Genomic DNA, 225,834 nt, shown 5'->3' on the forward strand with positions numbered 1-225,834 from the left:
ACTCTCAGGAGAGCACTTCCCTGCATCTCCCCTGGAGCCCCTGGCAGCTTTGCAGCAGAGGCTGTCAAAGACAGACATGGAGAACCATTTGAAGACAGCCAGCACCCGTATGCACAAGAAGCTGCCAGGCCTGGACTGGATGCGCCAGGTGGGGGATGGGGCAGGAGGGATAGGCTGGGGATGGGGTCCCACGGAGCTGCCTGGGGATTGGGCCTAATGGCACTGTGAGGGATGCTGTGCCAAGGCAGCTGCCTCCATCCCACTCCTCTTCCTTCCTGGAGGTGGGACAAAGGCAGTCTGAGGCAGCATCTCAGGAGAGCAAGGCCCAGACTCCACCCATCCATGGGGACAGGCCGCCACTGCTTCCACGGAGCTCTCAGGATGGTGAGAACCACCCAAGCACCCTGACAAGCAAGAAGAGCCCTCCTCAGTGGCTGCAGTGGAACGGCCGGGCCCGTCCCAAGCGCAGGGCTCCGAGGAGAAATGCCACCCTGCCATGGCAGCAGGAGACACTGGAAGAGAACTCTCATAGCAGGAGGAACAGCTTCCAACCCTAACACGGATGCAGGTCATGATGTGTCGATGACAGCCTGGCCATCCTGCTGCCAGACTACTCTTGCCCATGGCTTTGTGAGACCAGCCTATGATTCCCCTTCAGACATGCTATGATTAGATCTGTTTCATATTTTTATTTCAAATACTCCACAAATAAAATTCATTGCACGTATCTATACAATAAGTATTAGGTTTTCCTTTGGAATAGGAACCTAAACTGTCAATTTACCCAGTTTATCTGAGTTGTGTGCATACAAAAAAATTGGTTCAAGCCCAAAAAGCTGAGATAAAGTAGTTTTAAATTTCACGGGGTATTTTTATTACCTCTAAAGCAGGTGACAACTTCTTCAGGTATCAGAACTATGTCTTATAGTTCTTATATCTGCTTAAGGTATAAGAACTAAGAGATAAAATGCTTTTGTATAATTTCTTCTGTCTGCCGTGGAATATGTGCACAGGGAATGGAATCTAGGCTCAGCTGCCAAGGCTTTGTGACGAGGGGCTGCGTCGTGCCCAGAGACCACTGTGACACTGTGGGACCCTGCCTTGGCCATGGGGCTTTGGAGGAGCACTGAGCCCTGGGGTGCCCACTCTCAGGAGAGCACTTCCCTGCATCTCCCCTGGAGCCCCTGGCAGCTTTGCAGCAGAGGCTGTCAAAGACAGACATGGAGAACCATTTGAAGAAAGCCAGCACCCGTATGCACAAGAAGCTGCCAGGCCTGGACTGGATGCGCCAGGTGGGGGACGGGGCAGGAGGGACAGGCTGGGGATGGGGTCCCATGAAGCTGCCTGGGGGCTGGGGCTGGGTTTGCTGGCACTGTGAGGGATGCTGTGCCAAGGCAGCTGCCTCCATCCCACTCTTCCTCCTCCTGATCTTGCTTCCCAAGGGTGTGTCACATGCAGCCAGAGGCAGCACCTCTGGAGAGCCAGGCCCAGGCCTCCTTCCTCCATGGGACAGGCTCAGACCAGTCCTCTGCCTACAGAGCTCGCAGGATGGAGGGAGCCCCCCAGCCATCATGTCAAGCAAGTGGAAGCCTCTGCAAGGGCTGGAGAAAACTGGCCAGGCCCATCACAGATGCAGGGCTCTGCAGAGGAATGACATCCTGCCATGGCAGCAGGACAGCCTGGAGGGAAAAGCTCCTAAAGCAGGAAGGCAAGGAGCAGCTTGTCTCCCTGACGTGATCTTGGTGGCTCCATGGCAGACCTGGGCAGGTGACTGCCAAGGACAGGACGGGACAGGATGGGGTGGCACCAGATGGGACAGAGGGATGAGCCTGCCTCTGACCAGGGCCAGCTGCAGCACTGCACCACTGCAGCCCCATCATCTCCCACAGCCCTGTCCCAGCAGCTGCTGCTGCCAGGTCTTCAGCAGGCATTTCCTGGAGGGAGCCAGGTGACCTTTACAAATAACAGAATCACTGAATCACATAGAATCACAAATATTAGGATTGTAAGGGATCTCAGTAGATCATCCAGTCCAACACCCTGCCAAGGGAGCGTCACCTTGAGCAGGTTACACACATAAAAGTTCAGGTGGCTTTGGAATGTGTCCAGAGGGGGAAACTCCACAACCTCCCTGGGCAGCCTATTCCAGGGCTCTGCCACCTCACTGTAAAGAAGTTATTCCTCAAGCTGAGGAAGAACTCCTTAAGAAATGCCCCTCTCTCCTTCCTCACCTACCAGGGGAATGCATTTCTCAAACGTGGGCAGCCATTGCCAAAAGGCTTGGAGGGATTGGAGGCCATTTCGAGCGTGCAGAAGGTGCTACATTGGCTTGAAGTCCATGTTCCCAGTAATCCAGAGCCTCTGGCTGAGGAGGACGAGGACTGTGAAAACAAGATTGACAAGGAGCAGTCCCATGAGATATTGGAAGAGGACATCCCATGTCCGGTGCCCTCAGAGAAGTGGGAAGACAGCAGCCAAAGCCAGGAGTCCCAAGCCATGTTAGAAGAGTACAGTGACCAAGAGCTGTTTCAAGGGGAAGAGGATGAGAGCAGAGCAGCAACAGGAGAGGCTTTCAGCAAACTGCAGAGCACATCTCCTGCCCTGACTGGTCCCATGGACACCAAGGATGAGCCAGCCGTGTCCCCAAGTCCAGCATCACACCAGCGAGGGAAGGCTGACAGCATCACACCCACAAGCACTGGGCAGGCACCATCTACTCCTTCCTGGAAAGTGCCCTCAGTGCCAGAAGTGCAGGCAGGAGCTTGTCTGATGTCCACACAGCCCCCTGGAGACAGATCTACTTCCCTCACAGCCATTCATGCCCCAGAGCAACTGCAGCGACAGTCCCTGTTCAGGAGGGCACTCAGGGCTGTGTGCAGGGCATTCCTTGGCACCCAGCGACCACGGGAGCAGGAGCAGCAGTGCCCTGCTCCCAGCACCAGGCAGGTGCCTGGAGATGGATGCTCTGAGCCTCAGCAGCGTCCTCTGACAGAGTGACACAGGGAAGCACAGCAGGGATGAATGCAGGGACAGTGCCTCAGGCATCTGGCTATCCTGAGGCCATTCTGCTGCCAGACTGTTCTTGGTCATGTCTTCATAATACCAGCCCATGATTCCCCTTCCAACGTTATCAATAGATCTAGCTCATTTTTATCACACACATTTTGCAAATAGACTGTGTTTTATATGTATTTGTATATAATAGGTTACAATTTTTCTTCAATAAAATTTAGCCCTATTAACTGACTCGTGTGCGTACAAAAAACTGCATTAACACAAAAAACTGAGAAAAAGTTTTACATTTCAGAGGGAATTTTTATTACCTCTAAGCAGCTGATAGCTCCTGCAGGCATCAGAATTATCTGTCTTCTAGTTCTTGTATTTGCTTAAGAAAGACCTACAGCAGGAGGGCAAGGAACAGCTCTTGCCTCCCTGACATGGTCTTGGTGGCTCCATGGCAGACCCAGGTAGGTGAGTGCCAGGGATGGGATGGGATGGGATGAGATGGGATGGGATGGGATGGGATGGGATGGGATGGGATGGGATGGGATGGGATGGGGGTGGGCCTCCCTCTGCCCAGGGCCAGCCACTGTGCCACACCATTGGAGCCCCATGACTGTAAGCGTGTCTGCACTATGTTGAGACATCCTAAATAGACAACACCAGTACCTGGCCTAGCATGAGCTGAAAATTATGAAGTCAGAAGAGTATTTGGAGTATCATAAGGAAGGCTCTGGCCTTATACTTTTGGTGTCAACTGCTTAATGTCAGTGTTAGACACAGGACACTAAGCTGAGGCTTGATTGGATTGAGTACATCCCATATTTGAACGGACCCTCCTTCTAACAGTTCATCTCCCTCCTTAAGCTCGGTTTATAAGACTTTAGAGTGTTAGGCTAAATAATAAGTGTGTGTTACCTGCAAACAGCCACACTTCGTGGACCCGGTTTTGTGGCAATTATTCACACTGAACTTGTTTTTTCCCCTCTTTTGAACAGAGTGGTCCAAAGAAACAGACTTTACTTTTTTTCAGCAAGCATTTCAAGCATAATTTTTCAAGCATTTCAAGATATCTGCGTGAGGCAGCAGATCTAAAACCTCTCCCGGCCGGGCCTCGGTGCCACTAGGGGTCCCCGCGGTCCGCGCATCCCGCCGCATTCCTCCTCATCCCGCCGCTGCCGAAGGACGCGCCTGGCGGCCGGGCTGCGGGATCGGGAGAAACGGGAGACCTCATCACTCTCTACAGCTACCTGAGAAAAGGATGCATTGAGGTGGGGGTGAGTCTCTTCTCCCAAGTGGTAAGCAATAGCTAGGATGAGCTACACCAGCGGAACTTGGGTATTAGGAAACTTTCTTCACCGAAAGAATAGCAAGGGACAGCCAGCCGTGGTAGAGGTCACAGGAATAAAGAACAGCTTCTACCGGGCAAAGCTGTGTCTCAGCAGACCTCCAGTTGCACCAAGGATACACTGTTTTGAGGCTAGAAATCTGGATGACCTGATGTGTTTGGGGATTCCAGGATAATCTTGGTAACAAACATTTTTAAAAATGTTTATAAGAATTGGGTGTTTCAGAATGAGGAGCTGGCAGAGTCAGCTGCAGACAATTTCCTGTACATCCTAGAACCCCTTAAATTTCTGGACATAATACAGTGCCTTTTGATACTGTGATTTATGGTGAGGTACCTCCTGCTACTGAAGAGAGAGAACAAATGGCTCTCTTGAGAGCCAAGCAAGGACCATCATTCCTTCCACAACCAGCAGTGGGGCAGGGATGCAGCCATCACCCCTCATCTACTACAGCATACAACTGTGGCCAGCTCAGGTTCCAGGCTCCTTGTCTCTAGAAAACCCCTCTGTACTGGGTCAGGAATGAGACCCTGTCTTCCACAGTGGCTGTTTGTAGCAGAATCCCATGATGCAGAGGTTGTCTGAGAAGGAAACTCCATGTTTAGTTATCCTAAAGGGCAAGGCATAGACCTCCAAAGCTGCAGGTCCCAACTCCCGGTGCTCTCTATGTCTTGGGAAGCAATCATGTCTTTCTGGTCTATTCTGGAAAAAGCTGCCATTGGCAGACACTGCATGCCAAGCACCTTAGTGGGGGAGGATGTGGCAGGCCATTATCTGGTTTTGGTGCATTCAGGACAAGCATGGATATGCAGGCTAGTCCTCAGGCTAAAAGAGACTCATGTTTTGAGTTGTCCCAGAAGCAGAAGTTGGTGAACCTGGAGAGCATTAATTTGAAAGCTTGTGGGCATATGTGTTGTCAAAAACCTTCAGGACCTGTTAGCAGGAATCCTGCAGAACATATATCTGGATCTGGGTACTTAAATACCCCCTAACCTTTCTGTTAGTCTAAGCAAAAGTGACTTCAAATGTATTTTGAGATTATGGCTTCCCAAACATGCAGCAAAGACTGAATGAAACTCTAGATTTCACATTAACTGGAACAGGCTTAATCAAAATATATTGTGTTGATCTGAAAGATATTTTTTTTTTAATCTTGATGGATTTTCTTCTAAAGGCTTTTATACCCAGGCATTTGAGCAAAGTGGCCAAATTGTTCCTGTCCCATGCAATCAGTACTGATTCAAGGCCAAGCATTGTTAGCAAATAGAAAGGAACAATTTAGGTTTTCAACTTAGGCTCAAAGCTATCTGACACCTTGTTACTAAAGAGTTTTTCCCACACTTGAATGGCCCTCCTCTCTTCAGCAAAAATGAATTTCCAAGCCAGTCCCAAGCTAGCTTATTTCAGCCTCAAATAAAAACTAGGGAAGCTACTTGGCAAAGTGAATAGAGGTATTTTTTCTTCAGTTTGCAGCATCCTTGGCTCTTCTAATGCCAGATGTACTTTCAAAAGCAACATGTAAATTTGACCTTAGCCTGGTCTGTTGCAAAGTGGCAAATTATAGTCATTACACAACTAAAGTAATTTCACATTGCAAAAATACGTGTTTACAAGCACTTCCTATTCAAAGGGAAAAAGCAGGCACAAATAGAAAAGAAGTTGTAAAATATTTGTGGGCAACATGGACAGTGGGATTGAGTGCAGCCTCGGGAATTTTGCCAATGACACCAAGCTGTGTGGTGTGGTGGACAGGCTGGAGGGATGAATGCCATCCAAAGGGACCTTAACAGATTTGAGAGCTGAACATAATGTGAACATTATGAAGTTCAACAAGGCCAAGTGCAAGATCCTGCACTTGGATCAGGGCAATCCCAAGCACAGGTAGAGCCTGGGCAGTGAAGGGATTGGGAGCAGCCCTGAGAAGAACTGGGGTTGTTGGTGGATGAGAAGCTTGATGTGACCCAGCAAAGAGCACTTGCAGCCCAGAAAGCCAAATGTATTCTGGGCTGCATGAAAAGTGACACAAGGTAAAGGGAGGCGATTCTGTCCCTCTACTCTGTTCTCCTAAGACCCCACCTTGAGTACCGTGTCCCCAGTATGAGAAGGACATGGGACTGTTGGAGAGAGTCTGGAGATCACTGGAGGGCTGGAGCACCTCTCCTATGAAAACAAGCTAACAGAGTTTGGGTGGTTCGGCCTGGAGAAGAGAAGCCTCTGAAGAGGCCTCCCAGCAGCCTTCCAATATCAAAAAGGGTTACAAGAGAGATGAAGAGGGAATTTTTATAAGGGCATAGAGTGATAGAAAAAGGAAGAATGGTTTTAAACTTCCCATGTCTGGAAGCAGTCAGGGCCAGGCTGGATGGGACTTTGAGTCCCTTGCTAGGGTAGCACTGAAAAGAGTGCTAGTCTGTAGGCATAAGTGTATTTGACCTCATTTTTAAACCAAGGACAAAGTCCTCTGAAGCTTTGGTTAGAAGACAATGTAGTATTTGCCTTCTATCTTCTCTTAAACAATTTGTGAGCATTGAGGTTATCATGTTTATTCATCTGGTATGCAGCAAGTATAATGCCACCCTTTTTGAACAGAAGCTGTAAGAAAAAACAGCTTGTAGATTTCTGCAGCTTTGAAGCTTTCTTTCTGTGAAAACCCTTGTACAGCAAAACAAAAGAATGACCTGCCTGCTGCAGGTGGCATCATCCCTAGCCACAAGATCATAAAGTGTAACTCTCTAGGAGAAAGCCATAAATCATTTTTTATTTATTTACAGTGTAGAAATACACCACAGAAGGTCAGAAGAAAGCGTTTTTCAGAATCAGACAAGGTCTCTTTGTGTACTTCATGGTTGGTTTTTAATTTGTGCAGAGATTTGGCGTGTCTTCAGCACAAGGATGATTTATTCAAGCCACTGATAACACCAACTACAAACAAATTCTGGTTCATGGTTGGTTGGTTTGGCTTTGTGGCCAGAGCATCTGTATACTCACTAGATGTGAAAAAGGTCCCAATTATCTGATAATTCAAATGTTCCCCAGGTAAAAGCTTCTAAAACTTGTAAAACAGATTTAAGGCAATTTTGTCCAGTCTCTTTCATTCCTGTCCCTTGCCTGTTTGAAGGGCTCATTTAAAAACAGTCAAAAAGAGAATGCTGCCCAAGACACCAAGAAAAACACCAGGTTTTTCTTAACTGCCTCACCTGGAAGTTATCTGTCTTTAGCTGTGCTGTAAGACAGAAACAGTTTCCCATTTATACACTTCCATGCTTGAAAACTTCCACAGATGAGCATTTATGCTCAGTGATTTATTTTTTTCACGCTACTGCCAGACAAAGGTATTTGGAAGGTGAGAACTTTGAAAACCTCCCTGGAAGAATCCTAAGAGGTAAGAAGCTAAGCAGTGTAACTGAGCAATAATTTTTACAAGATGTAGCTCTGCAGTGCTAGAATTCAAGGCAGGCAAACCACCACGAGGGTGCAGTGGTAAGGCAGCCTTTGCTGGCAGTGGCAGAAGTCTTTAATTTGCTGCTCCTGTTCTAAGAGGTCAGATGATGATCTTTACATCGTCTCACTGAAGGAAATAATTTAAACATCATTAACTTGAGTTAACACTGAAACTCTTGGGAACATGATGATGTTCAGTGCAAGGGGAGGTTTAACTTGCTCTTTATCAGGGATGTGATATTACTGTTTGAATTAAGACAATTCTTAATTAAACTTGACCTAAGTGAGAACACAGTTGGGTGAATAATATTCCATTTTCTCAGACTGTAGTTTAGTGTACTTCTAGAGTGGAGAAGGACTAAACTATTGTTTTACTAAGGATTAATATGGCAACTTTTAAATTACTATTAAATATAAATTTTATATATATTATATATCCTATATAATATATATCATATATATAATATATTATTTTATACTTAAAATATTTATATTTAAAATATTTATATTGTGCAATTTCTCCATTGTTTAAGCCTGGTTCTCACATTCTTCTTTCAGTAATTGTTTTTTAGAAAATGCATTCTAAATCAACCTTCTCACCATTCAGCTTTGTTCTCTATCTATTCACCATCAGTAAACAGGTTATTTTATGTTTGCCTTCTTTAGATATGCTGTACAGATGGATGTTTGTTTGGGCAGGTTAATTGTGTTTATTTTAAAAAACACACACAAAACCCTAAAGTAGAAATCTCTACAGCTAGACTTTTGAGGAGTGCATTCACATAGGAAGACACTAACAGCTGAATGCAGCATTTTGAAAAACAGTCCTTGTATCCTGGACTAAAAAACTAGAATATATTTCAGTAGTTCAAATGAAATCTTAGATGTCTGTAAATGAAACCAAATGTCTCCTTGAGACAAAAGGACCAAACTAGATGCTTTCCCTGCTCCCAATGTCTTTAGAGAACACAAAACCAGACTAGTTTTTTTGAACACTGTCTGATTTGACAAGTACAGTAAGAGAGGAGGAAGTTTGTGTGCCCACCCCCAGAAGAAGCTGCTTGCAGCTTCATAGAAGATACTGATTTCCTCCCCTCCTGTACTGTCTGTAACCTACAGCCCTCCTGCAGGATCCACCTGCTTTGCTATGAAACACAGATTGTGCCAGGCATCTCCTCTGCAAGGTATTTTAAAAAAATACCTCTTGAAGAAGAGGCAGAGGCTTGAGAATGGGGCTTTTTTTGGGTGATTAGGTGCTGGGGGTGACATTCTCATGTTCCAATCACTCTGAAGGCAAGCCTGCAGACCCTGGCATTTAGGATGGCCTTGAAGAGTGCTCCTACCTGGTGATTCCACAGAGCCACGAACACTTGATCCAGCACCCACCTGGCCAAGAGAATGCAGTATAATGCCTAAATTAGCTGTATTCACAGACCAAACTCCCCAAACCTGAGGGAACAATGACACTGCCCAAACCAGCTATTTAAAACATGAAGTGAGTTTCTACCTTATGACTCCATACAGGTGCAACGACTTGAAAATCAAGTAATCTACTGAGGTGCTACATCTTTTTCACAAGAGCATGCAAATGTCTCCTGCAGTTTTGGGACAGACCATATTTCTGAATTGGCCACATGCTTCTCACCTGCTCATTGAGCCAAAAAAAAAAAAAAGAAAAAGCTTTTCTGTATTTTGGGAAGAGAATGATAGAGGAAGAAGGTAAAGGTTTTCCTGTATGGACTGAGATGACCTGAAATGAAAGCAGTTATGCAAAACAGACATCTCTGAGATCTGTCTCCATGATCAAGAAGAAGCATGCAGCATTTCCCAACTGAAGCTGGCCAGCCTGGTTGGACATGTTCAAGCACACAAATTATATTCTTCAGGCCATCTCCATTAGAAAACACTGCCATCCCCCAAAAGCTCTGTCCCCTTCCTGGCACCTGTCTCTCACCCCCTGCAATCCAATTTCAAAAAAATCCCTTCTGCAGCCTGCTGGGCACAATTCCTCTTGCTCTGAACCACTTTCTGCAATTAAGACAGGGTGAGTCTGGCCTGAGTTTAGCCTTCTGGCTGGCAGTGAGAAGGTGCTGGGATGCTGTGTAGGCCAGAGATAGTGTTTTGGTGAGCTGGGGCTACTGTGTGGCCATGTTGCATTGCCCTGGAAACAGTGAGAAAGCCCTGCTCTGGAGGCTGCTTCACAAGCGGCTGCTGGTGGCAATAGGACATCTGGAAACCACGTGGAAGCTGCAGATGGTGGAAATGTGGTACGTGGGAAGCATGTGAATTGCTCAGTAAGCCTCTAGGAACAGTGATGGAAACTCCTACATGGCAGAGACCTTCCCCGGGTGTCTCAGGAAGGATTTTATCATCACACTGCAAGCTAGAGCTTATACTCATGCAAAAAATATCAATGTTATTTCTGGATAGGGAGATTGAGTCACCTTTCAATTTTAGGAATTCTGCTGGGCAGTTTGTGTGACAGAGAAGTAGGAATAGAATGGTAATCGTAGGTCATGTAATACAACCCCCTACAGCAGGTACAACTACACCACCAAGTCCTGATGACTAAGCAATCTCACCTTTAATTTAGAAGCTTTTTTACTGCTGGAAAATTGTCACAGAAATGTGATTCTCAGAGTATTAGGAATCAACACATCAGCCAATAATATTTGAGGTTTTTGGTTTTTCTTGCTTTCACCCAGTCTTTAGACAGTCATGGAGGAAAAGACAAATCATGTAACTTAACATTATATGGATTTTTTTCCCTCAATTAATATTTCTTGTTTAAAATTACATATAAAGGTTAAAATCCCCTAAATTAATGCAATACTGTGATTCTACCACAAATTCTGTTCTTAGTATGAATTCTGCTGTGAACACAGGGTGTTGTTCTACGCTTTAGTCCTGTATTTGTTTGAATTGTCTTCATTTCTCCCTTTCAGTCCTTGTGCCAGTAGAATCTGAACTGATGGCCACTTCCTTAGGAGTCTTATCTGCAAACTTGCAATAGGTAGGCTTAAGAACCAGCTGTGATTCCCAGGCGAGGAGAATGAGAAAACTGTATCTGGGGGTGATTCCGTGGTGAGGGGAAATGAGAAGAATCTGGTGAGTCTGTAGCTCAGAGGTTGAAGGCCAGCAGTGTTCTCCTGCAGTCCTTGTCTCAAACCAAAGGTGAGTAATTTTCATAATAATAAAACATTGGGTCACAAATCACAGAATAAACTAGATCCAAGACTTCCTTATGAGGGATAACTGAGGTCTTGGTGACCAAAAGATTGGCACCTCTTGAAGATGCTGGAGAATGGAATTACCGCAACAACTGTTTCTGCAAACATTACCTTCTACTTCTTTGGCTTTAGCAAGAGCTGCTAAGCAGGGCACTCCTCCTAAAAATGTGGTTTGTGGCTTTCCTTCAAAAGGGAGAGAAAAACCTCCTTGCATGATTTGTCATTAGGCAATAGGGAAAAGGAAGAACTCAAGTGTTTTCTGCACAGGTCCATCTCTGTAATAATTAGAAGCAATTTAATTGACATTCATTATTTTCCTCATAAATATCACTTCTTTACCTTGATTTTCTTCCTATAGCCTCTGCTGAAAAATGTGATGTTTCAGATGCACTAGAAGATACTCCCACTAATCAGCTAGGAGAGGTTATCCCAGCTCTGTTGGCCACTTCCCAGAACACAGATTTTACAGGAACTGCCATCTCTTTGCTCCATTGTGACAGTCAGCATTTTATGCTGATGACTCAACAAGAGAATATCCCCATGCCTTTCTGGTCAGTGCCTGAATGAGGAAATAAAAGCCAGTTGCAGGGTTTGCAGTTTATCTCTTCAGAGGGCATAGGAGGAAATGATGAGGAGAGCAAGCAAATCTGTTGACAGGAAAGATTTGTGCTACAAATGAAGGAATATACTCTCAGGAAGAGTTTATGGGAAGGGGCTGTTTTCCAAGAGTCTTCACTGCATGTTTTGAGAGAGTAGGGTGGCTCTTGCAGAGAAAACAAGTGTGAAATAACGCTCAGGACTGCCTTCTGTCAAAGGCCTGTGAAATTCTGGAGAGTCCTGCACTTGGTTTCTTACTGCTGACAGTGTACAAAGCTGTTGGGTGTTTTGAGGAAGAAAAGATCACATGATGGAGGAGAATAGATGAGAGGATTAAAATGAACATGCAAGCTAGTTTGTGTACTTTTTGATCAGCTCATTTAATGGGGGAAAAAAAACAATCTTAAAATCATGCAGGAAACTGCTGCCTTTCAGGCCCAAGACTTATTTTCAGACATGTTATCCATCTGCAATAAAATAAATGCACGTGCTAGCCATAAACATTGTTGGGATGAATGTGCATCTGGCAAAGCAGTGTTCAAACCCCATCCTGTGTGATTGGCCATGTGGCTGGCTTGAACTTCAGAAGCGGATTTCATCAAGCTGCAACCACTTCTTCTGCTTCAGGGGGTAGCTGAGGGGTCTGCTTCATTTTCAGAAGCTGACATTCTACATCTGACAGTGGCAGTTGGGTGTTGAAAGATGAAGCCATTCTTTTAGGCAGTGTTTATGTATGAAAAATTTTTTTAAAAGCCTAAGGAAACTGATGCCCTCATACTCAGCTGGTGGTGGTTTTACTATGGGATATTTGCACGTGTCTTCTTCCAGAACTGGTTAAGCATCCATTTTGTGTATCAAAAAAAACTTATTTGCAAAAGCTGGTTGGCTAAAGTGGTGACATAAAAAAGTCAGGAGTCACTGTTTTCCGCCTGTGACTGAAGGCAAAGTGCCATTTTTACATGTTTAAAGTAGCCTATACTGGTGCACAGATGGACAATGGTGCTGACAGATTATCTGCACCTGCCTGCATAAATCAAGGAAAAACTAAGACATGCTACATCTTTCTCTTAGCCCTGCATCGAAAGTTTTGAAATGCATGAGTGCACTGAGCAATGATTGTAGGCCAATGGCTAAAATATTCAGAAGAATTAATTTGGTTTGTAAGGAAATCTCGTGGTACCGTGGCAGCCTGGGCCCAGAGGTTAATGCATCTAGTCATTTGGAAAGCATTGGGCAAGTCATTTTAGAGAGCATGAACTGTGTTTTGTTATCCTCAAGACTCCACATATATATCAGAGCTGCAGCTTATCCCTACTATAATTCCAATATCTCCGGGCCACAGGTATCTGGACCTCTGCTTGTTTTAGCCTGGTGTTTTCCCACTCTTCCCAAAAGGCAGGAACCTAAAGAGTGATCCTGTGGAGATGTGGACCCTGTAGACTGGGTTAATATAAGCCCGCTGACACGGCACGGGCTCTTCCCAGCCTTGTTTCCCATGGCTTGCTCAGAAGATTGCTTAGTCACTATCAATCTACTACAGAAAATTCTCATCATCTCCCTTGGGAATAGCCAGAAGTTTGGCTACTAAGAAATCTTTTTGGTTCACCTTGCTGGGGTGATTCAGTTACTCAACTTGGAGGTGGAAATTGTGCAAAACCACTTTTATGTGTGAAATAAAATGCCCTTCCCAGACTGTAACTTGAAGAGAGACTGACAATTGAAGTTGCTGTTAATAAGGCTGCCACAGGCACTGACAAAACTTTTTGTTGTTCCTTAAACCTAGTTTTATATGACATGGCTAAGAATATTAGAAGGGCTTCAAGTTGCCTGATTTGTTCATGGTCAAGGGATTGTCAAATAAATTACTCCTATCCCTTCAGTTTTGTACACATCTAAAAAAATCTAGATTCCCTCCATGTATCCACAAGCAATTCCGATGCTGTTGGAGAGAAAGAAACTCCAAGTTCCTCCAACGCAACATTAGTGATAAAAAGATCTAGCTCTGTTTTGAATGAAAATGTGGGATTTTTTAAGGAAAAACATGTATAAAGTGGCTAGATACATTAAAGCTATGAACCAAATAGAACATATTCCTTTTCTTTGCTCAGGAGAGCTGTACAATAAATCCTTTGCAAGACTCTGGTCCTTGGGTTACTCCATGAGTTTGAAGCTGTTCTTAGGTAAGATTTTCCTCCTAGGAAACCGATGGTGTTGCGGGAGTTAGTTTATCTGCAAGAGTGAATTTCATTCCTGAGGTTTTGTGACCACTTTGTTACAAAAATGCTCTGTCTAAAAATGAATATGATATATGAACCACTTTACCCAGTTTACTTCCAGTGGGAAGCTGACCTGTGGCCCTCAGATTTTCCCTTAGTCAAGGGATAAACAAATTTAAGTTCCCAGAAAGAGCTATCTTTATTACATCTAAAATAGAGCAATGTATGGGGTTTAATTTAATCAGTAATTTCAACCTCTCCAAGCTACCATTATGGCTTTCTGTGAAAGCTTGTAAAAATAAAAATATCATAGACAAAAATAACACTCCCTCATTCTAACACTGTGGAGTGTCTCAGTACATATTTGGCACATCCTCTGAGGCTCTATCAACAACAATCCAAAATAGGCTGATGTAAAAGGCAAATTATAAAAGTAAGTGGTGTTTAGTGTCTGGTCCTGTGTCCTCTGAGGCTTCTCTGAGGCTTCTGACATGCACTCAGTATAATCTACAATACTCATAAAATAAAATAGTGGGCATTAGAGGCTGGGCACCCATGGTGAAGGTCAAAATCAGTTCTGCAAAAGAAATGCATTGAATTCCTGTTTTGTTAAACATTTTCATTCAATTTGATAGCAAAACCCAGCATCTTCATTCTTTCTCAGATATACTTTACAGATTACAAGTTTCTTCTGCTACATAATAATAAATATATACATATATATATATACATATATATATATATATATACATGATTTGTGATAGGAGAGCAATTTGCAATCTGTTGGTGTGAATATGTATAACTTCATCAAAATAAATAAGGTCTATGTTCTTCTCAGATGTGACTTTGTTTGAAGCCATCTTTCCTAAAATTGCCTTAATGACTACATTAATACTTAACGATATCCCTCTTGCGGGCAAACCACGGTAAAATGCACTTTTTCAGCTTGTTTGTTTAAAGAATGGTAGCACCTCCTAACAACAAAAAGACAGCTGGAGGTCTGCAGGACTGAACCAGAAGCACTGATACCACTGCAGATGAAGCACACCATCAACATAATCCTTTTTCTTTTTTTTCTTTTTCTTTTTTTTTTTTTTCTCCAGAGGCACCAGATGGCAGCATTTTTCCCTCACTGAGTGTGATCTCATCCTCTCGGATTCACTCCTGGGATCATCAGGCTTTGAGGCTGTGTAAGCCACAATGACCTCAGCTGAACTGCACCTTCCCTGTTGCCACCTGCTCCTTTTTCCTACTTTTATTGGACGTGCAGAGTCACATTCAGGTGGCCTGAACACAATCCAGGCCTTTGAACTTGTGGTTGCCTTTTGCCTGCGCAGGTCTGAGAGTCCAAAAAGAATCATTAGCATACAGGTACGCAAAAATTTAGACCCAGAGAATACAGCTCTGACCTTTAAATTTTCCATATCCTCTAAATATTAAGCATCATGAAGTTTATTTGATATTCTTGCTAACTACATGCTCTTTTCCATACACACACACGCACAATGTAATAATACTTGTTTACAAGCAAGTTTGCAGTATGTCCTTTTCTATCAATGCTTTATTCCTTGAATAGTATTTCATTGTACACAAGTTATGTATGACAAGTTATGCACCAGTAGATTTGTAACCTCCATAGCAAGAACTCTGTTCTGGACAAATAATCTGAAGCAGGGCAGGGATTTTGAGAACTAAATTGCAAGCTCTGGGGTTTTTTTACAGTTACAGATGTGGCCTAAAGCTTTGTGGACTGGGAATTCTGTTATCTCACCATCCTCTGTTCTGCTTCTTCCCTTCATCCTCATATTCTTGCTTTCAATGCTGCTTTGTTAGTAGTTTTGTCTTGGAACAAAAATGCCCACACATTATGTCCATCTGTAACAAACTATTCTTAAAACATCCACCTTTAAACTGGGATTCTACAGCACGGGGATGCAAATGTTTATTTATTTGAACTATGTGACTAACACTGACAGCAGAAGAAAGGTTCCTTATCCAAAGTGGGGCTGAATTGCTGGGCCCCAGAGGGTGAAGGAATAGCAGCCCTGGCTGTTGCTTTCTTTGACTCTTACTCCATCAGGTTGCTGGTGTTTCTGCTGTGGTGACTGTGTTAATGCTTTACAAATGCTATGAGCTCAGCAGTAGACTATTTGGGGATTGTATAATTTATTAATTTGTGACAAGCAGGACATTCTTTTTCTGAAGAACATGTGTGACAGGGGAATTTACTTTTTAAAAATTTTTCGAATTTCAGCCAAATTCAACATGGCCGTCACAGGACAGGGGAACTAGACCCTTGACAGCCCCACCCTTCCTCTTATTTAATACCAAAACCTATCTGTAAACAAGCAAGAAGGAGGAAGGGAAGAGTAATTCTCAGAGGAAGTATTAAGAACCCTGTGTGATTAAAACATTAGGCGGTGTAAACTTGGGAAGCAGTGTTATTTTCTTATGTTAAAAAAATTCTAATTAAAAAAAAAAAGACAAAAAAAAAAGACTAAAATTCCTTCCATTTTAGTTCACTTTCTTGTAGCAATTTCTTTCCAGTTCTGGATTTGCCTGTACTTTGCCAGTATATGCAAAGAGGACAGATGTAGCTTTATGCCCGAGATGTGTGAAATAAATGCAATGGAAGTATATGAGCATCTCACCTGAAAGCAGAGTGACATTGCACCACTGGAAGATAATTGTGTTGGTTTCACCTTACCCTCTAAAAAAGGACGCAAAGAAATTTAAATATATCTCCACATTTTTTAATGATTGATGCAATCCCTTGTGCACAGTTGCTTCACAAAGTGGAAGAAAGATTAACTGTAAATGCTTTCTTTTGTCTAACTATAGCACTGTAATTACTATTTCGCACCTTCTCTGAGAAAGACAAGCAGGTGCCTGTGATGAGCTTTACAAGAGGAGAGATGCTGAGAAGGTAAAAAGAGTGTCTGGTGTCACTCAGTATGGAACATTACAGTTTGCCATTATTTATTTTGGAACTGTGACAACTGACTGAAAAATGGGAACTATAAATAGGAATGCAATGAGCATTAGCTGCACAAGAAGAAAAAAAACCAACGTAACTTGCCATGCAGCAAAACGTGTATCTGGCATAGCATAGAGCTGTCCCTACAACTCCCACTGCCATCCTGGGGGATTTTGCCTCTTTCCCACTACTTACAAGGAATTAGGAACAGCACCATCTCTGTTATCTTTAATTCTTACTCAGTAGAGCTGGCTCACATAGGTCCTGCTAAACCTTTACCTAAGAAAGATGCAAGTCTCCTCCTACACATAAATTACAGGAAGAAGATTGTTTGTTTTGTGAAGTGTAACTGCTATGTACCGTTCACAGGCTGCATCTTGCACAGTAAGTGAAATAACTGTTGGAACAAGCTGATGGAATCAGTGCTTCCCTTTGCTGCAGTTCAGAATGAAAACACCAAACGGGGTCAAATTCTGCCTAGCAGAGTTCATTGTATTTTTGCTTCTAGACTGGCATGGCTGGAGAATGCACCTGTAAAAATTAAGTGCATGTTAGCTTTGAATGGACTGAGATAGAGACCTTGGTGGTTTTGCAGCAGAAACACATTTTCCACTGACTCCTGAGTTTAGCCTTCACTCCAGGGGTAAATTATGTCAATCTGGCATGTGATAGCATGCAACTCAACACACCTACCTTTCCTTCTGTGGATACATTGCTACAAGATGCATACAAAACATGGTGAGTGCCCTCAGAACATCATGCCCTGAAAGAAAATATGTAGTTGAGCGTTTTGGCCATCCTCATTTTCCCTTCTTATCCTTGTAGCACTTCTTATATGGCCTTAGCCACAGACAAACGTTGTTTTTTTTTTCCATAGCAGACAGTGACAAATACAGGTGTTAGCATATGATGTTGGAATAGGAGGCTGCAAAGAGTGACTGGGAAGAAGTTGTTACCATGCCCGATGTCCAAAAAATAAGCAAAAGTAAACATTTGATTAGGAGAGGCAAAACAAGATATACATGGAATAAAATTTAAGTTTTCTCGAGAGGCACAAGAATACTGTCTTAAGAACTTCTGCCACTGATCATATTACAGTTGTTGTGATAGGACTACGGCTGATATACTGCGCATGACTTCTCTCTTGGTGCCTGTTCTTCACGGATTGTCCTGCACAGAAAAACTACAGGTATTGCAAAGGGACAGTTGGCTCCATTCCAACCCAAACTATAGCCTGGACTGCTCTCCTGAGCTGGGCTAGATGTGGCTCCTGTCCACACAGTGAATTTTGAATGCCTGAAGATGTCTTTAACAAGTAACAGTAGCACTGTATTATGGAGGCAAGGATGTTACACACTTGTCCTTGCTTATTTTGTTTCTCAGTTGGGAAAAGTAGGCTTTCTTTGTTTGGAATTATACTTTTGTCTTCAGTGAGTGCTTCAGTGAGTGCTTCTTAGGAGCTGAAGTAGAGCTAGCCTCACTCATGATATACGTAAATTTTAAGCAGAGTTTTTCCCACCTGAATGGGACCAGATCATTTCCACTGCCAGCTGAACAGCAGAACATCAGCCAGAAAAAACATTAAGTGCATTTACATGTTTGATGCTAACGGCCAGAGAAGGAAGAACGGATAAATGGTGTTTACTCAATTTGTCCTCAAGCACAACAAAGTACACAGCTTCCTTTAATAAACCTCTGTAGCACAGGCAAGAGGCAATGGTTCTGGTCCCTAGGGCTCATGATAATTTGCCAAAATGAAACATAGAGGTCTTGGATGGTTTGTGCATTGTTTATTGTAGCTTTTACCCCTGTAGCCAGATTCTCCAAACTACCATTTTGTTTTTTCAATGAAGTTTTCAGAAGAGATTTTGTAAACAAAAAAATACCCCAAACAAAACTGCTAGAGGGTGAATGGCTGCTAGCAGCTGATTTCTTAGAGGAGGTAAGTTTGTAAGTGATTGGAAAAAGGCAAAGGGTCTCTGGTTACACATGTGTGGACACACCTTTGCACTGCTCCTCAGGAGTGTCCACATGGATGAAGCTTGCCTTGAGGTTGCAGTGACCCCCTGCACTGTGTGCCCAGCACCTGGCTAAACTGATGTCTTGTCCTGCAGACAAAAAGGTGTCCTTCAGCTGCTGGGAATTTAACACAACTTCTGGGTTAAGTAGGAAAAGGGTAACTATTTCTGTTTAAACATCTGGATCATTCAGATGAGACCGGTTGGTCAGCACAGACACACAATCCTCTTTCTGGTCGGCACTAGGGATATCCAGTGGACTTTCCCTAGATGCACACTTGACAAAGAGCGAAAAGGAAAGCAACTCAAGCCCAGCTCAAGGGTGGGTTATTTGCTCCGGCATAGACCTGCATTCCCTTCCTCATCACACATCCAAGTTCCTGCCCGGGACGGCTTCTTCTCGCGTGCCAGCTGCTCGGGCCTGTGGCAGGGGGGTAGAGGGCAGAGGACACGGGCGGTTAGCGCTAGAGGAGCAGGAATTCTGTCAGAGAACGGGGAGAACCCAAACCCACCACTGCAAAAAGTAAGATAATTGCACAAAGCCCCAAAACTAAGGAACGGGCCCGCGGCCTGCCAGCACCAACCAGCTTTCCGCGGGCGGCCTCGCCGGGCTGCGGGAGCGACCGCAGCCAGCCGGGAGCAGTGGGAGGAGAAGGAGGAGGAGGAGCGGAGGGAGGAGGCAGCGCTGGCAGCCGGGCGGGGAGGGGGCACTCGGCGCCGAGGAGGAGGACTAAGATGGCCACCAGCCGCCGCGGGGAGCGGCCCCGCTCCCTCCGCGGCCCCCTCGGTGCGGCCCGGCCTTGATGGGGCCGGGACAACCCCGGCGCCCGGACGGTGCAGCAGCGGCGGCGGCGGTGCCTCCCGCCGGAGCCCGCCCGGGGGGAGCCGCCCTCCCGGCCCGGCCCGCACCGCCTGGCCGCGGCCGCCGCGCCGCGTAACCCCCCGAGCCGAGCTCTGCTGGCGGAGAGAGCACAGCGGAGAGAGGAGAACGAGGAGGGACGGAGCGCCCGCCGCCCCCTCCCCGGGCCGGCACAGCGGCACCGCCGGGACCCCGCCGCCCCCCGGTGAGTGCCCGTCGGCGCTTCCCGCCGCCCCCCGGGCCCCGCCGCTTTGTTGCGCCGCCGGCGGGCCCGGGGAGACCCGGCGCCCCCTCGGCCCTGCTCGGCCCGGCCGCAGGCCCCGCTCCCCGGGGATACCGAGCGGCCGGGCCGGGCCGGAGGAGGGGGCGGCGGCGCAGGTGCCGGGGGCGGCCGATCATTGTCACTGCGCGGACACCCCCCCTCCGGCTCCAATGCACGGGCTGTGCCGGGGCCGCGGTGAGGAGGGGCCTGGGTGAAGCCCGGGGGTCGCGGAGGAGCCCCGCGGGCGCTGGGCCGCTCCGGCCGCCTTTGTTGTGGCTGGGGCGGGTGGTTTTCCCGCGGGAGCCCCGGCGGGGTGCGGGAGGGGTCCGCCTGCCCAGCTCCGGGGAGGGCCTGCAGGGAGCGTAGGGGGGTCGCCCCGTGCAGCCGCAGGCACTGGGCGGCTCACGGGCGGTGGGTCGGGTCGGCTTTTTCACCCCCGCATTTTATTTTGATTTTTCATGCGGGTACTGATTTTGGCGGCAGCCTCGAGGTGTTGACCCTGCGGTGCGGCAGGGACACTGAAGTTACAGAACCCGACAGGTTTGTTCCCGGTGCGTCCCCGGGGACAGGGGGGTCGTGGCTCTCGGAGGGTTCTGAACATAGTGTTGGGGGGATTTGCGGGGTTGCTGAAGTACCTGCCCCTTGTCTTGAGCGTGGTTTTCGCCCTGCAGTTCTTGGAGGTGGTCCATGCAAATGGAGAGGTTTGCATAGAGACCAGTCAGTAATGCTCGGTGCTGAAACCCTGTGTGATGTTCACCTTGAAAGATTAGGACTATAATTTCTAGCTGTGCCTGCATAGCGAAACACTTACGGAAGAGGTGCGGAGGACTATATGTATTTAATTTGGCCTATAGTTTCATAAATGATTTAACTGAATTTTTTTGGTTAACTAGAGTAACTTGCAAGATTTCAGTGTAGAGCTGTGAGTCCTGGCCTTGTTTTAATGACTGAATTTTGGTTTCTTGCTAATGTAGGTTTGTGATGAGGTCCATGTGTGTCCATATATTGGACCATGAAATTTTACTATGGAAAACAAGTGGTGGGTTTCCTGTTAAGAAAAGTAAATTTTGCATGTTTTAGCTAACAGAAGTTATTTTTCTCCACCGGAGCTGGGTTGCTGCCTGATGCCTGTGCATGCCTCTGTGCTCTGTGTTATGGCTGTACAGCTATAGGATATTCCTGAGCTCACAGACTCTGTGGATCCAGTCAGGCTCTGCAGAGAGCCAGCCTTATTGTATCCTTGGCACATTTTGGTGATAAGCTAGCAGTATCTTGAAGTAGGCTATGTAAACAAACTGTATGATTTGCGTGAACTGACATTTCTGCAATATCTCACTCATCCTGTGCAATCTTTGTAGACATACAGCATTTGAAGATATGAACTTACCTGCTGTGGGAACTGGTCAGTAGCAGTAAGCCAGCCAAGTCCATTTCTTTGCTTTTAGCTTATAGGCAGGCAGGCATTGTGTCCTGGAAGTGTGTCCATGTTAACATGGCATTGAGTCTTTGTTCCATGGCCCTGGTCAAAAAGTGTTGGCAGTCTAACTTTGGCTGCACGTTTGGACTCTGAATGGGTGTCTCCTCACTATGTGGTGCGGGTCTGTTGAACTCAACTGGAGCCAGCTCTGCCTGGTGTTATCAACACCTTGTTGATAACTAGGTCTTTTGGGTAGGAGAATCTCTCAAATATCAGATTAGAGGATAGTGAATGGTATTCTTCAGTTTGGTATTTGTTTCTAAGGAACTGGGAACATTTGCTTTTCTAGTTTGTTGGGCAATTTTAGGCTGCTCGACTTGGAATAAAAATATCGTATGTTTTAGGTTTTGTGGTCATATTGCATCTCTTAGCCAGCTGATTACCTAGTTGAAGCAAGTTAAGCACAGTGCTGCTGGGACTTAATATCTTCAGCACCCACTTGAAAATGTATTACAGCTATTCTATATCAAGGTTTAAGTAAGGGTTGGTGTGTCCAGCTCCCTGCATCAAGATCACCTACTTGGTAGTACTGGTGCCACACAGTACTATGGGAAAAGAATGCTTATCTTTTTAATTCAGAATGGTAACAGAAAGATGCTAAGTAAAAAAAAATACCGTTCTTGATAATTTCAGCTTTGACATAACAAGGCTGTATAATCTTGTTGCATCTTGGTACTGGAGTGGTCTGTGAAGGTGATCTGACACATCTGCTGCACAAACCTTGGTACTTACCTCTGGTTTAGTGGAGCTAAACTGCCAGAAGTGTGCAAGGCAAACAGGTCTTTAGGATGTAACAGTGTGCTGCTCTTAGAGGAATGCAGCCATGTGTTTTACATCCACCAGCCTTGCATTAACTAATTCATAATTTTCCACAAGTGTTCTGTGGGACTTTTAGCATTCAGGAAACTTCATTGGTGCTTTACGAGCAGGGAATGGGGGTGAGTGTGGGCAGATGTTCTGCTTGCCCTTTGAAATGCTCAGGACTGTCATGAGATTGTTTGGAAACTTTGGTGTTGGAACATAGTGTTTCACTTCCCAAATGTTGATATTAACTGTTCTGTTGCTGGGTTCTGGGCATTCACTTGGGTTTCTGAAGGTCCGCTAAGCTGAAAAATATAAAGAGAAGAAGACAGTGGTTCCCTTTCGGATGGTTAAATTGCCAAAGGACAAATCTGTTCATGTTAATTAGCAAGTTTTGTTCACGTTTGTAAGTGATTTTAAGTCCCTATTGCAAAATAGTGGAAATACTGTTTCAGCAGTGGCCTTTGACTTGCAGGACTTCCTGCCATGAGGAAGTCTTATGTCATTTGTCCAAAATAAACAGATTTTGAAGAATACAGATAAAGTATGCTGTGAGAAACTATACATCTAAGTCACAATTTACCCCCTATTGCTTGCTTGCTCTTCTGATAACTAGTACCATGGAAGTCTATTCTTATGATATGTTACTAAAATGTAACTTGCATTTTGCAAGGGAAGATAGAATTTTCTGTTGGTCCATAGTACAATTTCTGGATATGTGTGTAGGTGGAAAATAAATTATTTCCTCATGGCTTTAATACAACTTCACTGGTTTCCTTCTTGATTCTTTTTTCATGCTTGGTGGTATTGCTGATTGCAATAGTACTCTATTCAAAATGTCCAAGTTATGACACATACTTAACAGTATTAGTTTCTTTGATGTATTTGGGGTACTGATTACTTTAAAAAGTGCTTTTTTTGTTACTTATCTGTCCTAAGTGACCAACTGCTTGAGTCTCTAAGCCTTCATGTGTCGAAGGACTGAGGTGCATTGGTGTAAGATTGTCACATCTCCTGGAACAGCTCTCTTCAACTTTGTAATTTCGTTTACAGTTTTGTAATAAATAACAGGAGCTTTACAAGGGTGAAACAGTTTATCTTTTATCGGAGACTTTGCATCCTGCTGTTAGACTGCTCCCTTGTCCAGGCCCGGGAGGAGAAAACAGGACATAAGGTCCCTGTGCCATTTGTTTTAAGCTGCTGTCCCACAGACAGTGCGGAAAGTGTTGCCATATCCTTTTGTTGGGTACCAAATCCTGCTGGCAGGATGTAATATTTTAGCTGAAGTCATTGGTGGAGAGGTGGCTTCTTGGCTCAGGTGAGAGCGCTGCAAGCTTTTCATGACTGAGTATGTGTTAGTGGTGATCCAGCCTTGAGAGCATCTGTTTGGCAAGCAACCCATGTTTGACGAGGCACTAGTGTAAGGCTTTTTGGTCACATCCTCTGTTCTTCTGGATATTACAGGTAAGTGTGTACAGCACCTCCCTGGTACAAACAGGGTCTTGGTGGCTGCTCTGAGGACTGGATGGCAACATCTTGCTGAGGGGCCATGGTGTGGTCTCAGGTGCTGGTGTCACTGTTGGGGGAGCTTTTCTTACACCTGCTAGGAGCTCTTGGCTGGTATCAAGGCTTTCAAAACAAGTCCAAAGGGCAGCTTTGTCCAGTCCAAAGAAGGAAGAATGTGGCTTGTTCCTTTTCTATTTGCTTTGCTCTAAGTATGCAGGAGTTTAGGTTTCTTTTTTCTTTCCTATAAGTCTTTTATGAGTGAAGATGAATTACATCCTTCATTTTTTTCCCATGAAGAGCTCTGGGGCAAAAATTTCTGATTTTTGTTCTGTGTGGAAATGTGCAATTGACATGATTTTTGATAATTGTGCTGATGTTTTTGAAATTTTGAATGACAGCAGAGAATATTTGTGGCTTTTTTTAATGGTGTAATTTTTTGTTTTTTCTCTCCCTACCTGATAAGCAAAGCTGTGATATTGGAAGTAAAACTATATTGAGATTTGAGGGAAAAAATGTTTGATGTTTCTTTGGGATTACTGTATTCCAGTGAGAGCTACATGCCGTCTTTTGGGATCTTTCCCATTTGAGGGAAGAAGGGTTTGACTGCTTTGCTGGTTTGGTGTTTCATCACTATCCTGTGATGGATTTCTCCTGTCTTAAGCATGTGACTTGTAATTCTTCTCACATATCGCAGAATAGGAACAGATTTGCAGAACTTGCACATGTAAAAAAATACCTTCTGAAATTTCAAATACAGTAGAGTTACAGTAGAGTTCAAATACAGTCTTGTTCAAGGAAGGAGGGAATTGTGTGTGAACCATAAACAATAAGGGATATTGAATGGTACGAGGGCACATGGTTTCTAATTTCTGGGCAAATGTTAAGAAATGTCAGCGAAAGATGAGATGGATGCATCTGAATTATAATAATCAGATATGCATTAATAGAATGTTTAGCTCTTACACCTTCACAAAATTGTTATTTCCATGTGTTTTTGTTACAATATGGCATGGTAAAAGCTTTGATCAGGTTGGCTAACCTAAGGTACAGACAGTATGTAAATCTGAAAACATATGGAAGAAGTGGATTTTCAGGGTGGCTTATTTAATCCCTTTCTGTCTTGCTCTACAGAAATTTTTTGTTGCGCTGGAAGCATATAAGAGACAAATTCCTTCTTTTTCAGGCTGGGTGGGTATTCATTAGTTACGTGGGTAACTTAAGCTTCTTTTTCCTGTTCTAAGACACCTACCTTAGAGAAGTCAGACCCTTTTAACTATAAAGCTGGTCCCTCTATTGAATCATCTGTTTTCTTACTAATGGCTGTGACAGTTTTGGTTTTGAATGTGCCTTTGATGATTTGTAGTGAAGGATTTCAGAGTTAAGGGGGAGTTAGCAAAATTGATCCTTATCTTAAACTAGCTATATCAAATAAGCAAATGGGAAAAAAGCCCCAAACCTTCAGTGCTGACAGTTTGGTAGTGCTAAGATAGACACATGGCTATGGTTAGAAGGAGAAGATACTCCTACACTTTCTTAGGTGTTTTGGTTTTTTTTGGGTCTTTCAAATTTGGAATGTGATGAATTCAGTGAGAGTGTGGATCAGTAGCTCTTGGGGAAAAATGTACATCTGGCTTTCTATGTCACTGCAGCTTTGTCAGTTATCACCATGCATTGGGTATGAGAGAGTAGCTCTACCTAATGCTACTTTTCTCAGTATCATCCTGGCAGGTGGAATGTGGGTGCAAGTGAACCACATTTTATGTTCTTGTATTACCAGATGATTTATTATTTTCATATGAAGACATGGTAAAAATCTCAGTGTTGTCCAAAGCAGGATGGTTTAATTTGTGTGAAGTAATGGATGATGGGATGTTGCTTCAGAAAGTGGAATGTGTTTGAATGCCATGGTGATAAATAGTGTTGCTTCTTATCCCTGGTTCTTGTTGAGAACCAAAATCTGAGCTCACAGATGGGCAGTAACAGGAAGAGGGGGTTTGTACTGCAGGAACTTCCTAAAGTTTGTGTTTGGTTATTTGGCACTGTAAGCATATCCTTTTTTTTTTTTTTTTTTATGTGTAATTTGAGATAAGTGGAATAGAAAGAGAAATTGCAGGGCTAGGCAAATACTTAGGGTATCCAGAAGGTATGTTTAAAGGATACAGAGGGATAAAATATGACAAAATATGAACTTGGCTTGGTAATAAAACTTTCTAAAGACTTTTTAAGTGCTTGGATGATGGGCAATCCCGAAAGGAAGAAAGACTGTTCAGACTGCCTTAGGTAAAGATCCCTGAGAAGGTTAATCAGATGTAAGTGCACGTGGCATAATGAGCCTGAGCTTATGTCTGAGGTTTATTATACCAGTGAGGAGTATTGGCCTGTGGTAGGAGAGCTGTTCTAGGGGAAGCTTATTTTTATGGTATGGAGGCATCAGTGGCAGTACCAGTTCATGTGATTCCTGCAGCCAAAGTATGCAGAGCAGGGAGTGAGCAATTCATGGAAGCAAGCTCAGAAGTTTGGGGAAAAGCCCCAAAAAAGGAACAAAAAACCACCCCCAAAATGCCCCAACAAAAAAAATCTAAAATAATGAAAAATCAAACTGAGCAGTTGCCTGAAGACAACCAAAGGAGTAATGGGAACCAAGGGACAGGAATTCACCATGTTGATAGCATTCAGAGTGCCATTGATGGTCTTAGCATTTGGTTTTGCATTTGGATGCTTGCCAAGGCTTGTTTACTTCTAATGGGATTTTAAGGAGGTCCTTGGGTCGTCAGGTGAGAGCCAGGGATGAGATGAGGCCTTAGTTTGTATTCGTGTGAGTGTACAGAGTACAGAATGTATCATATGGCAGAATGACAGACTAAACAGTTAAAGATTGCATTTCTTAATGTAAAAGTTGGGTCTTTTGATGTTCTCAGAGTTGAAATGTCATGGTCTAGGCCCTCAGTGGTGAGATTGGCTCAAGTTGCAGCTTTTAAAACATTGCAAACACAAACCAATTTGATTACTTTTTAAATTTTGAGCCTTAAGCATGGAGTTGACATTTTTTCCCCACAACTGCGAGGTTACATCATCTTTGGAATCTTCGCATGGCAAGATGCTCTGGGCTGGGGTGCCACAGGTACAATGAGATTGAGAAAGCTGTGATCAAAGCTGGTAATATTCTTGTCATCACTGGTTTCCTGTCAGATAAAGTGACTGAGAAGGAGTGAAATTTATTTCATTTGGAAGTTTCTTTACACTTGCAGAAAAAAGAATGTCTCTTTGATCAGGCAGAAGTAAACATTTGTTATAATTTTATAAGCAGTCATGTGGAATAAGGCATAGAAACCATTTTGGTATTGCATTACAAGTTAAATACTAATACTTGAGTCAGCAGTTGGGCAGTGACCCACAGTACAAATGTAAAAACAAAGCCTCTGTGGATGTGATCTAAGAGAATGCTAATTTGCTTGTTCATTAGGTTTGCAAAAGTTTCTTTTTAACAGTTTTGAGCAGTGAGCCTAAGCTAGTGATGAATACTTAATTTAGGTTTTGAGTGGGTCATGAAGTAACCAGGGAGTATCTTTTCAAGATTTTCATTATTAGAGTGTGTAAAGGCACCATAGCAACATGTCTTACTTTGACTGTAGCAATTTCTCGAGACAGAAATATGTTGCTTTTATTTCTTTCCAGCAACATAGCCAGCCACGTTCCCAGCAGTGTTGGATCAGGATAGGAGAGACCATGGCTTCCCTGCTGTCTGTTGAAAGCTCTCGTAGTCTGACTGGTGATGTTTTTGTACAGACAGGACTCTGGATGTGCTGTATTAAGTAGTAGGAATTTTTATTTTTTTTTTGTAATTACTTGTAATTAGTGTCAGGGTTTGTCCCCAGCCACCAGCCAAGCTCTATGTAGCCACTTACATGCACTGCACCAAGAATGGGGAGGGAATCAGAAGGGTAAAAGCTGGGAAACCTGAGCTGTGCTGAGATAAAGACAGTTTAACGGGGAGAGCAAAAGCCACACACACAAGCAAGGTGAAACAAGAAATTATTTCCCTGCTTCCCATGGGCTGGCAGCTGTTCAGCCATCTCCAGGAGAGCAGGGCCCCATCACAGACAACCATTTCTTGGGAAGACAAACACCATCACTCCAAATGTATCCCCTTTTCTTCTTCTTCCCCTCACTTTATATACTGGGCATGGTGCCACATGGTCTGGAATATCCCTTTGGTGAGTTGGGGTCACCTGTCTGGACTGTCTCCTCCCACCATCCCAGGCACCCTCAGCTTCCTTGCTGGCATGGCTGGTACAAAGAGCAGAAAAGGCCTTGGCTCTGTCTAAGCCCTGCTCAGCAATAACAATAACATCTCTATATTGTCAACCCTGAGTTCAGAATAACTCCAAAACACACCCCCATACCAGCCACTGTGAATAAAATTAACTCTACCCTAACCAATATCAGGACATAGAGTTTCCTGGTGTGAATTGGGATAACCTACTGCTCAGTTAAACCCTTAAAGTTATTATAACCTGTTTTTCTTTCAGTAAAGCACATATGTATATATTAATAAATATATAAATATTAATAAATATATTAAATACAGATGATGTTATGAATGTTTAGGTTTTTGTTTGTTTGGGTTTGTTTGGGTATTTTTTTTCCTCATTTTTTTATAAAAGGAAGCAGAGGAGGTGTGTGTGCTGCAAATAATGTACTTGGAAAAATCTTTTTAGTCTAGCTGTGTGTCTTTCCATTGTGATCTTTCTTTATAGAAGGAGATGAGTATAGTTGATGTTTTTCTGAAGTAGCTCTGAGTAGAGGATATACCAAAGTGAGGGTTTAGGCTCCTCTGGCACAGACAGAATAAATTTGAAAGATGAAAACTCTCCTCTTCTTTCCTGTCTGTCCTCTTTTCCATTATCCTTTGTAGGATGAAGTTGGAACTTGCCACCTGAGTAAGGATGGACATGTCAAATGAAAACATGATAGCACAAACTATGATAATAACCTTATTTAATAGTTTAGGAAAAGAAAAGGTTACCATCATTATTAGATGTTCGTATTGTGTGGAATTCAGCTGAGAATTGTCTTTTTGCATTAAACTGAGGGTTGTGGTGCTGAGGTGGAAATCCCTAGACCTGCTTTTGTAGTACTCCTAACAATGAGTAGGAAAGTGGAGCACCTCAAGCACTGCAGGATTGTAATAAATTGAAATATATTTTCTTGACTTGGGTTGAACAGACTGAATGTTGCTGTCTCTGAATAATCTTCTTTATTATGTGATATGAGGAAGGACTCATCTTAAATTTTAAGTTCACCTGGAAAAGTTTGAACGCACCAGACAAATTTTGGTTGAAGGGACATCTGTAATCATGATTGAAGCAGGACATTTGCAGAGGTTGGCAGCACGGTGTTTTTAAAGGCCTGACTTTTTACAGAAAGAGGTAAGGATATGGGACAAGCTTTTTGTATGCTTTACATGGCAAATGAAAACATGGGAGTCTTTTATGTCCACTGTGAAGGAACAGTGGAACTGAAGCCCAATGTCAGATAGGCAGAGAGTGATTTTTTTCTCTTCTTTTTTTTTTTTTTTTTTTTTTTTTTTTTTTTTTTTTTTTTTTTTTTTTTTTTTTTTTTTTTTTTGTTTTCCACGTGATACTGAAGATAGTAAGATAATTTTTAATGTTGTAGGCTATGAAAGTACTGGATGTTTTATTGTAACTGTTTTTTTGTCCACTGTTGGGTTTATAACTGGTCTGTTACTCAGACTTCCATGTTTGCTCTTGGTGTGGCGGGCAGCAGTGATGTGCCAGCAGCTGTGAGGTTCCAGTAAAAAGGCTGAGTGAAACCTTGTTGGAAAGTTAGCACAGTTTGTAGAGGGCTCTTACCTCTACCCAGGAGAAAGCAAGCTGCTTTTGTGAATTTAAACAAATTAATTACAAAAAAAGTCCCCTTTGACTCTTTTACTTGGGTTAGGGTGGATGTTCAAAGAAGTGACCTTTCATTTAATCAGGTGAAGGACAGGAGCTCCATCAGGAGCACCCTGACTTGACTGAAAGTTTACTATTAACTTGGGACATGCAAAGAACATTGGTCAGAAGTTGCACTTTATTGTTAAAGCATTAAATAATGTTGGACGAAAAGTCTATGCATAACCCATGTTTTAAAAAGAATTGCACTGTTTAGGGATCGTGAATGGTCTTGATCTTTAAAGAAGTGTTGCATTTTCGTACTAACATATGAAGACTCTCCTTGAGTAGTTTTCTGTATAAATGTTTCAGGAAGATTGCCTACATGAATGGAAAATGGATGTGTGATGAAGACTTCTATTTTTTTCTATGTTTTTTTTCTCTTTAATTCAAATATTGCTGTTATTTTTTAGTCTGCACAAGAGGTATTTGTCTGCATGTATCTTGAATTTTGTAGAATTCTTTTAATCTTCTTTTTAATTACTGTTTATGTGGTGATGTCCAGTTTGCTAGTTAACAAGTAAAAATCTACCAATAAAAAGTAAAACCAGCAAAATAGATCCTTTTCCCTCTGTCCCTAGTTTCTTTCTTAACAACATATAAGTAGTAGAAGAAAAAACCTAGTCTGGCAAACAAGACATGAGGATTTTGTTTTGACCATTTTATTGTGACTCTTAGTGTTTGGGTTAAAAACAAGTTTTGAGTTGCCCTCCAGCTCTCTCCTCAGGTACTGTTAGAGTAATGCTCAGGCTGAGCTGTGTGGAGTGCATTTGCTTACAGATATTGCATTTATACTGTTCCTTATTCCTCTCTTGCAGAAGGAAAATAGCATTCTTGCTCTCCCTTTTTTTCATTGCTATGCTTAAGTATTTTGATGCTATTTTATAGCATTTATAATGAGTGCTCACCATCGTCTCAGAGGTGGGACTCCTCAGACCTCACAGAGGATGTTGAAAAGGTCTGGGAGGAGGATGGCAAAACTTCATCGTGAGCTGAAGGCTTGTACTAAGTGTGTAGGCTTGTACTACTGTGTCAAATTTTATACCTCTTAATAGGTTACTCTCATTTTCTGCTTATTTTGAAATGTCATGTTGATTCATCTTGAGGAATAGCTAGCCCAGTCTAAATTAATTTTTATTTCAATAAAAAGGTGTGGTAAAGGAGGAGGAGAGGAAGAGATAAGGACAGAGAGTATGGGCATTCCAGAGCAATATCTAAAAAACGTGTGTACTGGAGCACTATTATTACAGTACTTGACATCTTTTCTCTCTGTGTGGTGTCCTTTCTTAGTTGAAAACAACTGCCTTTTAAAGAATCTGTTGCTTCAGTGGTGATGATCAACTTTAGATGACTGAAATGTTTTTTGCAGTAAGAGATTATTATCCACATAAGCAATGCTGCATTGGTTGCAGCATTCTTTTATTTTAATGGAGGTCTCCCTTTTTAAAGTGTTCTGTGTAATTAATGGCTATGAGTTAATGGGGAATCTTACATGCTTAATAATCTGTTCTCCTGGCTAGTTACCACTCCTGAGAGGTTTCATTTTCATACTGAAAGTGAGTTTGCTCACCTTCCAGTACGTGTTGTACATGTTGCCATTATCTGCTTTGCCCAAGAGCCCTGAGCTGTATAAATACGATCTGCATGCAGAGATGACGACCCAGGCTCTTTTTAACTTTATCTTGACCTTCAATAATAAATTTAGCTTTCAGTAATGAAATATATTTAAGTGTTTGGTAGTCATTTGTATTCTGGTTGCTGTCTTGAGCTATAAGAAGGCTGACCTTTAGATGTCTCAGAGTAAGTAGTCTGGTGTGCTGGTTTATGCTGTAATATTTCTTCCCTTCTTTGAAACCCTCCCCTCCTTCCCCAGTTCAGGGATGTCTCCCTCTGCATCTGAGAGTCATGTAACTTATGCTGCCATGGGCTTGCTGGTTCTTTTGGGATTTGTGCTCTGCATGTTGAGATCCCTTCTTCCCACTCTGGTTTCTAGCACGTAGTCACGCATTTGGAGGTAGTAAAATGAGTGTCATTGGAAGGTGCCCTGTCTGCAAAGAGGTGCAAATAATTGTATCCAAAAAGCTGATTCATAATTACCACCTGCTCCCCTAGTGTGCTCATCCAGGTGCATGAATTACTGGCTTCTGTTTCTTGTATTAGTTGGTGTACCTTTAATGTGATTAAATGGAGGTTGCTGAGCTGAAGGTATCAGTTTAATGATGCTGAGCAGCACGTGCCATATCTGGTAGTGAATGAGTATATTCATGTGGAAATACTATGCTTATCTCAAACTGATCAATTTAATAATACAGGTAAGATAGCAAATATAAATGTCTTTGATAATGATGAAGACATCTGAACTAAGATAGCTTGTCTAAATAGTAATATCGTAGTCACAATTCAGTCTCAAAATGGTAGAAATTTCATTATTTGTAAGGAGCTGTGATTTTGTGTCTGTTTGGTTTGTGGGATTTTGGTATTGTTTTGGTGTATGTTTTCTGTGGTGCTGTGCTTTGTTCTGTTGATATCGGTGTGTGGTTTTTTGTTTTAATCTCCCCATAATAGTTTAAGCATGTCAGACTATTTCAAAATATGAGGTCCTCCCAGTACTAAATCAGTTTTACTTTTTGGCTCCCAGCATGCTGGTTGTATTGTCAACAGGGCAGGGAGATAGAAGTGGAGACAAAGCAGTGCCACAGTAGGTCTTGAAACACAGTTTCTCTTCTGACCTATCTTTATAGATCTGCAAGCTTAAGAAAATTGTGTTGCCATCATCATGCAATACTATTTTCTCATCATCTGATACTAATAATAAAACTAATAAATAATAAATGATAATAATAATCTAATACTCATCATCTTTCAGTTTAGGCAATAGCACTAGTCAGTCTCACTTGGACATAGGTAGAGAATTGTCACTGCTTTTTAATTGGATGAGAAAGTTTGGTAAATTTAAGAGGCAATATTTCTTTTGTACCTCTGACACTGTTTACTCTTGAGTCACACAGTGTTCATTTGTACGCATTGTTGCCTTCCTCCTTCATGTGGCTGGTTAGTGACACCTTGTTACCCTTGTGCCTGTTGGACACTTCTTGCTGGATGGTGGAGTTCTCCCTTTGGGCTGATAGAGGAGGAGGTGCTCTCTGAATGTACTTAACATTATCAACATGGCTGTAGGTTTTTCAGCCACTTCCAAGCGGAATGCTGACAGGTCTGGACAGGCAGACGGAAGGAATGTGTCAGCTTGCCACAAGTGAGAGAGCCCAGCTTAGTGACCCGTCTGTTTCACAGTTAGTGTTTCTCTTGCAGTGTTTGTTCTTGTAAGTCTGGCATGTAAGTGCTACTGTTGCTCCTGGGAGTGTTTTAAATGAAACAAATGCATTAATTCTCTTTCCTGGCTCTGTGGTTTTTTTGTTTGTTTTTTAATACTTTGCTCTTGCAAAAAATGCTGCTTAATGAGAGAAAGCAAATGAGAGTTGTGTGTGTGTCTGTGCTGTTTTAAAGTGTTCATTTATCCATTCTGACGGTTTGTGAGATTTTTTTGAGTCTTTTTTTTGTGCAGCATAATCTCAATTGTATGCTGATCCTGATATGCCCTTGAAAGAAAATTATGCTTTATGGACTTTCTGCAGGTCTGTGTTGCTGATCCAGACTGCTGTGCTTCTGTTTTAAAACAAATGCTTTGGATTCATGCCAAAATATTGCTTGGAAAACGATTGCTACAGAGAATTCCTCTGGTGTCCTCCTGGAAATGCGTCAGAGCAGGGGAGAAACCACACATAGCAGCATGGGCCTGATGCACTTGGACCCATCTCAGAACTTGCTCCTCTTCCCTTTTAATTTTTCTTTTTTTTTTTTTAAATATGGAGATCTTATTAATTATCATTAAAAATCAAAGGGAGAATACACTGAAGACTAAACAGATTTTTTTCCACCTCTTAATTGCTTCTAATAATTTCAGTTCATCTAAATTCAGGATATCTTTGATGTTCTAAATATTATTGCTTTTTTAAATCAATGGCTGTTGTTTTTGTTTCAGCATATACATGAACCAGTAATTTGGGATCAGCATAATTATTTCTGATTAACAGAATCTGGAATGGCTCCCTTTTGTCCATAGGATTGGTGATCAGTGAGTTAACTTCAGTTTAATGCAAGATATGTAAATCCTAAATCCTAATATTGTTTCTTTGTGTTCATTTCTTGATGACTGAGGGGGGATGATATAAGGATGAAAGTTTCATGATTCTTTTTCCTTGTTTTTTTTGTTTGTTTTTTTTTTAAATTTTGTTAGGTCGAAACACAGAAAGCTTTGGGATTTCCTAGACTGTGCTACTGACAAAGCAGACAAAAGCCTTTTAATTATTTAAAGAGAAAAAACAAATTACAGTTATTTCCATTATTTTATGCTATTGTTGTCTTCATTTTTGACCTCTTCTGAAACTAAGCTTTAGGGTTATAAAGCAGGAATAATCAGATTTGAACATCTGTGTTTGAGCTTCTCATGGCTGAAGTAAATAGGTTTTCAGGACTTATGTGTTCACAGAATTGTAGTCGGTCTTCCATTTTGCATCCCCTTCATGTCTTCTGGATGCATCTCCTTTTTTCCTCCTGCATCCAGAACATGCCTGATCAATTTTGTAAGTTTTTTTCCAAGTCACTGATAATTGCCTTTTGGGTTTTTTCCCCTCTTTCTTTCTAGTTTGCTCTTTTCTCTCTTCCCTCTTTGATGAAAGAGATAGATTTAATGTAATGGGGAAAATTTTTCAGGACCTAGAATGAACCTCAATTATATTTGTGAAGCCTGAAGACAAATCACCTGGATGTAAAAAGCCTGGAGTCTTAGGAGGGGTTCTGAAGTGAGTCTGAGTTAGTTGTGTGTCCATTCTTCATTGGAAAAGAGATCATTATAGACTTGAAGTATCTGATAGTGGATAGTGGGTGATAAAGCTAAGAGAAACTGCTCATCAGCTGAGCTACACAGAGGGTGGAATTCACCTCTCACAGGTGTGTGAACCCAGCTGTCCAGAATCAAGACAGAGTGTGGAATGCCCTTACAGCCTTGGGAGGAAATAACTGTCTTTTGCAGGTACTTAATTCCCATTACCTTAGGTGTTGTTTTGAAGATCATACTTTCAGAGAGCAGTTCAATCAGAAATTATCAACTCTAGAGCAACCCTAGCCTCCTAAGAAGTCGCTTTTGAGTCAATTGTCTGTTTGATCTGTGAGTTTACTAATAAGACACATTTTTATGTAAACCATTTCTATGAAAGCGAGAAGAGTGAGGAGCTTTGGAAGCTTAGCTGTGAAATTTACTATTTACTTAGCTTTTAGCATTTTTAGTATCTCTCTTATAAGTAAATTTTTTACACTGTCAGATTTTTCTTGTTGTAGTCCTGGAGCATTTTGTATTTGAGGTTTTTTTCTTTCTGCTCCTTCCTTAGCACCAAGTCCAAAAGGAATGGGAGAGTGGGTGGGATTTTCAGATCTTCCTTTCTTTTCCACAAGGAAGGGCATTGCACTTTTTAGCCACAACGGCTGTTCCAGTTGCACTTGGATTAGCGTGCAGTAGTGTCTTGAGAGTTGCCTTGTGTTGCTTTACTCTTTGAGCAGGTGAAATGGCTCCATATTCAAGTCCCTGAATATGAGAATTATTCAGAGCATTTGCTGGAGCCAGGAGGTGAGTGAGGGGACTGCTGATGAAGTTGGTGTAAGGGGTGCTTTTTGCAGAGCAGGTCATTAATCAAAATTGTGAGTTGTTGCAGAAGCATTAGGAGAGGTAAGTGGCTTACTTAATTCAGAACTGAGACATTATGGATAAAGCTATGCTGCTTTGTAGCATATTCACAGTAAGGGGCTTTAAGTATTATATTATTGCCATCTACAGCAGCCCCTGATAGGAGGAAAAAAAAAAAAAAAAAAAGAAAAAAAGGTAAGAAAGGTGGAGTTGGAATGTGCTGTGCTGCTCTCCTGTTAAGGTGTTTGCTAATGGAATGCTGCTGTGACCTGGCCACTGCTTCTGGAGTTGTAACTGGTCAAGGCAATCTGCTGAGTGTAGTGAGCCTGGTGAGGCAGAGCAGCAGCTGCTGCTTTTTCCTGAGGCAAGTTCAGCACTCGTGAATTGAGAAGAGAGGAGTGGGCCTTTCTCTAATTGCTGGTCCCTCGATATCTTGTATATACTGAATCAGGGCGTGGCTAGCATATTCCTTTGCGCAGGCTTTCAGGTTAGCCTTCCTTTCCCTTCACTAGGGATGGTGCCATTCTCATTCTGTCTGCTTATCCAGGAGCTGACAGGTTGGCATTAGAGGCAAGAGGAATACAGGTTAAGGTATTTAATTCTAAAATTGGTTTGTGCTTCCACTGCAATACAGATCCTCATATTTCCACTTCTCTGCTAATTCCTGCAGTCGTTTTTGGAAGTGGTGTGTGCTGAGCACAGGAGCTAATGCTTGGGGTTGTAGGGGTGAGTAGCAGAGTGAATATTTGTTCTGTCTTTGCACAATCAGTGAATTTTGCAGTGTTCTAGACACTAGCTGGAAAATAACAGCAGGACATAAAGTGTCAAGAGGCTATATTAGTTGTCATCATTGTGGGTTCTTAAAACTTTTTTCTGAAATGCCATGGGCCTCTGAATTTTATCTGGATGGCTTTCAAAGATTGGCAGCAATGACATGTACTTCCACATCAAAAGAAATTCAGGAATATTGCTGCATCATGTCTTTGCTGATTCTGCAATGCAGTAGCTTTGGGCTGTGAGCCCAAATCGTGGTGAAAAAATGCAAAACTTCTGACCCAGAGGTAAGAAGAACCAAATGGACAAGACTTGGAGCAGAAGAGAGAGATAGTCACAGGGAAATGCAAATTTTAGATGAGGAGATAGAGCTTTTTGTTCTTTTGGCCCAAGTCCTTAATGAGAGAGCTATATAATTAGGCTAGAATTAACTTTAAGGATTCAGTGCTAGCAAACTGAAATTCAACTGCCTCTTAATTAGCATGCAGTATCTTTGTGGCCTTTCACTCTTGAATCAAACTTTGCTTTCAGTCTCTATGTGATGCCTCAGTGTTGGGTCTGCACAATACATGACCACTCAGGAAAACTTCTTTCCTGCTCATTCTTCAGTGATGTCATTCCTCATAAGTTGATTTGTCTTCATTTCTCTAATAAATATTACACTGGTTCTCCTGTAAGCTATCTGCAAAATATCCAGTTGGACAATTAGAATCATCGTAGTGCTCGGGATATTTTTGTAGTTTACAGCTTTGGTTCAAATGCCATAGTATCCACAGAATTCATAAAGTTCTAGAGCAGCAAGAGACGTCACATGTCATGCAAGCTGGCCTTAAGGACAGCTTTCTCGCATGCAGACATATCTTCTGAGAGCAGGGCTGGAAAAGCCAGGTAGTAAATTCTTGTGGCTTGGCACTGGCTTTAGGACATGTTGCTTTTAGGGGAAATAGATGTTTTCAGCAGCAGTCAACATAGAGTTTGATGTTTAATGTTTCAGTAAACTAAAAAGTAATGTTTGAAACTACAGAGCACTTTCTCTTTAGTAGGACTTCACACGTGGTATTTAATTTATTAGCTTCCGTGCCCTAGAAAGACTTTCGTTGCTTATTTGTTTTCTTAATTATGAGAAGGGCAGACATTGTATAACTTCTCAGGCAGCAGTGATTATGCAATTGATCCTGTTATTGTGGAGCCAAAGTCCTTCCTAGTCCCTGAGCACCAGCTGCTTGAGTTCTGGTTGCTGCATTTTCCTTTTCTTTCTTCCCCCCCCTCCCCTCAGGCCCCCGCCCTGGTTCTGATTTATTTGTGAACAAGTTATTTTTTTTTCCCATGTTGCTGTTTCCTTCTCTTTTCTGTGCCAGTGAGACAGTGGCTTGTTTGGGTTCATTCTTCAATTCACTATGCTGCAAAATCAAACTGCCCTTGTACATCATGGGAAATATTAAATGTATAGGTAAATAAAATAGTTTGATACTTTATGGGTACATAAGAAAAGGCATTTGCTTGGATCTAAATGAAATATTGCAGATGGCCTTTGTTGGAATTCAGGTCAAAAGTTACAAGTTCATGTTCTCATGATTTTAGAAACATGTAAATAACTGGTGTTTGTTTAGTTTGTTGGTTGTTTTCCTCTTCCTTCTATGGGTGGGCCTGAGAGAAATTTTAATTCCCCCCCTGGCCCTGCCCTGAGATCATAAAAAAAAATAAATTACTTCTGTGTATAAGATAAAGTAGTTGTAAATCTCATGCTTTTATAGCCAAGTCATCTCACTTCAGTATAATAAAGGCAGTTAATATATTGTAAAAATGTTTGCCCTATTCATACTTCATTTTCAATTCCCAGTTTTATGTCATGTCATTTCCATTTTGTGTTACATGGCTTCCTGTGAGCGTTAGTGACCAAGGCAGGCTGCTTTGATCCTTGATAAAACATTTAGGCATGGGAGAAGAGATGGTAGACTTGGAGACTACAGTGCTATTCCCTGCTTACAGATGAACTGAGTATACCATCTACAGGTCCCAGCAAAGGAGAAATAAGAGTTGATCTGTGATACCTGTGCACTGTTGGCTGTACTGCTTGTTGTCGTGTCAAGTGTGATCTGCATCAGTCATGAATAGGCTCTAGTGCTTAGTGTCCTATATCAGGAAATAAATTGGGGTTAAGGGTTTAAGATCCTTACTTAGTTTATAAGTCTTATGCTAAAGATGTTATAGGGAGTGCAAAGACTGTGTTTTCTTGCTCACAGTGTCTGTACTGTAGATTGGATATTTGGAGAGGTGGCAAGGTGCTGTCATTTGTAGGAAATTGGGGTCCTTTCTTCTGGGCTCATTTTGATGGAATTCCTTTTCCTTCAGTGGCAGTCTGCCCCTGTCTGCTTAAAATAGACCAGGCACAGAGAAGATACTCTCTTTTGCTACCAAAAGACTGGCTGTATAGCATGTATGCTTCAGACTTGTCAACTTATACCTCTCCCCTCCAGTTTCTCATGACAGACATCGAGTTCTGGCTTGGAAGAGACTGTATGCTGTAGCCACATTTATGACAGACTTATTTGATTATTTCCTTTGTTAGTGAAGGTTCTGCTAGAATTCTTACCTCAGCCTTGCAGTTCTGGCATTGTGAATATGAGAATGTTGTATTTTATCAGAGACCCTGGTATTGCAGAAACCCAAAAAGTAGTGATGAGAAGGGAAGGGTTGTAAAGATTTTTCTGTAAAAATACATAAAAGCAAAAAAAACAACCCCCCCCAAAAACCAAAAAAACCACGAACACCCAACAAACAAACAAACAAAAACCAAACCAAAAAACAACAAAACCCAAAAAAAATCACCAACTTGATATTGTGTCTAATTATTTGCCAGCATGGTGGTGGTAATGTCTTGGTCTAATGCAAACTTCACAAAAGCAGTGCTTTTGTAAGGTAGAAATCTTGATTGGGAAATTTGAAATTGCATTCCACACCTTAGTGAAATATTCCGTGCTCTTAATAGCAGCATGTTCCTGGAGTATTTATTGCTTGCCTCCATGTCTCTGCTTTTTATATGTAGTTTTTCCAACTGATTCACCAAGGGTTTAAGTGATATGAACCCTGAGAAGCATTTAACAACTGTTCAGCTGTTTCACTGAATATGTGCATAAATTAGTGTGTGACTAGATGACAGGGTCTGGTGTAGACTGGTAACTTAAAAGACTTGCTTTTTCTTACTATTGTTTTCGAAAGATGGTCAACAGTTGAGTTAGAAATCTTATGAATTGAACAATTTAGGAGGAAGATCTTTCTTTTCTTTTTACTTTGGAGACAAGATTTCTTGTTTGTTTTTGTTTTTAAATTTTGGTTACTTTTTATTGTTGCCATTGCCTAAATCTCCCCTTAGTGCAATGTTGAGTTTGGTTACTGGAGAGTTTCTATTCTGTTGAAGGCAATGAAAAATGATAATTCTACACATGCTTCTACTGAATTGCAAGTAAGGGTTGGTTCCAATTTACAGTGATATTAAGAGCACTTTGAAAATGAACAGCAGCTCAAGTTCATTAATATTCTTGAAGAATTTATTTTTCAGTCTGTACTGTCTTCACTATTGAGCACTGTTTAGATTTTCTAATTACCTACTAAGGATATATTCGTGAAATGTTAATTCTCTTAAAAGAGATTTCAGACTAATCTGTCCATTGTACCTTTACTGTTACAAGAGATAAATCTCAATTGTGTTACCTGGTAAGGAGAGACCTGAGAAGAATTTTGATCACGAGTGATACTTGATCACGCTATTTAAAGACTGTTTGCACTTCAAACCTAGATCAAGAAGAGAACTGAGGTGGTAACTTTTCACTGCAAATACAGCAAAACATTATTGCCGGAATTGGCGCCTCTAAAGAAACTAACTCCAACATGACATCTCCTGACAGACTTTGGTTGCAATATGAAAAACGATTTTATTTGGACATTGAGAAGCATGAAAGTCTAGTATCTTATCTTGATTCATCTCCTTTTTCTAAAGAAGAACTGAAGCTCTTATAAGCTTGGAAGGTGATGACATCAATAAGCTTAATGACTTGTCTCATACAAGAGAAGTATATATCATGTTTCCTGATACCGTTCTTGAGATCAGTCTTTAAATATGTTTGACACCCCGCAGTGTTCAGCAGTGCTCCTCATTTCTTCAGACCAAACCTAAATATTTCTGATTATGTCATGAAAAGCTCAGTTCCTTCAAAATAAGATCCCATGAAGTTTGTTTTTCAATGACATGGACAGCAAGCCAAATATTACATTTCTTTACAGAATGGACAACAATCTAGAGTCATCAAATTATGTCTACCTGGTGTCATTAATGGTATTTTTGAGAGTAACTGTAAAGACACTTCCTTTCCCCTGGAAAAATATATCCAAACACAAATAAACAGTTTACTGATAACAAGTGGCTAAACCTCATCAAATTTTAGGGGTTTTTTTAACTTCTTCACTTATTTCTCATGTAGCAGAATGGTAATTAAACTTCATTATTGACTTGAGGGTTTGTTTCTTTTTTTTCTCCATTATGGACATGTTTTTTTGTACACTTTTTTATGGCACACACAATTTTAGGTAGAATCATACCTTTCTGGTTTACTTTGATAATTCTAGTGCAGCTTTTTCAAATGGTTTTAAGTTTTCCTTAGGAAGAGTAATTATTAATAACTTAGATTGCATTTAGTATATGTAGTAGGACTTCTCCATTTGGGAAATGCTCCAGGCAGGTAACAGAGGAAGAAATTGTAAAAGAGTGATACTGTTGGTAGCTCACAGGCAGAGGAAGAATAAGTTCTTTAAGCTGTATTTGCAGCAAGTTGAGTAAGAATGGGGTAAGAGCAAGGAAGGATCAAGATGTATCATCAAGTAGCTGTTAGATTCCTCTTCCTAAATGTTGTCCTCTTTCCCTTCCTTAGGAAAAATTCCTAAATCAAAGCAGGCCATTTGCCCCCAATAAAGAGTAAGACAGAAAATCCAGATGGAAACAAAAGCTTCATGCATACACAAACTCAGTAACTACAAATCTGTGAGAAATATTTACTAATGAAGATGTGATTCTGGGCTTGTGTAAGAGGGAGAGCTGGATATCTGTGGAAAATGAGTTAAATTTCCAATTTGTTGATATTTTCTCTTACATGCCTTCATGTCTATCATGTCTTCATGACTGGTCATGCAGATCACACAAATATTGAGGTGACCGCATGAGTGAAGAGACTGTAATTTCATATTGGCAAGTGACACTTCCTTAAGTCATTCAGTATCTTTAACTTTTTTTTTCCCCCCTGCGTGTTAAATATAGCCATTGAAAATGGTCTGGATCTGAAATTTACATCCATGTGTTTTTATAGATTTTGCTCTGAATATTTACTCATGGTATTTTATGTACAGACATCATGTGTGAAGTCTTGGCAGGAAGCTTTTTATGCGGAATGACAAAAAGAAAACATGAAAAACTAAATTTATTATCTGCTTTCTTACACTTTCAGCTTCTTAGGACTGCTAGGCAATACATTAAGTTATGCTGTTACTTGGAGGATAAAAATGGGTATTACTTACTCATCTGAATCTGATTTAAGTTAATAATGATCAGGAGTGGATATTGTGACATCTTTATTGGCCTATGATCTCTCTTGGATCTAACATTTCAGAAAAAAAGGAAAAAGGAATGAATGAGTTGAATGAAGGAATAGTCACGGGAGACACTTTTGAGAAACAGACTGGCATGTTTCGAGTAGTGAGTGCTGCTTTCTGAAAGAAGAGAAAGAAGTACAATTTTTGCAGATGATTTTAAGAGTGACTCTGTTCAGACACTTATTTTTTTCTTGTAGGACCTGTTCTGCAGTACCTTATTTTCCCTTTGGTTCAAGGAAAAAGAAGTCAGTTACCTCAGTTTATTAAGTGGCAGTGTTGAGCTGCATGGGGAGGTCTGACCCCCATTTGTGGGGAGATGTCTGTCCAACTTGGGGGTCACTAAATGAAAAGATGAATTTTTACTTTGGATACTCTTTGATTTCACATCGCAGACTGAAGCAGTTTTTGGGATACTCTATCATTTTAGTCTGCTGATATTTATTGGGATTTTTAAAAATTGTATTTCTAACACTTGTATTAGCTGGGCAAGGAAGAAGTTTGATTCAAAATGAGATCCCGGACGGCTGCCAGAAAGACAGAATCCAAATTTGTGAGGACTTCGCAGGCAGGCTGCAGAACAAGCTCTCCCAGGAACACCATAAATGATCTTGGATGATATTCAGAATATCTGTCTTCTCTCAGGATGGTGGTTGTAGTTCAGTGAATTTCTTTGTTTCCATGCAGTTGCTAGAATAAGGCATCATCTCATTTACTATCAGGTGCTGCTAAACTGTGCAGTAAAATCGGCATTTGTTCAAATTGTTGTCCTAACAACATGCCTTGTTACTTCATTTAAGTTGGAAACTGGACCTGGAGAGAGCTGCCCAAATATATACCAGCCTTGCAAACTTGCAGAGTACGAACAACTGGTTATAGGTGGGAGTTCAAGAAGGTGAGTAAAAAGGAGGTGAGATGAGAATCAGAGTTCTGCAGCACTTTCTCGAGAGGTGAAGGCTGGCAAATTGTGGTGGTATGATTATTACCACAATAACTACAAAACATTTTATAGCTGTACGTGGGCCTTGAAAACGGAATCTGGGAGCTTAAGATTCATAGTGGAATGTGTGATGGAATAAACAAATCTTTATTATTAGGATCAACTTTGACTTGTTCAGTTGCAGTGTTGGACAGAATCTTTAGGCTATTCATAAGCATTTAAATACATACTGATCTGTTCTTTTGGTGGACAGGCTACTTACTGCCTTAATTCTTATCTGAGCTGGCAAAATTCTCTGTCAAAAAAGAGACATGACCCACAGACCTTCTCAGAACAGAAACATTTAATTTAACAACAGGGAAACAATTCATTGAAATACATGCCCTTCAAGGCTTGGAGTTGAGGGTCACTGACCAGAAGAGAGTTCTTGTAGAACAGAAATAGCTACCTGGAAACACAGAAATGGAAGCTCTGCAGCAAATCTGTTTCTTCTGATCGTTGGATATACCTGGATACCAGCTGTGCAGCACACAGCCTGGGAACTGTGTGCTGAGCCCAGGGCAGGAGCGCTGGTGGGTAGTGTGAACTGGCTGGACAGTTACCTGGAATTCATCTTCCTCTCTGCTAGCTGCCCTAATTTTCCTTTCTCTCAGCCCAGGGCTGTGTGAGTGGCTCAGTGCTGTGTTTGAGGGTGAGGACACTGTTGAGGAGGTGCATGTAGGCTAAAGCTGTTCTCCAGGAAGCACAGCTACAGCTCCATTAGCTGTGGGATGATTTCTCCATGTTGCAGATGTACAAAAGCAGACATTCACAGATGCAAGAATTAACTTGATGCATGACAGCTCTTGCCTTTATTAAAATGTTACCTGAAGTACAGCACCATGCAAATGGTTTTGCTGCTGTCAAAGGCAGCTCCCCAGGACAGGTGCTTTTGGGTAGTACCCTAGTTTTGACTCCAGGCAGGACCACCAAAATGTTGTCATGCCAAGATTCTCTGTGATCCTTGTTAAGGAAGGGTTGTTAGCACAGGCCAAAATGTTGCTCCTACACTGCAGGTGCTGGAGAAAAACTTGTCACAGGATTCATATGCTGGTCTGGGTCATTGGTAGAGCTCTGGAGGAACCTGCTTGGAACTTGTAGGGCTGGATGTGAAAAAGACAAAAGACTCTGCTAGTCAGGAGGTCTGTATGCTTGGGGAGGGCCTGTCCTCTGTCCAGTTCTATAGTCTGTCTGCTTTCTGACTTCTTCCTCCTGTTTTTCATGTACTGCAGATTTAGTGACTGGTTTTCTGGCCCTCAAGTAGATGTCTGGAGAGAAAATTATGTCCACTCGTGAAGGGTTACTACATTCCCTGTTAAAAAGTGTCAGGATAGGCAGGAAGCAGAAGGCTGCAGAGTGAAAAGAATCCATGCAGTTGGGAGGTTTGGGAAAGCAAGGCAGCAGGTCAGCTGACTTTGCATGTTAAATGTTAGAATGGGACTGCAGTTACAACTCACTCTGTACATGACAGTGGGGAAGAGAACCTCTCAAGGCCTCTCAGGTTGGGAGAAGGTTTGGCAGGGCTGTAGTCCAACCTTCTGCTCACAGCTGGACCAGCTCTCAGATGAGACCAAGTTGTACTGGGCTTGATCCTGCCATGTCTTGAAAACCTCCAAATCTGGAGACAGCACAACCTCTCTGGGTTCCATTCTGGTGCCTCTCTGTCCTCCGTGGGGGAATAAAGCTTCTCTTGCAGTCTGAACCTCTCTTGTATCAATTTGTTTCTGTTATCTCTTTTTCTTCCCACCATGCAGTGCTGTGAAAAGTTTGTCTTCATCTTTGGTTTGCCAATAGCCTTTGGCACCTTTAATATAGGTCAGCCTTCAGTCCTTGTTAGGAAATTGTAACTTTGTGATTAATTAAAGTGAATAAAAATGCATATGAGCTTGGAATTAATGGCAGGGATAACGTAGGGATAACATATTGATTACATTATGCAATATAGCATCAGTGAGTGTAGCTATATTGAGCAAGCTAGCATGTAGACACTAATTGAGAGGGAAAAAAAAAAATCTTTATTTACTGTTGACTGTACTGTTTGCAACAATTTGTACACTTATCTTTGTAAAAGAAACAAATAACCATACACCCACGTTGTGGTTTAAATTCATCAATTTGAGTTTCCCAGCCAACACACCAGATAATGTGGGGGGTTTTAGCACTGGCTAAAATCACCAGGGCACTTTCTCATTTTTTGCTGTGCGATACGGTTTAAGAGATGGGCAAAACAGGCTTAAAACTTAAAAGGTATAAAGAAACGTTATTCACAGAACTGCAAGAATGAGAAGCATCAGAATAAAACCTCCAGAACACCTTTCTTCCTCCTGCCCAACTTTTTCCTTTCCCAACTGACCACATAGAGACAAAACCTGGGATGTTAAACTAGTACCAACTATACAATAGTCTTTCATCAGTTCTTGTAGGGAGAGGGGTTTTCTCATGCCATAGAGACGTCTCCACAAGAAACAGTTCTCTCGTGGCTTTTCATTTCCACAAATAGCAGTTGCCTGGGCAAAAAGTTCTGCATCATGACATTTCCTCCCATTTTCACAGCCCTCCCAGAGGTGTGTCTGTGGGCCGTGAGCTCATGGGGTATTATTTTAAGGATGAACTGTTCAAAGGCAAAGATTCTCTTCAACTGTCTCTGTGATCATATCTGGGAACAGAGGTTTTCTTCTCTGCCTGGGGGAAAGGGTCTTCATCAGTTCTCATCTCTCTGTTCAAGCTTCTCATGGGATCACAGCTACTCCGACATCTGCTTGGCTTCATCAATGGATGCCTCTGCTCACATCTACAGCTTGAATGCTTCATCCTCCCCATACTCTCTCATGAGTTGAAGGAGATATTTCAGTGTATCATTGTCCATCTCCATGGTACTGCCAAAATAATTTTCAGCCCATTAGAGCATCTCCTCATCCTCTTTCCATCTGAGGCTTGACTCCTTTTACTGACCTTGATGTTTTCATGTTGTCCTTCTATGTGTTGATCGCTCTTTTCTCTCCCTGGGGGTAAAACCAGTTCTGCAGGTCTCATCTGTGTAGTGAAAGGGTTAAATCTCTTGTCTAGACCTGCGGATGGTTATGTGATCTCTGCCAGGGCAGCGGCCAGAGCTGTTTATGCCGGATGATTTTCGGTGGCTGCACTGGGATCTCAGCAGCCAGGCCAGCCCTCAGAGGCAGCACACCGCGGGCCGATGGCTTCTCCTCCCCTGCCCGGCACTTTCTGGTGAAACTCAGCGGCAGCAGAATTTCAGCCGAGCCGGGGGCTGGCCTGGCCCGGCAGCGCCGCTGGAAAGGGCTCGGCGGGCTCCCAGGGAGGGCTCGGCTCCCCTGGGAAGGGGCTTCCACCACCCTGCTGGAGCGGGACCCAGAGGGCTCCCCGGGAGGGGCCAGCACCACATCAGAGCCCGACCCAGCCAAGCAGGGGCCAGCCCCAAGTTGTTCAAGGCTGGAAGCTAAGAGAGAAAAGTTCCTGGGTTTGTTAAAGGGTTTGTTCCTTGGTTTTTAAAAGGTGGAATTCACAGAGGCATATCTAATTTCTAAATGGCGCAAAATGTTGTCAGTTCTCAGAACTAGGCAGCTATTGGCCTGTCCTAGGCATAGAGGAAGCTCCCGGCAGCTTCTCTTAGAGAAATCACTCCTGTGGTGTTTTTTTTTACTCCTTTCCCAAGTGTCCCACACCACCACCATCTGTGGTGGAATTGAACATAGTATTTAAAATTGTGTTGCAATCCTCCAAATACCAAGGTAACTGATTTTTTCTTAGGAATGCCAGAGCATTTGTCCTTCAGGCAGGTATTTGACTTTTGGACTTCAGAATTTTAGAATGATTTTTTCAGTCATTTAGATAATCAGGGTTTGTCTCTATATCCGGAGGGTTTTGTTCATCCTGTGGCAAGCTAAAGAGCGAGTCAGGCATTTGCTTCATGAAATAAACAAAGAACCCCTCTCTATTATTCTGGTCTTTATTTCCCATTTGATTAAGCAAAATGTTATGTATGTTCATCTAGGTTTATATTAGTAGTTCATAAATAAAATAATGGCTTGCATAAAAAATACTTGCACTATTTCTGTGTGTACCTGACTGATCTGGTTAAGAGCCCTGTCCTCAGATATCTAATCAACTTATAAAGTATCTCTATGGTCACTAGTCTGTAATTCAGAAGAGATGACCACTGTAGAAAGTTTGACTATCTTCTCAGAGATGCATAGGGATAGGATAAGAGGCGTTGGACACAAGCAGCGCAAGGCCAGTTACGAGTAGAAATTTATACCAGGTTGTGGTATACTGAAGGTAAACAGCACAGCTGGTTTCTCAAAGGGGCAGTGGGATTTCCACTCTTGGAGATGCTCACAGCTCATGTGAGCAACTGATCTAAGCTGCCCCTGTGCTGAACAGAGGTTGGACCACACTGAGCTTCACACAAGTCTTCCATCCTATATCATTCTGTACTTACATTCAAACAACATCCAGTATTTCAGTGACAGAGATCATCGTGCTATAACGTTAAGACCCAGTTTCTTAATTTGAAAACCTCTATGTAAAAAAGGCAATACTTCTTATCAAGCAATATAAGTAATAATATTTTATATCACAGGTGACCTGCAAGCCAGTTCAGCATGTCTGTGTAGGGAGCATCTGGAGTTTAGTACTGACACATTGTGATTTATTTCTACAAGAAGCACTTTTCTTTGCTATTAAGAGCAGAAGATTGTTTATGTGTGAATGAATTGCATCCTTGGCAAAGACTTGTGTAAATTGAGGATTGAGTACAGTAGGTGAGAGAATTCTGAAGATAACTTGAAATAAATTTTACTAATCTATTTAGATGTACGTGGTTTTGATGTTCGTTTGCAGAGGGAATTAGCATTTATTTCCATTTGGAGCATCAACTTATGATAGTAGATATTATCAAAGCATGCAAATTTAATTAGGGAGTAATTAAAAGGTGAAGTAACATGAAGTGTGTGTGACAATTTCTTGTTCCTCTTTCAGACTAATTTTGGCTTTGACTTAACATAAATGCAGTTTATGGAACATTTTTCTTTCCAGTGGAATAGAAAGCAGGTGTTCCATTAAGTCTTCCAGACTTCCAAATGATTGTAGTTATACTGAAGCAAGGTTTGGGCTGCCCAACAGAGCTTGCCCACAGCAAATGAGGCTGGATTTATTTCGTTGACTTCCATTGTCTTGCTTTAAAAAAGTTTGAATTGTTGGTGTTAAACTTTCCTTGCTTTTAAATTGTACCCAGTGCCAGATTGTTGAAGTTCTTGGTTTGCGTTCTGCCTCTCTGTATAGAGGATGCTTCTGGAATTGATGTGAATGCAGCTGCAGCTCAAGCAGTTTCTCTAGGGTGATGTCTCCTTTTATTGTATCTGGTTGGCCATTTGCATCTCCATCTTAAGCTTTGCTGTGTTGAGAAGACCCTGGCTGAAGGGCAACACTAGAATTTTTTAGTGTAAGGAGGAGCTTTTTGACAGATGTAGAGTGCATGGTGCCCAAGAATCTGTCAAGAATTTCTCTTGTTTGTGTTTGACTCTTGGACAACTTCAGGGAAGAGGAGCAACATTTAAGGGTTGTATATAGTAGGGTGGCTGTAATAGTGTGTCATTAACACCCCTTTTGTGATGATCCTTCCCTTTGCTCTTGAGCGTGAAGGTATTTTGTGGGTTGGCTTGGAACTTGGCATGTTGTTGCACAGAGTGGGGTATCTTCTTTTTTTTTCCACCCAATTAATTTTTATCTGTCTAAACATGATTAGTTGTGGTTATATATTCCCCTTCCACCTCCAGAAAGTTGTATTTAATCTGTGGTGGTGTTGCCTCTGTGCTCACCACTGGTATCATCTTTCTGTTATTTCCAAGCTCTGTTACACTGGGTCTTGGGGACAGCAAGGACACAGAGCTATGGTGTTCAACCATATTCTAATTTGAAAATGGATGGAATGATAGTGAAATTTTTTTAAGCAGTTTGTTGTGACAAAGTGTCTGTAGACTTGGTTATGCCATTTTTTCTGTTTTTTACTGTGAACCTCTGGGGCTGATGTCGAGGTGAAATACAAGGGATGGGATGATGATTGAGATTGAGATGATTTATTGCTCAAGTAGCTGGATAAGGTAACAGTCTAGAGGCATGAGGTTTGGAAGCAATACGTCAACCATAGCCTTAAGAAGTCACGAGTTTCTTCCCCACATGGAAATATATAACTTTTTTGTCCAACAGACGGTTGTCATGAAGTTTGTTTTCACTTATTAACCTATCACCGTTACTTAATTTTGCTGCCCTGCGTCTGTCTTTTAACCAATAAGCTGAGAGGTCACATAGTCACACACACTTCTGTTATAGTTCCTAGATTTTTAACTTACTCTGTAAATCACACTATTACCGTTTAAACTTCAAACTATTTAACCTAATATAATTTCTTTCTTACTCTAGGCATATTCTTGCTTGCAACTGTAGGAACATAGGTTTATAATTTCTCTACCTAGTGTCTGTGTACTTTCATTACTGCATCAATCCAAGTTCTTTTCAAGGCTGCAAATTGAACTCTTCAGTATATGTAGAAGTTTCTATTCCTCGGTTGCCAACAGGCTGATCTCTGAAAAGGTGAAATGCATGCCTTAATGCATTCCTTCATCCTTCCTGAGCAGTAGGAGGTTAGTGGAGTCTTCACTAGGAAGTATGCATTCATTTGGAAGTATGACAAGATTGCTGAGAGTTGGATTTATAAACAAAAAGGAAAAGAATCCGGGAATACTGGTGAGGAGAAGTACCCAGGTGCTGAAGTAGTGAACTTTACTAGAAACGGATGTGGTACCTTTCTTACTCCTGCAGGCAGTTTTACAATACTAGAGCTTGTTTTAGCAGAAATAGTGAAGAAGAAACAGTAATAACAATACAGTTTTGGAGAGAGCCAGAAAATCAAGTTTTTTACTTCTTTGAGGTTTTTGTTTGTTTTTTACAAATGGGGCTGACTCTTATGTTGGCTTTTAAGGTCCTGTCTTTGTCAGAGGGAATCATCTGGCTCTTTCATCCTGATACTACTGTTAAAACAGCTGTAAGTACTTAGACAACATATTGCCCACATTTGTATTTCTTCTCTTAGATTTTATGTACAGGAGAAATATGTTGTTGCCAAAGTTATTTCTCATCATAGTAGGCAGTGTGAATTCAGATCCAGGCTCCTGCTGGTATGTGGTCCTGACCTCTGACCTTATCAGGCTAAAGGCAGGCCTTGACATCACATCCCTTGCAGTGTGTTTGAAAGTGAACCAGTGAGATTGAGAAAGCATAAGTACACATCTCTGCTAGAAAAGGCAGAAAAAGTACTTGGATCACATAATATTTATGATCCCTTTGATTTCTTTCCATCAGAGGCAGGATTTTTATCTCTATTGGATGTGGAGTAAGTGCTAACACTTAGCTACTGTAGTTCCTATCAACACCAGTTTATGTGTAATGTCTTCCTTGACTCCTCTTTGATGTAACATGTGAGTTTTGTAACTTTGCAAAGCATGGAAGCAGGGAGGAAAATGACTGGTTAGGTATGAATGGGTTTCTGTTGAATATCTGTGTTGTATGTAGGCACAGAAGAAACTTTATGCTTTTGTAGGGCTTTGATTTTTTTTATATTTTGATGGCACCAGTATGGTATGCATAAAGTTGATAAACGTAGTTTGTCCACAGAGAAATACTTGGAAAATAAAATCAGGGGTAAGCAGTTAAGATGGAAATCTGCATAACATTTGTATTTCTTTTTCAGAAATAAGATGTACATAGAAGCAAATTTTAGTGGTGTTACTTGATCAGTTTTCTTCTTTGCAGCAACCAAGTAGTTTGTGATTGCTGAGGTTTTGTTATTTAGCACTTTTTATATGATGTCTGGTTGGGGTAGCAATCAAATTCCATTTGATTTGTTAAGCTCTAGAAATAGTGAGTACTGAGCTACTGAGGCAAAATAAAGAGACCTAAAACACCTGGCTGAATACCTTCTGGGATGCAGGTCTGGAAACGTTTGTTGCAGCAAACACATTATTTAAAGGACAAGAACAAAGGATGGCAAGAATGGCAGTTAGGATAAGTTACTCAAGTCATAAATACATATGAGCTTGATTTAAATAAATACAGAGCTTGATTTAAACTTTTTAGTATTAGTTCTGAAGAAGTATGTTTGGATAAGAAATAGTTCAGGTTCTGCTGACACTGAAACAAAAACATGCTCATACAAAAAAACCAACTTAGAATGCAAGAGTGCATTTGTTATAAAATACATGCTGACTCAATGGACTTTGCATTTAGGAAAGCCAAAAAGCTTTTATTCATATGATGGAAAAAATAATTTTAATTACCTTATGTAATTAAGCAGATTACCTAAATAAACTCTTCAAGAAATGCCTGTAGATTGGGACTTGTCTGAAAAAGAAGTTGTCTGTTAAAATTGATGGTAAGTGCTATGAGGTGTCATTTAGGTTTTTATTGGTCACGCTCAAGCTGGCCACCCTAATATTATGTTTTGAGAAAATAGTTGCAAATTATATGTTCCAACTCTTTGAACTAAAGGAAGGCCCTTCAGTGCACCAGGGAACTTTATGTCATACATGGGTGGGGGTGTTTTTGGTGGCTGAAACTTGTTTGCTGAATGACACTTGGATTCTGGAAAATAATAGATGTGGCTGCTGCCAGGGTTCAGTGGTGGGTCATGAGGTGACGCAGAGCTGGCGTGGGCTGAATCAGATGCTGCCTGTGCGTGCAGCATTCTGGGGAGGAGAAATCACCACCCATTTTGTTTTGCACTGCAAATGGAACCACCGTAACTCCCTGTTGTTACTTAGGGTATACTTTTTCGTGAGGTATTGCCACTTGAGACGCTTTTGAAGTAGTCAGGAGCAGACATCAAATAAGGAATGGGCAGTTTGGTTCTTTGCTCTGCTGCTTTTCCATTGTGGGTTTGAGCAGTCTTTGGATAGTGTGTGATCTGCAAATGAGAAAGCCATTAGCCAGAGAACAAGGTGTTGCCTGTCTGGAGAGGTTCAGGGTGTGTTTACATTCCTTTCTGCACCCTTTCAGTGGGCAGAGGTGGGTAAGGAAGCCTGTAGCAGCACAGCCATGGAGTACCATGTTACCTGTGTGCCACCAGGAGATCCATTGTCCCTGTGGAATGTCAGGAACCTATCAACCTTCAGATACAGAGAGGGTGAATGCCCTTAGAAATCATGTAGTAAATGAATCTTGTTTGAAAAACATGGATACTTTCCTCCAGGAAAGGTTTTGTTCAGCATGCCAGTCTATATACTTCCCAGAGATATTTCTCCGTTACACTGGATACTCAGTGAGGCAGGAAGGGTGACTAAGCTATGCTGCCCCCTTGACACTGGCCAGAACTGGTTCTCCTTTCTCACAACTTGCAGCAGGGGTTTTGTCAGAGTAGCTGCCAGCTCTTCTTGAGGGGTTCTGTGCCTTCAGTAAGGCTGAGTGGTGTGAGGAGTCTGGAGTCATTTGGACTGTCTTTGGTGCTTCCAGAGTTTTGCTCTTTGTGACTGGTGGGTTCAAAACAAACCTATTTTGTTACTTAGTTTAGTTACATTTCTTTGGAGGATGTTGGTGTTTTGGGATATTCAAGGTTGAAAATATCTTCCTTTTTCTCATTGCTGCAGTATAGATGATGTGTGCTATTGGTCTTGCAGTCACTTTGGCTAACTGATGACCACAGGGAAAATTAAAATTTGGGCAATACTGAAGATTTGATGATGATAGTAAAGTAGGAGTGCTTTATTTTTTTGACACCACAGAAGGCATTTAGTTCTTAGCTATGTTTAAACAGGACCTCCTGCTCCCCTGTGTTTATTGGTTTTGAGACTGCAAGTCAAAACAATTCACTTTGTGTAGATATATTTGATAAATTCTTTCTCAAGCTATTGTGACCCTGACAAAATATGGAAGTAGGATAAATTTAAGGGAATCAGGACTTAGAGACAAGGCATTCCAAATGTACTGTGGGAATATAGATAAACTTTTGGTTCAGAACCAAGTAAATAACACATACAAAAGACGGTTGAAAGATGTCTTCAGGGTTGTACTTCCTCATGGCCTTGTTTACAGTTTTACCTGGAAAAGATGCTGATACTACCATTTAATTTCTGTTCAAGGAAGCTTGTAGGTTTTGAGTACTTGTAGGTCATTTAAGATTTGCAAATATAGTAAGTGTTAATTTAGTGCAATCATGGTCTGATCTGATTTGGAGACTGAGACCTCCATTTTCTGTATTTAAAAACAAAAATCTATCATTTTGAACCTGAAAGGCGGTTGGTTATATAATAAAGTTCTTAATAGGGTGAAATGAAGATAGCTGAAACTGCAGTTCCTTATTTGTTTTAAGGTTTGTCCAGTAACTGTTCCTGTGACAAAAGGACCATTAGTTTATCATCTTAGTTTAAATATTTACTTGCTTCTGCAAAGATAAAATCAAAGTGCTCTCCCTACTTTTGGTATTTCTGAGTTTCATGGTCCGATTTCTACAGTTTTATGTGCTGTGCACACATCTGGTATTTGGTTCTGGCTGGTAGCTCTTATTTTTCCCCATAAACAGATGGAGCTGGAGGGAGAAGGTTTCATGCTCATGGATGTTGGAGTTGGGTGAGAAACTCTCCTTTAGTTGTTAATGCTGGACACTTGCACTTGCCAGCAAGTTATTTAAGATTTAAAGCATAGAACAACATCGTAACAAAATTTTATGTTGTTTTAACCTCTGCAACATCTCTGTGAGCAAGATTTTCACATTAGTGCCATCTTTCTTAGAAAGCCTTTCAAAGGTACCTGATGCTGTGCTTTTTTTACCTAAGTCAATTTTCCCCCACCAAAATGTTATCTGCTCCTTTTAATGTACAAAATAATAAAACAATAAATTATATAAATTATATTATAAAGTTTTTCCAGTTGCTTTAGGTATGCCTGTAGTGTGTAGTGCATGGGAGGGAAGGAATGCTGTAGTAATAGTGCCAGATGGGGCTGACTGGAAATCAGAGGTGAAATATTCAGAGGTCTGCCATCTCATGGCTTATAACCAAGGTACAGCATTTCACCTAGTTATTTGCCAGGTCCTACAGTGGCCACTGCTGGGTTTATTGCCTCTATCACCTGCCTAGGTTATCTGAAAACCTTGTGATGGATTCATGGAGTTGTTCTGAAGTGAGCTCAGACTCATGCCCTTGTTGGCTTGAGTGTGTCTGCTTGCAAATTCTACGATGAATATTTTATAACTCTGAAAATAAGAGGCAGACAAACTAGGAGAGAGGCTGGGGAAAAGTTCAGTAACTTCACAGTTGCTTGCTGGGTTAGTGTGAATGTAGCTTAGTTCTTATTCCCCTGCTGTAATGATGAGAAATCACTTGGTTCCTCAGAGGGATGTTCTTGCGGATCATGGGCTGTCAGTGCATTAATTACTGGGTTTGCACTTTGTATTAACTCTTTTAGTAGTTCATGTGCTCTCAGTGAGTACCATTTAATCAGAGAAATACTGCTGTGTGTCAGTTTCTAGTTTGCTACATTTCCTTTTCACAGTGCTGTTTAAAAGATTTCTTAGTTTGTGAAAGTCCAGTTGTCATAGGAATGACTCCTCTTTCATTTCAGAAGAGCTGAGCTGTGTGACTTTATTGTCACATTTATATTCTAACCTTTTTCTCTTTTACCTAGTGAGAGAGCAGCTTTGGTGTTGAAGAGAAACCTCGGAAAGGAATGGGCCCTGTGCTCTTGAAGCTGCTTGCCCTGATCCCAGGAATGCTGTAGAGGTTAGTGATGTGAATGTTGAAGAGCTTTTGTGGAAATTGTCTTTTGATTTGTAATTGGCACACTCTTCAATAAGGTCTGTGTGAAGCAGTTCATTTGCCTGTCACAGAAAGGGAGTTAATTGAGGGACTGTCAGGACATAGTCAGCTTAAAATTGCTCTACCCAAACAAAATTTAGGGTTCTGTTTTTCTGTGGAGATGATGTGGAAATACATTGCTGGGTGGTCACAAAGTTGTGTGGGTGTGATGCATGCTCAGAGACAAGCTGCATTAAACTTGGAGGTTTTAATCAATAGGTTAAAATAAAGGGTAAGAATGATAGTAATACATGAGGCTCTAGTGCCTGATTCTGCTTTGAATTTCTCAAGTCTCATTTTTACTTTGAGAGAAGAATGCTACTGATCTTCAATAGAATTTGGAGGCTAGGAAGAGTTCATTCTGTATCCACACAGAAATAGTGTCATCTCCACTTCTGCCTCAAGTGATTTGTATTTCAGTCACTTATATCCTAGTTTATTTGGGTTTGTACAAACTGTATAGACTGCTTGCTGTGAATGTTTTTCCCCAGAACTCTATAGGCCTGCTACAAATATTATGGCCTACAAGAGGCTTCCTTTTGCAACTAAAACATTCAGTCTAGTTTACCTCCATGTTTTTTGGAAAGCTGGCAAGGATGAAGTATATTTATCACCTAGTGGGTTAGTTTTTGACTAGTGAAGTAAAAAAAAAAAAGAAAGCTTGTACTACTGCTAAATTCAGTAAGGCTTGGTTTTGATGATGAGAAATTAATGTAGCAAGTAAAATTAGGTGGAGTAAGAGAGGGGAGTAAAATTAGTGGGAGGGGGAGAGGGAAGAGACAGGCCTGTTGAAGTGCTCCTAAAGCAGAGAGGTGAATTTCCATAGGAGCAGTTGAGTTAAAATCTATTAAATCTGGTTTAATGTAAAGGATTCTAATATTTGTTAGCTTACTTACAAGCATAGGTGCGTGAGTGTGGTGTGGCTACTGAAGAGTAATGTCCAAGCTTTGCTAGGACACCCTTTGACATACAGATCCGTTTGGAGCAAATAGAAAAACAGCACAGTGAAAAAAAGGCTGCAGCATGTCACAGACACTGAAAGTGAAGAGGTGACTCAGTGGGAAAAGACAAGGAAATGTTAGTTGGCATCTCTCTTTGAGGCATGTAGAGCTCAACAACTGCAAGTGCTGCCACTTCTTATCAAGAGCTTTAGTCATTGATGTATTCTCACCATCTTTATCTTGTTTCATATAAAACTGAGAGTTGTAAAGTGTTCAAGGGTGCAGTATCACTTCTAATTTAACAAAATTTAAATTAATTTAACAAAAGCGTACAGAAAGACAGAAACCCCAAAAGCACATTTCCATGTGAAATCCTGCTCTCCAACATAAATGCTTTCATTCTAGCACTGTGCTGATGCTTTTGTTTCCAATGTTTTATTCATTAACAAAAAGCACAGACCTGCCCACAAGGAGGTCTGACAGAAATATGCCTATTTTTTACTTTAATAGAAAATACCTAGTTAATTTCAACCTATTGTGTTTAGATTTTTTTTGAGACGTACATACTACTTTATGGAGAATAAAAGAGGATGAAAGATTCATCTCCTCTCATGGTAGTCTCCCTCTTGACTTGGTAAAAGCAGTTGGTTTCAAGCAGCCTGTTGAATGCAGATTATTTTGTGAATCTGTGAAGACTGTCTTGTTAGAATCCCAATCTGCTATTCAGATACTTATGTAGGAAATATTTCCTTGGCACTTCATGCATCCTGTTCTTCCAGTTCTGAGGACATGCAAGAACTGGCAGAGCTTAACAGCTTAGTTTTAGGGTTGTACTTATGCTCCTTTCAGACCTGAACCTGCTATATTTGATTTGGTTAAGCTCTCTGTAGGGCCATGTCAAGTTTCTCTCCAGCTGTGGCATGACTTACCTGCAGCTACATGGATAATAGTAAAAATTGTGGTGTAGTTTATGAGCACATAGGAGATAATGAGATAAGGGAAGACAGCCGACCAACATAAATTTGTGAGGGAGAAAATTGTGTCAAACTGATTAGTCTGTTTCCTTGATGGATGAATTAGATTAGTGCATAAGGAAGGCAAAGGATTGAAGCGGTACAAATAGAATTGTATAAGGTTTTGAAGGATGTTCTTTTGAGTGTAATATGTGCAGTATTTTGGTTTTTTTAAATGGGATCTTCCTTGAATTATTATATTGCGGGAGGAAAATGGTTCTGTGGAGCACTTAATAGGGATTTGGGATCACTTGGAAAAGCATTTGAAGGAGGCTTCCATACTAGCTTGTCATGGCTCAATTTGTCAATGACATCCATGATTTAGATTTTAGTACATGGAGTAGAGTTTACTTAAGAGCTGCGCAGGTGATATCAGTTTGGGAGTAGACAGAATGGGCAGCCCAGCATGTTGATACAAAGCTGTTTGTCACTGGGGTAAGCAAAGTGTGTGTGTTTGCTTTACCTGACTCAGCCTGTGCTTATTTGTTACACCACAGGAGCTCAGTCAGTGTATATAACCTAATTATGCTGAGTTTACTGCATTAGATGGCCTCTTCCAACACTCACAGCACAGCTTGTGGTACTTTTCTATCCTTTAGTAAACTGCAGTACTGAAACGTACAACTTGAAAGGAAGTGTTTAGTTGTAGCAGTTTCTTTATTTTGCCACAGGGAGAAAATTTACAAGTAAGGAGAAGTTACCATATTTTTTAAGAGCTTTTGTAGAATAAGATGAAATATGGAAATAATTGTCATCTTGGGATGGTGCTGAAGAAGTCTGTCATACTGCTTTGCTTTAAATTCCCTGTGATAGAAAGGGGTGTTTGTGTGCCATGCTCTTGTATACACAATGCTCTTCTCTTAGCTGTCAGGTTTTCATGAAGGATTCATTTCATGGCTCCCTTAGAGGTAAACACCAATATTTCACACTGGGTCAGTAATTTTTGCTAGCAGCAGATTAATACCTGAAACTCCCTTTGACATGTTCCCATCTGTGATGCCGTAGTTTCTTACAGATGGAAGCATAGTGAGGCAAAAAAATTAAAGAAAATAAAAATCTCTATTTAGGTTGTCTCTGTGGGGATGCTGTTCTCTGTTTCTGTGATCCCTGCTGCTGTTTTCCTGACTTCTTGGGGTATGGCTTTCTCCTTGGTATCCTAGCAAATGTTTTTCTAGCAAAACTACAAATTAAGAAGGTACACCTTAGCAGCAGAGGGTGGTGCACCAGTGGTGTAATTGGAATTACAAGAATGCTGTGAAAGTTTTGTGCCTCATCTTCTGTCCCAAAGGGAGGGGGGATATTGGAAGAGCTACTGCTGATAAGTGATAGCCTGTGAAAGGCAAGCCTTAGGCAGTCTCTTGGAAAGACTTTTAAGTCCCATGAATTGAAACAAACTGGAGGCACAGCAAACCTAGTTTTAGAACTTTCCCTTGTTTGATTTTAATTTCAAGAAGCTGCCTGGGAGAAATCTCAAAGGCACACTCTTGTAGACGCAGGAATAGCTGTTCAAAGTGCTGGGAGATGAAACTGATGTGCAGCAATTTTTAAAAGTGAGGAAGTGATAGTGGTGAAGTGGGCTACCACCTGCCTGTTTTGAAGTACTGTTTACTCTTTGGTATTGCTGAGAGGTCACCTTAGAAGAAGACAGAGAAGTAAAATCAAATTAAATAGAGAAATGTATGATAAAATTGTGAAGGAATATATGGATGTATAATAGAAGAAGCCTTTGCTGTAACTTTTGTTGCAATTAAATCTTAGTATTGAACATTTATTTACCTAGTTCTTTCATGTGCCTTTGTCAGCGTATTGCTGGGTTTCACTTTGTTTGTTGCGTTGTGTTGGTCTTAAAAAGAGTAATTTTCCTTATTCTGTACACTGCTTACTGTCAAAACTTAAAAGGGACACAAAACCAGAGAAAAGGATGAAAAGGTCTTGTTTTCTCTCTTGTGGGAAGCAAGTTCTGTCCCCAGGTTCTTTGCATCCAGGAGCAGCCAAGCACGGTGCAGGTCATCTAAGTGAGTCCATACACTTTCACAGATGCACTGCAGAAGCAAGGACTTGCATTAAATAACTACTCAGTGATTTCTGTACATGTAAATGATGTTACAGTGCATTTGATAGATAATTGCTGTCTCTCTTTTTGTTTTCTTCTTGATGTTTTTTCCTCCAGCAATGAAGTCTATTTCCTTAGTGTGAGTATCATGTATCTGTGTATGTGTAGGTGAATCTAACAGGAAAATATGAATAAACTCCATGTCAGTAGTCATGTTTTTACTAAGTGGATATTCAAGCTCTCTTCTGGGATAAATTTAGTTGTAAAGCAGTGTCCACTGTAGTCATGTGGGTATCATTCTGGGAGAATTCTTTTCAGAGAACTGCAGCTTCAATCAAAATTTGTCTTCTGTACTCTTAGTTACTGCTAGGAAAAGGAACAACTGTAGTGGTGAGACATAACATGTGAGTTTGGATAACATAATGGATTTCCTTGGAAAATACTACCACTTCTGAATAGTTTTTGTTATTAAAATGAAACACCTGGCAGACCTAGGTTGTATGGTGCTGTGCATGAAAATAGCATTGCAAGCTAGAATAGTAAACAGTGTTAAAAAACACAACAAACCCCTAAAAAGCAGAAGAGTTAATCAAGAAAATACTCATTACATCTGATCTAGTTTCTAGTAAGGAGTGTCTCTTGTCCTTCATTTATTTTTTCTCCCAGAATAATTAGTTCTACTGTAACCCAAATTGAAACGTATTTACTTTCCTGTGAGATAAGTAGGAAAGTGTCATTTTGCAAATTAATTTGTAAGCCACGATACATCATTCTCCTTTGCAGTGATTGTGCTCCCGACCAGATGTCATTTTGATCAAGCACACAGTTTTTCATATTGATCCAGCTCTTGTGTGATTTTGATTTTTTCTTTGTGAAGCAGCTGTATCAGTGACTGGGGCCTGTGCATTGCAAGGAGGAGGGATCCCTTCCCTTGGTGTCCCAGCCTGCCGGGAGGGATCAGCTGCTCCTTGCGCGCAATCTCTCCCGCCTGGGCACTGGTACAGTCGGCGCGGGAGGCTGGCAGCGCAAAGCTCAGCAGAGCTGCCTGACTGCCGCAGGGATGTTTACTGATCGAGGGCTGGCAGCGCCTTGGAGACATGGGAGCTTGTCTTCTGTCTCTAGTGTCTTACAAGGGGAGGGTTTGGAAACTAAGATGCTGGCACTGGACTTCAGGAATTCAAGGTAGGATGAGACCTAAATGAATCCCAGCTACTCTTACTTCTTTCCATGATACTTCTACCCCCCTAGACTAATTCCACAACTAGCACATGTGAAGTTGTACCTCTTATCAGACTTGCTGATATAGGAGAAGCTGAACAAAAGCTGAGATTGATCAGAGATTTAATCAAATTCTAGTGGTATTTTTGAATAAAATGAGTAATGTACCAGTGCATAATTTTCTGTGTTTAGAATGTTGGCTCTAGAGAAATGAGGCAAAAGTAGGTAGTTTACATTTAGCATCCCAGCTAAGGAAAAAAGTAATTGATTTTAGTTTGTCATGTATGTAGTTTTCAAAATACAGCTAATATGAGCCTTGAGTGCAGTAGTTACACTGTGAAGTAAGCTTGTTATTGAGTTATGTTACACATGTTCTAAGAAATCTAAGAAAGTTGGAGAAAATAGTATTAAGTTTGTATTTTCCCTGTCTCTTGAGTGCTATAGGCTTCTTTTTTTCCCTTTGAATAAGAGAAACTCACTTTTGGAGAGATTTCTAGCTGTCCTGTTTAATCTTACAATACACTGCAAACTGGTGTAGAGAAATCATTTATTCACTGTGAAATACAGCTTTTATTTTGGCACTATTGCCAAGCAGGGCTAGAACATGAGTAATGAAGGGAAAAAAATTAGTCTTGAAAGTAATTACGGTAAATGGTAAATATACCAACCTCTTTGTTGGCAATCAAAAATAAGCAAAATAAGTATGGGTTTTCTAAAATGTTGCAGCTTTTTCCCTTTATGAGGGACACCAACTTTAATATGCAAGAATATCTACACCCACTTTGGTAATTTAATAAGTGTGCCATTGAGAAAAAAAATTCTCTGGAGAGCTGGAAAAATCCATTCATTTGAGTAATTAATATTTATTTAAAAGTCTGCAGTTACAGTCTGCTTTGTAGGTTTGTGTTTTTTCTTGTTAAGTGTTTATTTTGTGGGGGGTGTTTTGTCTTTTCCTTCCCCTCTTTTATTTTTTCCTGTTTAATCTTTTATCTGATGCATTCCCTGCTGGGGGTGGAAACCTTGTAGCTCTGATGGGCTACTTCTAAATCCAAACATCTCAGTCCTTTGGATCTGTCCCACGCTTTCTCTGCAGAACAGTGTTCTGGGAGCAGCAGTCTCCCATGTTACTGGGGAGCTAGAGCTGTTTTCTGTAAGGAAAGATTCACAATCAGCTCTTTTGTCTTTACTCTTTGCTCCATGTGAGACTCCTGAGAAGTGTTTCCATGTGTCGTCTGGTGGAGCTGGATCCAAAACCAGGCCGGGAGCCCAAGATGTAATCTAGCTCTACCTGGAATCCTCAGGTGTTTAAGACTGAACATGAGACTGAGAGGGGTTGAATTGCTTTTACTTGCAATTTGTGATTGTCATCCCCAGAGGATCTTCTGCCACCCAGCAGAGAGGGGTCAGGGGAAGGAGAAGCAGAAGAGAGGGAAGGTGAGGAGAAAAACACAGTACTTTTCTCCCATTATTACAATACTTGCTTAGTTACACAAAGCATAGGAGTCTTTACTGTTTTTCCCAGTGGTGGTACCTCTTATGAGGAGCAGCTGAGGGAAGTGAGATTGTTTAGCCTGGGGAAAAGGAGGCTTCGAGAGGACCTCACTGTTCTCTGCAACTACCTGAAAGGAGGTGCTAGTGAGGTGGATGTCAGTCTCTTATCCCAAGTAACAGGATGAGAAGAAATCACAGAATCATTAGGGTTGGAAGGGACCTCTGGAGATCATCCAGTCCAACCCCCCCGCCAAGGCAGGGTCACCTGGAGCAAGTGACACAGGAGCATGTCCAGGTGGATTTGGAATGTCATCAGAGAAGGAGACTTCACAATCTCCCTGGGCAGCCTGTTCCAGGGCTTTGCCACCCTCAGTGTAAAGAAATTCTTCCTCAATGTTGACTTGGAACTTCTTGTGTTTTAGTTTATGGCCATTGCTCCACATCCTGTCACTGCCAGAGAGCCTGGCACCATTCTCTGTTCACCCATCTTTGTGATATTTGTGGGCATTAATGAGATCCCCTTCAGTCTTCTCTTCCCTGGACTAAACAGGTCCGGCTTCTGCAGTCCCTCCTCACGTGAGAGGTGATCCATACCCCTCATTATCTTTGTGTCTCTCCTCTGCATCCTGTCTAGTAGCTCCTTGTCTTTCTTGTCCGAAGGAGTCAAGAATTGAACACAGCACTCCAGATGTGGCCTCACTAGGGCTGAGTAGAGAGGCAGGATCACCTCCCCCAATCTGCCAGATGCACCCCAGGATCCCATTGGCCCCAGCCATCAAATGTCCTCAAATTGTGTCAGGGAAAGCTTTGATTGGGTATTAGGAAAAAAATTCTTCACAGAAGGGATTATCAAGCATTTTAATAGGCTGCCCAGAGAAGAAGGCTGCTCCAGTCACCATCCTTGGAGGTATTTAAAAGATGTGTAGATGAGGCAGTTGGGAACATGGTTTAGTGGTGGATTTAGCAGTGCTGGGTTAGATGCTGGACTTAGTGATCTTATGGGTCTTTTCCAACCTAAATGGTCCCTCAGTTCTGTGCTGTATGGTATGCAGAACTTGATTCCAGTGGAGCTCAGTGGATGCCTTTGGACCATCCTAATTTCAGGCAGTAGATATGTGTACGCAAGTATTTCTGCTGTTTTTCCATTTATCTCTGGACTGAATTGCTAATTATCAGGTCTTGGGCTGTTGTATTTTGTTTTGCACTTAGGAATACCATGAACATGCAGTGTAAAACATTGGGATTATTTGCCCTTATTTACTTCCTATTGCTTCAGAAATAAACAAGCATTTGTGCCCAGGCTTTAATGCTGATTTAAATACAGATACGCTGCAGGTTTTGTTACAATCTTTCTGCCTCAGTGCTAGCAGAGAGGAATTTTATTACATCAGCCAAACATGTGCTGGTAGGATCATTTTGTTGTTTTTCTTATCCGTGTTGTTAGAAACAAGGGTGGCTCTATGGAGACAAATTTTACAGGTAATGGGCTTCTACTTACTGCTCCTTCATATGCAAATTTCCTGAAGGCAGAATAAATATTTTCAATGTATAAATGGCTGGTTTACATGGTTGCAGGAAGTTTTTGCTTTAGATTGCTGTTGAGAAGAAAGCCCACTACCACCAGCACCACAAATGCAGACAGTGTTCCTGTTAAAAAAGTTTGTTAGCTTTTTTAGTTAAATATGAGAACTGTGCTTAGAGTCACTGTTCTTATTACTGAACATGTCCTGTTTGGGGCTACTTTGTTTCCTGCATGATCTTACTGTGAGGATGTACAGGTTCTCTCTCTCTTCTGTTCCAGTTTTGCTGTTTTCCTTTCCCATCTTCCTCACTGCACACTCTCACTCCACATCACTCTGAAAGGTGAATAGACCAAAGCTCTCTTCCCCATGCTTGATGGTGGCTCATTGTTTCACAATTGATTCAAATGCAATAGCTTTCCTAGGAAGGCTGCTTTGCTTTGCTTGTTTATTGTGCATGCAAGAGCCACTCTCCAGAGCAGTGTTTTTATTCCTATGCATTTGTTGATGTCTGCATGCCAACCAAGCACAGCTTGTCTCTTCAAATCCCAGATTATTTTGCTTTTTTGTTTGTTTTTGTATGTGTGTGCCCCCTCCCCTCTCATCCTCTCACCCCTCTTTTGTTTTCTTGGGGCTTCTTACCAGCATTTTCTCTCCTGAATTTCATGGTTTGTCATTGCCATGCAGTTTAGGTCATCAAGCTAAAATTTCAGTTCTGCACTATTCCCAATGGGCTGTTTGTCCAGTTAATAAAAATCAGTTTATTTAGGCCTTTTGAAAACAAAACAAAAACAGAAAACCAGCTTTCAAAGATACTTGAGATATTTTACCACAGAACACGTAAAGAATTTAATTAGAAGTTGCTTTCCAAGAATATTGATGAAGCAAATATTCTGTTCTATTTTGGTTTAAGTTTTTTAACCAGTTGTTACCTATCTTCATAGTATTCTGCATAGTTTTCCTGATGCTGCATAGGTTAGTTGGTTCATAAGCTTCCAATAAAATGTTCTGATTGATTCCTCCATTTCAGATGATTTTGCTGAGGTGCAAATGTTTCTGAGATGTTTCAACTCTGCCAGCATATGTTCAAAACCAAAATGATGTTTCAGTACTTACTTTTCCTCAGTGTGTTTTGCAGCTCCGGATGTTTATAGCAGTATTGAGGTTTGCAGGATGAGTTTGCTTATCTACTGTCTTGCCAACCAGCAGGTGTGAATGGGGATCATTCCCACCCCAAACGTCCAGTTTCAAAGTTCCAGATTAACATTTATCTGACAAATTTTACGTTCCAGAAGTAATCTTCTGGGTTTATAATGTATTCATACTGGCTACACTGAAGAACAGAATTTCTGCTCTCTCAGTCCAAAACCTGTTAACTTACTAGGCATCATTTTTCTATAAATAAGTGCTTCAAAAATATATGTTGGTGAGAAATGTCTCTATTTTTGTCATGTTCTGTGTCTGCTCCAGCCAAGTTGGACTTCGCTTCTGCCTGTCAGGATTTTTGTGTTACACATATTTTTGTCTCTGGTTAGCATATTTTTCTGGTTAAAAATGTCCTTTGCATTCCTTGAGTAGAGGAGGAATTGTATGTCCAGAGCTAGCTCAGACTTTGTGGCAGTCAGAGCTGGATCACCGGCTTCGAGACCACACTGTCACAGGTCAGAAGAGTGGAAAAAATGCCTCAGTGGTATGATTGCATAAGCATGGGCTAAAGGTTTCTTGGAGCCTGTATGTCTATGAATGAACCACCTGAAGGTGCTAATGTTGGTGTCTCCTTTCTAACATAATACCTGTACAGAGCCCTGTACTTTGATCTTCACTGTAACTGATGATTAGGGATAATGAAACATGGCAAGATTGATTGCTTTTCTGCAATGACCATTCCTCATGTCATAAAGCAGAAAGGCTTCTTTTATAAATTAAGAGTTTTGTTTGGTCCTCAGCCCTGCTATGGCAATATATTTCTGCCTTGCACAAATTACTGAAAACCTTTTTCTGGTATAAATATTGTCTTTTTTCTCCAACCTAAGCAGATACCATGGAGCAAGAGCAGTTTGAAGTATGGAATTTTCCATCTTCTTTGACAAATAGCAAACCTAAACTGGTTTTTGGAGATCAGATCTGTGTTTATATGCAGATGAGGTGGTTTAAGACTTTGCATTGAAATTCAGAGATGAAGGTGTGTAGAACCCAGCAGTCAAGTATGGATTTCTGGTAGCCTTAGGGTTGGTTGGATGGTATTTCTTGGTCTTCTTTTGTGAAAAGATGAAGGACCATCTGTTACAGGTACCTCATAGATGAGGTTTTCTGCACCTCCTAGTTGGATGCAGTATTCATTATCTGCCATTTGGCTTCTGGAAAGTCAAAATTAGTCATTCAGTTCCCCTGGCCTTTTTCAAATGCTGCCTTTAAACAAAAAGTGGTGGATATAACTATTCAAATCTTACAAGAGCAGATTTACCTTTTGGTTCTCAGGATTTTGTGTGATAGTTCAAGACAAAATAAGAATCTGTCTTTCATTTTAGTTGTAAAAGATGTAAAGTGTAGAAAGACACCTTAAATCAATGTGTCTCCAGTCTAAATAACCTGTATTTGAGCTTTCTGGCAGTTTGCTTTTTTGGCATTTTCAGTTCTTAAGCTTGGTTGTCAGTTTATTACTGAGCTGAGAAAATGGAAGTCCTTAAGTCTTCCTTAAAGAAAAGCAGTACTTAGAATTGGGTTCATTGTGATGACAGGTCACAATGAGTGCTAAATAAAGATGTAGGAAGTGGAATTATCATCATCCAGACAAAGATCACATTCTAGGTGCAGTGGGACAGATTTGTTCCTCATAGGAAAAGGTGGCACACATTTGCTGCCTTGTGCACTGTTTAATCTTTATGCTCTGTAAGAGTAACTTGTAGCTCCCTTCTGCTTCATCAAGGTGTGAGTTTTGTGCACCATCCCCAGTTGTCTGTGAGCAATGATTGCAGTCACATCCTTTGCCTCCACATGTGCATGGCTAGTCCTTCATGCTCTGAACAATGATGTTGAAGCAGGTTCTTCAGTCCCAAGGGCAGTCTGGATGGTGGGACTGCACTTGAGGTATTGGAGTTGTCTGTGGTTTTCTTGCTCGAAAAGAGCAATGAAGAAAAGTGGTGCAACTTCAGCTGCAGTTTGGAGATTTTCAGCTGGGGTAGGATTTAATACTTTGGTTTCCAGGCTTTATTTTTTAGAGGTGGCAGAAGAAGTATTTGTAGTTGGGAAATGTTTTGTTATAGTAGTGCAAGTAATTTTGGGAAATGTGGTTATTAAAGCATTAGAAAATGCAGTGACAGAGTTGTCTTCTAGATACAAGCTTTGCATAGTAAGTCAGGAGAAGAATAGGCTATTTGTAGAAGTTGAAAGCAGTACTTTATTTTCTTATTTGAACAAAATAAAGTGCAAAAAATTTGTTTGTAAAGGTCATTTTGGTTTAAGTTATTACTAAGTAAGAATATGTGCATTATGAGTCTTTATCAAGAGAGCTCTCCTCCATCCCTGCAGCATAGGTCAAAAGTATCACTGTTATTTAATTGTTATCCTTTACACTGAATTTAAAACATTAACCTTCAGGAAATCTACTCTGTCAGTACTTGCTATTATGTGTCATTATCATGAATAATTTGTGGGAAATGGAAGACTGATAGTCCATGTTTTATATCTTTATCTTTCTCAATAAACAGTTACTAAAGTTCTTCATATTTGTTGAAGCACTAGGAATTTTTGTTTGCAGAGGTTTCAAGAGATTAAGGTCAGATTGAGCATAAGAATGGCATTTATATTATTGCAAATAACAGAGAAATTGTATCTTTAGCTGTGATCTGACTGGAGTTCAGAGAACAAGAAAAACATGTCCTGAATCAGGATAACAAGACATTTTTGTTTGTTCATTTTTTCCTTAGAGGTGTTAAAGCAAAAAATAGCTGCATTGAATTCTCAGGTTTGGATACTACACTGTGAACCGAGACATCTCTGTAAGCAGCTCTTCAACCTGTAGAAACAGATCAGTATTAGCTCTTCTGTTCAACTAAAAAAGATAAGATTAAGTTTTAAGGTGGTAACATAAAGTTCCTCAAGATAAGTTTTGAATTATTTCAGTGCAAAGGAGGAAAAAATCAAACCATACACACAAAAGTTATGACCTTGAAATAATAGTGTGACCTTGAAAATCCTTGCCTGCACACCTTCCATAACTTTCTTAATGATACTTAGCAATGCAAAAAAAGTGGAGTGGGAGTTACTGGTGTTTTCCTGTTGGGGGGATTTGTCAATGAAATAGTTCCTGTTTCAGCCAGATGACTGGATGTTTAACAAGAGGAAATAATAGTGTGGGAATAGGCACTTTTATTACTGGGGCAGAATATGGGATTTGCTTCAGGCTGTCTCTTAGAAGGACCAGGCAACATTCCCCAAAGGCGAGTGTGCCAGTTCAGTCTGTCAGGGCGAGCTCATGGCATCCTTTTCAGCAACACAGCTTGCTTGTGCGTTATTTTCTTTGTGTGTGAGTAGTTGTTTTGTGTTTGGTGGCAGGATTGGTGGGGGGAAGGGAATGGGAGGAAGTAGTTGTGTTACTCGCCGATGTTTTTGTCTACAAAGAGAATTTTTTTATTCCTGCTCAGCTCTAAGCACAAATGGATGTGTATCTAGCCAGTAACAGCTCTTTATTGTTTCCTTTGAAGGCCAGACAATGTCTTTTTGAATAGGGCATATTGGTGATCATCTTTAGAACGTTAGTATTTACTGCGTGGGTAGGGAATCTGAAATTCAGGGAAGAAGTAACAGACCTAGTGGGGAGGGAACTAATAGGTGTGGAATTTACTGATCCTTATGGACTTCTGTGATTGAATATAGCAAGAAGACTCAAATTTTATTTTCCTGAGATAGTTGGGGTGGAGGTGTGTACTGGGGTCCCATTATAATCTGCAAAGAAAGAAGTTGATTCCTGTTTCACTGCTAAGCTGCTGATGTAATACCAATATAGTGCCTGGAGAAACACTTGTGACTGTAATTACTAAGCAGATAATTACCTTGCTGCTTATTTAAATAACATCCTTTTGGAACTAGATGCACAGCTTGGACCTATAATAGCTGTTGTGAAAATGAGTGTGTCTCATGAAGCTTCTGTCTGTCTACTTTTTTTTCTTCACAAATGTTTTGATAGCTGTAGTACTATTACCCATACATTATCATACCCTAACTCAAGTTAATGATTATGTGTGTGTGTGTTGTTTTTCTTGGAGTGTCTTTGAGCTGTGTGAGTTGATGGTATTTTCTGTAATGTAATTTATGATCATTTTTCCCACAGCTTCCACTAACAGTAGAAAACACTTTAAAATATTTTGAAGCGTAGAAGTTAGCTCTTACACTAACTCCAGTGAAACTTCTGGAGAATCTAATGAGTTCATCTTGTGGGATTCCCATATAAATTTAACAGAAAAGTGAAGAACCTTGGTGAATGGCTTTATATCAGAGCTCCTCAAATAGGTCAGCCTTGCTTATGCTCATGGGGAAATGTGCAGCCATCCAACAGCCTGTGGAAAAAAACTAAGGGACTGTTTTTAAAGTTACGATGCTTATGCTGTGTTTTCACTGCTTGCTTCATTTCTCTTCACATGCAGATTCTTCTGCTTCTACTGCTAAGAGAAAACTGTAATGTTTATTATAAGAGCAGTGGTTTTATTGTGCATATTTGTAATCTACTTATCAAGTGTCTTATTTTAGTTTTGTTCTGTACAGAACATGATGCTCTGCAACTGCCATTAGTTAACATTTTTAGCTCTAGTTGCAGAAAGTGGGTACAATAGACTGAAATGCTTCAACTCTTGATAAACTATGTGCCTGTCACAGTGGGGCTGTTTCATAGAACTTCCACTTGCTTTGTTTGTTTTTTAATAATAACTTGTAACTTCTTCCTCAGCTTAAAAAAGCCATACACCCAACAGCTCGAATGTCCAACTGGTGTGCCTGCTTGGACCTGCTGGGGAAGAAAGTCATTAGGGCTGTATAGTAAAGAATGCGGGGCAGCAGTGGGATGTACATGCCAGAAAGAGGGAATGAGAGGCAGGGAAGAGACTCCTGTGCTGAGAAATGGTTTCTGTCCTTGCTATTTCCACAAAACTCCTCCTGAGGTTTTTGGAGCTGCCCTCTAATTGCATCCTTTGTGCACTGGGTGTTTAGCTCTGAGATCACACGCTGAGAGAAGGACATCAGCTGGTCTCTTAAGGGACACAGCACAAGCAAGCAGAAAGATTCATGCATTACAAGGTTGTAGGATTAGCTGCTCTCCAAAGTATCTTCAAATAGATACCATATTATTAGACATCATCAATTTTAGCACAAGGGAGGATGTGTGTGTTCATTGTGTGCATATTGAAGCTTTTGCAATGCCTGTGCTGTGGGGCATATCTGTGAAAGGAAGTTGGTTTATTAGTTGTGATGCATTCTGATCTGGCAGAGCTGAGTGGGATGGAATCCCTGAGGAAGTGCACTGCTGGGTGTGCAGAGCAGCATTTCAGTCCAGGTTGTAGGAACCAAAGTGTAGCATCTTGCTCAGAGGGACGAAGTAACAAAATATTGACCAGCTGCTCATGAAGCATCTGTGGAGAGAGGCAGGAGGCTCTTTGAGGGCTGTAGGAAGTGAGCATGCAGTGTAAGACTCTACTGCAATGCATGTGCAGAGCCAGGCCAAAATCAAGCTCTACAGTAATTTACAAGACTGGTGTTCCCTAACTTTGGGGTTTGCTTCTCTTAATTACTGTGCAGGGTGCTTGATTGTCATGTGCTATAAAGAAGCAGTTGTGAACAGGTCAAGTGACTGTTACTGAAAATACTGGAATATTTTTATTTTTGGCATTAAGGAGTCTGCCAGGTCTTACTGCTGAATTGAAGTCACATGTGATAGTTGCAACTGACTGAGGATTGTGCAGATGCTTTCACTTAGTAGAATAGGAAGACTCTTTTTTTCTATTAACTTTTTGTTAATAGGAAAAGATTTAGGTGTACTGCTTTCTCTTCTGTAGGCCTTATTCTAATCAAAGACAACCTCAGTCAAAATGATTGTAAAGGACAAAGTAGCAATATAACACTGTTCTTTCACTGTTCACTTTCACATATCGAAGATTTGGGCCTAATGCTAGAGGTCCCAGAGCTGACAGCTTTCTTCCCTAGATAGATAATCTATGCTGTGATAATCAGAGAAAATATCACTGGATTTGGGCAGGAAAAGATAAATCACAGAAATTCTTTCAGCTTTCATGTACAATGTATTTCAGATGACATTGCATAGCTAGCCCACACTAGCATTTTTTCTAATAGGAGAGAAACATAGGAGGAGATAATTCTGAAATAACTCCAGAAGTAGTATCTGCTTTGGAATTCGGTTACTTCTGGCGGGGGGGTGGGAGGACAGTTAGGGTTAGCTCCCTCCACTCCCCTATACTTTACGAATATTTTTTATGAACATGTTCCAGAAACATGTACCAGAAAGGTACGTCTTTCTTGGGTTAGAGAGATAGTATTTTTCTTTTATTAATATTTCTTATTGATAGTTAATTGCCTTCACTTTTACAGCTCCAGTTTGTTATTGTTATTTTCCTGGCTTTAGCATCCAGTTACTCTTTCATCACAACTTAATCTTTGGGTTGGAGTTCTTCAGTAATGTCTATTTTCCCTTCGTTGCTCTAATTACAGCATCTTTGGAATCATCACTTCTCATTTTATTAATTGACCCTCTGTGGTAACCTCTCTTTTTGATAATTTAAATAATTAAGTTCTTCAAATTTCTTGCTTCAAGGCATTTTCTACTCTTGAATAATTTTTATAGCTGTTACTGCCCTTTGGTTTTTCAGCTGCATTTAAGCAGTGAGATGTAGGCATTGCAGTTCAGTGGAGAATTTCATTGTTGGTGGCATTTATATATGGAGCAGAAACTGTTTTCCATGTACTCCCCTTACTCCTTCCCTAACAGGAACATGGTTGTGAGATTAGTCCATTTTGCTGCAGTATCCAATTGGCTACATCCATTTCAGGAATTTTTCTGCTCTGACCCTCACACCTTTCATGCAAGGTTCTGCTTGACAGACTTGAGTTGCACAGTTAGAAGACTTTGTCCGTGTTGTTTTGAAAACAGAGGTGCTATTCTGCAAAGCCAGTAGCTGAGTGGTGAGATGAATGGTAGCTCCACTGGATAGTTTTATCTGTTTGGCATAGAAATAAATGTCTGGGAAAAAAAATCTATGCTTGTCTGTATGATAAAGCCAATGTCTGAGAGAGTTGGAAGATCTTGTGTGATTATATTTTAAAGTCCTGTTTTTATTCTAGAATTAATTTGAGAATAGTTTGCATTATGTAGATAACACTGTTGTAAATGCTGTAGGATGTGCACTAAAGGATCGTAAAACTCATCCAATAAAACATACCAAAGCATTTTGCAGTGTTCAAAGCCTGGCCAGCCGTGCTTTCTGCTGGAGAATATTGGATATTTTTCTCTTTCAAGTTGTTGGCTTTAAATCCTCCAGGCACATCCTAATCAATGCCTGGCATATAAAATTAGCTAATGCTCTTAACTGCAGTATAGTACTTACTGTGAGAGAGGGTGCCATGTATTTAAAGGCTTTGATGGAATAATGCCTCAATCTCTTGTACTCAGCAAGTTCCTTTTCCTTTCTGAACAGGATACGAGGGAGCTTCCAGAAGTCAGCCAAGATGAATATGGTGAAGAGGATCATGGGCCGGCCTCGGCAGGAAGAGTGCAGCCCCCAGGACAATGCACTGGGCCTGATGCATCTTCGGCGCCTCTTCACAGAGCTCTGTCATCCTCCACGGCACATGACCCAGAAAGAGCAGGAAGAAAAACTTTACATGATGTTGCCAGTGTTCAACAGGGTAAGCCAGGCAATTTGCAGGAAGTGTTTTCTTTATTTGAATTATCTCTTCATATTTCATATTCCCAAGACCTTTTGGTTCTAGCACAAGAAGTTTTGTCCCACTGCATCCTTTCAGTTTTTCCCTTCTCCTCACACACTGCTGTGTTAGGGCATAAACTTACCTTGGAGATTGCCTTTTTATCACTTTTTCTCAAGTGCAATCCACAGATGCATGTAAACTGATGGCTTTCCTGCAGTTCTCACTGCTATTACAGTCATCTGATTTCCAACCTAAACTTTGGGAACAAGTTTATACCCACTTTTTATGTGTGATAGTACTCTCCTTGAGTCTAAATAGCTCTTCTCCCTTCTTTGCATTTATTGTACTGATGCATATTTTTAGAGATAGCAATCATAGTATGTCTTGTCAACTTTGTTTGTCTGGGCTACACGAGCTGAATAATTGTAATTTGTCATGTGATATATTTTCTATGTTCTTATCACCCTAATAGGCCTTTTTCTATGTATTGAGTGTGAACCCACCTTCGTGGACAAGGGAGATTTTGAACAAATAATCATATATAATAACCACTTCTACTGTATCACTTGTGTTTCACTACTCCCTTGTACTCAGGCACTGAGATTTTGTTTGGAGGCAGAACTATGGGAACTGTCACTGGAATTAATAGGAACTAAATCCTCCTGATGTCTTACATCACTCAGTTACCCTGCCAAGTTATTGTGAATAATAATTTTGATGGTAGTTTAAGGTAGAGATCTAGCTTTCTTTTTTTTCCCTGCTGTGTGGTCTTACTTGTTACTTCTTTTTGGGTGATGGATTTGTGCTTGTATATGCTACACCAGAGAACTGGAATAATCCAAAAACTAAAAGGATGTTTTGTTGAAAGTGTGGCTTATGAAGGTGTTAGAGACTGAGCAGCTTACATGTTTGTGCTGGTTTTGCTGGGATAGAGTTAATTTTCTCTAGTAGCTAGTGTGGGCTGTGTTTTGGAGTTGTGCTGGAAATAATGCTGATAATATGGGGATGTTTTAGTTATTGCTGAGCAGTGCTTACACAGAGGCAAAGCCTTTCTGCTCCTCACCCCACTCTACCAGTGAAGAGGCTGGGAGTGCAAATGGAACTGGTAGGAGACACAGTGACCCCAGCTGACCCAGTGGATATCCCCTACATATGATGTCAGCCTCAGCATATAGAACAGGAGGAAGAAGGAGAAGGAGGTGGGGCGATGTTCAAAGTGATTTGTCTTCCCAAGTCACTGTTACCCGTGATGGGGCCCTGCTCTCCTGGAGAAGAGAAGGCTGGGCACCTGCTTGCCCGTGGAAAGCAGTGAATGAATTCCCTGTTTTGCTTTGCTTGCTTATGTGGCTTTTGCTTGCCCTATTAAACTGTCTTTATCTCAATTAACGAGTTTTCTACCTTTCACCCTGCTGTTTCTTTGCCCTATTCCACCTGAGAGCAATGAGTCAGTGTGGTGCTTAGCTGCCAGCTGAGGTTAAACTACAACAGTACTGTGTAGAAAAATTAATCCTAATGGAGACATAGTATTACTAGGACTTTCAGTCTCCTAGGTAGTGTGCTTTAGTGGATGGATCACTTGAATGCCATTCTGTTGCTCTAGGCCTTATTTCTACTGGTAACCTGTTGTGTGAGTTTGAGAGAAGTAAGCTCAGTTCATATGCCTCCTCTTTAATTTATCTTCTTGGATTATATGCCTCTTAGTTATGGACTTTCTTGATTTGTTTTTACAAATTAGCACAGTAGAATTTTAATCTTGCCTTGAGCCCTTGAAGGTTATTTTGATGCAGTTGTGCTTAGAAATCTCCCTCTGGTGGTTACATGAGGCTGATGCTTCTGGGAAACAGAAGTCCCCCACTTGAGCTTCTTCAGCACTTTACTCCGATATGCAGGTGGAGAAGAATTTTTTCTTAGCCTTTGTGGTAACTACTGGCAGAAGCATTGTATCTATAGAAATTGCAGTCGGTGATGCTACTGGGTTTAAGTAAAACTAGTTCAGCAATGCATGTGCAGCAGTCTAAAGAAAGACTTTGATTAGACTTCTGAGATTAAAAAAAATAGTTAAGTGTTAATTTCCCCATTGTTTATGCCTTTTCTCTTTTCTGTTTTCTTTCTTAATACACATTCTCCCCCACCCCCACCCCATGCCGCTTACTGGCTTGGTCCTAATTCTCAGCTCCTCCTCTGGACTCTGCTGAAGCCTAGTTGAAGTTACTTCATGTCTTGGCACCACTTGTTCTAACTGTCCTTCATTCAGCTCATTTGCTGAAGCATTCTGAAAACCAAATCAGTAGTCCCAAGTTTTCTTTTTACTTCATCAAAATCAGCTCTTGTCTAAATAATCTCAGGTACCATTTATATTCTTGAACAGACTGATGGCTTCTGTGATTTCTATTTGTGTGAATGCATCTTGGCTACTCTTTTTCTCAGTTTTCTTTTTTTTTTGTAGCAGCTTTTCCTTCCCCAGGTTCCCCATGTCTCTTCTATTCTTTGCAGAATCCATCTAGTTTTGTTTCTGGGCTCCTTTCTCTGAGTCCTAGAGACTCTTTTGTACCTTTCTTCACTGAAGTGAACATGCTGAAGGCACATTCTTATGCCAGATGTTTTGTTTTTCAGTCCTACTTCTGGTTGTTTTCTTCTTTCCTCTTCTTCCCCCACAGTTTCCTTGTTTAGTTTAAACATCACTGTCCTCAAGCTCTACCTGCTTTGAGCTTGTGAACTTCTTGGAGCTGTCCTTCATGACACAAATACAGACAAAAACCAGATGTTGTCGCTTCAGTTTTCTGTTACAAAAATCTGGATCATAGCTTGGCATAGTGAGGAAAGCAGCTGTTGTTTCTGCTCTTCCACTGCCTTTCTTACAGACCTTGATAGCTATTATCAGTCATGGATGAACTGGGATAGTGTAACCCAAACAAAACTGATTTTTCTTGATCAGTCAGGTCTCATCCTGTCTCTGTTATAGGGGGATCATGTAAAGGCATTCTTGTTTTCTCATATTCAAGAGACTGAGCAGTTGTGATGCCATCTATTTCTGCTTTTGCAGTTTGCCTCTTTAGATTCCCGGTTAATGCCACCTTCTTTTGATGTTCACATACAGAGTCTGCTGTGGTTTCCTCGGCTTACCTAGTTTTATGTCTTCTGGAGCGTCAACTCTTTTTGGTACAGCTTGTTTTGGAAAAATCCTGCTAGCTTCGTAACTGCAGGTTACAGAAAGACAAGCTCTGATTGGAATAAAAAATAGTATAAGAAAAAAAATCTCATTTTCTAAAGAGTCTTGGAAGCGATTTTCAGTGGCAGATACGGTAAATTTTGGTTCACTCTAAAATTCTGACACAACTTTTCTCTGAGAAGGGACAGTTTTGCTGACAGGAAACACGAGAACATTATTAGTAGTTCCTTTCTAATTTTTTTTCTTGTTTCTCAAATATAATATTTTGCTGCATATGTTTTAAATGATCCTTAAATAAGTTGATTCAAATTCAGACTCTGAATCCATCCATCAGTTACTTTGCATGGCTATCTTTATTCTGGTCAAGAATTTTAAATGTGATTGAGTACTTTTTCTGTTACTGCCTTAAGAAAAGATTATGAGGGTGTATCATAAAAGCATTTTCTCTCACAAAATTGGGATGTCTGTATTAGGAGGAGGAACTTCAAACAAATTGTGACTCTCAGATCAAAACTTTATGCCATTCCTTAATGTGTAGTCCAGAATGTCTCCTATACAAGAGTGGTGAGCTTTTGGAAGTGGGAGCTGCATGTGTTTGGCTGGAATCAGTGTGTGTGTGCGCGCACAAAATGAAGTAAGGAGTCCTGGGAGAAGTGTTATTTTGGCTGAGTGCAGAGATCTAGAGTGAAGAAAGTAACTCTGCTTCCCAGAGGCATGCAAGTGGGCAGCAGCAGACAGCCAGTTAAATAACCAGGGTATCCAGGAGCTTTTTTAAGTCTTTCTTGCTTAGCAGTGGAGTTGAGGTTTTTTTCCTTTCATCAGAGGTATCTCGAGTTTTGTACAAAATGCAGCTTCATCTCCTTTTTACTTTTTTTTATTTTGAGGATTATTAATCAGTAAATTCAGTAGAGCTAAAGCATTCTTAAGTTTGATTTATAGATAGAGCATATCTCAAACCTGCTGTGCATAAAACCATCTTGATAGTTCTGGTAACAAGTGGGTTTACAAATCATTTATTTTTCTTCGTTGTTCAGGGAGGCTTATGAAATGATGAATCACATAGTAATGAAAAGCTAAATTGGTGCATAATTAGCAAAAGATCAGCCCCATGGAAGAGTAGTCAAAAGGCTTCTTTCAGAGTTCAGTGAGTTTGTGGAAGCATTGCTTTACCAATGTGGTGGTAACGCTTGTGCAGTGTGTGAGAAAAGTGGATGGAATGATGAAGAGGCTGGTTTTGAATAAGTGGTATATCATTACATTATCTTGAAAGAGCCTTGCTTTTCCTTATTAAAAAGACTATTTACTGCTAAAATGTGTAAATCCTGCTGCTGGTTTTTACTACTACTTTTAGTCAAAGGGTATATAAATATCCTACGGAGATGCTTATTCTACATTGTGCAAACTTGGTCATGGGGCAACTAATTAAAATCCACTTTACCTCAGTTAACCTTTTACTGTAGCTCTGAGTTATCTGCATTTCCTAGGAACTGCTGACAAATCTGAGCAAGCTCAAGACGGGTAACAGGGCCGATGGTTTTTCCTCTTCACTTGGTCTGGGTGTGAAAGAGCTTTAAACAATTAGTGATGACAAGATCCTAATGTGCATTCTGATCTAGATAATCTTGCTTATGTTATGTGAACATGCAAACCTCAAGGCCCTCTTCCCTTTTTACAGCCTTGTGGAAGTTAGGAGCTCTTGGATGAATTGGGGGCTGATGCAGACAACTGCAAAAGGAGGTCTTGTGAAATATTTAGGGACGCTAGGCATGTTGTGTAGTCAGTAATTCAAATGAGGGGTGTTTTTCTTGGTCTGCAGAAAACAGTTGTCTGTCAGTAATGTCTGGTCTGCCATTTGCTTGCTTTAATGATAATGGTGGTCAAAATTTCCAGTATGAAAAATATTTAAACCTTTGGTGAAAACTATTTTTATTTTGAGGAAACTGAGTGTTCCATTTCAATGTTGTATTTCTGGCTCCATTTATCATGACTTTGCAATGGAAGTAGACAGGAAAAATATTTTTGGCTGTTTTGTGATGTGCCAGAGCAACTGATACTAAGCAAGGTAAGAAGTCAAACTTCAACAAAGGTTATTCTTCCTTCTGCCTTTTAAGTCTTCTTCAGTGACTTAGGGCTGGCATCACAGTTACCTTGCATAAGCCAACCTTACCTGTTGGCTGTAATCGTGGATTTCACTGGATGTCCCTACACTTGAGAATGACCTCTGCCGAGTATGTCAGCAGCTCAGCTGTAGTAGGATAATTGGGTCACCCAGAGAAGGGATACAAGGGTGAAGCAGATGCTGAGTCCAAATCAACTGTACTGTTGCAGAGCACATCCTCCTTCAGGGAGGCCAGCATAACCTGGAGAAGCTGTAGAACTTAACTTTTGCTGGAAAAATACTGTCATATTTTATGCTCATCAGGGACATTCCTGAATGTTACATAAATATCTATAAGAGAGAAAAATTTATACAAGCAGGACTGTTCAGGTGTTTAGCAGGCTATTCTATTTCTTCAGCACTACACAAGTGATGATACCATATTTGGATTGCATGCTTTGTTTTACAATTAATATTGTGGGTTTATTGTGACCATTTTAGTGCGAGTTTTACATTGGAAACATGGATAAAGACTCCTTTTTTGTGCAGTCTTGAATGAAGAGTAAATTATTGTAGCAACTAGCTAATCCATTTTGAGATGTGTTCCACAGCTTAGTGCAATACCACAGAGCTAACACATTTCTCCCTGTTATATGTGATCTAATGCATTATTTAATAACAAAATCAATGCTTAATCATGAAGAATAAGTTACTAAAATTAAGTGAAAATTTATAAAAAAAGCCCGTTATGTTCAGGAGGATCTCAAAAGAGGAGACTAAGTCCTTGATATCAGCAACATGGGAGCCTTCCTGGTATTGTCAGTTTATTGAGGAAGGACATAACAGGGCAGTTTGAATTCCTAGTCCTTTTAAAAGACTTTACACATGTCATTCTATTTAGGTCCAATAGATAGTAAAGGAGTTGATCTTAAAAACAGAATTCCTGTTGGAGAATTTGGTCTGTTGCCTGTTCTTTACCCCATTAGGTGCAATCTCAGTCTTTTGGGGCTCTGCAGGGTTTTCGTCTTGCAAGAAAACCTAAAACTTTCTTTTCCCCTCCATTCATCAGATTTTACATCCTTGAATGAGGTCTGAATTCCAGCTCTGAACATATCTTAGAGCATGCACTGTGCAAACCACTGCAGTGATGAATGCTGCAGCATGTAAAGAAAAACTTGTAATCTCCACAGCAATACTTCTTCACAGAGGAACATGGTGATTTGTAGTGATCCTTGTAAAGTGAGTGATTTTTTTTAATGCATCCATTTTTCTCTTGGTTTAGGTGTTTGGAAATGCTCCTCCAAGTACAATGACAGAGAAATTTTCGGACCTCCTGCAGTTTACTACTCAAGTGTCACGATTGATGGTGACTGAAATTCGACGGAGAGCATCGAATAAGTCCACAGGTATTGCATGGGGCACAAGGGTGGCCTTTTCTACATCAGTGCCTCATGATTTTCAGATCGGTCAGAATACTACCAGCTGCCATTCACAGCAACAGTACAGGCTCAGAAACTGAATTTTTAGCAAAGAAAATGTGTTGTCTTTTGTTCCTTTGGACTGAGAGAGAGGAGGAGAAAGAAGTTAGAAGTTTCTTCCCTGGGTTATGGAGAAAGCTGAGTTCCACAAAATTCCATCAGACGAGAGAGAGAGGCATGAGCCGAGTTGCATGTCCTACTGGGAGAAGGATGCTGAGACCATGCATGTGAACTGCTTCATCTTGCCTGAGGTGCCTGTTGGTGGTGTGTTGTGTCACTTGGATATGTTAACATTCCAAAACTATGCATTTCAAATTATCTGCTGGCCAGGAAGCTAATAAGATGTAAAAGTACACCAAGTCCCACACTGGGACCAACAGTGCCAGTCCTAGAAAAATGTCAGTGGACTCCTCCTCTGATTATTAAATGTCAGGGTGAGATTTGGTTCTGTTGACCCCTGAATGTATCAGAATCTGATCTTGTATAGGCAGTTGCATAACTGAGGACAATGCACCAAGAGGGCAGTTTCACTGGCTTTCCTCTTAGACTTCCTTTTCTGAAGAGGAGTGCTTCCAAGAAGTATCAAGTCTTTGCCTACTAGATAATTTTAAGATCTGTGCTGTGTTCTCAGTTTGGATTTGGTGGTAAATGAGGACTGGAAAAGGCTGTGAAAATTACTGTGCAAGAAGTCAGGAGTCACAAACTGTGCCAATTACAATATATTTCCATTTTAAGTAGAGTGACTAACAGTGAAGCAGTGAAACATTCCAGATGGCTAAACAGATATCATAGACAAAACCTGTTCTTTATGGGTAAACAGCCGCAAAATGTCTTTTCTTTGAGTATTAGGGGGAAATAAATGTCCAACAGCCATGCTGGCAGAACAGAGGTGTTGGCTTGACCTTTTTTCCTGGGGAACATCTGTTATGCCTGCTAGTCAATTGGATTCTGCTGGGAATAACCATTTTTGTGTGTTTATTACTTCAGCCGTAGCTCTGTTTGTTGCTCCAAGACAATCCTATCCTTAAAACCTCACAAGTCAGAGGTAGATTTTTGTTGATGGTGGTGGTTTGGGGTTTTTTTTGTGTTTTCTGGCACACTTAGAACCGTGACCACAATGACTAAAAAGACACTTTAGTGCTCTTCTAAGCTTCATTGTAATGAATACCAATATTTCTGTTAAAACAGAAAGCAGTCATTTTTCCTCTGTTATCAGGATTGCTGTTACTCTGCTCAGTAAACTCTTTTTAGACCTCAAAAAAGCCTGATGTGTCCATGTTCTGCAATTGCATTGTGACTCTTGGTGGGACCAGTGACTTGCAGTTTCCTCTCCAGAAATAACCAATTAACAAGATGTTAAAATTCAGTTTCTAGACTTCTGTGTTAAAATGATTAGCGCTAGATACACACTTCCTGCGATCCTGATTTTAAAAAATATAAATTATTGGCTTTTTAGAATATGTTTTATGTTAGAGACATCATACTGTGTCTGTGGATTGTGAGGACTTTTGCATATTTTTTTTTAAAACTTCCATTCTTTTTGTGTCTCAGAGAAAAAGATGTAACAGATCTTAATAGTTGTTGACAGGTAATTGTATCTCCTAGCATGTTTTTAAAAGTAAAAATATTCAGTAACAACATGCAGGAAATGTGTCTCACAATACATAAGGGCAACTTCCTGATGGTGTGAAGTGCTCCATGTAAGCCAACAAAACAGCTAAGCCTGTGTTAGAGACAAGCTTTCCATACAATCGAAAGTCAGCTTTTGGTAGTTAATGACAGGGAAGAAATTTTGGAAGAACTTGATTTCTATAAGTGTGTTGGCAGTATTTTGCTGTGCGGAATGTGGCATGGTTAAATCTTGCCTTCAGTATGTTGGTTGTTGTTTTGTTGGGTTTTTTTTTCCTTTGCTTTGTATTTTATTTTTTTCCTAATCCATCTGATAATGGAACACAGGGCAATTATTTTCATCAGGCCTTTCAATATTTATGCTAATAGCTATGTGAGTAATGCCTGCCATGGTGGAGGCATATCTCAGTTATTCTTGGCAGACTATAGTAGTTTTCTCAGAACAGTGTTTTGTAATTCAGTAGTAACTGTGCCAGCACCCTGTCTTAAGTGGTCTCTGAACATTGCCATTGTAGTTGTGTGTTCAGCTACAATTTCAGCTGCCTTATTTCTCTGGTAGGGATAGTAAGAAAAATGAAGAAGTTAAATCTGAGTTAAATTACCTTGCAGGTTTCAGTCTTTGCTGTACAACAGTGATGAATTTCAGGTGACAGCAGTAACTGTTTGTGAGGATTAGTGAATAGTTTCCCTTGCCATGGAGTAACTAGTCTGTTTAGAAGATGGTGGGGTCAGGGGTGAGATAGCTTTATATGCTTGAGATTTTCAGCTGCCCCATTTGCCAAAAATAAGTCAAATTTTGTGTCTGAATTGATCAAAAAGTTGTGGTAGTACTATGTAAAACACATGTTCAAACATCTGTTTCTAGTGTAGTCTCAGTTCTGAAATTAACCTTTCTTTGGGGAGCAAGTGCATCTGGCTCGGAGTTGAAAACAACTTCTGAAAAAAGGGGCAGAGACAGCTGAAACTTGGTAGAATCGATGTGGCTACTAATGGCTACTGTGGCTGGAGAGGAAGCAACACTTTCATTTAATGAATTTTTCTAAAGACATACTCTGGATGCAGTTGGTGGTTCTGTGATTATGCAGATAATCCAACAGCACATCTTTAAAGTTGCTGGGGAAGGAATTGGAGAATATTCTGAGTTGGAAGGGTGCCACAAGGATCATGGAGTCCAGCTCTTAAGTCAGTGGCCCCTACATGAACTGAACCCACAACCTTGGTGTTATTAGCACAAGGCTCTGACCAACACCTCTCTTTTAGTCTAAACAGCTTCTCATCGTTCATCAGTTGAGGGTGTGCAAACCTGCGATTTGGTACCTGGAAGCAGTTAGTCCATTTTTACTAAAATGAGTTTCTAGCTCAGTCCTTTCCATTGTCTGCATCTTGAACACAGCAAATGACATCCAGTCAGGGCCTATTATTTAATGCATTAACATTTATCCCAAGGAGATTGAGAATGATTCTGTAAGCAATGGCCAGTCCTGCTACCTGGAAGTTCATACTGTAGACAGAAGATGAATTAGTGGTTGTGAGGACTGGAGAAACTGAAGAAGGGTAGAAAACTGAATAATGAAAAAGCAAAGTGGTACATCCCAGGTCTGGAACTTTTTTGCTTCCTTTCAAAGACAGTTTCAAAAGTTTGTTTGGTTTCTTTTATAATTTTATTTGGCTAGTTAGTGTACATCACTGTTTTGTGCACCTTTTAAGTTCAGTTAAATTGTTTCTCTATTAATTTCAGTCAGTTTTTCATTTCATATTTACAGCATTTTCTGTTTGTTTTTGTTTCAGTATTTAATATTGAGTGCTAAATTTATTTTTAATGTACTGCTAGACTGTTCTGCTAATTCTTCCTACCTCCAGCACTTTCAGTTGTTATTTATACCCTCTGAATGGTGTAGTGATTTTGTCTTTTTTAAAGGTTTATTTTTTGGGGGGCATGAGGGGTGGGTTGGTTTGTTTTCAGTTTGGGGGTTTTTTTTCACCCTTCTTCTTATTTTTTAGGGAATTTTTTCTTTGGGTTTTTTTTTTAGATTTTTTAGTTTGTAGGTTTTTTTGTGGGGGGAGGGGTTCTGCCCGCAGTTTCTTTCTTTTCCTTTATATTTCACAGATCTACTCAAACTGTTTCACCACTGAAAATGCTTTTAACCTCCTCAGGCATTTTTCTAGCAGATCTGCTGAAAGACTATCATTATCTCATCTTCAAATCATTTTGGGAGATCAAGTTGATAAACATTCTTCATCATAGCAGAAAACCACATCAGTGGTTTGTATTTGGCCTCTGACAATGCCTACCTTTATTCTTCTTAAAGTTCCATTAATCTGCAAACTCTGTTTTTATTGTTTTGGGGTTTTTTTTGCAGTTTATCTCTGTCAATCAGCAGAACTAATTTTCTGTTTATCCTCAATCCATAGAAGTTAGTATAATTCGTTTAGGTGCATCTTGCATTTGGGTGAATTACAGATGATAGTTGAAGGAATCTTCTGCTACTAAGGTGCCTTTCAGGCTCTTCCTCTAATGAAACTAAAGTTTTCCTGATAGGGAGGATATTTGTCAAAAAAGTAAGTGTATTTAGGGACTGCTTTCAGACTTTTTTGGGTATGTTAACTTCTATTCTGCTGAGAAGAGACTGTTGGAAATGATTTCACGTGCTGGGATTGCACATCTTGTTTTTTTCATTGCATATGCATGTTTTTCCTGTTCTGTCTGGGACTTTGCTATACATGGTGGTTGTAGTTTGTGTTTATTGAAATTGCTCTGAAAGGGAAAAAGAAGTGTCCTGTCAGCTACTATTCATCAGGAGCCAGTTCTGGCTCATATATCTCACTGCTTTTGGTCAACTTTCTGTCTCTTACTTTTGGTGCTTTCTACCAGATCTTATGCAAGGCAAGTGTAGTGCAATACAGAGCATTTCCAAGAGATCCAAAAAGGCCTGTTCTTTCATCATCTGTGTTAGTGAGGCTAAAAGCTGGCACAGTCGAGTTGTTTTATCTTTGGATGAGTAGCTCTCCAATTCTGCCCACTGCAAAGGCATCAGCCACTTCATATCTGCCACATGTGATGACAGCCCAACTCTGCTCCTGGTGATGGAAGGCAGACTTCGTGCCATCATGTTTTTATTTGGGTTGATACTTTGTCACAGTATTGTCACAGTACAGCTGGCCTGGACTGGACAAAGTGAATCTGACCATAACACAGATCCAATTCAGCTAGTTCAAGCCTGAACATGTCCCTGGATAAATTACAGAGGACCCTTGGCCAGCCCCATCCAAGCTGAGAAGAAAGCACAATGGCCAGGAAGCTGGGCAGGGAGGAAGATCTCAGCCAGTGGCTGTCTCGCCCGGGAGATTTGAACTGGGTATTTAAGTGAGTTCTAAATAATGAATGAGGCTGTTTTGTCTCATGAGCACTGGAGCACGAGTTGTGAATTTTTGTCTCACCATCCACAACCGTTGTGTTGCGGATACTTCTCTCTTGCTATCTAGGTATTTGGAATTATTTGTACTCTGTAACTTTAGGTACCTGACTGTGTCTTGAGGTATTTCCCAAAAGAAGTAGCAAAGACTTCTAGAAGGCTCCGTTAGAGAAGGGATCCTTGACTTCAGTTTCGCCTTCACCACCCCCTGACACACCCATCCATACCTTTTATTGCACCTCCCCTCCCATCCTTGGCATATGCACAGATATTTTTTCACTAATATTCCCCTCCAGAATAAGCTATCCAGAAGTCTGATGATGGTATTATATGCTGTTTATGGTTCTAGACGATCTTATTAAAAGCTTCTTGTACTGAATTTGCCCTTAGTGCTATTGCTATAGGAAGCAACACTGTTTGCAGTGCTTGGAGCACTGATTTTTGCTACACATCTGAATGAGTCTAATCCCACTGATTGCTACCTGTTGATTTTCTGAAGTCCAGTATGTAATGCACCTCTTACACATGAAACAGATTTTGTTGTTTGATTCTACCAAGCCTCTATCCCATATATACTGAATCCATGCTGGAAAATCTGATTCCAGGTTAACCATGTAACCACACAATCATGGTCATACTCATGTGTACATGCTTGCACAGTTGTCACAATAGGTATATTGACGTATTATTTTATAGGTTTTTCTCTTTGCCTTTTTACTGGTTTTACTAGTTAGCATATCTTGCTCCTGAATTGGCTATCTTCTGCAGCAGAAGTTGAAGGGCTAAGGCCGTCAGAGTCGGGCACATAGAGGATGTTATATTAAATGATGACTAGGGCACTTCAAAAACAGGGAAAAGGTACAAAGAATAAATTAAGTCTAATGCTGATGATAGAAGGTAATCTTAAATGATAGTGCTATCAAATTTGCTCAGAGCAGATGAGAAGAGAACGTCTTCCAGCACTTAAAATGCTGTCTGTGTTTTAGGTAGTGCTTAATGAAGAGTGACAGTTTTAAAACTGCTATTTATAGTGTTCAACTGCTATGCCAGGATGCCAGCAGCATGGCAACTTTTTCAGAAGCATGGACTTAACCTCTGAGTCTCACTTTCAAAGATGACTGAATGAGCCCTTGTTCCACAGGTGGCTTTGGAGACTGTGCCCAAAGGAGTCTGTGCACACCCAGTTTGCCCAGCTCTGTCTGTGGTGGGATTGAAAGAGAACAGGCCTACAAAATCACACCTCATGTTGGGCTGGTGGAGCACTGTCCTTGTAGCAGCAGTGCATGGCTTTACACATGCGTAGCTCTCAGAACTGAAGAAAAATGGCTTTTGTCAGGAATTCTGGCATTTTGCCAATGCCTTTAGTGTAGGAAGTGCAACTATGTCATGGCTGTTGTGCTTTCTAAGTTGGCCTGTTCATATTCCAAACCACCTCATCAGTGCTTTGTGCTGATAGTTTCAGGTCAGCATGCTGGGAAGTTCCTACTTGTCCTTGTTTGTGTGAGTTTTATAAATTGCCTTAACTTTCACCTTGGTATTTCAAGCTTTATCTCAGTCTCATGGAGGGAAGTGGTAGTGTCCTTACCTTAAGAAAAAGCCAGTGGTTTGTACAAAAGTCTGTTATGGGAAAAAGTCTGCCAGGCAAAAATCTGAGAGAGGAGCTGTTACACGAATGAACCAAACCTGCACAGCTTTGAGTTAAGAAAATTAGGTAATTAAGATTTTAACTGAAATAGGGGCAACTTAAAAAAATTTAAAGTAAAAGAAACATATGAAAATTTAAGGTAGGAGCAATATAGGTAGTTAATGATTACTAGATGTAGTTAGTTAAAAGCAAGGCTACATACCTCTTGCTTGTAAAAAAAAAAAAAATAAAGTAGTAGTAGATTGCCAAAATGAAATTAATAGCCCAAGGATATATATCATTCTGCTTGTCTTCAGCTGTATTTCTAGAAGGAGACAAGAAGGATGGACTGTTGTGTAAGAGAAAAGAATCGTGTCCATACCTGCAAGCAAGGGATCTGAACTGTGTCCAAGAGAGCCAGGAGAGCTGCCAACAGGACACAGTTGAAAAGTTCAAGCCTGAGGAAAAGAAAGGTTTCATTAAAAAGACCTCAGACCCATTTAAAAGAAGAACTGAGCATGCCCAGAGAGGCATGGAGCTCATTACTATATGGGAGGAGAGCAGGTGGAGTCAAACAATGAATATGTAAAGATGTATTGTGTAATCCTATGCATATGTAATACTTGGGGGAATAAGTAGAGAATAAGGGGCAGTGGGGAACATGCACATCTTTGGGAGAGGACTATGGGGTGCTGGCCAGCCATAATAAAGTGTACCACTTTCTAACTTCAAGTAGTTAGAGAGTCCTTTGTCTGTATCTTTATTGCTTCAGCTTACAGTGCAATGCTTCAGAAAATTTTCTTCTCAATGCAGTTGATCCTGCAAGTTTGAGAAGTACTTTGCCATATGAAATGTGCCACCTTTCAAATAAATTCCTTCCCAGGTATGTGCTGGGGAATTTTAACAGCAGATGAAGCAAACAAGCCAATATTGAAATCAGATTTTTCTTCAGTTGCAGATTTATTCCTCCATTAGTAATTCCTTTGTAATTTCTTTTTTATGTGATATTATTCACCTTCCTTTTCTTTCCTAGTTGATGCTAGAAATGCAGGAGAGGATTGATACACAGTTATTAATGAAAAATGCTTTTAGATGTCTCTTATAGGTAATGGACACACATCACAACTGGCATTATAGACTTCTTACATAAGTGTGTATTCAGGCAGCAGTGAAATAGGGTTGCCTTTTCTCTTGATCTATTTATTGAGGCTGATAACTTGTTTGCTAGGCTGAGTATTTGTCTTTGGCTCAATCCAGAAGTGGCTCTTGATCATAAGAATTATCCATAAGCTATTACAGTTTTCATTCTCAAAAAATGTAGGATGGGGATGTGGTAATTGCTGATCATAGTCTTAATGTTACTTTTTTAGCTGGTTTTTATTCCTTTTGTCTTTCAGCACCTCTTCTTCCCTGCAATACCCATTATCCTCCATACTGTTGTTTCAGTGCAGTGCTTTTTTTTCATAAATTTCAGCTATTTCTACGAAGGCCACTAATTGATGATGACTTCATATCTTTGGAAAAAGTATATTGTGTTTGATAAGGCAGAACTACTCAAACAAAAGTTGCTGCAGGTTACTGGAATCTGTCTGCTGGTCAAAGGATGATGCATGACCAAAGAATGTACTTTTTGCAGCCTTGCCAGTGTCAAAGCCAAGTGTGTGTTTAAGACTGGAATATGTGTCTGGAAAGCATAGGCCCAAGCCTAGTTTTTTTTCAAGTGGTGCTGTAAAGGTGAATTTATGCTCAGTGCTTGAGGCTGCTGAGAGGATAAGTTGCCTTCTGCAGACTAGCAGACTGAATTCTTACTGCTTTTTTTCTTTTTACTGCCTCTTACAGAGGCTGCAAGTCGTGCCATAGTCCAGTTCCTGGAGGTCAATCAAAGTGAAGAAGCAAGTAGAGGTTGGATGCTGCTCACCACAATCAATTTACTAGCTTCATCAGGACAGGTTAGTCTGAAACAGCAAAGTTAAAAATAAATTATGGGGGTGGAAGAGACAAAAACAATAATAAAGTGTACTGCATGAACACTCACTAAAAGATGTGACTATATTCTGCTTTTCTGTGTTAAGATCCTCTTTCTCTTATACTGCCACAGGACTTCTGCTTTAGCTCCTTGTGGTTTCAGTTGCCTGAAAAAAAAAAGTAGTTTTGAGATTTTAATTTGTAATGTTCTTTTGAATAATGCATGCAACTTTTATTGCTGCCCACAGGCTTCTCTTGCATACTGCTGCTTAGTGCCCCATGAGATACATTGCACATGCAGCACCTAAATAGGCCTTGAACTTTGCACAACTCACTGGAGGAGGGCCACAGCAGTTGCAAAAAGCAAGGCCAGCAGCAGTGATGAGTGGGTGGTAGTGAATCTTTCTGCCTCTGCTTCTGGTGCTGCCCTCCATCAGAGAGCTGTCTCTGGGCAGCTGTGTGGTTTGTTATTTCTGCTCTAATCTGCCTTTGAAATTTAGCACATCATCTTACCTCTGTTCTAGTATGTCACCAGCCTCCATGCCAGTTTGTCTTTTCCTCCCACTGATGCTTTCATATTTTCTTCTACCTTGCTTTCTTAAAGCTCCTTACACCTTCTTGCCAAGTGAGTGCTTATATTGAATAGTCCTCCTCCCACTCCCATTTCTCCTGCTACAAAGAATTGATAGCTGATGAGGGCTTGGCTGAAGGTCTTGTAATTAACTTGTTAACTTCTGTTGGCAGAGACTGACAGGGTTTGTTTGTCCTGTGCAATGACTTCTCTGAACTGTGGCTATGAGGTGCTGTTGTCATGTAAATAAATCATCCTATTTTTAAAATTACTGTTTGGGTAGGCACTCAGGAATAGATGGTGAATCTGTATTGCTGTGTCAACACCTCACCAAAGGTGTGAGAAAAAAAACAGCGTTTCAATCAACTGCATTATTATTATTGATGTTTTGAATATATAATATGCTGAACTGGTATTTTTTCGCTGTGTTTTCTTCCTCAGAAAACTGTGGACTGCATGACTACAATGTCAGTGCCTTCCACACTTGTTAAATGTCTATATCTGTTTTTTGACCTTCCGCACGTGCCTGAGGTAGTTGGAGGAGCACAGAACGAGCTACCTCTCGCAGAGCGTCGAGCGCTACTACAGAAAGTCTTTGTACAGGTAAGAAAGGTAAAGTAGATCAGGGAGTTTGCAGGAGGAATGCAAATACTTCATGTGAGCAAAGTCTAGAAACGTTTTACTTGAGCCAGGTTCTACTCTTCCTTGATTCTTAAAAAACTGATGGTTAAGAGAGAGGTGCATTTTCCTGCAAGTACAGTTGAGGTTAAATTTCTACTCCTCCACTAGTTTTTGTTTTTGACAAGTACCTCCTGCACAGAAGCGCATGCAGCTCTTCTGCACAGATACTTCAAAGGAGCAACATGTAGACTACTATTATGTTTTCATCTAACTGTCCTAGTACTTGTTATCTTTGGCTGTTACTGATTGAAATAGACATAGCAAAATACATAAGTATTGATAATAAAGCAGTGCTCTCAAATGAACTGACTGGAACGGGTGATGTTTTAGACTTCCCTGTCCAGTTGCAGACAGCCTCCCTCCAGTTTACTGAGATGGAGCCTGAGTTTTTCCTGCACAAGATGCAAAAGATCAGACATCCTCAAAACATGCAGAAATGGGAGTGCAACATAGTAGCTTCACCTGTATGGCTGCATTTTGTCTTGGTTTTAGTAATTACAAAGTTCAGATCCAAGTGCCAGTTATTTGGGTAGGGTCTGCAGTTTTGCTGTAGCCTTTCCTGACAAACTTAATTTGACCAAGATGTTATGGTTACTGCTCTGCCAAGAACCCATCAATAGCCTTCTTCCTGCATGAGAAAGGTATTCAGTTTCCCTTACAGAGCTTCTCCTCCAGTGCAGAATTTAGACCTGCAAATTAGGCAACTGGCAGGTTCTCCAAGAATGGAATATCATGGTATCCATGCAAATACGCTGTGTCAGCCTAAGATTTTTAAACTCTGCTTCCAGTCTTCTGGGCAAGCATTTTAAACTGAACTGGGACTTGAAAATAATCACGTGTTGAATAACCTTGTCTTATGTTCAAAGTTAAGAATACACAAAGGGAAAACAGCACATTACCTTTTTTAATGTTTCCTTAATGGAAGAATGTTTCACCTTTTACTAAGTCTATGCAAAATTAGCAATGAGAAAGGTATTAATGCTAGTTGTTTAATGACTTCCTGTTTCAGATCCTAGTAAAATTGTGCAGTTTTGTGTCCCCGGCGGAAGAACTGGCTCAGAAGGATGATCTTCAGCTTCTATTCAGTGCAATAACCTCATGGTGCCCTCCCTATAACCTGCCTTGGAGGAAGAGTGCAGGAGAAGTACTAATGACCATATCTCGTCATGGCCTTAGTGTCAATGTAGTGAAATACATCCATGGTATGTGTCTTTCTTCAATATTATTTATTGGGATTTTTTTCTGCTCTTCTTTGATAATTTTTTATTTGGGAATAGGCATGAGAATAATAGGGAAGCTTCTAGACTTTCAGTTTGGACATGTACTTATTTACGTACATGTAACATTTCTAAGCCCTTGTGTAGTGAGAGAGATGATCTTAGCTGAGCCTGTCTCATTCTCATTTCAGTTTGACCTGGGAGGATAGTTTTCTCTCATTTGGTGTAGAGTTTGTGATAAGCAAAAGGAAAGGCTTTCAGTGATTTGAGTAGCTGCCTGTATTGAAAAATATTTGCTGTGAAGATGCATTAATTCTTAACAGGCAACTGTCTTCCTCCCCTGTGGTCCAGCCCAAGGATGTTGTTTTTAGAGCCTGGCCCATGGAGGCTTTCTGTTTGGCTAAGAACCATACCTGTGCTGGATGGGTTTGGAGCCCGTTTCCCTGTTCTCTCACTGACTGGGTTGCTCACACTTCAGTCAGCCTGCATTTCTTCTGCCAGACCCTTGTCTTCCCCGCCTTGCCTTACAGATTGAAGATTTTGTGCATCCTAAAGGCCAAGTTAAAGTTATCTCATGGGCTTAATCCAGCCTGTAAGCCACCAAGTGAATGAAACATCCAGAATCATTCCAGTTTGTCTCCTGTCCATTTTTTTAAGACAAGTAGATCCTGGATGTTGCTGGCATGGAAACTGTAGTGTACAGCGACATTTCTGTAGCTGATTACAGATTTTGGTAGCTAATAAAAATAGTACTTTACTCATCATCTGTCTTTGCAAGGAGCTGGTAAAGAGGAAGGTGCCAAGCTGGTTCACAACAACTTGCAGATGAAAAGCAGTGTTGGAGAGGATATTAGCTGCTTAGAAGCAGCTTTGCATACAAATTATGCTTTTTGCATTAATTGAAAACTTTATGGGTGTTTAGGTATGTAGGACTTGAGGTAAGAAATCCGATAAAATATGTTTCTAATATTATATTTAAGGCTTTTAGACTGTAGGGCCAAATAGGAAGCATTTGTAGTTTTTAAATTGGACTGACTGTTGGAGTCAACTAACATCCTTATACGTTTTAGCAGTGTACACCTACTGGAAAAAAAGAAACCCACAATTTTGGGTTGCTCACACCCTGAGAAGCAAGTAGCTACAAGGTTCCTCAGAACCATTTTGAGGGTTTATTAAATACATCACCCTGCTCCCACATACTTTACAGAAAATTTCAGTCTGTGTTTTTTCTTGTGCTAGCAGTGTGTTTCTAATTCCAGTCAAAAAGATGTGAATGTACAGTATCACTCAAAAGTACAGAATAGTCACCAGTTGAGTGTTTTTAGACAGGCCTTATAAGATGATAGGCTTCTGGTGGGCTTTTGATGAGTGTAGAAGGTGAATGAGTATGTGTTATAAGTGTTATTAAGTGCAACAAAAAAAATAACTGGAGTTTTGACTGTCATTTGGCATATTACAGCTGCTACCATTATTGCTTCATCCATAGAGGAGTGAAATTGGCATGTGAAAATGTACTCTCTAGGCTCCTAAAAAAGTGTAATGGAGTCTTAAAAAGAAAACCAGTCAGCATTGCCTCTTGCTTTTTGATTTAAAAAGTGAACCTGACTTAAGAGATAACAACATATGTCACAAGGCTCATCTTATATTCAGGAAAAATTTAAGATATTTCATCATATGCAAAGGAGCATCCTTTCACCCTCTCATGCTCTGATTTAATCTCTGGGAAATTTTGTTATCAGTCTAGCTAGAAAGATTTGTGCTTGTGTTGTGCATGCTTCAAAGTTAAAGTAGGAATTAATTTAAGGAAACATCTTTAAAACAGAGTGCATCTTAAAATCTCACTATAGATTTGAGAAAACCTTTTGTTACTGACATAATGAACTGATGGAATGTGAGAATTATGGAGGGCAAGACAAGCTGTCTTTGATGCCAGCCAGTGAAATGCTAACCAGAGTAGGACTAAGATGACATGGTGTAAAGGTTTGTATGTAGGGTTTTAGTAACTTCAAGTCAGTGCTTTGTATAACTGTGTTTTAAAAGAAAAAAATACAGTTCAGAATTACTTACAGTTGCTATATATATCTTTTTATTCTGTTGAGTTATTTGATCAGACTTCTTAGGTAAAAATTAGTATTTATCTACACAGTTTCTTTCTTATAAGAGTAAAAGTTGTAAAAGGGAGGAAGGGGTTGGCAAAAAGTGATTAGGATTCTGATCCAGAGCCACTTGAGAATCCTTCTCTTCCTCAAGTGATATTAAGTGTTCTGTGACAAGAGATACTCGAATAAGCTACCTTATTGCTGTGTTTGTGTGTTGGTTATGCTTCTTGCTGTCATTAATGTCAGTAAAATCCTAAATTTCTCCACTGCAATTCTTTTCAGAAAAGGAATGTTTGTCCACTTGTGTCCAGAACATGCAGCAGTCTGATGACCTTTCTCCCCTAGAAATAGTTGAGATGTTTGCTGGACTTTCTTGTTTTCTCAAAGACTCCAGTGATGTATCCCAAACATTGTTGGATGATTTTAGGATATGGCAAGGATACAACTTTCTCTGTGACCTCCTTCTCAGGTAGGCAAAAGTGCTTGAAGAAATGTAGACAGATAACTGAACTTTTTTCAAAAAACTTTTCTTAATGAAGAGTAGATGAATAGGTTTAAACAAATAAGTGATTATAGATCATTATGGAATTATGATATTAGGACCAAACATTGAATTCTGTGCTTCTCTCCATTTATGATGTTTAACTTCTTGTTCTTTATTACTGGTTTATTACTAAATGTTTCTTGCTTTGTAAAGAAAGCAGTTGCTTAAAAAGAACTGGTACTAAATGTTTAGAGAGAATCCAGAACATAAAATTTTGACTGCAACTAGTGATTTTTCAGTTTGGTTGGAGTTTCTTTTGTTTTTTTCTAAGGGGATGGTTTAGTGGTGGGCTTGGCAGTGTTGGGTCTGGACTCAATGATTTTGAAGGTCTTTTCCAATCTAAGTAATTCTATAATTACATTACTGTCATGTCATGCTATCATAATGAAAAATCATGTATGTAAATGTGGTACATGCTATGAAGGATTTTTTCTTGAATTAAAAGTACTTCTAAGCTGCTAATGGATTAAAAAAAATATGGCAATGAAAATGCCTGTCCCCAAAAAATCTTGGGTGTAAAAAAGATCCATGATCTTTTTTTTCTTTCCATGAAAAAAACATCTTTAATTTTCTGACTGAGAAAGAAAAGAGTGTCTGTTGCTTTATTTGTGTAAAATCTATGGGCAGTCTCTGTTGCTTTGTTTGGATATGAAGTTCTGAAGAAGAATGCTTAGCTGTTGCTGTTGTAAAATATATATATTTTACAAATCCAGGGTACATACTGGGTAACTATAAGTGTACACCTTACAAAGTATATTTGGGTCAAAGATGCCTAAGACATTATTACTGAGAAATGTTAATGATGTTTTCTCCCTATTTTTTGTGTTCGTATGCTGAGTTTGGCACCCAGATATTTGAACTAATTTTTCCACTACATTGTATACCTCTGAGGGGGATTTTTGTTTGTTTTAAATGGATACCAGACATAGACATGGCATTTGAAATTTTTAATCGCACTTTAAATTACTCATAAATTACCTTTAGTGCCACTAAAGCTAAAGCACCTGTGAAGGAACTGTTATTTTTCTTGTTCTATAAGTGGAGTTTTGGAGTATGTTATATTCACTGATGCATTTATTTAGCACAGTGTAATTCAAATGCAGTTGTTTTCCAGAAACTTTCAGCCAGAGTTTAGGGGAACTATGAGGGGAACATGCTGTCATGTTATACATTGCAGTACAAAAGTGATTCTGTAGATTATGTGCTTTAAACAAATTCTCTCCTGAGCTTGCTCATCCTTAAATCAAAGAATGGGGGATCCCTGCCAAATGCATAGGAAGTCTAGGGATCTGCATGTCTTATTGAGAAAGGAGGACATCTGGGATCATCAGGTGACATCAGTAAAGGTTAATAGCATAGGAATGTGTTATCCTCATTTCTTCCTGAGACGGTTTGCTAGGAGAAGATAGTTCCTTTCAAAAAAGAGTGATCTTGAATAAGCCCATGTATTGGTCAGTGATGGACCACAGTAATGTATTCTCCCTGTTTTGGCTCAAACCTACCCACAGAGACTTGTTCAGCTCTGGGGCACTTTTGTGAAGATAACTGTCACGTGAAGGTATGAAAACTGGACACTGGGTCTCAAGCTGCAAAGAGGAAAGGCTTTGGAGCTGGAAAAGCAGAAGGATGTGTGAAGAAGGTGTTTCAGTAAGAAATTGCAGAAGATCTGTGAGGGCAAGAGGAGCACTTTGGTAATTTCACCTGGATGATGTGAAAGGGCAGGGCATGTGGAGGATTAGTAGAATGATAATAGGTGAGCTCAGTGCTTCTGTAGTGATTGTTTGCAGGAGGTTCTTGTTTGAAGGAGGTTCCTTCCTCAGCCAAGTCTGACTCAGAGGAAGATAGAGGATGCAGAATGAGTTGTTTATAAAGGGCTCCCACAGTCACCTGCCAGCAAGAAGCAAAACAGAGCTGGATAGAATAATGTGATCCCCAGTTTACTCCTGAGATCTACAGAGTTAGTAAATCATTAAACGTGGTTTTATTTGTGGCGAAGTAGCAGGAAAATGAGGATGGTTTTGTGATTCAGAGTTACTTTTAGGGTTTGGTCTGATGGTGTGTTCCTGTCAGTACACAGTGGTTGGAATGGGATGTTAACAGTTCCATTCTCTTGTGTTCAAAGGTGGTAAGAATTTGTAGTTCTAGTGAGGGTACTTCATCCCAAGCTTCTGTGTGCTAGGCCTTTACCAAGATACCACTTCATTAGCACAAAATACTTTCTCTCAAAGTGGCAGATGTAGTCTAGCAAGTTAATTACAGATCTATTTAATTACAGACTAGCCATGTACTTTCCCATACAGTATCTTCATGTCTGTGAGAGCATTTTTAATGTAATTTTCATGTCCCTTGGTATTTAAGCAGACTGTTGAGTTCAAGGAGAGATTTATGAAGTGAATTCCTGTGGCAAGTAACTGTTTGCTCTTGTAAGTCCAATGTTGACTGACCTAATGGTATGACATATGAACATGGAAAATACTGCATAATAATGGAAAATACTGAATACGGCAGTAAAATGCCTCTAACTGGTCTCTAAACTGATAGGATAAAACAGATCTTACTAAAGTGATTTGAGTTCAGATAAACTACTGCTGCTAACTTAATCTTATTGTATTTTCTTTAGATTAGAACAAGCAAAAGAAGCTGAATCTAAGGATGCTTTGAAGGACTTAGTGAATTTGATAACTTCCTTAACAACATACGGTGTCAATGAATTAAAGCCAGCTGGTGTTACCACAGGAGTACCTTTCCTGCTACCTGGATTTGCAGTCCCACAGCCTGCAGGCAAAGGTGAGTCTGCGTTCTTTCTCTCTCTGTTTGCTTTTTGTTGTTCTAAATGCAGACAACAAGATAAAGAACAGCTGTATATTGCACAAACCCTTTGCAGCCGAGTCTAGGTTCTTTATCTAAGATTGTGTATCAAATACTCAGTTATTTTGGTCTCAAAGATTTTATTTTCTTGTTGGTACCCTAAGAAGAAAGCTTAGGGGTTTTGGCTTTAAGAACAGGTCCAGCCTCTTCACTGCAAAGCTTAGTTTTCTACATGGAGATTTGAAGAGATTATTTTATTGGAGATATGCACTGATTTGACTTATGGTGGTTTTTAAGCTGCTCTTATTGAACTGATAAGACAGGATGATGTGCTAATCCTTCCCCCACCCCAGTTTGCTTTTGGCTTTTGTCAGCTCAGGCAAATGTAACTTGTGAGCTGAAATCTGTTATTTCATTACCAGTGTGATCAGAATGATAAAATCTGTGGTGCACTTGAAATCACAGTCAGTTACGATTTGGAGATAAGGTTGAGGAGGTCTTGGGGGAAAAAGGGTTGTATAAAAATAAACTTTCGTTTCATATCCTGTGCCTAAACTTGAAATTCGGGTTAGTCTTGTATGTAACTAAGGAATTTGGAATTTAATAGTGACAGTAGAGCTAGTTTGTTGAACATTTTATGGGATATACCACTGCACATGAAAAATTTGTTACAAGATTGCATTAACAGATTTATAGGCTAATGAATGAACATCCCAGGTTCCATGGATCGTGACTTCCTTTCTCTGGTATAGAGAGAGTTCATTGTTCTTAGGAATTGTTTTTTCTTTTGCACTAAATAGAGAAAGAAGGTGAACACTCAGAGTTTAATTTCTCCATGTTTTGATAATAATATTAATTTTTTTTTTAGGCTTATCAGCTTTTCTGATACAATATTATGAGAGAACCATGGTCTGTTGCAATCTGCAAAAGAATTTTTTAACTTTGTGGTATTTGTCAGGACATCTCTGTTCCTTTTACCTCCTTTTCATAATGTTGGCAAATTGTCTTTTTATGAAGAATATATTTTCTTAATTTACTCATTTTATCAATTACTACCATTTAAATCCTTTTCATTTTTGAACTCTGAAGAGCTGGTTAGAATTTGGTTTCTTCAGGGGTCCTCCTAATAATCAAAAATAATTTATTAATCTGCTTGATTGCCTGGAACAACTGTTGATGCTAACCTAGGATATAAATAGTTATATCTGACACTACTATGTTCCTGTCACATTTAATAAGCTCTAAATCCCCTCATCTGAACATTTTTCACAATAAAGAAAGCATGTTAAGAAGTCCATTCAGAAACAACTTATTGTGACTCATAATGTAAATAATATTCTTGCAGATGTGAAATTGTTCCATGTTCATTTACAAGGGAGTTTTCTATTGCCTTCTGGAGAAATACTGACATGGAAGGTGGGGAGGCTAGGCATGAAAATAATTGAATTTACTGTTCAACTGGACAGCTTAGTTTACAAAAATGGAGTAGTGTGCCATAGAGAACATGTAATGAATAAGAATTTTTTGTTTATGAAAGGGTTTTCAAATCAGGTTCAGAGTTTGCATATACTTTTATTTGAAAAAAATAAAACAAGCTTTTATTCTTAAACATCCTAAACGCTTTGTTTAGAATGTCTTCAAAGTTCTCACTCTTGATTGTTCATTTTGGGTTTTTTTACTGTTTTTTGTATCATGGGATCTGTCCACCGTGTCTTGTACTGTTCCTACAGAAGTTTAAAAAGTTGCATTTAAGGCATCTTTTGAGTAGAAAAAGAATAATACCTGCCCATAGAAAAATTTGGGGAGCACTCATAAATGATGCATTCTTTAGCGGAATGAATGAGATTTTAATCAACTTGAAGGTATTTACAAGAAGAAATGTGACTGAGCTTCAAAGATGTGAGATGTTTGTGGGCTACTTTGTGCTTTACAATTCTTTCCCTGTGTTTTAATTCCTTAATTGTTAATAGTTTTGGACTCTGCCAAAGCTTTTTTATTCCCATCTGCAAGGATTGCATTCTGCATTACGGAATACAGAACATATCACTGTTGATATAGTGAGTTCTCCTATGGCCTGGGTACATGATGGGCAGGCTTTGTTTTGTCCTTAGAACTGTATCACACATACATTTTAACACTAAATCAGTGTACTTATCTATTTTAAAGAAATTATCTTTGATCAGCATCTTTAGCTGCTTACATAAACTCTGTCAACGATGAAGATGCCATCCTAAAGAAAGTTGTGGAATTTGCAGTGTAAGTGGTTGTACAGAGGCTTTTTTGAAGTTAGTTTCAGTGATACTTTTTTATTAAAAGTGATATCATACACTGTTATTTTATTCCCACTTATTAAAATGTATGGATCATTATTAAAACTACATTCATTGTTTATGATGATTAAGAACTTTCTCTTTCCTTTTTTCCTCCCATCCCACTTTGTTTCCTGATTTAGGTCATAGTGTGAGGAATATTCAAGCCTTCTCTGTCCTCCAGAATGCATTTTTGAGAGCAAAAACCAACTATCTAGCACAAATCATCCTTGATGCCATCACGAATATTTATATGGCGGACAATGCCAACTACTTCATTTTGGAATCGCAGCACACATTGTCTCAGTTTGCAGAGAAAATTCCTAAACTTCCAGAAGTGCAGACCAAATACTTCGAGATGCTGGAATTGGTTGTCTTCAGCTTGAATTACATACCCTGTAAAGAACTGATCAGTGTGAGCATCCTTTTAAAATCCAGCACTTCTTTTCAGTGTAGCATCATTGCCATGAAGACACTCCTGAAGTTCACCCGTCATGACTACATCTTTAAGGATGTCTTCAGGGAAGTGGGTCTTCTGGAGGTGATGGTAAATCTTCTTCATAAATATGCAGCCCTTTTGAAAGATCCCACTCAGGCATTGAATGATCAAGGTAGTGTGTCCTTTTCCATTTTTCTAATACTTGTCTTTTTTGGCTGGAAATAATGGAGTCTAGCATTTAGGAAAAAGGAAAGAGTCTGAACACGTACCTCAGGGGCTGAATTCTGCTGAGGACTGCTGTGCCATCTTGAAAGCTCATTGAAATTCCTTCTCTCAGTTTCATAAGAGAAACTCGAGGCTTACTTTAATGAATGATGCTGTACGAATGCAAAGTAGATGGAGCTTGTATTTTCCTTTTTAAATGTTTTTTTGATGTACTGGTTCAATATTTGTTATTTAATATGAAAAAAGTAAAGGAGCAATACATAGCATCAGTGTTCTTCCTAACAAAAAGTACTTTGTACCTTCGTGTTTAGCGAAGCTTTGAAAAAATACTATAGAGTGCATATCTGAACTCTTAATAGGAGACTTTTATAAGCTGGGTCTACATTTTTCTGAGCACTAACAAAAGTAAATTAAGATCAGTTATCTGTAGACTGGAGCATCCCAGATAAGCTGCACAGCTGCTAGGCCTGCAAAGCAGCCTCTGCCACGTGCTGTAGGAGCTACATGCACACACAAACAATTTTTTTTACATTCTTCATTCAAACTGCAATTGAGCTTGTGTGCATCAGTGCCACTTAATTTTTAACAACAACTGCTGGATGTTTCACTTGAGTTTAATTGTATGAAGCTTCATTACTGAGTGATAGATGTAGGTTGGTTAGAAAGCTTTGTTCCCCTCAACTCCATTGAAAAACACATTATGTTCCTGTAAATAAATGGACAAAACTGTCATCTAATCAGGATGCTATCTGGGTGCATGTGTCCTTGTGTTGGGGTTTATTTTTTATTGGAGTAATTTAAAATAACCAAAACCCCACTGTTTTTCCTGGAGTGTTACTCTGTGTGTACTATGTCACTTGCAATGTTGGTCTGTTATGCCTGTTGAGCAATCAGCACATTTGCTGTAATTCTCTGAATGCAGTTTTCTGGCTTTTGTGTGGAATTTCTCTTTTCAAGTACTGAAGACTGAACAAGAGCAGATGTAGTTAATCTTCAGCTGGTGTAGTTTTGTGGCTTGAAGAAACAATAGCTACCATGTCAGGCACTCACAGTGGAGCTCTCAGTGCTCTAAAACTTCCGTTCAAATTCTTGTCTTTATAAAATTAACTTTTCATATGATTCATGATTAAGCTTTCTCAGGAATGCATGTGCAGACTAAATCTCAACTTGCTTTGGAAAATGGCTGGGGAAGCGAGGAAAATAAAAGTGTTGGTGGAAAGTATCAAGAAGCATCTCTGAAAAGAGGGATATTTTCTGTGACTTTAGCTTTTGGAATTTTTTTGTAGTGGATTCAAGAAACAGTTCATTTGAGGACCAAAAGCACTTGGCTTTATTGGTTATGGAGACCCTGACAGTACTACTACAAGGATCAAACACAAATGCAGGTGAGTAAAGATACGTATAAAAAAATTGCTCAGAAAGTCATGTCTTGGCTTTCTGTCTTCAGGCCAGTTTACAAATACACTGAAATACACTTTCTCTCTGGCCAAGTTTTCCCAGCGAAGAGACAGCATAACCTAGAGTGCATAAAATAAAGGAGAACAAGATAGTGTTTAACTTAAATTTCTTTGGTATTGTTTACTTGAAGGCAAACACCAGACCCCATCACTCTTCAACAGTTCTATAACAGTAGTAATGTAATAATTAATATAAAGAGTTCCATAATAGTAGTGCTTGTAACACTGGATATTTAAAAATTTAAGCATGTAATTAGAAATATGGTTCAGTGTTCACAGTGTCATGTCTACTTAATGTAATGCCTGTATCTTTAGTTAAAGATGTTTTTTCATTTTTAAAGAGTTAATCCCAGTCAGTAGGTACAAACAGGGCTCTTTTAAAATTGTCCTTTTCTAAATCAGGCAGTTTTGTATTATGCTTCATTAATGAAGACTTAGTGATTTTGGAACCATGGTAGTGTCCACCTGCATTATAACAAATCTTTGACTGCTATTAGAAGGCATCCCTGACCTCACCTAGGAAGCATCAATCGGCCATCAGGACCTCCTTGCTGCTTCTCAGGACTGATTTAACCTCTGAATATGCACTGGAGAAACAACAAAAGGAGTATAAAAACATTAGCACTTTGGGATGATGCCACAGATGTTTCTGAGGAATCTTGGAGAGTTCAAGGGCCTCATTTCATCAGTAGCACTTCTCCCAGTTCAGGAGCAGGATAGACCATACAGGCGGAGCTGAGAAACTATTTCTCAAAAAGTTTTGCTGTACTGTCTGTACTGAGATATGTCCAGAGGCCAGCAGAGGTTATAGGTCAACACAGAAGCCTAAGCAGGCACAGCCTTGCAGTGATTCATACCACATTCAGTGCTTGCTCTCTGATCTTAAACCAGTGTCTCTGATAAGGTTTTCAGAGTATTTCATAATTGCTAACTACATTTCAACAGGAAATCTGGGTGTCCAGAACCACACAGGTTCACCAGATAACTGGGAACCTACACTGAGAGTGAGATAAATAGAAAATGTTACCTCAGTCTCTGTGAAAACCTGACCACAAAGGAGATGGGCTTTACCTGTGAAGGGGTGCAACAAACTTACCTGTCTCAAGGTCTGAGGCCTCTCCTTTTGTACTGAATCCATCTCTGATCCAAAGGACATCAGAGAAAGCAGGAGACAGGAAATGGATAGTAGGATTAGTGTTTGTATATATATGTTAAAGGGAATCAACTTGTTAATCCTGAACTTGGTCATTTAAACTGTTCTTTGAGTTTTTAGTCACATGGAACATCATCCCTTTTGATGCAGTAATGTAGCATTGATCCATTTCCCCTGTCAGTTTTCGTCTTCAGTAACATGCCCTAGCTGCTGACACTGTACTAAACACATATTACATATGCCATATATGATCTACTTTGGGGTTTGTAATGTCTTCAGAACTTTCATATAATTTTTGGTTATATGCTTACTGGCAGTAGCCAGTAAGCATGAAAGCCATTGTTTGACTTAAGCTTAGTCTCTACAGAGATAGGTCTTGCCACAAAAAATCTTCTGCAGAATCTTACAAATGATGTGGATAGACTGAACCACTTCTCAAACAGTGCTTCTATCCAGAAACAGCCCAGTTACATTTTCAGTTCATATTGCATTTAGATAATTGCTAAATGTAAGATAAAGGAAACTTTGTAACCTCAGATGAGAAGGCAGAAGTGCTCAATGCCTTCTTTGCCTCAGTCTTTAGTGGGAAGATGGCTTGTCCTCAGGACAACTGTTCTTCTGGGTTGGTAGATGGTGTCAGGGAGCAGAATGGCCCCCCTATTATCCAGGAGGAGGCAGCCAGAGAACTGCTGAGCAGCTTGAATGTTTATAAATCTATGGGAGCAGATGGGATCCATCCCAGGGTGATGAGGGAGCTGGCAGATGAGCTTGTGAAGCCGCTCTCCATCATTTACCAACAGTCCTGGCTCACTGGTGAGGTTCTCTCTTATACACATCTAGATGTGTCTATGGGAGCAGATGGGATCCATCCCAGGGTGATGAGGGAGCTGGCAGATGAGCTTGTGAAGCCGCTCTCCATCATTTACCAACAGTCCTGGCTCACTGGTGAGGTTCCAGATGACTGGAAGCTGGCCAATGTGATACCCATTCACAGAAAGGGCAGGAAGGAAGACCCTGGTAATTATAGGCCAGTCAGCCTGACCTCAGTGCCCAGCAAGGCAATGGAGCAGTTTATACTGAGTGTCATCACTCACAGGATGACCAGGGCATCAGATCCAGCCAGCATGGGTTTAGGAGGGGTAGGTCATGTTTGACCAACCTTGTTTCCTTTTATGACCAGGTGACCCACCTGGTGGATGCAGGTAAGGCTGTGGATGTGTCTATTTGGACTTCAGCAAGGCCTCTGACACTGTCTCCCCCAGCACACTCCTGGAGAAGCTGGCAGCCCATGGCTTGGACAGGAGCACTCTGTGCTGGCTGGATGGCCGGGCCCAGAGAGTGGTGGTGAACGGTGCTGCATCCAGCTGGGGGCCAGTGACCAGTGGTGTCCCTCAGGGGTCTGTGCTGGGGCCAGTTCTGGTCAATATTTTTATTGATGACATAGAGGACGGTATTGGGTCTTTCATTAGTAAATTTACAGATGACACTAAGCAGGAAGTATGTGTTGATGAAGTATGTATTGGAAGGGAGGAGGGCTCTGCAGAGAGACCTGGAAGGGTTGGATGCATGGGCAGAGTCCAGTGGGGATGAAGCTTAATAGGTCCAGGTGCTGAGCCCTGCATTTTGTCCACAAAAACCCCCTGCAGCATTATAGACTGGGGACTGTGTGGCTGGACAATGCTCAGGTGGAAAGGGACCTGGAGCTACTGGTCCACAGCCACAGGCTGAACATGAGCCAGCAGTGTGTCCTGGTGGCCAAGAAGGCCAATGGCATCCTGGCCTGTATCAGGAGTAGTGCGGCCAGCAGGAGCAGGGAGGTCATTCTTCCCCTGTACTCAGCACTGGTGAGGCCGCACCTTGAGTGCTGTGTCCAGTTCTGGGCCCCTCAGTTTAGGAAGGACGTTGAGACGCTTGAGTGGGTCCAGAGGAGGGCAACAAGGCTGCTGAAGGGTTTGGAACACAAGACCTATGAGGAATGTCTGAGGGAGCTGGGCTTATTTAGCCTGGAGAAAAGGAGACTCAGAGGTGACCTTATCACTCTACAACTTCCTGAAAGGTGGCTGTAGTCAGGTGGGGGTTGGTCTCTCACCAGGCAGCAACTGACAATGAGAGGACACAATCTTGAGCTGCACTAAGAAAAATATATGTTGGATATTAGGAAAAAGTTTTTTACAGAAAGGGTGATGAGGTGTTGGAGGTGGTGGAGTCGCCATCCCTGGATGTGTTTATAAAAAGACTGGATGTGGCACTCAGTGCCATAGTCTAGTTGAAGTGTTAGGGCTGGATTGGACTTGATGTTCTTGAAGGTCTCTACCAACCTGGTCATTTTGTGATTATTCTGTGATAAACACTACCCTAAACCAGAACAGTATATGGTCGTGACAAAACATGGAGGGTTTGGTAAAACTTATTTCATCCTGAGACCCTTTGGCCTCTAGCATGAAAAGAGTAACTGCTGTTGGAGTAACAGAATTATTGAGGAAATACTTAGAGCTGACCTCCATCCTTGTACACAATGCCTTTAGTGAAAAATTTTGTCAGAAGACATTGAAGTTCTATTTTTATTTGTGTTAGGGGAAAAAAATAGTAGTAAATCATTACACATCTATAGAGCTAAAACTCTGCCCTTCATTCTGTAGAAATGAAAATAAACACCTTTGTGTTTTGTTGTCATTATTTGCCACCAGTTATATTTTGCTTACTGTTAAAGCACTGACCCTGCCGCCCTCTTTCCGAGCAGGCATTTTCAGGGAGTTTGGTGGTGCCAGATGTGTGCACAACATTGTGAAGTATCCTCAGTGCCGCCAGCACGCCCTGATGATCATCCAGCAGCTGGTGTTGTCACCCAGTGGAGAGGACGATATGGGCACTCTGCTGGGGCTCATGCACTCAGCTCCACCTACAGAACTGCAGCTGAAAACCGACATCCTAAGGGTAGGTGAAGGGTTCTTCTTCAGCGCTCCTGCTCCTAAGGCGTGCTTCCAAGAGAGAAAACACTGAGAAGGGCATTGGATTGAGCTGGATTGGATGGTTGGTGTTAAGCTACTCTATGTAGATTCTCTCTGGAGTTGAAATAAAAAAACCTGGATCCAATATATGTATTTTTTATCATCTATCCATGGTAGGCTTCAGAACTGGAGAGTATGTTTTTAGCATCATCACTTTTGTGGATAGAAAATGACGTTCTCTAGTTATGATAATTTTTCCTGGTGGGGTCTTATTCAGTTAAAAATAATGGGAATACATATGGGAAAAAAAGTGCAAGCAAGCAACATGCATTTATTTTCAGCACTGGTTTGCATTTTCTGTGGCATCTTACTTTACCAATTTGTATCTATGAATGCTGAAATAATTAATATAAATGCATATTGTAATGATCACAGTAGAAGATCACAAATTGTAATGATCACAAGCTGAGGAACTTGCTTGCTTAAGCAAAATAGTGGAATAGCAAGAAAGTTAAGTCTGGGAGTGGAAAAAGAAGCAAGAAAACTCCTGTCTGTTTCCTGTTGTATTAGGTGTTTTGTTTGCTAATCTAGACCCACAATTTCCTCTCAGAGGAGCTAATGTTACTTTTTTAAATTGACAAAATACTGATTTATTTTATGGTAGAAAAGCTGAGGCAAATAGTAGAAAGCAAATGAATCTTAATTGACATCTCAGACATCTAGGTTCATCTCTGTTCAAAGGAACTGTAGAATTTCTCTGGCAGATGAGCAGCATCATAATATTTCAAAAGAGAGAAAGGAAAGCTAGTAATGAAAACATTTATTGTGTAATATCTATTAAAGTCTTCAGTAATTTTTGAGCATATGTTATTCACCATACTTAAGGAGAGAGAAAAGATATTGCAGTTCTCCAGAGGATTTAACAGAAAATCAGGATTTCTGTCTTTTCCTTGACCTGTTGTACTTGTCTTCCATTGGTGCTGTTCTCAGTTTTGGTTGTGGAACTGACAGCCCAGAACACTGTGGTGATGTGTCTTTTACTGTTTGTTCAAGTTTGTCAGGAAAGGAGATACTGCCTTCAGAGGAATGACAGTCTTGCTATTTCACTACCCATCTTCTGAGTGCTTAAAAAAGCAGCCTGTTTCTGAAGAAGTAAACTTGTGGTCATGGAAAATTCACCCTGGCCTATTTTTCTCTATCAAGAACATTTTTCTATTGTTAATGATGCTTTCTGTAGGGAGGCTTTTTTCTTCTATATTCTATATTCACATGTGGATAAAACTTCCCCTGACAGGTGCTCTTTTTGTTTGTTTTTGGCTGTGTGGAGGGGCTTCTCCACCCCCTGATTTCTTAGATAATGAGTATTATTCTCTAGTACCTAAGTTCATGTATTTTCTGCTGTTTATACCATGGCTTTGCAATTATTTGTTCAGCAAGTAAGGTTTTATCCACCTTTGTTTCTCTATGGCTTATTTTTGAACAGAAACTCTTAAAATATATTCTCAGTCTAGATTCAGAGATTTGTAGAGGAAAGCTAAAAACAAGTGGCCTTATTTTGCTAATTTTTACTGCCTGAATTTGCTAACTGAGTTGTTATATTTGAGTGGCTTCATGGCTGCCAGGTGCTTCTGTGTTGTTGATTTCTAGGGGAATTTTACGATATCCCCAAGATTTAGATTTCTCATTGCTGCAAGAAGTCATTTGCCTGCTCTTGTTTGAAATTGTTTATGAAATGTGATGGCAGAGAGGATTCCTTTCTAACACAGATATTCTCTACCTCATCATTAAGAGAATTACCTGACAATTTAGGGTTCCATTCTGGGCTTGGTCAAGTCTTTTCTGTTGGAAGGTAATGTCTTATTTCTAAATAAGGGGCAATGTTCTGCTTTTCCCCCTGCTCTTTCTTTATTTTGTAAACTTTTGAGTATGAGAATTTTTGTAATACAGAGTTGATCTTCAGAGACTTCAGGCATTACCAAATTCTGACAAATAACACGAGGATTTTGCTAGCACAACAATGTTTTGTGGACAAAAATGTTCGACCTTTTTCCAAGCTGTTTGTAATGCTGCTGCTTGTTGTTGCTGTTGTTTCCCTGTTTTGATTGTTTGTTTTGTCCACAGGCCCTGCTCTTGGTGCTGAGAGAGAGTCACCGCACAAGAACTGTTTTTAGGAAAGTCGGTGGATTTGTGTATGTCACATCTTTACTCGTTGCCATGGAAAGATCTTTGTGCTCTCCACCGAAGAATGGCTGGGAAAAAGTAAACCAGAACCAAGTGTTTGAACTGCTTCACACTGTGTTCTGCACATTGACTGCAGCAATGCGCTACGAGCCAGCCAACTCTCACTTCTTCAAGACAGAGATCCAGTATGAAAAACTGGCAGATGCTGTTCGATTACTTGGCTGCTTCTCAGACTTGAGGAAAATAAGTCCTTTGAATGTCTTCCCTTCAAATACACAATTGTTTCAAAGACTTTTGGATGATGACCTAATATCCCTGGATTCTGTATCACCTACTCTAAGACACTGCAGCAAGCTTTTTATTTACCTCTACAAGGTAGCAACAGATTCTTTTGACAGGTATGAACTTCTCTTTTTTTTCTTTTGTTTTCTTTCATCTTCTCTTCCTGTCCTACACCAGTGTTCCTCAAAATAGTTCTCTTCAGATATCTTCATTGCAAGCTTTTGTTTTTCCATTTTAATCTACTTCTTTCTTCCTTCACTCCACTGAGAGGAGGATACGGTATCAGCATCTGACTAAATAATGACTTAGCTTGCTGGTGTTCTCCAGGGTGTGCAGCATTGTCTCTGATGTTGGATGTTTTATTGTGGCAGCAGTTAAGACAGAGATATCAGTTCATGGTTATATTTGATGTGTTGATTGGCTGACAAGCTGCATTATCATCATTAGAATTATTAGATTTTTATGCTTAATTATTAAGTGAAATGAAAATTTGCTTGTTGAATGTCATATCTTAACTTCATGTTTCATTTGATACGGAGCTTTAAAGTAAATGATTAAATAATACCAAGATTAATTTAGAAACATATGATCATTTCAGTTGGAAGATACTCTTAAGACCAGGTCTAACTGTAACTTTGGCACTACCAAGTCAATCACTAAACCATGTCCTTGAGTGCCACATCTATACATCTTTTAAAGACCCCCAGGGATGATGACTCAGCTACATCTGAGGGCAGCCTGTTCCAATGCTTGATAACCCTTCTGGTGAAAATTTTTTTCCAAATATCAAATCTAAACTTCCTCTGGTTCAACTTGAGGCCATTTCCTCTTGCTTTTTTGGCTAGTTATTTGGGAGAGGAGATGGATGTTCTACTGCTATGACCATCTCTCAAGTAGTTTTAGAAACTGATAAGGCCTTCCCCATGCCACTTTTTCTCCATGCTAGCACATAAGACTGACATCTTGTTTTACATGGATTTGCTTGTTCTTTAAAGTTCTAGGTAGTATCTAAATTGTTGGTTTTTTTTAATTTAACTAGGAAACAGTCCCAGAGTTAAGCAACTAGAATTTAAATTATAATGAGACTCAAAATGAACAGAAATGTGTCTTAAAGTTGGTTCAAAATGACAAAAAAACTTTGTGAAGTATGTATTCAAGATTGACTTGTCATAAAACAGCCCACAATTTAAGGGACAAAACATAAAACAGAGACCTAAGCTTCATATCTGGGACCTTGAAGCTATTTATATCCCAGCCTTTGATTGCATGTGACCCTGTTCTAATAAGATTTGCCATCTTGCCCCCAAAGCAGCAGATCTTAATGCTTTTCTCTTCTTTAAAGAAAATTTAAAAAACTAGCAAACCAACAAAATCCCCACCCTAACACACACACAAACACACCTTCACACTCTCACACACTCACCTAAAAGCCAGCTTCAGAAATCAGTTTATTTGATCTCATTTAAAGCATTATTAAAGCATTCAGGTAGCAGGAGGACAGTTTGTATTGAGAATGTGTTACTCCTACTGTAGAAGTTGACATGGGCTAACAGTAGAGAATGAGGAAACAATGGGGTAAGTAAATCCCATGGTGATGTTGCAGAAGATACATCACCAAGCTGGTTTGGTTTTTTGGCTGTTATTTTCAGTGATTTTTCCTTCTTTAGATTTTCTATTCATCTTTCATTATTGAATTTACATTGACTTTATTTCTTACCCTGCTGGTTATACCTATTTTACTGAAGCTTTACTTTCTCCTCTGACATTGTGCTGTTCAACATTTTTCTGCTTTGTTGGTATCGGTAAATCTCACCAGAGCAATGAATAAGCAGTGCAGTCACGCCACAGGCCACAAGACCTGTGTACTTTTTGCATGTCTGTGTGTTCACCTGAGGCTGTCATTCAGTTTGTCCTTTGTCATCCATGTTGTTTCTGAAGGATGGATCCAAGTAATGATTTTATTGGTGCTTTTGTAAAACTAACAAGCTTATGGCCTCTGGTTTCTTCTCTAACCTCTCTGTACTACCCCTGTCTGTTTTGTCTGTAGTCGTGCAGAACAGATCCCTCCTTGCCTGACAAATGAGACTTCTCTCCCCTCTCCTTGGGGTACGCCAGCTTTGTCCAGGAAAAGGTACCGACCCTTCAAAGAGAAGCTGATCTTTTTGCTGATTTTTCTCTCTCACTGTTGTGTTTCTTAGTTTTTGGGGGAGGGATGTTGCTCTTAAGTTACTGTTCTGAGGAGTGCATTTTCACTTGTGTATTTACTGGATAAAAAAATGTAAAGGCATGTTTCATAGTGAACCCTAGGCGGTGGTGAGATTAGAGACATCTCTAGATTCCAATAGCACTTAAAGTTAGGCTTGTATTTCAAAACCAAATAAAGCCTAGTAAAAGAAATTATCTAGGGGAGATGTATATTACACTCTCAGGAGCATTTTAAAGACATTCAGACTATGCTAGTAGATCAATGAATACAGAAGGATTTCTTTTTTCCTGACTAATTTTTCAAGGAAGCTTACTTTTGGTGGAAGGTGAATGGCTTGTGAAGGTGCTCATTTGTTAGTAATTGCAGAGAATAAAAAGGAAAGAATGAAACTGTCAGTACTTGACTACCAAAATGATGCAGAGACATGCTGAATTAAGATGTTTGGAAAGAAAGCACAAATGGCTTAATTCAGAAATCCAAGTACCCACTTTCAGTCCCAAGCTACAGTCTTTTCTTATGCGTCTTAATGTGTCTGGTAGATTTTAATTTTTTTTTCTTTTTTTTTTCCCCAATTTTTTTTTTTTTTTTTAAATAAAGGTTACTGTCTGAACAGTGTTACTTACAGGCTTGTGCAAATGCCAAAAAATTTTTTCCTGGAGTCCCCATGGAAGGGAGCAGCCCTTCACTATCTGCAGATGTAGGTTAGACAGAGATTTGCATTTGAAAGCTAAAAAGGCGTTTAAAAGACACAGGCTTATCTGAAATGCAGGTGCCATGTGTAGAAAATACCATCATTTTTGAATGGTATACTGCTTAAGATATGCCATCAAGCTTTATGGTTGGAATGTAAAATATTGTGCAAAGGAAAACAACTGAAGATGCTTTTGGAAACTGATATGAAAGGAATGCTTATACTAAAGCAGGTTAGTAAAGAGAACCTTTTTTCTTTACTTAGTGATGTTGCCCAAGTCATACCTGGGTATTCTACGAAGAGTGGCTTGGAAAAAGGCAGCCTCACAATAACCAAGAATCTCTTAGACTATAATTTTCTTTCTTTTCTGACACTGAGGCATTTAAGAACAAATGTTATAGTTTACAGAGAAAAACCTTAGCTGCAGAAGTCTTTTCTCTGTCATTTACTCTGAAGAAACATGTAAGAAAAGAGTGTTTCCCATGGAGGCTCTTTACAGCTTCAGCCCTGCATTAACCTCTAGTGTTGCAGATTGCCCATCCCTTTGCTACAGTTTGCTGTTCTCCCAGGTGTAGCTGGCAGGGCTGCTCAGGTTCACTGAATTATTCAAGCACACAGATATGCAAAGGCTTGCAGCAGAACACAAGCAGTGCTTGCCAAACAGGAGCTGATTCCAGGGTGTGATGAACAAGAGTGCCAGATGGGTGGCTGACGCAGCCTGGAAATTAAACTATAAATATAGTTATATATGAATAGATATGTTAGGCTTCCCTCGGGTTTTTTTGTAGTACTGAAATGCAAGCAGTTGCTTGAAAACCCGAGGTAAAGGTTGGGTTGTTTAAAAAGTCATTATCCCTGTGGGGTGCTTTCAGCAATTCAGGTAAGCTCCAGTACAATAATGTAGGTACTTGCTGGGGTTAAGTGCCTTTGGAATGAATTTTCTCAAACAAAAAAGGCCTTTGGGTTGTAACAAATCGTGTAAGACTCAAAGTAAAAGTGGACAGAAAATAATTATTTTGCCTGGGTGACTTTCAGATCTTTTCTGAAAAGCATGTTTTAAGTAAAAAAATAGAACCAGGCTTTCCAAAAAGTCTGTTTGAACAGCTGTCTGCTTTCTCACAGCATCATGTTTGTCATTCCTAGTGAATTCAGTGCCAGTAGCTGTGATCTTCCTGCTTTCAAAAATAAGCAGCTTGGGGTTTGTAGTGCAATATTATTTTTTCTCCTCCTAAATGTCAGATATGGTCAGATTCTGTCGAAGTTGACTCTTCCCAGAGAAGTGTTTGCTCTTCTCGTATTGTTTTCTGTCTCCTTTGCTTTGCATCCCTGGGATCTCCCTTATTGTTGCGGCCTGGTTTTTCTGCCTTTTGACTTGTAAGACAGACGCCTGAGGGAGAGCTCTGTTGTTTGGCTAGAAGAGCAAGCAGACACTGTGCACACAAATAATTCTTATAAACAAAAATAGCACAGTTCTGGTTTCTCACACAGTCTAGAACAGTTTTGGATGCACTTAGACGCTAATATTCTCTCTCAGACATGTCTGTCACTTCTCAAAGCTGTGTTTCCATGTGGAGTGCTGCCCTCCAAGTGTTCTCCTTTATGGAAGCAGAATAGGTGGGATTCCTGCAGCACATGTTGGAATGGCAGTACATGGCTGTCCTCCCTGTTACCTGGAATGCATTGTTCTTCCACACCTTTGTAATTTGAATCAAGAACTACAACTTTTTCAACTCTTTGATAGTTGTAAATTTTGGCATTCTCTCCTTTTTTCTTTCCTTTTTTTTTAAAATATTTTGGTCCTGACAGGTTAAAGTAGAGAATAGAATGTAGCTTTGGCTTTGCAGTATTCTTAGCCATTGTTTTAAAAGAGTTTGGATGGTGATCACTCTTGGGGAATGATATGCAGAGGGTTTAACTACAGTAAATCTAACTTATTTCTTTCCAGATCAAAATGTAGCTAATTATAGAACTAAAGTTATATTAATTAACTAATTTTTCTTCAATTTATTTTTTTTATTTAATTAGACAGATTACACGTACAGATACATGTCATTATTTATACACTGCCTTTTTCCATTATCCACTTCTTTTCTTCTTCCTTAAAGGGGTCATATAAGAATGTAGAAACATGGCTAAACTAATTTATTGCAAGTTCTACCCTGACCCATTGAACTATAGCATTTAATTAATATTTTGGGAGGACTTTATAAGATCTGTTTTCTTTTTTCTGAATATAGATATCTTTACAAACTGTGGTTTTTTTCCCTGTTGAATTGATACAAGTACTCCTTATATGGAAAAACTAAAAATAGAAGGTATTTTAAAATTTGTGAAAAACTTTCAATAATATATGCTTTAGGATGATAATTTTTCCTTAGACTTCCAACAGGAGGCCTATTGCCTGTATTGCCTTTTCAGTTGTATGGAATGTTTCAGTCCAAGTGGTTTGAGATCAGGATCATATTTGTGTTTGTGATTCACACTGAGCAATGTTTTTGTTATGCTCTTCATGTACTATCATTTTATAACCTCACAATTTACCTTACAAGGTGAAGTGCATACCAGTGTGCTTAAAATTTGTACTTAAAAGTGGGCAGAATGTCTTAAGGAATGGAATTTCACTAGACTGAAGAGAATTCTTAAACATAAATGGATATTTAGTTTTTTTAATAGCATCCTGTAAAACTTGCAGTGAGATGCTCAAGGTGACATTGGAAAGAGGCTGCAGCTTTCTCCTTTAGATGAAGAGCTGTGCTTTTAGGATGCATAAGAAACAATTACCAGTATTCCAATCTCTGCAGTAAGTCAGGGCAGAGGACAGAGGCTTGAGATAACATCTCTCAGTATTACCAGTTGGTACACTGTTCTTAATTCCATTTATTTTTGGAAGAAACAAGGAAGCTTTCCTTACCTGCTACATGTTTCCATAGGCGGTGGGGCTGACAGAGAAGTTTGGAAAATTAATGGCTTCAGTGTTTGTAAAAAAGACTAGTAAAATTAATTCAGGAAGATCTTTTTCTTAGTGGTTGGTTTCAGTATAATTGCCATATTATTTTCTGTTTCCTGTAAGCATTAGCTGAATGAGCTGAATGAAGCATCAGTAATCTAAATTTTCTTAAAAACTCTCTTTAGAACGGTACTCTTGGGTTGTTCAGGTGCCAAGTTTTTGCTGATCTGCCACAAAGCTTTTCAGTGGGGCCTTTTTATTGGGACATTATTTATTGAACCCATTTTCCAGCCAGCACAAGAAGATTGCTGTGGTTCCTGTTGTCCTGTCTTAGGCTGAATAATCTGATGTTTCAGCCTTCCCCCACAGTTGTGTTTCTTGCTTGGGGATTGGGCTTGGTGGCTGTGTTTAGGGCAGAATTGTGTTTGCAGCCTTCCTCATCTCTCATCTATGTCCAGTTTTTTCCAGGAGAATGAGATTGCCTTGTTGGAAGTGTCTAAAGGGTGAGGCACAGCAAGTTGCTAAGTCTTAACTTGTGTTAGGTTCAGGGTTTGAGTAAATTTCTGTCACTGAGAACAGAAGAGAGGAAATACCTGATTTTTATCAACTGATTTGATAAGAAGGAACCCTTTTCCTTTTGCCGTATTCAGCTGTAAAACAAAAGACAATATGTGATCAAAACAAAATTCTTACACAGAGTTTGTTCTATTTCTTCTTATAAATAAGCGTATATGATAAATACCATGAGCTACGGGTGATTTGGGTTGGGGTTTTTTTGGGTTTATGGGCTTTTTTCTTGTGGAGGTTTCTTGTGTGTTTTGTTTTGTTTGTTTTTTTTTTTGTGGTGAGCATGAGTCTTTCGATCTCACTTTTGCTTCTAAAGCATCATCTTGGAAGCATATGTTCAGTAAGCTGCTCATGCTGTTTGTGTGTTGAAACCCTTGCTGAAAGAAGACTGGCATCAAGCTGATATCCCCAAGAGTTTAAATGAAGAACATGTCTGCCTTTCTCAGGACAAGTGGTTGGTTCTAAGTCAGCATGTCAAATCCTCTTTTTCCTGGATCAGACTAAAGCATATTAATATAAAACCAAATTGCCGTTGTAGTTATGGAAGGACTGAGAACATAGAGATTGCTGGCATGAGTAAACACAGAGACCACCCTTCTATTCCCCTAGGCTGATTAGAGATTGCTGAGAGTTTTGTGATAGCACATTTCATAATCAGTTGCTAAGGAAAATCAAATGGGGAGACGCATATCCAGAGAATAGGAGCAGTGGTAGGTTGCACACTGCAGTTGTGTGCTGCTGCTGCAACTAGAATATAAAGAGGGAGGCAATAAAAAAGAGCTCTAAGTTTTGAAACTGTGTAGCACCTGGGGAACCTGGGGAAGACACTTGCAAGATCAAGAATATTTGAGAAACTGAAACCTTTTCCGGCTTTAGAGAAACATGCCCAGCAGGTTTGAGAAGAGGAACGCTTGTTCTGTCTAGTTGAGGGAAGAGAAAGAAAAAGGAAGTAACATCTATAGGCCAGTACAATTTTACAGCTGTTTGAAAAATGCAAAGCTCATAATAGCTGGGTGTTGTAATCATGGGATGTTTTCTGTCCTGCAGGCACGCATATCATTCTGTTTCAACACCTCCTGTTTGCCCTCAGAAAAACATAGCTGATGTGAAACTCCAAACAGGACCCACATCCATGCAAAGCTCTGATGCAGTCATTATTCACCCTGGTGCTATGCTTGCAATGCTGGATCTTCTGGCCTCTGTTGGATCAGCTACACACCCAGAGGTAGGGGAAAAAACAAAGTGCGGTCTGAAGCTTTGAGAATGGCTGGGGAAAAGGATGGCTGTGAGAAACAGGAAAGCTGATGATGTCCTCTCATTTTGTGCTGAAAAACTAATAAATTTCACAGGCTGAGTTGAATAACTGGTGGCACAGAAGTCTGACAGGAATTGCTTTATTTCATAGGCTTTCTTTTATTTCTCTCTTTCAAACTCTTGGTAGTAATGTAAGTTTAAAGAAAGGTCTGAAGTGGCCATCATGTAAGTTTCCAAGCACTGTCATTAATTCATGTTTTCCCTGATGTATCAGGTATTAGTGCATAGTATAAGGAGGACACAGGACTGAACATCATCGTTTGGGCTATACCCTGTTTAAAGTAGCTGGAATATGTTCTAGTTCCAAAGTTGTACTAACTGCTTTGTACAATTCCCAACCCAAAATATCTGCTGGTCCTTTGTATATGAAGGATTTGTTGGACATTTTTGGAGGTTGCTTATGTGTTTGTTGTTTGAGATGTCTTCCCTGAAGAATATTTCTTATTTAAAAAGAGAAAAGTTCTGAAAGTTTGCAAGAATTACTAGATTCCTCTTTCTTTGTCTCTACTGGGTGATGGGTGTGGTAACTTCGTCTTCACAACATAAATTTGGCAATTACATTGCATATGTCTTCAGTTTCGTAGAGGTTATGGTGGTGTTAGGAAGCAGAATGAAGTCCATGTAATCCAAGGGGAAGGAGTTAGCAACCTGATACACTAGTTAAACACTCACAAATCTATGTGGCTGATGGGATCTGCCCAAGGGTGTTGATGGAGCTGGTGGAAGTGCTCACTGAGCTACTTTCCATTATTTACCAGCAGTCCTGGGTAATCAGGAAGATGACAGCTGGTTGGAAATTATTCAATGTGGTGCCCATCTACAAGAATGGCCAGGAAGATCAGGGGAGTCACAGGCCCATCAGTCTGACCCCAGTGCTGGGGAAGGCTATGGAGCAAATCATTACACATCCCATGCTGCAGCACCTACAGAACAGTTGTGAAATCAGGCCCAGGCAGCATGGCTTTATGAAAGGCAGGTCCTGCCTAACTAACCTGGTCTCCTGTGACAAGGTGACTTTCTTGGTTGATGAGGGAAAGGCTGTGGATATTGTTTACCTGGACATTAGTAAAGCTTTTGACACTGTTTCCCACTGCATTCTTCTGGAGAAACTGGCTGCTCATGGCTTGAGTTGGTGGACTCTTTGCTAGGTTAAAAAATGGCTGGGCCCAGAGTGGTGGTAAATGGATTTACACCCATCTGGTAGATGGTCACCAGTGGTATTCCACAGGGCTCAGAACTGGGCCAGTTCTGTTTAGTATCTATATTGATCTGGATGAGGGAATCAAATACACCCTCAATTCAGTTCATGGATGGCACCAAGTTCAGCCAGTGTTGATCTTCTGGAGTGCAGGAGGGATCTGGGCAGGCTGGATTTATGGGCTGAGGTTCAACAAAGCCAAGTGCTGAGCCCTGCTCTTGGGTCACAATATCCCCAGGCAGTGCTGCAGGCTGGGGAAAGAGTGGCTGGAAAAGACCTGGGAGTGCTGGTCTACAGTATGAGCCAGCTGTGCCAAAGTGGCCAAGAAGGCCAATGGCTTCCTGGCCTGGATCAGCAATAGTGTGGTCAGCAGAACCAGGGCAGTGGTCATCCCCCTGTACTCAGCACTGCTAAGACTGCACCCCAAATCCTGTGTCCAGTTCTGGGCTCCTCATTACAAAAAAGACATTGAGGTACTGGAGAGAAAGGCAGAGGAGCTGAGGAAGGGTCTGGAGCACAGGTCCTGTGAGGAGCAACTGAGGGAGCTGGGGGTGTTTAGCCTGGAGAAAAGGAGGCTCAGGGAGGTTCCTTATCTCTGTCTAAAACTCTCACCAAGTAAAACAAGTGATAGGGTGAGAGGAAATGGCATCAAGTTGTGCCAGGGGAAGTTTAGGTTTCACCAAAATGGTTGTTAAGTGCTTGAATGGGCTGCCCAGGGCACTATTTGAGTCACCAGGCCTGGAAGTCCTTAAAAGACATGTAGATATGGCACCTGGGGACATGGTTTAGTGGTGGGCTAGGCCATGCTGGATCAAGAGTTCAACTCAGTGATCTTAAAGGTCTTTTCCAACCTAAATGATTATGTTTCTAAGTTAACTTACTAGGAATAGTTTAATAGTCATAAAAATATGAGTTCCTGTTTCTCTTTAAGCTGGCTGTCATTGCTGGTGAAAAGTAGAGCTTAGTTTAACGATTCTTACCTGAATTATTTTTTTTGACCATAGTTACCAGTTCTGGTAATCCTTTGCCTAACTAGTTACCCTTTTTGTACAGTGTTTCTTCACACAGACATATGCATACACATCCCCCAAAAACACACAAATGCATGCACATATATTTAAATATAGATAATTATTGGTAATGGTAGTTTTTCTATTATTATGTATAAAGCCTTTGTTCCATTTCCCTCCTCAGTTTGCACTTTCTCAAGCCCTGTGCTGTTCTTTTTCAGCATGCACTGGATCTCCAGCTGGCAGTGGCCAACATCCTGCAATCTCTGGTGCACACAGAGAGAAACCAGCAAGTCATGTGTGAAGCTGGGCTCCACGCACGACTTCTGCAAAGATGCAGCGCTGCTCTGGCAGATGAGGACCACTCCTTGCATCCACCGCTCCAAAGGATGTTTGAAAGGCTGGCCTCCCAGGCTCTGCAGCCCATGGTGTTGAGGTCAGAAGGATAGCCCTGAAGTTCAGTTGGACTGAGGCCTGCAACCTGCACTGTCCCTAGCTCACTCTAAATGGCTGGCCATGGTAGAGAGCCTTAGTGACCTGATGTGGTAGTGATAACACAAGATCCCATTTTATTTTTCATCAAATAGGTTGTCTCTTGACAGAGAGAGACTTTTTATCAGGGCCTGTAGTGACAGGGCCAATGCCACGGGTTTTAAACTGCAAGAGGCTGGATTTAAATTAGACATGAAGAAGACATTTTTTACAGTGAAGGAGGTGAGACACTGGAAGAGGTTGTCCAGAGCAGCTGTGGATGCCACATCACTGGAACTGCTCAGGAAAGGTCAGGTTAGACAGGGCTTTGAACCACCTAGTGTAAGTGAAAACTGTACCAGCCCACAGCAGAGAGCTTAGACCAAATGACCTTTAAAGGTCCCTTCAAACCCAAACTGTCCTGGGATTCTGTGATCTCAGCTGTAAGAGGGAATGTAATTGTATTATCTCCTGTGGATCACTGGCTGGCTGACCTGCAGTCAGGACAGCTGCTCAGTTCCCTTCACTGGCACGTAACTGTGTTAGAAGGGATTCTTCAAGGAGCTGTCTTGCTGGTAGTCACATTACAGGGACTTCAACTTCCCTAGGCATAGACACTGATAGCCTGGGTAGCTCTATGGAGAGATACTCTAGTTATCTAGAGATATATAGGGTATTGACAGCTGTGAAATTATTCCCCCAACCAAACACACTGGTCAAACAACACTGGACACACTGGAAAAACAAAGCTGAGGTCACTTACTTCAGCCTACGATCTACCTCTCCAGAACAGTTCAGCTTGCTGAACATGCATCATCAAATGTCCTGAATGGCCTCCTGCCAGGTTTTTAAATAAGGAGAAATGAATTATCAAAATTGCTATATTTTACGATAAATTACTTTATTAAAATTGCTTATTTAGAATAGTGTCAACTTTTGAGAACGTGTTGCAAAATTAAATCATTTTGAATGGATCAAATATGTTATGGATCATAATTATGCATTGGTTTATTTTCTTAGTTAAAAGTTATGTTTATTACAAGCAATTAGTCTCTTTTTTAAAATTGCTATTAGATTTGATGCCACCATAAGCAAACAAATAGAGAAAATTACTTCCAAAATTTTTTATTTTCTCTCTTAGGGAATTTTTACGCTTGGGAAATCCTTTGAATTGCGGAGCCTGGGACAAAAAGCTGTTGAAACAGTACCGAGTGCACAAACCCAGCTCACTGAGTTTTGAACCAGAAATGAGAAGTAGGTGTTGAAGTGCTAAAAATGTGTGTAAAGAATGTTTCACTGATGTCCCCCAGTTGCATACTTATCCATATAAACCTATCTTTACCCCAGCTTTGTATGAATGTGAAATCATCAGAATAGTTGGACTAGAAAAGTTCTAAAACCAGAGGGAATGTAGTACTTATATTGAATATATATACAGCAAGGTAATTATAGGTTTTTATTTTACAAACAGTACCTGTTAAATATGGTAGTAGTTTGGTTTTAAGTCTTGAGTAGGTCCTGCATTGGTAGTTATTTAATTTTATTTTTTATCAGCTACTTTCATGTGTACATCACAAGTCATTATATATGTGTAGTATCTCTCATGGGTTCAGAAAGGTGTCAGATAAAATAACTGCTCAATCTTCTATTATTATCCATGAGTTGTAGAGCTTGGGAACGGCTATTCATGTGGTATAGGAGAGTCACAGTAAATTATAATACAAAGAAATTGTTGAAAAGTTTCCAAAGCATGAGATATTTATTTCTGTGTCAGTTTGGTCATTGTATGGCTGGCTGTAACATATCATTAAAAATACCTTAATTGAAATTTTTGAGTTATTTAAAAGAAACAAAAGAGTATCTTAGATGAAACTGATTAAGCATTAAATCATTAAATAAATGAACAAAATAAATTAACTGAATTCATGTTATATTATTGTGTTCAGTAAATTTTGAAAGAAGGGAGAAGAAGAGATTCAATTTATCTCTTGGCCACTGCTATGCATATATATTTATATTATATATATATATGTATATATTTGCATTAGGGTATTATTACTAGGGAAAATAAACAATGAAAATTATGAAAATGTGAGACTAGAAAGATTTTAGCCTAGGAAAGAGACTGCAAAGTGCCCTTCTGAATACCACAAGTTATGTTAAATTGCCTAACCTAAGTTTACTGAGCTGTTCTTCTTACTAAGAGCTCTGAGACTTCTAGCTCAGAGTTATTGCATCTGAAAAGCATGAAGCAGAATTTTTGCTGCCTATTAAGTCAGGTAGCAGCAATACATCTGAAGAGGAGACTCTGCAAAAAGGATACTGTGTTGGCATTAGGTAATGGGATGGCCTCTTGGCTTTATCACAAACTTTCCTTGGTGTGTTGCACAAGACACTCATCTTTCTGCCTTGGTTGAGCATTTTTATCATCAAAGCAATGCTGCCCAGCTCATTGTCTTTTGAGAGGCTGAACTAGCTGACAGTGAAGACAATCCAGCTATTCCACTGGACTTGAACGGTTCAAATAAAGAGCCTGAAAATGCCTCCCTTTTTCAGTGCTGTGTTGTTTCTTGGCTTCTCCTGTAGATAGCATAGTCACCTCCATGGAAGGTCTGGGTCCTGACAGTGTCTTCGGTGTGCACGAGGACAGCCACTATCGGATAAGCAAGAGCCTGCTGAAGCCGGCAGAAGGGAGCACAGTGCCCCTGACCAGAGTCAAGTGTTTGGTCTCCATGACAACCCCACATGATATCAGGCTTCACGGCTCATCGGTGACACCAGCGTTCATCGAGTTTGACACATCTCTGGAAGGGTTTGGGTAAGGTCCTGCAGTGCTCTCGAGTAGCATGGGGCACAGTGCAGCATTTGCTTACTTCCTTTTTTTCCAAAGGAATGCTTGTAATTTTTAATAGACTGTCTGCAAGAAAGGAACAAATGAACTCTTGAAAGAGGAGTAAGAAATGCTTCAAGTCACATAAATTTCCACCTTCTCATTCATTAATACCTTAATAAAAAATACTTTCTTGCCGTGTGTGAAAGTGAAAAAATTAATTTATTAATTAATCAATTAACCCATTGATAAGGCCCCTATCAGTTCTGGGTTTCACATCCCTTTTAAAAGGGAGCAAAGGAATGCAAACATACCCTTGAAGCGTTGCTGGGATTTATGTATTACATTTGGATGGCACAGGTATTCTGAGACCCACTTAAAATTGGTGAAGAAAATGAAAATGTGAAAGTGGGCAAATCAGAAATACAAGTAAAGCAGACAAGGCAGCTGTGGTGAGTTCAGATAACTGAATCCCAGTGTTATCAACTGGAGCCGTAGCCTGGATATCATGCTTAGCTCATTTTTTCTCTCAGCACCACTTTCTTGTTTTTTTCTCTTTAATTAACACCTGCTGAGTGAGGCATTTTATGAGGATCATGTAATATGATTTAACTATTCAGAAGATGAAAACATGACACCATTCTCAACATCTGTTTAAGGAAAATGTTTGGTCTTTTGGTTATAAAAATGGAATAGAATGCTCTCTACATTCTCTTTCCAGCTCTGCAAAGCAAGGATGTAGCTCCCATTTTCCATCTAGCCTTAATAGCCAATACAGTCAGGGACAGACTTTTTTTTTTTTTAATAAAACAGATGTTCCTCTGAGCTGTGTTCTACATCCTTAGTAAGAGAAAAGAAAAGAAAATTGTCTGGACCTAAGAACTTGAAATAGATTGGCAAAATGAATTTTCATTATGTTTGCTTCAGGAGATTTGTGCATGCTGGTAACATGTCCAGAAGTAACTCACATAATGCAGCTGTGATTTCTTGTAATTTCAGCAAGTCAACTAAAAAGACTTCTATAATAAATTTAAGAAAAATAAGAACTTTTTTCCTTATATTGATTTCCATTGTGTCCACAGCCTCAGTGCCTCTTTTAAGGACCAAACATGGCTAAATAGGTGGAATATGATGGTAATGTGAGAGCATACTTTCTTAAGATAAGAACATTGTTGTCTGCAGTCGCTAGATCCTTTGACTGTTTAGCTGATCCAGTCTCTTCAGAAGGTTCAGAACAACTCAAAGGCTGCTGAAATAAGTGGGTGCCCACAGGGAACATCTTAGGCTATAGAGCCACGTGGGTATGGTCACACCCAAGGCATACACTGCCAAAGCTGCTTATGCTAGAGATAATTCAGACTCATAATTAGCAATCTTGAGAATTAATTCCTGATTTTCATTACTACAGAAAGACACAAAGCATGTGTGCTTATGGTATATTTTCCTAAGCTGTGTTTTGTTTGCACTGAACTCTGCTTACATTGACTTCCATAAACTCCAGTGTCTCACTGGTCTTGTGTTTAACAGCTGCCTGTTCTTGCCAAGTCTGGCTCCCCACAATGCACCTACAAATAATGCTGTTACTACAGGACTTGTTGATGGCGCTGTTGTGAGTGGAATTGGAACTGGTGAGTACTCCAGTATGACTGGTAACAAGCTGTTTTGTATCTGATGTTTAGTTCTCTTAGACTTCTTGGTTAGCCATAAACTGATAGTAAGGTGTTGAACGCTGTGCACTCAAAATCAAGAACTTCTTGTGTCTTCTTTTTGTGTGTGCGTGTGTTTTTGTTGCCTGTTGTCCTCAAGACAATGAAAAGCAATATAAAATATAAATGTTTGATTGCTTTAAAATGCAAAGCGTAAAGTAGAAGGCTAAATGGTAATCAACCAAGGTGCATGAATAATAACCCAGATGCATTAAGGAAGAGGTTGAGGTAGTAGTGTGTAGAGCATAGGAAATGTGGAATAAATTGTAATGCTGTACTTGTGACTTTTTTCTGCTGAATGCTTGACTGCATTTATTACAGGTGTAGTTGCACATAGTATCACAAAACACCCATCTGAATTGTTTGCTATCACTTTTACACATTGTTGTATGTTACTGACCCTACAGGATCCTGGTATGCTGTGGGATTAGTTGAACGTGGTCCCTTAGTTAAAAAAATTAAGTCTAAAAACTGAGGTGAAGGCTTACTGCAGTAAAATAGAATTAGTGGTAGCATCCTGGGATATTATGGGATATTCTGGGAGTCATATGTGTGTTTTAGAGAGATATTCCCTCAACAGAGGCTTCTTCAGCATCTGAGAAAACACAGCTGGTATTACCTGAGCTGATATGAAAAAAAGAACAGGATCAAGTAGGCATCCTAAGTACTACCTACTGCAGCTATGTAGTGGGCTTTCTTTTTATTTTTAGGTGAAAGATTTTTCCCACCACCATCTGGTTTAAGCTACTCAACTTGGTTTTGTATTGAACACTTTAGTACACCTCCCAATAATCATCCTGTGAGACTCCTCACTGTAGTGCGGCGTGCGAACTCCTCAGAGCAGCATTACGTCTGCCTTGCCATTGTCCTCTCGGCAAAAGACCGCTCACTGATTGTTTCAACTAAAGAAGAATTGCTTCAGAATTATGGTAAGAGTTGTGCCACATCATCGGCTAATGCTGACCATATAATACAGGGATGCAACAGCAAGTTTATTTTAAACCCAGTATCCAAAAAAATTGTGTGTGCTGGAACTTTCATTGCTGCCTCACCAGTTCCTGATGGGTTTTGATAATGGAAAATGCAAAATTTAAACATTAGTTTATGGCACTTTATAATTTCTGAAGATTTGATATCTGTATATAAAAGAAAAAATTTTGCCCAAACCCAAGGTATCATGTATTCAGAGTGGGGATTACATAATTGGTTTTGAAAGGTTTTGCTTTTGATTTATCTTGTGTCATTCATTTTAGACATCATCTCTTGAGGTCTTGAGGTGCAAATTTTCACTGTCTTTGCTTTGAAGAAGTTTAGAAATAGTAAGGTAGTAGGTTGATGGCTTTTTCCGTCTAGATAGTCCCAGTACTGGAGGGTTTCTTGAAGGCTGTCATTCACTTCATATTTTGATGCTGTGGTCAGTTTTCAGAAACAGTTTGTATTTCCATTCAATATCTGTGACCAAAGGAGGAATTTGGTCCTTCCTATCTAAGGAAAAGATAGGAGAGATAGGGTAAGATTGAAGTGAAGTTGGTGATACCAGTAAATTTGCTAGTGAGAGCTATCAGTGCACTCAGGGGCTTGAGGATGAGCTGTCTCCTGTCTCCAGCCTTGTCCTCCATTGGAGCCTCCAAAAGTGGTTGTTTTTGACAGGCTGTTACACACTGAGTCTGTGGAGGAGCTGAGAGGAGCAGGGCAGCTTTCTGCGCATGTTTCAGGCTTCACTCTTCACTAGACCAGCCCAAATGTCAAAAACCTGTTCCTGCTTCTGTTCTTTACTTTTGAGTAGGCAGACTAATAAAGAATGTATACAACTGTTATTATTAAAAAAAAAAACCTCCCACAAACAGCTAAGCGAACTGTTACCATGAAAACAAGGAATAATTTGTAAGCAGACATTCACATCATTAACTGCAGTAGTCTCTCTTAGTAGTTTAAAAACTTCTTAGGTTCAAAACCTGAAACTTGAGAGCTGAAAACATATAATATAAATTAGAAATTAAACCTCCTAAATTATGAAGATACTGACAGTGCTTTCTTTCTCAGAGGACCAAATTCTTAGAGAATAAAGCAAGTTTATCTTCACACTAATTGCTTTAGCCTGCACTGAAGCTATAGTTCATGTTTTTAGTTTAGTAAGCACCTATAATCAAACTCCCCAAAAGAGATTGGATTTGAAAAGGGTTTTTTCAGAGAAGGTCTGAAGGTGTCTGTCTGTAAAGACTGTTTTTTAATTGAACCAGGATACTTTGCTTCACTCAAGTGCTACCCTGTTGTGTCTAAATCATAGTTGGTGATGTACTGTTGAGTGCTGAGCAGGTAGGGAGCTGAAGAACTGAGACTGGAATTGCTGTGCACAGCACAGGGATTGGAAGTGCTGACAGTCTCTTGTAAGAGTAAATGAGGTGATTTAAGGACCCTTCTTGAGAGCAAGAATTGTGCTCAGAGATGTTTGGCCAAGAAAAAGAACTTGGGATTATTTTTGTATCTGAACGTCAGTTCTAAGTGCTCTGCTTTTAACATTTTCCTTGTGCAGTTTCTAAAGAAATGAGTGTTCTGTGCAGGCAGCTGTTGTGGTAAGAGGATTAATGGATTCTTTTCCTTCAGTATGAAAGAATGGAGAGGAATCTGAAAAGTACCAGGGTTTTATTGAAACATTCCCTGGGTTTTGGGGGATTTTTTAAATTTTTTAAAATTTTTTTTTTTCTTTTTTTTTTTTGTCTGTTAGGACAGCTTTAAGTAGAGTAAGGGTCATTCTTGTGATGCAAAATTTGGAATAAAAAAAGTGTGATTGTGGGTGTCATCCTCTCCACAGTGTGAGAAAAGTGGAAAATAGCTCTGTGGGTTTGGGAAGACACCATTTCTTGGTGACTGCTGCTGCAGAAACTTGTTTAGGACAACAACAAAAGAGCTTTCTGTGACTTGCATGGCAGCATGAGAAAATAACAACTTGAGCCAATGATTCCAGCTAAAATTTTGAAGGGAAGGGAGAAGGTGAAAAGTAAAATACAATTGTCAAAATTTTGAGTATATCCTGAGATTTTTAAGCTTCTGTAACATTTCTGCTGGTGCCCACTAACTGGTCCTTTTCCTTTAGTTGATGACTTCAGTGAGGAATCATCATTTTACGAAATTCTTCCCTGTTGTGCCCGTTTCCGCTGCGGTGACCTCATTGTGGAAGGCCAGTGGCATCACCTAGTTCTCGTCATGAGTAAAGGCATGCTGAAGAACAGCACTGCTGCACTCTACCTCGATGGACAGCTTGTTAACACTGTTAAGGTAAAATAAATCTTTCATTTGTCATTTTTACTGGTTGGAGTGATTTTTCTTTCTGTGCAATAAAAAAACTTACAAGACAGAAGAACAAAATAAACCACTACCACCCCATCCAAAAACAAAACACCCAACAGAATAGGAAAAAAACCCAACTCAAGCAACAAAACAAAGAACAACAAACAAACACCATATTTATTTGCAAAGGTCAATACCTCATTGTCAAGTGGAAGAAACTGCAGAGAGCAGTGAAGAGCACTGTGGACCTGTCCGCTGGGCACAAAATATTCCCAAGCTGTAACAGATACCCAAACATCATGTGACACCTGGCTCATGTGGGCATTAAACTAGCTTTTAAACTGGTGTGGGGTTTAAACTAGCTAATGTTACTGTACTGCTGTAGGTAAAACAGCATGTTGACTTTAAAGTTTACCTCCCAGTATTCCTTTTGCAAGAGGGAGGACTACAGTAACTAGTTATGCTGACAGCTGTAATGCATGAGTGTCTATCTAGCCATCTCTCTGGCTATGCATGACTACATTCAATAGCTGCTAACAAAAATTTTACAAGGTAAATAGAAAAAAGCTATGAGGTTGTTACTGTCCTTATATATTGGCCAGGATCTTATTCATGTATTTGTTTAATTATTTGAAAAGTCTTGCTGAAATTAATTCATCACGTTTGCACTTTAGCTTGAGATGGTATAATTTCCAAAGGCTAGGAAAGGAGTGAACACTACTTTGAGCACCATGTCTATAGAATTAAGATACAGCCTCTTTAGGCACAGAATTCTCGTGTTCTCCTGTGTTTCCATACACACCTTCATCTTTTGATATCTACTTCTGCTCTTCTCATTTCCTTTCTGTTTAATGTTCTTCCCTATTTAATTCAGTACAGCGTCAGAATATCCTGTGTTACACAGCAATCATTTGATACCCTCCCCTGGCTTGCAAAACCATTTTTGGACAAAATTTCTGATCTTGCTAGCTCACTCTTGATCCCTCACTAACTTGCCTGTGTTTTGCTCCCTCACAGCTTCACTACATCCACAGCAGCCCCAGTGGCTCTGGCTCTGCCAACCCCCCCGTGGTCAGCACAGTGTACGCCTACATCGGCACGCCGCCCGCACAGCGCCAGCTCTCCTCCCTGGTGTGGCGCCTGGGCCCCACACACTTCCTGGAGGAAGTGCTGCCTGTCCCAGGGGTCAGCACCATTTATGAGCTGGGACCCAACTATGTCGGGAGCTTCCAAGCAGTTTATATTCCATGTGAGTATATGTCAGGTGGCACCTGGTAACTTGGGCTGGCTGTGCTGGAATCTTTGTGTGCATACTGGCAGAAGAGGTGAGAGAGTATGCAGGAGCAGAGAGGAAAAGCTTGCTGTTTGTAGAAAGAAGATCAGCAGCTGCTAAGATCAGCAGCTGCTGAAGAGGAGGATAGAAGTCCAAATTCTTGTACAGAGCTATGGTGGAAATGCTTTTATTCTTCACATCAGTTTTAAACCAGTTAGAAATTTTTAAAGCTGTCATTATTCATACTCTATGCTATATTTATCTGTAGAAAGTAAAATTAGAAAGGATACAAAATTCTAAAGATATGGTTATATATTCTCTTTGAATCTTGCATCTTTCATAGCATTCCAAGGCAATTTTCCTAGCAAACTGTAGTAAAAAGCCAGTTGTCACAAGTGAAGATGCAGATTTACCAAATGTTTCTCTGGTTTTTGATTGCTTTGTTTTCCTTCAGAAAGGAAGGGAAATTTACAGCCCTTAGGCTGGACAGTATCACATCTCAGCTATTTGTAAAATCTTCCTTTCGTACTTATTCTGCAGTATAAGTTGCTTAAGATTTTATTCTTCAATTTTAAAAGAAAAACAATGCCATTAGTGAAGGGAACTCCTATTTTGTCTTTAAGGTAAAGATTCAAAGTCTGAAGGAATCAATCCATCGCCAGTATCTTTGGTACCAGAAGAGAAGGTCTCCTTTGGTCTCTATGCACTTTCAGTTTCTTCATTTACAGTGGCAAAAATAAGGAAAGTTTACAACAAGTTGGATAGTAAAGCTATTGCCAAACAGGTATGTTGGGAAATCAGCTGGTTAATGTGTATGACTTCTTCCTTTCTTTTAACTTACTTCAAGACAATTTGCTCAGTGCAGCCAGGAGCAATTAGTCCAATCCCCATCCTGTGGGCAAGGACATCTTTCTTTGTATCAGGCTGCTCTAAGTGCATTCTAGCCTAACCTTGAGTACTTCCTGAGAGCTTCTCTATGCCCTAGATGGCCAATCTTAAGACTTTCTATGGTGGGCTGACTGCATCTGTCGACAAGGGTAGAGTTACAGAAGTCATTTATCTGGACTGCTGTAAAGCCTTTGACATGATCCCCCACAACATCCTTTTCTCCAAACTGAAGAAAGATGAATTCCATGGGTGCGCTGTTAAGATGGATTAGAAAGTGGCTGGACAGTTGCATGCACTGGGTAGTGGTCAATGGCTCAGAGTCCCAGAGGAAATTGGTGACAAGTGCCGTCCCTCAGGAGTCCATGTGGAGACCAGTATTATTTAATACCTTCGTAATGACAAAGAGGGATCAAGTGTACCCTCAGCACATTCACTGATGAAACCTAAGCTGAGTGGTGCTGTTGACACACTTCAGGGACAGGATTCCATTTTGAGGGATCTGGATGAGATCCAGGGTTAGGTGGGTCCAGAGAAGTGAGCTAATTGGAAGCTCATGAGGTTTAACAAGACCAAGTACAAGGTTCTGCACCTGGGTCAGGGCAAACCCTGGTATCAATCCAGGCTGGGGATGAGCAGGTTGAGGGCAGTCCTGCCAAGAAGGACTTGAGGTGCTGGTGGAAGAGAGGCTGGACATGACCCAGCCATGAACACTCACAGCCCAGAAAGCCAAACATGTCCTGGGTTGCATCCAAAGCAGCATGGGCAGCAGAGGAGGGAGGGCCTCACCTGCTCTGCTCTGGTGAGACCCTGCCTGCAGTGCTGCGTCCAGCTCTGGGGTCCCCAGCACAAGAAGGACATGGACCTGTTGGAGTGAGTCCAGAGAAGACCACCAAGATGATCAGAGGGATGGAGTATCTCTAATGAGAAGAAAGGCTTAATCTGGATTTGTTGTATGTTACTCCTTATCACAGTAGAAAAATTCATAGGAGTTTTAGGCTTGCATAAAAAAAGAACTTCTTCCCTTCAAACCCTGCTTTTTTTTTCTTGTTTGCTTCAGCTGGCAATTTCTTCTCATGAAAATGCCACACCTGTGAAGCTGCTACATAACTCAGCAGGGCACTTGAATGGACCAGCACGCTCCATTGGTGCAGCTTTGATAGGGTATCTGGGTGAGTTGAGCACTTAAGAATTATTATGCTTTACAGTTATTAATTATTTGTGAATAAGAACTTAGGTCCGGAAGATACATCATGTGACTGATGAATGTTAATAGTGAATCATTGTATTTATTGAACACTTTTATATTTTATGGATAAATTATAAACTTTTCTTTTTCTCACATGGGATGCTTGTTTCAGTTTATGATTCATCATTATGAAAATGTATTCAATTACTTTACCTTAGGTTATAGAATATTGTGCTATATTTTCTTCACTTCCTCTTCTGAGGTGTCAGAATTCTTCTAGTAACATTCTTTTTATAATTCAAGTAATGCTAAAATGAAAATTGCTTTCATGTTTTCACAATTATGTCTTGCAAAAATTAAGATTTGAATATATTTTAATTCATTTTCTCTGTCTGTGCTCAGGAGTAAGAACATTTGTCCCCAGACCTGTTGCCACTACACTGCAGTACATCGGTGGGGCTGCTGCTATTTTGGGACTTGTAGCCATGGCATCAGATGTGGAAGGGCTGTATGCAGCTGTGAAAGCCTTGGTCTGTGTGGTAAAGAGCAATCCACTGGCCAGCAAAGAGATGGAAAGAATCAAAGGTTATCAGGTATGCAAGAAATGTATTAAAACAGACCAGGCTGATTGAATTGAATTTCACTGTTTGTCATCACAGTTCCCATGGAAATCTCTAGTTGTGTTGTAACCCAAGTTTCTCTTTTAAAGTTGCTTGAGCTCTTGGTTAATTAACATAGATGAGTTATTTAGGACATCTTTTAAGGTAGAGGGTGAAAAGTTTTTTGTGAAGCTGTTGTGCACATTTGGCTGCATTGCGGAAACTGAGCCTTCAGTAACAGCACGGAAGAGCACAACATCGTGCTTCAGTGATTCTTTTCTTGTGATATTGAACACACCCCTGCAAGTCCGGGAGTTTGTGTCTCTGATGTACCAGCAAGAGACAGGATAAGGACACATAAAGAAACCCAAACAAGTGAAGAAAGAAGGATTCTTTCAAGGAGATCCTTTCAAGGAGACTGCACAGATTTTGTAGTTAGTGCTGTTTCCTTTCAAGCTGAAGACATTAATTCTTCATTGGGATGGGGAAAAGGCAATCAGTTAATTATGCAGAAGGATTGGTTGACTGATTTGAAAAGGTCTTCACATGAGCAATGCATTTTATGTTTCTCATGGAGGCTGCTTTGCTGAAATGGAAAGTTCTGTGGTTTGGCCTTTGTATTTACAAACCTTGTAATGCTAATGCCTGGTGCAGTTACATCAAAACATACCATTCCAAGGAGCCTGGTGCAGACCTTGGCTTACTGTGATCAAACAAGTCTAGACAGTGTCCTTCTTGTACCATGAGTAGTCAGTGGATCATCAAAAATGACCTTACATTCCACTTGTATTGACATCAGCAAATAGTGTGGTTTGAAGGAGATTCCCAGAAATCTGTGTTTCTGTAGTGTTTCAATAAAGATGGTAAAGCTGATCAGGCCAGGAATGTTGAGTGCTTAAACAAGTTCGCTTCAGAAGACAAGAAACTGCAAGAGTAAGTCTGGCAATGGTTCTTTCCTAGCCCAGATTATAAGAAGTTAGAGCAGAAGTGGAGACTGCAGTCATGCCTAGGGGAGCAAAACGTAGCAAGGGGAAAAAAAAAAAAAAAAAAAAAAAAAAGCTTCTTCAGATTTATGTTACCTTTTTTCAGGACCAACATATCTCTCATTTGGGCATGCAGTGCTCTAGGCCTGCTCCATTTGTCTGCCATGTCCATGTTTGCTGTCCAGGAACACAACAGTTTGAGGAATGTGTTGTGACTGACTGCCAGAGAGCTGAGAGGGTGGTGTGTCCTTAATCCTCAGGGCCTCATAGATCCTGTCTGTGGTATAAACAGATGTTTTATGAGCTGGAGAGTGTTCTGGATGTGCCACTTTTGTAGTGAACTGTAATGCCACTTTCAAACTGTTCCGTCAAGAGTATCAACCAGCAGACATACTTTAAGGGCTTTCTCAAAAGGGGCACAGACATTTCATCTGGTCTCCTGCATGCTTATACAACATTGCTGAGTGCTCACAGGACTAATTCATGTTCTGTTTACTTGTTCAAGCTGCTGGCAATGCTGTTAAAGAAGAAACGGTCCCTTCTGAACAGCCACATACTCCACCTGACCTTTTCCTTGGTGGGAACTGTTGACAGCGGGCACGAGACATCTATTATCCCAAATTCTGCTGCCTTCCAGGATCTGCTATGTGATTTTGAAGTATGTAGAGCTGCACGGAAAAGTGATTATGTTGCTGGATAATGTAGCTAGATAGTGTCAGGTGCTGATAGCAGACCTTAAATATTCAACAATAGCAAATTAGGTTGTTATCCTGAGAACTTTCTATTTCTTATATAGTACAGTAAAGCAGCTGAGCAACAAGGTTATTGGTAACTTTTCATTTTGAAATGGCTTGAATCACTGCACAAGCAATGGATGGGTGCCACAGGTCTTTCTGCTTTTTGTTGTTTTAAAAGATAACATTCTATAGTTTTCTGTTCATCAATTTCTTTCCATCTCTGTGTTCTACTGCAGTACATATATCAAGGCATGAAAAATGCTCTGAAAATAAAAAGTAGGAAATAAACTTTCAACATAGCACATGGGAATCACTTTATCACGCATCTCCTGCAAGGTTAATAGTAAGGGAGTTAAAATTCTGTTTACATGACCTATGAAATATTTAAATGTTGTGTTAAAGTAAGGAAAGTAGCAAACGTCAGAGGGAAATGCTAATGCAGTAGAAGCTGATAAAAGATTCCAAGAACTTAACCTTCTGTGTGTGCTCCTTTGGCATTATCTGTACCTGACATAGACTGACTAAAAGAATTCTGACTCAGGTACATTAAAGTAAATAAGTAAAAACCCTACTACTGTGAAGCCAGCTATAAGATGCTGACAATATTGCAAGTCAGTTTTGCACAAATGATTTAATAGACTTCACTATTTCCTTTTTTTAGGTGTCTATTCAAATATTTCAAAGCACTCTTGGAAACCTTATTTAGGAAGAAACTTTCCAAAAGTCTGAGATTTTGGCTGTTGTTTTTTTCAGTTTTTTTAGGTTTATTTAATTATTTACTTTATTCAGAAATCAGCGACCCAAGTATTTCACTCAATTTGGATAAATTAGATGTTCATACTCATGCAGAACAAGGAAATTAAATTATTTGTTCTCATAATTTTAAATTATAAGATTAGAAGAAAAGCAAAAGCTAGAAAGTTTTTCATTTAACCCATATTTATACACCAGAGCACAGGTATTAATTATGCTTTGTTCAATAGCAAATCAATTTTAAGATTTGCAGCTGTGACTGTGGGTTTTCTGGCTTTTATATCTTCTATTACTTCTATTGATTGAACAATTGATATTTCGGGGTTTTTGATAGAGAAAATAATTTATTTTGGTAGAGAAAATAAAAAATAATATAAGTGCAGGAAATACTGGGTAAAAAATAAAATCAGGATAGACCTTGAGTTTAATATTGGTGGAAGGTAGTAAGTTAATTTTACGAAGATGTAAACCTTCACTTAAACCAAATAAATTTAACACAGCCTTGTAAAGCCCAGTAGCTCCTTTGGAGTCATTGCACTGTCTGTTTTAAAATTTGTACAAAAAGACAGCGTGTGACCTTTTGTCTAGATCCCTTTATATGTTTTCAGCATGGTACCCTTACAGAGAGTGTTTTTGGAGCCAATGTGTCATTCTTCATTGGCAGGTAAACAGTCATGTGTACGAATGATTTTAATCTCTTCGTAACTTTTGATTTATTAATGCTTGTTTTTAACCTACAAGTTGATTTGTGTACAAAAAGTACTGTTTTTTCTGTATTTCAGGTCTGGCTTCATGCACCATATGAGCTTCATCTGTCATTATTTGAGCACTTCATTGAACTCCTTACTGAGTCAAGGTATGCAAGCCTAGTAATGGTATTTACAGGATTAGGTGATATTTAGAGGATACTCCAATTTTAAATGGCCATCTCATTTCTTTTCTTCTTCCAGCGAAGCAGCGAAGAATGCAAAGTTAATGAGGGAATTCCAGCTCATCCCAAGACTGCTGTTGACTCTTCGAGACGTGTCCCTGTCTCAGCCCACTATTGCTGCAATTAGCAATGTGCTGAGCTTTCTGCTTCAGGGCTTCCCCAGCAGCTATGACCTGCTCAGGTATCCCACACCTGGATAATTCTGTCTTTTTTTGTTCTGTTACCTTGGTCAAAAGTACTTTATGGTCATACTGCTGAGGAATGTGTGCTCATGTAGTGATTTTTGGTTTTTTTCTCGATGAACTAGATTGAACTAGACATCAGCAGTATGTTGAAGCCTTGATTTGCATATGATTTTCAGTTTGCATCTGACAAAGCATGGTTGAATGATCAAACTGGTTTAATGTTCTACAGGTGAAAAGAGAAGGTGCTGAATTGAATCCCTTTTGTTCATGTAAAGCACTGAGCACTCCTCCTGAATACCATTTAATATTATTTGAAATGGGCTAAAAAAATACTTCTGGTTAAAATGCAGTTTTGATTACTGTCTTGAATGCAAGGTTTAGTTCCAGTTTTTTCTTAATCATCACTGTGTAAAAAGGTATTTAAGGCTGTCAGATATAGTACTACTAATTCCGACTGATGAAAATTACACTAGTTACTGCAATTCATATGTACAGGAGTATTTGAAATGCTTTAAAAATAGTTTAACTCCTTGATAACTTGATTTTTTTCATCTCTCATTTTATTATAATGGTAATGGATAAAATTCTTCAGGGTTTGGGAGCTCTTTGCATATGTGTGGGCATGTTTTCAGCTTCTTACTTTCAAGCACTATTAGAAGTATCAGAAGCCTCAACCTGAGCATCTTACCTGTCTTTGTTTTAATTATACAGGACAAAAAAATGATTCAAGAATAAAACTATTGATTTTATGCTTAAATGGTTACAGAACAGATTGGAGACCAGTGTTCCCTGTTCTCCTTCCTGAAAATAAAAAATGAAAAATATTGCATAACTTGGGAAAAGTTGCACTAGCTAGGGATCATTTCAGGTTAGCTGCAGAGGAAAGAGGAATATATTGCATCTCCTTTCTTGGAGTGGTACATCAGTGTATTGTCATGGAAAACCATGACCTTGTGTTACATAACCTCAAGCTATAGGCATAAATGTTCTTCCAGTGTTGAGTAACCACTGTCTTGATGTAATAATCGTTCAGCTGTAAGGGGTTGAGAATAATGTTTTGCTCTCCTTTAACTTGAGGTGTTTCTTTTACTAGGACTCAGTGGTATCTCCCAGTTTCCTTTCCCAAATCTTAGCATTTTCAGGGTCCCTTACCTGCAGACTTGTCTGCAAATATTCCATTAATTACTATGAGTTAATTTATGTTTTGCCTAGTAACTTTAAATGAAGACCATTTTCATCAATTTTCAGATGTGAAAAAGCAGACATTTTTGAGTATCTCCCTGTCACTGGTGTCACGTTTATGTTTAAGGTGAATTATTGGTAGATGAGAATGCATCTGTCTTATCAATGAGTGATGTTTTTTCTCTGTATATCAAGGTTTGGACAGTTCATCTCTTCCACTTTACCTACGTTTGCAGTCTGTGAGAAGTTTGTGGTCATGGAAATCAACAATGAAGAAAAGCTTGACAGTGGTAAGTGTTGACAGTACTTAGAAGCAGTAGAATAAAATACTTTGTGGTTTCTTCTGTGCTTGAATTTTAAAAAGTGTAGAAATAGTGCCATTAACAATGTTAGTTTACAGTATTGAGTGCAAAGCAGAGCAAAACATTTATTTTTTTGTTTCCTTCATTTAACACTTAACATTTAACACTTTGTTCTCTTTCCTCCACATGCTCCTTCCAATCAGCTGTGAATCTCTGCTTCTTTATGGGGGAAAAAAACCCCCAAAAAACAAAAAACCAGTTACTAGGTGCATCAGCCCTTCCAGGAGGAAGTGAAAGAATTAAGACAGCCTAGTAACTTTTTTTAGGCAAAAGAAATGTTACCATCCTTCAATAATTCTTACACTGAATTGTTTTGAGACCATTTCACCCTCTGTTTACCTTGTGCAAGTGCATTTTCAATCAGTCTCCCTGAACAGATGTGTTTTAGTCCCACAGTGGATGTCAGCCAAATGAATAAATGGATTATCTAAAGAAACTCTGTTTCTACATCTCTTGGGAACATACTGGTGCAGAGGGACAAGTGAGAGAGAAGTTTCTTCTTTTACAGTTAGTTATATTGGTCTGGTGTCACAAAAAACAAGGTTTGGGCAGTCTGCACATTCTGAACTTTTCACAAGAGCATGTAGTGCTAGGATAAGGGGAATGGCTTCAAACTGAGAATAGTTTAAGATTGGATATTGAAGAAATTCCTTGCTGTGAGAGTGGTGAAGTACTGGAACAGATTGCTCAGAGAAACTGTGGATGCCCCATCCCTGGATTTGTTCACAGCTGGTTTGGATGGAGCTCTGAGCTACCAGAGAAAATCCAGTGGAAGGTGACCCTGCCCATGGCATGTGGGGTAGGAACTCTATCATCTTTGAGATCCCTTCCAACCCAAAGCATTCCAGTGGGATTCATCATTATCTATCTCCCTGTGGCTCACCTGTTCCTTCTGAATACTTTTTCTTTTTGTGGTCTCAAAGACAATTAAATTTGAACTTTCTAATGAAAAAAACAGTACGGGTATTGGAGAGAGATCCAGATTGGTGTTCTCACTACAGGCCATCAGTTTTTTGTTTTGGTTTGGGGCTTTTTCTCAGTCTAACAGCAGCCTGATCTGTTTCTTGCCTTTGTGGAGGACTGAAGAATCTTGAGGAGAAATTTGGGCTGGGGCAGAAATGGGAAGAGAAGCTTTTGAGGCAAAGAGCATGAGATTTTTAGGCTACTGATGTTCACCAGTTCTGCCTGTTGAAAGAAGGAAACTGCCCAAAGTCTGTGTGACAGTGACCAGGGGGCACATGACATTTTTCAGCACCATATAAGAGGCTAGTTGCACTTCAGCATGGCTTCCTTGCAGCTTGAGCGGGGATCAGGTTGTATTTACTTATGTATGGAATTTATTAATAGCCTTTAAAATGCACAAGTTCCAAAATCCTAATTTTGCCTTTGTTATTTGGTTGTGTTTTTTTTCAATATTTAGGAACAGAGGATGATTTTGGAGGACTTGTTTCAGCTAATCTTATTCTACTACGAAACAGGCTTTTAGATATCCTTCTGAAACTTCTATATACATCTAAAGAAAAGACAACCATTAATTTGCAGTAAGTACAAGAAAACCCTTGAGGCAGAGAAAGGATATATTTTTTTATTTCAAGGGTAAGAATTACACAGCCTCCATTCAATTCACTAGTTGAATCACATCATTTTATAGGAATTGTTGAGTGATTTATGCAGATGTCACTGAATTACTCTCAGATATGCTAGTAGAAATGGGATACATGATTAATTTTGTTGTTTTCTCTTAACTTCATGTATGGCTATAGAAAAAAATCTGTCAAAGAGAAAACTTTCATTTTTAGGGAAGTGGGTATAGTCAGCTTCTCATTTAAGATATAAAGGCTTCAGTAGAGGTTATTGTTAATTAGAATGCTCCTTAAAATTGAAAAAAAACAAACTTTCAAATGTTCCCAAGTAACTCTTCCCTTAATAAAAACAAATAAAAAAACAACCTTCCTTCATTTTTTAATATCAATCCATTAAGATGACTTGTGAAAACTTTCTGTTCAACAAAAATATTTCAGTTCAGAATTCCATATTTGTTATCAAAAGCAGCAGCTGGAGAAATCTTGTGCAAGGGAATTAGTCCCAGGAGCTGTATTTAGTCTTCCCTTTCTTCTAAGCAAATGCACATTACCTATTTAATTTAAAAAATGTTGATAAGTGGTATTTCTTGTTTGTAGCAAACTATAACTAAAATTTGCTTCTAAGGTTTGCCCTGCAGTGAAGGACATTGATTTTTGCTGTCTAGAAGGAAACTAAATGCTGTAAAATGTGACTTTTTTTTTCCCTCTCACTTTCCATAGGGCTTGTGAAGAACTGGTCAAGACCCTGGGTTTTGATTGGATTATGATGTTTATGGAGGAACATCTTCATTCCACCACAGTCACGGCAGCCATGCGAATTCTTGTGGTCCTGTTGAGTAATCAGTCTATCCTTATCAAGTTTAAGGAGGGTCTCAGTGGTGGAGGCTGGCTGGATCAGACGGATTCTGTCCTAACCAATAAGATTGGCACTGTGCTAGGTAGGCATCTCAGCCCTGCTGGGCTCAGGAATTCCTGAGAGCACCTGTGCTGGGGTGTTGAGCTATGGGTTACTGTGGGGGTGCTGTCTGGCTGAGGCTTTTGTGTTACTCTTGTATGTGCTGCCATCAGATGCTTCTGCACCAGTGATTTTACAGAGCTGCCTTTAGCTGACATGACGCAGATGTCATTGTAGGTCAGCTTTGGCTCATGTGCACGAAGCCCAGGTAGCTAATTGGTTTTCTCTTGTACCATCATGGTATGGTTAAGTGTGTCCCATGGGCAGGCATGGCTGAGCTACATGCAAAGCTCATGTACACATGAGCACACAACTAATAAAGATTCAGTAGAATTTTCTTGTTTGTTTACTTTTAATGGAACATTGTGGGGTGTTGTATCTGAGCTGCTTTGACTAGTGAGTGCTGTGTCCATCAGATTTACCAGTTTGGATTTTTGCTGTCTTGGAAATTTATGTGTTCACGGTATCATCTCAGCATTGCTTTTTCTTTCCCCCCCCTGCATTCTTGTGTACGCAAACACACTTTCTATTAAAGACTTTTTTTTCTAGGTTCTTAAATCCTCCAGTTAAGTTATCCAGGTTATCCAGGTTATCAGACCTTTCAGTTACCCCTTGTGACCTAGAATTGTGTATAAGGCTTTAGTGCTACAGGACCTATTTTGAGCATCTGAGCTATCTGAAATGTATCTCCAAGTGTTTGAAATAACATTTGTCAGTTCTTTATAGAGAGGTGTAGAGGCAATTTCCCACCGACCTATTTCTTTTCCAAAAAAAAAATAAAACAGTGCTTTTCAGATGAGTGTCTATTCAGGCCCTGGTGCAAACTCATTGACATTAAATGAGGGTCTTTCATAAGCCTCAGTAGCCTTTAGATCAGAGCATTGATATCCATAGGACTTTTAACTTCATTGTTGTTTCTAAAATAACTGTTTAAGGAGCCACCTGTCTGTCTTGCAGCAGTACATTATCTGTTACTGCACTAAAAGTTTTTCTGGATTGGTTTACTATAAGGAAGTAATTGAAGTGTCGTTGAAGTGATCTTCCTGCAGGAAGAAGGCTTTTCCTGAAGTGAAAATACAAAAATATAGAAAATATTTCTTTCTGCTTTGTATCTTTGATAGATTTCAGATATAGTATCTTGTTATTTTTTGCCTAAAGAAAACTCTATTTTTACTGTTTCTCGCAATATATCCCTCAGGATATTCAGCTACGAGCATAGGTTGGTTCTTTGCATTGCCAGTGAATTAGAAGGATTAAGGAAAACAACTTTTCAGAAGCTGTAAAACACATGCAAATTTTTATTGTTAAAATAAAAAGCATCTGTTGTTTGGCTCATTCTGATTAAGGTTCTGTGTTTTATTTGAGAAACAATTTTGCACATGCATTTTCCTTGCATGGTTGGGCTTTAAAAACTTGAAAACCATTGTCATTTTAAAGAATAGATTATTCTTTATTCAATATGTTCTTTAAATGTCCCATAGCATAAACATTTTCTTCAGTCAAAAAATCTTTCTTAAGTAAGTTTTTGATTTACATTTGAAAGCATTTTTCAAATTTCCCTATTTTTCCTATTATAGTATCACTTTAATTGCATCCAAGCAAGACTGTGGTGAAAAAGGTATTTTTAAACTTGAGCCTCATAACCTGATAGTGACAGATTATCTAATTTTTGTACGCTGTGTTTTTTAATAAGTCTTAACATACTGGCTCCAAGATTCACATGAAATGAAGTAGGATGTATTTTTGTTGAAGGTTACTGATGGAATTTCCTCAACTGTGTAGCAGATTTTCATTAGTCTGATTCCTGAGAGATGTTTTCTGTTTAAAAAGTCAATTTCTGGTGGAAAGTGTATCTGTATTTGAGCCTCAGAAAAACCACCTGACCTCTGGCAGTGTCAGAACAATGGCTCGCATTGCTGATGTGGAGACTGAACTGTCATCCTGCCTTTTCCTTGCTTGAAAATAAGTGTTAATGCCACCCAGGTGTATTTTTTTTTTTCTTTAAGTGGGAAGTTGAAATACATAGGTATAAGCACAGTCAAAAAAGGTGGTTCTGGCAGCACTTAAATAAAATAAGACTATTTAATGCTTATTACCAGTTAATTTTATCATTAACAACATATCTGAAATAAGATGTTCCTGAGACTTCTCTGATCACAAATTACCTGCCCATAGACTTAAATGGACCATGGGTTGCTGGCTGCTTCATTATATTAATCTGTAATTGAGATTAAGGTGATATTTTGCTCTCAGCCAGCAAAATACCTAATTTCAGAGACCTGGGTGTTTTAAAAGTCAGAAATTGTGGTTACAGCCAGAGAATGGATCTGTGTGTGTGAGCAGTTATATTAAGCAATCTGTATGGAACAGTGTCATGTATGTGCTACTGGACAGCAGTCATTTCCTTTATTTTTTAATTGTTTTTAAAAAACGGTACGACTGAAGCAGAATGATGTGGTGTGTGAGATAGTCTGTAAGCACACGTTTGTTTTTCACAGCATTAGTTTCTGAGGTACCCTTTTAATCTCACCAGGTGAGCAAGAAGGGTCCTCACAGGTAATTCCCTCCTAACGCTGTTGGCTTTGTGTCCTGTTTTCTTTTGTAGGGTTCAATGTTGGCCGGAGTGCTGGTGGCAGATCAACAGTGCGGGAGATTAACCGGGATGCTTGTCACTTCCCAGGCTTCCCTGTTCTGCAGTCCCTTCTCCCAAAGCACACTAATGTGCCTGCACTCTATTTCCTCCTTATGGCCCTTTTCCTGCAGCAGCCAGTCACTGAACTGCCTGAAAACCTGCAGGTCAGTGCGCCTGTCATCAGCAGCCAGTGTAATCAGGGTGCCAAGGTAGGGATTATCCAGTAAGATGTGAGTGCAATTCTGTCTGTCATGAAAGAAAATAATGGATTAACCAGGCCCTCTCCTTCTTCTCTGCAGCTGACTCAAGTCATGATGTGTTGTTTAGTGCTAAGCTCTTTGGGGTGGGAGTGTATAGAAGCCAGCCTGCTGTGGTTTAGTTGCCACTGGTGTCACTCTGGTCCAATATGGGATCAAATGAGAGGCAGATCCCTAGTTCAAGCTGGCATGCTGTTGGCATTGAAGCAAACATAATCTTTTGCTTGGTTTCTTTGTTTGTGAGGTGGGTTTTTTGTGTTTTTTTTTTGTTTTAAGGAGGGGGCAGTTGCTGTGCTAAAGAGAGTTCACAGGTTACTGACAAAACAAAGTTGCTTTTATTTCAGAAAGTCTCTGTGGTTTTATAGGGAGACAGCTCAGTTGTTGGTGAAAAATATTGGTAGTTCTTATTCTGAACAGGTTATTTTGGACTTCTGTGAAGTGAGTGAGTAGATATTATATGACCTACAACAGTCCTAGGAAACCCCAGGGTAGTGTTTTATGAAGAAAAGCCACACACACTCCTGATAAACCAGGTGCCTATTTAGAATGGGTGCAGTGGTGACAGTTATTTATGAGTGAGAACTCAAAAAAGTTTGAGTAAAACTTTAAAACCCGAAGGTGCCTGGCTCCTTTCTCAAGAGGAATACTTGACAGCACATTCAGCACTGTGCTATGGTGAGGTAGAACTCACTCCTCTGCCTACAGTGTTGAAGTATGATGCTGAAACTAATTTCAACTACTTAGTAGCACTCTTAATGCAAGAGGTGGACACTTGGTCCCTTTTCATTTTTAATTGATTTGATTAATTTAGACTTGCTGGAAAATACAACTTGATTTGTTTGTGTTGTTCATATCTTCTTTTTTTCTGTGGGATACCATGTGGGTATTACTGCTAGATGTGAGTCAACTAAGTTGATTGTGCAGCACATGTTCTGACAATTCTTTTGTTTCAAAACACTTACATACTTTACGAGAAGTGAGAGGATGAGAGTTGCAGCTTCATTAGGTCATGGTTGAAAGAAATTTTCTTCAGTGACTTGTGACCATGTGAAGTTCAGTGGTAAATTTTGGAGGATGTAAAACAACTAATTTTTTATCTATTGCCAAATGAGTACATAGTATATGTAATGAAATAGCAATATACAGTTGTGCAGGAGAAAGGGATGATTTCTTGACTTTTCTTCTCTTTCACCTCTTACAGTTTGACTTAGACTCCATTTGGACATTCATATTCGGAGTTCCTGCCTCCTGTGGCACTGTTACCTCCTCAATACACAGTGTTTGCACAGAAGCTGCTTTCTTGTTACTGGGAATGCTGAGGAGCATGCTGAATTCTGTAAGCATAAACAATTTTTCTTGTATTTCAGTATACTATGTTGTTCAAGTTTTCCATGTGGTCAAAAGCCAAATTAGGAAGGTCAAGGTTTTGTTATGTAATATATATATTTTGTTAGATAATATATATATATATAATGACAAAATACGCTGTGAGTTAGGCTCATAATAGTTGTGTGAAAATTGTAATTTTCTTGGCATTCTTTGTTACTTTTTCCCAGTATTTGTAAAAATATTAGTAGCCACAAAATTAACACTGCTTTTTCACAAAAAGGCTTGGGTTTCTGTTTAGCTGCAGCTAAAACAAGAAAGCAGAAGGATACAATTGGCAGAGCTAATTTAATTTCTTTCCCAATTAACATCATGGGAGAATGTTTGAGACTCTGTATCCCATCTGCTCAGAACAATGTGAGGGACAGATTTCCTTCATGAGTCTTCCCCATGCAGAGAAGTCCGTGACTACGAATCGCCCCATGCCAGAGGAAATTAATTTACTGCCAGAGAAACGTGTCATCTTCTCATCTTCGAATCTAATGTCAAGAGTAGGGAAAGTTGGTTTCTCAGTGGGAAAATTTTGTATTTCCTTGGAGCCAGAATGTGTTATCTGCTGAAAATTGCCTCCTGAAGTGCTTGAAAAGCAGCACTTATTTAGTTGTCACCTCTTGGGTCATCATGTGTATGTTATATTCTCTATTGTTTTCATGTTTCTCCCAAGGTAACGTGTCCAGAAGCATCTTCTGGACAAATGTACTTGTTGCAATACCTGTTGCTGTTATCACATGTTCTGTCTCTCTGCTGGTGACACACCATCGTGGTTGGTCTTCACCTGTTTGGGTACACTTACGACAAGTGCTGTGTCTTGTGTGCTGTCACCAGGCGTGTTCAGCTGTGCCATCACATTTTGGATTGGCTTCAGTCTGGTCATGTTTTCCAATATTTCTGAGTCATTATATGATAGGCACATATTTTAGCTTACAGTCAAGGATATGTTGTAAAATGTGGTTGGTCTCCTGTTTGAGATGCGCTCGAAAGCATGCTCTTCCTTTCTGAAGTTAGTATTCTTTGATTGGTGCTGTCTGTGCTAATCTGGTGTTTGTTTCTCAACTCAGCCCTGGCAATCAGAGGAAGAAGGCTCTTGGCTTCGGGAATATCCAGTCACCCTGATGCAGTTCTTTCGGTATTTGTATCACAATGTACCTGACCTCATATCCTTGTGGATGAGCCCAGAGTTCCTGTGTGCACTGGCAGCAACAGTATTTCCTTTCAACATCCGACCTTACTCTGAGATGGTAGGAAATCCAACTACTTGCCTGTTTTCTTTTTCACATGAGTGTTACTTTTGAGGATTTATCAATTACCAGTCATACCAAGATAAAGCTCTATTCACCTTGCACAAGAGGTCATCATCAGGGCTGAGCTGGATGTTTTGTACTTGGGTTATGGAACTGAGAAAAGAGTGTGTTAAACTAGGGACAGTTAAACTGCAGGGCAGTTGTTGTGCAGGGACATCAGAAGCAGCATTTTCGGGGCAACAGACAGTTTGCTTATTTTCTAGTGAACCATTATTTTCAGTCATATGAAAAATTGTTAGCTCAGATTTACAGAAGCAAAAGAGACTGAGTCAGCCCTCTGCTGTGGAGGATGTGATGAAACCTAAAACCTCTTTTTCCGCACACTTCCCATTTCTGCTTTTGTGGCTTAACCACAAAACAGTGTTCTTGTATTTCCTGAAACGATTGAGTTCAAGCCAGGAGAGGGTGTGAATTCAACTTCGCTTGCATTGCTGCCTGAAGTTTTCTTTGAGTTTAATGTCATTTGCAAATGATAGAATTTCTAGAATATGATAAAAAGGAAAAAAGCAGATATCGTTAGCTAACATCGAAAAGTAATTTTATTAAGAACATGGAAGGATAAAGGTTGCCAAATGCTAGAACTGTGGAGAGTATGATAAAAAAATTCAAGAGGTAATTACTGATGGTGTGCTATTGTTTTGTTGTCAAACAAAGTGGGAGACCAATTTTTAACAGTGCCTGCTGGTGACTGCCTCATAAAGACATGTAGTTTTTTCTTTTTTGTTAAACTTGTGTTTAAAGTAGATTCTAGGAGCTTGCTCTCTCTCAAAAAAAGTGCCACTTACAAACTGATAATGCTGATTTGGCATCCACCTGTACAGGGTTTTTAGAGGAGCCTTGTGTCTCTGAGCAGGCTTTAACTACTAGATCCCTTGTAATTTTGTGTAGCTGCCTGGCAACTTGAGCTTTCTGCTGTTTGAGGGTTTGCTGTTTGGAGTGCTCCTCACTCCAAATTGGTTTACTCCTCCAGTGTTTTTGTCTGCCCAAATGTGTAGCACTAATCAGTGCCTGGTGAAATAGCTGAATCACAGCCAGATTTCTGTAACAAAACAGTATAATCTAAATTCAGCCTTGAGAGAAGATTCTTAACTTTTTAAAAGGTTTTTCAGCTTTTCTGAGATTGCTATTGAAAGTAGAAAAAATATGTATTTGGGCTTCTCTTAATTTCTTGAAAACACTCTCCTTCTAAAGCAGATCAAATGTTCAAAACATTTGGTTATTTGACATGTAAGCTGGTGATGCAAGAAGCCTGTTGAGCGAAATCATTGTCTCCTCTTTCATTTAAGGAAGGGAGTTGCATAAATGTCAGTCTTCTGGATTTGACAGCTTTCATTACTGTTTGTGCTTTTGTTACAGTCCTCTTTAAGAGCTAGCCTTTCAAAGGTTTCTGTTCATCAGAAATGGGAAAGCTCTGGAGACCCTTTTTTTTTTCTTCTTCTTCCTTTAGAGATTTTTGGGAAACCGGCTTACCCATAACTGCACTCTGATGAAGGTATTGTATTAAAAGAAAAAAAAAGGCTCAGTTCCTTTTTTGTTTTATGTTATGTAAGCTTGATGGCCTTTCTTAGTTGGCTTCTGTCTTGATTTAATTTTAACTGCTTTAGTTAATAATTTTTTCAAAACTTTTTTTTCCTTTTTTCTTTTTTTCTTTTTTCTTTTTAAATTTTTTTTTTTTTTTTTGCAATGAGAACATTTATTTTTGCCAAGTATCCAAGTATCTAGAAATTGCCCAAGTGATTCTGTTGGTCAGGGAGCATGAAATGTAACTCATACCAGGTCACTGTTTGCCTTGGGAACCCAAAACTGGATGTTTTCATGTTGGGGAACTGATCTTGAACATCATAATTTTCTAAAAAGGCTTCTTAAGAAGCAAAATATGAGGTGAAATACCCTTAGAAAGACTAGCAAAGAACAAAGAAGTAAAGAAATTGCCATTAATTAGCTGATCTCTACAGTTTTAACATGCTGGTTTTTACAGGTCACTGATCTCGATGATGAAGTTGGGTCCCCAGCTGAAGAGTTTAAAGCCTTTGCAGCTGATTCTGGCATGAATAGGAGCCAGTCAGAATACTGCAATGTGGGCACCAAGACCTACCTGACCAACCACCCTGCCAAAAAGTTCGTGTTTGACTTCATGCGTGTGATGATCATTGATAACCTGTGTCTCACACCAGCCAGCAAACAGACTCCACTAGTAGATCTTCTGCTAGAGGTACAGTTCCTTTGGAGTTGGTGTTTTGGTTTGCTTTTGTTATTTGAGCTTAGTTGTGACATCTTATTTCCCTGAAACGTTGTTTTTCTATTACTTTACCAAGTTAGGCTAGTGATGAGCCAAGATTCCGTGAAATTGTCATGGAATAAGAGTGGAAAAAAAAAAGAAACATTAGTGTTTCATAGAGTAGTTTGTTCACCTTTCTTTAATGGCTTGGAAAACCAGCATGAGGAGTTGCAGCTTTCCTTGAGTTTTATTTTTGTGGAGTGTGATTCAATGGTTAAACACCTTTCCAATCATGACATCTAATGATATGATAGTATAAAACCCCTGCAGAAATGTTAGGGGTTCTGTTCATATATTAGATAAAAAGAAATTGTGCCATTGATGGTGCCAGTTAGATAAAAGGACATACGGGGCCATATACTATAAAACCTTACAAAATAACTATATTATCATGCTGCAAATCAACTTCTGAAGTTCATGACACTTGAAGAAAGCTTTGTCCTGCTAATAGGGAAACTGGGAGGTGAGGAGTTCAGTTACTATTTAACTGCTTGCACCTTCAGACAGTATAGTTTGAAATGTTCATATCATATCTCATTCTCCTTGACCTATCTGTTAGTTACCTCCTCTTACATGTTGCTGAATCCCCTGAAATTTTTGAAAGCTGCAGGAATTTTGGAGCATGCTTGCATGCTTGTATATTTCCTAACAAATTTTCTGGGGCAGTTAGGCACCTCTTTGCAAAAACAAAGCAAAAACAAATGAAATGTTAGAAGATGTCAGTTATCCACAGACATTGGGAGGCATATTTGATACCATGTTCAAGTGGCTGCAGTTCTTTACAGCTCTTTTAACTTGTTATCATTTGTCAGTGTTACTGGTCCCTCAGCATAGATAGGTGTGGGTAGGTACACACTGCTAAGCTTATTATTATTTCTCCTTATACAACTTAAACATTTGATCTCTCCCATTTATTCATTGTTTAATGGAGGAGATGACTTGTGTCAACTGAAGTGATCACAGGTTGACTATATGTTTATAGTGGACAGTTTCATGCACCTTTTGAGAATGTGTCCTTTTCCGGTTCCTATTATGGCAGAATATAAATTTCCTGGATTTAAACAGGAATAATGCCTACTTTGCAAGACTGCATGCAGCCAATGTAGACTCAATGTGCATGCTTAAATTTTTTGATAAAACCAAAACTTTTTACTTGTCTTGAGACAGAACGTTTAGAGCCAAAAAACGTAGTTCATGGGAGCTGAGAAAAAAGGAAATCACCTAGAACACCCTCCCTCTCCCTCTTTTTTTCTCAGAGATACTAATTATCTTAATATTATTTTAATATCTTTTTTAGGCTTCTCCTGAAAGATCAACACGAACCCAGCAGAAAGAGTTTCAGACATATGTTTTGGATGGAGTGATGGACCACCTACTTGCAGCTGATGTTTTATTGGGTAATAAAGCAAAGTGTAATAATCAATCTATTGATTTGGACACCAGCTTTTGATTCAGTGACTTTTTGTTTTTTGGTGTTCTGTTTGTGTTGCAACTTGATCATCTTAATTTTTTTCTCCTGCCCTTTCATTTGATGTCTAAATGGTGTTGATGTGCTTGCATGTTCCTTCCCTACTTTGATTGTGCCAAAGCTGTAAAATAGGTTATTCACAAAAACTACATAGCCTAGGGGGCCTGGTCACATTTCTTGGTGGCTTGCTGGACTTCCCAGGAGCTCTTGGGCTGCTCTGCCTCCATCCCAGGTGTAATGAGTGGCTGTATGCATTTCTGCTCTTCCTTGCTTGTAAGGCTCCCCTCAGCCATAATTTGTCTTCCTGTGGGTGCACTGCATTAATAAAATAAATCCAGAATTATGTTTTAAAAATCCAGAATCATTTTTTAAAAGATAAAAGTTCAGAACCATGGTTGCTTACATCAGAGGGAAAGTCCTATTGTAGGGAAGCCATGAGGTTTTAATTTTCATTGACTGATTCTTTCTCTTTTATGGAAGTCTAGAAAGCATAAATTAATGTGAATGTATTTATGCAGATGTGGATTTTTGATAAATGTGAAAAACTTTGGGATTTTTTGTTACCTAGGTGAAGATGCATCTCTGCCTATAACAAGTGGAGGAAGCTACCAAGTGCTGGTGAACAATGTGTTTTATTTTACACAGCGTGTGGTAGATAAGCTTTGGCAGGGCATGTTCAACAGAGAATCCAAGCTTCTTGTGGACTTCATAATCCAGCTCATTGCACAGGTAACAGGGCTGTTGTATTACCCTGCCTGAAAAAAACATTTTTGGAGGTTATGTTGAAATTCATGGAGTGATGTCACTAAACAATCCACTAGTGATACATGTTTGTGTTAGCACAGAAATGTGCTTTTCTTTCTCAGGCTGATTCTCTTTACTGAGATTTCTTAGCACATCTTTCTGTGAAGACCAGTTGAGTAAGAACTCACATTATTTTTTTGGAAGTTCCTCAAAATAAACAATAAAATATGCCTCACATGAATTTTGAGAAGCTCCCTAAATTTACCTTGGCATTCCTCACACGCTTTTATTGGAGATAGTTAGAAGACTTACTCTTAGAAGTCAGCAGCATCTTTATAGATGTTTAAGTTCTAAGTGTTAGTCATTAATGTCATTTCAGTCCTTGAAATTCATGGAATTGACACTTATAGTAAAATGCCAATTTGGAAATGAGCTTGGGTCAATCAAGGAAAGATTGTGTGCCAGGAAATTGAGTTGCTGCTACTTCTGATCATGTTTTTTTACTTCCCATCAGTCAAAAAGAAGATCTCAGGGACTCTCACTGGATGCCATTTATCATTGCCTGAACAGAACCATCCTGTATCAGTTCTCAAGAGCACACAAAACTGTTCCTCAGCAAGTGGCTCTCCTTGATTCCCTAAGGGTCCTTACTGTGAACAGGAACTTAATTTTGGGACCTGGAAATCATGATCAGGAATTCATCAGCTGCCTAGCTCACTGCTTGATTAATCTGCATGTGGGAAGGTAAGTATCTCAGGCAGAAGTGCATTCCAGAACCACGGCTGGGAAGTACTAAAATGACCCCTTTTTTTACTCACCTTGCAAGTTTGGAGGAGTGTTTATAATTTTCCAGACAGTGAGTTGCAAGCAAACTTTAGAGATTTATTTTGAGACAAAATTAGGTTTGAAGATCCTGGAAATAGAGAACATTTTTACCTCCTTTTGCAGAGGTATGTTAAATACTGACAAATATGTTTATCCAACTATTTTGTTGTTAACCTTTTATAAATTGAGACGTTCTAAAGATAGAAGGAAACACTGGTGCTAAGTAATTAATAGTCAGAGGGTTCTGTCACTGGATTTATTGTCTGTTGAATCACTTCATACAAGTTCAATATCTTGTTATTTCTTCTGTATAGCACTGAGTATGGGCAGTCATGCATTAAATCAAGTGTCTGTGACAAATGCCGTAGATACCCTGCATTGCTGCAAATGCCAGCCTGGCATTTTTATTTGTTCTTTCCAAGAAGATGCACAACTTGTGTTTCATCCAAAGACACTTGGCAACAGTAATCAAGCCCCAGTATTCTTCATTTCTGGCCTCTTCTGTTTTGTGTTTCTTCAATTATCGCCATCTTCCTCTAGTGACACCGGTATCCATGGCATATCATCTCTTCTTAAACCTTCAGTTCAGCTTGTGACCACAGATTGTCAGAACTCAAATGGTCAGAAGTGAAGATTCTTTGCTGTAGTAGTGTGTATTAATCTTTGTCAGTCTGATACATTATCAAATGTTTTATGTTGGCTTGTGTTTTGTGTCTTTTTATTCTGATGGTTGTTAATCCATTTTGTGTTTGTAGCAATGTTGATGGGTTTGGATTGGAAGCAGAAGCCAGAATGACAACTTGGCACATTATGATCCCCTCTGATATAGAACCAGATGGAGTCTACAATCAAGATGTCAGTGAAGGTAATCTGAGAATGACAAAGCTACAGATGTCTCATAAAGCCAATTCTGTATTGTCATCACTAATCTTTTACCCCATTGGCTAGGGGAAGGGGGTTGTGGTTTGTCTGTGTTACCCGGTTACTCTCTGGTGGGGCACGACTCTTGGAAATATCAAGATAGATACATTGATAATGTACAGTGATAAATTACTGTTTTGTTAAAATAGTAAGAGCTCTTCATTGTTTTCTGGACATGCTTCAGAATTAGAAATACAGTTTTATATGCACTTGTTTTAAATGCAATAGAAGTGGCTCATTTTAAGGTAAGAAATATATGGTATAAACTATACAACTGCAATTTCGTGGTATGCTTACAATCTTTGACTCAAAGAAAATTTATGAACTAGCCGTGAAAGAAAGTATTCAGTGATTCTTGAATGTGAGTATTTAATATTTATGCAGGTAATTAGGCACACATTTTATGTAAGAATGCTGAAGCATAATGTATGTATAGAATTACATATGTATTTATAGACGCAGACTCCTATAAGATTTTTTCAATCTCATTTTGTTAATAGATGGGTGTGGGAGATGAGTCACAACTCATCAGAGCCAATGTTTCAAATTCACAGAGAAAAATCTGCCAAAATTATTTGTTAGATGCTTTCTAATAGCATACATAATGGCAAAAAAGGCACCCTGGCCAGAGGCATTTCACACATCATTCCAGGGGGGAGAAACTACACTGTAATCAAAGAAATTATTCATTTTACTACTGTAAAAATACCAATTCTGTGAGCACTGTAGAGAGCTTGCTGTTTGTGATCTTGTACTTATGCAGGTCGCCAGCTTCTTTTAAAAGCCATAAACAGAGTATGGACAGAGCTGATCCACAGTAAAAAGCAGGTTTTGGAAGAAGTTTTTAAAGTGACACTGCCTGTCAATGATCGTGGCCAAGTGGATATAACTGTTGCCAGACCTTTTATTGAGGAAGCGAGTTTAAAGTGTTGGCAAAATCATTTGGGTAAGTCTGGACTGAGGATTTGTCTGTTCTGAAGGGTGGATTTCCTCAGAATGAACCGTATGCACTGGATATTTTAATACAGGCTTAACTTTTTTGTGGCTGTAAATACTCAATAAACTGGCAATGTGTGACATAGAATCCTTCAGAAACTGGACCATAAACAGGATATTCTTACATTCCAGTGCACAGGGCCTCCTGTGAGTCAGGAAATAGCATACTGTGGATTACAGTGGTAGAGGCACTGTGCTCCTCCCCTTGAGCCCTTGGATTGGGGTGACCTGTGTTACCATTCCCAGGATTAGATGTGTCAGGCAGGGAGGGGGATCCTCTTGAGCATGTCTGGATGTAGCCTGCAAACTCTTGGTCTGGTGATGAGATGGGAAATGAGTGGCTGAGCAGTCGTTCTCTAGCAGCAGTGATGCTGTGACTAATTCTTGGCTGGGAAATCTGTTTAGCATAGGGAGCAGTTCTGCAGGAAAAGGACCTGAGAATCCTGGTGGACAAGTTACAGACAAGTTAGCTCTGCATCCATGTAATAAGGATCAACTGATACTTGACTGAATTAGCAGGAGTTTAGATAGCAGAAATTATGATTCCATAGATGTGCTTCATTTGATGATTTCACAGTTCAGAAGTAATTGAGGTTAACCTGGATGCACAGAAAACATACTTGGAAACCTGGAATACTTGTTTTTGCAGTCTCTGTATTTCTATGTTCATGGGTGATGTTGCTGATGTTTCGCCAATATCTCCCTGATGGCCAGTATATTTGCAGAAATAGTTTAAGTAGAGCTACACCTTTTTGAAGCAACAGAAAAGATCATTCTATCTAAAAAAATGAGTGTAATGGGAGAGGAGGGGGGAAAAAAAACCTCTAAAAAATGCTCCAAACACTTTGTTTTTCAGCTCATGAGAAAAAATGCATCAGTAGAGGAGAGGCTTTGGTTCCAACCACACAGTCCAAACTTTCACGAGTCAGCAGTGGGTTTGGCCTCTCTAAACTGACTGGTTCCAGGAGAAACCGTAAGGAGAGTGGGCTGAGTAAACACAATCTCTCTACACAGGTAATTTCTGTCAAGTAATAACATGCAGTTTAAAATCCAGCAATTTATGTTCAGGATTTGTGATAAACATCCCAAGGTGGGGAATCTTGCAGAGTGTGAAATAATATCGTGTGCTTGGTTTTCTTTCCCTTTTTTGACTATCCAGGCTGGGCATCTTGCTTCTGTTGTCCTAATTTAATTGGTCCATCTGCATATCTGTAACATTAAGCCAAGAGTTAGCCCTTCACTGTTGGTGAGACTGCTCAGCTACTTCTGGTTCATGACTGTGGTGGTCTGGGTCTTAAGTTCAGTTTGCAATGCTGCACTGCAGTGGAAGCTGTGATGCAAATGTTGATCTTTTTTTCCATCCTGCCCTCAAGATGGAAAGAGGGGTTTGAAAGTTTTGTGGAAAAATGTGTTGCTAGTTCTCTTTCTGAGCTGAAAATTAGTCAGTGACTTTGAGAAATTAATGAATTCTCAGTGTTCTCAGTTCTTTTCCTGGTGAGCAGGCATACAGTGAAAGGGAAGACCTTAACGAACGGAGCTGACAGGAACTGTTCCTGGTTGTATCAGGAGAGGAAGCAATAAGTAAAAACAGAGATACCATGGGACAAAGTGAGGAGGGATGGGTGTCTTGAGGATTTCCAGAGAACTAGGCACCATCCACAAAATATTTCTTAAAAGGAAGAAGGGAAAAGTAGTCTTTCTCAATGCCAATCTTTGGCTGTTTGGGAATGTTCTGAATGTTTATTTTAAGGAGCTATTCTTTGTGATCAACTTTAGCAAGGTGATGTATTCATAGACTTTTCATCCAAACAAACTCTTGTTTATAAAACGTTATTCTTTCTGTCACCTTGTTTTTGTCTTAGGAAATTTCCCAGTGGATGTTCACTCACATTGCAGTGGTTCGGGACCTGGTAGATATGCAGTATAAAGAATATCAGGAGGTATGGATGGCTTGCAGCGTTAATTACCTGACACTAATACTTTTGGCCTATTAGGTTATACCAATGCCATTTCTCAGTATGAGGCTTGTGAAATATTGGGTTCTCATAGGTGAAATGCTTGGATGTTTACATGCAGTTGTTATTTTTAATAGTTTTTTAGATAGAATCAAATAAACAAATGAGGAAACTCACTTTGATCTGGTTGTAGATGAAAATTCTTGTACCAATATCACATGTTAAATATGAATTTTTTTTAAGAAGCTTAAATTCCTTAGAAGCGTAAAAAACAAAGCAGAGAACAAAAAGAGATGGGAAGTACACTGTCTTTCCAAAGCATCGTAGAAAAACTGAGAGGAAATGTAGAGAAGCATTGTGTCAAAATGCTACTTTCACTGTAACAAAGAAAATCTTATGGTATCATGCAGTGATAGAAAGTGGCTGATCTGTGCCTTCCAGAATGAAATTGTTCCACCCTGTGGTGTCTGCCACACATTTCCAGAGACATTTGGTTCAAACTGGTTGCTGAGCTACGTGCTATAAATCTTAAGAAATAACTTCTGAGAGAAGCAGGTCATTCAAAGCAATTTGTTAAAAAAAACCCCCACCAATCTTTGCTTCATCTAACTTCTGTCTCCTGTGCAAGTAAGGACAGGAAATTCTCCAAAACGATTTCTGGTTTCATTCTTAGAATAATTTTCCAAATGCCATTCATTTTCAAATGTCTTTTTGTTCAGCGTCAGCAGAACGCATTGAAATATGTGACTGAGGAGTGGTCTCAAATTGAGTACGAGTTACTGCGAGAGCGAGGGCTGTGGGGGCCCCCCATCGGATCCCACCTGGACAAGTGGATGCTGGAGATGACTGAGGGTCCCTGCAGAATGAGGAAAAAGATGGTGCGGAATGACATGTTTTATACTCAGTATCCCTACATGCCTGAGGCTGAGCAGGAAACAAACTTGCTGGTAAGTGTTCAGGAGTTTGGGATGGGTGATTATAGGCTCTGTTGCAAAATGCTCCTTTTTTTGGATAGCTTTTTCTTAAGAAATGTGTTTTACTCTGCTGGTATGACATTCTCTCTGTCTTAAATGGTTGGTAAATCCCAGTTGTTCCTCATTTCCTCATGATATATTTAGGGAAGGGCCTGAATCACTTGGCTCAAAACCAAGCAAGCTTGAAGAGATTGCAGCATAAGGTGAGGTGTGGTGAGAGATGCTGCCAGCAAACAGAACAGGCATCTTCACAAGGCTCCAGAGGCTGAAAGTACCATAACTGTGTGAGGTTCAGTCTGGCTTCTTGGCCCTCATCTAGATAATGTGGAAAACAGTGATCTAAAAAAAAAAGAAAAAAAGGCTACAGGCCTTGGTTTGGGTGCACTTGGAAAATGTACTTCCATTGATCCATGAAGACAAAGGTGGGCTGTGTAGCAGAAATGTGTGTGGCCTTTGAAAGCTTAGCAGTTAGTTCCTGTTAATTTTGGAGCACTGTTTTCAATAAATGAAGCAGTCTTTATTATATCTTTTTAGGCATGCGTGTATGCATGCAGGATTCTTTTCCCCCAAATTATGCTTGAGTGTCAAAGTACTTTAAAAAAAGCAAAGAAAACATAGATGTCAGTCAATTTCAAACTATTAGATATTTTTGTCTGCTTGTGTTCTGACACATTGTAGCTGTAGTGACAGTCTAACTCACATGAAGTAGAGAACATGCCATCATACATTCTTCTCAAAAGTGTTCTTTCTCTGATGCTTATGTAATTGATGCCCTGTTTCCAGTCTGACTTCTCAAGCAGACTTCCTGAGACATCTGATGATACCATTCCTCAAAAGGTAAAGAAACAAGTACACTGACCGAAAGAATGTAAAATAAATACAACTTCTCCTGCATGTTAGGCAGTCTTAACAAGGCTTCTAGGTTTGGCTTTCAACTTCCTCTTTCAGTAAATAATTCCAGACCTAAGGACTTTTTCAGTAATTACATTAGATGACGTTACTGTGCTGTCCTCAACCTTCACCTAATAAAACTTTCTGTAGACCTTCCCTTTCTTTGCTGCACACTAACAGGCTGTGTTGCGCTGTGCTACCATTTTCACTGTGTGGAGTGTCGTGGCTTTGGGACCTGAAACTATTGGTCAGTGGAACACATTTAGTAATGGGCAACACATCACTTGGAAGCACTTACTGGGAAAGTATTTCCTTCTAAGAAAGGATCTGGGAAGTGTTTTTTCTCCTTTTTGGCCATAATAGGCTTTAAAGGACGAATTTTGTTAAAGCCCAAATTAATTTTGTCTTAGCTGACTTCTATGTTTTGCTATTAATAAAATACACACATTTGCTTAAAAAATATGAATCCTGTCTTGAAAAGAACAGACACTCTTGGAAGTGGCTTCTCTGCAAGCATTCCAGTATTATGCCTTTCTCTGTTAAGAGTCACAGTCTTGCCCATCACTAAGTACAGTGTGTAACGTGCATTCACTCATTTTGAATTACCTTCAACAATAAACTAATTCACGTAAGTGCAAGTAATTCTATTATACAGAATATCTAATATAAACTGTTACTGTTTTCCTTTCTTCACCTTAGCAGTGCTATAAAGGATTTCTCTTTATAAGTTTTACAAAAGTTGTTTCCACAAATGTTTTAGCCATTGTTTAAGTGGCAATTTTGTGCTGATAAGGAGTGAAGACTTGATTAAACATAAGTGAGCAAATTAAATTACAGTGCCTTGAATTTTTGATTTTGGGGGCTGCCAATTTGACCTGAATAATAAATTTCTGTGTTGTTGATCTTAGTATCTTTATCATCCCCAACATCAACTTTTAATAAAGCTAGTTTGATTTCTGTTCTGAATGTTTCTTCCTTAATTAAGTAGGGAATATAAGAATTACATTCTTACATTCTGTGTAATCACATTCTGTGATGGGGGTTGGGACAGGCAAAGAGGAAGGAAAGACCATACACACAAAAAATCCCCAAACCAAAACAACAAACACTCAACAAAGCACACCCCCCACCCCCACCAAAAGAAAAGACCAAAAACACCACACAAAGGTACAAACAATTCTCAAATAATCGCTTCAGGTACATGCATATTCTCATGCCAGTCTACTACCTGTAAGCCATCAGAAACTTTACTAAAAAGAGGCAACTGAAGAATTTTTGAGTCTTAAAGCAAATCCCTGGGTACTTTTTGTTCATACCAGCTTCCACATCACTGTATATCTTCTTGAGGCAATTTTTTATTCAAATTACTGCCTAACAAAGAAGTCAGTTGGCTAACAAATAAACTGCATATGTTGGTAGGGAGTAAAAAGATCATAAAGTGGCCTTCTGAGCAATCAGTCTTAAGCACAAAAATCCCAGCCTTTTATGACAGTTCATAACTGGCTACACTTATTCCCCATGTTGTAGTTTTATCTGCAGGCTTTTCTGCAACCCCATTATTGCTTGAGTGGCTCTGTAGCTTCTTGCAAATTAGCCAACAGATCAGATCTCCTGAAGAGTCTCTGTTCCTGTCTATGTTGGTGTATGAGCACGCACAAAACACTCTATGGGCATGCACTGTGCTGCACACCCTGTTCCTGAAACACCTTGTCTGAGGGGCTGAGTGAGGAGTTGGCTGACCAAGGGATTTCTTCTGTTATTCCCAAGAAACCCGCTCGCTACCGGAGAGCCATCAGTTATGACAGTAAGGAGTACTACATGCGCCTGGCTTCCGGAAACCCCACCGTCTTCCAGGACGCCATAGAAGAGAACACAGTGGGTGAAACAACTCAGCAGGAGCCAGAGCACGGGGAGGACACTATTGCAAGAGTCAAAGGTTAGATGGTTTGGCTTGTCATCTTCTCATGCATTTGCATTAAGATAAGCAAAAGTCCTGCAGGACTCTTGTTTTTCTCTCTTAGCATTGGGTCAGTGATTTGAAAGCTGATAGTTTTTTAAGTTAATTTTTTATGTCTCAGGATTTTATTTATCTGTCTGTGTTCTTTCCCAGGCCTGGTGAAGCCTCCCCTGAAACGATCTCGCTCTGCTCCTGATGGAGGAGACGATGAGAGCCAGGACCAGTCACAGGATCAAATTGTTGAGGGGAGTTCAATTGATGAAGAGGAGAAGACTGACAATACAACTTTGCTTCGACTTCTTGAAGAAGGAGAGAAGGTACTGCATATTTCAAACACACTAAGAACTTAATGCATTGGAATTTCTTCATTATGTGTCCCAAGCATGAATAAATGTCCTGCATACCTTCCTTGATCTGTATATTTCATCATTGTCTTCCTTAAAACGTGTACTTTGTGTGTCTAACCATGAAAATACTGTACTGGAAACATTTTCTTTGTTTTGTTTAGGTCTTTTTTGCCTTCTGCCTGCAAGGGAATAATTCATTTGTCCTGAAATGAAGGCTATGAGCTGGCCCATGCTTAGTTTATTGTCTTGTCAGCGTAATGATCAGGATAGAAAATAAACAGTGAAAATATAAGTGCAGAACTTGTCATACTGTTCCTAATTAATTGTTGCCTTTATTAGACTAGGAAACCTTGATAGTATTTTATCCTCAAGATCAGTGTTGATTTACCATGCTGTTTATTTGGTATTTCAGACTTTGTTCATCTGACATATACCATTAAATAGCGTTGTGATTATGGTTGAGTAGACTGCAGGTTCTAAAATATGTTCAGGTAGCGTAGTGCAAGTGGATAGACTGGTAAATAGATAAATTTATATCATACCAATGAGGCTTTATCCAACCTCCTCTCCAGTCACTAGTCACTGGCATTAGGTCTGATTAAAAGAGAGACTGATAGGATTTTTGCTGTATGTACAAGTCATAAGGCAGTGTCTGGTACTTGTTCTAACAAAGCAGTGGTCTGAGCCTGTGTTCCTTAACCTGCTTTCCCTAAGCTTCTGCTTTTCCTCACAGATCCAACACATGTACCGCTGTGCTCGGGTTCAGGGCCTTGACACCAGCGAGGGGCTGCTTCTCTTTGGGAAAGAGCACTTCTACGTCATTGATGGGTTCACCATGACAGCCACCAGGGAGATACGGGACATTGAGACACTGCCTCCAAAGTGAGTACATTCTGAGAGAGTTTCCTTGATCCTTAGAAGCTGAACAAGAAGTATTCAATGAGGTTTTTGAGGAGTCAACTCCAAGATAATGTAAGATGCAGGAAGACCTCAGGTGCTATGCAATTTGTAGTATAGTATATTGTGAAAATCAGCTGTTTTTGTGACTGGACTCTCATATGAATTAACTGAATAATTCTTTTAATTTCACTTCTTTTTAGTCACTTCTCACTTGCTTGTTCATGTTCCTTTACAGGATGCATGAGCCAATCATACCTAGGGGAGCAAGGCAGGGTCCAAGTCAACTCAAAAGGACTTGCAGCATTTTCGCATATGAAGATATCAAGGAAGTGCATAAAAGGAGGTACCTTTTGCAGGTAACTTGGACACCATATTTGGATAGGGGGAGGCATATTTGGGGTGTTTTGACAATACAATTTTTAAAAGTGAAAATCAATACATAACTGATGAGTATTTGGGAAGTGAAGCTATTGACTGTGTTGAAATTGAAGCATTTAGGCTGGGCATCCTTGTTGGAACTAACCCAGGTTCATTGGGTATGTTAGTCAATGTCAGTGGTCCAAAAATAAAACATTTGGTTCCAGTAAGCAAAGTCTGCTTCACCGTAATTTGGTGCCACATGTAGCATGACTAAACTGGTCTGTGCCTGACCTTCAGAGTGACTAGAAAATAAGTTTGTGTTGACATGGGTTTGTCCTCTTTGTTTTCAGCCAATTGCAATTGAAGTTTTCTCAGGAGATGGGCGGAACTATCTTCTAGCTTTCCAGAAAGGGGTTAGAAACAAAGTTTATCAAAGGTACTGTAAAATAATTTAGAATATTTAACATGAATGTTTGCAAATACCTGTGTGGAGGCTTTTTTGGTGCCTGCTGGCACCTTACTGCTGCAGAAGTGAGCCACTAGAAGGCACTACATGCCTTCAGTGAGAAGAGGCTCCTGCGATTTTGTTAGAGATGTTGTGGAGCTGCTCAAGAGGAAGTTTGTAACTGTACTGAATGCATGCTGCTTCTCAGGTGATGACATCCTGAGGGCAGAAACACTGACCATAAGCTTTTAACTGCTGCTGCAGGTTTTTGGCTGTGGTGCCATCTCTGACCGACAGCTCAGAGTCGGTGTCTGGGCAGAGACCAAACACCAGCGTAGAGCAAGGGTAAGTGGTTCTGTTCCTCACAACCTCCGTGGCTCCTCGCTTTCCAGTAAATTATGCTTACATTGATGTCAGGATTATCTGAAGAGTATAAGAATTAGTGTTATAAGTATACAGATACATTCTGAAAGGAATTAAGAGTGCTGAAGCCATCAGATTTATCCAAGTTGTTAAAAATATTTTACTCATCAGCCACCACTTGCACTGAATTGCATAATTAACTTGCATAATTTTTACAGTGTGTGTTTAGAGTTCTAAAAAAAGGTACTGCTAAAACAAAAAGGATCAGAGATAGTTCTTCTAATTGTTGCGATTTATAACTTTTAATCTTGAAATTTTAGATTTTCTTGTGAAGATGTAACCCACCTCTTACTGCAAAGTCAAAAAATTCACTTTCTTCTTCCCACTAGGTCTGGCTTGCTTAGCACTTTAGTGGGAGAAAAATCTGTTACTCAAAGATGGGAAGTAAGTATGAAAATGTTGGGTTATTTTTTGTGTTGAAGTCCACAGTTTGTAGTGATACATAAAGAATCAGTACACATAAGTTGCATCCTCTTATTCTAACAGGTGGAACATACTGTTATAGGAAGTGTATCTCAGCATTTAATTTTTAGTATTTCATGATATTATCATGAAATAGGAAATGGTTCTACTGTTGAAAACGCAGGAGGAGGGCTGTAGTAAAAGAAGAGGGAGCATTGCAATATTGAAATAAGTTTCTGTGTTTGGGGTGGGCTGCACATTGACAGTCTGGCAGGTTGACATTTGACTGTCGTAAAGAGAAAACTTTACTGTGCTGTTATCTGTATTTCTTAAGAGAGGAGAAATCAGTAACTTCCAGTACCTGATGCACTTAAACACTCTGGCTGGCAGATCTTATAACGACCTCATGCAGTACCCTGTCTTTCCCTGGATCCTCGCAGACTATGACTCAGAGGTAAATAAAACATCTTGTCAGACTTGTTAGTAATCTCTTATTAAGTTGGAAGTTTCTATTTTTTTCTCCCACTTCTCAACAGGAAGGGTATTAGAGAATCTTGGCTGTGCTGATTTTACAGATGTTGTTGGTCTGTGCGCAGGTGAGGACTGGGATCCAGAGAGAGAGACATTTTCCCCTCTACCTTGCAGCAGTTCCTGTAAATGTCTGTATTAGCTTTAAACTGAGTATCCAAAGTATGTTAAGCCTCCTTGTCCATAAGGCTGTGGTAGGAGCTACTATGAAATCTGACCCCAGAGTAAAAGAATTTGCTTTTGAAAAAGGAGAAACATCCTATTAATGCTTTTGTGGACAGCCATTGCCACCAACCCAACCATTACATAAAACATTGTTAGGGGGCTTGCTGAGTATTTGTGAAAAAATTAAGGGGAATTGGGGACAGGATAAGAAGAGCAGGGCAAAAGTTATGCAGAGTCCAGATGTGATTTAAAATAAAGCTGGCTCTCTTGGATCGTACTGAAGGACTGTTTTAAGCATATCCAACACTGCACTTACTGTGTAGAAAGCAGGGATAACAGCCTTAGGAGGTAGGTGCTGTTAACTGTGGTAATCAGCAGTGTTGAAAGGATGTGGTTTGGTTTTATAAAATTGTTGTCTGTTTTATTTTTAAAGGAGCTGGATCTTACAAATCCCAAAACATTCAGAAACCTGGCCAAGCCCATGGGAGCTCAAACAGAGGACAGGTTAGCCCAGTACAAGAAGCGATACAAGGATTGGGAAGATCCCAATGGTAAGTAATAATCTACCCTGCACAAAGAGCAGAGGAACATGTGCCTGTCATCATGGGAGGAACTCACAGAATTTTTTATAATGTGGGTAAACAGATCTGGATATGGATGTGCAGAACTCCATGGTTTTTTAGTGACTGTCCAACAAAGACTAGGTTAGAACAAACATTGGCTTTCTTTCTGTGTTGTTTGCTTTAAATCTAAATGACAGCTTTGTTTATATGTAAAAACAAAGACAGAACAGTTGCACATTTAGATGAGTTTAACATTTTCTAAAGACTGGAATGGGCAGGCACATGAGGCACACAACCAGCTGTGTCTGCTAATACAGTTTGATTGCTGCTGCATGAAAATTAGTAGTACAATGAATGCAAATGCTTCTACATTAACAGTATTCCAGCTTTTTCTTTTCTAATCTTAAAGTGTGGTTTTTTGGCTAAGGAAACAGCAACTTCTTAGCTAAAAAAGCTTCAGAATGAGATGCAATTAAGTTATCTATTCATGATTTGATAGCTTCCTTATATATTGAAAATAAAACTTTTGTGATTGGCAAGACAAGTTTTCTTGTGTGCTTTCATTGAAGAGAGCAGCCTATTTAACTACTGCAGTGCTGTTCTGTGTCAAACAGCAGTAGGTGGCAAAGACATTCATTTCTAGAAACAAATAAGTATTTTCTAAGTGTTCTTATACAGACATTTTGCCAGGAAATTAATAAAGTGAAAGCTGTACAAATTCTGTAGGCAACAGTTCTGATACATATTTCTGCCCAAGATTCTAAATCCATAGTAAAAAATAAGACCAAAAATTAAAAAAAAAAAATCTTTTAAAAAATGTTTCTTCGGCAGAAATCACGGCAGTTGCACTGCAACATTTCAATTAGTTAAAGTAAAAAATTAGTAATCATTCAGTACTGTTTTGCAGAACCCTGTTGAACTAGGGCTACTGCACTGCAGCCCAAACTCAAGTGACAAAGCATGAAGCTTTCAGACATCTGAGAATGAAAATTAAAAATTCCAATTTTGAATGTGTCCAAGGCCACAGAGTAATTACTTTAATTACTTTAAAATTCAGTGTTAATTTTTTTTTCCGTTAGTACTGATTCTGTCACCTAACTACTTTATTTCTCCTATGTTTATAATTTTTGATCTGCAGGGGAAACCCCAGCTTATCACTATGGGACCCACTATTCCTCAGCCATGATCGTGGCTTCCTATCTTGTCCGGATGGAGCCTTTTACTCAGATCTTCTTAAGGTTACAGGTAAAAAATACATCACCTCACTTCGAGTTTCTTGTCTGCTGTGTATTTCAGACATCACTGGGAAATAAGATCAGTCAGCTTTGCAGCAAATGTCATAGAAGAAATACCTTTTAGCAGAGTTCTTGTTGCCTGGCAAGTTTTTGATGTCTCTTTTTAAAAGATGTGATGGAATTCACCTTTTTTTTCTTCCAGTTGTATTTTGACCATTTTTCTGAATGTATGCAAAACAAAGTATCAGCAGACAAAAACCAAAACAAGTTTTATAGTGAAAAGTATTTTGCTGTTTCTCTGAAAGAGACTAGACTTGAAATCAGACAGAAGATTCTTTTCTTAAAGTTCTGAATATGTGTATCTGTATTTTCTGTTATCATGTACCTGAAAGTAAGGCAGCTGATTCGTTTGGTTGTGTTAGAGAAAGAAATGTGCTATGTTCTAGTGCCTTCATTTGTCAGAGGATGTTCTAATTTGCCTTCCTGGCAAAGCTTGCCATACTGAGGGATGCTGTTACACTGATGTGCTCCTCTCTCTGACCGGCAGGGCGGTCACTTTGACCTGGCTGACCGCATGTTCCACAGCGTGCGCGAGGCCTGGTTCTCCGCCTCCAAGCACAACATGGCAGATGTGAAGGAGCTCATCCCAGAGTTCTTCTACCTCCCCGAGTTCCTGCTCAATTCCAACAATTTTGACCTAGGTAAGGAGAAAGAGCCTGATAGCAGCGCTGTGGGTGGGAGTACAGAGCCAGACAGACTTCAGGTATTTTCTCAAGCAGTGAGTGTTCATTTTAAGCAGTTAATACAAAGTGTCTCATGAGAAATGCCAAATCAGTCCCTGAAAGTATTTTTGTTTGGAGTGGTGGTTTTTTTGTCAATTCTGGGCTTTCTACCAGTTCAAAATATTTTCCTTGAAGTCTCTCTGCTTTGCATTTTTCTCCATGTAACATATTCCATTATGATGCTTGCCATCTTAGTTGTTTATTTTTTTAAGCTTCTCAAAATCTGTTTGACAAATCTTCACTTTCAGAACTTCATTTGAAAATATTACTAAAGATTTTTTGAATTGTCATAGCTTTTGTGACAGTGATTATTGAACAGGAGGTCATGTAAGAGACCTGTTTGTTGGAGATGCATGTTACTTATTTATGTCACTCTTAACAGTGGCATTAAGCTCTTATATTCTGAGATCTGTGCTGTGAATCTAATAGCAATAATAAAGATTAATCAAATCATAGGTTTTACTGGCCTCAAAGCCTTTATTCAAAATCCATTGTAAGAGATTGGAAGCACAACCTTGCAAAAAAAGAAAAGCTAAACCCAGAGAACATCCTGCAAAACCTCTCCCAGCTATATTTTACACAGAAGAATATGGATATTACTGAAAAATATTGAGCTCTTGTCCACTTATCTTTGAATCTGATAATTTTAAACTGCTACCATAGGAAATTCTTCACTGAGCATTTGAACCAACAGTAGAAAATGGTTTTTTTAGGAACAATTGTCAAACACTGAGATACTTTTGATTGGGGTAATTTGTAGCAATCCTGCTCCTCTTCCTTTCAGGTGGAAAGAAAAAAATACTTGAAGTTTAGTGATGCAAGTAATGTTTCTGTTGAAGCATTGCACTTATTTTTTGTGTGTCCCTGTAAAGTTGGAAATTTGTTGGTGTTCCTCTGAGTTAATAGGAAGTATGGAATTGTTTCTTGACAACAAGTGACAGAACAAGAATATAACTGAAGTGTTTTACTAAATATATTTTTGATGATCACAACATGCCACTATTTTATGTCCAGAGTGAGAAGGGGACTGTCCAGAGCAGGGTGGATGTGTTGTGCCCAGGCCACAAACACATGTGGGGAATTACCAGTATCCTTGGGCATGGAGCTTGCAGAGGATATCAGTTAGCTCTGCACTGCTAGGAAATGAGAATTTGGCTACACATCACAGGAGTACAGGCTATTCTCAGGAGTAAAATGACCATTTCATTCTATGATATGATGCTGTCTTCCTCTTCAGAAGCCTTAGTAAGGAGTATTTGGATTCTTTCTGCTGAAAGCAATCTTACGTGAACAACTGAGGCAGAATTTTACATGTTTTATTGCCTGACATTTAAAACAAAGATCATTTTTTAAAGGAAAGACTGAAGTGACTTCCTTTGTTCATACACGATATTAGAAATTGTTTTTTGTTTTTCACTTTTCTTTCGTCTTTGCTGTTGCAGTTCAGTTTCAGTGCTTCTGTCCAAATTTTTTCCTTATTTTTGTTTCTTATTAGGTTGTAAACAAAATGGCACTAAACTTGGTGATGTAATACTCCCTCCGTGGGCAAAAGGAGATCCTCGTGAGTTTATCAGAGTCCATCGGGAGGTAATTTGAATTTTAATGGTGACAGTAGAAAATGTCTGTTGGGACTTTACACTGCAGATTAATCTAAGATCCATTTGTGCAGTCACAGGCCAGTCTGTGAATTCAGGGTTGATGTCTGATTCTTGCCAAGGTCTGTAGAATGAACATTTCCCTCGCCTTCCTTTTTGGCTACAGAATACTTTGAGGCAAGACTTGCATCAATGAAAAGCTTTATCAAAACGTAACAAAAACATGTCAAATCATGTTCTGCATTTTTCCTTGTGGGAAGTGTAGTAAACTGAACCAATGAGCAATTTGTCTCATTTTAATGCATGTCTTCTGAATTTCAGGCTCTGGAATGTGACTTTGTGAGTGCTCACCTGCATGAGTGGATTGACTTGATCTTTGGCTATAAACAGCAAGGTCCTGCTGCAGTAGAAGCTGTAAATGTCTTTCACCATCTCTTCTATGAGGGACAAGTGGACATATATAACATCAATGATCCATTAAAGGAGACAGCTACCATAGGATTCATTAATAACTTTGGACAGATACCAAAGCAGGTATGCCCTTTGTAGAATTCTTATTTTCCAGTTAACACTCTAACTTAAATGTGTTAATATAAAACAAGAAGATGTTTTAGGAGTGAAACTTCTTGGGAGTGTTTATTCATAAATATTCTTCCAGTGCTATGAAATCATGTATGTTTCCATCATAAATTACACAAACATCAGCTTTGAGCTTTGCTTGTGTGATTAGAAATGTCTTTTTTCCTCCTTTACCTCCTTAAAAAAAAGAATTTTTTTTTTAATCCAACTTGAATTATGGCTCAACTTAAAAGATCAGCATAAAAAAAGGGAAGTGTGTTCATGCTGCAAAGTCATAGGAAAGGAGTGAAAATGCAACTTCAATGTAAAGCCTAGTGCTAGGGTATTTGAAGTTGCACTGGAATAAAATAATTTCTATAATAACTTCTGCTCCTTTTTTTTTACCCCAGTCTCATGGGTGATTCACTCTTTTAGGATGGCTGCAGTTAAAGAGCTATAAAGACCCATTTTTGGTGTAGCTTTAAAGTTTGTGTTCTCTTCAAGAGACTATATTAAATAATTCAATGTAATATTAAATCTAGGGGTTCAGGTTTGGGGGGGGTCTCAGTGTTGGTTGTTTTTATTTGGGTTTTTTATTGGGCATTTCTTTGGAGTTTTTTGCTATTCAGTGAAAATCTTAAATGTCATTGGTGAGTATTTCCAATCATAGATCTGGTGGAAGCCACAGATATCAGCAATTTGCTGAGAACTCAAGCCATGCATTGGAAATTCTCAACTCAACTCAGCACAAAATGTTTCAGGACAGCCACAGCATACTTCCTGTGGCAACCCACTTAGACCTGTCTTTCATTGCTTGGAAGGAAGGCTAAGAACTGCTCATCTGTCTTCTGTGGCTTTTCTCCTTTCCCTTCCTTGCTCTCTCTCAATAATCTAATTACGTAGTGGCTGTAGAGTTTTTTTATGTAATAACCAGTCCCTGTGTTGTGATGATGATCAGACATGGCCCAGCTAAAGCCAGATGGACAGACAGGGACTGGGACAGAGAGCAGGGCAATAGAAGAACACTGCAGCTGAGTCCAGAGCTCTGCCTGAATCTTCAGATGCCAGTTAGGTACAAACCTGTGGTGAAATCTACCAGGAATTGCATGATGCTTTGCTAGAGGAAATTGACTGCAATAAACTTGGGAAACTCAAAACTTCCTTAAGGCTTTGTTGGTGGTGAGTGCTCTTAGAGCACATTTTTATGTAGAGTTTTGCTGTTCCCCTCTGTTATTTTCCATGAGGAATCCAGGGCAGGCTCTCTCAGTGACACAGCTGCTGTGCATTTTTGCACTCCTTTCCTGCATGAAGTAACATGCATCTTCTTTATCGCTTCCACTAGTATTGTGCCTGGCAGTTTGGGTCTGTGTTTTAAAAAGTTGTGATGCAAAACATTGCAGAGCTGGTGGTGTGTTTGGAAGAGGGCTCTCCCAGACTCCATGAGAGTACTGAGATGCCACAGCCTGAGGGGGCAGAGCAACTTTGCTCCTTGTTGGTTTTCATATTGTTTGCTGAAGGTCTTTGAAATGTTCACCATGAGTTATTACTGAATACTGAGAGCAGTAAAGTAACATTTACTGACCTGCAGAATTTTTAGAAGGAATACTAGATGTAGTTATGATCTTTTTAAGCTTGTAAAGCCCTTGTAAACCTGTAATTTTTGATGATCATTAGTTTCTTGATGAATTTCAGCTCTTCAAAAAACCCCACCCACCAAAGCGTGTTAGAAGCCGTCTGAACGGAGAGGCTGTGGGAACCTCTGTGCCCCCTGGTTCCACAGGTGACAAGATCTTTTTCCATCATTTGGACAATCTGCGGCCGTCTCTTGCCCCAGTGAAAGGTAAACTTTAAACCCACAGTAGTTATTGCTGTTTCTTTGCCCAAGCATTCAGAGTTTCAGCAAGATAGTACTTGTCCATCTTTTGCTTATTTCTAATATTCTTACTGCCCATAGTTTTGTGAGAGAGACAAGTTCAGAATATCCTAATGCTGTATGATTGTTCTTAGACCGTAAAGGAACTTGGGAAACACCATAACTGCATCAGTTTAATGTGACATTTTTTTAAATAGAGGGATTAAATGAAGCCCAAACATCTCTTTATAAGTTTTAATTTAACAAACAACATTCAGAGTATGTTGTTTCTGGGCCAGTGATCGCCCCTGGTTTTGTGAGTTTCACAGCAAAAGGTTTATTTATCACAGTGCTGAGAAATATAAAGAATATTGGCAGAAAAGTGTGGTGTTGGTAGCTGCACTGAGACAAAAGAAAGTGATTTTTGACTTCTTATCTGACATCAGACTGAACAAAACTTAATTGCCTGCAAGGCAGTTAAATGGTATACAGGGATTTCTTTCCTAGGAGAGTAAAGGAATCTGTGGCTCCCTCCTGTAAAGAGAGAAGGACATTCTATTAAATGGGGCATAGCAGGGCTTAGAGAGAAGACTCTAAGTCAGGAAATTAGAAAGCACTAATCTTTTTTTGGCTCTGCATTTGTTAGGAATGGAGCAAAAGTTGTCATCACTGCAGCTGAAGCAAAGAATGTATAAACAGCCACTATAGAGACCTTGCTCTGGCAGAGCAGCAGGTACTTAAAGGGATCCAATAGTATTTGTTTCTCCCAGCAATAAAACATAACTCCATCTTCTCTTTCAGAGCTCAAGGAGCCTGTGGGGCAGATCGTGTGTACTGATAAAGGCATTCTGGCAGTAGAACAGAACAAGGTTCTCATCCCCCCCACGTGGAATAAAACATTTGCCTGGGGCTATGCAGACCTCAGCTGCAGACTGGGTACCTATGAGTCAGACAAGGTTTGTAATCTGAAATTTGTTCCAGCAATCAGTATTCAATGGTGAAAAAGAAAAACAATGGACATTTATTTCACATGGGCACGAAATAATCTTCTGCTGCATCAGTTTTATTGCTTCCTCTTGAGGATCTTCATCAGAGCACTGTCAGAATAACATTAACTCATAGTAGTTTTTTACCAGGTCTTAGTGACTTAATGACTGCAACATGGCAGACAGGCTTCTATTTTTTATTCTACAAAATACTAGTTCTGCAAGTAATTATTTGATTTCTGTATTTTTAGGCCGTGATTGTTTATGAATGCTTGTCAGAATGGGGTCAGATCCTGTGTGCCATTTGCCCCAACCCCAAACTAGTTATCACTGGAGGAACAAGCACAGCAGTATGTGTGTGGGAAATGGGTGTCTCCAAAGAAAAAGCTAAAGCCCTTACACTGAAACAGGTAAAATACAATAAAACTGCCTTTCATGTAGATTAATGTCATAAGATCAAAGTAATGATGTAATGAGTGTTGCTCACCTTTGAAATCATGAGTCCAGCAGATCTCTGGAGAATGGAGTAGTTGAGATAGGAATCTGTACTGAAAGTGGGAAAAATGCATCTTTAAAATTGGATTGTTTTTAAGAACAGTGGATCACCTGGAGCTTTCTGGAGAGAAAAGGAATTTGGTAATGATGTTAACAAAATTATACAGGTGAGTTTTGTGAAATTATCTGCTCTGTAGTGTTATGTGTAATACCCCCATCTAAAAACTGTCAGGAAAGACAGTGAAAGGAGGCTGCCTTAAAGGTTAATTTTACTCTTTTTAAAAAAAAATTAATTACTTTAATTACAGCACTTTTTAATCTGAAACAAGCACCCATGCTTTAACATCAGCTGCAGCTAAATGCAGAGTAAGTTTTGTGTGTTTACTAAAAAAACCCAAACCCATCAAATGTAATCATAAAAACCCAACCAGAACTTCGTCAAAATATTCTAGCAGCTGTGTATCATTGTTATAGGTTGTGTCACTGTTCCATTGGCATCTCAACAGTGGGACTCTTTTTTTAGAGGAAGTCTTTACCTCAAATTTATGAAAAGAAATTTAGAGAATTATTTAATAACTTCCCTTGTACAGTAGTCCACTGTCCAAAGCTCCTTTTTTAAAGTGTTTTACTTAAAAGCTTTACAAAATGAAACATTGTATCTTAAATTTTGGGGCAGTGTATTTGAATACATTTTCTGTATTCAGCAAGTTTTATTTTAACTGAGTAAGGTGCAGTAATCTGGCTGTATTTCAGACTCTTTTTCCAATAGTTAGATTAAGGCTAAAATGTAAAAATAGGGCCTAGTGTGAGTAGATGCTCCTATTTTTTTCCAGTTGACTTTGCCTTTTTGTTTGCAGCTCTTTCTTATCTCTTTTGTTGTCTCTTAGTCATCAGCAGTTGCCATAGGAGTCATTAACTTTTATTTTCAGAATGTAATTTCAGGTGCAGCCCGGAAAACTTTCTGACTTTATAAACAGGCTACTGATGCAGAATGGGGTTTTCTTCAGTAGAAGGATCTAACATCAGACCCTTGTTTTGTCAGAGTTCTTTTTAAATTGAAAAAGATACTACTTTTACCATTTTTAGTTATGAAAATAGTTATCAACTGAAGACTTACAAGGTGGCTGCCTCTTCTGATAGGATATTCTGGTTACATTATCTGAATCTTTCAGGTAAGAGGGTTTAATGTGAAATTTTTGTGGTCTCTGCTGATACCTACTTTCGGTCCTGACTCATGTTTTGCAGGCACTGCTTGGTCACACTGACACCGTCACATGCTTAACGGCATCGCTGGCCTATCACATAATTGTGAGTGGATCCCGGGATCGCACCTGCATCATCTGGGATCTGAACAAGCTCTCCTTCCTGACACAGCTCCGAGGGCACAGGGCTCCAATTTCAGCACTCTGTATAAATGAATTAACGGTGAGAACCAAACTGTGTCTACCAGGCTGCAGTGGGAACAGTAGCAAGAGTAGGAAATCATGAAACCAACGGAAAAAAAACCCACTAGGCTCTTCTGTTAATTTGGCAGAATTTGTATAATTCATCTGAAAACTGATTAACAACTGGTTTAGGGAATAATTTGTGTCATTTGTCCAGAGCCATGGGTGGTTGCATTCCATGCAGAGTGGCTTGAGCTCAGAAGAGGTTATTAACAGTGCTGGAAGCAGTATAGTTAGTGTGACATTCCAAGTGAGCTGCCAGACCTGCCACAGGAGCTAAGACAAGCTTTTGATGCATGACCTTGGTTGGCTTCTCTTGTCTTAAGCTGAATTTAAAGGAAGCAGGGGATACTTGGGGTGAAAATGCAGTGCCAGTTGTGGTGGAAACAGACATAGCCTGAAAGCTTCTGTCCCTGGTGGTTCTGTGAGGTAGATGTCACTATTTATCCATCTCCCATGCATGGCCATCAGGGCTGGATGGACCCTGTTGCAGCTGGAACAGATGCAGTGGTTGAAATAAGACAAGACTGGGCTCTAAGGCAAGCAGGGGGTAGCAAGAGGCCCTGCTGCTGGTCTGGTGGTAGCACTGCCAGTGCTTCAGACTGCAGCTCCTGTTTCCCTCTGCATTAGTTGGGACTGTTCCTAATAAGGAAGAAAATTAAATTTAGGGTGGTACATATTTGTGAAAAAGAACAGAGTCAATATGAGCAGTCTGTGGAAACTGAAAGTGATAAAAATAGGCTGTTGGATTGTTATGCTAAGAAAAGTGAAGGAATTGGTCAGCTCATTCTGTGCTGTAAATAGAATAAATAGGTCGCTACTAAGTGTGGTTTTCTAGGTAGAAGTTTTTTTAAAAACATGCATATAATCCTAAAGGTTTCTTAAACTGGCCAGACTCCCCTTGAATAGAACTCCCTGAAAAGTGCCAGCCTTTCAACTTGGCTTATGAATGAACATACATTTTTGCTGAAGAATACCTGCAACTTTGTATTGAAATCTTTAGGTGTTATTTGTCTTTGCAGGGAGACATTGTATCATGTGCTGGCACTTACATCCATGTGTGGAGCATTAATGGCAGCCCTACTGCAAGTGTAAACACCTTCACTGGCCGAAGCCAGCAAATAATGTGTTGCTTTGTGTCAGAGATGAATGAGTGGGACACTCAGAACGTCATTGTAACAGGGCATTCTGATGGAGTTGTCCGGGTAAGTATCAGGAATCACTGCCTGGAAAATAAAGTTTATGCCTTAGTAGTATTTAGGTAAGTGGTGACTATCCAGGACAGCAGTGTCCTGGCCAGGACCAAAAGCAATCCTGCTGTACTTGGGAGTTTCACCTGAACAATTCTTCCTCCTTTTTGATGCCCCCTTTGGGATGTGGTAACCAGCAATAGTCAGCAGAGCATACATTTTCCTTCCTGCGCTGTTTTGGTCACCAGCTTTCATGCCTGGAGACTGGTGTTTTGGTTCACCATTTTAGTTTCACACACCTTGAGACAGTTCATTTTGCTGCCTAGAAAGAAAAGAGAAACTTAGTGTCATCTCTGATCACTACAAATTGTCTTAACTCAATTTTCAGTACTTTTGTGCACAGCCTTGACCAGAGTCTGCTGGTCAGACAGCTGTGTGGAGTGTATTCGGGCATGAACACAGATGTCCTCTTACAGCTTCTAGTCCTTAAAAACAGGATTTAGTATGGAGATGGGACTTGCCTTGCATGCTACCTGTGTGAATACACAGTTCTACTAAGCCATTTTAACTCTACAAGTAGCTCAGGAAAAAGCCAAGAGTTCAGTAAGTGCCACTCTGCTTATCCCCTGTCCCTCCAGTTCTGGCGGATGGAGTTTTTGCAAGTACCAGAAACACCAGCTCCAGAACCTGCGGAGATGCTGGAAATGCAAGAGGACTGTCAGGAAGCACAAATAGGTATGTCTCCTGACAAGTGCTTGGTGTTTCCCTGTTGTATCTGATCTTTGCCATAGGTAGGTGAAGTCCTGTAGTTATGCAGTACAGAGTGGAATGATGGAGATTTTACCTCAGAGGGCAGTAGACATCCCAGTGGACACAATGAACAGAGCATCTGAGTTCTGTGTTCACCACCTTGCTTAAGGTAGTTTCATATTACAAGTGAAGTAATACTGTAAGTAAGGAAAAATGTTCCCTGTTGTAGCTTTTTTCCTTTTGTGAAGGTGGAACTTCTCTCTGTGTTTTATTTCGGCTGTTGGCACACTCAGTGGATTGTCCAAAAGTGATATTTTTAGTATGAAATGGAATTCTAGCATAACAGCCGAGTTAAACCTACTGATGGAACAGCTTAAACAGGACAAGCAATGATATCCCTTTCTGCTCTTGGAAGATTTTGGTCTGTGCTTTATGATTGTTTCTTTTAGCCATCTTATCTTTCTCTTGCCATCGTCATATAGAAGATATGATGTGGATTTGGATCCGAATCTCGTGATAATCATTAGTAATTACTACATAAATACAGCTTTTGGTTATTTTCAGTGTCACTTGGAGTATGAATGTCTTTGGAAATTGCTTTTTTGCATTAACAAGTCCTGTCGTTAATGAGACTGCATCATATTTTTCAGTCAGAGTTTCAGCATAGCTGACTGTGCTTACTTGTGTAGGTTTTGCTGAAAGGTTTTGCCAGCTTGAGTGTTTCTGAAGTTTTTTGCTCCTTTTGTCTATCATAGCCTTCCTCAGAGGGATTATTGTAGGAAATAGCTTCAGCTAAGGAGTATCATTCTCTGGCAACAGAAAAAAAGTGTAAAAAATATGAATGGTGTGATTCCTGGCAGGATTTGAACCTCTGAAAAGGCTCTGAGATGCCTGCATGCAGTGTCCCTCTCTCAGCAGTGTTGGTGCCTGTTGGGTTGCAGGCAGTGCAGCAGCAGAATAAGGAAAAGGCTTAGGCCATAACCAGGCTCACTAACAGCACCTTGTCCCCTGTTGTGCCAATCCAGGACAGGAAGCCCACGAAGAGGACAGCAGTGACTCCGAGGCAGATGATCCATGCATAGGCCAGGACACAAAAGTGCAGGAGAGCCAGAGCCAACCAAGCAGCACCAGCCACAGGCCTCGGTCATCGTCAGCCAGAGCGGCAGCAGCGTGGTCAGCAGACAGCGGCTCCGATGACTCCAGGCGTTGGTCAGACCAGCTCAGCTTGGATGAGAAAGATGGATTTATCTTTGTGAATTATTCAGAGGGACAAGCAAAAATGCATCCCCATGCTCAGGTTAACCACCCCCACCCCAGCTATGCTGAAGCACGGCACTACAGCAAGCTCAAACCAGGTAAAAGAAACTGTGCACAGCGCTGAGTTTTATTGCTGAGTGAAATGTTATAGAAAAAGAGAAAAACTTGAATCTCTGAGGGAGATTTTGTCCTTACTACAAAGTTGCAGTTACAAGTATGTTGGGGGAGGAGGGAACAAAAATGAGAATGAACAGATTTGCTTTATCCCCCTCCCACTTCCCACTCCTTTGTAGGATATAGATGGGAGCGTCAGCTGGTGTTCAGAAGCAAACTAACTATGCACACGGCATTTGATCGCAAAGACAACGCACACCCAGCAGAAATCACTGCGCTCGGCATCTCCAAGTGAGTAACTCACACGTGAGGACTTCAAACATTTTTGGTGCTGTCAGCAGGCAGTGTGGTACTATTGCTCATAATGCTGTTTTGTGGCGCTTCTGTTTGGGGCAGCCTTCTTCAAGGACTGAGATAAAAAGACGAAAGAGAGGGAGAACTGTTCAGTTGTGCTGCGTTACACCGACTGCTGCAGCTCCATTTCTCAGAGCAGGGTAATCTAGTTACCATGCCAGTACTGGAAAAAAAAAAGCTGGAATGCTTTTGCTTTCCTTTGCAGGGATCACAGCAGGATCCTGATCGGGGACAGCCGGGGCAGGGTGTTCAGCTGGTCAGTGAGCGATCAGCCGGGCCGGTCCGCCGCCGACCACTGGGTGAAGGACGAGGGCGGCGACAGCTGCTCGGGCTGCACCGTGCGCTTCTCACTCACCGAGAGGCGGCACCACTGCAGGAACTGTGGACAGCTCTTCTGCCAGAAGTAAGCAGCCAACAGCCTCCTTTGGACTCTTTTTCCAAACAGGATTTTAGGTGGGGTAAAGCTGTGAAATACCTCACAACTCTGGTGAAAGATTTAGGCTGCTTAAATTGTGTGTAGGACTGTGAGGATGCTGATTTAGGGGCCACTAGCAGGCAGCCTCAGACAAAATGTATGACATAGGGGATGTGTGTGAGCTCCCCTTAGCTACAAACTGAAGTGCAAGTCTCCTCTCTGATCCACCAGGTCAGAGATGACATTTGTGGTTTTATGTTTCTGAATCTTAACTGGTGACAACAGCTATTTTTAAGCTATCTGTCACAGTCTCATTGCATTGACTCTGGTCATCATTTGAGTTAAATTCCACTTCTGCCACACTGCACTGCATCTCCATGTCAAGGTAAGTTAGAACAGTTTCCTGTTGTTTGAAGTCATGGTGGTAATTCCCACAGCTCAATAGAAAATGGGTAGAAATGGAGAGGACCTGTGTTCAGTGATGTTTTGATTTTTTTTCTCCACAGGTGTAGCCGGTTTCAGTCAGAAATCAAACGGCTGAAGATTTCATCACCGGTCAGGGTGTGCCAGAACTGCTTCTACAACCTGCAGCATGAACGGGGCTCAGAGGAGGGGCCCAGAAATTGATGGAGGCCTGGCAAACCTCATCCAGCCCTGCTGTCACTCCAGGACCCAGTGAGAGCATTGGAAGGAATTGGAATATTGTCTGTTTACACTTAGGTTTATACTGCATTCTAAGCACTAAGAGTAAAAAGGGATCATTGCATTGGTTTGTGTTGACAGAAGGCAGGCGAGGAGGCAAACAGCGTAAGGAGAAGAGCAAGGCCCAGGAAGACATGGTTAATAACCACAGATCCAACAGAACTGGCAGCCCCTAAGCCCATGCTGATGTGGCTGTCGAGAAAATCCTCACTTATCCTAAACACCCCTTCTTGTCTTGTTTTTGTAGAGTTAGTCATCTTAACTGGGGGGAGGGGAGGGCAAGGCTTTTTAGAAGATAGTTGTAAATCTGCCTTCTTCGCAAGCAACTGTGTATATTGTAAATAGGTATAATGGCCTTTTTATCTAAATATGAACTTAACTGCCTGTTACATGGGACTTCAGATTAACCACTGTACTTTGTGTGGCATCTTTATCTCATCTATCAATTTAAATACGAATGTTTAAAAAAAGAAAAAAAAGAAAAAACCAGAAAACTCAAAGGCATTATGTGTATTTCTGTTAAAAATCCAGTCTGTGCATGTTTGTTCTTTCAGTTGCCCACAGTATCTTAATTTAAGTGAGGCTATTCATAGAATTACATGGATTTTTTCAAAAGAAAACATTTTTGAGAATAGGAACTTGGAGTATTTTATTCTAGCTGTAAGATAACCAGGAACTAAATTGTACACTTGTGTTGCATTTTATACCGAACTATTTACCACCTCAGTGTTGTTCATATTTAATGAGGCCTCTTTTATACATATGTCAGAGCTGCAGTTTTGTTAATTACTTATTGTTCATTAGCAGCTGATTCATGCAGTGCAAGAACCAGCTTTTACCTTCTTTAGTCAATAGCAATTGGCTTTTGCATAGAGGTACAGAATTAATTCCTTGTGCATAATATTTAACCACTGTTGTCCTGTAGCTTCTCTGCAAAAAACCTTTTTGGAACAACAGGCATTGCTCTAAAGCAGGGTGACCTTGCTTGTCAGAAATGCTCCTCGGAGCTCTTTGTCTTTCAGCACATGCCATCAGCTTGAGGACAGCAGTAGATTTCCATTATGGTTTTTAAGTTTCAAGATGAATTTAATTGCAGTATTTTTTTACTACTCTGTCATTTATTTTGCACTACATATGGGATGAAGTAGAGACACTGATATCTGCTGGGATTGGAGCATGTGGATTGGGATAGGCCCATGGACTCAATTTCTGCATGAGGTCTTGCCAGTGGGTTTTTGTTTGGGTGAGGGGGGAGAGGGAGGGCAGCAGGCTGGTGGTCGGTTTGGTTTTGTTTTTTAACATATGTGTATATATTTTGTAAATGGGTGACAAACTGATCTAGAGCTAGGTATATTCACAATGGACTCTTTTAAACAGAGGTAAGGATATGACCCAGACCAACAGAAGACAGGTGGCTCTGACAGTACTTGAGTGAATGTTGTCACTCAAAGGGATGAGTTTATCCTTCACTTGAAATTACTTGGGCAGGCTCTGGCACTGGGACAGCAAATCCTTAAAACCAGCATTGTTGTTGGAATTGCACCATCAGAAATGCCAGGCCCTCTGTGTTGGGGTGAGCTCCTTCCAGAGGGTCCCTGGCACTGTGGGGGCACCCCTGTCTTCTCTTGATTTGAGCTTTTAGCAGTGAATTTGTTAATTCTGACCACTTAGTATTTACCCTGGTATCACATGTTTATGCACTGAAGGTTAAATATGTATTTTGATACTTGTTTGTTTATTATGTATGTGCTGGTCTGTAAAATGAGATATATTCCTGTTTTGGTATGTATACTAGGTCCCCAAATGAACAGAAAGGCTTCTCTAGAGCCCTTGCACACTGTTGAGTAAATGCAGGTTTGTTGAGCTTAGCTGACCCAAATTTTGGATCCAAAGAGTGATGGTCAAGTAGCTACACTGACTACTGGCTACCTGGCAGATTTGACCCTAAAAACAGGAAGAGGTCCTTAGTAAAAAACATGTGCAGAGCACTGGAATTTCTGTGTTCAGCTGTTCTCTCTAATGTTGCCTTCACCCTTCCCAAAATGATGCAAAACCAGCATAGTTCAGAAGACAGGCTAGTGGCCTTAACGTTTTCTGTTTGAAGAAAAGGCTGTTTTAACAACTCTTAAATGCCTTTGAGTCCACAGTTTTCTTCCCCTTGCCTCCAGATTTCCAAATCACCCCCAAATTGAAGGAAGCCTTCTTTTCTGTGGACTGCAGCTTGTACAGCCACGTGGTTAAACCCTAATAAAAGCAAGGCTATGACAACAACACGGATGTGATTCAGCGCTGAAGCCAGGACAGAGTCCTGCTGTGGGGTCCTGAGGATGGGGCTGTCGGCCACAGACGCGTTGTACAGGTGTTGCTCCGTGCCTGTGGCATTCGCAGCGCACTAAAGAAACCCTTATTCCTTACAAATTCTGCAGTGTGCAGGCTGGGCCCAGTTTAAGTTTTGCAAGCAAACCACCACAGCCCTCTGACTTAATTCTGTTCCCAAAAAACTACGTGTTTGCTTGTTGGAGGCAGAGGGGGACAAACACACCTGCTTGTATTTCCTCTGGCAGCTGGTGCTGTGGGCAGCTGTGGTGTTCACGTGGGAGTGGGGTTTATTTCCATTTCATTCGAGCTTCTAATGCAAATACTTGCTTTGTTTTCCATGTAAAAATCTGTTGAGCAAAAATATACTCATGTACACTAACATTAGTAGACTGTATTCTCTGCAAGTACCTCACATGTCTTCTCCTGCCTTGTTCTTTGTAGTAAACTTATCCATGTACTCCTAACATTCGTATGTAGTGTGCAACTGTAATGTCATGCTTTGGAGGGGGGGTTGGCTGCCTCCAGCCAACATTCATCAGTTCAATAGCAAAACACTTTAGATAAGTTATTTTGCACTTTCTTATGTATAAAATTGGTAGAAACTTATATTTGCTTTGTATCATTTAAAGACTCCTTTTGTTTCGGTAAATGAACTGTGTATAAAATACTTATGCAGTTAAAACTGTTTTTAGAAAGTATTTTTAATTTCAGCAAGTTTGGTTACTTGTTGCATGACTATTAACACAGCTGACTTTTTGTGTCAGTGCAATGTATATTTTTTTTGTCCTGTTATTAACTTGTAAGCCCTAGTTAAATGGCCATTTATTTGTACAGCATCAGGAGTAAATTGAAGATAACTGGCTAAGACTGGAGTGTGGAATTTTGTACTATATTGCAGAATCCAATATCTGTTTTTTGGTGGTTACGTAAAAGGCCTGACGATTTACTATCTAGTGTGCAATCTGTGATATCTGAATGTTCATTGTATATTTGTCTCCAATGCAAAAAGGTAGAGTAACACAATTACAACAATACATGATTAAATGCAATAGTTCAGGTACTGAAGTATTTTTTTTTTTCATTTCAAATAAATACCTGCTATTTACCACCAAAAAGCTGTTTTGCATTTGTTGGAAAGACGCTACATTTGCAGCTGAACAAATGCTTTTAACTCAGGACTGGTACATAATGGGTGACGTTTTTCTGTGTCACCATGAGGAGTAAGTTTCTGTTGTTACAGTTTTGCTTTGTGAATGTGGGTGTGGCCATCCATGAGGGTGCAGCATGGAATCATGTGCCTTAGTTTGTTCTTTTTTGCTTTAAATTGTGGAGTGGGAATTCAGCAGAATCTGACAGTGTGTAGAAGAACAGGCTCTGCCAATACAGCGAAAGCAGACAGAAATAATTTTTTTTTGTGTCATGTGTTTGAGGGCAGTGGGATTGGAGGAAGTTACAGAAGCTGTTTCCATGGCCTTGCTTAGCCATGTCTTGGTTATATAGGATGGTTATGTCCACTTTGCATAGGTTCAAGTATTTCACACTCAGCCATTTCCACATTTTAAATCTGAAAAAAATGCTTTCTATTCAACAGTTTTGGGGGAGTTACTGTGCTCAGCAGCTGCAGACACTTGACAGCTGCAGCCTGACTGTCCTTCTGCTGCCAGGGAGCAGGTCATGGATGAATGCCACCAAAAGCATTCTGAGCCAGGTAACCATGCCAACTGCAGTTTGTGAGGTCTGGCATTGCCTCCCACTCTATCTGGGGAGAGATTTTCTACCAACAGCAGCACCAGACTGCTCTGTCCAACTGGGTCATTTACTGTATGCAGTATTTCAGGCTCATTTCTCCAGGCATGGTGGAGAGTGGAGATGCCAGGAACAAGCATTGGGAAGTAGAGTCCACAATCCTGGTGGACCTTTTGATGGGACGGTGAAGTCCCAGCCCTGTAAAATCCCAGCAGGCATCATCTGGGCCGGCAGCCAGTTTTGCAGTGAAATGAGGCACTTGTTGAGTGACAGGGCAGCTCCTTGCAAGTGTCCCAGCCTTTGGCTCTGGCTCCACCACGGTTCCTGCCAGGTAGAAGCGCCACCCAGGGCCAGACATGCCATTTAGCAGGTAAAACCAAATTTGTGACAAATTTGCTGTGACCAAATTGTCTTTCATGACAGGTGCAGTAAGTCAGTTCAGAAAAGTGAGGCTGAGCTGCTTTCCAGGCTCGGTGTTCTGTATAAAATGCATGAGTGTTTTTAAGGAATTCCTGACAATGGGATACATCTCTCTCCATGTCAGGACACAGATCTGATTCACCAGTGAGGTTACAGTGCCACACCGTGTAGGGAGGAGGGTGGGGTAAGCAAGCCCAGGAACAGGGCTGATGTGCTGGGAGCCAAATCCTGCCCTGTCTTCCTGGATTCACTGCATTGGATGTGAGCCTGGCCTCCCAAAAAAGGGCAATTTGTAAGGAATGGGACCAAAACTTGGTCATGGATGAACCTTAGTGCCATTTTGCCTACACCAGAGGGCACCAGAGCCCCTGGTGCGGGAGCTGGGCAGGAGCCGAGACAAGCGCTGGGTGGGAGTGTTTCCACTGTAACACTGAGGGTGGGGAGATGTAGCAAGGCTCTGCCCAACAGCGGTGATGAAAATCCTGTGCGAGTGAGGTGCAGAGAGTGGTGCTCATGCGAGCATCCAGGGAAGAGCTCCCAGCCCCTGCCTGGGGCAGCTTCTGAGAGCTTTAAGCCCTCCTTAAAGCTCTGCCTAGAGCATCTCGAAGCTGAGGATGGAACCACCGTGGTGCCGCTGGTGCTTGGCTGTTCTCTCCCACAAAGCAGCAGCTCACAGTGATGCCCATTTCAGGGTAAGTGCCCCAGCTGCAGAGAAACCCAGGAGCCATTTCCCAACTCCTGTGAAAGGGCAGAGATGTCCAGCAGGTTTCCCAACACCACCCAAGCTCTCCAAATTTACCTGTGTGTGAGCAGTGATTACAAGACCACCATGCGACATGTGCGTTTATCCAAGAGCTGATCAGCTCCAAATGGAGCTGAGATGTGGCTTGGCAACAAAGGAGAACAAAAAAGGACTCTGGTCCTAAAAAGAAGTCCTGGGGCTCAGCTGTAGGAAATTGCTAAGACCTCATTGAAGTCAAGGCTGCTGTTTTCAAGGGAAAGAGTGTAAAATAGATTTGAGCCCAGCTGTGAAAAGCTGTGTTAACTAAAAATACCAGTGATCTCAGGGTTATTTCTACAGATGAGTTAAAACCCTTGGCTCTTACTTTTTCCTTACAGTTTCTTCAATTGTAACAGAGCAGCTTTGAATTCATGTAGCAGCAAAAATATGTTTTCCTGCAGAGGGCCAGTTTGTTTGTTTGCACTGTCACTGGCTGGCATTGCTCACCATGACAGCCACCCAGGCAGACAGAAATAGTGAGTTAGAATGTGACACCCTGGTGCAGCAAAGCCCAGAGACAGGAGGTACTTTGCACTGGCTATTGCTGGGAGAATGTCTTTGCAGGCAAAACCTAGATTATCAGAAGTTTTTATGGCAAGGACTGAGGCCCAGGGCTAACAGGACAGTTGTGACACAGCTCGAGAAGCTGGAGCTTTTCTGGTAGTTGGCAATGCGGTGGAAGAAGAAAAACCCATTTGTAGTGACACAGCTCCTAGAAGCCAATTCTTTATTGAAAGATTTTGTAAGCATTCCTGTACAGACTTAGCTGCTCTAATGTAGCTTTGAGTTGATGAAGATGAAAAAATATTTTTAAAGAGAAAAAAAAAAAAAAAGCAAAATGGATACCTCTAAAATTTCATAGTAGATGAAATTCAAATGCTGATTACACCAAAGATAAGCATCAAACCACAGAAATTACACACAGCCCCAAGGCAAAGCATGTAACAAATGCACACAATTGTACTTAAGTCTGTATGAAAGTTATGACAGGCACGTCAGTTCTGACTGCCCAAGCACTCCACATCCCAGGTCAAGAGAGCACCTGATGGGTACCTCTGCATTCAAAAGAGCAGTTTGGAAGCAAGGAATTCCTGGAGTGTACTGTACATTTGGCTTCTTGGGTGAGTGAGCAATGGCCTGGCAGTGCCCAACTGAAGTTGTTTAAGAAGAATTATTATTAAACCAGTTTCACTGGTAGCTATTGTTTTGTGCTTCTCCCTTAGCTAAAAATCCCAATGTCTTTGACTACAGCACTGGCTGAGACAGAAAATGTGGCTCATGGAACCCTGACCCCATGGAACTTGGCAGAAATCCTGTGGTGAGTCTAAGCTCCTCTCTGTGGTAGTGCATATTAATTTCCAAATATGTAAAAAGCAGTGATATTGCTGATTTCTCTCCATACCTTCATTTTCAGCTGCAATTATTCTCCAACCCTGAGCATTTCAGCCCAAAGGGACTGACTGTAATGAAGGCCTGTAATGAAGGACTGTAATTCATATTAAATTAATTACTGGATCTCTGCCCCATTTCAGTCTCTTGTGCTATGTTCATCATCCAGAGAGACCAGCTCTCCTAAATCCAGGCTGCAAATTACTCTTATCTGAGTTCCCTCTATAAGGCATGAAACCCCCAGCTTTCCAAGTGGTGGAGACACTTAAGTTGGAAAACCATCTGCAGTCACAGCACCTCTCCTAGTAAATCCTCCAACAACATGAGCCCCATCATGCCTTCCATATCCTCACAGTAAAAATGAATGCTTTGCTGGACAGCATTTTTGCCTTTCTGCACCCACAGCACACCCTCCTGCAGTGCCTGTACAGAGAGAGATTCCTCTGCTCCAGGGGAGGATGTTCAGGCAAGAAAATATTCTTATCAAATCAAATGGGTTTCAAATTCCATCCCCTAAAAGGTAGAAAAAAGTGAATGTTTGCTCAGCAGGTCACCCATAATGTTTGGTTCAGTCTGTCATAAACAAAAAATACTCTTTTTGTTGAAACCTCAGATGCATGGGAAAGACAGTGATCTAGAGAGCAAACATTCCATTCTGTTTAATTCAAAGTGTGAGATCCTTCACTGTCCTGGAATAATAAATATCTATATAAATATATATAGCTGCTCTCTGACAGGCAGCTGCCATTGTTGCTCTTTGTCTTCAATCTGAAGGAGCTCTGCTGTGCAGGAGGCTCTTACCAGTCCCTTTTGGGGGTGGGTACTGTGGAGCTGGTTGATGGAAGAGCTGCCACGGGCTGCAGGAGGAAAGATAACCAGATGGAAAACCTAAAGTGTTTATTGGGCCTAGCTGGGATGGAGCTCCTCTCCCCACAGCATCCTCACAGTGCTGGGCTGTGTATTGGCCCCTGAAAAGGGGCTGGTAACATTCTTATTTATTATCTTTACCTTGACCAGGTTTTGGGTTTTTTTTATTTTCTCCCCCCAGCCCCCACCCTGCTGAGGAGGGGAGTGATAAGAGCAGCTTGGTGGGCAACTGATGTCCATCCAAAGTGCACCTTGCATGGTCCTTTTTGGCACCCAGCATGGGACACAGACAGCTGCAGCTTTGTATCCAGTGTGTTATTGCTACAACAGCAGCAACTTCCTGTGGGAGTCAGGGAGATTGCTGGCTGCACTGCTTATCCTTTACAAGGCTGAAGCTGGGAATGTGTCAGTACAACAAAGGCTCTGGGCTGTGTCCTGGCATGGACGGCCTTGCTGTGCTGCAGGAGCTGTCTTGTCTCCACAAGAGGATGAGGGAATACATCTCCCTCTCCCCGCTTTGGACTGCTGTGGATGATTGTGCAGGTTCCAGAGGTCCTTGTTCATGTTTACATGAGATGCTAATGCTACTAAGTAACACCATTGGCACAAAATGGGGTTGGTGGAATCTGGTGCCATCATGGCATAAGAGAAGATTTTTGGGTGAGGTAATACTGAAATGTGCCCTAGGCAGCCGTTCCCTGTCTGGCAGGGTGTGGGGAAGGATTTGGGCGGGTTCCTAGCAGAGGTATCACCTCCCAGAGCCTGGGACTTTCCACCTGAACTGGCAACAACCCTGGCAAACCGGTGTGTCACCTGATGGAGGGGTGCCTTGCCCACCTCAGTGAAAACCAGCAACTTCTGCCCCATACTGGGGCCTGGTCTGTGCCTACTGAGCCTCAGTTCAATGCTCTGAGGGGGCTGGGCTTGAGGCAGGACTCAAACAGCAGCAGCAACTACAGGAATTGCCCCTGGAGTGAAAAAGGAACTGGACAAAGAAAACAAGGGGTCCAATAGAAGGGACTGTAGGTGAGAGGGTGCCTAGGACTCCTTCCCAACCCAAGTGTTTCTGCAGTAGTAGAGAAGCAGCAATAGCAACCACCAATACACCTTAATCTAATCATCCTCTGTTTCACAGAGCTTTGTCTTATCCCTTCCTTGGTAAAATTTCAAAGAGGATATGGATGAATCCTTCCCCTGAGAAGGATCCCCTTCCCCCTGTTAGGAGAAATAAAAGCCCCCCAACAGCAACCATGCTGACCTCAGGTGAACACTGAACCCCAACCCTGGGGAAAATCTGAGGAGAGAGAGGGAATTAGGATTGTAAACCTGTAGTAGTTGCTCACTACACAGCTGGGCACCAGAATCCAGTACAGCAGAGATTTACACACAGCATTGCAGTTGCAATCCAAATAAGTGCATTGCACACACCACATAATACACCAAGTGATGGGACAGACCGCTCTACCAGGCCACTCTAAGCACCAAGTACTAAATGCTGTCAGTACAACACTGTGCCCTGCTGGGCCTTCCACCACAGACAAGTCACATGGAGCAACTGCCTAAGGGGTAACCCTGGACTAAATGGAAAGGGTTAAAAGTAATGAAGATACATATTTCACATTGGAAAACCAGAATCAGGCCAGGCACCTCAGAATTCCCTTTTTTCTTTTTTTTTGCAAGGTGATTTAGTATCAGGCAACTTCTCTTTCATTTTGTTTTGTTTTCACAATTGTGCTGTTGGAAGCATCCATAGAAGGAAAAACACTGTGGAAAGGCTGAGAGAAGATCAATTCTTCCCTGCCCATATTTCACTGCCATGGGAGGTGACAGCTGCTGTGGAATGGAGGAAAGAAGAGGTGAAATGAGGCACACTGGGACAGATCTTTACTTGTGTCAACATGACACCCACAGTCATGTCAGAGCACTGATATCAGCTGGATCAGAGCTCTGCTCCTCCCGTGCCTCACTGGACACAAGAAGAGAAATGGAAACACTTCCTTTAAGTATAAAACTCCCTTCTGGTGTCTGAATATCTGACATCTAGAAACAATACCCAAAACTTACAAAAATTACCTTTCATTATTTTAATGCTCTCTCCTTTCTCTAGCTTGTTTGGGGCATTTTATACCTCCTTGTGTACCATGGAGAGACATGAAAGATCACAACTAACCCAGACACCTTCAGCAGAGGGCAGGAAAATCCTCATGTTTGTATGAAGAAATAAGTTGTCTTACACATCAGATCTTGAAGAGTAAACTCTTTGAAATTAGCTTATTTTCTTTATTAAAAAAAAAAAAAAAAAAAGAAGAAGAAGAAAGAAATTCAAGTTGATGAGAGTCTCTGGATATCAAAACTGTGCATCTTTTTACCTCCTCCGTGCTTCTGTCAGGCACTGACAGCAAAGAGAAGACAGTGCAAGGGGCTGATGCATGGTCCACAGAGACTGCACAGGCTTTGGACCCAATGGAGAAAGGTTCCCATCTGTCCAACAGCACAAGGCTCCAGCCTGGTCTGTCTCCTTGGAGCTAGGGGATCACAGATCACAGCAGTGAGAGCATAAAGCAGCACTGTCTCAGGAACTTGTACAGCTACACCAAATGCCACTGGTATCAGAACCTAAACATTCCAAAACTTCTTTATTTTTCACCCACTTCTCCTGGAGTACAGGGGAGTTTTGGGTGGCTGCAGCAGAAGAAGACAACGAACCCTCTTTCTGCCTACCTAAGAACATTGTGCGTTTGTTCCCCCGTGTTTTATAGGACAAGGAAGCCAGCACGTGGCTCAGGCACCCATAGCTGCCAGGGAACTGAGGGTCCTGGGGAATACAGGTAGGCATGAAATGACTGTGCACTCCCTCCAGCATCAGGTGAAAGCCCAGAACCTCATCTGTGTGAACAAAGTGATGTGTGGAGCTGCTGGGGCTACAAACCCAGGGTGCTGCCCCGATGCCACCTGGAATAACACGGGCAGCAAGACACGGGCAGCCGTAAGCAACAACAGGCACTACGCACCAAGGGAGCAGCGGCACCTTCTAACACTGGGAACAGAAGGGATGGACAAGACACTGAGTCAGCCTAGGAACAGATGGAGGTGTTCTCCTGTAGCACGCTGTGTCCAGGTGACGGCAGGAAAGGATCGCCGGGGCATTGTCTTCATGCCCACCTCCCGCTGGAAGCGAAACTGCGGCTGAAGGAGAAGGTCATCTCCCCGTTCTTGTACTTGCCCCAAGCTCCAAATGGCACTATGACAACTGTGCTGTTGTCTTCAGAGCCAAACTGCACTGCCTGAGAGAAGAAACAAAGTGTTGGCATCAGTGTCTCTCTTGGAAAGGGAAAGAAGTGTTTGGCTTCACCTGGGACAGCATGCCCTGAGGCCTGAGAGTTCCTTGCCCCTTCCCAGCCCTGATGCTCCGTTCTGGTATGCCCTAGAGCTTCCCATGGGATATGCCACCACCCAGAACCATGGTCAGAAAGGGGCCATTTCTGTCTATGACAATTGACATTTTCAGCACAGGCCTAAGCTGCAGTTACAGTCCCATGCAGTTCAGTGGACTGTAAGCTAATCAAGCTAATTGATGTGATGCCTGGCAAGGATGTGGTGAGACACATGATAAGGAAAAGGCTGCAGGACTGGTGAATGTCTCAGCCAGCACCATTCAATTCAGTTGAACGTGTGGTATTGTGTAAATAAAAACCCCCAGTTTTTTTTAAAGCCAAACCAGCCCAGCCAGGAGCCCTTGGTGCCCAGAGAAGCGCTGGCATTACCTGCTCAGTGACCACGTGGGCAGCCTCAGCAGGGTCGTGGCACTGGCTGATGAAGTCGCAGATCTCCTGGCTGTTCACTATGAAGTTGATGCCGTCAGTGGTCAGCACCAGGAAGCTGTCGTCCGCGTGGTGCAGCTGCAACAGAGGCACACAGGATGCACGACCCCGGGTGAGTGCTGCAAGGCAAGGGAACTGCCCCCATGTCTTTACACTCTTGCAAAGCACTTTTTTTTTTTTCCCCCTAGGGGTGCTGCATGCTCTCCTGAAAAATTTTTCCTGAAGCTGAGGATTTCATGGAAGATACGATAGCACTGCAGCCATCTCCCTAAACCCCTAATGTGTGGCACTTCATTGGGACCAAAACAATATAGTTCTTGGGGCCCTGGGAGGTGCACTGGGGAAAAGTAACAAACAGAATACGAGTTGACAGGAGAGCTTCCTGCCAAAGTGGAGGCTGAATACCTTCTGGGTGTTTAATTTGTTTTCTAGATGACTACAGAGCTATGGTAAGATACATGCAGCTGTCCTTTCCTCCTCCCCCTCTCAACTGTGCAAATCTCTACAAATCCTACTTTTTTGATGGCAGTCCATCCATATCCCACACAGTTCTCAGTGATGGTTTTATACCAACATTAACCTCAAAATGATTCATTTGACCACAGGGCCCAAACAGACTAATACCTGTAATGCATATCATGTTACCTTTCTTTCCTCATCATATATATTACTGTCAGAAGTGGGATTTAGAAACTGATCTGGTGAATTTAGTACCAGATTCTTTTCTGTCCTGTTAGTATTAATCTGAAACAACTTAATTAGAGTTACTCTCTGGTTACTTCAGTAAAAATAAGGTGGCCATCAGGCTTCACCTGGGCTCATGTCATGTGGGTACCACCACAGCATCAAATACCTGTGTAGCCCCTTAGTCCAAGTGTTGCTGTCCCTGTAAACCAGATCTTCTTTTACCTGAACCCTTTTTGTTTCTGGCTGGGCTATCACACCACTGTTTTTAAGATCCAAATCTCCTATGCTCCGTGTCATTGCAAGTCTACCATTCACATGAGGCTGTCCCAAACTGTTCCAGGAAATGAAGCCACCACACTTCTTAATCCTGTCCAGAGGCACAAAAGAAAAAGTGAATGAGTTACTGCTTCACACCATTACCCCCATCTCTATCCTCTATTTCTGTCACTAGCTAGAATGAGGAATGATGTATGGAGAGCCTGAGCTGGGAAGCTGAGGGTTGGCTTTAGCTGTTTGAAGGGCTCCATGGAGGGGATGTGTCTTGGTGGGCTGAGTCCTGACCTGGGAATCACAGTGCACTTCCTCGGGTTCTCACTTGGTGATTTTGGACAGGTCTGAACCGTGTGGTCACAGCTCTGTTCTAAATCTCAGTAAAGCTGATCTTACTGCTGAGACAGTTTTTACTCATGGAGGCCTTTCCTCTAAATGGGACCCAGTGCATTGACTGGAGCTTACTGCCAGTTCAGAGTGGTCTCAGGGCTCTCTATTCAACTCTGCTTTCTTCCTGGCCCAACCCAGCAGCAGAACAGAAGCCCATCCTGACTGAGGCTGTGCTCTAGGAAGCCACATCATCAGCCAGCAGGTACCTTTCCTTCTCCTCCTTTCTCTCTGGAGTATGGTCAATGGTGAGTTTCATGGCCTTTCCCTTCCGGCACAGCAGAGCACGACTGTCTCCCACACTTGCCACAACCAGCTCAATTCCATCTCGGAGCAGAGCCACTGTTGCAGTGGTCCCAGAGTTCAGCAGAGTTGCTACAAACGTCATCAAAGAGAGAGGTTTTAGCACCGCCTCAAAGAGTGGAGTCATAACAGCAACAGTTTCAATTGGTAAAATGAAGACAACTTGTGCTCTACCTAATCAGCAAGTAACTGCTTTTAAGTTTAAACTAAATTTACACATACCAAAAAAAAAAATTAAAAAAGCAAGCATGCATGCATGTAGGACTGGGGGAAGATGGGAGAGGTGGGAAGGATTAAGTGTTTCTGTGCAACACGGCTCCATGCAAACAGGGCAAGTGGGATAAAAGTACAAGGTACAGTGGTTTCCTTTCATTTTGCAGCAGCTTTTCAGCCCCATGAGCTCACCTCAAGTTACAGGGTTATTGTCCTTATACCTGGCTCAGTCACTGCACAAGTAGGTCACCATAAAGGTGATGGCTCTTTCCTTTTGTTAGGTGCTGAAGCAGGCAATTACATAGTAAAATACAATTATAGTTACAGTAATTGTAATTGTATATAGATCACCAGAGGGAAAGCAGTAGATCCATTTGTAGCATCCTTCTATTGCTGTCAAGCTGTTACACTCCCCCTCTGCTTCCCCCAGAGAAGGATTCAGCAAACAGGCTTCCTGGCTTTTTCCAGGAAGGAGCACTGCTCCCTCCACACCCTGTCAACTTGCTGGAGGGCCCAGCAAAGGTGAAGCTGGATTCTGGGATTCAGTCTTGCCTTGTGCCTGCAAACGTGTGCAGGTGGCAGTGGCTCTCTGGGCAGCATGCCCGGGGCACTGCTGGGACCACCTGACAGGGGTTCATTGTGAGTGCTCAGAGAGCAAAACAGAGCCCTGGTGCTGCCCTCCTTCTCTACAGGGCAAGGAAGTGAGCTGAGCTGAGCTGACTGACTGCACTCAGGGACCTGCCTGGATTCACTCATGCAAGCAGATTTAAGGGCTTCTCATTTCAACTGCTACAATGGGCTGGGGAAAAAAACAAACAAACAAACAAAAAACCCAAACAACAACCAAATAACAACAAAAAAACCCTCTTGAAAAAGAGAAATGCAAGTGTCTATTTCAGGAAAAATATCTGTAGTATCATCTGCAGTGAAGAAAATGCCAGAAAAATTGCTCAGCTCTCCTAGTTTTCTTTGCTTTTTGAAAGGGCAAGTCCCACCTTACTGTCATTATCTTCTCTTCCTGCAAATTCTGCAGAGGTAACCCAGCAGGAGATGCCTGGAAGGCTCCTGCTGACTTGAGCTATTACATTAAAATATCTGGACAGGACCAGCTACTGCCTGGAACATATTTTTACCTACAGCCAATGCAAACCCCCTTGAAAGGCTCTCTGTAGGTCACCTGCATTCTGGGCTTTTCCGGTTATACCACTTTTTCAAAGCAAGCCAACTAAAGATGAGTTTTGGGCTTGCTTAGGAATGTGACTCCCCAGTTATATTCTTCGTAACATGTCACTGTCTTTCCACCACTGCTTCTGCAGAGATCAGCTACAACTACATGTGCTCCTACCTCTGGCCTTGCCAGCCCTGACCCTGGAGTTACGGGACAGATTTGAAACAGGACTTTGTGTTGGATCCCAAGGAATGCCAGGCAGCCCCAAATCTGACCAGCTGCCAAGAGATAGCAACAGGAATACAAGAGCTGTGAGGTCTTGACAGCCTCCTTCCCCAACCCTGTGAGGTCTCAGCACCCTGTAAGTCAAATGGGGCTGGGAGTAAACTGAGTAAAATGAAGTCGCCAAGCCCTGGAAGATGCATTGAGCCTTGTTGTGCAGCGGAAGCAGCGAGTCCATGAATCAAAAAAACTCAAACACAAACCCTCACAAATAGTGTTAAATAAGCTGGTGTTATTATTTAAAACAGGTATTATTACTGCAACAAGGGCTGGGTTTAGCTGAACCCTGAGCCAGCAGGTCAGCAGTGACCAGCAGCCATGGTGACCACAGTCACACCTCGGTCTGTGCCAGGGCTGCACAGGCTGGGACACTGGAAACTGGATGTGGCAGCTTCTGACTAGCCAGGTGGGCACTGACATCCTGTTTCTTGTCTGAAGCAAGGACCAGCCCAGTGCAGAGTCACTTTGAGGCACATTATGAAAACGTGATATTAAAAAGTACCAGTGCAATTAGAAATTTTAGTAGAACCAGTAAAATACCTGTTTTAGCCAACAGTTAGAACAAGTGAAATAGAGAAACCTATGTAAAACTACCTTTTTGTTTTACAGAAGATACATTTTATTTGGATATTGAAATTAATGGAGCTATTTTCCCATTTCATTCTGTGGTTTTAGAACTATGCTGAGAAATATATAAAAACTTAAATCATAATCTTCAGTTCACAGAAGACTGGAAACATTTCAAATTCAGGTGAATCTGCATATTTTCAATAAAAACTCCCAAAGAAAAGAGCTGCTATCACAAACTCAAGGGCTGGTACTAAAGTACAAGATATTGTTCAGAATTGTAATGGACATGGTGACTAGAACTTCATATGTATATTAATTAAATAGCACTCCTAGGAAAAAAAAAAATAAAATACATGCTGCTCACAATCTCTTCCTTGGATCCATGGTCAGGATGTGAGAACATGCACAAAGCCAGACGTAGCATTATGTGATTTCTAGCACAGCTCAAAACCACAGGACTGATGATGGGATAACATAATGCTTTTCTACAACTGCTGCTAGTTTAACACAATTGGTTTTAACAATTAAAGAATTTAATTTTAATTTAAGAATTTTGTTTTCCTGACAATATCACTATAAAACTAAGATCTTTCAATAGGTTCTTAACACTCACTGGACAACTTCTACTGCAAGTCATCTCAACTAATGTGACAAAGAGGATGTGGAAACCTTCCAGTAGTCCAGGCTAGGAACCGCTGGACTCCTTCACCTGGGACAAAATTAAGCAGATCTCTCTTTCCACTGAAGCCCAGCTTAAAGTGTCCAGGGCCTCCAGTTCTAGAGCTGCTGACCAGGTACAGTGTCTGCCACAAATAACACCACACAGAGGCAAATAGGAAATTCACCCAGGGACTTTGTTCAAACAAAATAAACCTGCAACACTGGAGATGCAAGAATAAGGGCTGCAGAACAGGGGATGGAGTCAGTCACTCTCAGATCTGCCTGCACTGCCCTGTGCAGGTCATGTAGGAAGCACCTGCATCTTTGGCCTTGGTAAATCAACCTTGGTATTTCTGGGGAATTACCACTGTTCTTACCTTCTTGCTAAAGCTGTGTGACAAAACCAGTTTAAATTCAGCCCAAATAAAATCTAAATTTTGTTATCCCTATGAAGATAAGTAACCAACCAACAGATCAAATGAAGAATTTTATCAATGGTAGAGGGCCAACTGTCTCATATATGGCAAGAGTGGCCATTCTGAAGAATATCTACTCCCTCAAGGTAATTAGAGCAATATGGGGAGTTCAAACCAGTGCCAAATGAAATGGGGCCATCTTAAAGGCACTGAATAGAAGTATATGAATTGTCCTGTCTAATGGAAAAATAGGCAAAATAAACATACCTTTAATATTGTACTTAGTATCTTCTAAACTGATTAGGTAATAATTAGGGCTCTTGGTTAAAAAGGCTGCCTTTATAATGCTGATAAATTTATGAAATATTCAAGTACAATTTCTGCAGCTCTCCCTTTTCCTCAGTGTTGCAGGTTAACATATTTAAAGAAATAAAAATATTTTTTAATGATAACTTTAAAAAACAACAACAAAACAAACATTACTTAAAAAATTTAATTATTTTAAATAACTTCTGCTGTTTGTCAGCATAATTAGATTCAAGAGTAAGAACCCTTTCAAAGATGGGTAGACAAGTTAATACCTGGCTATGTTTTAAGATGGCTATTCCAGAAGTGAGTGGCCAGTGTGATTAGAGTTGGATGCACTGAATGTGGAGGTTAATGGACAAACTCCCTCTTGTTTTCTCTGGCTCAGAGAACAGAAGCAGTAACAATACCTGGTAAGACTCCAGTAGGCCAGAAGAGGGTTTGTCTCACATTTCTGCAGGGAAATGCTCAAGTTTCCTCAAGCACAGAATTTAATTTCCTATTTCCATCCTTGCTGAACAAAGGTTTCAGCCTTTACATTTCAGTTTTTATGGCTGGTAAAAAATAGCAGAAAATTCTGCCCATCTCTGGCAGTTGTCCTGTGGATAATGACATTTGTTGAATGTGAGCTTCCTTTATGTTCTGTACCTAAATTTATAAGTGATTTGAAAGTGACTGGCTATATTTAAATGCATGGAAGGGAATGAAAACACATTTTTGAAGAGGTATCAGACACCAAGCTTCAGGGCTCAGGCATAGGTCTAAGCTGTTAATGATTACACAGGATTTAGGCAGAGAACAGATTATTCCAAACTTGCCTAAAGCAAGTTTCTTATGCTTATGTATGAAACAACAGGTGTAGGTCACTGTCAGAGGGGTTACTGGACCAGGCTCCAGCAGGCCAGTACAGCACTCCAATAGCACTGGTGAACTGCATGCCAGACACAGCAGCAGTACCTGGAACACACACACATAAACCATATTTTTTATTGAAAGCTCACAGGAGCTACCATGATATGTATTTTCCATCCCCAATTACAAAAACTCTATCACTGCTAAGTGACCTACAGAGTCATGTCCTTGAAGACATAGCTGGGGTCTCCAACAAGGCACGTCTCTAATCGTGTTAAATTTGTGCCTTATGTAAGATTTTACCCCTTAAATAGCACTAATAACAATGCCTCAAACATGCCATTTTAGCCATTTGATTTGGATTTGACCTGGGGTTTAGTTTCCTTCAAGCACCCAGGTACAAGTTTTAAAGCTGGTTGTGTGTTAGTAAAGACCTGGACATCCTGAATGTGTAGAGGTTTTTTTGCAGACACAGTGGAAGGGAGCAAGCCATGGAAGGGTCATCTGCTGGAACAAGTGAAAGCTATTATTTTGGACTTCATCAGCTATGGCCGGGTTTCAAAAGGAGGTCAGACTTGGGGATACAGCAAGTTACACTGTCACCCACCATCCTCAAGATACTCTAGCAACTATCTTGACTCTCACATCCAGAATAGCCACACTTAATCAGAAATTTTGCTGGCAAACTGAATCAGTTTGGAAGCAGGCTTATAACAAAGACATATGCCAAACACTGAAATTTTATGTAACTTCTAAAACACCAGCAACAACAAAAATATCCCCACAAAGCAGTCAACACAGTATTGAGTTATTTTAACAACAGATATGCAAGAAGTTTAATCTGTTCAGAAATCCAGACTTGACTTTGCACCCTGTTACTCCATTCTTTGCCTTAGAGCTTGATTTTCGGCCAAGAACAATAGACTCCCTTAGGGAGAGCCCCCAGGCTCCTGCAAGCGCTTGCAGGTGCTCAGCCTACCTGAGAAATACTGAGTGCCTACCAGAGCATGGACTCCATGGATGTCTGGCAACTCTTTTACCCTCTATTTTGCTTTTTTAATGAAGGCAGCTTGTGCAGTATCCTGATAATGTTTTCTGGCATCAAGCAGCACCAGTTAGTTAAATGGTATGAAAAAAATCCTATAAGCAGTTCTAAAATGCTCTGCTTGCTGCACTGTTTGTCTGCCAAATATTATTGTTATTCAATTCTGTAAGTCACACCTACAAAGTTATGATTGGAAAGTTTTCAGAAAAACAGAATAACACACCCAGTAGAGTTCTCAGTCCTTCTCCTCAAGGAGCTGTTCTGACACAGAGGTCACTACAATGAGCCAAACCAAGAGCTGTCTTACTCACAAAGGGGCAGGGAAGGGGACAGTTAGATCTGAAAATGAAATGGTCTGATCCAGGGAAGCACACAAACTAGTACTTAAATGCTGTCTTGGACTTGAGTTGGTAAGAAAATATATTTGCAAAAAGGCTCTGGAATAAAAAGCACATCTGCTTTGCTGATGTCTCTCAAGAACTCAGCTAAAACTCAGCCCATAGGTCAAAACTCTGGTCTTTTTTCCACACGAAATACAACGGGAAAATGACCTTTATAGATGCAATTCTCCTTTTTTGAGGGCTGCACCTCAGGATTCAAGACTTTTTTTCCTCATCCCTGGTGCAGGCTAAAGTAAAGGGCTACCTGATCTGCATTTAAGCCTACTTAGATTCATCTAGTAGTTAAACCAGAAAGCCACTCCATTACTTGATTGTATTCAGCCACTGCTTCAAAAAAGCAGCTTGAGAATATAGTATCACTTCAGTCCCTGTAGGGCTTCTTGATTTCCAGTCTTTCTTGGAGACATGACTTTTACAGTTTCAGGTCTTCTAGAACAACCTCAGTTATTCTGCCAGTGCCTGAACAAGGGGACTGGCAAAATAACTGAGGTTGTTCCAGAAGAACAGCCAGTGAAACTGGGATGGTATTTTTGTTTGGTTGTTTGTGGGGTTTCTGTATTGGTTTGTTGGGGTTTTTTTTCTGCTATGTGTTGGTGGTTTTCTTTTTAAGACTGGCTAAACTGACTCTCAAATTGTATCTCATGGCCAAGAAAGCTCCTGTGACAGAACTGGGACAGGCACTTCTATCTCCCTTCTTAAGTTACTCCCTATAGGCTCCACTTGCTGCAACTGGAACTTCAGATGTACTTAGCCTCTAGACACATAGACAAGAACTTCATTAACAGGATTAAATGGGAGTCTAAAAGGGCTGGTGCCAGCTTCACCACAGCCTTACCACAGCCAAACTTGTTTTCTTCTTCACTGCTTTTTCCCCTTTCCCACTCAGCTACTCCTGTGACTCTGTTTGTACAGAAGCAATATCGATTGCATTAATTTTGGCTTACATTCCTCCTCAGGTGCAGCAGCCAAGTTAGGAAGGGGAACTTTGACACTGTTGCTTTAAATCCACAGTAGTAACAGCTTTAAAACAAACAAATAAACATATAAAAACACCAATTCCCCCAACCCCCTAAAAAAAAGGGAATCAAAAATACCCCCCTCCACATTTCCTACCAGTAAAATTATGGTCTTTGCAAATCTAAATCACTCTTTGCCACCTCAACAAACATATTCCCTTTCAGAATCACATTAAGAGAAATTCAATTATAACATTCAGATTCATAACTCCTCCAGTAAATTTGACTGAGGCTTACAGTAGTTATTTAATTTTTAAGACATAAAACATAATTGTTTTATTTGCAATAAGTGACCAGAGCAAAATCTTGTGTTAAGTAAAATTGTTTTCAAGTGTTTTTCTGGACATTTTACTGCAAAACTACTGAGCAAATAAAACAAACTTTTTTCTCTGCACCTGTATGAGTAGAATATTTTTTACCTACCATCTGCTGAGAGATTAGCATGCCTTTCATATGCTTTGTCTATTTCTAGAAAAGCTTTGCTCAAAACATTTTCCAAGTTCTCCTCCTCAGCAAGAAATTCCCTGGAAGCAAGCAAGCAAACAAAGAAATTAAACTTCTTTCCAAGAAATATACATCCTGATCAATCTGTTTCACAGTCTTATCTCCTCCCTGCAAGCACTGGATGATGCTGGACTTGAGTGAAAAGGTAATGTGATTTAACTGTGTGAACTGAAAGCATAATCCTGTAATTTTGGAAATATCTAAGCTCCTTATCCAGCATCCGGGGATGTGATAGATACAGAAGAGTGTAAGCAAACACAGAGACCCTGGGTGAAAACAGTCAGTCCACACTCTCCCCGTGTTCCAAGACCTTTCCCAGAAAGGGGGCACAGTCGTGCTTTCCTCTCCTGTATTTGTGGACTTGCCCAGTGGGGCAGGCACCACATAGATTCAGTAATTTGTAGCATGTCTGTACCATCCCGCGCTCCTGCTGTCCATAAGGACATGCGGCTACATAACCTGGGAAGATTGGCTACAATGTACAACCCACTGGCTACCTAAGGAAGGAATCTCGGTTAGAATTTATTTGACACACATTCATTCCCTCGATGAGCACTTACTTAATATATTTTTCCATGTACTTATCACAGAAGTCTGCAGCTGCCGACCCGCCGTGCCCATCGTACACTGCGAAGTACAGGATATCCTCTGTCAGCTGAGCATAATCGAACCGGTCCTCGTTTTCCTTTCGCTTCCCGATGTGGCTGGCGCAGCCCACGTTGCTCAGGCTCACTTTTGGGATCGGCTTCCCGTACTTTATGCTGGGTGGGAGGAGGATGGGTTCATCGATGCGATTGTCCCAGATGCCGAAGGTGTCCCATGTGGTCGGCCGCCCGCTGCCGTCGGGGTCGAAGCGGGAGGCGCGGCGCTCGCAGCTGGAGATGGAGCAGGCGGCTGCGGGGCGCTTCTCGTCCTGCAGGAAGCGGGACGTGAGCGCGGCTCTCCTTCTCACCTGGAACCCTCCATTCCGTACCAAGCTAATCAGAGTAGCTGTGGACATAACTTGTCTTCGCAGAGATTCGTAGGGAAAAAAGAGCAGGAGCAAAAGATGCGCAGCTGCTGGAATGTTTTGGAGACCAAAGGGAAAACGGTTCAGGAAACAAGAAGCACAGGAAAGGGAATTTTCAGTTGCATCATTCAGGAAACAATGTCACCCTGAGAGCCCTCTGATCATGCGGAGCACCGCACTCACTGGGAGCGACTGCAGCGGGATCTGCGTGACTCATCGAGAAACTATCCCACACTCAGCAGCAGCCCACATCCAACCCCGGCTCTGCACACTGAGCAGGGAGGCACTTCTGCTGGCCCCCTGCAGAGTGACATCCCGAATTTTCAAAGGTTGAAGGGGCTGAGATGGAACAAATGGGAGTGATGATAATGCTAACATATGAAAATATCCAATAAGATTGTGAAAACGAGTTTATCTTCCATGCTCTGAAAACACCAGCTGAGATATCTGCACTGTGACTCCCAGGGGGAAAGGAGAAATATATTTGCTTAGATTTTAATTTTTTTATCTGCACGTGATATTTGGTTCTGTGACATTTATGGAGGTCCTGAACAATACTTTTTAACACAGAGCTGTGAAGTAAATTGTGATTTTTTAAATTTTTTTTTTATGCTAAGAATGACTACTCAGAGTGTATTCATGGACATCCCCAACTGTACACACAAACCTGACCCTCAAAAAACCCCATGCACCTATTTCCTGTTTTGTCTGTCTTGAAGTTCTCTGCCACCTAACCCTGAAATGGGATAACACAGACATGCAAGATCCTCTACTGGATTCTCAGATCCCTTTTTCAGTCCAGATAAATTCAAACACACCACTTGGCTCAGCACAGACACAAATTTGCTAATGATCATTCCCCTAGCATGCTGAAAAGCGTAGGAAGATTGGATTATTTGACCTTTTGCAGAGTAACACCCAACCTGACCCTAGTCCAACAGGCTGAGATACAGTTTGTAATAATTACATGTTGTTCCACCAAAGTAATTTGAACTGGACCACACAGATCACTGTAACTAACCACACTAAAGATACAAGCCCAGTGAGGGATTTCTAACTTAATTGCTCCAAGCTTGCTAAGGGCAAAATTATGAGTGAGAAGAATTATATGACGTAACAAAAGATCTAAAAATACCCAGGCTTATGGCGAATGAAAAGAAAAAAAAAAAGAAAAAAGAAAAAAGAAAAAAAAAAATGACAGCAGGGTGATCTGACACAATTGAACAGCAAAGAGCAACACTTGTACCCCAGAGACACTTTAATTCTGGACTGGAGTGCCTTGCTGTTGTCCTTTGCCCAAGCCAATCACAACTGCATCTCTGTATCTGAAATATTTGTTAAAACTATGTTTTAAAATTGCTAGATAAAAATCTGTGTACTCACAAAAAACATGCAATCAAACATAACTTAGCAAGGGGTTGCCTTAGTAGAAAATGGCAGTGACAGATCCTTTGGGAGGCCTTCAACAAACATTGTTCCCAGCTCAAAGCTTGTTGCTTCAGATACTGTGGGTTTAACTTTCATGCAATTCTTAGGTTGCATGAAAAGAGGAAAGGTTTCTTTACTTAGCACTTAGAGGTTGACTGTTGACTTGATAGAAGGCTGAATGTTCTGGAAATCACTGTTGTTGCACCAGCTGAATATGGAACTACTTGAAATCTCAAGATTTTTCCATTTACTGCAAGGTGATGGCAATATCACATCCTTATTTTTTAGCATTCTTACAGGTATTTTACACCTGGTTTACTTCCTGGAGCTGCTTTTTCCTTCCTCCTATCCTTGTCTCGTAACAACAGCACGTTAACTTCCTTCTGTGAAACACAGCACGACCAAACCGAAAGCCTGCCAATTAGCAAAACCCACGCTTGCTTTCACTTCTGTCAGCTTGAGAAGAGAACATGAAATGCTTGCTATATTTAGACTACCCTGTATCCACAGCATGAATCAGAGGATCAATCCAAACTCACAAGCTAATTAATGTATTTGTTCCCTATCAAATTCAGCTCTCACCAGGCAAGTAAAAATAGTGACGACAGTTTTTCTTTCCAAGAGTCTCTGCAAGTCAGGAGTAGGAACCTGCTCTTTGGTTTGTTATGTAAACAGCTCTGGACACACAACAGTCTGTGCTTTCCCAGCTGATATGTCTGCAAACACTGAGCAGACCCATCCGGGCAAAACAAGATGAGGTAATGAAAATGGGGGCAACTGGTGTTAGAGACAAAGTCCAAGATGGACAGTTCTGGATGGAAATCTGCTTTGAGGTGCTCCATCTATCTGATCCTGTTCATCTGTGCACATTTTCCTGTCTGTGTCAGCTGCCACAGACAGGCACGGAAACACAGCACTTAAGGTGGGATGAGGTGATTAAAACTGCAGTTTTACAGCCTGGCTGCTGCTCTGCAGATGGAAATTTTCCAGGCTGCCAGAAGAAAAGGGGAAGGAAAGGAAACCCGGAAGAAAGGGAAGGCATGTCTGCTGCCCCAGGGGATCCGACGTATGCAAAAAGGAATGTACAACTCCAAGTGCACTTGCCTCGCGTTCCTTCGCAACCCCACGGATGTGGGCAGGACCCTACGGTTCTGAGAGTTAAGTTCGTTTTAAAGCAGGTGCGCTGTTGTTTTGTACGTTTTTTTGTTTCTTTTAAAATCCGTGACAATCCAGTCTCGCCTCTCCCTGCCTGGACAGCAAACTGCACATGGACAGCAGCAATTTAAAGATGTCACTCCCGCAGTTTGCTCATCACGAATTACCACAGGCCGCGTTTATTCCGTGTATACCAAAGCCGCGGCGTCCGGCGGCAGCCCCTGCGGAACGCCGGCCGTGCCCAGCCCCGCTCGGTGATGTGCCAGACCCGCTCCCCGACATTTCCAGACCTTCCCGCCCAGCAGCCGCGGCTGAAGGAGGAGGGAGGGCGGAGAGATCGGAAGGGGCAACAGAAGGAAACGATTGTCAGCGCGGCCCCCCGCCCTCCCTCGCCCCCGGCCCGTGCCCCGGGCAGGCGGCCCTTACCTCCTCCCGCTCCCGGGCCCGGCGGCGGCAGCGCCCCAGCGGTGCGAGAGCGGCGCCTCCCCGGCCGAGACTGCAGCGCGGCCCCGCCGCCGCCGCCCGGCCCCACCCCCGAGCCCCGCCGGCCAATCGGGCCCGGCGGCGGCGGCCGCTTCGGCCGAGCCTCCCCCGCCGCCCCGCCCCACCCGCCGGCCGCGCCCGGCCCCTCACACGGGCCTGCGGCTGGGCCGGGAGCAGCGAGACGGCCCGGGCTGCGGCCGGGGTGACCCTGCACAGTCCCCGGTTTCACAGAATCACAGAATCGATTAGGCTGGAAAAGACCGCAGAGATCGTCGAGTCCTACCACGTCCAGTCTTTCCTCAAACACATCCAGCGAGGGTGATTCCAGCACCTCCCCGGACAGCCCATTGTAAACACCCTTTCTGTGGAGAAATTCCCCCTAATTTCACAGAATCACGGAATTTAGGGAGTTGGAGAGGCCCACAAGGACCATCGAGTCCAACACCTGGCCCTGCACGGGTCCAGACTAACCCTCCCCTGGCACAGCTTTAGGCCGTGTCCCCTCGTCCTGACGCTGGTCTCCTGGAGAAAAGCCAGACCCCACCTGGCTACAGCCTCCTTTCAGGACTGGATTCGGCAGGTGGAAGCCCGAGGGCCAGGACAGCCAGGCTGTGGCTGCAGCTGCTGCCCACCGGGTGCCAAGATTCCTCTGGAAGCAGCAGCGATTCCCCCATGGAACAACTATCCTAAAGATGTAAAGCAGAGTTGTGTGCGCTGCGCTCAGGCAGCTGCTTCCATGAGCAAAGCCCTGCTGCCTCCTGACATGATCCGTGTCCGATCAGGAGTTTAAAGAGATCATTTGCTCCATGCAGTGCTACTGCCAGTCTCTGACCTTTGATGCAATTCGGCAAATCAGTTGACTCTGATTACAAAAGCCTTTGAAACTTTTAGTGCCACTACCATTCAACCTCATGCTGTCTGCCAGACACCAGAGTACTTGAAAACAGACACCTGAGAGAAAAATGAGAGCCAACACAATTTCCATAGGAGCTTAAGGAGGTCACTGTCAAGTTTGTCCTATACATTTTTGAGGTAAAGAAGCTATTGTTTTGTTGGAGTAAGGTTTTCAGTTGCTGCAAAACCCAGCTACTTCTGGCCAGAAAAGCAACAAAGAAACCTTTCAGACGTCTCATTGTACAGCTCTCCTTGTAGAACAAGAGCTTAGGTGAGCATGGCAGCACGTACCAGATTGTTCTGGTTTCCAGATGTGCGATGTCCCACTCAGCATTTAGAATGGAATTTAATCCTGAGAGTCTTTTGGGGATAGCAAGGGTGTCGTCGGTAACTGCAGGTTGTTCTCTGGTTCCCGTTTGTCCTCAGTGAGACAAGAAAAACAAAACTCTCCTGCCAAGTCTCCTGGCACTGAGCAGAGAGCAGCAGTTGTCCTGAACACAAAGGATTCATACAGGAGTGTATCCAAGCTAGCACAGTGAATTACTGAGAACAAAACCAGCATATTATCTGTAAAACAGTTATTGCTATTTACAGAGCAGCACTAGTGGGGTCTTCCCAGAAGTGTCAGGGTCCTACATGATATGGAGGCATGAGTGCTGGGAGACAGTTTCTGCCCCATTGAGTTGGCAGTGAAAGGCCAGCATGGAAATGATAAATGTTTCATGTTGAGCCCTTATGTGCAGTAGAACTGCTCTTTACAAGCCTTTGGAAGGCGAGTGGGAGGCATCTGGAGAGGCAGCAGGAAAAAATGAGGCAGTGAGCATTAGAATAGCTTTGTGAGAAGGCAGAAGGCTTGAAGACAAGGCCAGGGCACAATGACAAGGACACACAGAGGAACAGGTCATGGCACAGGGCAGGCAGAATGGGCTGCAGTGGAGAATTTGGTACTTTGAGGGGCTTCTGATAGTACTTAGAGGACAGGAGGCAAAAAAAATCAGGAGCAGGAAAGGCAGGAACTTTACTATGAAATATTTGGTTTTGCCTGCAAACAATTTGGTCTTTCCCCTCACAAGTTTTTTCCCTGAAGGATGAGTTAAGTTTTCTAAATTCCAAGTCTCCTAACAAGGAATTTCTGCTCCTGCAAAGTTCTCTCTTTCTCTCTTCTGTCTTACTGCCTCACTTTTTGGTGCTTCGTCATGTTCCTGACCTTTCCCTCCATTGCTGCCTATTCTACTTTATTTTTTCTCCTTTTCATTCATGATTTGCACATGTTTTTCTGTGATTATTTCTCTCCTGCTGCCTCTTCCCTTTTTCACTCATCTTTCTTTCCTGCATGCTTCCATCTTCAAATTCTAAACCCTTAATCTGGAACTGTCTTGTGTGACTGGAAAACAAACCAAGCTCCTAGGAGTGGAAGCAGGTTGGTTTTCTATGTGCTGTCCTGCCCAGCACTGTAATTGAACACACAGCAGTTGGAATTCTTGGGAGGGGGAAAAAGAAATGTCTATTGTAATCTCCATGTATCAGATCTCAAACCAAGATATAAATTCAGGGCAAGCTGTTTCTGGATGCCATGATCTTCTCACCAGCACATGACATTGAAGGTTGGAGAATTTACTTTTATGCCATGCTTTCCATCCTCATAAATGAAGAATTTTTCCTTATAGAAAAGCACTTAGCCCTCCTGGCTAATTATCTGTCTGTACCATCTAAGTCTGCCAGCAGGTCAGAAGAGAGCAGAAAACATCCTGTGGCTGTGGTGAAGTGCCATTATTTTAACACAAACTTTCAAAAAACTGGCAACAACTGTAATTTTTCACAGCACTTTTCAAAGTGCTTCAAAAACTTAAAAAAATCAGGTGAGCTGCTTTGGGATAGGTCACCCCTGCCATGGCCATTTGTCTACCTGTGCTCATGGACAGCTCTGGATAGTCCAGCTCTCAGCATGGACATTGGTGATGAGGAAAAGAACTGCAGGAAAGCTTATTGGAGATCTCTTTTCCTTGGATGAGGAACCAAATTTAGGTTCAGACCCTTGCCTTAGCTATGCTGTGTGTGTGCCCATGCTTGGCCTTGTACCTCACTGATCCTGTGCTTCCCTGGCTGATGGATCCTCTGTCTTGACTTCCAACCTGGCTGGTCTCTATGGTCAGGCTTGGTGGTCCCTGGATTGCAGCTGGCCCCTGTTGCTGTTCCCAGCTAGCCTGGCTCTCCTTCAGGTGCCATGGAGCTGTCAGGGAGGTCCCTGCCTGCCTCACCATCCCCCTTATCCCCAACCCTGGTGGAACAACCATGCTTCTCCTTGCTGACAAGGGCTGCATACAGTCCTCAGGATGTGGGTGAAAAGCAGTTTTCTTCTTCCAGGGAAATGTGCTTTTTGGCACTCTTGCCAGGTATTGCCCTTACATAAATAATCAGTGTTAACACTGAAACATGACTAAGCAAGCTAATAGGCATTCTGTTTAGAAACAAGAAATAAAAAAATATTGGTTTTGACACTGCTCAAATGACATGTAACAATTCTCAAGCTCATGCTCTGTACTTTCATGGGTTATGTGACAAACCTGTGCTCAGACTTTGGGACATGGTAATCTTGTTTTCTCTGGTTATCTTACTCAATAAGTTTCTACTTCATTTGGGACTCATGGTTTACACACAGAAGACATTCTGAAACAGGACGACATTCTGAAACAGTAGCTTAAGCACATTTCTAGGACTGCCCAGATCAAACTGCAGGTTCTGAACCAGTTCTCACTCACAGGGAAGGTGGGAGTCAGATGAACATCTTTTCCCGCAGGATTCCTCTCAGTTCAGATGACATGGCTTGCTTCTGTCCTGGTGATGATGGAACTGTATCTAAACACTTTGCTGGGAAGGTCAGATCAAGAGTGAAGTGGAGCCACTGCTACTTCCCCTCCTCAGTGAGCAGTGCCAGCACTGCCCAGCAGTAGCCAAACCACTGCTGTGTTTTCAACACCACTCCATCTACAAATACAGACCACAGTACTGAGGGCTATTATGAGAAAGTTAACTAACCCAATACGCTGTGTTTTCTGAAAGTTCAAGAAAATTGTTGAATTGCTTATCCTGACACTTTAAATGGCTTTGGAGTACTCAAGCAGTTTATTTGGAAACAGAAAAAAAATGGTTTGGCTGAGCTTTTTGTGCCCCTAGTGAAGAATATGTCTTCTTAAATGCAGGGAAAAGTGATTTAGAACAGAATGTTCCTAGCCCTTCACATTGTGCCTTTGGCATTCTCCAATTACAGCATGTTAGCTGTGTAAATTGAATTTCTCCTTGAACTTTTACAACTTAAATGATTATATAAGTCTATTAAGAAGTATTATAAGTTAGAAGTTGTGATATTTCAAAATTATAACTTTGCATGATAACTTTGTATTAGGAAAATGCAACTGAAAGATCTGATTTTTGGGATGGCTGCACAGTAGCACAGCTGATTTTGTTTCAGTGTCATAACTTAGGTTTTATGAAGATAAAGATTCAGATCAGAATTCAGTCATCTGCCTGCTGAGAAGAACCACTATTTTTGCCTTGATGATTAAAGAATACTCCTAATGATCTGTGAAGAGCTGTTGTAATTTGACAGCAGGAAATGATTGTGGCTTTTGAATATGTAGCAAATATTTTAAAGCAGGCTTTTAAATGGTTTCCTTGGCAACCAACTCTTTAGAGATCGACGCATGCTATTAAGTATCCTGCTGGACTTGGATCAGCCTTGCAATATTAAAGATAGTTGTTTCCAACACTGCCAGGTCATGCGCAGTTCCTCACTGTCCAGCAGTCCTGGAGCTCAGAGGGAAGCTCGCTGCCTGCCAGGCTTTTTCGCAGACGAGCAAGGACACACCTCTTGGTAGTGAGCTGGCGTAGGCATCCCGAGGGGTGGAGGAGCTGGCCGAGCTCACATTGGCTGTGTTATCCAGCAGCCCGGAGGAATGGGGAGTTTATTTCTCATTCATCCACGCTTCGCCACCCCTCTCCCCCGCAAGACAATGCTTGTGACTTGTGGTTCCCCTTTAAAAGAGATAGCAAGCACAGCTGCTGCACAGCTGCACAGCCTGCAATTATTATTATTATTTTTTTTTTTGTCTTATATCTCGTCTGTCTGCGGCATCACATATCTTACCTTTCAACCCCATAATCAGTATTTATGATCAATAGGAATGTAAAGCCATTAATGATGGAGAATCCTGGAGACGTCATTAACGTAAAGAAGAACATCTCCTGCCCTTCTCCAAATTTTCCAGTTATGTATTCATTCTGATTTGGATTGGCTTCCTTATTTGCTGTGGACATCTGGGATTTAAGGCAGCTTTAGCAGAACTGAGCTGAGCATGTTGAAGAAAAGAAGTGTTTAGGGGAAGTGTGCTAAACAGTGATCCTAATGGAGGGCACTTGCCTGGTGTTTGTCATCAGTCCTGTGGGAGCCTCATCGGATGCCTCAGCAGTGCTGGGGTCTCTCGGGGCAGACTTGGAAAATAGGGTTGGTGAAGTGAGATAACTGCTGACAAGTATCCTTTAAGAGATTCTCATACTTGTGCTTCTTTAGGTAAGCCTGATGTGTAGGAGTAGCTTCTTGCTTGGCCGTGCTTTGCTTTCTGGAACTCTCAAGAGACAGGCTTTTCTAGAACTGATGCAGAAAAAGAGAGTGCATTCTGAAAGCAGTTGCTACCTTCTATTCATGGATTTGAAGGCAGAAATCAGCACAAATTCCTTAAAGTAGAAATCAAGCGGAAGACAGCTCATGCATGACCCAGTCTGTGGCATTATTGTACTTAATAGCCGTTTTTATTTCCTACTCGTCTTTGCTTACCAGTTGGTAATCCAACCACTGCCTGCTGTTATGGGAAGGGTTACTGCTTTATCCTAAGAGCAAATAAGAGTAGAATAATAAGCATTCAGTGTTGTCCTGCCACTTCTGTAAGACCAAAACTGAAGCAATATTCATAATAAATTACATGTTTGTATAAAACCAGAAAAAACAGGGCCCACATGCAAAATGAAATCATGAAACATAATTTTGAAATGCAAACAATTTCATGAAATCTTGTGTTTACAAGTGAGCCTGGGAACTTGCAGGTCCTAGCCAAAGCATATGGAAATTTTGGAGAATCCTCATGTTGACTTAGCATGGATGGCACTGGGTCCACAGGAAGATGGATGCATTCAAAATCATGTCCAGCATTCAATGGAAGCTTCAGCTGCGTGTAATCTTGGTTTTTCGCATGAGAGTGTCATGCAGAAACATGTTCTGTGTGTGATCTGAGCTGCTTTGCCATCTACCTTCTGTACAGGCCCATTACAGGCACTGGGAATCTAGGGTACTGTGATTCTGCACTTGCAGAATATCTGCTACCATCATCTTCTTCCATTTCTGATTATTTCAAAACTCAACATTTGTGCTGATTGAATTAAACAAATTGTATTGTCAGTATTTGAAGGAAAAGCCTGCTTAGTTCTCAGGACAGCTTAATACAGGGAGAGGAAAGAAGTAATATTTGCATTTAGATTCATTCACAGGGTGAAGGTATGATGGTCACACTGTTAAATGTCACACTGTGCTTAATCCACCTGAGCAGGATTAACTACCTAGTCTGATATTTAGGAATGTTATTTGAATGTTTTCAAGACCAACTATAGGGTAGTTCAGAAGCCTGATTTGAAAAGAATTGCTTTGAAGGAAATTATAGGAAATATTGATGAAACAAAAATGAAGAATGGCCTGAATTCTTGGCTTTTCTGTGACAGGATATGGCAAAGCCTACCTGTTTTTTGAACCTAGCTAAAGGAATGGCAATTTTTTAACAGATAGCCATATCCTGTCACAGTGGAGGACCCACAACCTTGAGATTAGACCAGCTGGGGACAATGTGGCGAGATAATGAAGGATGGGCTCGATTTAGTGACCTGAAAAATAATGAACTTTAATACGAAAAAGACAAAGAGACAATCCAAATAGCATAAAAGGTGCACCAAAAAACAAGGGTCAAGGGGATACAGTAACTTGTATAAACCAATAGGTTGGGATGGAATCTGAGGGTAAGGATCCAACAGGAAAGGGTGATTACAAATATGTAAAACATTGCACCAAACATGAACCAACAATAGCAGGGGAAACAAAGAACTTTCTGGTAATGTTTACATAAAATTGAACAGGGGGCACTGTGGATAATAGTCTGCTCTCCATAAGTATGACAGATTTTCCCACAGGCTTCTGCCTGAGTTCCTATCAACCCCAACAATATTCTGATTCATCTACTGTATTCTAACTCTGGGGAAGCCTGGCTCCGCTATAGTCCTGAATGAAAACACTATAAGGTTATCCCATCATCAGCTGGGGAAACTTCAGTAAAAATAAGTATTCCCTCACAGGTTCTCGTGGGTCCCATCTCCATGTGCCTTCAGTCTCTGCTCCTGGAGACTCTTGTGAGCCGTTCAGCCTTTTACCTTTCAGGTGAGTCACTTTGCACAGTTGCATCTGGGCATGATTATATTCCATTTCTCTCAGCTGGGGATTCAGGTTGCTCCCAGCCTGTGAATAAGTTTTCATCTTTTTCTACACCACTGCGAAATGACTGTTTTTCCAATGCTTTTTGATCCATGCATTGAAATCAGCAAAACCACATTTTATGCTTGGTGCCACAAAGAAGAAAAATTTTTCCTGTAGCACAGAGCCAGAAAAATGCTTTGCGAGAGCACATCTAACTTACTGAATCTCTCCCTTCTCTGGCCCCATTCCCTTCCTCCCTATCATGCTCCAGCTATGGTTGGCCTGAGCTCTCCCTTGCAGAGAGCACAGTGTGTTGCCAACACCACTGCAGATTTACAAGGTCTGGTTTTAAACACCCTTGTGACAAACAAAAACGTGTACGTGCTTCTTCTGTACTATCAGCTGTTAACCTAAATCACAGCGTGAACAACCAATGAGATGCTAGAGTCCATCTTTTCCAAAATGCTGCTTTACATCTGGGCCCAAACTGCAGAGCTGGAGTGGAGGATCCTTTCCACATGCAGTGTCCGTAAGCAGACCCTGGGCAGCTGAGGAGCCCCAGCTGTTCTCCAAGATACCACTGCAGGGGCTGAAAAGCAGCACTCTGGCACACAGGAGACATGGAGAGACACAGGCCCTGTGCCTTATTTTAGGGGAGTCAAGGCCAGCTGTTAGGGTCAGCATTAACATCCTGTGAAAGGTGAGTGGAGTTGGCTGTTGTTCCTGCAAGATTTAGACCTCTTCTTCTCCACAGGCACCTTGTTCTTTTTGCTTGGCCTCCACTTCCCACAGCAGTTGTGATGTACCTGTTGTTTCTGAGTTCAGCATGTTCTGAATTCTGCATGACCCTTTGGAAAAGCAGCACTTTTAGATTGCCTTTTGGCTGATGCATTTTAAATGGTTATTAAGCATTGCTTATCACTTATTGACCACATAGGAACACTTGACCTTAGCATGAACTACATTCAAAATGCTTGATAAGGCCATGCAAAATATTCTCCTTTATAAAAGATCTGACTTTGAGCAACAGAGAGGAGATAAACAGGACTCCATCCAGCATGACCTGCACAGTAAAATGTCACTTTATGCAGACAGTTTGTTGCTTTCCATTTTACGTCTTTCAATGAAAGCTTTGATGCTGTAAGGCTGGAATAAAGGAAAGGCACAGTACCTAGTACAACACAGTGCACAGCAGCAGCAGTAAATTTGATTTGTCTCATAGGGCAGGTAATGCACTTAAGTAATTGTGTAGTACAGCACAGTCAAATTTCACAGACCTCAGTCTGTGACACTCAGAAATCAGCAAGCTGACAGATGGCCCAGCTTCTTGTTGGGCAACCTCCCAACATGCATAAACTGGGGAGGTGGGTATCAGTTACAGGTACACAATCCAGCTGACAGGACAGACCCTCAGGCTCTTTGGAGTCCAACACAGTTAGCTGTGACACATCTGACAGCTTTATATCTGTTCATAGTCTCCCTAATAACATGACATGGGTTCAAGAGAATATAACAGCCAATGAATGAAGGCACAAACAGCGTTAACAAATGTTCACAATGTTATTTCCAATATTTTAAGGCTCATACATATACCTGAATTCAAGTTCTGCATTACTCTCTGACAAATCTAAAAGAGTATATTCCAGAAAGATATGGTTAGTAAGCTGTTGTAAAGAATCAGGCAAACATAACCTCCAGCAGTGTTTGATGACAATGATTTGTAACCTGGTGTTTTGATTTGTACCTTGATAAAAGTTTAATTGTCTGACACCAAGAAAATCTGTCTTTCAAGCTGTGCAGGTGTTTATCTGGCATGAATATATTGCTAAGGAGATTTTGAAGTAAATGAATAAAACCCATTTGGTTTCATTTGCAACATTGCTGGGTAAAGATGTGGGCTTTTGATTGTGTCTCTCTTGGGTGCTAAAGAAAATGGATTGGTTAGGACATTGTGGTTAGGGAACTTCCTTGTATCTCCTTTTTAATAACTGAGGCCTCTCATAGAACCAGGCTGTGCTGCTTTTGGCTGGGGTAGAGTTACTTTTCTTCACAATAACTGGCATGAGCTGTGTTTTGGGTTTGTGCTGGAAATAGTGTTTGTAACACAGGGATGCTTTTGTTATTGCTGACAGGGCTTACACAGAGCCAAGCCTTTTCTCACCCCCCCCCAGCAGTGAGGTGGCTAGGGGTGCACAAGGAGCTGGGAGGGGACACAGCCAGGACAGGCGATTCCAAATAACCCAAGCAATATCCCATAGCATATGGAGTCACACTCAGCATGTAAAGGTGAGGGAAAAAGGCAGAAGGGAAGGACATTCAGAGTGATGGTGTTTGTCTTCCCAAGTCACCTGCTCTCCTGGGGGGGTCACTGAACATCTGCCCATGGGAAGTAGTGACTGAATTCCTCATTTCCCTTTGCTTGTGTGTGGAGCTTTTGCTTTACCTATTAAACTGTCTTTCTCTTAACCCATGAGTTTTCTCACATTTATGATTCTCTCCCCTTTAACCAGGGAAGAGGAGTGAGTGAGGAGCCTTGTGGGACTGAAGTGCTGGCTGAGGTTAAACCATGACACAGAATTAACAAATGCAGGACCACAGTGGCTTTTCATCATGTCCCTTCCTACCAAAATGCTCATTGACATCTTGGGCAACAGCAAAAGCTGGGGGTGAGATGGCAGGTAAGCTGCAAAGTTATTCTAATGCCCTTTCCTCAAATCTTCGCATGGGCAAAAATCTGTCTCCCCACAGAGCTATTTCCTTGTGTCTGTGTCTGCACAGGGCAGTCATCACCTGCTCCATTGGAAATGCAATATATCTGTAAATGCATTGCTCACTGACAAAATTATATCTGTGTCTTGCTGCTCATCATCAGGACCAGCTCTGAAATCAGCAGTTCTTCTGAGACCTGTGTCTGCTCATCTGCCTCCCCCATCCCCAGCAAGCATACAAAGGGCACTTTAAATATAACCTTGGTCTCTGGTACAGAAATAAATCACGAAACATGACCCTCATGCCAGTCAAAGAAGGAGCATTGCAATTCCTACTGCACTGTTTTGTGAGTATTTCCCTTTCCTTGAAATGACACTGTGAGTGCCAGCTCCACAAAGAAGAGGAGCACAAAGCACAAGTATGAGCCAAGTCCAGCTGAGACTCTGCAGCCTGTGGGTGACAGATGAGATCTTTGCTGTTGCATCCTGTGTCTGGCCAGGGCTGTGGTTTCCCCCAGAAGTATCTCCCACAGGGATTGTCTGCACAGTGTCACAGGAGCCAAGAGCTGGAAAACACATTTTAAATTCCTTGCTTCGGTTTGGTCCCTGAGGGAAACCTGCAGGGTGGTGCCTGCAGGCAGGAGTAGTTCAGGTGTCTGGGTTCCCAGGATATCCCACTCCCAGTAAACTCTGCCATGGCAAATCATGTGCATCAGGTCTCCATCTGTGCATGGGAAAAAAGTTCTAGCAGAAATGGGAATTTTTCAACTCCTTAGCTGGGAGAGGGACCAAGATGGTGTCAGGAAAATTAATTCACAAACACCAGAGGTTTATGTCCAAAAAGGAGACAGAGGAGTCCTTTTACTTTATTCAAATAAAGGGAGAGGCCATGGGGCATTCCCCTGGGGTCTCTCAAAATTTTGGAGGGCGCAGCCTCCTTTTTATCCTAATTCCCGGCCGCTTGTCCCTTCTCTCTTTCCCCATTGGCTGAAGTACTTGAGAGGTACAGGCTTCCCGGAACGCCTCATACCTGGGATACCTTCCCCCTCCACAATGCATAATCATTTCTTAATTCTTAACTCTTGTGGAATCCATGGTGCTCTTTCAGTGCCTCTTTCATCTTTCAGTGGAATCTATCCTATTGTTTCTGTTGTCTCTCAGTGATAGCTGCATCTTATCAGCAGACCCACTGCTTCTTTGTAAAGACAAACCCATCATCCCTCTCAAGGGTAATAGTAAGTTGAGATTTAAGTATCTCAGAGTAATTGCCAGGTTAGAACTCCCTTCAACACTTGGTCTGCCTGGCTAAAGGAATGGAATGACTTGGAGGGTGCTTTACTGCAGGGTCTGCCCAGTGCCTCAGAGCAAACTTTATCGGGAGCCTGTTAAAGTGGGACAAAAAGCAGCATATTTCCTCCTCAGAGACTAGGATGTACGTTTGTTTGTATTTATTTACTATAAAGACGTCCAGCAAAAGTACCTGTAGTGCACTTGAGTCAAGTGACCACCGTGAAACTTGTGCCTCAAGGTGCTTCATTCCTTTCCCCCTCTCTTGGCATTGGGAGTTTTTCCTGCCCGGAGGGGGCGATGGAACAGCGTCAGTTGTGATGAAACGTCCCGCGCCGGGACGAGCTGCCCGCGTCAGTTCTCCGCAATAGCGCAGATCTCCCAGCGGGATAAGTGCAGGGTAGTCCAGTGGCTGTGTAGCACCAGGATCCGGTGAGAGCAGAGCGATCCAGAGGCTGCGGATCACCGGGATGCGGTGGGGGCTGTGAGCGCGGTGCCGCTCCCGCCCAGCGCCGCCCGGCGCCCGGAGCGCGGCACGGCAGCAGCGCCGCCCTCACTGCCGCCGCCTGGTGGCACAACGCGGGCACTGCGGCACGGACCTGGCGAGCCTCATCCGGTCCCTGTGCTGGGATGCACAGTCACGGAGTCCTGCAACTTGGAAAGGACCTTCAGGGGTTAAGATCATCGAGAACAACTGGTAACCCAGCACTGCCGAGCCCACCGCTAGACCGTGTCCCCAAGTGCCACATCTAAATTGCAAAAGCAAATGGAGTGCATATTGGGTTATGCACGCCTCCAGGGATGGTGACTCCACCACTTCTCCACACAGCCTGTTCCACAGCTTGACAACCCTTTCAGTGACCACATTTTTCCTAATTATCCAATCTCAACCTCCCCTGGCTCAAGTTGAGGCTGTTTCCTCTTGTCCTGTCATTTATTACCTGGGAGAAGAGACCCTGTCTGGCTACAGTCTCCTCTCAAGTGGTTTTAGAGAGCACTAAGGGCTCCCCTGAGACTTCTCCAGACTAAACACCCTTATCTGCCTTATCAGAATTCTGCTCTGGACCCTTCCCAGGCTCCGTTTCCTTTCTCTGGGTTCATTCCAGCACCTCAATGTCTTTCTTGTAATGAGGGATCCAGAACTGGACACAGGATTTGGGGTGCAGCCTCAGCAGTGCCGAGCACAGAGAGATGATCCCTGGCCTGGTTCTGCTGGCCACACTATTGCTGATCCAGGCCAGGAAGCCATTGGCCTTCTTGGCCACCTGGGCATTCACAGCTCTCCAAGTGTGCTGAGTTAGGTTTTGGTACTTCTCTAAAAAACACTGGCTTCACCAGAGGCTGTAAGCAGTGGAGGTGTTCCTCTTCACTGTCCCACCAGACTGGACCATGAGTACTCATGTTGACTGGCAGGAGGCAGAAGTGAAGGTAAGCCATGAAATGTGGTTTTTATAGCCATCATGTCAGACAAAATTATTTTCTGTGGTCAGAACTAGTTATGAAATACACGTCTACACTAGAACTTGGTTTAAAAGATATGCATAAAGATAAAAATTAAGGTATAAATAAGTTCTCACTTTAAATGCTAAAGTCTATTTCATTTCTATTTCTAGCTGAATGCCTTTGTGGGAATAGGATTTTCCTTATTTTTCCTTCTCCTTATGAAGGAAATAAATGTGATTTCCTAGTTCAGAAGCCAGGATGTTTTATGTAGTTCCCTGTAAATATTTGGAAACACAGAGGAAACAAAGCCTTCCTTCCCCTCTAGCTTTGTCCATTTCCATGAAACTGCTTAACTGTTTTGAGGTCTTGTCTATACTACCCAAAATCAGTGGCCTTTGTGAACAGTTTTCTCTGTAGTGCCCTTTGCTAATAATTATGATGCAAGATAAGGACAATAGAAGTGCCAGAAACTTTCCTGTTCTCAGCTTCCCCAAATCAAATCAAATTGAATCAGTCCCAAGAATCATTATGCAGGTTTACAAAAGGAGAAGTCACTTCCCTTATCATATGCTGCAGACAAGGAGAAGGGCACCTTTAAAACCAAGGAGAACTATGAGTGAACAGCTCAGTCAACACTTCAGGATATGACTGTTTGTTCTTTTTTTTAAAAAAGGGGCACGAACGTCTTGTTCAGTCTTGTCCTTTCAGATTTCAGGTCTGAACAAAATGGATTTCTATTAATTCTCTTTAAATGATCAAGCTTTGAATAACACTTTGTATTGCTACACATGTCAAAGGTATTTTTAAATGTTCCTAAGAAATGTAACCTCGTGGTATCTTTTTTTTAAAACAACAGTGAAAACTTCCAGTTCCTACCAAAACAGACTCTTTTCTAGAAAACATTTTTTTTTAATACATCGAACATACAAACTATTATTAAGTATCCAAGAGAAACTGTACTTTATTTAAAATATATTTTTTAATCTACCAGAATAAAAACAAGGAACTTTCTCCATAAATCTGATAGCAGTGTTGGGTCCTTCTTTCTTTGGAAATATATGCAATCCATTTATTTAAACATGTTTAACTTCTGGACAGAAATTATTTTTAAGAATCCAAGCAAGACTACTAATCTATTTTAATAAAAGGAAAACCCAAGACACTTGGGCACTAGCCTTTGTTTCTTTCTGTAACTAAGATTCTTCTTTTATCTAATATTTATGAATATACTGCACAACAAAATCAGTACTCTTGAGTAAGTTATTTATGCACTTCATGTTTGAGGGAGGAATTATCATCATTTTATTTAGCATCTGAATCAAGAAAATTATTCTTTCCAGACGTAAAATGTATCTTCTCTTTTATTCTAGTTGTTAAAAAGCATATATAATACACATTATCCCCAAATTTCCCTTTGCTTTTTACAAGCAAAGTAAAACACAACCTCTTTGTTTTAAATCCTCCTCTCCCCTTCTCAGATAACTCCTACAACTGTTTTTGCACTTCTAGTTTAGCAAAACTTACAGGCAGGGTATATCTACAGAAATAACTTGCATACCAAAAAAGCCAAGCCAGCTCTGCACCTCAGCACAGCCAGATCCCGATGGCCCACTTCCATGGCAAATTCACTTCAGTTAACTTTATATTAAAATACTCTAATTTAGGAAAAAATATTTCATTTTGATACATATTACACTTTTTTTTTTGTCTACAACAAGCAGGTATTAAGGAATAGATTAGTCAAACCTGAATTTCATTGGGAGTAACATTAGCCAACACTTCAGGTGTAATTTAGGCATAAAAAATCAAGGTCCAAGGACTTTGTCATGCAGTGTTCATTTTTGTGGTGAGGATATCCTTTTCTATAGCATTTCTACAGCCTATTTAATGCTCTGCTTTTGCTTTTGCTTCAAATTTACATTATTTAACTCACCCAAAGTATTTACAGCACAGTGTAAGTCCAGATCCAGGCAGCCTTATGCCTCATTGGCAACATTTTCTTTAGAGCCCTGGCTCACATGAGAATCTCGCTGCTGTCCTATTTTCTTGAATGGATGTATAATTATTCTTTTTTGCATCCTTGTTAACTAAAAATACTTGGAATAGTTTGGATCCCACTGTAGCAAAACATCATGGAATAAGACATAAATTACAAATAAAAAACTACTTCTGGCATGGATCACTTCCCAGCATTTGTAATAACAGGGAGCACAGTGAATTTCCAGCCCCTCTCAGTTCTCGTATTACTCCCTTCCCTGGAAGCGGCCACTCCTGCCCTCTTCCCCAGAATCTCCATCCATTTCTTTCTGCTGCTGCTTTGGAGGACACTGGCAGAGCCAGAGTCCTAAGAGTTCTCTGGTTGAAAGAGCAGAAAGCTGTGTAGACAAAATAATGGTCTCTTAGTAAAATTAAATGTGGCCTCTGTAGGGAATAGAGGCCAGATGTTATATGCTGCCTCCTAATAATTTACTTTTGCAAATTAGACAGTGTGGGGGGACAGATAATGCTGTGCTCCATAATTCTCTACTCTTTTAGGTTATGCTTCAGTTGATTGTTCAGATTTACCTATTTTAGGGCATTTTTGTGTATTCTCTTTTATTTTTCCCATTTTTTAAGCCAAGGATTGATTAGCAAAAGTTTATTTCTATGCTTCTCAATTCCCTGGGATTTTTTCTTGATGTTTGTTAGAACAATATGGAATTCATTCATAAAATTGCTAGTGAGTTTTCCTGTAACTGGGATATCATGAATCTTTTTATACAAACTAGTTTTAGCTCATTATTATGCTATTCTGAAAGCTCTGATTCTCCTATAAGGTATTATTTTGTAAAAAAGCTATACTGAAGTGGTTGAAAACTTTCTTTGTCAGTTATTGCCCATCAAATTTGCCCATAGTGCAGCTTAAAATCTCCCCTTCTCTCTGCCAACTCAGCTACAGTCAATCATGCAATTTAGTCTGGTGATAATTTATTCCAACTAATCATACATGAGACGTAAAAATCCCCAAGGAGGAGTTTGGGAAGCTGGAAATTAGGAAGGGGAAAAAAATCCCAAACCAAACATTCCCACCTTTTTTTCCTTGCAAACTCAGCATATCCTATGCTGAAATTACTGAGACACCATGGTGTCCTGCTTTTTCACAGTCTCTTGGTGCTGGAATCACACTTTATATCATTCTCCAAAAGCATGACTTAGTTAGCACTTCATTATGCAAGAAGATTACCACTATGCTGTAGATGGCAAAAAAATTCTGGCTTTCCTCATGCATATTATCCAGCACCCACTTCAAATTAAGAAAATGAGACTTTAAAAGTTTTTTTCTAAAAGGCATATATGCCTGAATGTCTATTTACCCAATCATCACATACTGGGTCTATATGTTAAAAACATGAAATATCAGATACCACAGCTAAATTAAGGTATTTCTTTGATTTTATTTTTTTTTTTCCTTCCAAGGAATAAGTATTTCACTGTACAACATTATTTGAAGAGTAGCATGTTTCATCTCAAGGATCAGGAATGGCTTGCAGTATAATTTTACAATGTGGCTCTTTAAATTAATTTATTAAGTGGAGAAAATGATTATTTGCTCACATAAGTGATTTCAAATTGTGCTTTTCAGACTACCAGCTGTCTGAAGTGTCATAGGAACTGCTGCATATGTGGTCCCAGGGCCAAATCATCCCTTTTACAGCTTACATTAAGATGATGGGAGCCTCCAAAATACTTGAGGGAAGCAAGGGATGTAGGAAATCTGGCAGACATGATTTTAGTGGAAAATCCTTTTTCAAAAAGCAGCAAATACACTTATCACTAGAATAATATTATATCCAGTCCCAAACAACATTCACACTCCTGTAATGCTGGAATTCAAGCCTTTAAAAACATGTGGATATTTAGAGTTATTTTTTACATCTGAATCTCAAATCCTTTGCTCAGTTTTTGATTCTTTCTTTAAGCAAATCTCCAGTATGCTATTTTTATTACATTTAAACAATGAGGTTACATGTTAACATCTGATAACACCTATTTTGATTCTGTATCCTTTTAAGATACAAGTTTAAGTTGAAATAGAGATTTTTCTGAAATGTATAAATACCCTTGCCATTCTACTGGAAGTGTACTCAAAATATAAAAGGGGCAAAAATTCACCCATGACATTTTCATCAAAATCAGTCCAGCTGCACTACCAGATCATGTAAACATTTATTTCAACACTTAGGCCTTCTTTATTGGATCTTTTTCAGCTAAATACAATGATCTAATTAAAGAGACCTCAGCATATTTCAATATGCATGAGCTTATGCAGAAATACTTCTCAACCCTGGGCTTATGTCTGTAATAATGAGATATCCTGACAAAGAAATCACAGAAATATTTTACAGGAAGTGCCATTAAGAAGTCATCTAGTTCACTTCCCTACTATAAATATTTTAGATACATTCATTTATATAAAATGTTGTATAAAAAGTGCAGTGATTATTGTAGAAAATTTCTGCTACTCTTGTATTCTTTATTTTTCATCATGCTAACAACACATGGAATTTTTTTTCTTCTGATGTGACTGGCTATCAGAAAACATTTGTAAAACTCTTTTTTAAATAACTACAAATGTTCAAAATGAATCATTATCTTATTCTTCAAAATGAGACAATTTTTAACAAGAACTTGAAGTACCTCTCATTACAAAATAGCACATCATATATTTATAAACTGCCTGTGCACATAGGAAGATACAACGAAAAGGTAGACTTCAGCCTGTATTTCTTTAGAAAAGAACAATTCTACCTTACATTAAATCCAGATGTTAGTTGGTTCCATCTTTAAATCTTCATAACAATGCAGATCCTGATTTGAAAACCAACATCCCCTTCAAGAAAGAAATGCATACAGTCGTACATACATGTTATACAAATTAAGTCTGCCAGAAATGTAAGGATTAAGTTAGGTTCATTTCATATGACTAAGTTAAAATGGCAAGTAGCCTTTCTGAGTAAAAACTAAGATGGACAGTGTCCTGAGGGAAGCGGTCTAGCCTGGCCTGTTCAACTCTGATTCCTGTAAAGAACATAGAATCATTGAGTAATTTATGTTGGAAAGTTCAGTCTGGTTGCTCAGGGTTTTCTGCATTCAAGTTTTTTTTAATTTCTAAGGTTGTGGATAAATTGTTTTTTTTTAATTTCTAAGGTCTGGCAACATGCAGCAGCAACACCCAACTCCATCCCTGCAGAGCCACAAAACTTCTGTTTCTACTGTTCAGCCCATCCTCACTTCCAGCCCCACACACTTCCTTTTCAGATTTGAAATGAGTTAGGAGTTTCCTGTTCAACCAGTCTGGCTGCCTGCTCTGTACACCCATTTTCCTGTGGTTCTGGGTGGATGGTCCTTGTGCTTTCAGGAGGCTGGCATCCAAGACTGTGGCCCTTTGCCCTTCAGAGCACCCTGCCATGAATCACAGAGTGATTTGGGTCAGGAGGGCCCTTAAGGATCATCTCATTCCAACCTGCCTGCCATGTGCAGAGACACCTCCCACTAAACCAGACTGCTCAAAACCCCATCCAGCCTGGCTTTGAAAACTTCCAGGGATGGGGCATCCACAACTTCTCATGAAGTTCTCATCCTGTCTGCTGGCTGCCAGAACAAGCCACCAATGCCACTGTTACTTCTACCCTCTGCTTCTGATACTATCTCCTTCATTTTTGAGAAAAAAACAGTATTAAGGGAAGAGCCAGTAAAGCACAAATCATTCAAAACCCAGCAATTCTGAAATTTTTAAAAATAGCTGCTGCATGGTATCATGTTGTTTTCTGACCATAAAGGTGGTATAAGTTTACTCCTTGTTTTTCCATGCATCAGTTTCCATCAGAGAGAAAACGGTAATGAAACAGCTGCCAAATTATGTCTGTGATTGTGACATTGGTGCTTATGACCTGAGAAAGATGAGAGAGGAAAAAATAGCCAGTCAGATTCTTCATTCTTCTGTCTTTATGCTTGAGACAAGGTTATGGGTATTTAATTTATGTCTGAATATTTTTAGGCTGCCTTTGAATTTATAATACCCTAAGAGATGTCAAGAGATGTGCTGGCCATTTCTTGAGTTGTAACACTCCCCAGCCAGCTTCCTCCACTGAATTTCAGTGAGAGTAGAGCAGATCTGCTTCCATTTTCCAAATGGAGCACCCCAAAAGTTATCATCTTCTTTCTGCCCTATGATATGCTTCAACATAATTCCAACTGCTTGCTGTCTTTTAACCTCTCTCTACATAGAATATAGAACTGGTTTTCCTCCTCTCTTCACTGTGGGTTTGTGTGTTGTCCATCTCTCAGGTTACCTCTAGAGAGGAAAGTTTCTAGAGGGAAGATCTAAAATATAACAAGTTTTCATTCTCAGATTCAAACCCCTCTGAAAATAAAGGTGTTTTCCATCACCATTGAAGGATATTTTAGATAGTTCTCTACATGTGTAAATCTACACATCTCAGGATTTGAGGATGTGTATTTTATTGTAAACAAAAGAAGCAGGCAATTAAAAAAATAATCCAAATGCTGAATTTTGCAGTGAAAACACTGGCATTTTGTCAAATACAACCTATTTGGGACTTCCCTAAGCGTTAAGTATTTAAAACATACTCAGTATCTGAGCTGTCTCCATAAACTTTGGCCACATCTAGAGAAGCCTTCCTGTTCTGCTCCCAGGTGCAGCGCAGTTGTTTGGATTCATTCTTGGGCAGTTCTTCTGAGGGACAGTTTGCAATATTTCCCCCAATTGCTGGTGGCACCCTGGGGCACTGAAGCAATCCTGGTGTAGATAACTTGACCACATTGCACCAGGACTGGTGCGACTCAACTGCCTCAGCTGTCGTATGACAGCTGAGCCCTGCTTCCTGCGATAAAAGCAAAATGCCAGGGAGGAAAGGTCAGAGACAGACAAATTCAGAAATTTCTGCGAGGAGAATGGTTTCACAGAAATAAAGGAATGGTTTCACAGAATATTCTGAGTTGGAAGGCTCCCACAAGGATCATGGAATCCAGCTCTTCAGTGAATGTCCCATACAGGGGTCAAACCCAAAACCTTGGCATTATTAACACCAGGCTCTGACCAGCTGAGCTCATCTCAGGGTTTTCATTTCTAAACTTGAACTCAGTAATATTCTTCCTTACATTGTGGGTTTTCCATAAGGATCGCCCTGTTTGCTGAAGGAATAACCAGGCTTGAGAGGAAATGGCTGAAGGTGGTATAGCAACATGTCAACCCCCTTTTTTCCACATTATAAATTCAGCTGCCTTGGAGGAAACCACCTCATGACTTGGAGTACTTTTGGATAAACATTAATAATAACAAATTCTAATTGGTCATTATTGCTTGAACAGAAAATATCAGATTTCATTTTCACCAGGAGGAAATGAAAATGTCATGTACTGTAACATGACAAGCATGGAATTTACAGTAGTGATATGTACTTGTAATTACCTGTATATGTGTAAATGCACACAAAGCAGAACACCAAGGAGGCCATTTTACAACAGATTTAATGAAGAGAACATCTACATCTCCTCATAAACTTACCTAAACGACTTTGAAAAAAGAATGGAGTTGATTAGACAGGTTAATGGGGTGATGTCTTTATAAATGACAGATGGCTGTGTTAGAACAGAAAGTTGTTCACTCTCCATTTTTTATTTTATTTTATGAGATTATTTTACCTTTTTTTTTCTTTTACTTATGAAAGCATTGCTCATACATTTTTGATTAGCAGTGTTTCACTGGAAAAAAACCCAACAATTTCCAATGAAACTAAACTTTTAACTGGATGGATGTTGTCATTACGCTTAAGTGGCAGTAATCAAAACTAAAATACAAAATGAATTTTTTTGAATTCCGGGTCTTTATAAACATCCTGACCTCCCCTCGTCGGCCTGCAAATGGAGAAAAGTGCTTACAGATTTGCAAGCTCATAAGAACATGACAAAGAAATGGAAACATGCAGAAAATAGCTAGCTTTTTAATGTATAGGGAACCCATTAGCGATGAATTTGGCAAAGTAATTAAAAATTGCATGGTTTTAAAAAAAGAGAATTAAGTATAATTTAAAAAGTTGTTATAATGCAAAATTAGCTGTACTTAAAAAAAGTAATAATACCTACCAGGGCACTCAGAATGATCAAAGTGTAAGATGTGCAATAATGTAGACTGTTCATCTTCCCTCAGATTTACAAGGTGACTGGAGGAGAATCACTCAAACCGTGATAACTGAAGGAGGATTCACCAGGTTTTCACAGAGGCCTCTGCCTGTGTGCTCTGGGATCCCTGGGCAGGCCTTAAGGGGAGGATGTGCAACACCTGATATATCTATTGAAAGCCCCTGAGGCAGCAGTAGTTCTTGGCTCTTTCCTGAACAGCACTTGGCAGTGGTCTGTGTGCCGCCATTGGCATGTGCCATGATTTGGGAAGCTCTGTCTAAGGATTCCCAATGCCTACCTGGCTGTTAGATAATCACCATCATGCAATTATTTCTGCAGTATTCTCCCATCTCTCTTCTTTACCTGTATGAAAAGAAGTCCATTCCTAAATAGACCAAAAATTAAGAAAATATGATATGCATTGCTAACCTTCTCTTTTCCTTCTCCTTTGGCATTTTTCACTGATCTGAAGTGTAGAGTTTCATCATCTGATGCAAATCATTGATCAAAACAATCCTATTGAACATCTCTCCATTCATCTTCTGTGAATGAATGTGAGAAAACCAAAGTCCCCCAGGAATGTTTTCTCTTGAAATTTTCTCCGTGAATTTAGGATTTATGAGAACTACTAGAATAAGTTTAAAAAAAACCTCTGGATCTTTGGGGCCTTTTTGAATGTATTAGGATTGTAGCACTAGAGCCAGAGTGAAATAATACTTAAGTACCTTTGTGAAACTCTGCAGCAGATAGCAGTAATGAAGGTAATTCTAGACAGGATAATGTGGCTGGAGTGCCTCATAGTCTGGATCAGAATTTTTGCAATGTTTTCAAGTGCTAGGATACTGTTGGAGTTTTTTTATGAAAGTGCAACAATGTATCACAAGTTTAATTTCATTTATCTGGCCATGTGTAAATCAGTAGTTCCCACAATAGTGTCTAATCCTCATTAACAGAAATGGATCAGCTTATCCCTTAGGCAGGTGAGTATGTGGCTGGCAGCTGCAGAGATAACAATGGTCTTGCTTTTACCAATAACATTTGGGGGGATCATTTGACATCATACTGAAGTCACCACAAAATTATATCAACTTATCCCACAAGTCACCTCTTATCAACATAAAGAAGATGAATTTCACACAGAGCATTCATTGAGTTAACAGCTGGGACTGGCTTCACGTCCCTTGTCAGTACTTCCACAGATGAATTGCTGTAACATCAGTAGCACCTCTCATCAATGTATTACCATCTGGTCAAGTGTTACCAAACCAAGATGGACGTGACGCAATGGAGATTGTTTAGATCTACCTTTGCTCAATTAATTCCTTAATTCTATCTCCTCATTTCACCTTAATTCTATGTCCTAATATAGGGTCCCTGCTACCAGATTGCAGATTTCCTTCAGATCTCCTATTTCCCGAGTTAGCTAGATGTTCAGAGCATTTTGAGGTGGAAGTACTTTTTTTTTGTTTTCAGTTGGTGCTAACTTGAGTAATCGGATCAGTGGTGGATTGCTGGTTTCATAAATTTAGTGGGGATAGGATGTAGGGGATAATACAGAAAGGATTATGTGAAAGATTTATATCTTCAGAAAATACTGGCTTCCACAGTGCCTGATGCTTAACAATAAGCTACTGTCTTACAGCACCTGGCTGCTTTGGAAAGTAGTCAGTTTGAGTGCCTTGATATGCAAAATACCACAGCTAATCCAGTCAGACAATCTTGATCACTTTGTGACTCCTCAGGGAGATAAGTAAAAGAATGTTCCTTGGTGCATGACTTCTAATAATCTAATGAAAGATGCTGCAGGTCGGTAAAATCTGCAATCTTCTAAATGTTTTATTCCTGTTTTCATGCTGTTCCTAAAGCAGGAACACATTCATTACTGCTCTGTATGGACTGTCTCCCTGGGCATTTCCTTGCCACTGATTATTTTTCTCTAAAACAGGCTCTTACTTCCCATTCCTTTCACTTTCTGCTGTTCTATCCTCTGATTAATTCACCTAATTATTTTGATATTGTCCTTCTCCTTCCTTCTAAAATATGAAGATCACCTTCTCTTCCTTGACCTGCTCATCCTCCTACACAAAGCTCTATTAAATTTCCTCCCTCCCACAGAGCCTCCTCCCTCTGAATCCTAGAAAATCATCAGTTCAGGAAGAGCTATATTGAAAAGAAAATGAGGTAGCAAAAAAAATGTGTGTCAGAAAAAATATAAGGAATTAGTAGCTCTACTAGAAAGGTTTCAGGTGAACCAAAATGAAAACAGCATCCAAAATGTACATAAACTATTAAAGCAACAAACAAGCAAATACAGCAAGAATTTTCAGAGACATGCCCTCCTCCTTATTTTTTTTTCCTTTTTGTGTAGCCACCAGTTGCTACGTAGTCTCTGGGAAACAATGACTGCCAAAATCCTTAGGCTTGTCTGTTCTCTTCTGGTTTTGCTTCAGTGTTGTGATCCAGAGAAGTACTAAAAGCCAGAGGGAGATTACACAGCTCCCGTGTCCACTACTGGAGCATCTCTAATTTTTGTAGTTCAAACAGTACAATAAAACTGAAAGACTGAAGCATCACAATACCTACCAACTGTGAGCTATTTTTATAATAATAATTGTAATAATTCAAGTTTTTGTTACTCATTCCTTGCTGTGATGTAGCACAGGCCTGTAACTGCATTTACTCCACAGATCTTAATCCAGCCTCTGTGAGAAGCAATTTGTTGGGGATTTCAAAACATCCTCTGAGATCATACTAGAGTTTTATGTAGAAAACCTCTCATAATCCCTCTCAAAACTCTAATATGGAGCTATTTCTGGATCTTATGCTTCTTTTGGATGGACCAGGCTTGGCTGGAGAGTTTGAACAGTACATGAAAAACAATTGCAGGGCAAGCTGAATGTGATAAGAGAAGGGCTGGGAGCAGCTGCTCCCACAAGTTCACTGAATCCTTTGGGTGCAGCACAGCAAAACAGGTGAGCACAGGTGCAAAACACCTCCCTCCAGCACACTCTGCAAGTGCACAGATATCTGACCTCATGAATTTAAACTTGTCTTTCAGTGAACAGGGCCTAAGTGAAGAAACATAATTTATAGTGTCTTCTGTTTGCTCATGTCAGGCACCTTTGTTTTGCCCAAAACCAATGTAGGGTTTATTACCAAAGCAGAAAACATGCAAACGTGTCTGGCAGTGCTGCCAGAAGCTGGATTCTTAACAGGACTACAACAACAACAACAACAACAACAACAACCACATCTTTTAGTACAAACGTGGGAGTGGAAAAAAAAGGCTAAAAAAACAAGGGTGCAGAATCAAAAGGAAAAGTAAAGACTGCTCATTAAGAGTAGTGCAACAATGAGGTGTTTCATAAATTTATTCAGAATTTGCTGTGGTAAAAGTTCCTGACGTATTTCCTGATATAACCTGCATAGTGTAAGGAATTACACTGGCATTTTGGGACTCCTTCAAGGTTAAGAGAACCAAAGAAATGAGGTAAAGCAGTTTCTTCAGCTCAGTGCTTGCATAAATTCCTTAGAGAATGGAAATGCATTTTCCAATGCCACCTAGCTGAGACTCACTAGACATGTATTTATTAATTCAGTACTTTTAAGAACACTGATAGCAGCAATCTACCAATCATGAACTCATGATGGAGACAAATGAAGAGTTATACTGATCATACTTGTAAAGAAAAATGAGAAAAAAAATCATATGCATTTTTAAAAGTACATTATAAAAACATAAGATCCTGCATTATAAAAATGTACCAAAGTACATCTAAAAAATGAAATAACACCATCTAACACATACAAAACCCTTCATATCTAATCAAAAAGAAAGCAAGCTTCCTCTTTAGGCAAGGCTGATCTTTGTTTTGGGATGACATTGCTCTCTTGAAGTACCTATGCTCTCTGTAGAAACAGAAACTGAGAGGACCTCTCATATTTAAGGTGAACAGTATTTAAAAGCAGGTTTTTAATTTGAATTTTAATATCCAGTCAAGGATTTTTAAAGAAGCTATAAATCATAGAATCATTGAATCATTTAGGTTGGAAAAATTGCTCTTAAATAATGGAGTCCAACCATTAACCAAGCACTACTAATCCCACCCTTAAACCATGTCTCCAAGTGCCACATTTACACATATCCCTCCAGGGATGGTGACTCTACCGCTTCTGTAGTCAGCCTGTTCCAATGCTTTATAACCCTTTGATCCCAATACTCAATCTGAATCTCTCTGGCACAACCTGTGGCCATTTCTTCTCATCCATTGCTCAAGATTAAGAACTATTTGGTCATAAAATGTTATAAAATGATGCATTACTTCTCTTCCCTCATTTTGCTTAAAGGCAGAGTATTTAGTTGCTTAAATGTACCTAAAACTTTTTCTGACATTGCTAGGTGTCATGAAGCCCTCTCAGACCCTGACAAAACTGAACACCAATTTTGTTGCACTGTGAAAGCAGAAGAAAGTTATGAGTTATCGTGGACCCTTGCTTTCTTATCCTGTATGCACTAAATGGAAGCTTTTAAGTAAAAAGATCTGATCCCTGAGCACTGCTCAGATTTATCTGCAGCAATGTAAAGGGTAATGACTTCAGCTGCCAAAAATTACTCTTAAAACAGATGCAATGGAGATGGCAGTGGGTCTGCTCCTCAACTGATGAACTTCACTTCCCCACCAGATATTAATGCACAATGAAAAACTCACTGGAAAGACCCCCAAGGCTTCTCTTCCGAGCTCCCTCAGGCTCTCCTCCTACACCAGATGCTTGTGTCTCTTCACCATCTCTGGGGCCTATTCCAGGACCTGCTCCAGTGTGCCCACGTGCCCTCTAAACTGAGGAGCCCAGAACTGGACACAGCATTCCCAAAGGGGTCTGACCAGTGATAAACACAGGATTCAGAAGATTTGAATAAAGCTTCTAAACCAGCACCCATGGTAATACTTTAAAGGCTATTTAAAGAGAAAGTCTAATTTTTCTTAAAATGAGGCTTAGAGACTTTACTAGTACTTTCCATAAGATCTTGTGGATTTCATTCCCAAATGGGGTTTAAGTTAATTTTTAATCCATGTTTTCTGATTTTTCTTTTGTGGTGTAAGGCTTACAGAAAATTTCTCTTTTTTTATTCCCTTAGTGCAACACTTTGAATTTGCTTTTGAGAGGCAGAACCAGCACTGGGCTTGTAACCACACTTGGGAAGCTCAGGATGACAGGGTTTACTTCCAACACTCAGCTATCTTTTAAATATTTTTTATTTAATCTAATCTAGTCTGTTTCTCCAGATCTTTGGTGATGTGTTTTTGGCATGGTTGCTTGAACAAGAACCCAGCCCAAACTGAGATCAACAGGTCAGCTGAAGAGCTTAACACTGATTCTACCTGGTTGAAAAATCAAATTTAAACAATTGTCTATGGAACTCTAAACTGGCAGTCTGCTGAACTTTACTAGCCTTGACTAATGCACATAGTCCACTGCCTTTAACAATCAAGGCCAGTCAGGGAGTATTTATTTATCTCTAAGGAAATAAAGGAAGATCTGACAGGATTCAATGTGACAATGCTGCTTTCCCTGGCAAGCTGGATTTGCTGGCTATTGGAGTATGCAGTTTAGATGAAAACATCTGAAATCCATTAACCTGGATTTTTGCAATTATTGTATTTATTTTCTTTTTAGTGAGATGTTAAAAAAAGAAGAAAGCAGAGAAATATTAACAACAAATGTTATACTCTCTGGATAACAGGAGAGGCCACAAACAGAACACGTACTCCAAGCCACTAGGTATTTAAAAAACCCCAAACGTTATTTCATTTCTGCTTTTGCCTGGTGGTGAATAGCCTGATGGAAGTTTAGGGGCAGCCATGGAGAGAGGGAAATACTTAAAACCAGACAGATAAAACTGATGTGTTTGTGTACTTAGCCAGTTTAAAGGCTCAAATAAAAGTTCTATCTTCCTTACAAGAGGGAAGATAATACTTTTGCAAACTACAGGTGACTCGGAAAGACAGGGAGGCTCAAGCAGTGAGCTTCCCTACATCTGTAAGGAATCCAAAACATTCATGGAAAATGCTGGCAGCAGCAAGAACTAAGATTAAAATTTCAGCGTGTGTGTAGCCACATAAGATCACTGTAGCTTTGCAGAGACTGATTGTGTCAACATTACAGTTCTAAACACTTCTCATTCTGAGGAAGAAACTGCAGATGTTTGCCGCTCAAATTAGAGATTACCATCCCTCCCTAATAATGTCTATGTATGTATGTAACCAAGGAAAATGAGAAAAGCAAGCTAAAAAAGCAGCTTAGTCTTTTTTCAGGACTTGTAAATTCAAACAGGAGAGCAGCTATGAAATGTTCTAGTCTTGACATGCACTCTATAGATAAAAGTAATAATGTGAGAAAATTATGTAGGAAGGGAATGGAAAAGGCATTACAATGGAATGTGTTTTGTCTTGACTGCCTTGTACTTTTTGCCCCAAAACCATGGGAAATTTGATACCTACACATACTAAGTATGGCATTCTCAAAACGGGCCACTGTTAAAATTTTATATGATGTTGACAATAATATGAATATTAATAGTAATAATACAGTTAGTATAATAATTAATATTAAAAATTGCAATAATATTTGGTATGCTTATAAGGAACATTGCAGATCACTTCAGAAAAGCATTTTCCAGAAAAACTGTAGTTTGAGTTTCCTTCTACCTTTTATTTTTCAGTGTAAACACAGTCAGGGAGGGGTACACCCCAATATGGTGCAGTATCAAATATAAGGAGAAATTTTTATTTCCCATAAAAATGCCAGCTGTCGTTCTTGGAAATTCTTTAATGCCAGATTTCAAAACAGAGAAATTTTTACCAGTTTTAAGAATCATTCCCTTTCCCTTCATAGAATTACATAAGCGACAACTTTTTATATCACAGAGGATGTGAAGTGTTAAAATGTATACGTGCTTATATTTGTTTTCTATATCTGTCTGTCTGCAGGTTATGTTCACATTCCTGAAATGATCTTTCCTTTGGAAATCTTTGATGCTGCCATGTTGGCTGTGATAGATACTTTGTTAATAAACCTCAAACACTTGTCTGTGCTAAAACAGCTGGTACAAGACCCTATGGCCTTTAGGAGTGTGTCTAATCCTTATTAACACAGGCAATCTCCTTGAAAATGCACGGTTGAAGACTCCTTGAAAGAAGAGTTCAGAGGCGCAGACATTCCCACTTCTTTATGAACAGATACTCAGATTAATATCAAATAAATTAACGTAAAAGATGGAACAAAAGAGATAGGATAGGACAGATGCTTATTTGTAGCTCCCATCACCCTAGGAGAGAGCACAAAAAGGGCAGCAGCTCTTGTGCTTTATCCCAGATGTATGTGGAGGTTCTGCCACCCAGCCTGGGGCTTGGTGGGGGCTTTGGAGCACTGGGTTTTGGCACTGCCACTGCTCTGGGGACACCTTTAGGGGCTGGGGAGAGGCTGTGACTTTGGCTCTGAGAAACCAAAACAACCGGTGCCACTTTCACAGACTTTTCACCTGAAGGAAGAGAGCGAGTTTTCCTTCCCCCATCCTGCTCCCTTTTTTCCTCAGCTCATCACATCTGGGTGGCATCTCTCATGACCCACATTTGCACCCCTTGTGCTCTCCAGGGAGCAGCAGGAGGAGGAGGAGGAAGAACGACAGCACACTCTCCCATGCTGGAGGTTTGGACTCACCTGCCTCCCCAGGATCGCTCTGATGATGGCAGGAGCTGGAGCTGGGCAATCCAAACATTCTCTTCTCCCACATAGCCATGGTTTTCCTCTGGGGAATGTCTGCAAACATGGGGCACCCAGCTGGAGGCCCGCTGCTCGTGTTGGGTTTTTTTGATTCTTCAAAAAAAAAAAAAAAAAAAA

At 40.7% G+C, this 225,834-nt stretch overlaps 2 protein-coding genes and 2 long non-coding RNA genes across 13 annotated transcripts; 1 reads left to right on the plus strand and 3 right to left on the minus strand.

Annotated features, from left to right (window-relative positions):
• Positions 1 to 16,182: 16,182 nt before the first annotated feature.
• LOC107202719 lies at positions 16,183 to 19,673 on the minus strand. Its single transcript, XR_004496849.1, has 3 exons — positions 18,811 to 19,673; positions 17,501 to 17,570; positions 16,183 to 17,338 (listed from the first exon to the last, which is right to left on the minus strand). It is a non-coding gene; the product is annotated as an uncharacterized LOC107202719 (long non-coding RNA).
• A 59-nt stretch (positions 19,674 to 19,732) lies between these two features.
• Positions 19,733 to 175,850, plus strand: WDFY3 (WD repeat and FYVE domain containing 3). Of its 8 annotated transcripts, XM_015624781.3 has the most exons (68): positions 19,733 to 19,889; positions 54,500 to 54,594; positions 71,602 to 71,812; positions 78,383 to 78,506; positions 87,084 to 87,193; positions 88,222 to 88,383; positions 89,471 to 89,663; positions 92,060 to 92,246; positions 94,942 to 95,108; positions 97,582 to 98,049; positions 99,389 to 99,487; positions 103,453 to 103,646; positions 105,782 to 106,239; positions 108,171 to 108,254; positions 113,582 to 113,759; positions 116,278 to 116,492; positions 117,669 to 117,781; positions 119,114 to 119,345; positions 120,885 to 120,985; positions 121,774 to 121,992; positions 124,158 to 124,339; positions 125,369 to 125,600; positions 126,248 to 126,408; positions 127,570 to 127,681; positions 128,101 to 128,291; positions 129,786 to 129,938; positions 131,553 to 131,626; positions 131,721 to 131,882; positions 133,264 to 133,358; positions 134,851 to 134,971; positions 135,734 to 135,951; positions 138,574 to 138,809; positions 140,059 to 140,193; positions 141,302 to 141,481; positions 142,992 to 143,036; positions 143,523 to 143,756; positions 145,120 to 145,219; positions 145,859 to 146,019; positions 146,549 to 146,778; positions 147,615 to 147,724; positions 148,544 to 148,726; positions 149,633 to 149,790; positions 150,639 to 150,716; positions 151,451 to 151,678; positions 152,489 to 152,542; positions 154,364 to 154,532; positions 154,707 to 154,870; positions 155,634 to 155,782; positions 156,036 to 156,156; positions 156,511 to 156,596; positions 156,870 to 156,950; positions 157,358 to 157,412; positions 157,765 to 157,884; positions 158,557 to 158,674; positions 159,825 to 159,931; positions 160,469 to 160,622; positions 162,199 to 162,290; positions 162,620 to 162,832; positions 164,549 to 164,696; positions 165,510 to 165,664; positions 165,946 to 166,104; positions 167,435 to 167,614; positions 168,657 to 168,839; positions 169,463 to 169,559; positions 170,600 to 170,929; positions 171,125 to 171,236; positions 171,505 to 171,702; positions 172,221 to 172,341. In XM_015624781.3, the coding sequence occupies exons 3-68, from the start codon at positions 71,633 to 71,635 to the stop codon at positions 172,339 to 172,341; spliced, it is 10,629 nt and encodes a 3,542-aa protein (XP_015480267.1). In that variant the 5' UTR covers positions 19,733 to 19,889; positions 54,500 to 54,594; positions 71,602 to 71,632. The 8 variants fall into 8 exon arrangements, with proteins under 8 accessions (XP_015480267.1, XP_033369277.1, XP_033369279.1 ...); XM_033513386.1 differs by lacking the exons at positions 19,733 to 19,889; positions 54,500 to 54,594 and adding an exon at positions 59,797 to 59,858 and having other exon boundaries at positions 138,574 to 138,764; XM_033513384.1 differs by lacking the exons at positions 19,733 to 19,889; positions 54,500 to 54,594 and adding an exon at positions 59,798 to 59,858 and having other exon boundaries at positions 172,221 to 175,850.
• Positions 175,851 to 178,392: 2,542 nt separating this feature from the next.
• Positions 178,393 to 196,940, minus strand: PPM1K (protein phosphatase, Mg2+/Mn2+ dependent 1K). 2 transcript variants are annotated; one of them, XM_015625371.1, is made up of 7 exons: positions 196,858 to 196,940; positions 193,400 to 193,895; positions 192,759 to 192,859; positions 185,313 to 185,478; positions 184,669 to 184,813; positions 183,703 to 183,837; positions 178,393 to 183,222 (listed from the first exon to the last, which is right to left on the minus strand). In XM_015625371.1, the coding sequence occupies exons 2-7, from the start codon at positions 193,837 to 193,839 to the stop codon at positions 183,091 to 183,093; spliced, it is 1,119 nt and encodes a 372-aa protein (XP_015480857.1). In that variant the 5' UTR covers positions 193,840 to 193,895; positions 196,858 to 196,940; the 3' UTR covers positions 178,393 to 183,090. The 2 variants fall into 2 exon arrangements, with proteins under 2 accessions (XP_015480857.1, XP_015480856.1); XM_015625370.1 differs by having other exon boundaries at positions 193,400 to 193,898; positions 196,858 to 196,939.
• Positions 196,941 to 207,857: 10,917 nt separating this feature from the next.
• Positions 207,858 to 225,808, minus strand: LOC107203601. 2 transcript variants are annotated; one of them, XR_004497117.1, is made up of 3 exons: positions 225,655 to 225,808; positions 218,234 to 218,298; positions 207,858 to 217,671 (listed from the first exon to the last, which is right to left on the minus strand). It is a non-coding gene; the product is annotated as an uncharacterized LOC107203601 (long non-coding RNA). The 2 variants fall into 2 exon arrangements; XR_001521271.2 differs by having other exon boundaries at positions 207,858 to 218,298.
• Positions 225,809 to 225,834: the final 26 nt, after the last annotated feature.

Source organism: Parus major, chromosome 4, assembly GCF_001522545.3.
Source record: "Parus major isolate Abel chromosome 4, Parus_major1.1, whole genome shotgun sequence".
Taxonomy (NCBI): Eukaryota; Metazoa; Chordata; class Aves; order Passeriformes; family Paridae; genus Parus; species Parus major.

Excerpts from the sequence above, each read along its gene's own strand:
- WDFY3 (XM_033513384.1), top strand. The coding sequence starts at position 59,830 with ATGCTGGCACTGGACTTCAGGAATTCAAG. Across the intron at positions 131,883-133,263 it reads AGCAGCTATGACCTGCTCAG|GTTTGGACAGTTCATCTCTT; the intron begins GTATCCCACACC and ends CTGTATATCAAG. Across the intron at positions 156,597-156,869 it reads AGAAACAAAGTTTATCAAAG|GTTTTTGGCTGTGGTGCCAT; the intron begins GTACTGTAAAAT and ends CTGCTGCTGCAG.
- PPM1K (XM_015625371.1), bottom strand. The coding sequence starts at position 193,839 with ATGTCCACAGCTACTCTGATTAGCTTGGTACGGAATGGAGGGTTCCAG. Across the intron at positions 184,814-185,312 it reads AGAAAGGAGGAGAAGGAAAG|GATTAAGAAGTGTGGTGGCT; the intron begins GTACCTGCTGGC and ends GCCTCTGGACAG. Across the intron at positions 183,223-183,702 it reads CCCACGTGGTCACTGAGCAG|GCAGTGCAGTTTGGCTCTGA; the intron begins GTAATGCCAGCG and ends TTCTTCTCTCAG.